This window comes from Boleophthalmus pectinirostris, unplaced genomic scaffold, assembly GCF_026225935.1.
Source record: "Boleophthalmus pectinirostris isolate CB_2022bp ecotype Guang Dong unplaced genomic scaffold, ASM2622593v1 HiC_scaffold_18, whole genome shotgun sequence".
Taxonomy (NCBI): Eukaryota; Metazoa; Chordata; class Actinopteri; order Gobiiformes; family Gobiidae; genus Boleophthalmus; species Boleophthalmus pectinirostris.
In genome coordinates this window covers 15703201-15907203 of record NW_026571133.1, presented here as the reverse complement: position 1 = coordinate 15907203, position 204003 = coordinate 15703201, and the positions used below count along the sequence as shown (strand labels likewise).

At 37.3% G+C, this 204003-nt stretch overlaps 6 protein-coding genes across 9 annotated transcripts; 2 read left to right on the top strand and 4 right to left on the bottom strand.

Annotated features, from left to right (window-relative positions):
• Positions 1–1026: 1026 nt before the first annotated feature.
• On the bottom strand, positions 1027–60257 carry gramd4a (GRAM domain containing 4a). Of its 4 annotated transcripts, none has more exons than XM_020926358.2 (19): positions 59899–60257; positions 44996–45203; positions 34784–34904; positions 15980–16100; positions 13503–13573; positions 11567–11705; positions 10261–10286; positions 10053–10144; positions 9593–9684; positions 9196–9244; positions 9034–9108; positions 8255–8298; positions 8068–8177; positions 6721–6875; positions 3637–3781; positions 2967–3060; positions 2655–2745; positions 2496–2564; positions 1027–1612 (listed from the first exon to the last, which is right to left on the bottom strand). In XM_020926358.2, exons 1-19 carry the CDS (start codon positions 59925–59927, stop codon positions 1502–1504), a joined length of 1842 nt encoding a protein of 613 aa, XP_020782017.1. In that variant the 5' UTR covers positions 59928–60257; the 3' UTR covers positions 1027–1501. The 4 variants fall into 4 exon arrangements, with proteins under 4 accessions (XP_020782017.1, XP_055009387.1, XP_055009388.1 ...); XM_055153412.1 differs by lacking the exon at positions 59899–60257 and adding an exon at positions 38576–38713 and having other exon boundaries at positions 44996–45136; XM_055153413.1 differs by lacking the exons at positions 44996–45203; positions 59899–60257 and adding exons at positions 37492–37618; positions 38576–38700.
• A 5617-nt stretch (positions 60258–65874) lies between these two features.
• celsr1a (cadherin EGF LAG seven-pass G-type receptor 1a) lies at positions 65875–174014 on the bottom strand. The gene is made up of 36 exons (XM_020926175.2): positions 170364–174014; positions 128893–129248; positions 127968–128256; positions 123296–123518; positions 119975–120090; positions 117717–117805; positions 98152–98309; positions 96383–96546; positions 95918–96043; positions 92663–92829; positions 91178–91363; positions 90592–90705; positions 90131–90305; positions 89531–89672; positions 88964–89084; positions 88597–88780; positions 87367–87468; positions 86470–86564; positions 85742–85951; positions 84814–84997; positions 84414–84557; positions 83750–83933; positions 83293–83460; positions 82840–82966; positions 82217–82417; positions 78336–78510; positions 77046–77158; positions 76595–76674; positions 76368–76494; positions 75834–75959; positions 75227–75360; positions 72216–72316; positions 71694–71834; positions 70887–71123; positions 70027–70468; positions 65875–68383 (listed from the first exon to the last, which is right to left on the bottom strand). The coding sequence occupies exons 1-36, from the start codon at positions 173869–173871 to the stop codon at positions 68356–68358; spliced, it is 9237 nt and encodes a 3078-aa protein (XP_020781834.2). The 5' UTR covers positions 173872–174014; the 3' UTR covers positions 65875–68355.
• An 810-nt stretch (positions 174015–174824) lies between these two features.
• Positions 174825–178153, bottom strand: trmu (tRNA 5-methylaminomethyl-2-thiouridylate methyltransferase). Its single transcript, XM_020926647.2, has 11 exons — positions 177953–178153; positions 177699–177864; positions 177339–177445; positions 177124–177246; positions 176868–177040; positions 176702–176755; positions 176553–176619; positions 176361–176461; positions 176121–176265; positions 175957–176039; positions 174825–175672 (listed from the first exon to the last, which is right to left on the bottom strand). Exons 1-11 carry the CDS (start codon positions 178032–178034, stop codon positions 175526–175528), a joined length of 1248 nt encoding a protein of 415 aa, XP_020782306.1. The 5' UTR covers positions 178035–178153; the 3' UTR covers positions 174825–175525.
• A 7-nt stretch (positions 178154–178160) lies between these two features.
• Positions 178161–181095, top strand: srr (serine racemase). Its single transcript, XM_020926171.2, has 7 exons — positions 178161–178281; positions 178913–179090; positions 179161–179342; positions 179678–179808; positions 179893–180041; positions 180117–180203; positions 180619–181095. The coding sequence occupies exons 2-7, from the start codon at positions 178913–178915 to the stop codon at positions 180858–180860; spliced, it is 969 nt and encodes a 322-aa protein (XP_020781830.2). The 5' UTR covers positions 178161–178281; the 3' UTR covers positions 180861–181095.
• Positions 181096–181104: 9 nt separating this feature from the next.
• tprkb (Tp53rk binding protein) lies at positions 181105–182222 on the bottom strand. Its single transcript, XM_020926707.2, has 4 exons — positions 182010–182222; positions 181662–181784; positions 181408–181584; positions 181105–181319 (listed from the first exon to the last, which is right to left on the bottom strand). The coding sequence occupies exons 1-4, from the start codon at positions 182148–182150 to the stop codon at positions 181233–181235; spliced, it is 528 nt and encodes a 175-aa protein (XP_020782366.1). The 5' UTR covers positions 182151–182222; the 3' UTR covers positions 181105–181232.
• A 208-nt stretch (positions 182223–182430) lies between these two features.
• alg10 (ALG10 alpha-1,2-mannosyltransferase) lies at positions 182431–188866 on the top strand. Its single transcript, XM_020926454.2, is given in 4 exon segments — positions 182431–182769; positions 184099–184296; positions 186525–187259; positions 187261–188866. Coding segments are annotated over 4 exon segments (1422 nt in total). The 5' UTR covers positions 182431–182604; the 3' UTR covers positions 187585–188866.
• The last annotated feature ends 15137 nt before the right edge of the window (positions 188867–204003 follow it).

The following is a 204003-nucleotide window of genomic DNA, read 5'->3' as shown; positions in this document are numbered from 1 at the left end:
CTGCTCCATTAAATCAAACAAATCTCCGCACACTGTGAGATAGAAGATTTGCAAAAAAACAAAAACAGTATCCAATGCCAGCAATCCCTTCTGATAAAGGTGCATTATGTAACTTTTCTGATGGAGGGTTTACCACCTGCTATCTACAAAGAGGATATTATTTTCCCCAGAATATTCCACAGTGTGGCATTTAACATACCTGTCCGAAGGAGACAAGCCACCAGTATAAGTCTGTTGAGAAGTGACCCCACTCACAATAAGAAAGCTGCAAGCTTTGTGTGGTATTTAAGTAACACCTGCAATTGAATGCTGTTCAACATTCTGGGAAAATCAGTAAAATTTCCATGGAGACGAGCAGGACAGACCTCCTATTAGAAAAGTTACACAGTGCAGACAAAATCTTACAAGTCTTTAGTTTGGAAAAAAACAAAAAACAAAAAAAAACTGGGCTGTATTGTTGCTACAGCAAAAGGGAAAAAATACTACAGGAAGAATCAATGTAAACTAACAAAAAGTGTTCTTAGTTAAAGACATAAAGATGTTCAAAATCCAGTCGGTGGGATGGACCAGTTAAACCCCAAAGGCACCAAAATTTACCAAATAAATATACTTCATTGGTAATCTTTGTTGTAGCTGGCAAAATTGTAAATTAAATGGATAGACAAATTACTGCCATGGCATTATCAATACATCTATCTGAAAAAAAATATTTATTTAGATTTAATTTAGAAATTGGATTATATATATTATTTGTACCTATCTTAAACCTGTGTCAGTTTGAACCCAATTTCAACTCATTTAAGTCTATGGTGGTCAACATTGTCCTTCAATCCTTAAAACAATGGTGTCTAAAAATATAATAAAGAAAGTGGTCATTGCTGGCTTTGTACTTATATCAGATGAAAACAGCTTTTGTAAACTCACATTATTTCAACAAGCCTATAATTAAAGAAGCCCTTTGGATTTTTGGACAGATACTTCTCACTATGGCAGCACATTTAAATCACACAAAGACATTGAACAATATGAAAAAAGTATTTTTTTTTTTATTATCCAGCCCTATCTCCACTTGCCTATATTATAATTATGTGTATCTTCTTTCCCCCAGGACCATAAAGTACAAAAACATAGCCACTAGACGCACACACAACACATGCAGACACAGGGACGCGGTTAGCATAGCAGCGGGCAAAGTTTTTCAGTCATTCAGAAGAGTACCAGCCTCCTCTTTAAACTTTACCCAATGATAAAACAATTTCAAAGTCCTCCACTTCGTAGTAGAGACTTGACCAGTACCGAAACCCCAATAGCTAACCAGCGTATCATTCACTGTAGCTCCTCCCACAAGTGGAAATCAGCCAATCAGAGCTGGAGGCAGACAGAAGACTGGGAGGGGCTTGTGATAGGTATCTTCCAGTGCAGTTGAACCTTTAAAAGGCGTTGGGTCTACACCACAGACCCTTTCATAGTGAATTTAGTCAGTTGCTATGACGACAGTAGCCTACAGTTCAGCGCTGGACGGTGGTTTGCTCGTCGTCATTATCTTCATGTACTGAGTGAAGATGGCCTCGAACGCCTCGTCTCGATGGATCATGGCACCAAACACCAATGGCTAAAGAAAAAAGTGAGTTATTAGCGATTCATTATACAGATTAATCTAGTATTTACTCAGGAACATCTCAAATTGTTTATAGTAGTTTATAGTATGTTTATCTTCATCTTCACCTTCAGTTTCAGGGTATTTAAATTTGGGGATTAGGGATTTGAGATGTAACATTAACCAAAATATTGTGATATTGTATCGTCAAAAATCTAACAATAATATTGTGGATCATCACAATATATCAAGTTGCTTAAAGTCATTATTTTGGCTTAGATTAAAAAAAAATATTAATAAAATAAAAACAAAGGGAACTACATGAACCATGACCTTTTGATCTGTTTCAGTGCAGAGTACATGAAGAAATAACTGTTGTTAAACACTTTTAAATCTTAATCCTTTATATTTTGACAATAATACAGTCCAAAAGGCTTGTCAAGGCATTTTGAAAGGAATAAGTAGCATATTCACAATTCGGTTAGTATCCACAAAATATTCAGTCTGTTATTCCAATCAGTTTTAATGATTTATTGGTGGTACCGTCTCCCTAATTTAAGCAACACTGTGAGAAAGAGTAAAAAACATGAAGTTAAGAGAGGCCAAATTATATGATAATAATGTGAAAGTACAGTAATTATAAATACACTGATTGCTAGTCTGCTCCTACAACAAGTTGCTTTTACACCATCCTCATTTACTTTGCTTTATGGATTCCACTTAAGAAATGTCTAAAAATCTACTTACTAATCCAAGAATAAAATTATTTGAAATTTCAAAATAAAAATATAGCCAAAGGGACCAGGGGCTATTCTGATATTCCTGCCCATGTAACCATTGTTTTACCATAATTCTGTTAATTATATCAACTTTTTGCCGTTTAATTTTGGTACAGTACCTTTTGTGTGGAGGGTGTTGCTATAGAGATGCCCATCCCACTTCCTGGCAGCACTGACAGCACTTTATACTAAAAAGAGCAATAAAAAAATAAAAATAAAAATACAGCATTTGATACTGAACTATCGTCATGGTAGAAAGTACCCGAAGAATGAATTACCTTCTGTATGTCGGTGATATCGACCAGTTTGATCACTTTGTTTTTCTTTGACGCATTTGCCCTTGAGCTGGAGCTTTCAAAGCACAGATAGCTGCGAGACACAGACAGAAAAAAATACTTCTTCAGAACAAAATGTCAAAGAGTTGATATTTAAAAGTCTTTTCACAGAGATGCAGCCCAGGATTCATATTTGTATTTTCTAAGAATTTCAGTGCTGCAGTAGACTAGTTTGTTTTGACATTTTTGAGAGGCTTTTGAAGGTGGCTTTGGAAAAAATTATAATTTTTAGGAATAAATCAGAATGTTTCTCACTTTTCCGTGACGTAGAGGACACCGTTGCGGATGTAGTCTGTGGGCATCTTCCTGTCTCTGTTTATCAAGCAGCACCTCCAGCCATTCTCACAGACTGTAGACAAGAAAGGAAGAGGAAAAACATGAAAATCAATCTATACAAACAAACAAAGTCTTTTTGTTTTTCTCTAGGATCAGCAAGCCCAAGGTAAAATAATGACTACACCAATCAGGCATAACAATAGGACTACATGTGGCCTAATTTGCAAGAAACAACTATGCACTGTTTTCAATTTTATTTAGAGCCATTATAAAGTTCAGTGTTGATTGTGCTTTTACTGTTCTACTGCTGCCTTGGCCTTTTTGTGCTTTTTGACACTGCAATTTATCCATTGTCTGACAAAAAGGCTTTCGTTTTTAATTGATCTCATTTTGCAGTTCAAAGTAATTTTTCTGTCTAGTAGACTTGGCTGCTTCACTCATGGAGGGCTCAGTGCTGTTCTCATCATCGTAGCTCCAAAAAACTAGGCTGATAAAACACAAATGTTCTATTATACTTAAAACTAATCCACTTTGTTGAAAACATAACAAGTGCTTGATGACCAGTAATTTCCTGTGTGAAATTATTGCTCAGTGGTGTGACAGTACTTCAACACTGCAGTTTCAACAGACTTGTAGTGCAGCCACTCACCTGCCAGAGGGCGCTCTGACTCCGGCAGACTAAAGACCTCATGAAAGGCTCCCTTCTTGGTGCTGTGGGACCGGCCCGTCTCCTCCTCTCTGCTCACACCACAGGGGACAGTAGCGAGGCTTCCTCTGGACGCCACCGGCTGAATCTACACGGCACACCAAAGAGGAAGAGGAAGCGCAGGGGAAAAGGTCACAAAAAGTCATGGAGAGAGAGGGGGGCAGACAGTTGGTGCATTTATGTGTTTATAAATGACATCCCTTTGCAGTGCTTTAAAATTGGCCCTGTTTTCACATCTCTGCAGCAGACTCAGGTGGCACGTGCAAAGCAGAGTGGGGCCTTCATTCACTCATCCATGAAGAATTAGTTTGTGAGAGATCAGGGTCTTTCACTGCACAAGCATAACCTCATTGTTTAGTTAGTTCAGACCACTGGCTTGACTCAATCCTTATTTATATTCCCAAGGTGCAGAGGCAACAAGTGTCACTAAAGGGGAAACCTAAATATTATGGGAAAATACTGGCCCTGCTACTTTAATGTCATGGACGAAACAGTATCTTATATTTTCAGGCATAACTCTTCCAAATTGCATGAGTACTGTGTTAGTTGTAGATGCACATTTTGCAGACATGTTTAAACAATTCATCTTTCTAAAATATACATAAATACAGGATAAAACATTTTCAACAATTTGATTTCACTGTTCATCTAAGAGTGCAAAGGGAGAAAGGGGGCACTATTATACAGTACATACTGACTGACTAGACTAAGCTTCTACTCATTGGACACGGTGCTACTTTGCAGAGCATCTATGGTAATGGATTCAAAATGTCAACTTAGTTCAGTTAAAACATACTTAACAATATAAAAATGTTTATGCATTAAAAAAGGCAATGAAGGGTGACATTTTGATCCATTGCTGGGTCAAACACTGGCAGTTCTGAGGTGAGCAGAGCACACCAGGCACAGGCAGACCCTACCTTTTCAACGCCAGAGAGCTGAGAGAGAGAGACGAGCACAAGGTCACTCTAGGTCACACAAACTCTCACACAAGCACAACACATACGCACAACATATAAACTACAGCCCCCTGACATGGGGCTCAACAGTGGCCTCCTGCTCCTGTTCTGGAAATAAATTTTTACATTCATTTTTCCCATAGACATTTAAAAAAAAATCTAGTATTGCAAGTTCAAAGACATCACAGATGTTAACCAGGTATGTGGTAACTAATACCCATAACATAGTTGTTTTACGTCCAAAAGCACATTTAAATCTTAAGTCAACCTGGAGGTTCAGAAACAGATTAAATAAAAATGACAGGTCTTGTGGTCATTAATTACCACATAGCTGATTAGCCCTGAGCTAGCTTTCAAACTTTTCATAATATTTTTTTTGGAAAGTCTATTGAAAAAATTAATGAGAAATTTACTTCTGGAACTGAGGGGTGGGTGGTCACTGTTGAGCTTCATGGCACAGAGCATTTACCCCTGAACCAACCATCTACTATGAAAAGTAACACTGTAGTGTCAGAATGCTATAATAATAAAGAAGACAAAATTGTATCATATTGTGTCGCATTGGTCCCCTTGAACCTTTCTTCCCAGAGGCACCAGTAATAGCTAAGGCCCAATATGTTTAAAAAGTTCAGTTAACTTTTGTTCAGGTAGCACATTGTAAATAACAATAAGAGTTAGTATTTGAGAGAAAAGTACTATTCAGACGATTTAAAGAATCCAAAATGTTTCAGAACATTTTTGTAGAGGTCTAAACTAAAAGATACAGTATATTTTTCTATATTTTCATCACTTTGTTATCTAAATAATTGTAGTCATATTTTATAATGATAATGATGCAATGCCAACTAATTCGATATTGTCATATTCAATTTCAATATGTTGGATAGCCCTACTGGTAGCAGCAGTGCAAGTATATAAAGCCCTTAAGCTAACCATATACAATGGTCTTAATACTGAGGCCAGTGTCAGACTTTTATTGACAGAGCCTGAGGCATTTAAAACTATTGATGTAGTTTATACTTGGACTCTCCGCAGGGGGCACAGAGGTGGGTGATAGACCCCTGGTAACATCAAGCACTGTGTGACCTACAGCACCTAACACCACGGAGGCAGACAGACTGAATAATAGTATAAAGAGGGCCTATATATGTGACAGATATAAGAATAGACACTTGTTTTTCTTGGGCATGTTGGACCTGTGTCATGTTTGTCTCATTTAATTGGATTTGGACATGCTTTTTACTTCATGGTTCAGTTTAATTTTACTGTATTTATACTTTGCTTTGTTTCTGTCTCTGCTGGTACTTTTCCCCAACTCCTACTGATTCATTTGTTGCATACGACTTCTTATGTTTATCTCACTTCATCTGTCAAATTAATGTCCTCCTAATCTAATAATTATGATTCCTCTGCTCGATGCACTAATTTGACCTCTGTGAAATGCAGTTATTGTTTCCATGACAACTCTGTAGATTGTTGAAGAAAAACATTACATCATCCCCCGGACTTTTAAGAAGAACGCACAAACCATTTTGTTTTTTAATGAGAGATATTATATTGACTCAATGACGCAATAGAACCTACAGCCAAGTCCTAATTTGTATTTGTATTAATGAATGTGCGTTAATCAAGTCATAATAAACAAGTATAACAATTAAGAAATATTTCACAATTACAATGCTCAGACAGTTTGACATACAATAACTACGTATATAAATATCCTAGCATTGTCATTAATGTAAGTAATAGTTTCTTACTGTGACATTGCATCTACCTTTTCAAACTGAGATTAGGGTGACCAGTAGTAAGAAAAAAATAAATGAAATCAAATGAACCACTTTTAGGATTTTAAACATGAGAAAATGCCATTGTTTTTTTGATAAAGCCTTATAATTAACCAACTGATAGTTTTCACATGCTTTTCATTTGACCTTTCCTATTTGATATATATATAGAGAGAATTTTGTTTCAAACTGTTAAACAGTATGGCAATGATTCTAATATGTTATCATTGTGAAAACTTTGGATAGTAGATCAGATATTATATAATAATATGTATTTTGCTTACCCGTCTGGACACAGTGGCGTTAGTCCTCTCTTTGAGTTGGGGGTCTGTGGGGAGGCTGTTCCACACAATGTAAGGTGTGTCATACTTGTCCCTCAGTTTTGGGCAGCTCTTAAACAAGAAATCTATGATGAAGAACTTAATCCCAGCGTACAGACCTGAGAAAGACACAACAGACACAATCTATATTGAATAACAGTTTTATAATGGCCTTATTATGTGTAATGCTTTGTACACTCATTTGGTAGATTGAATTCAAACACATTATGACTGGCTCAGCTCTGTCCTTCTCCACTTAATTACTTAAAAACTTAATTAAAATGTTTCACGTTGAAAGGGAATATTTTGAATAGTTGAAGGACAATGGCAGCTGGCAAATGTCCATTAACAAGATGAATTTGCATTGGTGTCTAAAATATTTGCAAGAATTGTATAATACAGGCTACAGTATATGTAGCTGTGACGTCTTATTATGTTTTGAGTTAACAGTTGAAGGGCCCCTATTTTCTGATCTATGTTATACTGTTGTGTTTTGTTTCATTCACACATTTAAAACACACAAATCCTGTATATATACGCTGAGTTCTTCTCCAAAGCTCAAAATGCTCTGTACTTTTTGTTCAGTTGAGATCAGCAATTCCAGAGCAGAAATGATCCAAACAATTCTAGTGAACGTGTATCGAGTTTAAAAAGGCATTCGAGCACTTCTTCTATTACCCCATGACATCACAAGGTGGAACAGAGCATTTTGAGCTTTGGAGATGTAGACTAATAATAAATGGTTACTCAAATGTCTGAATGAAACAAAGCAGAACTTCAGGTTTGTTTTTGAGGTGGTAACAGCATTCTAACATGACTTCAAGCACAAAAATAATGTAAAAAAGGACGTTTAAATGTTATGCGCAGGGTAATGAATAAATAAATAGTTTCAAAAGCTATGAAGTAATAGTCACAAAAGGTACACGCAAATACAATTTTGGACTAAACCCAGAACCAAACCTGGACTAGCCCAGGACTGACCCAGGACTATAACAGGACCAAACCAAGCCTACATCAGGACTAAACTGGCCTCAAAGCAGGACTTATCTGAAAGCCCCATTATTGTCTCTGTCTTGCTTTTGTGAGAACATTTCTGTGAACTGTTTACATCTTTTACTGCAAGCTTCTAAAACAACTTCAATTAGAAAACATCAAGGGCAAAGATATTATTGACAAACTTGTGTAACAAACAAGACCCAGTGAATAGAAGCAGAACAATTGAGACTCTTTGGCAGTTACATAAGTGGGGATGAAAGCTTTTATTTGTCCAATTTTCATTGAACTAAGCATTTCAGACACCTTGTCTCTTACCCATCATGAAGCCCATTAGCTTGTATGGGAAGACACAGGAGGTGATGAACGCAATCCACAAACAAATGTAAAGTTTCCTGGTGCTCTCAGGCTGAACCCACATGAACAAGCTGCAAAATAACAAATACATTAATTCTACTTCTAAATAACGATGTTTTTATTTTCACTTGAAGTTATGGTGGCTTACTTCTTTATCTTCTCCAAAACATCTGCCATCTTACCAAATAGGTTCTGCAAGGAAAACAGTTGCAGTGTCAAAATATTAAGTCATTACCCCAATGTGTTACATAACCACTATCTGTGTTCCTTACATTCTTGCCTTAAAGAGGAGGTATTTTATTAAAATTTATTAAAATGCCATATTCCCCAAAAACAACGTATTAACATGTTTCACTTTCATTTTTGACAGTCTCCCCTCCCTTTGCTCCCCACATTAGGTTACTCCCCCTTCAGAGCACTATCACAACACAATCAGCATGCATCCCACTAATGAAACTACTGCGCACTGTATAAGGCTCATCAATTTGCTGTGTACAGTTTAGAATCATGTTTTTCTGTATTTATGGAGACATGTCGCGTGGGGGCATGATGTAGGTTTGTGGGCTGAGCATTTGGACAGAATCTTACAGCTAACCATGAGGAGGGTTTGAATAGAGCCCAGGAGAGATTGATAAAATGTTCAAAGATGCATGGAGAACAACATTCAAAACCTTTTCAGGCATAAAAAAATAAGAAATGATTTGCATAATGCCCGCCCTTTAAACATATCACACATCTATTTTCATTACTCAAATACAGACACATGACTTGTACGTCAGTAACTGGCTTTTGTAGGATATATTAAATACATTAACCTTACCCACTCTAAAACATCCAGATTAAGTTTAAAATTTTAATTTCCCACTCTGCCCCATTCCATAGATTTTGGTGATAGTGTATAAATGAATACATTTATGGTTTAAGTACCTGTGCTTTTTGTGCAACATCTAATACGAGCTGAAACTTCTCTGACACTGTGAGGTCTTCCTTTGGCGGCTCCTGCTGTAATTACATTCACAGATATAAAATAAATACAATGTAAGAGGTCAGAGGTCACATGAGCAGAGGGACAAAGGGGTGTGGTCTCACCAGTGGTTCAGAGATTTCAGGCACAATGCTCCACTGGATTCTCCAGCCTCTAAAACAGGAACAAGAGGACAAAGAAACAAGATCAGCATTTTAACAGGTTACAAACAGTCAAACAACTACATTAAAGTAACACAGTGTACTATAGACAATGCATCAGCTGTTTTGTATGTTGTCCTTGTTCGTCACCCTTTTTCATAGTCATATTAGAGGAATTACAGTGTTATTTACATGTGAAAATAAATTACTGGGAGTAAATGTAAATCAGAAAAGTTAGAATAGATGTGGTAAAAACGTATTAAAATGGTAAAATACAGCTTTTGTCCAATAAATAGTACAATGTTGTTTCTTGTCATTCCTTGTCATTGCACTTGGTACATAAACACAGGAGTGGGTTTACCTGGCAATGAGGTAATTCAAAGACAAACGCAGGATGGCCAGGAAGAGGAACATGGGAATGGCCCAGCCATGCCAAGCAGCATACATGTAGATCTGCAGACAGAGATACTGTTTAAATAACATGTAATATTCAACACGTCTTTCTAATACAGTGACTATACTTCCAATAGATATAAACAGATCCAGTGGAGATGGAGAGTACTACAGGCTGCAGTAAACTCACAGCTCAATCAGCTCTGGTCTGAGCTGATGGCTTTGGCCTTTTCCATCAAAGCTCAATCAGAAGGCCAAGTGTGATTCAGAGGTGCCCGGGCAGTGTGCAGTAATGTCATTGCAGACTTTACACAGCTATTTATTACAGTTACTGTTGTTACAGGGACATAGGGCACAGAGGCTAACAGTACCACATGTCTTACACAAGTTAGTTCATACTGCATACATTTTATATGTGAAATACTCACAATAAAGGCAATTGCAGACGTGTAGACAGAGTGCCAATTGGATAAGGCTGAAAGATTCCTTAAAAAATTTGTGACGGGTCGGGCTCCTCGCTCTGGAACACAAACAAACGTAAACATGTGTAAGGGCTGAGATATGGGCCATCGTTAACCTAAAATAAATCTTTTGTACAGGACTGAATATTTCCTGAAAAAGTATTTATGCACTTACTTAGCCGCCTCATATTTTCTGTCAACCTGCAGAGGAAGAGGAAGAAAAAGTGAAGGTCAGAACAGACGTAGGGAGACATACACAATAAAACTGAGCAGTGGAGGTGTGCAACGCAGGCCTTCAATACCTCCATGACTCATACCTTTTCATAGAAAATAAAATAAACGAGAACCACATTTTAGTCCTGCTTTAGTCCTGTTCTGTTCAAGATTAGTACTGGTATAGTCCTGATATCATCTCTGAAGCAGTTTGCATCATACTCAGAGAGGAGTTAATTGGTTCATGTTTGTGGTGAATGTATGAACTGTATACCGCAAGCTGTGTGCAATTTTGTTAGAGCTTTGCAAAATGAATGAAAAATGTGTCTTTTTCTTCTTGAAATTCCCCTGCTTTTGTTTAGTCAAGCATGGGAGTTAATTTTGATCTTTTCCTTTCTTTTTACCTAGAACATGTAGAATAAAACTGATTGTGGTGTAACCTTGTATGACTCATACTGCTGGACTTGAGGAGAAAATTAGAATTAATCTTCTCATTATAATGCTATGAATGTCTGCTCTGTACATGGTGCATTGATTTGAAATATTTTTGGTCCTGAAATCTGATGCTCCTCAGATATTATGAGCATATTGAGCGTACACCTGTGGAGCTCTCTGTAGCTGTTGTAGCATCAAATCTGTTTGATCATCCACATCAATACTTGGGCATTTCATGTACTATTCAAGGCTCCAGCCACCTTTCACTGCCGCAGTTCTAAGCCAAAGTTTTGCCTTAAGCTTAGACATATTTTAGATTTAAAATTATAAAGTTATGAGCTAATACCATTTTTAGAAATTAAACAAACACAAAATTTAACAAAGATGAATCTTTACAGCACAATATCAGGATAAAACCAAGACCAACACAAACATTTAAAACTCTAAACTTTTGATACAAAGTAAAAGGCTTCATGCTCAATGCCACTTTTGATGACAAACTACTCAAATAAGATAATGTGTGGGGTTTTTTACTAGTTTTGGTATAGTTCAAGACCATCATTTTGCTCTATTTATGTGATTTTTATAGAACCAATACTTCATTAGCATTTTGTTTAAATAAGGATTAATATCTGAGTATTGACAGTTTTGAACTTTCAACAACCCTACCATATTCAGGCAAATAGGATCAAACTATATCAAAGTAACAAAGTCTAAACTAACCAGGACCATATTCTGTACATCTGTATTGCTTTAAATGTCTCTTTAAGTTTAATAACCCGTTGATCGATCGGTTGGGAGAGGCACTTCATGTTGTATTGAACCGCACCCACCTTTTAGCACTTAGCGGCTCCTCTGCCTCCACGGTGCTCTCCTCCGGCTGGAACCGGAAATCTTCGAGGTAAACCCCAAATCGCTCATACAGCCACTTCTGAAGCCGCGAGCTCCACACCTCTCGGTGCTGCTTCTCTGCTGCAAAGAGCAAACAACAGATATAACATTGGATTTAGCATGTTCAACCAGTGACGTGTCTGCAGCAATATGTATTAATAATATAATATAATAATGCCTTACACTTTACTAATACACTTTACAGGATCTCAAAGAGCAACAATGCAGTCATTATTCATTCACTCCATAATGGTGGTATTTTCTATGGTAGTCACAGCTGCCCTGGCACAGACTGACTGGTCAATCTGCGCCATTGGCCCCTCAACCCGCAGCTCTAACCACTGGGCCTCTGTCCCATATTGTAATGTCCATAGCATCTTGACAGAATATTTTTCATTTAGATTATAAAATGTTGTAATTTTTCTTTTGCCTGCTTTTGCATAGGTACATTTAATTAGAAATACCAAAATGTTAATTATTAATCTTTGTATACTGCCTAATCTCTACAACACAAGGTCGTATCCACCAGACAAACCTTTACCATTTTATCATTCTGCTATTAACTGAACTAGACACTATGTAACTGAATATTGAAAAGTAAAACCTTGAAACTTGTGCTGTATTGGGCAATCAAAGTACACTTTTTCTTTACTAGATGATACTTCTGTGTATTTTAAAAACTTCATCAAAATAAATAACATTAATTTTACTGAAAAATGTGTAAAGTAAAAATGTTTGAACACGGTATCCCTTTAAGACACACCTCCAGCATTCAAGCAGCAGCACGTCTGCCCTAGATGAGGTGGTCTACAATTGTAGCCCATTTTCTAATATTAGTCCGTGTCCTTTTCCTCTTTCTACGCGCTCGAACTTCCCTCACTAGGTCACTATAGGTCAAGAAACTACCAGAAACACCATCGTCCCAAAGTAACACGAATGGGGCAACAACAAAAAGTATATACATGTCAAAATAAGGCACTGTCAGTCACCATTTGCCCTGCTTTTGAGCATAATCACATATTAGTGTTGTATTTTGTAAGGAGGAACACTGTTAGCTGTCATGCATGGCTCCCTGTCCAAGAATAGCCCCTATTTCCGACACAATGCCTACAGATCCCAGCACCACACACTTCCTACGCGACCACCATCCTCAGCAATCACGACTTTTCCTTTTCACTCACTTATACAGGTGTTATATAACAGTAGAAAAAGTTCTTACAGAAACTCTACATAACTCATTTTAATGCTGTAATAAAGTCTATAAATTTGAAATGAGAAATTTTATATTGGAGAGATTCAGACACTATTAAAATGTATTAGCACTGCTATACCTAAACATTTTTATTAAAAACTTTTAAGGTGCATTGTGTAACCAGACAAAGCAATGACATCTCCAAAAAAGAATTTGACATACCCTCCATCAGAAAAGTTACACAACGCACCTTTAAACTGTATGTATTGTTATCTGGTAGATTTTTGTCTCAACAACTTAGTATTCAAAGTACAAGTTTTAGTATCTTCGCATCTTTGAAATATTGAATGCACAAACAAAATGTAATAATTTATCATATGTGACTGCTCAAGTTTATACAGTAAAAATTCTTAGACCCATATATTATTTTCTTATAGTAAAAATGGTTTTGCCTCAGTGCAGATTTATTGTAAAAGCAAAATAAGACTTCTATCTGCATTCAATTATAAAGCATTTTAATGGCTGCAAACCAAGAAGTAATGCCAGTGTGCTGTTAGCATGCTAGTTGTTGGAACTCAGTGAAAGTGTTTTTACGTGTTTAATCAGTAATTTTAGCATTTTTATCAAGTAACAATCAGTTATCAGTTATCCTCTGCTTCTTGTGTTATACTCTGGGCAAGTCTCACCTGTGCCATTGTTGGAGGAGTTGGAGGGGGACTGCTGTTTTCGAGGGGGCTGCGGTGGAGAGTCCTCGAGCCTAAAGGGATAAACAGATGACAAATGAATCAAGTTTCTTTATTACCAGCCCCAGAGCTTGAGTGTTCATGCTAATATGTGGAGATGAGCCACAATGTACAAACTAACAACTAGAGGGAGAATGAAAAATGCATTAGTAACTAGTGAAAGAAAGAAGAGAACACCACAGAGGCTGAAGAACAGTAGAGTTTAAGTAATACAGCTGTTATTAAGATTATCATATGCATAACTGACCCAATATGATTATCTAAAGCTCATGTTTAATTAAGTTATACATAGGCCTGTCACGGTAACACATTTTGAAGTGTGATATATTGCTAAAGTAAATATAGATGATGAACTATAATAATGCTACTAATTTAACCCAAGAACAGATTTAAACCACAAAACTATTCTAAATCTACAATATCATAAAAAAATCATGAGGCAGAATGAAACGCTTTAGTACTTAATTTGCATATATAATGAGTCATGGAAGTTAATAATTAAACCATTTTCTGATTGTACCTAAAAAAATAACCAACAATTTTCCAGCATTGCAAAGATAAAAAATACACATGAATAATATAGTCCATATAGTAATTATCGTGACAAATATATATACTTGATATACTCACAGAAAAATCTACAACATGGCAAAACCAAAGCAGAAGTGGTTTATGACCTACTAAGCGTGACTTTGGTCTGACACAAAATGACCTAAATGATGATCTGTGGTTATCTCAGTCAGCAGATATTTTAACAGCCTTATGCTACTTTCAGACTCATGTGTGAGCTGTTTCATGCACTATCAAATAACTATATTAATACTAGAAGACTAATGCTTCTGACACAGTGGCAGAACTAGCACTAATTTAGTTAAACCAGGAGTAAACTAAACCAGGGAGTCATCAGTAGTACAAAAAAAAAAAAAAAAAAATAGATTCAATTACTAGTGCATGAATGTGTCAAAACAAAAGCAGTATCATTGGAGTGGTTATTTTTTCATAAAAAATAATAAAAATCTGGAAAAACAAAAAATCTTGGTACCACAACACAGTGACCTAGTAGTTAACATGTTAAAAGGCTTTATTGCGAGAGTAGCTGCTGTCTTTGTCTCTTCTCATTATCAGAGAAAATATCAGAGCCAGATAACACCTACATACCGTACATTTACGACATAAAGCCCCTCTTAAACTGTGTACTGGTCATGCCTTGGAGCTCCTGTGGAATTTCCCATTGGCAGCTATTGAACCATCTGATCACTTAAGACCCCAGTGTGATGCCAAAGGGGTGGATTTTTCCGCATAGCAGTGACTCCTGTATCACTGAGCATTTTGGCTGACCCCAAGCTCTCCTATGCCACTCTTTCCACCTCCCTAAAGACCCCCAAACACACCTCCAATGGGAATACCCTATCACAAGCTGCTAAGGTCTATATTTGTACACGCAGTAGCCCAGGGAATAGCAAAGAGATGGACGCAAACACCATCTGATATAAACCATCAAAATCTTTGCTGAAATGATTTGCTGCAAACAGCAACAGCTGTTCTTTCCAATGGTATTACTGAGCTGTCTATTTCCATGTATCACCACTCTTTGTTTATGGGAGACTGGGACGCTCATCACAATGTATTAAAGCTGTGGCACCTGATTTTCAAAAAGAGAAAGGATGGATTTAAAGGTGCATTGTGTCACATTTCTGATAGAGGGTCTGTTAAATGTTTTATGGAGATGTTATTGCTTGGTCTGAAATGTTTCACAGTATTTTATTAAGCCTTTCAATCTTCATGAAGACCAAACCAAGTTACAGGTCAAATCTGCGGAGAGGCAACATCCTCACAGTCAAAATGCCTATTTTTGTTGGTATTTATGAGCTGAATAAATGTAAGGTAGAGCTGCTTAATGTCATACTGTGGATCATTCCAGGCAGAACAATCCATAGACTCAACTAGGTGATGGACTCGCAACCAAAATGTTACATAGTACATTTAACTAGTATCTACCTAGTTCCTGGCTCTCACACACTTTTCTGTCACATTGTTAGTATTATTTACATGTATACATTATCAGATGTGTGTGCAGCTTTAGAATGGATATTTTTCACTATATTATTATCTGCAGAGACCTCATTTAGTCACAAAGACTGCTTTTACCATATAAAGAATAAAGTCAGGTACCCCAGCAGTTAAAAAAGTGCTACCACATAAAAAATTTCTATGGCACAATGTCAAATAAAATTAGACTCTATAAAATGAATGACAGCTGCTTTATAGAGCCCAATTACAAGTGTTGGTATCAATATGGACTACATTGAACTACTATTAAAAAACATTACTGAACCCATACAGTCTAAACTTAAATTTAAAACAGCATTATTCTTGGTTTCCCCATTTCCCATTTTGCCTTGCATGACTTATTTTTGTACCTGTTTTTGAGCAGATCGTTCATCTTCTGCTCCAGATCCAGTCTCTTGGTCCGCTCCCTGTCCAGCTCCTGTCGTATAGAGTCGACATTGGTCTCTTCTCGAAGTTTCCTCAGCTCCTCCTCTGAGAAAACACACAGTAGGAAAAGAAAGTTAAAATTAGCCTGAACAATATGTGATATAGGTCAGAGCGTAAAAAGTGACTCTATTTATACCAAGACAATAGCCAAGTCTCACTTTTGTCTCACAGAGGAAATTGCAGATGAAACTTTGAACAGAAGCCAAGGAAGCGTAATAGTTCTGTTTATTTTTTCCTTTCAGGTGTTGTGTCTTCAAATATTTTGTGCAAATACAACAAGCCTTAAAGCTACTATCAGTAATTAGATTGGGCAGCCCTGGTGTATTCTCAAATAACACCACCAGATGCTATCTACGTTACTGCAGTCAGATAATGTCCCAGCTTTGGTTTGACAGAAGAAGACCAGAGAGCACAGGTGAGCCTAAACAAAGGCCAGGTGAGGGGAGGGGTGGCAGGTTTCACATCTGCTATCTACAGGTAAAAAAAATAAAAATAAATAAATAAATCTAATAAACATACAGATGGTAGCTTTAATGTCATTTAAATCTTTTATTCAAAATTCAGAAATTGCATTTTGGAGTTCTGCTCCCATTCAGAATTTTTCTACAATTATTTTCCAATAGCCTTTGTGAGACATTTCTTTGAATAGACATTGGATATTCCAAGGGAAATCTGAAATAATAAAAGGACACTTTATAGGCAAAGCAATAGCATATCCATGGAGACAAGCTGTTACTGAGTAGAGCTTTAATCAAACCAAAGTAAAAGTAGAAATTTCTGTATTATTGTATTTTAAAACATTATTGTCCAGTTCACCTTCACCTGTCCCTTGTATTTCCTTCTGTCGGGTCAGCTCATCCAACAGACCCAGCTCAGGTATCAGCGCTTTCTAAAGCTGCAACATCAGCAGCATTTCCTCTCAGTTCATTGTCCTCGCTAAAGGGACACATGAATATTTAAGCACCGGCCACAATTAAAACCCAAAGACAATCATGAAAATACCTATAAGCATTTGCACAACCCCAGACGAGAAGATGGGAGAGGTCAGAGGGGTCTGACAGATCAATTTTATCAACATAATTCAAATTCAGCTCACAAAATTAGTAAATAACAGCTCAACAAGAAGGAGAGAAGGCAACAAATAACAAACTAAAATCTTACTTTTACTCTGATGATAAATTGTGAAAAAAAGACAAATAAATAACAAGAGAGAATAACATTTTCATATAACGCGGCTGTTGTGCTGGCCCTTTTCTTGTCCTAATCTCATATCTCACTGCATCCTTTATGCAAACCCATTTGAACTAATAAAACATTCATTACTATGGCCCCCTGCGGCTAATGAATAGGCCGTCATTTCTGCAGAAATCTATCACAGCAGTGGTTCTCAAAATCTGCAAAGGTCTACTAAAATATTTAACTTGTCAGTATAATTAGAAAGAACAATTTACCGAATAAGAACTAACCTAAGTCTAACGAAAACATATAATGTTTGGAAAAGGCAGAGCCGGACTGCTCCAAAATTAGAACCAAGCAGATCTAGACTATAAAGAATATTCTGGACTTAAATCAGGCCTAAAGGTGCATTGCTTGTCTCCATGAAGACATGGAGACATTATTTTGCCTGGAATGTTTCATAGTATGGCATTAAACATAGCTATCTTGCATTTATTCAACTACAGGTGTCAATACTGTGAGCTGGCTTGCATTTCCATAGATCTGACCTCCATCTAGGCTTGGTGGCCTGTTTGTCTCTGTGAAATGTAATAAGTGTGAGTGAGTAGAGTGAAACATTTTGGGCAAAGGAATAATAGCTCCATGGAAACATGCAGTTGTCAGAATCCCCTCTAGAAAACTTTATAAAGAATAATAGTCTTAAAATCCAGGACTAGGGTTAAACTAATGTGAACTAAACCTAAAATCAATCAATTATTAATTTGAATCCAAACATCAATAGAAAGAGCCAGAGTATCATAAGTGCGTCCCATACCACAGTTTGAGAACCACTAATCCTTTTTTATGTAATTATTATCTTAAAGTGCAGTATGTTTGTACAGGTAAACAAATACCCTGATATGATCATGTGCGTATGAGTCCACTTGAGGCTAGCCAAAGGTTGCACTGGACTAAGCAGCTTAGTGAAGTCTGTGCCAGGAGGTCCTGCACCAGCTGTAAACCTATTAGACAAATGCATAACAGCACCAGGCACAAAGCATACTGGGTAAAGTCGACACAATGGCCCGCAGCAATTAAAGATTTATGCCAATAAATTATGCCAAGGCACTTTCACTTGCATCTCATGTGTGTTGGCTGATCATTTTCATGCATGCAGTCTCTGACTGAAATGTTATCTTATAGGATCTTATATTTTATTATTTTATCTTATATATCTTATAGAAATATTGTATTGCAAAAATCAAAGCTAAAAATCTGAGAAGTATTCATTTTCAAATATAGATGGAGACTGGACAATATTGTAGCCCCCTTGTGTTTTTTTTTTTGTAATTTTAGAATTATATTTGGAGTCCAGGCACACTACAGCAATATGTCTTTTTAAGTACATATCCAAATTAACTTGTAATTGAGTCTATGATTTTATTTTCTATTCTCAGCCAAAGACACATAAATCTGAGTAGACTGTCAACCACCCACTCTCAAAATGATTCATACATGAAAACTCTTTCAGCCAATTACATAAATCATCAATACATTTCAAACAAAAACAATAAAGAAAGAAAAACATGTGGACAATTTTCCACCTTAAAAAACTTGTGATTAGTTGAGTTGCGTAATACACTTATACACAGACAGAAGTTTAACATCAGCCTCTGCCACTACATTGTCAACAACAGCGCTGCCCTGGTCCGTGGCTAAAATTACTGTGATACCATCTAAGTATAGCTCATGGCTCTGGGTTACGGTAGCACCGGACTGTCCACGCCATTCGCCAAGACGAATGTTTGTCCACAACACTGTGAGACAGGATTAACCAAAGGCCAAGCCATGACATGACACCATTACAAACAACTACCAACTCTCAAACTGATTATTGGGAAAAAATCTTAAAAAGTGAAGTTTAAAAGATCAAATAGGAGTGTTCCCAGCTGCAATAACTCTCACGGGCCTACCAGAAGAGTTTTTTTTTTTTTTTTATTTCTGCACTGTCCAGTTATCAAACATTCAATATTTTCACCTTATGGCTACAAATATATTGAGCCTAGAACTGAAGGAAAACAATTCTTTTCAGAAACTTTTGGAACTGACCAATGGCAAAATGTGTAATAAAGAAATATATTTAGTCATTGCTAACAGAAATTCAACTCAATCACTTTTTAATTGGCTGTTTATTTCCAACAGTCAATTAAAAGAATCAGAGAGTAGCAAAGATACTTTCAGTCAGATCAGTTTTCATCATCAGATTCATCAGTCTTATCCTTTATAACCATACAAGAAAAAAGTACGTCACAAGGGCACAATTTTAGTAATTTATACAGCAAACCATTCCAGTTTATTAATATACAATGACACATTGTGTAACTTTACTGGTGGAGGGTCAATCACCTGCTTGTTTTTATGTATGCATCATTGCTTTGCTTGGAATGTTCCACAGTATGACATTAAACAGCTCCACCTCACATTTATTCAATTAGAGGTTCTTTTACAGCTCAAAAATACATAGAAAATCAGGCATTCTGACTGTGATCAGGGTCGCCTTTCCACAGATCTGACCTGTAACTTGGTCAGGTTTGGTCTCCATGAAGATAGACATGTTTAATACCATACTGTGAAACATTCCAAACAAAGTAATAACATCTCCATGAATTCCATTTGATGGACCCTCCACCAGAAAAGTTACACAATGCACCTTTAAATATTGCACTTACTGATGTTAAGGTTCATTTTATGACTCTTGATCTTGTCCACTGTTCCACTGTAAAGCATCTCAAAACTATCAAAGGTGAAGTCCTCCATTTTGGGCAAACCCATTCTCCGGTGAAGGCGTCCGGTGCCTGGGGTCCCACCACACGAGCGAGATGGCAGAGTGGCCGCTTTGGGCAAGTCTTCAAATACAGCCATAGTTTTCAAATGTGTTTACAAAGATACACTTAGTATAGTTTCCATGCTGTAGGAATATTCCAATGACAGAAAACACTGCTCCTCTAAGATTACTCCTTAGAGCTGTAACTGAACTTGGTCTGACTGTAAGTTAGGAGGGTGAAAATGACAGGGTACGCAGAGGTGCATAGAGGTGGGACTGGGACAGGGGCCACAGGCTTAAGAAGGCTTGGAATCTGAGGCTTGAGCACATTGGCACATACCGAAAAATACACTGGCTGGGGTGTGGACATTTCTGTTGTTTGCTCTTCTATATTATATAAGGAGCCAGTCATGATAACAAAAATGACAAAGCATATGCAAATATAAAGGAAATGAAACAAGTAATATTAAGATTGCAATGATCTGGTACTTTAGAAGACGCTTAAAGTTGTGATAGGATAGTACATAATTTCACTAAGATGCCAACATATTTCTTTTATTACCAGCTTTTGTCTAAGAATCACTATGCAGGGCTTACAATTTAGACTTTGTTAATGCTCACAATAGATATTCATAAGTTCTGTTTTTAGTCAGCTTCATTCATAAAACAAAACAAAACAAGAAGTCTAAATACAGTAAATAATACGCAAGCAAAGCTAATCACATTCCAGTTATTCAAGCCAAGTTTTAAGGGCTCAGAGGAAAAGTACTGAGTGAGTTGTTCAATCCAGGACAAAGACAATGGGACCTTTCAGAGCAGTTTGGAGAGGGTCAGAGAGAGACAGACCGGTGCAGAGGAGAGGTTCCCATTGGTCTATCATTGTTACAGCGCTGATCTGATTCTGTGACAGCGCTGTGTGTGCAGACAGCAGGAGACAGACTGATTAGGGGATCAATAGTGTTAGACAACAGATTATAAGGTTGATATTGATATATTTTATGACTTTATAGAAAGGTTCACACCTTTAAGATAAGTTGTAGCAGATGATGGACTAATCACCTTTGTAAGCATGTACAAAATAGTAATATGTTGCATTTTTATAACAGTACAGCTACTTCTTCAGCTTCATTGCTCTTCTATTTCCATTTTACCTCACCTCTGATTAAAAAGGTACATCTAATCAACTGGACACAGAGTGTACCAGCCTATATTAGTCCTAAATATCTATAAAATATATATATATTTTTCAATATCCGATACACATTAACCCCAGATATTACTGATATCACTGCTAAACTGTGATGAAACTGAAATGAGAAAAGTGTCTCACAAGCAAAAGTCAAGAGGAAATTTGAGTCTTTAAGGTAACATGGGAGCACACAGGTTAAATGGGGTCACAGCTAAATTATACTGGACTACAGATTTATATATAACGCAAAAATATCACATATATAATGGACAGCAAATTTGACCCCAAAAGTGACACAGCAAGAAGGAACTAAACCCTAGTCCCAAACTGTCCTGAGCAAGATCTTAAAACAGTGGCTTCTGACATACAAGAAAAACTTTACTTTAATCTAATGTCCTTTTCCACGCTCTTTTTAAATTCAGGCATCATCTGAGCAAAGAAATAAAACTGCCGTAACTAATCCATCCACAATTAATGTCTCCTAATCCAATGCTGTGAGATGAGGCAGGATAACATCTGCTGTTTAATCACATCACAGATATCTGCTCAATGCTCTATGCACAGACACAAACACTTTCTGCAGGACTGCATAAGAAAAGTGCTGAAGGCAGGATTTACACTGGTGAAGATATGATGCAGACATCGACATAATCTGCACAGTTTTTAGTTTCATATTTGCCTAAGCAACAGCAGTTAGCCCAAGCACCTGTACAAGAAGCCATGCAGTGTTTTCCATTATTAGAAGGGACTACATCATGGGTTGGGAACCATTTTAGTTTAATTGTCAAATCAAGCTGTCTTAACATATGGTGTGTTTTATGTATTGTCATTAACCTTTAATGCTACTGTCTGTAATTACACTGGCTGACCCACCCCTGCTGTATTCTCATACTTCACCACCAGATGCTGTCTACGTTACTGCAGTCTGATAGTGTCCCAGCTTTGGTCTGAGAGAAGAAGACCAGAGAGCACAGGGGAGCCTGAACAAAGGCGAAATGAGCCTTCACTTCTGTCATCTACTGGTGAAAAAAAATCACAAATAGTAGGTAGGTAGGTAGATAGTAGACAGACAGTTTAAGTAAAAATATGCTTACTCAAGATATTTGTAATATATTGATCCAGTAAGAACTGCCTGTACCATCATACATTCAGCCATTTCTGTAGTATACACATGCATAGTAATGCACAGTCCAGTTGCTAAAAGGTCAGGCTGGATAAACTTGAAATAATATCACCTAAAACAAAATTGACCATTGAGATCATTTGTTCTCTTTGATGCAAGAATTCCTAATCTTGAGCCATCGCAGATGCACAATCCTCAATGCAGTTAATCCTGACATTTTGCAGCTTCACCATATTTAATTCCACAACTATTGATCAAACTAGCGAGAGGCCGTGTGGGACCGTACTGTTTAAGGTCATGTAGAATGGATCAATAGTGCCCTATCTGCTGCCCTGCTTCAAACTGAGTAAAGAGGAATGACAAAAAATGCTGAGATAGCCTGCAACAAGATTACCAAACAATTTACTTTAATTTGAAATGTTTGTAATGGTTCAGCTGAATAAATGAGCCACAGTTTGTAAATGTTCAATGCAGCATGTCTTATAAACTGCAGCTCTTTGGAAGAAAATGACATCTTTCAGTTTTGTTTAAGATAATTATGGCAGTGATTCTGGTTTTCTTCAGGAGTCATTACTCACAGTGGCTGTAAACACACGCTGCATAACAATGACTCAATCTCACCCTGAGTCTGGAAATAAGACAGCGGACAGGAAATTAATTTGTCAAGAGAAATGTTGAGGATTTGGAGCCACTTTGACCACGCCACACGAAGCAGAGGATAGTGCTAATGACAGGGCTGAGAACAAAATCATGGTCATCATTTTACACTGCGCATTCTTTAAATATTTTCTCTTTGACAATATCGTACTTCACACAGGAATATTACAGTATTTTGTTGTGTATTATATGTTGAATAGTCGTTTTGAAACACCCAAGGTTCAGTGCGTACAGGTATTACAAAATCCCTTTTACACAACCTCAGTCTTACACAGAAATATTTTGGTATTTTCTCAGAACAGGTGTGAACAGAGAGGAACACCAACTGTGCTGGTGTGAAGGGATGCAGGGACACTAACAGCAGCTTGACTGAATCCAAATTTCTCCTGATTAGAGTATTTTTAATAATGCGTACTTACCAAAACAAGGTCCAAAATAGCTATGTCAGGGTGTTAATAGAGATATATTTATTTGTCGATATATCAGCCTGATATTTTGACTTTACAGCTTTATTTGAACGTTTAAGTGCAAATAGATAACTGCTGAAACCGTAACTACACTTATTTCTTATTTCTTATTTTATTTATTTGTAAAGGGACAGTACATATTAATGAACATTAAAAATGTAAATATGCAAAGATTATAGCCAACACTGCTCTCTTATGGGTTTTTGGTGAAAACAGGGCTGTGTGGTAAGTCTTTTAGTAAATTTAAATCACATAATTTGAGGGAGAAAGTCAAAATCGAACCTACATATCGGCCCAAAAATATCGGCAGAGCTTATCGGCTATGGGTTGCTCTGGAAACAATTTCTATCAGCATTAGCCATGAAAAAAACAAGAACAAAAAATATATTGGGCAATCTCTACGTGATATGGCATATTTTTTCTTTTTTTCTTTTCTAAAACAAAATAAAAAGGCTGTCAATATTGGTTTCATGAACATGGACAAGACAGACCATTAATGATTGCCTTTTAACACAAAAACTGTCAAATTTCTTCAGCTCCAAAGTCTAAACTGCTCCAAACCACATGCTTTTTACACACAATTATTGGAAATGCCTGACTCTTGTTAAAATGTTATCCACTACCTACCCCTAAAACAATGTCCAGTCAACTCTAAATCATATTTCTAACAGAACAGTTTATGACTCTCTCTAAGATACAACAGTACAATTAAACAACAATTAACTTTTAACATGCTAACTGTATCTCTACTATGTCCAATCAAAACAGTTGTGAGTTATCTGGACTTGGTTATAGAGTTTCGCTTCTCCTCCCAAGAATAACAGTAAAAGGTATCAAGGTTCACGCCACAGACTTAACCCAATGAACACCAGCACAAGATAAATACACCGGAAAGCAGGGAGGGGGACATTAAGAGAAATTGTGCAATGAGTGTGAATGCATCAAGTCAACATTGATTTCCTCCAGCCATAAACCAGACATTATAGCAGCACAAAGGGGTCATTTCAGCTCTCCTCTGCCACTCCTGGGAACAATATAATGATGTATGCCTTCGACTTTACATGTGTTACTGTAATAATCATATAACAGTGACAGAAACATTAGTCATGGTTGCAGCTCTCCAGATGAAGCCATTGATTTCTGTCAGAAGAGCCATTGTGAAAAAGACTCAAAGCTGGGTTCAGTCAAAATGAACAATACAGTGTGCTGATTTCAACTTGAGTCATTCTCTGTTGAAACTCTGTTGATGAAGTAGTGAAAGGCAAATCAATATGTAATTTAAATTCTTTGGGACAGAAATAAAGTGACTTCAGCAGTCAATTCAGTGCCATTTCTGGTTTAAATTACTTATTTGTATTCAACTAACTTCATTCGACTGTCCTGTGCATCCATTAGTCAACTAAAAGTGGGTGTGGCATTAGCGAAAGCTCTCACTGCTCAAATCTCAATGAGCTACCCATGTTTGAACACCAACAAGACTAGAAAAGGTCTACAAGTGTATTTATATGTAAAACAGCAGAATTCAGTCATTGTTCATTGACAAATGACAGCCTAACTCACTCCATAACTTCTCCTCTATGCATTTTTTTTAAACAATCCCAAAAGATAATTGCTACTAAAAACAAAGGTTAGCTAAGACACAATCAATTGATAGACTCACATCTAAATTACTACAGCCCTACAAAGTTCATCACAAGTATGATTTTCAAAAAATAAAAAATCTAAGAAAAAATATACTAGTTCATACTAAAACGAGTATAGAAACTAACTTGATACTGGAAAAAATAATCTTTCATGAATAGATTTAGAATGCTGGGCTTGATCTATATTAAAACTAGTATAAGACCACATGATGATATTTAAGATAGCAAAATTATTTAGTGTTGAAAATCACATTGTTTTCAGATGAAAGTTTTTTTTTGTTTTTTTATCAAATTAATATTGAGACTTTTTATTAATATAAAAATTGGGTTTGAAATTTTTGTGTCCTAAGTTTACAAGATGCTTTGAAATCTTAATTGAAGAGAACCTCCCTACAGACACAAAACTGCCTCGTGCTCTTCACTGGCCCGGCACAGACACACGGGTGACACCAGGTGTGCTCAGTGAGACCAAACTAAAACACAAAACTCAGAGTAGATGATTTCTGTTTGAGGTTTTGGACTGAGGCGGTGGAGCTCATCTGGACAAAGCCAGGCTGTGTATTTATGTGAAGAGCACAGAAAGAAACATCAGTGCAAATGGTGACGGTGACATTATCACCTGGAAAATGAAATAAATGTGCAGTTTTGAAGTGGAACTATGGTGAATAGTGTTTTTGTTGAAAAAGATGTTGGAAAAATACCAAAATATGAAAGCTAAACATTATTTTGATCGATAATAATATAGCACACACCAGAAACAATGATTAAAATTCTGTTCAAAACTGTCACAAAACTAAACAAAAATAATACTACAAAAAAAAAAAAAATACCCAATACTAGTAATTTAGGGACTGTGAATTTAGAAAACTCTTTCCATAGATAATATAATTCTCTGTACAAAATATTAGTTTCTGTTGAATCCATATGGTCTTATATTAGATCAGCTATAAATAAAGAACTAAAACTGTTCAGAAAACATACAGTTTTATCCTATTTATGTGATTCTATCAATACTTCAAAAGATTTTCTAGCTCAATACTGATTTTAGTATTCATTTGTAACTAGGTATCAGCAACCCTTGCACTTCCTGTGAGCTTGTACCCACAACACACAGTTTGCAATCCCCTACTCTTACTGTTACTATTACTTTATCTCTGTAGCCTTACAATGTCATGTGTGGCCTGCATTATCCACTTGATATTGCACCCTGCCTGGAGATATAGTCACAAATTAACCAGCAAAGTGCCTCTGAAATAGCACAGCATGATCACACCGCATTGTGAGAATCAGCCTGGTCCACACACACCATCTGTAAGAGGAGACCCGCGCCTCCTGTCGTCACAGAGACAATGCACTGAGCAGCATGTTTGTTTGAGCTTACCGCGTGGGACCAGCTTATTTAGAAAAGCACAGCCAAAGACGTCAAAGAAAGAAGGAGGAGGGAGATCCACCCACAGACAATTCACGGAGTGTGAAAATGACAACGGCTACATTTCTGAGGGGAAAGTACTGAGGATGTATCCTTATTATACACTTACAATAAATTACTTCCTGCGATTTCCACCACCAGGTATTATGTTCATTTTGTGGAACAAGCCACTATAATATTACTTTCAATTCAATAAAAAATTACGATTTAAATCTGATATCAGATATCGGCACTGATTCTGAAACATTTGCTGATCGGATATCAGATTCCAAATATCAGTTGTGGTTGGCCATACAAAATGATGTTTAAGACTATTTATATAGTTGGCCCAGAAAGTCTTATAATGGTTGAAATCATATTCATATTAAGCTGATTTATTTTATTTAAAGGAAATAAAGGCTGTTTTCAGCTGGAGCAGTGCATCCTTAGTTGTCATGATACTGAAAAATCTAAAGATCACAAAAACTAGAAAAAGTCAGATTCTGTCCTAATTACGTAATTTAAACAGTAGCAATCAATCAATCAATTAGTCTTTACCTGTTTAAATGAATGTCTTTAAGTAACTGTGTGAAGCTCCATGGTGACAGCGGTTGTCATATTGGGCAGTACAAACATTAAATTGAACTGAAGAGAGCATCTCCATACAGCAAATGAAAACATGTTAGAGTTTTTTTTTTTTTTTTTTTTATCCATAGTGGTCAGAATCTAAATTGTGAATCTGGAAAAACTTAGAAACAGGCTTGTGTGGTCCAGTCCAACAGCTAATTACTGTCATAATATGGAGTGTAGGTGGTACTAATGCATAAGAAGGGTGTACAGAATTTGCAAACTAACTCTGTAACAAAATTAGCCTGCAGAACTCACCCATATGGCTGTTTGGCTGCCTCCTCGCCTCTCCTAAACTTATGGTGTCCAAGTCCATTTTAAGTAACACAATTAAGATCCATATCAAGAGCCAAAGATAAGTGTAATTGACTGCTTTTACCTCATTTGGCAGTGTGTTAGAATATATTTCTCATATCCTACAAAGCCTGGAGGAACGCCAGTCATTTTGGAGTTGTTTTCCCCATGGCAACATTTATTACTTTTGATCACATCTATCACAGACAATTTGCAACCAAAATCAAAGTGCTGTATTTGCTTGACCAGGGGGGCACTAGTGTTGCTCCAAACTACTAATGATTCAGCTGCTCAAGGCAGAATATTGATTTGTTTTTTTGTTTGTTTTTGGTTTTGTTTTTTGCATGCATGCATGCATGCATCTTATATTTATTGACAACAATGGTAAATAAAAAATGTGGATGTTTGATGAGTAACAGAAGCAAAAGAGGCATTACATCTTTTGCTTAAAACTACAAAAACAAAAAAAAGGTGACGCAATGCAATTTAGGCTGACTAATATATTTCATTAACTTAATAGTTACACTGTCTTGGAAGTATATGTATAATACTACAAGGGAGAGGTGGGGACTAGCAAATTGTGACTTGGACCCGAGTCAGACTTGAGTCACTATTTTTAGGACTTGAGACTTGACTTGATAAAATGGACTAAGACTTGGGACTTGACTCAGACTTGAGCCCTGTGACTTGAGAAGACTTGAGAAGCACTTTTAAATCTGAATTCTTTCTGTTCTGACTGTAATGATTCACACTAAGATCTTGTCAAAACATTTAAAAAGGAAAAAATTTACATTTCTACAACTCTTACACACTCTACAAATAGTCATATATAAATATACTATGATTTACTTAAGTACAATTTAGTTTAAAATTAATATAAATTCCAAAAATCTAAGCTATATTTGGTATTTTGGTTTAAAAACTTAAAATGACTTCAAGTTCAAAGCAAACGACTTGGACTTGACTTGGACTTATGAGCCAGTGACTCGAGACTCGACTTGGACTTGCCTGTATTTGACTTGGGACTTGACTCGGACTTGAGATCAAAGACTTGAAACTTACATGAGACTTGCAAAACAACGATTTGGTCCCACCTCTGCTACAAGGTACTTTATTTGCCATAGAAGTTGAACTACGAAACCTATATAAACACAGAGAAGCGCATGTTTTGAGGTACTTGATAGCACCAATCCACCTTTTTCAGTTCTGATACTGATTCTGATAATACAGCTTTAAGTAATTGCCCATACCCGATGCTAACCAATACCAGATGAGACTCAAAACAGCATTAATTTTCTTGAAACAAAAATGAAATAAGAGAGAAGTGATCCAAATGTGTTATGTCTCTCAAGTCACAGAACAACCTTGTGTTGTGTTGTGTCAAACAGTATGAGATATTCTGGGTCGACTATCAGTAAACAGTCTTATTACATCCATTTACGTCCTACCGGGATAATGTGCTGACCTAAGTGCACTGGTGTAGCCTTTTCCTCACTTCTTTTAAACCACATAGGCACATGTATCAGACTGCTGCTGTGGAGCTGATGTGAGCCTCAAAATGTGACAGGTAATAACTTCATGTGATTGCACTGCTCCTAACAATGTGACAGGGGCTTAAGTCAGCGCTAAGCAGATTCAATGTGACTTTTACCACATTCACATCACGGAGCACATGGGAAGTACAGAAGACCAAAAGTCCACCCAGAAATCAACTTACGAGTATAGACCTGTCACGATAACTATATAAGTGTAATAAATGACAGATGGAATAATTATTTTGAAGGGTCAATATTTATGGCAGGTACTTTTTTTTGTACTAGTGAGGATTACATACAAATGATAAGACTCAAGCTATAGAAAGTTTAATAAATAACTCCTATTGTATTTCATTTAGTTATCAGCTTTTTCAGTGGCATAATGACGTTCACTTTTATAGTTTATCGTGAATATTTCTTCAGCTATATATCGTACGTCAACATTTGTTCGTGACACGACTACTTAACAGCTAAGAGTTACATTGCATTCCTAATCTTTTATTGCGTTATTTTAATCAAGATCTTTCCTGTATACTCACTTTGTGCATCAGCAGCATGCTATAGTACACTTTAACACGTGTATGGAAATGACTGTTTTGCAAGTCAAATGAATTATAAAATATGTACACAAGGAGTGGGAATCTTGCTAAAGCTACAAGAAATCCACCAAAAGAAAAAAGTCTACTATAAAAATTAAGCGTATGGGGAAGCATATGAAATCTTGTAACAATAGAATATCAAAACAAATCAAAACGAGCAAAACACACATACAAATATACACAATACCCTGCAGTCCATAATTTACAATTCACAACAGTCTTTTCATGTTAAGCTGTTCATAAAATTCAGCTTGCTTCCTTCCTTCCTGATGCACACTGTGACCTCTGTTTTCATATTATGCTGAGTGCTTTTGCCTATAGCACCCATACCCCTCAAGCCCGGCTTACACAACACACAAATCCATGGTTACCAAACAACTAACCCTTTGTTCTGCCAAAGGTGATTATTAAATAACTGTAGTAGAGGGGAATACAATGAATGTTCCTCTCTCTCTTGCTATAAAAAGCTGAATGAAAGTGTCCTATTGTGTACAGCGCAATATGACACAGTAGTAAAAAGACTGAAAATATAGGGGTGGGAGGCACTAACAATAAATAAAGGTCCTATATTACGCAAAATAGACTCTTGTGTGTTTTAAGCCATGTTATAATGTAAAATGTACCTCCTCAGAAACATACCTGGAGTTGTGTTTTGTTTTGTTTCATTCACACATGTTTGATTAACTTTCATTACTTGATTAACCTTTGTCTACATCTCCAAAGCTCAAAACGCTCTGTTCCACAATGTGATGTCATGAACCAGTAGTCTTGAAATTAACACCCACTTTTTACTTTTTGTTTAGTACAGAAAGGAAATTCCAGGGCTAAAATTATCCAAATGATTCTGGTGAAGGTGTATAGGAGTTTAAAAACACAGTGGAGCACTTCCTTTATTACCACAAGAAAATAACTCATCCTAAATATTTAGTGTTTGCTGCCTGGACATGTTACCCACTAGATTTCTAAAGTCCGTCCTCAACAGTTTACTTTCACCACTCACTCACATAGTTAACATGTCACTTCAATCTGGAACATTCCCAAATGCGTTGAAAACTGCGGTCATTAAGCCTCTCCTAAAGAAGAGCAGTCTTGATGCCACAGTACTGAACAATTTCAGACCCATCTCAAATCTGCCGTTTTTTGGTAAAGTCCTTGAAAAAGCTGTTTACCAACAGCTTACGAACTTTCTCCAAATGAACAACTCCTTTGATGTTTTCCAGTCAGGTTTTAGAGCCCACCACAGCACTGAGACTGCTCTTATCAAGGTGACAAATGACATCCGCCTGAACACTGATGCAGGCAAAGTCTCAGTCTTGATCCTGTTAGATCTGAGTGCTGCTTTTGACACTGTCGATCATGGGATCCTCTTACAGAGACTAGAGGACTGGGTGGGCATCTCTGGTACTGTACTAAACTGGTTCAAGTCCTATCTAGAAGACAGGAAGTATTTTGTTGAAATTGGAAACTGTGTCTCAGATGACATGGCCCTGACCTGTGGGGTGCCTCAGGGGTCAATCCTGGGCCCCCTGTTGTTCAATCTCTACATGCTGCCATTAGGCCAGTTAATAAGCAGCAATAACGTGTCGTACCACAATTATGCAGATGACACTCAGATCTACGTCTCTCTGGCAGCAGGAGACTATGGACCAGTGGAGTCACTTGGTCACTGCATCCAACAGATCAGTGTGTGGATGCAAAACAACTTTCTCCAGCTAAACTCTGACAAGACTGAAGTCATAGTGTTTGGTCCACAGAAACAAAGGGACAGTGTCAGCAGTCACCTCCAGTCTCTCGCTCTAAAACCTTCAAATCAGGCAAGAAATCTAGGGGTAATAATGGACTCAGACTTGAACTTTAACAGTCACATAAAATCAATAACATCTGCAGCCTTTTACCATCTAAAAAACATAGCAAAAATCAAAGGTTTACTGTCTAAATCAGACTTGGAGAAATTATTACATGCGTTTGTCTCCAGTAGGTTAGACTACTGTAATGGTCTGCTCACTGGTCTTCCAAACGAGCTGTGAGACAGCTGCAGAACATCCAGAACGCTGCAGCTCGGGTCCTTACTCGAACTAGGAAGTACGAGCACATAAGTCCTGTGCTCAGGTCTCTGCACTGGCTTCCTGTGCCTCAGAGAATAGACTTTAAAGCAGCTCTGCTTGTGTACAAGTCTCTCCATGGCCGAGCACCAAAGTACATCTGTGACATGTTAGTGTCATATGAACCATCTCGCACTCTGAGGACCTCAGGGACCGGCCTCCTGCTGGTGCCCAGAGTCAGGACTAAACAAGGGGAGTCAGCGTTTCAGGTTCATGCAGCTAAAACCTGGAACAGTCTTCCTGAACATGTGAGACAGGCCTCTTCTGTGACGCTGTTTAAATCCAGACTCAAAACATTTCTGTTTAACTGTGCATATAACTGAAAGGTTTTCATTCCGCACTCTTGTCTTCAATTTATGTCTCTCTTTTTAAATTTTAATCTTCATGATTATTTATGTTTTGTTTTTATTGTGATTTTAATGTATTTCTTATTCTGTAAAGCACTTTGAATTACTTTGTGTACGAATTGTGCTATACAAATAAACTTGCCTTGCCTTGCCTTGCCTTGCCTTGTGTGTTAATGAAATGTGAATGAAACAAAAACAACTCCAGGTATGTTTTTGATAAGGAAAAAACATTATAACAGATCAGAAAACAGTGTAATATGGGCCCTTTAATATCTAGATTTTTTTCCTCCAAAGACAGTGTGTTAAGCTGTGCCTGTGGTTGGTCTGCTTCTACAATATCTGTATTGGCCAGGTACAAAATACATTTTACTCAGTGAACAAAAATGAGGTACTTCCCCTTTAGATAAGAGTATTCTTATGGAGTTGTGCAGGAATCCATTGACAGAAGGTGCATACAAGCAAACTAATGTAGCACACACACAAAAAAGAAAAAGAAAAACTAGTTTAGAGAAAGGTACCAAGAATGAACAATGAACACAATCAATAAGGAGGAGAGTTCACAGAATCACACGGCAGTAAAAAAGACTGCAAATGAGAATCCTATATAAAGTATAGGGCACTGAGCTTGGCCGCTATTAGGTCCTAATGGATTGTCACGCCTCAGAGGTCTCTGAAGAACAATTACGATACAACCAGAGATGAGACCAAAGATTTAACAGGAGAAAAATTGGCAACCACAGACTTGAACATGTTACAAGAAAAAGGCTTGTTGTAAATGTGATGAACAATATAACCCAGAGGCACCACTACCCTTTTACAATTACAACACAAACACACTATAGGCAATACGGCGATACAATAAAATGTCAAGTGAACACTTTGTCTGACCGAGCATGAATGAGAGGGAAACAGTTATGCAAAACAAGTTATAATGTTTCCTTTAGGGGAGGTCTGACTTACAACTATGTTATGTTCAGTATCATGTAAGGTGGATAAAATTATGCTTTTTGTTGTTTAATCTCTCTAACGCAGGCAGGGAGAGCAGACTAGAGGATACTGGGGTTGTAATAATACTCAACTTGAACAAACAATTCTGTGTGCTGGATTTACATGTGTCCCTCCATGTGTGCTGTGTTGTCTTCATTTTTGGTCCAGAAAGGACAAAAGGTGAAAACTGCCATCCTTTGCAGATACAGGAAGCAACAGTCTGTATCCACAAGTTTCCTCCCTACCTCCAAATATGCAGGTCAAGTTAACCCATAAAGGCAGCAAACGGGATTGAGACGCCTCAGGATTAACGAGTCATCTAAGCAACGCAAATTTATTCTACAACTTGATTTAAAAATTTTAACTTTTACCTTACTTTTAACATTTCTTTCACATAAGACAAGGTAGTGATAACAGTTACCAGTAAGTAAATAGGATCAGACAATGATCTAAAAATGAACAGTGCAATGATACAGAGGAGTTCAGCACTGTGCAACGTGCAGGACAGAGTCAAGAGAAGGTAAAACCATAAACCAAGGTATATTCTGGGACTTTTAGCTCATGCATGGGCACTATAAGAGCGGACATAGCCTGAGGTATTCCCTTTCAAACACACTCTCCCTCACTCACTCAGTCTAATAGACACACAGAGCTCGCGGGGAGGGGAAACTTCACAGCCCATTACCCATCACGGGACAGGCAACGTGCTGCAGGGACAGAACAACCAGTCCCAATCACCACAGACTGGGTCAGTGGGTGGACGAGAGACTGGTGATACAGGAGGTGAACATGGGGAGCGCTGCTACTTGGCCACAAGGACAGGACAACAAAAATAAGTCTGAAAGAGTTTAAGTCAAGATGCAACTACAGGCGAACTTTAATATTTTTGACACATTTAAAATTTTTGTCGTCCATTATTAATCCAGCCTCTCAACTTTAGTCAGTTAAATATGCCTGGCTCACTTTGTTGTGGTTAAAAGTTAATTATTTATAGAATTAAAAAAGACCCAAAGCATAAAGTTAAAACTATGTGCGCACGGTTTGACATCTCTCCGCTGTGTAATGGAAATAAAAAGTGACAGCATGCGTCACTGTCTGCTGACAGCGCTTTACAGAATCTGTCTCATCAACAAAACTCCCATATTATTAACTGCATTAAAGAAATATAGACATCAGTACAGCACAATGCATCTTTAAAAAACAGGTTTACCTTTTCTCCACCTGGTTTCATTCATTGAAAGAGGTAAAATATCAAACACAATAGGCATCAATAGCTTCCATCAGTTACTTCAGAATATAGCTCCAGCTTTCTTCCTTGCTTTATCTTCCTCATCAACTAAACTCAGCCCAGAGCCAGATTTATTAAGGAGAAGTAAAAAAAAACAAAAAAACACAATAACAAAGTGAAACTAGGAAGTAGACCTATATCACAAGACCTAAAGTTTCAAGCTGACACAGACATAGCCAAAGTTCACTATCGCACAAGACACAAACTGCATTTTAAAACGTGCACAACAGCAGAAAGAAACCAGCTTATCTTACATTTTTCATTTTCATTTGAGCTGCAAGAAATATGTTCAGTGCTCATCTGCGGTGAGCCCTGAGCAGTACAAGCACAGCATGAACCACAAACAATCAAACATTTTCTAACCTGAATAAAATAAAGCTTCCCCAAAGTCTTTTTCATTTAATCAAACGGCATATGATAATCATATTTTGTGATTTGTCATGATTGGGGGACATTATAATTATCAGTGTTGAGTGTACTCACGTAGAAAATGCTTCTCCAATAAGGCAATTTCCAGGTGTCCCTTGACTTCATTGAGCCGGTCTGACTCCGCCCTCTGAAAGTCCTGGATGGTGGTGGCCATGTTGGGAGACCCCGAACCCGCCTGTAGGAAAGAAAGCAAAACAGTCAATCATGTTAATCTACGTCAATAACCCCTGCACCTGTATTATAATTAATATAATAACCAGTGAGTGACAGAAAACTTTTAGACCAAGGAGGTGATATGATTGAAGTGTGACAATCAAAATCTGGAGATCAAGTAAAAATGACATCCAGTAAAAGCCATGTGTGCTAGGTCCATTAGTAAGACAATAATATGCGTCATTGCAGTCATGACTAGTTTGAGTTCAACATATCAACATAAACAAGCAGCATTAGCAGGAGTACTCCATCACTCAAACATACTAGCACATGCACTGACTCACGCTAATGTTTCCTGAACCCGATTTAGATCCGTCCAAAGCACAGGAGGCAAGTGAGAAAGAGGAGTCTCCTGTATTTGAACTGCATAGATGAATCACTCAACTCTAGCAATAGGGCTATACCCCAGCACACTGCAGGCGCGAAAAGTGTGTGTAGCTGGACAGCGTGGATGAAAAAGAGATAAAATGTGTGAGTGAATGACAGAAAAGAAGAGGTAAAAAAGGGCTAGCGCAAGATGTAGCATTGCAGCTGATCTCTATAGCTTTAAGAGAAGCCTCCCGCCAGGCGCAAACACACTGCAGCAGCGTTCTCCCTCAGGCAGCATGGTTTTCTGACTTCAGCTCTCCGCAACACAGAAGTACAGCCAAAGCGAACGGTCTAGTGTGGATGGGAGAGAGGAGAGATAGAGAGGAGAAAACTGACAGTGACCTGAAAAATGGTGCGTTGGAAGCGAGCCAAAAAATGAAGATGACGCAGAGGAATAAAGACTTCTAAGCAGACAAATGCAGAGCGCTTTTGATGTGTGCCATTGAAATCCAGTGAGAAGAAAGAATGAATGAATGAATGAAGTGCAAAAAACACAATGGACAATGATGAGACAGACTATTAGAGTAAGTAAAGGTGTTTGTTGCATTGTGGAGTTTCAATGGTGCTTGATTAGGTTCAGTTCTTCTGCAGCTCTTTGCAAATGTCAAATGGATAATGAAAGCACACCTTCACAGCGAGGAGAACATCCTGTTTGAGAAGTAGGGCATGTCCGAGTGACGTCACAATCCACAATTACAGCCTGATTAATTACTTGGGCCACCTCATGCTCGTGTATTTGAGAGTGCCTGTTTGGAGTGATGTAACTCCAATTTTAATCAACTTCTGGAGCATAATTTTAGACTTTATGCTCCAATTAAGGGTGCAATTGTGTAAAGGGTGTAAAAGGACCCTTGTTGACTTGGTGGCCAGTGCAGTTGTTGTATAAGCAACTCATTAACATATTGGAGTTTATCCAGTATCCAGATATTATGTCATTCCAACATAAATGTGCTTGAACATGCCTGTTTTAGTTAAGGTTTAAAGGTGCACTGCACAACTTTTCTGGTGCTTGTCTCCATGGAGATGTTATTGCTTTGCTTTGAATGTTCCATGAAGTGACTTTCAACATATCCATCTAGTAGGGGCGTAACAATAACAGAAATATTGTGATATCGTATCGACAGAGTTCTCACAATAATATCGTGGACTATCACAGTATCTTGAAATACAAGTCTCTTTGCTTGAATTCATTGTTATGGTGCAGCAGTAGCTAAAAAAAAAGACAGAGGGAACTACATAGACCATGATCCTTTGCGCCATTTCAGTGCAGACTACATGAAGAAATAACAGTTCTAAGCACTTTTAAGTCTTGTCAAGGTATTTTAAGAGGAAAAAGTAGCATATTAACAGTTTTGTTAGTCTCCACAAAATATCACAATAAATATCGTATATCATGTATATCATGTATATCATGAAAATATCAAACAGAGAGATTCGGATATTGTTACATCCCTAATCGTAAGCTTCCCCTCAATATCGTGAACTTTCCCACGATATTGCAATAAATATCGTACCTTGAGACTTGGATATTGTTACCCCCCTACTAGGGGTGGGCGATATATCGATATTTTAAATATATCGAGATAGTTTTTAAACTCGATATGAATTCTGACATATCGTATATATCGATATAATGCTTATATTAAATTTAGAATTCGCCGCTTCGCTTGTTTATCTTCTCTCTCGTCGCCTCCGCGCCCCCGCCTCCCTGATTTTGTTCGCTCGTGTCTCCTTCACTCCTCACTATCGCCTTGAACGCCGAAAGTTGGTGCTAGTGAAAAGCTTCAAGCACCACGAACCTTTTCAACCATTTACAGACAAGACCATCAGCAGCACATCCTCATGTTCCACCGAGTCGCGTCCTTTAGCCAGAAAGAAGCTAAACGAGCTGAGCTGCGTGAGAAGTGCGCTGTTTATGCAAATGAGCCATGAGCTTAAGTTTTGTTTCTGTAAAACGTAAACACACGTGCGCAAAACTGCATTAAACACATTATAATGTCAAAATGGCTGATGTGGCTCTAGAGTCGTTGTGCTTTATATATTGTAAAGTTTAGTAATGTAAAGTTTATTTATGGAGAAGATTTTAATGAATAATCTGCTGCAGTGTCACTTGTACAATAGTGTTTGGAAACGTTGGGTTTGATCTGCAGTGGATTGTGGGAAACTTCAGAACTCCTTACTGCTGGAACATGGATCTATTAAAATAAGGAACATCCTGAGTTTCTTCTGCTGAAGGAGCTCATGGTTCTGGTTCTGGTCTGGATAACAGAGTTAATGCAAAGATGAACTTGTCTTGAGTTGTTTTATCTATGAATGAAAAGAAGGAAATATGTATTATTTATTTTATTTTACAGTTAAATTATTATTTATGTAATTAGGTTTTTTTTGTAATCTTAAATGTTCCTATATGAACTGCCGACCTCTTACACTTCAATAAAAAAAAAGGACCTTGTGGAATTTGGCAGATTTGTTTTTGCAGTTTTCAGTTTTAGGGGATTATTTTTTCTTGAACATATATCGAGATATATATCGTATATCGAGATATAGCAAAATATATCGAGATATATTTTTTGATCCATATCGCCCAGCCCTAACCCCTACCATCTAGTATTTATTCATTACGGGCTGTTTTTATTACAATAATACAATAATTCCTTCTGTGAATGGGGGAAATTCTCCACAGATTTGAATTGTAATATACTGCTGTAACGTGCTGGCATAGTGACATATAGTTTTGATCTATAATGTGGAATATTCTAGACAAAGCTACAACATTTCCATGAAGACATCATCAGGTGGCATTAACCACAAAAGTGCAAAAATATTACTTTATAACCCTTGTTTACAATACAAGTTTTTCTTTTTTGTACAATGCTGAGATATACTCCATTTTCAAATTGTGAATATCTTCAGAACAACATTACTGATATTCTGACACATTGCCTTGCTCTTTTTGTGTGCATGTTTACTGGCTGAGTGTTTTAGGAAGTGGAGTGCCGTAGTGCATTTCCTGTGGATTAAAACAACAACAGCCATAATTGTCTGACCTGCAGTGTGTTCCATCAGTGAGTGGGCACTAAACACTGGTAACAAAACAAAACATTGGTAGCACAGCCAGAGAAGCAGGAAGTTAGAGGGAACTCAAGACTGTTAATCTCAATTCGTATCTGGGTTGTCAAAATAAATCAATACCCTATTAAAACTATACTAATTGAAGCGAGAACAATCACGGTTGACTTTGAGGGGCATAAAATATATATTTACCAAAAACAAGGCAGTAGATCTGTGAAATATGCGTGTGTATCCATAATGCATTGTCTCCATTTAGCCGACCTTGACTTGTGCTGTAGAGTCGGCAATCTGTTCTACTTTCAGTTACTCCCCCCTCCCTGCTCCGGTTTCCTGTAAATACAGTTTAATGCAACTGTCACAATCTTTGGCACTTTCCCCCCATTGGCTCAAAGAAAACTGAAGCAAAAAATAAATCAATGAAAAACAAAAATGTGTAGCTAGTGAGTTTTAAAAAGTAATAATATAGTGGGCATGAAGTCTGCTACAACAGTTGGCAAGACTAAGCCACTGCTATAATATAACAATATAACTCAACACCTGTCCATAGGGGAGTTTTAAAAGGTTAGTGTTCAGAAAGGAATGTTAGAATTTGTAAAAAATAAAATAAATAAATAAATAAATAATAAAAAATAATAATAATTAATTTGAACACGAGTCAAGGAGGTTTTGGATGGAAATATGGCCTGTTAGTTATTGCATATTAGGAGGCAGAAAAGACATTAAATAAAAAAAGTATAGTATAGAGTATAATAGAAGAGCTAGATATGAGACATTCGATAACTACTGGTATGTTTAGTATTGCAATTTACTATATTATTGTGATATTTTATTATACTTTTTGAAACAGTAAATCCTGTAAAACAAAACAAAAAATTGTACATGCCTTCATTTACTGCTCAAACTGGGTCAACATAAAATATTAACAAAGGCAAAACCAAGACCAACCCAAGCCCAATGTAGAATTTAGGAAAATCATGAATAAAATCTCTCTTTTTTTCCATTTTCATTTCCAAAAACAGTACATTTCTGGAAAATGGAGAAGTTGTGTTGTTGCGATACATTAATTTTCTTGCGATATCGGTTATTACAGCAGCCAATATTGAGATATGGTGATATATTGTGCAGCCCTAGCACATACATTGTAGGTATTATCAATGCAATGCAAGCTTTAATTACTCTAACCGTACTGTGCACATTATACACTGCATGGTAAATGATAAATTATTTAAGGAACATGACAAAGGACAAATCCATAGAGAGAGACCTGATCTAGAGGAGGCCAGCAGGTTACAGCAATGACTGAGCACCATCTGGACCACAGCGTTCAAGGGCTCTTTAGTATGGATGATACCGACTGTGGGGTCAGAAAGTATTTCTGCTGCTCAAGGGCGCAACTCGTCCTCATTTGAACAGATGAGATGATGAGACTCAGGTTTACAGGCAGGTTATATCAGGAAATTGATGATTGCTCCACATATAAAATATGTAGTGTTGTTGTGATACTAAAATTTCAAACTTGATTTTGATGGTAAGGAATAGTCTGATTTCGATACTACAACAATAATAGAAAACATTCAACATATTTTTTAGACAATAGAATGTCATTTTCAACATTGAATCATAATACCTTCTTCTATATTACCATGTGGTCTTATATCTGTGTAATCCCTCTCTCGACCAAGTATGGTTCATAGTAGTATATGTAGTATATGATAGTATACGTGTATATATGCAGCTCAAGATCATTCTATAGCTTTTCAGGAAAGGTTCATTTCTGTCCTGTGATTGTGATATTTTAGTATCATTACCTGCTCACATAAGCATCTAGCTCTGGTACTAGTTGAAGTATTGATTAGATCTGATTTTTATTGATTAAAGAAACACTGAGAGCATTTTTACTGGGGAAAGGATCACCATTCCAGAGATAACTGACTGATAACTAGGCCAAGTAGTTTATCTCTGGTAGTTTATCAATCAGAAAGATAGTTTATGCCATATGATTGTGGAACAATAACATCCTCATGGAGACAAGTAAAACCTTCCTCCAGAAAAGTGACATATTGTAAATAGTCATAAAAGAAAATTACGAAATTGAGCCGATAAATAAGACGGCATAAAAACACTAGTATTTGACAAGAATTAGAGCATTAAACGGCTGGTCCTAAGGGACATGTCCTGTCTCCTGTGATCAGAATTTGTAAGCAACATGTGAGTGACAGCTGACCAATGTGGCTTTGTCCAGATACTAGAAAGATACTGACCCTGACATTCTAGTCTGATTTACTGTGAGTATGCAGGTCAAAAGTAAAGGGTGGGTGCACTGCATGCTGGGGATGCTTTGACATATTCTGTGTGTCAAAGTGAGCGAGGAGTGTGCATGCAGGTCTCAGCAGGGATAAGAGTATCTTGCTCTATTTTAGGGTTCAGAAAGTGACTCAGAGCCATGATGTGGGCAATGGTTTCCCAGTGGGCTGGAGAAAGTACCACTCAAACACAAACAGACCTAACCATAAACAGACTCTATATATGTCACAAAATAACAATAAAGAAGGTCTAGATAGAGAGAGAAGCTAATGATATGAGAACAAAGAAGCGACGCCTGATCAGATGGCAGCTGTTTTTTTTACACTGCTTTAATGAGCATTGCCTGGTAAGTCCAGAATGAAATCTATTTTTTATTTTATTGTTTTATACAGAGATATCAGTCTGGACCCCACACACTCTGTTGCGCCTTGAGCCAGAACCAACATGATTGTGCAATCAGATTTGTTTATTTCAATGACGTATGTGAAACGAAAAGGCTCAATGGTCAGATTAACAGATCAGTCCCCCGTGATATTTTTTCCTTTCTTTTTTCCCATACTTGTTTTATATTTTACTAATCCACCTATCAATCGCATCTATCTGAACTCGGGGAGATTTACCAATGACCAGAGTTGCACCTTGGTAAAGTACTGGAGTGTGTATTTTGGATCCTAGGCAACATTTAGAATAAGCAAACAACAAAATATGCTCTCTCCATGGGGTCCTTCTGTGTATAAAACCTGCTAATGCTAACATTTAAGAATCTTCTCTCAGATGTCAACACTCCTGCTTGGGCACTCCTAAAATGCCCACCAATGACTACATTTTACATTTAAAAGATAAATAACAAATCTAAGTTCACTTGTAGCCAGATTTTTCTCCTTTTCAACCATACAACAAATATGTTACATACAACAAATCTTATCAATACCCACTAGGCTTGGGATGACCATTGTTCACTAAAATTGTTATGGATATGAATAAGTTGCATATATAATATTTAGTACTGCACTTTGTTATAAGTGAAAACAACAATGATCTAGAAGAAAACATCACGGATAAGTAGCTTTTTTTCTCCACATTCTTGTGATACAGTGGAGATAATTTTTGTTGGCGATTATTACAATTAGAGCCCGACCGATATGGATTTTGTTGTGGCCGATATGAAACTGATATAATGGGAGTTGGAGCTGCCGATAGCCGATATAATCGCCGATATATTTAGTGATGTAAAAATTCACTGTAAATCTTGAATTGTTTAAAAAACTTAGGTTTGGCTCTAATGGATTCTAAATTGGGTTTATTTAGGCAACATTTATTGTTATTCTGACTCTTTACATCATATTTACATACAGTAGATTGGCCTAATGGCATTTTTGCATCACATTCTAGCTACTAGTGATGGGTATTCCATTTTTTTTTTTTTTGGAGAACCGTCTCTTTTGGCTCGGCTCACTAAAGCAGCTGGCTCTTTCGGCTCCCAAGCGACTCTTGATTGTTTTGTTGCAAGCAGGACTAAACCAAAACTGAACCAGGACTGAAAAAGGACTAAACCAGGACTAAAACAGATTTAAACCATGTGTAAAACAGGACTAAACCAGAACTGAACCAGGACTGAGTGTCGGGACTCGGTCTCCATCTCTCTCTCAAGCCCAAGATTAGTCCTGCTTTATTCATTTTATGCTGAACTGCAGCCAAATATGCACCTTTTTTTTAATCCTATGCACACGCATATTTCTGAAAGTTTCGTTTTCAGCCGCTGCTGCTGTCAAACTACGGGTCTACATGCGGCTTGAAGAGAAAAAGTGAGAAAAAGAGAAAACACTGCTCCCAATAAGAAGCAGGCTCCTGTTGTTCACTTCAAAGAGCCAGATCTAAGAGCCGCTTCGATCGCGACCGACCCATAACTCCTAGCTAGTAAAGAAACTACCGCTATTAGCCTTTAGCCGTAAAAACGTGCGCACCGCGGTATTAATTATATGCATAAATGTGGATCATTCACACGTCTATTCACAGCTCATTTACATATCAATGCTGGTCCAGTAACAAATACACGGCCAATACAGTCACTTTACAATAGACCAATAGAAAACAGTCTGTTTATGTGCGGGAGCTACAGCAGCTAATCGCTAACAGATAACCTAAACTAGCTTCAAAGTCGATGTATTTCCAACACTCACACAGGCTCCTCCTCACATCACAAGTCTGCACTAATAAAAGTCCTTTTAATCCAGACTCAAGCCGATTGTTCGTAAAAAGAAAATAATCTCAGTGTTGCGCACCGCTGCGGGTGTAAACAAACACACGTGAGTGAAGTGACGTGACTCTGTGGTGTGTTCAGGGACAGTACGGACACAAATTACACCGCAAATAAATACTGATGCGGAGCCACATATTAGGACATTTATCTATCTATAAATTGGATTAAATGAACATAATGTAGAGAGTCTAAGCTTTATAACGAGGTATAACATGCCCACGTGAAATATCGGCCCATATCAGCAAGCATATCGGCCGATAGCCGATATGTCTCCAGGTGCCCATAATTGCCGATAATATCGGCCAGCCGATATATCGGTCGGGCTCTAATTACAATTATATAAAATGTCTAGTACTCTTTACATCATGATAAACGATATCATTGTTTATTGTCCCATCCCTAATACCCACACAAACCAATCTGCCAATTACTCAACGTGACACTGAAATGTAGCTCTGAGCAACAATTGGCGCCAACTCATGACGCACTCAGGCTGTCCCTAATTTCAATATAATGTCATTTCAGCATGCACTAACTTGACTGGATATGGTTTGTTAGAATGAAAAGTGCATTTGTTGTTGTTGTGGGAGTATCAGTGTGTCATTACTGATGCGAGGGGTGACATCAGCAGCGTGTTTTTATTGTACCAGAAGGACTGCAGATTTGATGAGAGCATTTCTGAGACAAGGCTGCTTCGGTGTGGGAGGATGTAGGCTCAAAAAACACAGCAGAGATTATTTTCCATGGTTCATTGCTGGTTAAACTTCTAATTTCTCACTTTTCCCTTGAGATACTCCCATCTTTGGCTTCTTGTTCACCTTATCAGCTCTCCTCTTTTTCCATTTCCTTCTTATTTGTATCTATCCATTCCTGCCGTGGTGCCTGATAGCCATCGTTGTGCCTTGTACTTGCTGAAAATATTTTATCTCTTACATTCCTTGTTGCACTGACGTGAGCCGCGTGTTCCCGGTTTACTGTACAAACAACTAAGATTACATAAACAACAAAGAATCATGTGAGACTGAGGAGGCTCCCAGATGTGTACAGGGGTTGCGCTTCATCACAGGGAATGCGTCATGACTTTATTCAAGCAACCTGCTGTAAATTTGTGTTGGATTTTTAAAGGGCCCATATCACGCTGTTTTGTGATCTATGTTACAATGTTGTTTCCTCAACAAAAACATACCTGGACTTGTGTTTTGTTTCATTCAACACACAAATCCTGCATATTTAGGCTGAGTTCTTTTAACAATCTGAACACAGTCTCTTACATCTTGTGAACCTCCATACACCTTCACTAGAATCATTTGGATAATAACAGAAAAAACAGAACTCCGGGTATGTTTTTGAGGAGGTAACAATATTATGAAATGGCTTAACGTTCACAAGAGTCAATTTAGCGTATTATATGGCCTTTAAAGAACAATGCTCCTTAGCTCCAATAGCTCACATTTTTTTAAGTATCGGTATCTGCAACAATCTAAACCACATCACCAATCCGATACCACTCTATATTTGTTTGAATGAAGACCCATAGATGCAAGCTGCCACTGTTAAAGGTCTGAGACTAGTTCTGCCATCTAAATATGGACTATGAAGACTCAAAAACTCAAAGTGAAGTCTTGCTATTCAATCCAGAAATCTAGAACAACAAAATATCAGAAGAATCCTGCTAAAAACTCTTAATCTAAGCAAATAAAAGTATATTTTAGCAGAATAAAGAATGAAAACAAACTAACAAAATTAAAGTGAAAATCCTTTAGTTCAGTGTGTCTTTTATAAAGTAAGTAGTGAAATGACATGTGATGGCCTTATGATGGTTCTTATGTTGTACAATTACAATTCAAGAAGTTCCAGTTTGCCAAATTTCATGTGAAAAGAACCATCGTGAGCACCAGTTCAAAGAAGTGAGCTGAAATATAGAATGAAAAACCACCTCAGATGAATAGGCATGTGCTGCTGACCTCAACCAAAAGCTTACTACTTGAAATGCTGTACAACAAATCGCAGTCACATCTTGAGTATTTTATTTTGATTGGTTTACTCACAGGGTCTCTGAGCAGGTCCTCCGTGTCCCTGGCTTTGGGCTTCAGCTGCACGTCATCGCTACATTCGTTGTCGGAGGCGGGCGGCGAATCTCCGAGATCCGGGAAGTCCTCTCTTGTCCTGGGGCCTCGGAAGCGGATCTTGTCCAGGCGCTTTAGCATGGTCAACACCGCGCAGCCAGGCTTTACCTTAACATGGCGGACGGCAACCCTGAGGAGACAAAAGACAATGCTTAAGTTAGTATTGTGAGAAACAAACATAGATATTATGAACAGGATTTCCACTTTTTTCACTGACAAAATTTCAAAACTTTTCCATGTCATTTTTATGACCTTTATGACTTTACGGCACCCTAAATATATATATAAGAGTCATGGAAATTGAAAATGTAATTTTCTAGCCCTGAAAAGTCATGGAATTTTATTATCTCTTTCACGGCGTTCTGTTAAGTTATCATTAGGCTACTATGATTATTTCCGAATAGAAGAGAAGAGATGACAATAAATGCATTGACAGTATCTTGAATGTTAAAAATCTATCATACCATACCATAAGTAAGAGTGGAATGGGTTAAAATTTCATATTTCGCCCTAAAAGTATGTTAAATTCTAAAGTAATTTAACATACTTTTAGGGCGAAATATGAAATTTGAAATTTTAACCCATTCCACTCTTACTTATGGTATGGTATGATAGATTTTTAACATTCAAGATACTGTCAATGCATTTATTGTCATCTCTTCTCTTCTATTCGGAAATAATCATAGTAGCCTAATGATAACTTAACAGAACGCTGTGAAAGAGATAATAAAATTCCATGACTTTTCAGGGCTAGAAAATTACATTTTCAATTTCCATGACTCTTTCAGGATTTCCATGACTATTGGAACCCTATGTAAAAAAAAATAAATAAATTGAGTCTGAGCTAAAGATGCTAAATATTAGAGTTAAATATTATGTGGTGTTGCTGAACAAATTCCATCTGCATTGTAAGGTAAAGGTATACATGACGACAGGCATAATGCACTCGTCTGCAAGTGTGCTCATGACTGATGGATGAGGATGGGACAAGAATTCAAACCTGCCACACAAAACTGGACACAAGAGAAAAATTATCTCATCATATTTTCTTTCCATGTGTTCCATGTGGATTGGACAAAAAGTAGCAAGTTACACCTCCTAGAGCTGTAGTTCCAAAACACAGCCCTATAATGACAACAAAACCGGAACTGAATTAGAATGGATGTTAAATAACAAATATAACTGGATAACAAATCTTTCAAAATCTTGCCTTGTCTTGTTCTTGTTGACTGAAACTTGTGTCTACTGACAGACATTATAATGTTCGTGCTACACCTTTTGCAGTTTGTGTTCCACTGTTTAGACATGTACACGGTGATACAGCCAAATTATTGACATTCAATGACGTACCAATAAAGAGACATATGAGACAAGTGAAAATTACACAGTATATGATGATTTAGATTCAAATCATCTGAACGAAAATCTATACCAAAAACAGTCTAGATCTATTTTCTACTTCTTTTGAAACTTGTCTGCAAACTCTGCACAGCCCACATCGGTTTCTGGTCCCCCTCTGCATGTTTCCTGATGACACTTTGACATTAAAAGTTGCTAATATTTACACTACCAACCAGAGATGAATCTTGACAACTGAAATGTCAAGAAAAGAGCATAATGTAGGTGTATGACTTCAGCGAGGGCAGAGAAATGAATACAGGATGAAGCTAGAAGTACACATTTTTCATTAAGCGCTGCTGAGAATAAACAGTTAATCCATCATTGCTGTGAGTTGCTCCGTGGCAGTGGTTATGGAGGGCCTAGGGTTTTAATGGAAATATTTTGGCAGCTCTTGATATATGAAAAGACAGACAGAGAAGAAGAGTTGTTATATTGCTATCAAACACAGACTGCAGCAGGCTCCCCTTATATTCAGCAGCGCATCCTGTCACTGCAGCAAACATGAGAGATAAATAATAGGATTTTGAGACAGGATTTATAGCTACAATAAAAGTATACACCAAGAAATTCTATACAAGCTAGCCAAAGTAACCACAGACTCCTTTACCACGAGATTTTAAGAACAACTTCCCATTTTATTCTATGACCCGTGACATAATTAATATTAAAACATATTAAATTATGTTCTTGTTCAGCCCAGTCAAATAGATTTACTGTTTTGGAAAGTACCCAAATAAAAGCTATTTGTTGCTGTTACATTTTTTTTCTTTTTCAAAATTCAAAGGATATATTTAGTTTTAAATTATTAGTTACTTTTTATTTCTTATAATCCTGAAACACATAATAGAAGCTCTGTGCAATATCACTGAACTGAAAAATACAGTTATACATTTCAAGCCAAAGTCATGATTTCATATATTTCATGTTTTCACACAAGACATTCTGGCATCATGCTGGGGGGGGGGTCTACATTTATGTCTGTGGTGGAATGTTCAGAAGTTAAAATGGTGACATAATGTGCACATTAGCAAACACTACCAAAAATAGTTTACGATAGTCAGAAAACTTAAGAAAAAATACAAAACAGCACAGTATTTTCAGGAGCCTGTCATCAATATAAGCATTAATGGTCCGGTCTTCATTTTTCAACAAAAAAGGTGAGAGTAACTAACTCAAAATCTGTTGGGTAGGTAATACTACTGCTTTTGACTGTAATTTTACATGAAAGAGATTTAATCAGTACAAATCAGCTCACTTGTCCATCTAAATCAGCTCTGCAATTGTGGTAAAACAAAGAACAGATTAAAATCTAACTTCAAACAGAGTTAAGCCTTCAGCTAGTGTCACACCCTCAGGAAATGTTGTTGACATCAGCTGCAAAGTATCAATTGCGAAGACCACAACAAATGTTCTTATTTCTCCTTGTTGATCCCCGTTTCTGCTCTGTTACCTGTTACCTTCAGGTGTTGCCAAAAGGACACATTTGCCTCTGTCCAAATACATCCAATATGTCAACTTTACCATCTTCAAATCAATACATCACTTTCCTCCTCTTCCTCTTTAGCTCTGCCTTAAGCACCACTGTGAAACATGGAAATTAGGAAGGTGCAAGAGTCTGGTTTATTGACAAAGGTTTATGGAGCCAAGTACTTTATTATAATACTTGGAAAGACGCCAGGTTGAGAGAAGTGCAAAGCCTGCCTATCAGAGTAAGTTTTAGATGAAGCAAGAGACTATGATGGACACAAGATAGAAAGCAGTGCATATTACAGGTCAGAAATGAGACACTTTAAACCTCCATAAAAATTGATTTGTAGTGACTGCAACAAAATCAAGACACTACTAAATTGCCAACCAGGGAAAACACTCTGACAGTTGCACCCACTCACTTTGCAAATATTTAGTTTAGGTATTTTGTAGAATTCCCCAATGTTCTTCCAGGATTACATGTTACTCCTTGGACCAATATTTGGACTTTTTAGCATATCAGATATTGGCCTTAAATCTCCAGCACATGCCAATATTTTGTTTTGTGTGACATGCAGCCTAAAATTCCCCATAAAGCTTTATTTGAACAATTAAGTGCAAATACAAAACGGCTGAAAACACAACTCTCTTACAGGTTTGTGATGAAAAAGAGGGCTGAAGGTGAGTTTTTAGTCAATTTTAATTACATAATTTGGGGAATCTAAATTGGCTCAACTATGCATTCTAAACAATAGGTATCATCATCTGCCATGAAAAAAACAACAACAACAACAACAACATATAAAATAAATATTGATGACTCTCTACTCCTTGGTCCAGTATTTGCTACAATTCTTCATAGCACTACATGATTTGGGACATCTGGTAAGTTCGGCGTATCTAAACAGCGCATGATTTTGTTGTTTTAAGGATCAGCCGTAGTTTTATAATGTAATCTGGATTCTAGAGTGATTACTAGAACAGCATCAGTTTGAGTATTCTCGGCCAGCTGTCTTCTAAACACAATGAAAAGGTCTAAAACTAAAAGCTTGGTATTTCCTCCTGGGGACTAGTACAAAATAAAGAAAATTGTCATAATTGCAGGAGAAATAAACAGACTAGACAAAAATTATACAGATAATGTTGATAAAGAAGGGGCAATATGAATAGAGCCTAGATCATGATTTTATCACAATTCATGCAGATATGGTATGATTATACTAGTATAGGTTATTAAAAAGTAACAACTGAGACAGTGTAATTGTTCATTCATCCAGGAGTGATTCAATGCATAGGAGGTTTCATCTGGGGTCATCTGGACTTTTCTGTGATCAAGACATTTTGGCTGCCATCCAGAAGCCATTTTCAATTGATGGTGCTGGCTTGAAGCACTGGGAATTCATCCTACTCTGAGTATCTTTAAGATGTCCAGATGACCACAGATGAAACGTCTCTACGTCACTGCAACTGGTTAAATTCTCATGTCATTAAGTCTGGCCACGACGAAGGCTTATCAATAAAAACAGCGGTTTGGGAAAAGTGTCTGTGTTACACCATGGAGCTGCAAATACAGACTTACTGAATCACAGTATACATCTAAAACAGCACAGCACACAGATAAGATCAATTTTTAGTACCCACCCAGTATCACCCAGCGCTATGATGATGATGAAGTAATTTTCATATTTATTACGCCAATGACGATCCAACTATAGCCCATTTTCACATATTGTCATGTCATTGCCTCAATAACAACACAACATGTTTTGTGACAAATGTTATCACCTAACAAAGAGCCTTAGAGCAAATTGGATACGGCAACAGAGCACCACAACACACATCAATCCTGTCATGAAGAACATAAAACTGAAACTATGATATACAACGCTTCATTGAATTCAAACAATAAAAGACCAAAATGTGTTGCGGTGTGAGGAGAAAAGTCCTGCAGTGATGTTCAGATGGCAGGGGGTCAAAATGTGGCACAAACATGAAAGAATCAGGCACAGACCATCTGGCACCAACAAACACTTCAGCAGGAAAAGCCATTCCACCTTTTCCATCTCATTTCCATCTTTCCAGACAATCAAAAATTTCGTATAGAACAGCAATTTGTGTCTGTAGTTTATATTGTTAGGCAGCAAGAGTTTATCACAATTTCTTTTCTCATCTTGATCATTCTTTTGCGTGTGCGTGTGTCTTGTCAAAAACTTAAAAATACACAAAAATGGCAGTTTAACTCAGAGGATCCAATGTAAACCTCTTGAGTAAAAATACCCAAACTTAACATTGGCTGTGTTTATATGCACAACAAAACCTGATTGATATCTGATGTAACCTACTGTATACGATTATTTAAATGACATGCTAACTCATAAATTTAATGTGAGTAATATGAGAACATGATCAGAAAGAAATCAGATGTTTTTTTATTTACATGTCATTTCATAATACACTTATAACTCCCACATTTCGAGTGTGCAGTGACGATTAGACATGACTGAAAGGGTTAGGGTTTCTGATTAAAATTTGAATAATTGCAAAGCCCTAACGGTGTTGAAAAAATGTTTAAGAAATACTTCAGAAAATCTTAAAGTTTGCAAGAAATGTCTAAATACTAACCACCAGCTGAAGAACTAGGGCTAACTGCTGGTACATTAAAAATGAAACTAGATAAAAACAAAGTCAAAGTTAATGTGTAGAATTACTGTAACATGCACAATTGAAATAAAAGAAACACTTCAGTATTCAGTATACAAAACCAGGCCACAGTACGGTTAAACGCTCAAAAATAATCAATGTAGCCCCCCATCTGTTCATGTTTAGGACTGACGTAGTGGATACAAAGCCTGATTGATCAGCCGGTTTAACTTTATGGAAATTGTCTAACCTCGCAGCATTAGGATTTGTTTGCTCGACTGTAGGCGAGTACTTTTTTTATTTAACCAATCGCTGCTATTTGGTCATGACATATGCAATGCGCCAAATCCTGTAGGAAGAAGGGCAATAATGTCTTTCCCCTTGATCAAATTCTCCAAACATTCTCTTTGTTCCGGCTTTAAATCCTTGATCTCTGGAATTGTTGCCAACACAGAATGTATGGCTTTGTCTACATCCATCTCGACCGCTTTGTTTACTGTTGTGATGTACCACAAAAGGGACCCAGACAGGCACTTGAGTTTGACGTCATGGCTTCACAGCTCTTTGCTGATTGGCCGGTGCGCGGTCTACAACCTCTGGGGTTCTTGCAAACCATCTAGTATATTCAGATTCCTGACCTAGTCGCCAGAGAAATGTGGAGGCACTAGGTTGAGCCAGCCTGGCTAGTGGGTACATACTGGCCGGTCATTCTCAGTATTCTTTCTACCCAATATGTGTCTAATAAATTTTTTTGTTAAGGATGCATTGTGCAACTTTTCTGGTAGAAGGTGCGCTACTTGTCTCCATGTAGATGTTATTGCTTTGCCTAGAATGTTTTATGGCTTGATATTAAACATATCTATCTAGCATTTATTCATATGGGTGTTTCTATTGCTCAAAAATACAATAATTCCTTCTGTGTTAAAAATATAATTTATTACCACTTGGTAATAAATTGATGTGTTAACTGTCAAATTTTGGGCATTGTCACAGACACATCACTACATTTGAGTTATTTTTATTGGTTTTGAAATAGCCAGAAATAGGCTGGCTCATCTCTCTATAGCTGAAGGCTGAGTGTACATTCAGTGACTGTCAGGTTAATAAGTGCTTCCTTTTTGCTCATCAAGACCGCTGTCAAAATTAAAACTCTGCTCACGGTGAACCCACACACAGCCGGCTCTACATTACAGCGGGTGAGTCATTGGTCAGATCGGGCTCTCAAAAAAATAAATAAATACATAAAATGGACAGAGAGTAAAGAGGATGACTAAACAAACAAATGGGCATCTGATAATTGAACTCCTGACAATCAAATGTGTGGGTTTTTGTCATACCTAGAGTTTTATGTTTCATTCACACACAAACACTGCCTATGTAGGCTGAGCTCTTCTCAAACAGTTCTTCTCTCTTTGTGATGTGTTTTTTAACTCCATACACCTTCACTACAATCATTTGGTCATTTGGATAAATTCAGACCTAGAATGTTATAAGGTTATGGGTACCACTATATGTTATTACAAGCTGGAACAGCATTTTGAGCTTTAGAGATGTAGACAGACTAATAATTAAGGGTTTAAACCTTTAACACTCAATATTTTTTGGTAGACAGCTGCTTGTCTCCATGAAGATATTATAGTTTGGCCTGAAATGTTACACATTATGGCTACCTTTCATTTATTTAACAGGTAAATTTAATGCTCAAAAATACCTTGAAAAACATGCATTCTCAAGCGGACTTACCTCTCCATAGATCTGACTTGGAACCTTGCCTGATATTGTGTTCATGGAGACAGGCAAATTTAATGCCATACTGTGGAACATGCCAGCCTATCATCTCTACAGAGAAAATATGTAAATGACAAATGGAAACTAGTACTGGAACGGCACTACTGTAATGCTGCCAAAACAATACAGATTCTGGTTCAGTTCAGTAAACAGGAGGTATGTGTCTTCTAACAGTCTGTGTTTGTGGCCTGTGGTTAACCAGCTACTCAGCTCGTGCATTATTAAAAGCATGTAGTGTAACGTTGTATACAATTGAAAAACAATGCAAACAAATGATCAAACCTATTACCACAGTTTCCAAACAGTGATCTAATTATTGGGACATCAGATTCAGTCTAGTTATCTGATTGATTATCTTTGTTTACAATATTAAGCTGTTTGTTTTAGCACAAGGAAAGGAGGAAAATAAAAACAAAGCATAAATATAGTGTCAGCTGTAATATTAAGCAAGAGTATTTTTGTGCACCTTTAATATGACACAATAAAATATATTTTAAAAATATATTTGTACTGGCCATGTATTTTTTATTTTTTATTTTTTGTTTTTTATTTAACTTTTATTTAACCAGGAAAGTTCCATTGAGATTCAAGGATCTCTTTTTCAAGAGGCAAGAGGCCAAGAGGCATCAACACTGCAACCCACAGACAAAACCATTGATAAAATAAATGGATCCACTGGTCTGTGGCTATGCCTGCTTATTGGAGATTAATAATTGAGTTGTTATAATAACATTTACTGCCCCTTTTGGGCTCTACCTGTTCACATCCAGCTCAGTTATATCACAATGATGAATTGCGTCATTAAACTGAATTGTGAGAGCCTTTGTCACAAACAGTCATCTTTGCTGCCAAATGATATTTATGTAACAAAAATACCACCTCAGGTTCAAGAGTGTTTTTCTAATTTGTCCTTTTTCTATCCTTTCTTTCACTGTCTGTTTTTCAGGCTAACACTGCCATTTATTTCCTTTTCACGCATTTCATCTTGCAGTCCAGGGGCACTTTGTGCCACACCACAGCTGAAAAACAGGGACAAAAAGATGAAAAGAAAAGACAGGAGGCACGGATCAGGCAGGAGCAGAAATAGTGGGTTTTTTGAGCCCAAAGCCCAATCTCCATATGAATAATACTACGAGAAACACACAAACTGCAGCTAATGTGACGCAGTTGGCTGGTTAAATAAGTGCAAACACAAAAACGCCTCCATTGAAGCAGAGCCGGCTGTAAGTCACTGAAAAAGACCTGTAGGAGGAGAGGGGCTGGTGGTAAGCTATAACAGAGGAAAAATACCAGCTGGGTGAGATTGTTTTAAAGTTCCACTGGGTAACTTTTCTGGTGGAGGGTCTGCCACCTGGTTGTTTCCATACAAATATTTAGCTTGAGTTTTCCACAGTAAAGCATTAATCCTACCTTATCAGCTACGACATAACCAAATAGAGTTTAAAGCCAAATGCCAATTGTAGTAAAACAAGCATCTCTGTTGTCTTTTTTTTCTCTTCCAATGATTGAACAAAACTTTTTTTTTTTTTTTTACTTTTAATTTTCCCCTACCTTCAATCGCTGAAACAATATGCCCATGAAAACAAAAATATAGACAATAAATAAAGCTAAATATAGATAATAAATAAAGCTTACAGTTTCATGTGCCATAAAAATAAACCTTGACAATAATTAGCTGTAATAAAAATTACTACGACCTCAAGTGGAGGAGTTCCAGTATCTCGGGGTCATGAGTGAGGGAAAGAGAGAGTAAGAGGTGGACTGATTTGCAATGATGCAGTGGCTGTATCGGACTGTTGTGGTGAAGAAGAAGCTGAGTCAAAAGGCAAAGTTCTCGTTCCTCTCTATGTTCCCACCTTCACCTGTGCTCAGGAGCTTATGGGAATAAGAGGAGCATGGCATCTGTTCTGGTTGCCTCCTGGATGCCTCCCTGGAGAAGTGTTCTGGACACAATCCAGGAGGAGGAGGCCCCGGGGAAGACCCAGAACTGGCCTTGGGATCCCTCCATAAGAGCTGGAGGAAGTGTGTGTGGAAAAGGAAGTCTGGGAGTCCTCACTCAGACTGCTGCCTTCACGACCCAGCCCCATATAAAGTGGAAGAAAATGGATAGATGGAAAAAAAAAAATTCCATTCACATTATTGTGCACTCATTACTGTCCTGCTGTCCAGACAACACAAGCTAATCACGTTTGTTTACCCGCGAGTACATTAGCAGAGCAGATTTACAGGCCTGGACAAGCCTGCACTGTGTGGTGCATGGGAACGCTTATGTGAGGTATAATCTCCTCTAATGACCCACAGTGACTGAGGTTACCGCTGGTTACACGGTCACACTCTGTGCATTAACCAGCACAGAGCTTCACAAACATGCCCTTTGGCCCACATCTAGTTTTACATGCACTAATTCAATCACACATTTACATCAATTAGACCTAACTCTTTGTGTAACATGGCTACATTGAGTATTGATCAGCATCAGGCTACAACTGTATTTTATTACTCATGAAAGAAAATCAGAAAAATTCATATTTGCAAGTTTAAACTGAGTGAAGTTATTTTAATACATTTGATTACACGGCTGTCTTGGTGCAGTGAAAATGTGTGAATATTGCAAAAGACACCTGACTGTTGCTTTGTCTGGAATGTTCCAGTGTGGTATAAAACTTGAGAGAAGCAGCTGGTGCCATCTGAAATAGAAATTTCAAACCATACTTTGGAAAATTGTCCATGGAGATAGATAAGTTGAATGTCATAATATGGAACATTATAGCCAAATACCATCCATTTCATCCATCCAATGAAAATAAAAGCATGATTTTCTTCTATTCTTCTGTCTATTTCTTTATGTATTGGCTAAAAAGTATTATGTGACTTAAGTGAACACCAACTTTCTATATATCTCACATTGTAAACATGGCTGTGTTTTTGAAGTTTGTCTCTGTGTGTTTACATCGTAATAATGAGAGTGTTCATTCATTCATAATTTATCCACCTCTGATCTAATTTCAATGTGATGATGGCCAAGCTAACATCTGACAAGACATTTGCTAATCCTTTTCTTCATTAATACAGTTTGAGTTTATTGTTTATATTGAACAAGTTTTGAAGACATGTAGCCTCCTGCTCGAAATTCACCATGGGCTATCAAAAAGAAGATGCTAGTTCAACACATGAGATAGCCTCTTCTAGTATTACGCCCTTGTATTGTATCTCCTATCAAGTGAGCTATGAGAGCAAAGGGCGGGGACTGGCAGTGAAAGCACTTAAACAGAGTATATGAGACAACAACAAGGGACAAAAGGGCTGCTTTGGATGTAACTTCTATGACACATTAAAGACACACACTGAGTAATTTTGTGTCTCACAGCGGGTCTGATACAAGGCTCTGGGCAAGACTCAAGCTAATTATCTCAGGTTCAGGGTCGAATGATTCACAGGTATCTTACAATGTGAAATAATGAGTAACACTGCAGTTCTTTTCACTAACACAGCCCTTATCTTGTAATATTCTGAATAAAATCCTTAAAAGGTGCTAGAATGCTTCTGGTGGAGGGTCAAACACCTGCTTGTCTACAAGGGGATGATGTTGCTTTGCTTATAATGTTCCACAGTATAGCATTAAGCATGTATTTATTTTGTCTGCCTTGTGTACCTTGAAAACGATTCATTCCTACTATGAGTGTGGTTGCCTTTCCACAGATCTGACCTGTAACATGGCCTGGTGATGCCTTCTTTTTGTCTCCATGAAGACAGAGGAGTTTAATGTCATATGATAGTGTGGAACAGTCCAGGCAAAACAACATGTGTGGAGACACACATGTAAATAAGTACTACCACAGCTACTTCATGCTTACTTTAATCTTAAAGGTGCAGTGTGTCATTTTTCTGGTGGAGGGTCAGTTAAAATCTTTTCTTCATGGAGATGTTATTACTTTGTCTGGAATGTTTCAGAGTATGGCATTAAACCGTTCTATTGTCAAGTCAGTCTGTGAAGAGGCAACCGTGCTCACTAGAAAAAGTTTTTCTAAATATTTTTTAGCTATAAAACCATCTGTAATTGAATAAAAGTAAGGCAGACCTGTTTAATGTTTAACTAGAACACACCAAGCAGAGCAGTGACACATCCATAGAAACAAGCAGGTAACCAAAAACTTTTTGTTATTATGAGAAATGCCACAATATGGCATCAGATAACTCCAGTGACTTAAAACAAAAAGGTTGTAAAATGAGTGTTCTTGTCATCATGTGTTACCTTGAGAGAAGCTGCGAGGCTATTCTTGGCTTCTGCATGTTTTATAAGACAATGAGGAATGTGCCAGACAGCTGCAAGTATTACATGATTATCTCATAATAGAGAATAGACCAGAGTGTTCACTGTTATATTTTTAAACTTCTAATTTTTTTAAACAACGACCAATTAGTACAAGATCTGAATAGGCCTACAGTGTTTCATTTAAGTGGAAAGGTATTCATGTTTTTTCTATTTATTAAAATAGAGGGAAGTTATGAAAAACCTCATATCTTTACTTATATCATCAACATAAAACTACATCCAAAATGCAGGGTTAATTTAAGCTCAAAGAAGGCATGTTTTCTGTTCATCTAACAAAACAAAGGTGCTATCATAAATTTGTGTTTGTCTTATCATATAACTATTGTGCAAAACTATTGTGCAGTTTAGCCTGTGTTAACATTATGGTTGCTACGTAAAGGTTTTGGAATTACCTCTTTGTATGTCATATCTGCATCTGTGTCAAACCAGAATGTAAAATTATAAACTTTATCAGAATAAAATATTTTTTAAAAAGACATAACCAAGTTTTTGGTTAAATCTTAAATATATTTACTATGTTTTAAACTGTCAAATGTATATAGGATTCTGAAGTAAAAATGCTCTCATAACATTGCCTTATGGGAGCCCTGCCAATGATAAGAGGAAACCAGACAAAGGGCAAACTTAATTACAAAGATTAAATGTGTTATTATGTCTCTGTTTTCAATTGGAAGTTAAACTGACATATAGTTATAGCCAAATATAGCTCAGCCAATTGTACAAGCCAACACTGCATGGAGGGAAGGGCAGGGGCAAGATAAGAGCACAGGCTTCGGTCCATCTATTATTGCCACCCTCTGGGCTCAGTGTCGTTGGATGAGGAAAAATAAAAAGCAGCCCGTATTTTTCACAGCCAAAATCCTGTCTGGCCCAGGTTAGTCCATCACAAAGATCCCACAGGAAGAAAGGATAGATTAGACCTGACAGGGAATAAAGACGTAGCTAAAATGGTTCATAAAAATGTCAACATTAGCTAAGTAATTCCCCATATGAGCTCAAAACAAAACAACAACTTTTAATTAAATCATGGCAAGGTTAAATGTGAAATTTTCTAAACAAAAATGGTTAAGTTATTAGACACTTGAGTGAGCTCTGGAAGTGCATAACAGAAAATAAAGAGACACAACATCTCATAAATACTGCTAGTAGGTCTGTCTATCTGTCACTTGTTTTAGCATTTTGAAGTACTGAAATATGACAGTGAAAGCAAAATAATCCCAGATCCCACTGATGTTGAAAGCTAGGGCTGAAAACCTAGCATTTTTTAGTTATGAGAAAGACTATATATTATACATTTTAGGTTGTAGAAGTTTTTAGGCAAGATTAATAGACTGCCATGGTCACAGAATATGAGGGAGGAGGATACACGCTGTTCATGATGCATATTTTGATTGTGACTAATCTTCCAGGTCAAATGCCACAAAATGAACATAACTTTATCAAATTCTGACCATCACATTTACATCATAGGCCATCGCAAAACAAACAATGATGAATCATTTCATTTAACAAACAATGAGAAATACCCATTCATGATAGCACACCGATTCAAAGAAATTACATGTCCTATATTATGCAAAATTGAGCTTTAAGCCATGTTATAATGTTGTTACCTCCTCAAAAACAAACCAGAAGTTATGTGTTGTTTCATTCACATGTTTGAGTAACCCTTTATTATTAATCTGTTTACATCTTTGAAGTTCAAAATGCTCTGTTCCACCTTGTGATGTCATGTAGTGATAGTTTTCAAGTTAACAGCTACATTTCACCTTTAGTTCAGTAGAGTTTGGCAATTCTAGGGCTGATATCATCCAAACAATTCTACTGAAGGTGTACGGACTTTAAAAACACATTGGAGTTCTTTTTCTATCCTGTACCGCATGACATCACTGGGAAGAACTGAGTTTGAGAGAAGAACTCTGCGTAGATATGCAGGATTTGTTTGTTAAACATGTGTGAATGAAACAAAAGAAAAACTCCAGGTATGTTTTTGATGAGGAAATAACATTATAGCATAGATCAGAAAATCTCGTAACATGATGCTGCACCAGAAAATTATTTGTGAACGCTGTGAGTATGTCTCCTATAAAAAGAAAAAAAATGTAGCCTGCATAATTCAGGTCTACAATCACATGACCCAACACCACATGATCCCACTGATAACAGCCTACCATCACACTCCAGCTACTACTCCACCACTGATTATATAAGCAGTGACACAAACTCAATATTTCATCCCCAATCGTCTGTATTGACCCTCTAAAATAGGATGTACAGTGTGAGCTGTGTCTGGGGTAAATGAGGAGAGATCAATTGAGGTCAGCGCGCAACTGCCAAACATCCACAGATGAATGGAACTTTGAAACCACAACACCATAACTTAGAAACAAATCATGTGGACAGAAGTTGGACACAATGCAAATTCCTGGAGTCTTAAAGGTGCACAACAATGTAACTTTTTCTGCTGGAGGATCATGGTTTGTCCAGAAAGTTCTCCAGTATGACATTAAACGTCATAGGGACAAACAGGTGACACAACTAAGCCAAGTTAGATGACCTTGCTCACAATCAGAATGCATGTTTTCTACTGAGGAACATTCCAGGCAAAGCAATAACATCTCCATGAAGACCACAGAAATGAAGGCAAGCATTTGGTGGAACCCACACCTGAAAAATGACACAGGGCACCTTTAAAATGTAAATCACAAATGAAAAGCATCTAAAAAAAAACCAGAAGTGCTTAATTTATTCATTTTTGCTTGTTTGTTTGTTTGTTTGAAAGCGTGGTAGCTCGGTTGTTTAGAGATAAAGAAATTGGATTGCTTGCTGATTGGTGAAAACGAAACCATAACATTTTTTTTATTTTAAGTTACGGAGAGACAAAACTATTACAACGACTTAACATTAAACCTAGATTAGCTATAAATAACCTGTTAAATTAGTTAATGCTGTGATCATGGGCATACACCAAACATAGAAAGCTAATAGACTACAGTGTGCAGTTTTCGGCCATGCGTAACATTTTAACCATTTCTATATAGCCTGAAATAATATTTTAACATTTTTATGTCGATTTGGACATGACCTGAAGCCTTGCTCTAAAATGAGAAACACAGTGAGAGGTATGTAAATATAGACAAGTTCATCTTTTCTTAATCAAACTTCATAATCATGTAAAAATAACTGTCTTTCTTACCCAGCACGTAAATCGTAGCAAAGTTTCATGAACACTGAGATTCCCGTTTATCCCTGGATACACCTGCTGCTCAGGACATCCACACTGCCTCGGTCAAAGCTATGCGTCCTATCCATCCATCACCAAAAATCCGCGTTTCTTTGGTTCAAATGTTGTCCTCTGCTTTGCTTGTTGTGTGAACACGGAGGGTAAAAAAGCGCTTTGCCTCGCCCCCTCCCTTTACTGTAAACGCCTGACCTAACCAGAGTCGTTGGCCCGGAGCGCGCAGATAGCTCCTCCGTCTCCCGTGTCTGTGGTCGATTTTCGGGGAAACCAAACGGACAGAGATCGGAACAGCGCCGAGGAAATGTCGTCAGTGCTGGGATGAGCTTTCTTAAAGGGGCCGCTGCGTCCTGGTGCTGAGACAGGAGGCGTGAGGACGGTGGAGCAGAGAGAGGAGAGACGCACTATGCGCAAAGACACTGCCCGTTTATGCGTCTCCTGAGTGCCATCGTGTGGCTTCGGCAAATAGCGCAACCTAATGCAGCAGCAGGTTCAATATATTAAAAAAAAATTAAGACATGAAACAAACTGAAACTGAAACTGAATGACCACAACCACAATGAGCGTGGTTTCTAAACATTATTACATTTATTTTAAAGTTAAATTAAAGCTCTCCTATTCATGGTTTTGCCTATGCATGGCATTATAAGGACTTTTTTATTGTTAATTGCCATGGCAACAGTCCTACATTTTCTTCATTTTATAGGGCTTATGTTGTTGTCTGTGCAAATCAATTATGATCCAAGATTTTGAAGCAACTAAATAAACAACAAAAATAATAATTAACAGACAGAAATTAGAATTGATAAATTGTCTTAATCATTTAGCAGTCTGTGTCAGAATCTTGAACAGACAATTTTCCATAGCAAGATTTCTATTTCACTTTGAATGCTGCATGTCGAAGGTAAAAATCTGTTATCTAGTCTATATTTATTGTTCTCTAGGAGAACAATATAGTATAGTTTATATTATATGTGTATAGTTTATGATGTTGTTATTGAAAAAAATGAGAGCATCTTTCAATGAGGAAAGTCAATAGTCTCTATTTAACAGTTAAAATTCACCATTAAAGCCTTATTTTTTATCAGCAATTTTGTAAACAAATTCATCCTATGACCCAGCCAATGCTTCATGCACACAGTTTTACAAATGTTACATATTTCCATAAAACAGTTTTTTTGTTGTTGTTGTTTTTTTGACAGGGTTTCTGTAATTTTGACTTTATTTGGTGGGATTATAAATATAATATAAATATAATATATTTGTAAGAAACAATTTGTGAAGAAAAGTTGAAAACATTATAGAGAAAATAGAGAGTTGTGTTTTAGAGTGCTCCATACTGACACATCACACATAAGAAGATTCCAACCAAAAGTTAAACAATTTACATGTGATAAACACATTTTTCCCCAATACTTTAAACATGGTTTTAACAAAGTAAAAGTGTTCTTATATTTTTATATGTCAGATAATAATCCCTGTGTACATTAGTTTTGGGCCGGTATAACATGGTTCTATAGGTAACAATTATAGAATTCCATAGTGTCAGTATTTTCATACAGGAAGTAAAATTTTAAATCTAAAAAAACTGGCCTACTGGGAAATATTTTAAGAAGTTTAGCAGAAATCTTAAATATGAGTTACCTGTCTTAACTGTGTTTTAGTAAAATGAGTAGTGTAACGTGTCATAGGCACTTTAAGCAGCACTGACCTTTGCATGTTGTCATTCAGGAGCATCTGTTGGTCTTCTGTGAATGAGAAAAAGTGTTAGCTGTATATCCACGCTACTGAACCACAGAACTACAGGATCATCATGGGTAAACAGAGAGAGAGAGAAAGAGGGAGGGAGGGAAAGAGAGTGAAACTAGAGTCAGCTGACTTCTGGCCCGTGTAGATGAGACCACAGATTACAGGGAAGTAATCACCAGTACTTTGTTTGTAGTCAGACTATCAATGAGGAGGCATGTCCCCGAACTGCTGTGTCCCCAATGAACTCACAGGCAATCTGTCTACCAGCTACATGAGAGTTTCGCTTGAAATTTGAAAGCATATTTATTTTAATTTACAGGTAGGCTGATTTCAGAATCTAAGAGGATTGTAGTAGTAGCAATAGAAGTAGCTGTACTTTATAGTAATATAGAATGGAAACAGGCGAGTAGTCTATTGCTGGATAAGTAGGCCTAGTGGTCAATTATTGTTTCCGAAGTGTGTCAAAGTACTGCATTTCATTAGTCTTCTTGAGTTGCTCTGTCTTATGACTTAAATTAAGGTAGTCTACTGCAAACTTTACCTCTGATACATATAACTCTGGCAGTATAGTGGAATGCATGAGCCATAACAGTAACAGTAACAGTGGCAATGATATAAGTCCTTTATACAAACTCACATAGTACATAGTAGTCTATGTACCTGCGTAGCACTAACCTGTAATAATTCTCCATCGAAAAATGTAAAGTTTATCTGTTACCGTCTTTGTGGATGTTGTGTTCTTGTGAGCTCTGAATCCATATTGCTGCTTCTCGCTTGTTGATGTAGAAACTGAAGCCAGTTTTGAAGAATCATTTGTTTAGGCAAATATCTCCTACTATGAACAGCACTGAGGTTTTCCTTTGTGTCTTTGTGATATTGTACATTGTAAAAATCATGTGAAATCAATTATAAATGGAGTAAATTAAAAGTAGCCTGAATTTTGCCTAGAGCTTAATCATGCACTTGACACCTACCACTCAAGCTACCTCCCAATTAAAGTAAGAAGTTAAAGACTCTCAATGGTTTATATAAGCCCCCAAACATGTATTAAACATGAGGGATTTCCTGCAGCAGTTAATTATAAACACATAATTCAACTTCAGATCTGCCTGATGTCTGTGGAGGTTTTCCCAAATCCTCCCTGTTCGCTGCTGGTTAATATCTTAATCCCAAACCAGCATTTTCTAGTGAGTTGCACAACACTCCCATTATGCAACAGTTTCAGAGTCGGTAAGGAGAAACGAGGGTGAAAACACAATACATCTGATTTACTTAAAGTGTTTGCCAGATGTTAAAGGTGCACTGTTTAACTTTCATGATGGGGGGTCTGCCAACTGCTTATCTCCATGAAGAGCTCAAAGCTTTGAAGGCTAAGAATGTTCTACATCAGGGGTGTCAAACTCAAATTCATAGACGGCCAAAATTAAAAACTGGGACTAAGTTGTGGGTCAAACTAAATATTTATTGAAAAATGTCAACAACATCTGCATGTTTTCACCACTTTTGAGATATTTAATGTTAAACATTTTCTTAAATGTTTAATAATAGTTTTGCTCAAACATTGAATCCAGAACAGGCACAATATAAAATAATAACAACATTTTAAATAAATAATGTCTCCATAGGCTATCTGTAGCCGGTGGGCCAGCTCTAATCCAGATGTGATATGAGTTTGCAGGCCAAATATAATTATATCGTGGGACAAATTTGGCCCCCAGGCCTGAGTTTGACATGTCTGTTCTACATTAGGACATTAAACATATATATCTCAGTGGAGACAAATATATTTAGATATATAACAGCAAAGCAATGACATCTCCAGCAGGTGACAAACTTGGAAATATATATTTATTAATTTCATTAGAGATGTTCAGATGTTCAATGTCCATTTAGTACACACATGCACACACAAACACCCGCACGCACTCCCTCACGCACTCACGCACACACACACCGCATTTTATACTCTATATATATATATATATATATATATATATATATATATATATATATATATATATATATATATATATATATATATCATATATCAATACCCCCCACGTACGTATGTATGTGGACACATGGATGCACGCACCCCCCCATATACATACATTCACACATATTTCCATTTTCAGTTCAAATCCATATTTATATTACATATGTTTATATTTTATATTATATTATTAGATATAATATAATTATATTATTAACATAATATTATAGTCTTATAGTGCACTTTTAATACTTGAATACTTTAACTTAATATGGATACCAAATACTGCCTCAAAACATATAAGCCACAACAACACAAAGGCACAAAATACTGCATGTGTGGTCAGCCAGTGATGAGAACATGCACCTGTTTTTGGTTTTTGTGTTTATGCACCGTTCCATGTTCACCGATAGATGGCGATGTTACACTGTCCTTCATGAGTGACCCGTGACTTCTCCATGTCCCGGGTGCCAACTGAGGTTCTCATAAACCTGAATTATTTAGAGGACTGGCTGTGATGGGACAGATAAAGGCCACGGTTCATGCTGATTATAAGAGTGTGGCGTGTCTCCTCACATTACAAGAAAAAAAAAAAAAATCATCCTAATCTAATTATCAATATTGTGGTTGCATCTTAATCCCACCCTTTCACGAACACTGTCTTCTTATATGTAGTGGTGAGTCGGCAGTTCTAGTAGGCAAGTGACAGCATGATCAACAAGTGGTTTTAGCATGAGTAGAATTATAGTAACAGTAAACAATGCGAACCTGTTTTCTTAAATTTACACCTAATTATTTATTAAGTTCTATTTTAGATACTGATTTAGAGTAGACCTTGCTCCTTGTTCTAATATCTTAACACTTTATGCCACTTGAGCGCAGGTCTGTCTTGGGTTGCCATGACAGCTAAGCACAATCAGCTCATGTGAAATCTGACTCCTCTTTCTAACCTTTCACTGGAGCTGCTCACAATAACTCACCTGGCAACCGCTACTCTGTTTGTGTGATAATGTCTTAGGTTCCTTTGTAAATCAGCCTTATCTGCACCAAAATATGTTGAGGGTTTATTGTGGGAGTTTAATGATTCTAGAGAACATAAAAATGCTTTCACTTCATGTTAAAATGTGTGTTGGTGTGTTGGTACCTCTCCCACAAATGCTGTTGTTGTGGGATTAAGTGTGAACCTGAGCCAGGATTTGTATAAATATTGGTAGAAAGCCTAATGCATAATATATAATGATGTAATTTATATACACAATTGTTTACAGTTGTATTTGAGTGGTTTTCCTCTTCTTTTCAAGCACATTTGTTACTATAGACTATATACTTCTACCTAAATATTTTGCAAGGGTTGTACTTTGCTGGTATTATGTTGTGTTGAAGTCCACCTCTTTGAACTCTTACTATAATACAAATTCCCTCAGAAAACATGAAAGTGAGTGTGTGAAGTGCATGGACTTACTTCAGGAATGCCAGATCCAAGTACAGCTCTCAGCTCTGAGCTTTGAGCTCTGAGCAAAGGAAAAATGTAAATAATGTGAGAAACCTTTAAGACCAGAGATTCAATTGGACAATTAAACTAAATAAAAGGTTTGAGCAGAAATTGGCTGTGGATTGTTTTCTTTTTACAGTCTTGAACAACAATTGGTCAATGTACCTTAGAATATGTCAGAAAGCTGGTTCAAGTTATTATTACAGATGCACATAAGTTCAACACATAATATTTAAACAGGATATTGCACAGCTAGGCCTATTCAAAATGTTATACTAAATACAACTGACTGCAAATGTGAAGCTTACTAGTGTCAAGATGTGTTCATTTGCTTTAAACATAGATTTGTTAAGATAATAAAAAGCTACTGAAATCACTCCATTGAACAGGAGACAATTACATGTTTAGTGTAAGTTTTGTTCATTGGCAAAGGCTAATTAAACAGTGAGAGCTAACACAGCTTAATTAACATGAGCATAGCAATGAATTATAGACCCTTTCTGTCCTGCTCTCGTTTAGATGAAATGTAAATGTAGCCTGAGTTGATGCCTGTATGCAGTCTTTGTAACAATAGTTCTTAACCCTGTTATAATGTACTCATTTTGGTCTTGGCATAATCCATGTTTTGTATTCTGAATTGAGCTATGATATCAAATATTATCTGGACAAAATTGTAATGACCAAAACACAACACACAATATAGATAAAAAGTCATGTCACCTTTAATTTTACAGTCACAATCATCTTTTGTTTCCAGTGTTTTTTTTTCTTTAAAACCATAAAAAATAAATATACATTATTTTACAAAAAAAAATTCCAGTGATCAATACAAAAAAAAATATCAACAGCATTGCATTAAGCCAAAACAATGTGGTCTGGACTGGAGTATAATTGGTGATAGCTGCAAGAAGCAAATAAGAGTTTATACTGTGGAAGACTTAAGAATTCTATATTAAGTATCAAGTATCAAAGCACTTGGTAAGTAAATACAATTTCTTTACTTTGTAAATAACTTAAAGGTCCTAAGTTATGCAAAAATTTACTCACTTGCAAACGTGAATCCATGTTCTAATGTGGTTACTCCACAAAAAAACATACCTTGATCTGTATTTTGTTTCATTTACACATGTTTGAGTAATGCCTTATTATTAGTCTGTCTACATCTCCAAAGTTCAAAATGCTCTTTGTGATGTCGTGTAGCAGTAGTTTTCACCCTTTACATTTTGTTCAGAACAGACTGGCAATTCCAGGGCTGAAATCATCCAAAAGATTCTAGTGAACGTTTAAAAACACAGTTTAAAAACACAGTGGAGCACTTCCTGTATCACGACATGACATCACATGGTGGAAAAGAGTAGTTTCTGTTTAAGTGAACTCAGCCTAAATATGCAGGCTTTGTGTGTTAAATATGTGTGAATATAACAAAACACAACTCCAGGTGTGTTAGTGATGTGGAAACATAACAGAGATCAGAAAATAACGTAGCACAGGACCTTTAAGTACATTTAAAATGTACTGTCAGTACTTCAATTTGAATATTGAAATCTGGGTACTGTTTTATCACAGATTTTTGTTTCAACAGGTGGACCACATGTTGTGAAGTTTTGAGGAGGAGAAATTCTTCTAAACTATAAACAAAAACTGTCTTTGTACATTTATTTCCTGCAGTTTGCGATGGGGAGTTTAAAAACACTGGACACTGGAAAAGAAGGCTTCAGATTCATAGTGCTTAAAAACAGAGGTTGGACTCACTGTACAACAATAGTGTTCATTTGGACTGTGTGTGTTACATTCATAGACAACAACACATGTGATACTTGTGTACGTAGATAGAACATAAGGGCTCTGTCTGTGATGAAGGCACACATCTGAGAGACTGATCCAAGACTGATCCATTTCACTTTACAACAACAGAAATGTGAATGTGTGCGGGATATGTCAACACTAATGCATTTTTATCACAGGAACATAAGGAGAACAGTCATTGTATGATCTGACTAAAAGGCGGAAAAAAGGGAAATAGTTTCACATTTTATCTTGAGGTGGGAGATATAGCAAAAGGAAATTATGTCACAATTGTTGTTTTGGAGATTTGGAGAATATCCTGAATACCATCTATAATAATGTGTTTCTATAATAAAGTAAAGTTTTGAATTAAATGAAAAATTAAATAAAAAAGGGCATTAAATGAAAAATAAAATAAATAAGGGCATCGAGTAATACAAATTTTTTGTATTTTTTTTGTATTAATCTTTAGAAGGATCTTTGGATGGGCTGTAATAATATCATCTTAATATTGTCGTTAGGATAATCCCCTCCAAACAAAAAAACAAAAAAACAAACAAACTATACATATACATTTTTGTCAGTATTGCCCGCCCCTAATTATGAACCATTTTATTTTCTATCATTTAATTTAATAGTTTATTTTAAGATGTTGGATCAGAAATTCCACCGGAATATTACGTATAGCACCAAACATGGAAAATGTGAACAGTTTAATACTGTCAACTGAAATGAGGATTCAATTATTATAAAAATGTGTTTTGTGAATGTTTACAAATTGTTGGTGTCACTAAACAACAATGACTTCAAATAATAAAAATGCATTAGTGTAGCCATAGCCACTGTGTGCACTTCCAAGTCCGGTTTTGTCCTCACATTTGCTGCTTATCAAAATAAATCTTCTTCAGTTTTAACAATATCTACAAGTTAATTACACTCTACATACACTTTAGTCCACAGAAGAGCACTGTGACAAACTACTGTATCTGAAGACATGCACAGTCAAGCAGTGTCCGAGCAGTGCACATATCTTGTCTCCCAAATGCTTTTAGCGACGTTGAGCATCGTCCTTGAAATATTTTTGTACCAAACTGATTTTCTTCATGAGAAAACTGAAGTTCTTAGTGTTAGTGCCACCACAGAAGAAGAGCATCAATCAGGGCTACTTCCTGTTAGCTGTCCGTCCATTTCCTGTAGCGATTTTGGCACGTCCTCTCTTAGTGCAGTCCCGAACAGCTTTCCCTTTATATTTTTTGCTTTCTTGATTCGTGCTCATTCAAGTCAATTAATACTGCTTTCCAAAGGGGAGCGTTGGCTGGATCTTGAAGCCAGTTTCGACCCAATTCTCAGCATCTCCTCCCCTTATTTCTTTAGTCTTCTGTACTCCTCCTTCCTCTCACAACGGCAGGCTGGTTTGAGTTTTCCTATTGGTTAGATTGAAGTCTCATTACTGCCACTGTTATGGTGTTATGGGGTGATGATTGGGGTGGAGATTGGGGCGCAGGGGAGGAGGGGCAGTGCAGGTGATCAGGAAGTAGGTTGCAAGGGAGGGAAAACAAAGGGAAGACATGCACGGTCAGTACAAACATAAGGGGTTATCATGCAGTGTGGACGTAAGACATAGACAGCAGGGGACCAGTAGACAATGGCACTCTATAGACTAAATTTACCTACTGATACTTTGCAACTGATGTCAACAACATTCCCTGAGGGTGTGATGCTAACTGGAGGCACCGCTCTGTCAGAGGTGTGTTAGACTTTAATTTGAGCATTATTTCAACATAATCTGAACAGAAAGAACTGACTTAGGTGGAACTACAACAGCTGATCTGACTTGTGCTCTTAAACAAGTCCCTCTCTCACACATAAAATTACACATTCTAGCTGGCATTAGTCAACAGTTTTTCAGTTATATTTCTGATTTTAGTTAGATTTTTGTTGAAAATCAAATGCCTAAACAAGAACATGAACACTCATATTGATCATAGGCTCCTGAAAATGTGTTATTTAAAGGTGCAGTGTATAACCTTTCTAGTGGAGGGTCCATCAAATGCTTTTCTCCATAGAGATATTATTGCTTTGTCTGGAATGTTTCACAGTATGGGATTAAATCTTTCTATTTTCATCTACACCAATCCAAACCAAGTTAAAGGTCAGATCTGTGGAGAGCCAACCTCATTACAGTCAAAATACCTGTTTTTCTAGGTATTTTTGAGCTATAAAACCTAAACGTAAGATAGAGCTGTTTAATGTCATACTGTGGAACATTCCAGGCAGAGCAGTAACATCTCCATGGAGACAAGCAGGTAATGGACCCTCCACCAGAAAAATTGCATAGTGTACCTTTAAATCTATTGTCTTAATTCTTGACAGTGTTTGCTAATATGTGCATTGAGTCACCATGGTAACTGCTGAACATTTCATCACATACAGATAGGTCTACATGTAGATCACCCCCAGAGTGATATCAATGCAAAGTATCAATACCTTACCTATAAAACCGCATGAATGGTCATAAAAACAATTGGAGTAAAAATAAATAATTTAAGTAGGAGAATGCAAATTTTGGTTTGTAAATGTAGGTTTAGTTAGAGTGGATTTCAGATTTAGTCAATGTCCATTTTGTTACATTAATATATCTAAAAGTCAGATTCCTGGAGTGGTTAATCAAAATAATGGCCAAAATTACTAATATAAATTATTTATTTTACGCGTGTAGCTTTTGCTTTCTCATATTTATCTTCAAACTACAATACATTTACTATTAAAAATGTAATTCTACAACAATGTAATAACAATTCAATAACACTTCATGGGCTTCAAGCATTGATCTTCTGCTTGTGCACAATTCAAATAAATATATGATATTTTTCTAATAAAAGGAAATGTTCTCAGAAAATCCTGTGTCTGAAATGTATGAATTTTTAATTATTAAAATATTAAACTTTGTCCACTGTTCTTCTGCTGTCTGTGAAGCACACAGAGTTTCACAATTCATGCTTATTTCATTAGATGACTTTACAATCAAACCAGTGCTTGTTAAATCAAAATGTTAATCCAAACTTACTCTGAGTCTGACTCATTGCCTCCGTTGACGGTCCCAGACTTCAAGTGCATGGCCACGCCCCCGTTTGTCTCCCTGTAAATGGCTGCCGGGGTGTGTCCTACCATAATCTGTGGCCGTGGGGCGACAGGGGGTTTGATCTTTGTGCTGTTGCCGTGGTTCCCCATGCTGATACTGTTACCATGGTTCCCTGTGCCGTTGTTCCCGGTGCTGATGCTGTTGTCGTGGTTACCTGGGCGCCCTGAATCGGAGGTGATGGAGGGCGTCCTGGAGGTGGGAGTCATGATGTTGACAGATGTGGGGAGAGACGTGCTGCTGTTGTTGTTGATGGGAGGGGGGGAGGTGATGGTGGGGGAGTTATAGTCACTGAGTTTCTCCCTCAAGCGATTCTTCATGTTTTTGTCCGACAGAGGAGGAGGGTAGCTGATCTTGTTCTTTAAGATACCTGGGAGTAAAAACACAGTTAAATAGGGTTCAGGAAAAATAGTGTCAATCACTGTAGTTTATTTCACTCAAAGCCCTTTATATCAGGGAGCCAATCACCCATTCACACACACATTCACACACCAGTATACACAGACAATGGGGTGTTTTGTTTTACATTATTGTATTTATGTATTTATTTATTTTCACAACATCGCTCTCAATAATTTATTAGCAATCTAATCTACTAGTTATTGAAAAATCTGAAAATCTTTCATGCAGGAGAGAGAGAGCTAACTGGAGAAATAAAATTATAATTTGACCGTGTTTGATTGCTATTTAATAATGACATCCAGCATTCACAATGAACATTCATACTGACTCCCTTTTAAAGACCAAATATAGTATAATATAGTATAATATCCAGACTGCATGATTACCTTTCCTCTGCTCCGGCTGGTGATTGCTGTTGACAGGTGCAGAGGGGGCAGCGGGGTCTTTGACAGGAGAGGGCTGTGGTGTGTCCCTGTCTCCTGTGTGGTTCAGTTTGTTTTCTGAATGAAGCTCCACGTTCACTTTAGTCTCCACTCGTAACCTGTCCGGACCCCCGGGATCCTCGCTGTCGCTGGCCGTGGTCATCTCTGTCGGCCAATAAGGCTTCACGTGATTCGAATCAGCTGTGACAATGTCAACACAAAATTTCAATCAGTCTTTATTTATAGACCAATTTGCTACATTAACGGTGCTAAAAGTGTGTTTCCAAAAAAATTAACAGTGCAGAAACATACAAAACATTAAAAACATCAGAATTTGTTAATGTAAATGATATGGTTGATTTTCTTCATAAGCAACAGTATTTTTAACACATATTTTAATCATTACAAGTTGGTTTTATGTTGAAAAAAATCAAGAGTTAAATTCTAAATATGCGTATTGACAGCAACTCTAGCTATGTTATAATATTGTTTCCATGTTAAAAACATACATAGAGTTGCATATAAAATTCACTGGAATACTTAACTACAAACAATTTTGAACTTTGGAGATGTAAACAAGACTAATAATAAAGGATTACTCAAACATGTGTGAATGAAACAAAGCACAATTCCAGGCACGTTTTTGAGGAGATAACAAGAAGTTCAAAAAGAGGCAATTTTGGATTGTATAGGACTGTTAAATGTGCGCAGTGTAACTTTTCAGGAAAATCTTTCTTTATTATTGTAGATATAAATGCTATATTTGTGTACCTTTGGGTGTGCTGTGAATGGGCCTCTCGTTGTTCCACTTGGGTTTGATGTCGATGTCGTCGTCTTCACTGTCTGATGAATGGGACGAGGCATAGGAGGAGCTGTTCTCATCTCCGGAAAGCTCACTGTCAGAGTCTGAGTCTGAAGTGAACAACAACACTAGAGTTAGTCAGATCAGAGTAAAGTTTTAAAGAGTTATAGATGCTGGTTGAACTTGAGATCCTTTAATTTAAAATCCAGTAAGACCTGCAATAAACGTATACATACATCTGAGGTGGATTTGTTTTACTACACATTCATTCTGTTATATTTTAGGACGACATTTATTTGAGATTTGTTTAATGTATTGATACTATGCAGCTTTCCTTGTGGGGGGTAAAAAAAAAATAATGTCCCTATATAAATCACTTGTTAGAGCCCGAAAGATAATTCTAAATAAACTCCTATGTTCATGTGTCTAAAGAATAGTGTTATCATTATCAGTTTGTTACCAAATTATACGATTCAAAACAGTAAACTCACCATCTCCCTTTGTCCCATTGCGGTGGAAGAGAGGTCCGTCCAGGTCTGTGTGTCCTTTAGCTGTTCCGGATGAGACACTGGGTTTCTGACCTGCCTCCTCCCTAAATACAGACAATGAATGGGAAAACGAAATGTGAAATGTGAAAATAATCCATACAGACATAATAAATGATACAGGGTTACTGAAACTGAAAAAGGATATCAAGTCTTTCCTTATCAAAATCAAGTTTGTAATTTGAGAGCTGTGACACAAAATATCCAGAAGTGCATCTATAAGGAAAAATCTGTCACAACATGAATTTATATTTTGTAATTTAACCATACATCATCTATACTTTTAACGGGCTAGACTAAGATTGCAAAGGAAAAGGTACGTAATCGGAGACTTTTCTGTTCTGTTTTTTTTAATTGAAATTAATGGAAATATCAGATTTGCTGCCAACAGCTGCAGAGACATGAACAGGTATGGTCCTATCTATAAATCACTGAAACTATTACAGAACTTCATATCTCTGGCCTGTTTTTGCCTTTAAGTGTCTCTGTGCGTGTTGTAGGGAGGGATTTGACCCCAGAGCGTGATCAGGTTACGCACTTGACAGTTTTATGAGCAGAGGCGCACAGTCAGACCTCACCTGGGACATGTTAAATGGGCTAAAACTACAGATACACCAGTGAAAACACACCTGTGGAGTGTTTCAATAGTGTTACAGTACAAATGTGGTGGCAGAAATTCTATGTTTTTGATAATGACTAACAACTTGCTTGACTAGATGAAAACATGACATGACAACACAAAAAATACATATGGTAATACAATAAAAAAAAATTTGATAATACATATTACCGACTATAATAATAATGATGAAAACAAACCAAACATAGGGGCTGTAGCTCACAATATTTTAGTTATTTACACAACATACATACAAAAAAAAGTTAAATATTGATGAAAATGCAACATTTTTTTTTATTCTATTTCGCCATTTTTGTTTTAATAGTGTCACTGTTCTGATAAAACATCTTTTGACTTGAGTTGAGTTTTAGAGTCTGTATTGATACTTTGCAACTGATGTCATCAACATTCGCTAAGGGTGTGATGCTAACTGGAAGCTCTGCTCTGTCTGAGGCTTTGTTAGACTTTAATATGAGCTTTATTTTAATACAGCCACATCCTAGATAGAATTAGACAACTGTTTTTTTTTGGTTTTTTTTTTTTTTAGTTAGTCACACTCACCTTTTCCAAACTTTGGAAAAAAATTATTAAAATTTTGAATTTTGTATTTTTCAGATTATCTTAAGTCTTTTTTGTCTGTGTTTGCTAATGTGTGGATGTGTGCAGATTCAACCAATATAGATACATGTAGAACACCCCCAGTGTGATGTCACTGCAAAGTAATTACTTGATGCAGCCTTTAATATTACATGGTATTTAACAAGAGATATGTCTGTGTATTTATGTGGTTTGTTGCCACCCAGCTTCATGCACCGCCCAACTTAAGCTTTGTCATTCATACAGGCAATCTCTGTGCTTATACACTACACGTCATTTGGACACACCCTCTCATTCAATGTTTTTTTTTTTTACTACCTTCTACATGGTAGATAAATACAGAAGAGATCAAATATATGAAGCAAGATATATGGAATTAAGTGGTAAAAAGAAAAAAAGTTTAATAAAAGTACTAAATATTTTTAAACAAAACAAAGGGTGGCAACTATAAAATATACATAAATACAAAAATATTGTAATAGCAATAGCAGTAACAGTAATTTAGCTTTTTTTCTTTACTACATAATTCCATATATCTTACTTCATATATATTTGATGTCTTCTGAATGTTTATAAGATGTAGAAAGTTGTAAAAAAAAAACAAAAAACAAAAAAACAACTGACTGAGATTAAGAATTTCCAGCACATTTGATTAAGTAGAAAATGGCTCAGAAGTGCAAAAATTTAGTTCTTCTATGTGTTGTATATTTTCCACTGTTAGTTAATGAGTTAGTGGATGCATTGGCATACATGCAAGAAATGGCAAAAGGAGAAATTCAATTTGTCAACTGGACAAAAAGTTTATTTGGTCAAATACGTTTCACAGATTATCCAAGATGCTTCTTCAGTTCTGGTCAGATTGCTGGTGGACACTGAAGGGAGGAGCTAACTACACTGAAACTACTCTGAAACTAACACACCTTCTTGTTTACAGTTTCAGTTAGTTAGGCCGATTGAACTTGCACTGAGTTTGGAGTCATATTAGCACAATCATTCAGGGCCTAACAGGTGCTTTCACATCCAGGATATACCAACACAGATGAGAGAGGCAGCAGTGGACCTCAGTCTGCCGTACATCTCCACCTAAAAGCCTCGGGCCACTCCTTTGAGGATAGTAAGGTACAGAGCTTAGACATGTTTAGACAAAGACTTGTTTGTGAGGGGAGTTAAAGAGACTGTTTATGTTAAGATAAATGGAGGACTCAGACATCATCTGTCTCCTATTTACAACTCCAACCTCCTCAAACTTAAATAAATATATTAATTATTATATTATTAATATATTAAATAAAGAAAACAATAGGTGTAGCCAGGTTAGAGCCACAGGTGTGAAAACTCTCATTTTGGGTCTCAATGAGTGTGCTAATATGACCCCACACTCAGAGCAAGTTCAATAGGCCTAGCTAACTAACAGAAACTGTAAACAAGTAGGTGTGTGAGTTTCAGAGTGTAGTTAGCTCCTCCCTTCAGGCAGATATAAAACAGTGTCCACCAGCAATCTGACCAGAAGTGAAGAAACAAGAAACATATTCGACCAAATAAACTTTTGTCCTGTTTACAAAATGAATTTCTTCTTTTGCCATGGTTTCTACCTGGATGATTTAGGAATTGTACATACATGCAAGAAAGGTAAAATAAAATGGAAACCCTAAGCAAAGCGATGCGCATTAACATAAACAAAAACAAAACAAATAGATATTGGTAGTAGAAGCAGCCATGCGGTCAGTGTTTTGTGTGGTACCTGAGTACGTATGCCAGGTAGCTGCTGTGGCTCTTGGCTGACCTGAGCGTACTGTCCAAAGAAACTGTGGATTCACCAAAACCAGAGCGGTACAGGCCGTCCTCGTGGTATGTGTTGTTACAGTTCAGAGAGCGCTGCAAGAAATGTACAACAGTTTTATTAAAAAGGAAAGCTGGATACGCCAAGATACTTTATGAATCAATCCAAGTTATTGCAGGATTTCAGACGGCATCACAATATTGGCGGTTTTCAGATTCTACAACGTGATAAGGATGCACTGATACAATACTGGTATCGGATATCGGATATATTTTCAGATATATCTGGATATCGGCTTCCAAGAGATCAGTTCAGCAATATTGGCCCAAAATGTCTCATAATATTAAACCTGTACTTTTCCTTGGACATTTTTTACCATATGCTGTTTCTGCTTAAAGGAAATGTATTATATTTTCAGTCTCTGCTCTGGTATCAGTTAATATTGGGAGATACTGAAGCCAAAGTATTGAGCTCAGTATCGGAACAGAAAAAGCTGGATCGGTACATGCCTTGAACTTGATGAGAGAGTTTTTTTCTATACATAACATTTTATTTCCAGTTCACTCACAGTGAGCAGAGAGGCCCGGGCTGTGCTGGCCTCATCAGGGATATTCTTCTTTCCTGTGAAGACGTTCTTGAGGTTTTTCCTGATCTCAGAGTTGAAGATCACAAAGAAGAAGAAGATAAACACTCCCTGCAAAATAAGGACACAAAATACAAAATGGCAATGTAAGTCTGTAATATATAAAAAGTACATGGACCTCCAGTTGTCTTTTAGTTACTTTAGACTTAGACAGATAGCTCACACATCACAACATACTATAAAAACAAACAGCAAAAATATAAATGATAATTAAAAAATAAGAAGCAAAAATAACAAGAGACTGGTGTCAATAAGGCATCATTATATAAATGTATATGTACAAGTAAAAAATAAAATATAGAAATATAATAATACAGTTCATAATAGGTGGGTAAGATGAATTAGTGATTGACATGACATAAGGATATCTATTACATAAGGGTGAGTTGTTGTACAGTTGTATGGAGTATGGTATGAATGTAGTCCTGTATCTTCATGTCTTGTGTAGTCATGTATTACCTGCAGACAGCTGAAGCCTGCAAACAGATAGTGGAAGATCATAACATCACTGTTCACGGCCATTAAACCCAACATCCAGGTGGCGCTAATGAGCAACAGCAGGAGGAATGCAGTACGGAGCGCAGGACTAGAGAAGAAGAAATGTGCACAGTCAAGGCACAAGTAAACTTTTGTACATATTTATACATTAACCAACATTAACCAACATTGTTAAAGTGTAAACTCACATAGCTCTTGATTTCTCTGCAGCCTTTTGTCTCCGCCCACAAGACGCTTTGGCAGCCAGGATGAAGATCACAATGTTCACCTGAATCAAAGGTGAAATATTTTTTAAAGGTGTTATCCTTATTTCTCACTTTTTAACACATTCCTAGCATCCTAATTATGCACTATGCTGAGTTTTTAAGCATGATGCCTAACTTTCAGGGGCTAGGACAGAGTTTATTACAACGCCACTGCTATCAATAACTAGTTAACGCTAATGGTGCAAACTTTACTTCCTGGTTTGCAGACAATGAAACGCTGCAATTAGATGCAGAAAGGACAAATCTGTCCCATTTTGAACCTGAAAGCTGCTTTACTTTGTTGCATGAAAAAATGTTGTACAGCCCAATATTAATATGATCTAATGTTTAGGAAAGATCTATGTTCGTTTTTTTCATATATTGAGGTACTTACCAAGACCACTACAAAAATGGGCCCTGCAAAGCTCCAGATCAGAGTATCGTGAACAGAGAGCCAGCAAAAGTCTGGGTTCCCATATCCCTGTGGGTCCAGTCCAACTGCAAGACCTAAAACATATAACATACAAAAATATATTACAAAAGCAAGTTCTGTTTAGTTTCAGAATCAAAGGTAAAGTCATATGGCATTAGAACAATCTGCAACAAGCCCACACAGCACTAAGCTTTTAATTCATGGCATTAATCTTGAAGTGGATCTAAGATGCACAAATAGTAGGAGACACTTTACTGTTTAGAGATATCAAATGAATGAGCTTTTAAGTCACTGTTAGATTTTGGGAATTAAAAAGAGCTGTACACACTCTTCTCGGGCCAGCAAATTATTTATAGGAGGCAAGCGCAGACAAGCTTTCATAACTGCTTAGTTCTGAGAGAAGTGTTTTTCAGGTATTACACATAAATAAAAAAACAACAGAGATATGATATAGCCCAGAGCCTTTTTATTCATTTTGAATGTAAGGTAAAAGCTTAATCATGAGCAGTGGTGGATGAAGTACTCAATTTTGTTACTTAAGTAAAAGTACAGATACATAGGCAAAAAATGACTCAAGTAAAATTATCAAGTGAAAAATCTAAGTAAAAGTATTAAAGTACTTGCTTAAAATGTACTTTAGGAGTAAAAAGAAAATGCAACAATTAAAGCATTTTGATAAAGAATTTAGCTGATTTTAAATGGTTCAATAGCTTTCTTAATTTTTCTAGCTGTTTTGTGTATTTGGTTGGCTCAAACTTGGGATGTTAACCCCAATTAATTGCAAAAATTCAGCGTTTTCAGCAGGTCTCAAACCATAAAGAAACATACTTTTTATTTTTCAGTCCAGATCTAAAGTGTAGTGGATTAGAAAGTACAGATACAGGCTTTCAAATGTAGTGAAGTAATTGTATAAATGATCTACTGTAAAACTTACTTAAATAAAGTACAGATACCTAAAAATTGTATTCATGTATTGTACTTTTACTTTGTACTTCATTACCTTCCACCACTGATTAAGAATATTGTTCAGGCCTGTACTAACTGGAAAACAACGTGTTTCTTTTGGCAGAATATAAATGAATTTGATTAGACTGTAACTTCTAATTTGACTTTAGACTTGATTCAAATTGTTCTGTGCAGTTTTGGTCCCAGACTCGATCAACTCTATTTCCCACGAGGATCAGTGTGTTTCCATGACACTCCAGTCCCAACATGTTTGTACCTAATGACACTGATTCAAGTGTCTCTCACCGGTGATGATGGCGGGGATGCCCCAGCCGATGGCGTAGTAGAAGCGCATGTGTCCGTGGTTTATGTTTCTCATTTCGGTCAGCATACGGTAAATGTGCAGCCCCTCCACAAACATCCAGGCAAACGTGCACATGTAGAAGTAGTGCAGCAGGATGGCTATGACCGTGCACACAAACTGAAAGAGAATACAAAAACAAACAAGGGAACAATATGGGGGGAAAGGGAAGAAACGTATTAGTAAAAACATTGACAAAAAAGTCTCAATGTGACTTTTGTGTCTCCATAAATCCAGGTTATACATTTATTCTGTCACAATTAGGGATGTCATGATATAACATTTTGTATTTTGAACCTTTTTTAATTGATTATTCACAATTATTTACCCCATAGCCAGTGAAATCCATTCCATTCACTTTATCTAGTATTCTATATAACCAGCTTCATGAAATTAGACTTTTGGAATGATAAAATAATGTTAATAAACAGCCAGATAATTCACACATAACATTTCGGTTAACTTTTTCAGTATAGACTAAAGTGTAAATACTTAATTTTGCTTCTAAGATTCTCACAATTAATATTCTTTGTTACTTTTCACAATTTAGGTTTAAACTGTGTCCACAAACATTGTAGGTTCTTGCCACTACAGATGTTGTTATTGCTCTTGTGAAATTACATCTGGCTCCTTACAAGAAGAGACGAGCCTAATTCTTTTTAAAGATTACATAAATACTTAGGATGACTAGTCGGGCTATAAAAAGATAAATGAAAGTACTTCTTAGTAAACCAAGATAAGTAAAAAAATTTGAAATGGCTTTGATCGTGTATATTACTTCTGAAGAGGAAACCATTTTTCATTCACAATTTAAAATTTCATAGATATAATATATCAACTAAACTGTACTCTACTCTGTGATTTAAACAATGTAAACTCCAATATTTCTTCTCTGGTCTGTTAACTCATACATGCTTGCCACACGTAAGTTACTGTATGTCTTTAATACGGTAATAATTCAGACCTCCTCTCTCTCCTTTTCTCTCTGTTATATATAGGAATGCAGCCTGCCAGGGAATGTCCCACATGTAGAGTTATATCAGAGTTTCTGTATTCTGGTGAAGGAGTGCGTTTGGTTTGGAGATCAGAGAGGAAAACTACCTCAACAAGAATATAAATCATACAGAGAGATGCCCCCGAGGTTACGCTGTCAACATTCCTCAATACTGACATACTGCCAGAACTGTTTTAAACACTAAACCTGATTAAGCCATGTTTAAATTAGCCAGTACAAATAAAAGGAGGAGACATTTAAGACCAACTACTCAAGGTATTGATAGTAAGATTATTCTTGGCATCTTGTGAAAACTATAAAATCAAAATCACGCCATTCATGTCAAACAGGTGACATCAGGTCTAAACCAGGGCTTGATCAGATGGTATATATTATTGGCATTGGTAACAAAATACATACATTCTCAACAGTCAAAACATTGTGAGTCACTTAACTGTTTTTAAGATAACTGTATAGGCAGCACATTTTTTGGTGGAGGTTACTACTTTGCCAAGAAGGTCCCTTAGTATCGCATTAAACTTATCTATCTCTATGGAAACAAGCAGGTTGTGCCATCAGGCCAAGTTACATGTCAAATTTATGCAGAGGCGACTCCACACTTGGTAATGCATAGATAACATATGTCATAGAGTAAACGTAAAGATCGATAAATTCAGTGCCCTATTGTGGAACATTCTTAGCCTGATTCATTTCACTTCATGGAAACCGTCTGACCTCGCAGATTAGGATTCGTTCACTCGATGGAAGGTGGATACTTTTTTTACTTAACCAATCCCTGCTATTTGGTCATGACGTATGTAGTGCGCCGCTACCTGGAATATTAAGCTTTTCCTAAATCTCGTAGGAAGAAAAGCAATAACACCTTCCCCCTTGATAAAATTCTCCAAACATTCTCTTTGTTCCTTGATCCTCGATCTCAGGAATCATTGCCAACACAGAATGTATGGCTTTGTATACATCCATCTCGACCACTTTGTTTACCCACAAAAAGGGACCCAGTCATGGCTGCACAGCTCTTCGCTGATTGGCCAGTGTACACTCTACAAGTTCTTGCAAACTGTCTCGTGTATTCCGATTCCTGACCTAGTCATTGGAGAGAAATTAAATTGAGCGGAGGCACTAGGTGGCGCCAGCCTGGCTAGAACATTCTAGGCAGAACAATAACAACTCCATGGATACAAGCAGGAATAATTTTGTTTCACACCCAAGCATGTGACTAGTGCCATCTCATAAAATCTATCAATATCAATGTTATTTCTGCTTCAACAGCTTTTACAACTACTGGAACTTTGACTAAATAGTTGGCCACTTTCCCAGAACATCTGTTAGTCTATTGTAGAGCAGAGCTCAGTCAGTGCCCCATGTGCATCACTGAGGATGTGGCAATACCTTTAACAATGTGGACATCTGGTTTAGTCTGACTAGTTAACACTGGCACACTTTCAAACAAGGCTCTTTCTATAAACTAGATCTGAACCAGAACTCAACCAGGATTACCCCGAGGGAAAAAGGAGTCTAAATAAATAAATACAAAGATAAACCTTAACCACACTAATTACATAAATAAACAGATACTAGGGATGCACTGATCCAGCTTTTTCAATTCCAATATCGATTTAGATACTATGGCTTTAAATGTATGCTGATACCCAATACCAGCCAATACCAGTGCAGAGACTGAAAACATTTCTTTCTTTAAAGCAAAAATTTACATAAAGGCAGCTGTTATTTTTGTCTTAAGTAACTAAAGAACAGCTTTGTATAAATAAACGTTCAAACATTATAAAACTTTCTGGGTCAACCTTGACCAATAAATAGTCTTGTTACATCAGTTTGTATGTTCAACCAGGATATCAGCTAATGCAAAATTTGGAAGCTGATATCTCTAGTAAATACATTAATTACAAAAATAAATGCCTAACTCCAGACTTAACTGAGCCAAACTCCTAATTAGTCAATATATATCTAAAGTACAACATTGAGACAAATAATTATAACAAAAAGGGGCTACACATTGTACCTACCCCACTACTTAAAAACTAATGCATTCGCCATATTAGTGAAGCTTGATGAACCACAGACATTTGAAGGATTTAAATGAAACTAAAAGGTTGTTGTGGGAAACAGTTGCCAAAAGCCCCGAGGTCAGAGACAGGCTCCAGTCACAGCATGTTTGTACTAGGGCTCTGTGTGGGTCCTAATCACTGTCAGGAGTTTTCACCACAATTAAATCACAATATATTTCAGTATTTTGTATCATTATATAACGTTAATTAGGCTGTCAGTGGTATTCAGTGAAAATGGAGTTTAATGTAGGCTGATATAGGTTGAGCTCTTGAATTACATTTGTATCTGTCAGTTGCGTTAACATGTGTGGTAACAGACTGAATTTCTTCGTTCTTATAGGAATCTTGGCTTCTACTTGTAGCATCACACACTTCACTGATCAAAAAAAGGGCCAAATCTACTATTAACTATAATAGCAATTATATTGCAATAAAGAATAGGTAATTCAAAATACCTTTACTACAATTTCTTTCTGAATGATTATACTTGTACTGTCTGCACACCTTAGTTCCAATTTTGTGGATTACAAAGCATGGAACTTATTGATCGTTTTGTGTTTTTTTCAATGGAATAGCCCTATGTTGACAGGTTTGAAACATGTATAGTTGCTACATTGCAACATAGGGGGATACTTAAGTACAAAAACAGTCATATACACTGATGGGTACTTTAATTCTGAACTCAAATGGCCTTGCATAGACTGTACATTGTTAATACATTAGTGATGCTAGATTGTGTACTCACCGGGTTGTCAGTCTGGTTGATTCCCAATAGAAAGACAAGTTCAGAGAAGAAAAGAGCGGCCACCAAGTTCTTGTGGATGGAATGAAGGTTTGAGCGAAGACGACGGAGGATACAGAGGAGAATGAAGGTGAGGAGGAGGAGGAACAGAGACACTGCCACTGTGGAGTAAGTGACGATCTTCAGAGGCATCACATCGCCATGCTGAAGGGGAGAGGGGAAAAAAGTCTATTCAAAATGCAGTATTTAAAGTAATTCTATATTACAATGAAGGGTCACTACACTAGTATTAATGCTCAAAAAACCTTTTCCAGCAGTGGTTATAAGAGTCACAATAATTATGATATAACAATTTTCTGTTCCACTTTAGAACAATTACATCTTAACTGGCCTTAATAAAACAACAACAAAAGCTAAATTTACAATTATTTTTTCCTTTTTTCTTGTCGATGTACTTTTGAAGATGCTCTGATCTAATCATTCATCTATCAACATTTGGCATGTTGACAATGTTTTCTAACTCATTTAACATCCCCTATTACCAGTAACTTGAATTAACTTAAGATCTAATTAGTGTATTCTTAATGCTGCATATACAGTAGTAGTTACACATGGTTTAGCCTCACCTCTCTCTTGGAAATGTCCATCAACACGGCAAAGCTGGTCATGTGATTACACTGACAGCTGATGTGAGTGTTGTTTCTGTTGAGCACCTCACAGCCTTTAGACGACCAGCCACCAGTCCCTCCAATACTGCACACAAAACACATGTCAAGGTCATGCAGTGGAGGAAGAAATGCTCAGTTTTGTTATTTAAGTAAAAGTACAGATGCTGGAGCAAAAAATAAAAGTAAAAGTAACATGAAAAATCTGTTTCCATTTAAAAATGTACTGAAAGAGTAAAAAGTAAAGTAATTTGCACAGAATTTCAGATCTATCAAAGCTTCAAGTGTAGAGATTTTAATAAAGATTTGTGCTGAATTTTGTTCAACAGAAAAAAATAGAAACAACCCCTTTACTCAAGCTACTTTTAATTGTATATTTTGGTGTGCACATAATATAACGTGTGCTATACTCACGGGATAGAGTGGTCCCAGTAGACGCAGACAGGCTTGGTCCTCTCCTCAGTCTCCAGGAGGGTGTACTGGAGGGTGATGGGGGGGTCAAGGACAGAGGGGAGAGGGCCGTCCTCTGAGTGGACTCTGGCACTCACTATAGCTGTGTTTATCACCGGACGGTTCGGCAACCTGTGGACATTAAGGTATCTCAATCAGCATATATTTTTTTCTATCAGTTGGCTAGTTCTCACATATTAAGACCATTTAATCATACCATTCACATCTCTTCTGCTATCATCTATCCTTATGTTATCTTTTATACCAATGCCAATTAGATAAATGAAAACCTCATATATTAGGTTACTGCAGAAAGTTCCAAATGCAAGAAATCAGTAAAAAAAAATTTCTTGTAATATTGACAGATTATACTATGTAAATGTAAATCATATTGTATTGTGTCTCTTTCACATGTTCATACCTGAGGCTCCTCCTGTCAGGGTCGTACTGCTCCGGTAAAAGATGTCCTAGTGACTTGTAGACGATCACCACGACAACCGGTAGAGGGGCCAAGGGTTCAAGATGGCGACGTCTGCGATTCATCTCTGTGTGGTCTTCATCTTGAGGAGCATCGGTCTGAGTTGGAGGAGCTGGAGTGGGATCAACTAAGGTAAACAAAAACAAGGAAAAACATATTACCAGTGGACATCAAATGTTAGAAACAGACCAATAACAATTGAACAATTAAATAAATTGAAAAAACCAAACACATACACATAATTTATCTACTTTCAAAAGTTAATGTGTAGAGATGTATATTTTCATTTATTGGTAATGTTTTATGATGTATGTTTTAAGAAAGACTTTTTAGACTAGACAAAATAATTTGCTACAAGTTTTGTGGTGCAAAACAGTTGCCACTATCATTGAGAAGAGAATATTATTAATTCATTATTTGTATGTCTAACTACCATACACTTTTTTTTTATTACAATTTAAATCAAATTACTTTATTTTAATAGGAAAACTAAAAATATACACACTCTGGTCACATTGATGTAAGATGTATACCATAATAGATTGGATAACACACATTTAATAACATTTCTTATCATTACAATAGCCTATTATTCTTGTATTCTTACCTCTGCTGGCTTGAGTGCGCTCTTTGAACTGAGGGAAGTGCACGGAGGATCCGAGCTCTTTGGGGAAAGGCTCCTGGATTTCCGGAAAATTAGGAAATGTGGCTCTGTCCGGAACTGTGACGTCCAAGTAGTCCACGGTCAGGACTACAGGGAGGCGCAGGGACAGGAAGTGGAGAGGACACAGACAGGAAGAGGGATGTTAGTATGAAGGTCGAAACTTATGGTGTGGGACAATGAGGTAAAATAAATCTAGAGAGACCATCTGCCCATAATATTCTACTAATATTCAAGACTTCATCACAAGATGGCGGCCAGAATTGCCATGCCAACAGCATGCAGATCTCTCTAGCCTTTACTAGACCTCGTTGGTGTGCCACATAACACTATGTTTGTCACTCACTCATGTTTTCTGTGACGATGGTGAAGGGTTTGAGGTAAGTTTTGCGGACATTTTGGGCCAGTGTGTTGGCGTATTCCTCAAAGTTCCTGAGCAGATTTGCAGTGCCTCCCTCTGTCTTCTGGATCTGGTCCCAGTGCTCTTTAGTGTTGGGGTCTAAAATGGCACTGCCCGCTCGCACCAAGTTCTGCAAAAACAATCAGCAATGTTAAGTTATCGATATATATTTCATTACTGCAAATTTGTTATCCCCTAATGAAAAAAACTGCGCACTTTTCTGGTAGGGGACTGCCAGCTGCTTTCCTCCACTGTTATATTATTTATTTGACTGGAATGGAAACTACCTAAAAACTGTCTATCTAGTAATTGGTAATTTACCCAATTACAGGTGTTTTTCTTGCTCAGTGATATTGTATCTTATCAAAACAAGTATTTTTGCAGTGTCCCCTCTCCACAGATCTGACTTGTCCTAGTGGACCTGGTTGTCTCTGGAGATAGATAAGTTTAATAACAATACCGTGGAAAATTCCAGGAAAAACAAAAAAAATCAAGATTTATTTGTTTGTTTATTATATTTTAATTTTTTTTTTTTTTTTTTCCACATATATCTGTGGTACATGATACCATACTTTTCTATCCCCTTGTCATGAATCATATGTTAAGAAGGTTATAATATATTTTGGGTAGCTAATTAAGTTAGTAGTAGAGTTTGGAGTGCATTGCTTGGTTAGAGACTAGAGAGACATAATTACTGGGTTCCATCCCAGCAACAATGTGTGTTAAAAATTCAAAAAGTTAATTTTGTCTTCTTTTGTACATTAACTTCTTTGAAGAAGACATCTAAAGACATCTCCTACTGTACTGTTTAAAAACAAACAAGAAGTTAATGTGTGTTCCAGTCTGATTATAACCCTGTTGTGTTTCTTCTCACCTCATTGAAATCTTCATTCTGGGCTGCGGTGAGGTCAAACCCGCTCTGTTGGCTCTCATACATCAGCACATGGTTCAGAAGCTGAGCGGCCGTCTTCACATCGTTCCCGTAGTACTCCCGTGTGCTGTCGGTGGCGCTGTGGAGCATGCGAACTATGGTCTTGGCATGTTCGTTGTTCATCCTGGAAGTGTTGCTCCGCAGGTCCTCATTCTACAGTAACAAAAAGAGAAATTCAGTAAATGACATGTCCTTCAGTTTCTTTGGCATTTCACTACATGCAATTTCATCAATCAATCTATTTAATTAAAAACTAAATTAGGACTAACCAATGGTGTGCGAGTACCACCAGACAAAGCGCTCATGTGCCACAGTTTGAAAACCAGTTGTACAACATCAGTGAATTAGAACAAGTGAAAAAGGCGCTCCTCATTCTACAATAGTATAACTTGTAGTAGAGTTAACGAGGGGGAAAGCTGAGAAGAAGGTGGTATGTAACAGAGCACAAACTGGTCAATCCTGGGATTAGTGAGGCTTTGTGAAGTTCAAGCCTTCAGTATTACGGTCCACGCAGGTTCAAATACAATCAGTGATATGTGATACTTCTGTGGGCGATCTCACACATTATCAAGTTACACAACACTGGTGGTGATGACAGACGCACTTACAACTCAAAACAAACCCACTTAACGCAAAACAATAAAATTATACATTTGTTTTCAGAAACCTACCAGTTTCTTCAGATGGGAGAAGGTCACTGTGGTGCAATTGAACAGCTCAGGGGCCAACCAGCCTTTGTCGTCACTGCAATGACGGATGGCAGTACCTGGAAAAAATACACACATTAATTAAAATTATAATTATTTTATTATTATTATAAGTAGTAGTAGTAGTAGTAGTAGTAGTAGTAGTATTTAACAGTACATTACATTTCAGTGATCCAAATATAAAGTTCTTTGAAAAGTGTATAGAAAAATTGTGTATAAAACCATAAACAAAAGTGTAAACAATGTAATATTAGACACATTAAAGCTTTTTATATTAACAGTATTAAACAGTATAACAATATTCACTTTAAACATATTCACTAGTCACTTTGGACACTGACTTGTAGTAGGGAAGAAAGAGAACAAGAGAAAAAATTCTGTCTGGGTGGTCAACAAAAAGGTTGTCATAGCAACCAGTGTGTAACCTGGAGTCCAAAGTCCAGAGGAGGGGCTCACCGTCAAGTACAAGTGTGCCCAAAGTGTGTATGGTGCGGTGAGCAAGGGAAAAGAATAATTGGCTAGTGACAAAAGCTTTATTTAACTTCCAGATTAAATACAGAGATTCTGAACTGATAGTGCAATAGTCATATACATGCTTTTAAAGTTGTTGTGTTTGAGAAATGAGCATATCAATACCAGAATAAGAAAAATGATCTAGATAGCTTTGTCTCTTAAATTTGCACTGTTTTTTTTTTCTATTGTTTTATTTTTTTACTATTTGATGAGAGTTCATTCTTGACCCCTTTTGAACCCAAACTTGAATGGACTGTTTTTATTTTGATCTTAAAGCAGGTCACTCCTTTTGTCTAATGAACTCAGATGCTGCAGTTGTTGTCATCAGTGGTGTTAAACTGCACTCACCGATGGATCCTTTGGGACAGTTCATGGCAGCAGGACGGCCAAACTCTGTCTTTGGCCACCAGATTCCCGCATCGAACGCTTTGGGACAGCCCGCGTACACCACTAGGGAGAAAGGAACAAGTAAAGTTAATGAAAATACAGCAGACAAAGAGAGAATCTACAGAAAATGAGCTCTGGCATTTAAAGGTGCACTATGTAACGTTTTGGTTTGGCTGATCGGTAGTTAATACATATAAATTATAACACTGTGAGTAAAGTAATCATAGTATTAATTTGTCAAAGTGTGGATTATATCGTCAGCATATGTTCATTTTATTTTGAGTTTTTCCATTTGTCTTCTATGTAACAACTTAATTTTCAACTTTTTTTTACAACCCAAATTATTCATGGCTTTCTGATTTCTTTTAAAGGCAACAGATTGAGGCATTTTCACCATTCAAAAGGCATATTTTGTTTTCTTCTTTTTTTCAATCCTGTGGCAACAATCCAAAATTTTCATCATTCTGAAATCTATGCATATTGGTCTACCAAGGATAAAGTTTGACAGCAAATCCAGTTCCCATAGTTTATCACAGACTTTGGCCCATTTATACCCCATCCACGTCTGTGTCTTTCCTTTGCAGTGACGTTGTTTTTTGGTGGGGGTCTCTGTGGTTTTGTGCCTCATTCATTTGTACTGTATAGTTTGTGTGAGGGTCCCAGAGTCAGTGTGGACTTGGCCAGACTGGGATCTTCTGGTTGAATGGACCGGGACAAAGACCAGATCTAGACCCCGAGCAGCACCAGCAGATGGGGGCAACACTGTTTGTCTGTGTTTGACACTTCAGCCAGTTCTCCAGACCACACTTTGTCAACCAGAAAATATTGTACTATTGTAGACGGGTCTTCAAGCTGCCCTATACATAATGAGAAGAGCCCGTACTTGCATTCTTTCAAACATAGAGCAGCTTTTCTTAAAAACAAACTGGATTTATATGAAGATATTTCAAAACCCTTTGCAGATATTGGTCCTTTTTTACATTAGTGGGTTCTTTCCTTGTATTTTTCTTCATCTTTTGATTCTTTGTGTCATGTTTATAAGATACCATGTAGGCTGTTTCATAAGTGAGAGTGGGTGGGATACATTTAAAGATAATGTCAAATTTTGTGTGGGATATAATACTGTTTGTATGCTGTTGCAGAAATCAAGAAAGTTGCAGTTGTACAGTAGTTTCTCTCTTGAACACATACCCTCACAGCCGGTGGCGGTGACCTCGGCAAAGGGATTGTCACACTGGTTACACTGACGGCCCACCACTCCTCCTTTACAGGGGCACTGTCCCGTTTGAGGATGACAGGTGCGTGATTCTGAGCCCAAGAAGAAGCAGTCACAGGGGTAACACATGTCCTCTCCAGCGGGGCGGTAGTGATTTTCCTACAAAGACATATTATTTTACTATAAATCCTATAACCTGTAATGTTAAATGGATTTGATAATTCTTATTTTGAACACATACAAATTATATAGTAATCAATCATAATGAAACAGGGAATACAGTGAATAGATTTCAGTATGTTCAAAACAGAAAATAGTCTTGGTAGTATTAATGTTTTTTACCTTGCAGCGGCACTCTCCAGTGGTTTTGTTACAGTCTTTGAAAAATCCTTTGTTGGTGTCACAGTTACAGGGGCCACACACAGGATTCCCCCACCAGCCGTTAGCACAGGGCTTCTTGGCTCTGCAATCACACACAAAAACAAAGTGTCAATTATTAATAAAAGCGCGAAAATAAATGCTCCTGTGTGTATTTTTCCACTGATGTTTTCACCACAGTTTTAAGAAATAATGAATTTGAGGGAGATGGGATTTAGTTTAGTTCTACTTTTTTTGAACCAATCCGATAAGCAGAAAACAAACCTCCATTGAGCCGTGGAAGGGGAACTCCACATATAGCAGAGAGGTCAGGAGTCAAGGGTTTCTACTTCAAGAGTGACTTGTATGTGGAATTGTGGATTAGATAGATGAATGCTGTCTACAGCCATTGCATACATATGAGCTGAGATGAGTTTTATTGAAGCAATATCATTACATTTAGTACAAGGTGAAATCTAGCAACTTTTCAAATGAAAGCCATGTACAAATAAGTTTTGACAGTATGATATGGTTGATTAAAGTGACCCTTACACATGCTCGCAGTACTGGCCATAGTAGTTCTCTTCACATTCACAGGTGTAGCCATGGGAGGAGCTGGGCTTTCGGACACAGGTGGAGACGTGTTCGCAAGGGTTCAGTTTACAGGCATCCACACAGTCTTTACCAAAATAACCTGAAAAAAGAACAAAATTTTTATTTTATTTTATCTATTATATACTATTTTATTGTTCATCCAAATGATTGTTGCTGTTGCCTATTCCAGCAAGTGGGATGTGTGTTCCACAGTATGGCATTAAACTAGTCTGTCTTGTGTGTATTCAGTTACAGGTGTTTTTTTTTTTTTTATTGCTATGAAATACCTGCATTCGTATTGTGAAATGGTGTCACCACTCCACAAATCTGACCTATATCTTGACCTAGTGCTAGAGCCTGATTAGTTTAATGCCATACTGTAGAATATACTAGGTAAAACAGTAACATCTAAATGGAGCCAAGCAAGTGGCAAAAGTTATATATTGCAACTTTAATTGGACATATTGGACATTTGGATATACATTAGAGAGATTACATAATAGCATAAAAAGTTTGATGTTTACTTAGATAAAGTGTGTCTGTGTTAGATGTGAATACCTGGGTCACAGACACAGGAGTGGGTGGTCCAGTCGTCGTTGCATTGGCTGTTGTCGGGGCAGATGGCGGAGTCACATGGGTCGGACACGTCACAGCCTTCCTCAACCCGAACCTTCATCCCCTGACCCATGTTCACATTGGACGCACTGGATGGAGTGTCTCCCACTCGTACTCCCTATAAGTAACAGCATTTATGTGTAATTATAATAGGCAGCTTTGTGTCATTGCTTAAATAGCATATGTAACAACAGTGATTGAAATTAGTTCAATAACAAAAGGAGGATTTGCCTCTTGTGCAAGTTCTAGGTTGACAAACAGTTGTTTCTTCACTCATATCTAGCATTATCTGAAAATCTCAGGAAAATCTGACTTTGACTTTATCAGCTTGTATCAATGTGGGCAATACACAAATTTTCCAACGTCAAAAAAATCCAAGATAAGAAAATATAAAGGAGACAAACCTGTATGCAGCCCACAAATCCTCTTTGGACGCGGTATTCTTTTCCGGGTAAACCACCAACATGAAGCGTCTGCAGCTTCAGCCCTGGGAGGTCATTACCGATCACCACAGACTTCTGTAAAAATAAAACACAACTGTATCCACCTGTGCCAGCTGTTTTACTGTATGAACCCACCTGGATCCACCCCCCTGTAATGATATCATACACCATCACTTGTACAGCAATACTCTGAAGTAACTTTACGTAGGATTTATTCTATTTATATACTGAACTGTAAACATAGTCATTGGCACTTATTGTACATAATAATCGTATCTTAACAGTTTTACACTTGCACTGTGATGTTGTTTTTTTTAAGTTTTTTTTTTTTAGGGTATGTGTGATAAACATGTGTGAATGAAACTAAACACAAGTCCCGGTATGTTTGAGATGAAGAAACATTATAACATAGCAAAATAGCATAATATAAGCCCTTTAATAGTTATTCATCTGTATTTTTATTGCATATATAACACTGGAATTTCTCCATTGTAGGACTGCTAAAAGTTCTCTTATGTCATTTTAAATATTGCAGGTGTATTTCTACCTTGTACATGCCATAGTCCAGAGATCCAGAAATGGTGTATTTGATGGCGTTGGCGTCCTTCACACTGCTCAGCTCCATCTGGATGTGGTGCCATTCTCCGTCATTCACTCGGATTTGAGAAAAACTCATTGAAGCCACAAGCTGCTGTTTGTGCAGGACCTCCAGACGCACATTCTGATCAGCCATCTGTAGGTAGGTATAAATAAATCATATATATAGGATGTAGGGTGATTTTATTTATTTATTTTTTCATCTTATAGGCACCTTATTTTGACTTAAACATAAATTATCTAAATATAGTGTATGAACTATCTATTGAACAAAGATGTTGAAAGATTATAAAATTGTAAAATAAAAATATTTAAAGTTCTATATTACACAAAATTGATTCTTGTGAGCTTTAAGCCATGTTAGAATATTGTTACCTCATCAAAAACATACCTGGAGTTGTCATTTACACATATTTGAGTATTCCTGCATTATTAGTCTGTCTATAGGTCCAAAACTCTAAATACTCTTTTCCACCTTTTGATGTCATGTAGTGGTAGTTTTCAAGTTGACATCCAAATTATTTTAATAAAGGTGTACGGAGTTTAAAAACATGTGTGAATGAAACAAAACACAACTCAAGGTATCTTTTTGAGGGGGAAAAAACATTACATAGACAAAATACAAAAAACATAGATGAAAATAGTCTACTATAGGCCCTTTAAACACTACGATCAAATATATATATATATGTAACTGTGCAACACTTAATAATATTCAGCTATCACTTCATAAGGATTACAGTAAGAAATAATTTAAAAACATATATGCTGCTACTAGGATATGCAAAGAATCTATGAAACGCATTATTCATTCAAAATATAGAATAAAATAGATAAAAGACTCTGATTAAATTGCATTTATGGGTCAGTAAATCACAAAACACATTTTAAAGTTTTGTTTGCGTAACAAAGGTGCACTACGTAATTTTTTTGCAACAATAAAATCACCGGTAGTTGAATAAATGTAGGATAGTTAAAAATAGATTAAAATGCTATACTGTGGAACATTTTAGGCAAAGCAATAATAACCCCCACCATTAGAAAAGTTGCATAATGCAGCTTTAATAGGGAAGAAAGTCTATGCATTTAAATGAAACATGTCTGGGCCTTTCCTGATGTGTAATACAGCACATTTACTAAACACTACTACTACTACTACTTTGAACACTATTACTCACTGCACATTGTAGTCATGCTTTATACATACAAAAGGCATGCAATAAAAAGACACCATCATTAACATAGCTTTGTTTGAACACGTGCATGAATGAATGAGTACCACAACCATTCACTACCAATGAGTGTGGTTATTATAATATGTTATTTACAATGAGGGGCATGGGAGCATTCCTTACATGCGTGACATTGGTGGTAGCTTCTATAATGACAACTGCACACCAGATACACATCCATAAAAAAGAGAGTGAGTGTTTACCATGAGGTTGATGGTGGAGGCAGGACCAGCGTTGGCCTGGAGCAGGATCCCGGAGCTCTGTCTGGTCCGAAACATGAGGCCCACGTACCAGGGGATCGCTACAGTGATGTCTGGTTCAGTCCAGGACACAAGAGCCTGTCCGTCAAAGAACTGAGGAGACGGCATCACTGAAGAGGAAAAAAAAAAAAGAAATTGTAAATATAGTGTAAAATTTAAAGGTAGCATATAAAATAGGAGTTATGTTATACTAAATATGGTAATCAAAATCAACCAGATACATTTGTGTAGCAATAAAACCAATATGAACTTCAAATCAGTCAAAACAAAAATAAATAAGAGATCCAGTATTACTTCAGCTGTGCATTACTTGAACTGTAGGCAATCTTTTGACTTAGATTTTGCTTAGACAACTTAAAAACATTAAATTCTGTGTTGTTTGTACAGGTATAAATTTTTACCATAAAACCAAAACATGTTATGATTTCCAGTAATTTACACTGTTAACTATTCACTAAGCTCCACTGACTTATAAGGACAAAATATTAAAAACTTAGCATCCCTCTATCAGCCGGATTTAGTAAAAAATATTTGGATGACAGTCTCCAAACTAAATGTGTCAAAATCATTACACTGTGGATAGGCAATGAATCGGATAGTACCTTATACGTTCACAAAACTATAAACTTGCTGTAAATTATGCAAATACTGTGTGTAATAGTTGGACAAACAAGTCTTACACTAATCTTGCTGACGTGACACATAGCTGAAACATTTTGCCTTTAAACTCAACTGATCCCAACTTTAATCCCATTTCCTCAAACTCAAACTAGAAGTCCTGTTTTTCAACACCGCACACAAACACGCAGTTTCCTTGTAGTCCGTGTGTATGATCTACATTGTAAGACCAAGGTCCCGGGGGCATGTAATTTAGCTGAAGTGTGCAAAAATACACTGTAATTACCAGACAAAGCACATATTTGTAGAAGGGGGGGATGTTTGGGGATGAACCACTTTCTCTCTTAAGTCTGAACTGAATATACCAATAGAAAATGAAGCAATATAGAAAGATTAACTATAGCTATAACTTAACATTTTTTCCTGACATTAAACGCTAAAAAATTAAGATGCTCACTTGTGAATATGGGCTAATATATTTACCTTGTGATGTTATGAGGCGGTAGTTTTGACATCACAAGGTGGCTTGGAGTGTTTTCTGCCTAAATATGCCTAAATTTCAGCCTAAATATGCAGAATTATTGTGTTGAATGAAAAAAAACAACAACTCCAGGTATGTTCTTGATGCGGAGACAACATTATAACTTAGATCACAAAATAGAGTAATTGAGGCCCTTTAATGATGGCCGAGAGAGAGAGAGAGAGAGAGAGAGAAAGTATTCTGTTTTCTAAAATGGGGACCCGATCTGATTAACAGAATACTCCTTTCATGTCTGTCCAATCTTATAGCTATGATAAGATCTTAAATAGCAGAGAATGAAATGACTAATGAGGCCTTACACCCAACGTGTCAACAACCAGAGAGGCAGCCAAAAGCCCTCTCTTAGACCGTTTGTGATCCGAGGATGGGTTCAGACACCGGATCTGGATCCTGGCACCGTCCGGCCTACCTCACAGGCCACAGGGCATCTCCGGACATTCACACCTTCACACATTGTCTGGACTCATGCCCCAAAGCAACAAATCAAAACTCTCTTCTTACACACGAGGAACCTGAACCTGCTTTAAACCTGACTGTAAATGACACACTGTTAGCAAACATCTCATAGATTTATTAGCACCACATTGAGCGTTCAAAGTATTTCCGTACTGTACGACACTGGAGGGATGACACAATAAAAGTGGCAATAAATCACAAAAATAAAAGGCAATTAAGTATGGTTTGTATTTGAGGAGTAGTGTAATGCAAGCCATACCACGTTAATATAATAAGGATTCAATTTGGATTAAATAAAAATGAAGACCTAAACCAGGACTACACTAGGACTAAACTAAACCAGTACTAAACCAAACTACTAAGAACTAATTGGACACAAGGCACAGCTTCTCAATCCAGATGTGGGACTGACCCAAATAGATACAATAAACTTGCAAATTTTCCTTAAAGCTGCACTGTGTAACTTTTTGGAAGGAGGATCCACCAACTGCTTGTATCCACGGAGAAGTTATTGTATGCCTGATATCTCCCACAGTATTGCATTAAACTTATCTTACTTGCATTCATTTAATTACAAGGGATTTTATTGTGTTGAAAAACATGCATTCTTATGGAGAGCAGGGTCAAATATCCACAGATCTGACATGTAATGTGGCCTAGCAGCATCCGCAGCTCGACTCCATGGAGGAAGATGTTTAATGCCAGACTATAGGACATTTCAGCAATAGCATTTCCAGACGAGCAGACGATCTTCCACCAGAAACATCAGTTGGGGGATACCGACTGAAACATTTCACATCAGTTCATTGCCAAAAGAGTAAGAACAGAGTGGTTGCTACTTGCTCAAACAACTCTGGAACATATGCTTTACTGTATGTTTGCTAATCCTTTACATTGGATCTGAATGAATGGGGATTAATTGGGTCTTATTCCCTTCACTGAAAACCTGAGGCCATGTTATTGTGTGAATAGAAGATACAGAGACTTCCCATTGTGTCTGTGGATCTGAGTCAGACTGAGTCACAGTGGAATATTTGATCTACGAAACTCCATCAAGGTAAAGATGCTCACTGTACCAAGATACCTAGTACTATAGTAGTATTAGCAAAGTGAATATTCATGTGCAATTAGACATACAGGGGGTGTCCACATTTTTTTTAATCAAGGCCCATATATTGAAAGATATTTGTATCGGAGGGCTCGGGGGTCACTACAGTTGGTTATTCAGATGGGAGCATTTCACACTATATACACATACTTTTAATAAGGCTTAGCTCAATAATTTTAGGACTGTATCATTAAGTAATCTTAAGTTATTGAGGTAGGTTAGGGGTAGAATTATTTATATTTGCAGTAAAAAGTACTGCCTTTGATCATTTTTGCCAATACAGCAGGAGGTCTGAGAGCCAACAATAATTGGTCTGAGTTTGGACGCCCCTGAGCTATTTTGTAGATTGAATCAAAACATCCAGATCATCATACCTCTGGGTTAATGTAGACATATAGCAATTACAAAGCGCTCTAATTAACATTAATATATGATGTCTTTTGTTTGTTCTTTATTATTATTAATTCATCTTTACCTTGTTCACAGTTTTTTCCTCCGTAGCCAGTGGGGCATTCGCAGCTGTACGTGTCCCATTTACTGTGGCACACTCCTCCGTTCTGACACACATCGATACTGCAGAAGTTCCTCTTTGCCGGACATCCTGGAATATAATATAGCAATTAGAGTTAGAGCACTTTTACTTTATCTATTATTCCAAAAGTTTGACTTGTTTTACACTAGAAATAACATTATGGTGTAACACAAAAACAACACAGTCTATTGAGTAGAAAACCAGAACTGCACTATAAATTAGACATGGCAACAACAGATCCTTTAAAGGTGCACATTGTAACTTTTCTAGCAGAGAGTCTCCATGGAGATTGTCTTATAATAACATGAGACAAAAAGGATGCAGGCCAATGTTTTGCAATGTTTTGAAATGGTATAAAATCAAGTACTAACACCATCGCACTAGTATTCAGTATATATTGGGCCAGACCTGCAGTGGTGCCATTGTTGGCGATGTATCCGTCCATGTCGATGGGTTTACTGTCGATGGTCAGGTTCCTCATGCAGCCCACGAAGTCCCTGTTTCTCACCGGGAAGTCCTCAGGCAAGTTTGGGACTCCGCCCAGCAGCAGGGGCCCAGTAAGGTCCAGAGATCTATGGGTCACACATGGACAATTTTATACTGTATAATACTTTGTACTTAATTTGTTAATTGTGCATGCATGATGGCACTCAACAATTACAATGCAAACAACTTCCACTTATATTTTCCCCACACTTCATTATTATTACTTATTATTCTTATATTTAAAAAAAAGCTTATTCAAGGTGTAGCTAAAAATTATTACCTTCACCGTTTGATTTTAATTAAGAAAAAATTGTCTAGGTGAGAGTTTTTGTGTCACTGAGCAAAATTATACAGAAAAATCCACGATGTGTATTCTATTTGAACTCAGAAGGCCATTTAAGGTAACTCCTGGTCACATGTGAACTCTCTAAAGTCATAATGAGGCGAGTTAAGGTTAGTGTAAAGAGAAGCTTACATTCTGAGCCACTCAAAACATGAAACAACAACAAACAATGTGAACCAATGTGATGTAATAGTTAAATCTGTGAATCTGTAAGGATGTGAATGCATTTGTCATTCAACTTTGAGATTCTGGAAGGCTTCACCATGGGAATTTAATTTGCAATAAAAATATAAGCAAACTGATAAATAATAATAGAAGCAGTAAATACAATATAAAATAGACACTACCTTCTTATAAAGATGATCAAACTGAAGGGAAAGGCATAAAGGAACAACACAACAACACATCTTTTTAGCATGTGTTGTTGTGTCCAGTGTTGTACTCACTTGTATCACTGTCTTTCTATTTCTTTTTGTGTGTTGTGTGTTAAAAGTCCTTTGAGGGACAAGTACTGTGAATTAGCTAGGAGCAGTATGGTAAACACATGGAGCTGCTATGCTACGCTAGTCAATGTTTTTTGTATCCGTCCTTATTCAAATAAACCAAATGAATAAATCCCACCCACACAAACCCAGAACACAATGATTTTTTTGAGTGATGTGAAAAAGAACATGTGATTACTTGTTTTGATTACCTTGATATATGTTACATACAGTATGTTGCATATAGTTGTTATTATAAGCAGATTAAAACTAGTAGTGTTGCAGTGTCAAGGTCTGTAGTGCCTAACCACACTGTCTGCAAATATATATGTCAGTATTAATAACATTAGTGGTACAGACAGAAGATCCACCTTGAAAGCCCCCTCTGGCCTCTGTGACCTGTGGGACTAGTTCTCGGAGGAATGTAACCTTATTAACTCCCTTGTGAAGCACCGCCCGCCCCTCCTCTGCCCTCTGCTCACTAAATCTGACTGCACACGCTATCTTCTCACTACAAACTATTTATTCAGAAACAACTGTCCTTTCATCTTTGTGTATTAGTACTTCTTATAGGAATGACAATTAGATAAAGATGATATAATGACTTGATAAGGTATAACTGATTCTAATCTCAATGTAAAGACTAATTCAGGTCTAAAGACAGGTCTAAACAAACACTAGTTCACCATGTCTGAGAATTTGGCAATTATGACCACAATTATGTAATTCTTACTTGTTTGTAAATGTTTTATGTGTCAAACTAAATGTTCACTTTCTGCAAAACACAGCCAGCTGATAAATAATGTATGTGTTTTAATTTGTTATCTGCCATATTATCTATAATTTGAGCTAAAAATATTCCATACTTTTTCTGTCCAGTCTGTGTTCCCTGTGCGGCGCAGGAGTAGTTTCCGATTCGTTTCCCGAAGCGGATAGCCATGGAGATGTCACAGTCGTCAACGGCAACCACAGCCACTTTCTCTCCAGACGGACCGTGAGGGAAGCCCAGGCGCCCGATGTTTGGCTGAAACACAAAATATCAACAGGTAAGTACATTACTTGTATGAGAAGTCCAGCTTTGGTTCGGAGTGCCAAAAGAGACAGAAAATACAAAAGATGACATTAACTCTCATGCACATGTGAGACAGAAATAACAGTGACTTTTTTCTTTTCAATTATATTTTCAGGTGTATCTCAACTATGGCACAATGGAAATAAATATGGTTTTGCTTACAATAATATAGTTGATTGAGGATTTATTTGCTGGTGCCCTTGAAATTTCCTTCTGGATTAGTAAAGTCTGTATCTATATCTATTTACACCAATCAACATCTGTCTATTTTTAATTTCAAAAGCTAATTCATCACAACACAACACAACTTTCGATATATACACTATTGAATACAAATGACTGAAAGCTAAATGATTGCTTTCTGCCTTTCCCTTCAGTTTGAGCAACTTGGCACTAAAACACAACAGCCCAAATGCCTTCTTCGGTTGTGTTTCCCATTTTTCCACAAACAAAGCCGCAGGACTCGGGGCAGTAGCCAGGAGACAGGAGTCAGGCCATAGAAAGGCCCTTTGTACCCAGCTCACACCCAGACATTACAAAGTGGGCTAATTCTTCCTTCAAGGCCTGCTGCCGACAAACATGAACATGCAGATCAGCTTAAGCAACAACAAAACCGCTTTAGATTTGTGAAATGTTTGAAATGAGACCAAAGTCCAAGAATTTCTATTATAGTGTAGTAATTCTCAAACATCAAAACAAGGAATGCGTGTATATGTGTGTGTTTAATATGTGATTATTTAGTCTAAACTAGGTATAAACCAGGATTTAAGTTCAGAACCAGAACTAAATCTGGTCTAAACAGGATAAATCAATCATACCATTCACACCTGCACACACATCACATTCAATTTTGACTTGCGTATTACGTGCAAAGCTTTGGAAACCATCTCGCTTATGAAATCTTCTATAACAATAAACTTGGGTGGGATTGGACTAAACCAGGACTAACCCAGGATAGGACCAAATCAAGTCTAAACCTGATAAGTTTATAAATCTGAACCAATTTACGCCAAAACATGGAGTTACTGTAACAAGAAATATGTAATCTTTGTACAAACTAGGATTAAACTGGGACTCAATAAGGACTAAGAACAAACCAGGACTTAATGAGAGAGTAAACATTTCTAGCATGACAGAAATGATCTTTTTCCAGAACTTGGGAGGGTGCGAATAGTATAATTTTTCAAAGGGCAAAGAACAGTCTGACAGCGATAAGTGGCTCACAATGGGTCCAAATGATTATATCTCTATGTTGCAGTTCTAACAAAAGCAAATCTTGTGACTATACAAACATTTGACAAAAAATCTACAGATCCCAGATTGGATCACACTTCACATGATTACACAGGACATGGGAGGGTTGATTAAACAGTAAACTCTGCAGAAAACATAAATTACATTACACAACACAAGTGAAATGGACAATTAAATACGATTTTTTTTTTTATTTTTTTTACCAAGACGTGAACTATAGGGGATGGCAAGAAAGACAATGGTGGCATTACATACATCGATTAGAGAAACAAGATATAATAGTATATAGTATAGTAATAATAGGCAATAGCAAATAAAAGAAATGCACTACAAAAACTAACATCTTTGTTGAAATGACTTGGAATTAATTACAGTTATAATACAAGTTTTATTGATTTGAGTAAATTTCACAAGTAAAATTACCAATGGAACAAGTCTTTTTGTAGTTGAAATAGGCAAATACACTTAAGTACACTGAAGACAAGAAAAACAACCACTCTTTGCACTTAAAATAAGAAACTAAATTGTATGTTGTTTGAATAAAGAAAAAAATGCTCATTGCATTGGTAGATTTACTTTATCGTTGCACTGTGTGGAAAACATGGAGAGGGAATACTAGGTTTAAACTAGAAGGCTGGACTGAACAGAAATTAGCTCCAAAACAGGAAATACATAAGGGAAATGGCTATATATATAGTTTTGATCAAAAGGGCACATTTTCCAGCCTGCATAGGTACTACCACTGACCTTCTATTAGTGGTGCATGGTCCTTTAAACCTGACCTTTTTCCAACTTCCAACTTTAAAAAAAATAAAATCAGTTGTTGTGTTGAATTACATTTCACATTCTATTGTACAGTTCTGCAGTCAAATTAAAATACAATTAAAACTAAATTAAACCAAAAACAAGTCCACCTTTCTAAGCAGAAAAAAAAAGTACATACAGTGTATATGTTTATATTCTGAGTATTTGGTTTATCAATTGCACTGATACTTGTACTGTTGTTTAATGCTCTTTTGTTGTTACTTGTGACAATGACAATAAATCCTTAAATCTTGCTTGCTATCTCAACGTAGAAAGGCATTGACCTACAGTTCTACCTGATCTTGTGTGTCCTTTGTTGGCCTGACATTAGGAATTTTGCCTGGAAGAAATAAAACGTCTGACTTTCCTATTGCCTCTAGGGGTCCTTCAATCAAACAAACTATAGATATGTAGCTGGTTAATATAAAAGAACAGGATTGTGTTACCGTAAGAAACGTATAAGGTGAACATTTTGAAACTGAGTCCTACATTGTCAAAAAAATTTATCTCATATGTCACTGTCATGGTTAGCAAACAGTTATTTATCTTTTATCAAAGAGTTTCAAAACTAAACATTATATATTTTAAAATTGGTTCTCAAAATGTCACCTAGTAGTTGAACCCCATGAGCAGAGCCATTACACCTAATAAACGAATATTGCTATTTTACTATCAAACTGTGTAACTTTAATTCTAAATTTACGATAAATTGCTCTTATTCTTGTCTGTTTTTTTCTCTCTCTCTGTGACCTATATTCAAAACTTTATTTTGCCTCTAACCAATTATCAGAATTTAATAGTTACACATGTAGCAATCCCAAACCAGGAAACCCCACCCATGTCAGTACCACCCTGCATCACTGTCCTAATCTCCCATAATCCCCCTCTCACAGTCACCACGGTAACGGTAGGCAGTGCACACTTCACCCAAATCCTGCCGGGAAAACGAAAGAACCGGACAAGTCAGAAGTTCATTGCCAAACCTGGGAAAACAGTTGTGATTTATGACAAGCAAAATACTAGAATGACATTATCTGAAGAGGGTAATATATTGCAATATAACTTTTGTTTCAGAAGAAAAGAATGCTTCTCGGCGGTAATACGTGGGTTTTAGAGAGATGAAATGAAATGTCGGGACTGCTGGCTTAGCATTGAATGTATTTAAAATAGTCAAAAGTCCTCAAAATGGTGCCTGTTAGCAAGAAGCTGAAACCAATGAGAAGTATTTTTGACATCAAACTTGTCAGTAGTCGCAGTTGCTGTAGTTGTAGCAGAAGCAGAAAACCGTTGTAATAAAAGAAGTAGCAGCAGTAGTTGAAGGTGCGTTATATTCCAATCACAACGGTACTAGTAGTCGGAACAGAAATATGGCATTACCCAGGTATACATTCTCATACATACACAGTTTAAGTTATGTAACCTTATGTATTGAAATAATGCACGTCACGGTATCTTAGATGGGGAAGTCTAGAGTGGCAGAGGTCCCCAAAGTAAACAAACGCAGTGTTCAAAGGCAAAGAATGGACAGAAGCCGAAGGAAAAGGAAACTCCAGAGGAAAGCACCACATGCACACAGCTGTGCTTAGTCCTTGCAGATACACCAGTACAAATTATAACGGGGGTTATTATTAGATTATATGATACACGACCAAAACAACTTGTGCAAATTCCTCCTGAATGAGATTATGAGGCAAAATAGAACCACTGTGCAAGTAACAAAATATTTAAAAAGTAGAAGAAACGTACAAAATGAATACTCAGAATTCAAACTTCAAAAGTCTCTGTTGTGTTGTGTTGCAAAATTGTTTGTTTCCAATAAATAATTCAAGTCAGCTATAGATGCATAGGCCTAAATTGGAAATGTATCCGTTATGATTTCTTATTTATCTAAGAAGGAAACAGTTTCATTTTTAGGTCTTTGCCTCAGAGGATCCTAATTTACATGTTTTTAGTGGAAATCTAAGCACCAAGAAGAAACACAGAAATATAAAGAAGATGCAAACTCCACACAAAAATGCCCCATCTGGTCCAGGAATTGAACTTGGGACCTTCTTGCTGTGAGGTTGATGTGGTAACCAATAAGAGAAATTATAATTGCAATTTAGCACACATTTAATAAAGGTCCCATATTATGCAAAATTTAAGCCATGTTGGGATGTTGTTACCTAGTCAAAAACATACCATGGAGTTGTGTTTTGTTTCATTCACACATGTTTGAGAAATCCTTTATTATTACTTTTTTTTTTTTTTTTTTTTTTTTATCTCCAAAGCTCTAAATGCTCTGTTTCACCTTGTCATATCCTGAAGCAGCAGTTTTCAAGGTAACAGCTACCCTTTACATTTACTTCAGTAGATATTGGCAATTCCAGGGCTGAAAGGATCCAAATGATTCTCGTGGAGGTGTATAGAGTTTAAAAACACAGTGGAGCACTTCCTGTATTACCGCATGACATCACAAGGTGGAACAGAGAAGAACTCAGCCAATGCAGGATTTGTGTGTTAAACATGTGTGAATGAAAAAACAAACAAACAAACAAACACAAAACAAAACTCCAGATACGTTTTAGATCACAAAATATTCTAATGCCTGGAGATTCTGAATCAGTCAACAGTGAGATTTGAGACTGACAGACCCACAGTCAAGACATAATGCAGCACTTGCTCCCGCTTAGTCTTGCAGCTGTTCCGGGCTAAATATTGACTAGCGTGGTCGCACATTCACGTTCAGAGAGGATCAGCCCTAACCCCATGTATTCAGAGCATGTGAGGGGTAATAAATTTGGGATAAGGGAGATTTAACCAACTGCAAAAGGACTTAGGGATGTACAGTAATGGAAATACACCAAACACTCAATAGTGCGCTTTTACAAATGTTCATCTCCTATTACATGTATGTGTTATGTACATGTCATGTATCTGTATTCATGTCAACATTTACAACCATGACCTTAGTTCAGGCTTCATATATAATCACTAACCTATTAGTAGAAGTGGCCTGGTTATTAGTGGCCCACCCAACTGAGTTTCACAAATAGAAAAGATAACATAGCTGGAGAATAGCTTGGTGACCTTACACATGTGTTCTTGTTTGTAATTCAGTACTATAAGACATTGAATCATCATTTCCTGTACATAATTGCTAATATACTCTGCAACAATGCAATGTCAAACCCTTACTATTAGATTACTGAGGTTAAAAGATATAATTTTCCTTGTAGCAGAGTAAAAGCAAGTTCAAACAAACAGTATATTCTGAACCTTTTTAAAGAACTGCAAACCTGAAAGTATGGACTTGTGGTTTGTTGTAGTAGCACACCATTGTTCATCTAATTGGCTGCTATGCTGTACTGGCTAAAACTCTGCAGGGGTCAATTCATAGGACTCCCATGATAACAGATTTTGAAGTGATATTAACGATAAACAATAATAGTGAAAATGATTTATGCCACTGACACAATAACCCAAGAGCAGATTTATACCTCAAAAATGATTCTAAATCTACAAAATTTACCTGGAAAAACAATAAATAAATAAATACAATGAAACACTTAGTTTTCATTATGCATCATAGAAGTTATTAATTCAGCCTTTTTCTGGTTCAAATTTCATCACATGATCAAACTTCAGAAAAAGTATACATGATAAATACTGATCCTAAGAAACATTGTTCTAGCATTCATATATTGTAAGTCAACAATTACCGTGGCAAGCCAACCGTTTCAGATTAATATTACAGAGTGAACTGTACTAGAGCTGTATTATATGTCTGGTTATAGATTTGTGAGAGCTAAAACAAGGCTTAAGAGTAGATATTTGAAGTTTGTATAGATGATGTAGTACAGTTTGACGTCAAGGTCAAAACTACAAAAGATCCTACCAATACCTGTTAATTCTTTGTGAATAAAAATGTGATTTTTTTATGCTGTTCAGTGATCAAAATAGCTCAGGATCAAACATGTAAAAGTTTATATTACTGGCCAGAGCTCTACAGTATCTTTTACTAGAGCAGAGTTTGTCATAGTAAAGTGTCCAATGCACTCATGCATAAGTAAGCCAACAGTCTGACTCCCCTTTGTCTAAAGTTGCAGCCTTTTTGTGACCTCTGTTTTAAAGTGCACTTGGCCTTCATTCTGCGGGGCCCCCTGAGAGAGTCCTGTTCAAACCTGGGCCCCGCTCAGACCCGCCGGACAATCCCCGTCGCTAAGGTCTTGTCTCTAAGGTGGTGTCTCTGGGGACGATAGGCTTGCTGTGGCTGCCATGGAAATGCATTTGATCCACACAAAAACACAGAACACTAAAAAATATAGAGGGCAGGAGATGCAAGGGCAAGGACACAGCTGTATTCAAGACTGCAACGGCTTCTAGAGATACTGGAACATAACGTAAAATCAACTAAACCAAGTGATACTATGCAGTGACATCATGTTGCAAATGGAAATTAACTGTAGCTAAATCTGTAAATCTGGTGTAAAGTATCTCTTCTTTTATGAGATGAATGTCTTTGCACATGGTCCATGTTAGAATAAACCAATAAACTAAACTAATATTTAAAAGTTACCAGCTCAGTCTAAAACTGTGTTCAGATTGGGGCATCAAAAAAACGCCCTGGACCCCTCTAGTTGGACGCCTTTGCATTTGAGTTTAGACGCCCCCAACGTGCGTCTTGGATGACGTAGACAAACGGAAGAGAAATACTTGACACAAATCCAGGGCATCCATTGCCCTGGAAACAAGTGCCATTTTCCCGGTGTCTTCCCAGAACGATGGCAGACCAGGCTGAGAGAGTTTAGTGTATTTATTACATAAACCCATCAGCGGAGGTGATCGGCTCAGCAGCTGCAGTGTGTATATATATCTATACTCCACTAATGACACACTAATGACACTGTTCCAGTCCTGGTTTAGACCTGGCTAAGTCCTGGTTTAGTCCTGGTTTAGTTCTGGTTTAGTCCTGGTTTAGTCCTGGTCCAGTCCTGGTTATGTCCTGGTTTAGACCTGGTTCAGTCCTGGTTCAGTCCTGTTTTAGTCCTGGTTTATATCTGGTCCAGTCCTGGTTTAGTCCTGGTTCCGTCCTGTTTTAGTCCTGGTTCAGTCCTGGTTCAGTCCTGTTCCAGTCCTGGTGGTTGTGGTTTTTGAGACTCTCGGGTCTTTCTCTTTCTTCTCCTTTTACTGGGTAATAATGTCAACATCCAACACCAGATTTGCACCATGCGTCCACATAGACTTTACGCGCAAACTGAACACTTTGACGCTCCGGTCTGAACGCAGCACAAGAGAACTTCAGACAGAGCAGTGCCTACAATTAGCATCACACCCTCAGGTAATGTTGATGACATCAGCTGCAAAGTATCAATCGACATTCTAACATGACAACTCCCTGAAGTCGTTTACCTTTTTAAATGGTTGTGGCTAATTTGTAATTTTTCAAATAATCTGTAATTTTTCAAATAGATATATGATTCTTCTGCCTCAACAAGGCTAAAGTTGAATGCCATTTTTAACCTAACTTGACCAGCTGTTAAAAATAGTTTTTTTCTTTCTAAATAACAGAGTTTACATTTTACTACACTGATTTTGCTTAAATTCATAGTATAAGAAACCTTCTGTTAAGTGCTATTAACAGAAACAGGTGCTTTCTGTGTAATACACCTATCTACATTTCCAAAGACAAGATTTTAATTTATTATTTTAAAAGTTGTTTTTTTTCCAGCCTCAGATGAGTTTCAACTTTTCTCTTCTTGCATGTAACCAGGCTGACTCACACCTGTCCTACCTCCATGCTGCTTGTCAAAACCAACATAGCCATCACACAATTACCCCTGCAGCTGGAATGAAAGCCTTGCTCTGGAGATTGCATTACACGCACCAACACAAGTCAAAAGCTTAGTCAAAATCTGTCAAAAAGAGCAGCTAATGACCGCCAAGAATGTGTGAGTTTGAATGAGTCAGGAAAACAGCAGTGATTTTGTGGAGAATGGGGGGATGTGGGCGATATGGGCGATATGGGCAAGAGACAGGAAGTGACCAGAGGACCTGCAGACGGTCGAACTGTTCGTTTTCATAATAAAGGAAATGGGGCACACGGCATGCTTTTATTGTGGAGGAAATGCCATTATGTCTCAGACGTGTGGTTGGTCAAAAACTACTTTCTATTCATATTTTACAACTGTGGTATTAGCAGTGGCACAAATTAAGCCAAAATATCCAAATGAGCCTGTTTGTCTTTCACTTAAACACATTTAATTTGTTTTTAATTTGAACAGAAAATGTCTCTTGTCTTATGAAGTTAGAAGCCATTAAATCAAATATGTATTCTTCCTTGAGTTTCAGAAGATCTTAAAACACTTTTACCTGTGTGTGCATTGTGTCAACATGGGAACTTCTGGACATTCTGCCAATAGAGATACATGTAAAATACCCCCAGCGTAATGCCACTGCAAAGTATCAATAAACAACTAAATAAAAAGCTCCAGGTTAATCATTGACAATTGGATCCTAATTCAATTAAAATTCTTTAAATTGTACAGCTCTAATACTTTGTTACAGAGGTTGGACCAAGTCTTAAGTAAGTCTCAAGTCTTTGAGATCAAGTCCGAGTCAAGTCCCAAATCAAATACAGGCAAGTAAGTCCAAGTCATCTGTTTTGAGCTTCAAGTCATTTCAAATCTTTAAACCAAAGTACCAAATATAGCTTTGATTTTTGCAATTTATATGATTTTTTAAAAGTAAATTGTACTTAAAAATCATAGTACATTTATATATGAGTATTTATAGTAAGAGCTGTAGAATAAGTAAATTTTACTTTTTAAATGTCTAGACAAGATCTTAGTGTGAATCATTACAGTCAGAATAGCAAATCTTCTTAAGTCACAGGCCTTAAGTCCGAGTCAAGTCCCAAGTCACTGACCTTCATGTCCAAGTTGAGTCCCAAGCCTTAGTCCATTTTATCAAGTCAGACCTTAAGTCCTAAAAATAGTGACTCAAGTCTGACTTGAGTCCAAGTCACAGATTGCAAGTCTCCACCTCTAGTATGTTATATACAATTGTAACTGTAAAATATATATAACATTTTCATGAACAACATTGAATAGAAACACCTAAATCTAAATCTCCATATCTTGGGACAAAGAATGCATAAAGATGACTTTTTTGACTGGTCATGTGGAGGCTCAGTGTCCTCTCCCCGCTGGCAGCAGCAGTCACATTCACGTCCACATGACCTAACCTACCCCACAGCCTGGAAACCCTAAACGTGTGAATTACTCAAACATGGATCGACAAAATGCCCCCAGCTCTAAACTCAAAGTCAGGTTCAATGATATTCCTTACTACTGTCCAATATCGCCTCCCAGCACTCACCGAGGAGATGGACAGCACCTTTTGTGATACTGTGTCTTATAAGGAACAAATGGCAAAAGTCTGAGGTAAGAGTAACCAAATCTTACTTGAAGGAGCTTGAGAAAATTCCTATTCAAAGTCTATGCATCTATCTGCCTATCTGGCCTTACATCAGAGGGACATGACCTTTACACCAATGGATCAAATGCTGTTAATGTAAAGAATAATGAACTTTGACCTTTCTGTAATTTTTCACCATCGCTTTGTGTTGTAAGGACATCAGATCACCTTAAAAGGTAAATTCCTTCTTTGATGGAGATGTTCCCGACGAACACAGCATTACATAGTGAACTTTTGCTTTTTCACAACTAACTTATAAGGGCAAAGCACCAGTTTCATTTGTTCCCGTTCTGGTCTTGGCAATTGCCATAATATTCTGATTATGCTACTTCACAATTGAACTTGTCACATTGCGATTCTTTTTGTTATCTCTATTGATTTACACAGAGCAGTAAAGCCATTACAGTGATAACTACAGTAGAGCAATATAGCAGGTTTTCACAGGGATGACAGGAGAGATAAGAAAAGTAAACAGGAAAACAGATAAGACACTTTATATGGCCACACTTCTTTCATCTTACTATGAGATGAAGTTATTGTTTGGGTCATGCTTGGTTAGCTGTGTAAAATCTCTTCCTGTTGGTGGCTCATACACACTGTATGCGTGTAGCCTGAGTATAATAAAATACAAGTGTTGTAGATGCAGTGGTAGAACATAAAGTAAAAGCTGAAAAGTACTATATTTCAGGAAAAATTTAAGGTATCTGTACTTTACTTAAGTACATTTTACAGTGGATACCTTTTGCTTTTACTTCACCACATTTGAAGGGAGGTGTATGTACTTTCTGCAGGTACTTTAATACTTTTATTTGGATTTTTTCTTTTTTTTTTTTTTTGCTCAGGTACCTGTGTTTTTACTTAAGTAGCAAAAATGACTACTTCTTCCACCACTGTGTAGATGCAGTGATAGTACGAGCTGCAGGAGGTGGACCGTGATGACAGATTTATCAGATACTGCTCCAGTTCCCAACAATATAAACTTCAACATACCCTCCTTCACTACAGATGCATTAGTCATGTGGGCCCAGGTGGCATTTTTCAAATTAACATCCAGTGACACACAACTGTTGTAACTCGAGGCATAAGATCTGATTGTAGATTGTGTTGTTGATCATTCAAAGCAAAATTATTATTTGTTTGACTCATTCATGGTAAAAAGTATAAGTTATTCCATGTATAATCTACCAAAAGTACATTTCAGCTTCACATTTTATTTTAATATTTTAGTTAAAGATGCACTATGTGACTTTTTGTAGAGATATTAGTGCTTTCTCTGGGCAACTGATATTTTTTGACATTTATTCAGTAACACAAACTTTTATTGCTACAAACGTCTCCACAGATCTGACCATTAACTTGGCCTGGTGGTGTTAGATAAGCCTGGATAAGTGTAATGTCCTATTGTGGAACTTGCATCTCCAAAATAACATCTCCACAGACACAAGTTGGCAGACTCTCCACCAGAAAAGTGTTGTAGAGCACCTTCAGTTAAAGGAGTAAATTGTTCATTCACATTTCAGTGCATGTTTATATCAGGTGCTGCTGTGGATCCACCCATCATGTGTGACTATGAGCTCAATTTACTGTCACTAATCTTTGTATTGAGATTATTAAAAGCAATTAAAGGCTTACAAACCAAAACTGAGCTTAAACTGAACTAAATTACTGTCAATAGAAGACAACGGAGGAGATACATCCACATTATTTAGACTCATCGTGGGTGACTTCTGCCTGATCCTTGCAGACATGGTGAGTCTAAAGAGAGGCGTTGCCAATAAAAACAAGGATTATCTGATAAAGGCTTCGTGTCTGAGGGCTGTTCAAGCGCCGATGTTCAAACATGTTTATTTCACGTTTACACTTAAATAGTCGAGCAGAGGTGCTTACTAAGAAATAAGTGGTTCGATTTTTAATTGTGAAGATACATTAAACCTGTTCTATTAGTTTGGAAAGTTAACGGTTGACTAGAGACTTTGAGTATATGTCTTATTAAAGGCCTGCTCCAAGTGGAAGATCTTTTCTTTGTGACTGTGACTCAAACTATGCCAAATATGCTTTTTAACCAAACAATTAATTGTGATACACTTATAAACTTGTACGTACTTTTTCGAAACGCAAAATTAATCAACCATTAACCAAAGCAATACTATTTTTTGCATTGTTTATGGTTTGAGTGAAGTGTTTGAAGTGTAATAAAAAAATAAAATCAAAATAAAACAGTCCAGATATTCCATGTTATAAAAACACACATATTAATACAGTGAATGAAAAAGTGTTAAATTCTCAACCATAATTAATCAAGTAACCAATAATTTGTTATGATAAATCAAAAATCTCCACCAACATTTCAGAAGAGGGAAAGGAAAAATATAGGTCTACACACTAATGCAAACTGCACAGACCACTAAGTCCAGATCAAGACCCAGCAGACCCTACTAGTTCCTCGTACAGCCCCTGGTTCATCCATGTTACCTCTGTGTGAGAGAGGTAAGCATGCGGAGTTAGTCCTATAGAAAAACACTACACCAGAAACAGGAGAAACACCACGGGACTAAAAGCTAACGGTTACCTCCTTCAGATAGAGCTCCAGCCAGGCCGTATAGAAAGGGAGGCGCACTGCCCCACTGGAGTCCACCAGACTCCCCCCGTCCTGGGACAGACACCGAGGGAGAGAGGGTTAGACCAGGCCCACAGCCAACAACAGTGCATATTACTACAACTACATTAGCAGACTCTACTTAGGAAGATTTATTTGGCTGTAGATAAATCTATGACTTCTACTATTACCACAGTGGAAAAGTTGGTAGGAGCATGCAGGGCAAACAATAAATGGAAAAGATGAAATTTAGAAAGGGCCATTCTTGCTGGAGTGAGTTAAGCTGATGCTGTGAAATGGCTTCTAAATGACGTGGGTCGCAAATATAATGTATAAATTCTCTACAAGTTATACAAACATGTATAACTTGTATAACAACATGTATAACAACAACATTTGCATTCCCACCATGAATAACTGAGTTTGACTTTTTTTATTGATACAACAACTATAAAACCCTTTGAATTATTGCATTAGCTGTGTATAAAATGTGCTAAAAAAACATTGCCTTACCTATAATGCTGAAAATAATAAAACGTATTCAACTACATATTGTTTATTATACAAAACATGTGTGACAATGAATAGGAAATGTACAGCGCACTGCCCAGATAGAATAAATTAAAAAGGAAATACCATGCTCTTCCTCTTTCTTATGCCTGTCAGATTTCAACAAAAGTCTCATAAAACTACAACTATGGGTCACTGATTTACTGCTCTGTAAATCACTTTGAATTACTTTGTGTACGAATTGTGCTATACAAATAAATCTGCCTTGCCTTGTCTGAGTAAAAAGAGTTACCGGTAACTAACTTAACAAATACATTCAGGTTTCTATGTCTATGCATGCTCCCAACAAAAGAACAGATGCTAACATATAATGCACTTCCTTGCATTTAACAGCATGTTTTGGTGAGAGGATAACCTAAAGTGGTAGAGGTTTCTGGCTATCAGCTTTAGGGCTAACAAAAACACAGACAGTTCCTCTTGCCTCACGCCCTGTACGGGAATGCACAGAAGAGTGGCACCTCACTTCCAAAATACCAATTAACCTCTCAGACAGCAAAAGCAAGCGATCAGACACAGGACTTTGTGGGATGGGTACCTATTGTAACATAAGACGGCATCAATTTGTGCAGCTATCCTCACTAAAATGCACCTGCCAGTCATTCAGTCTATTAAAGTCAACATACAAGATTGTTATCATCTGACAATTTGTGTTATTTTTAGAGCTTTTAACTAAATCAAGCTATAAAATGTCACTGGAGAAGAGACAGTGAGGGAGTAGACAAGAACACAAAACATTACTTGATACTTAATATTATAACTGGAACAGATCAACTCTTTGAAGAAGACAAGTTAAGTGCATAAACAATACCAGCTGTTAAAAGTGAGTGTCATGCCTCCTCTTGTGCTAATCCAGATACTCAGGTTACATAAATAAAAAGTGATTGGCATTGGTTACGAAATAGTTTTGACGATATTAATAACACTTAATAATGTGGTTCACTGTTTACTGGTAAATAAGATAAAAGGAAAAGATTACATAGGCATAGACAATGACATTTGAGCCCTTGTTTACAGTAAAAACAAATATAACATGCAAAATTGTTTATACTTTCTCATAATTTATTCAATATTTTTATGGAGACAGATATATATCTGCAAAAAAAAAAAAAAAGTGGTTAATTTTAAAATGCACAAACTTTCCTGGTGGAGGGTCTCACAATTCTTTCAGACCAGGTCAGTGAGCATTTAGGTGACTCCGCACACAGGAAGAAAACATGTTTTTAGCAATAACACATACCAGCCAAAAGTTTGGACACACCCTATGTTTTTTATTGTTTACTGCTTTCTACATTTAATACCCATACATCAAATATATGAAGTAAGATATATGGAATTATGTAGCAAAGAAAACAGAAGTTAAGTAACTCTACTAAATATATGTTTAATATTTTATAACTGAATCCTCAAATTAGCCACCTTTTGCTTTGTTGAAAAAATATTTAGTAAATATTTTTGTCTAAACTTTTGACCCGTGCTGTTTAAACATACATGACCAGTCAAAACTCTCATTCACTGTTTTGTCTGTTTTTGTTTCTTTTTTTTTCTTACTGCTTTCTACAGTTTATATACACACAGAAGGCATCAAATATATGAAGCAAAATATATAGAATTGTTTAGTAAAGTTTAATAACTTTGCTAAATATTCATCGGCAAAGCAAAGAGTGGCCAATTTGAGGGTTTGGTAATAAAATATATTTTTAAAATGTAGAGTTATTTAACCCTTTTTTCATAATTCCATTTTCATAATTCCATATATCTTACTTCAGATATTTGATGTCTTCTGTATGTATATAAAATGCAGAGAGTAGTAAACATATAGAAAAAAACAATGAATAAGAGGGTGTGTCCAAACTTTTGACTGGTAGTGTACAATTATATGATGTCATGCTGCGTCACTCAGTTCCCATTGCATTATCAAAACGTCAACTTTGTATTTTATGTATTCAGTGAAGTAGTGAATGCAGTGGCTAAAGTGTGCAGTGATGTATTGCTAAGTGAGTGGTATTAGTGTTGAGGTCAAGTTAAAGTGAAATCCAAAAATACATGTGTCTAGGATTGAAACTCACTTTGAGCTGAGCCGTGAAGTCATTTACACATCGGTCTGAGACTCAAGAGTGTAGTAAACAAAACAGAGCAATGGATACTAATGCTAGAGAGATGCCCTGGTGATAAGAAGCAGCTAAACATGCCATGGTAATCTGTCTACATGTCCAGAAAATACAGTGCCTTATGTGAACACCGTACAGAGTGGCATTATGGGGATTTGAGTTTGGAAGTGTAGCGTGATATGGACTATGGGAAACGCTTACGCATCAGCTTAAGTACAGAACATTTTTTCATTTATGGGTGGATTTAGAATGCACTAAAGCACTAAACCTACGCTATGCTATCACAATAAAGATTTCAGGTTTAAGGAGAAAATAAAATTCCCTATCATGCAGTATGTTCTGTTACACTGGAGTAACCTCACTACTTATCTAACATCACTATGCCAAGTTACGGGACAGATTTTACAAGAAGTAAGCGCACTCACAGTAGAAATGCATGTTTCTCAAGATATTTTCACATCTATTTTTGACATATTTCAAGCTATATTAACACATGTATGAAATAAATACTAGTTAGATAGATCTTTAATGTCACACCATCCATGTATAGCAATCACATCTGCATTGTGATAAGCAGGTGGTGAATGCTCCATCAGAAAAGCTACGCGCCTTTAATCATAATAACAAATCCTCCCTTATGTCAGACAAAACCACACCATTTCCTCCAACACATGTGCATTTCCTACGGTGCGCCACATCTACTTCCTGTTTACTCTATATCCTGAGATGGACTGGGCCTTGAGTTGTCCTGATGTGGAATCCCAAAAATGTGTTTGCACTGCTCATTTTCATTGTCACTTCCAAAAGACAAGGGTCCCATAGGCATCCAAGCCCAAAACCACCCCCTGTTGATACCCCAAGCTTTCAAACTGCCCCAGATCAGTGCAAAAGCATCAGGTTCGTAAGCTGTTGTCATGCCAGCTCTCTCGTCACCTTTGACCTTTGTTTTTCAGACTGGAGGCTCCCCGCTTGGAAAGAATAGAACAGCTTTGAAAAGAGGCAGTCTTATGCTCCAGCACGCCCTCAACCGCCTCATCATTTGACCTAATAAATCACTTTGTGTGTAGAGGGTGTGCCATGACAACAAGTAAACTCTGGTTCAGTGTAAGTGTAGAGACAATCCTGTTTTTGTCAAATACTAAAATTTATTGTCTTTCCAAAACAGGAGATTAAAAGAGAAGATTAAAATATTAGACATACTAAAATAATAATACTTGCGTGATGTAAGTTAAAGGTTGGCATGTTAATTTGATGACACACAGTTGTACAAAACCCACAAAAGGTTTAATTAAAGACTACTACACCAAGCAACAATTTTAATATTTGATAAGTCTGGATATCCCCGATCGATTTAAAGGTGCGCTGTGTCACTTTTCTGGAGAGGGTTTGCCTCCATGGAAATATTCATGCTTTGGTTAAAATTTTCCACAGTATTTTATAGTATTAAACAAATTTGTCTTGAATTTATTAAACTAAAGATTTTTATGGCTTAAACATATCCTTAAAAAAACAAAACATTAACTCTTATTCTGAGTGGGGCTGCTTATCCACAAATTTAACCTGAAATTCATCTTGCAAGTCTCCATAGAGATTCATAAGTTTATGGCCATACTGTGGAACATTTTAGGCAAATTTCCATGGAGACAAGCAGGTGACAGACCCTCCATCAGATAAATTACAGAGTGCAATGAAAACAGTTGAAGCTAAACTTGTTTTGGAATTTATAGTGCTGACTGACATATTTGTAGTAAAATGTGTAATTTATTCCAAGCAGTTTCTGATAATGTTGAGAATGAAATTGTAAACTACCAGTATATCATGCATCTATGTATCTTTTTAGCTGAAATATGACTCTACATTACATCACAGTTTAAGTATGTGTCTTCAGTGACTCTTTTTGACAAAGACGAATGCTGCCTCTTTCAAACACAGCCAATCCTTCTGAAACTCCATTCAAATGTCAATATTTCCACACCATGAGAGCACATCACTGTTATATCCAGATAATTTTACCCCTGCAGCGCTTCATATAGAATTAAGTTACATTTAGTCATCACTACTTCTGATCAGTCAGCATAGAAACTCACTTTGTGCCACTGCTAGACAGGCAGGTCCTCGGGGTAATTTAAAGGTATATGCAAGCCAGACTGACATGATGAAGAATTATTAGGGGAAAAAAATCTTTAGACGGTAATAAAAGAAAGTTATGGGTATATTTGTGTAATTGTAGGACAAAAACTGAAACTATAAAGCTGCACTTTTCTAGTGAGGGTCTGACACCTGCTTGTTTGCTTTATTGCTTTGCCTCGAATGTTACACAGAAAGTCATCAAACTTGTCTACCTTGCATGAAAAACATTCAGTCGACTTTCTAAAGATTCAACCTGTAACTTGGCTGGTCTCTGTGGTAATGCCAAGCTTAATATATGTGTAGTAATATCTGGGAAGGCTTTTGTTATATTTCAGCCATGAATGTAGACTAGTGACGTCCGTCAAAAGCCAGAATTAGGAATTTCCAATATTCAATTGTTACTTAAGTCTTGTCAAGCTGATTAACGAGCTTTTTCCTACATGCGTCTGCTTGTCCTAAAAGAATAAAACAGATAGGATAAAACTGAGGGGAAAAAATGATGCCGTCATGCAGAAATTAATCTTATTTTCCCAGTGGCTGCACATCAAAAAATCTTTATGAACCAAGCTGAGCAAACATTACAAAGTATGTATTTTATAACAATAGACTACCTGCAGGTCTTACCTCCTTCAACAAAGCCTTACAAGGTTTAAATTATTATGTCGCTCATTGTGATCCAGTTTGAAGTTCATGTTGTAAAGATGGGGGACAGGACCTAAACAATGGCATCCCTGGAGCTAACCTGCTAAGAGAGCTTTAGCGTCTATGATTCATCACGGCTGTCAGAGCAAGCATGTACGTAAGTTTTCTGCTCAATAGCACAAGCAGCAGATGAACAAGCTGTGAAACGTGAGAGGAGACGCTTTGTGAGGGGCTGCTCCTGTTAACAAGGCAAAAACACAACAGCCAGGTGTCTGAAATCTGATGCTACATGTCTTAGGTCAGAGCAGAGATGCTGAGGTGTTCGGTCCTGGGTAAAGGGAGGGGTGACGTGCAAAAGCTCAAGTCAAAATCATATTACTGAGAGCTAGTATTTATTTATTTTTATTGTATTTAAATTATTGGTTCATATTTATTAGTATGATGATGATGATGATGATGATGATGATGATGATGATTGATTATTATTATTATTATTATTATTATTATTATTACAATGATGATTATTATAATTTTCATATTCTTATTTGTATGTACATTTTTTGTAAACAAATCTGTGTACATATATTTTGTGACGTATATGATAAAAGCACAGAATAAATAGCTAATTAAAAAAAACTGTCAGAAGTCAATAATAGTTTTCAAAAGTTCATTGGAAAGTGCAAGTTCACATTATAAAATGGCCGTTAAGTTGCACAACAAAAGGATTACAGAAACTGAATCAATCAGGTTCTTCGGAGAGCTGCTACTTGTTTTTCAAAATAAATAAATAAAATAAAATAAAACTGAGGACGCATTCAAATTTGCAGACAAATCAGAGGCAATGTGGAACAAAACTTGGACACAACATGAAACTAGACCTGGAAAAAACCTGGATTACTAGAAAAACAGAACTAGACCAAATCTACATCATTACTAAACAGGGCTTAAACCAGGATCAAACTAGTACAATAGTGCACGCTAAGAGAGTTAAGCATTTCCATAAATCTGACAAAATAGATATATTTTGTCAGATTTATGGATAGAAATATTTATATAAAAATATGTTGGTTTTAAAAATGATTTACTGTAATAGCAGGTTACACTTTTCACCCTTACCAACCTGCCCCACTGGTAAAAGTATAGGCTTATTCATTGTAGTAAGCAAGGAGAAAACACAACACATTTGGGATCATGACCTATAATAATACCTCTCCACTAAAGAGTATCTAATCATACTTCCTGTACAACTTAAAAACAGATAACTATTACATAATAGTATTAAAACATCTATTAGTTTCGAGTCTGTCTCAATGTTAGAGGACCCTTGTCTGCAAGAGGTTTACAGCAAAATAACACCACAAATAGACGAGCTTCGCCATGAGCCTCTCAAATATAAAATTACAACTAAAGTGGATATTTGAGCTGGCTTGAGAAATAACCGGTGCCTCTTCACTGAGATTACATCCAGACGACATGCAAGAGAAACACCGTGGGAACGTCGTGATAAATCGAAATTTTACCAGAAAGTGTTACGCAAGCAGTGGATCACAAGTGCCAGTGTTTTGATACCAACCATTCCTTTTTCTAGACAATAAAATGCTTTAGCTAAGTAAACAGCGTGGGTGGGTGAATGACCTTTTGAACTGAACCCACAAAACAACGCAACTAAAATTTATAGGCAAGCTTTTGTAAGTAGCACCAGAGACTAATAAATGAAAAGGTAGATAAAGACAGTATAAAGCAATATTTAAGAACTAAATTGTATTACCAGATACAGATCTTTTGTTTGAACCTTACCTTGTTGTAGTAATGAAGTTGTACCGAATGCCACTGTCCGTCACTAACTCCTCCAGGAATGTATGGGGCCACTGTGGTTTTAGTTTCACCTGGAATTAAACAAAACACAAATATTATATAAAAGTTGTAAGAAATGGAAAATATACTGGGGGCAGTGGCAATGAGTATACAAAGATATGAAAATGGTACACAGACAAACTCTATGGCTCTACAAGGGCAATTATTTGGACACAATATCTCACATATATCACATACAATATCACAATATATTATAATAATAAAGAGCAAAAATATAAATGGCAATAATAAATTCTAAATAAGTAGAAACATAGCAAGAGACTGGTGTCAAATAAGGCATAATTATATAAATCTATATGTAGTAAAAAAGTTTAAAATGTTTCAAATGCGCATGAAAACTGGCCATCTAAACTGCATTTTCTGCAAGTATTTTGAGACAGTATTGTAAGATCTATGCCTCACTGTCCATTATTGCAGCAAGTTGCAAGTTTGTCACATCTTGCAAGAATCCAACTAACTTCTTAATGCTGGCAAGTCAACAAGAGATAGACACAGCATTTGGCTTTGCTTTGTAACAACAAACCCAAGAAGTACTACATATGGTAAGGCACGGTTATATAGGCTCTAATGTGGTTTAAATGTAAAGTGGAAAGAATATTACCAGATTACCATTCTATTAAACTTGAAATAAATAGCTAATCTTACATGTTTGGAAAGCTTGTAACCAAACTTCCCCTTAACAGCTGCCTCATAAATCACCTGTGCATGTTAGTCCTCCCTGACTGTAGCACAATGGCTTCAGATTGACTTGGGCTTTAGTGTATTTGTTAAAGGCAGAGGCAGCAAGAATCCACTGGTTTCTCATCAGTCTGAATGTTGAGCTGCACTCACAAGACAAGTGTGTTTCTTTGTCCGAAGGCCAAAAGAGCCCAGGCTGTTTTATTGTGAAAATGCCACAGTGACATATGTGGAAACTATTGAACCTTATAATTCGCAGCTTTATAACAAGAGGTGTGCAGATCAGGCCGAGGGTGTTTTCAAGGTTTGAGTATTACCAGTGACTTAAAGGTGCTCTATGCAACTTTTCTGGTTGAGGTTTCACCAGCTGCTTGTCTCCATGGAGATGTTATTGCAAACTAATAACAAGACCATTAAGCTCTCCTAAGTAGCATTTACTTTATTACAATGCTTTTATTGTTTGAACATACCTTGAAAAACAAAAGCATTCACTACAAAGAGCGAAGTAACCTCTCCACAGAGCTGACCTGTAACTTTGCCTGGTTGCGTCACCTGCTTGTCTTCATGGGCAAAGAAACCCTAACCCTAACCCTCCCAAGCAATTTACATAATGAACCTTTAACAGAAAAAATAATTATGTAAAAAAGAAAATGAATATTTGGTCATTATTCATAAAGTAAATGAATACATCTTTAATCGTTTATTAAATGCAGTAGTGATTATTTGATGATTCATACATTCAATATTCTGATCTGAGCTAGACTTCAAGGACTAGAACTTGGCCGAGATCCCAAAAGAGGATCCTCCCTGCAGCTCGGCATCATGGGAAACTCTTTGAAAAACAGCAACAATTCAGCAGTTACTACAGTTACAAAGGGTGTATTTGTTTACACAGAAAAATGCTACTGTGAACAGCAAGAAGTACTGTGATATATGTGTCTATACTTTACTATAATGTCATGTAATTGTTACAGGTAAAGTATGTTCCATGGTAAGATGTTGTTATTAAGTCTAGATTTTTTTTCAAATTTAGTTTCAAATTAGTTTCAAACAAGTTCCCCAAAAATGATTTTAGACCTCACAATGATCCAAATCTGAATATAGAATTATTTATTTCAGGGATGAGAGCATCAAGAGGCTGCGTAATCTTTGAACTTTTGAACCCAGACCATCATGCTGGTAAGTGACCTAAAGATAAAGTCATTGTTAAGTTTTTGTAAAAGCTACAAAAGTGTGGCTAAATACTATTTCTGTTTTTATATTCAAATAAAGTCACATGTTTACTGCATTTTGTCTTATCCTGCTAACAGCCAAAAAAACATGCCCTGCCTTTTTGGTAGAAATCACAAATCACGCAGGTAATGGGTGCACTTAGCACATGCATTATCTGAACACATGTTATCTAACCTTGAGATGTGTGAGTTATTTACATTATACTTACAGTTAAAGTCATTCCTACTTGCCCCACACAAATATTACATCAGATAATTTGAAGTCCTAACCTCCAGAGAAGGTGAGCTGGATCTGCTCGTCAATGATCTCCAAGGCGATGAAGTCGTGTTTCTCATTGAAGCGGCCGTTGTAAAGCAACAAAGCGTTCCTCTCTCTAGTGGCAAACCTGAGAGAAATACACAAACATTTGAGCAGGATTAACAATGTAAAAATGTATATAGGTTTGTTCGTCACATTGACTTTCAATGCTTAAAACAACGCTTCTCAGTAAAATATGAAGATAAGATTTAAGATAATATTTGTTGTAATTACACATGCACAAGTACAGTGCAACAAAATACAGTTTAGCATCTATCTACAAGCATCTCAGTACAATGAAGTGAGCGTATATTACAATATTTACCGGGTATCATGTTTTGATGCTACTTCTACTGCTATATATATACAAAATAATTATAATTCATGGCCTATACTGCACACAGCTATTAGTTGAATTTATGTTTTCAAATTTTCCAGAAGGGTTTGTACATGAAAGTACTTTTTATCTTTGCTTTGTCGTATTTCTTCTGTTTAATAATGTCAGGGGTGTCTTTTCTAGTAACCCTGGCCTTTAGTAGCACACATCCAAGGAAGTTGAAAGCCTGACAAAGGGCCTCCCTGAGAATTTTACTTTGACAACTAAAATGATTTCACAAGCCCTTGTGAGAAAATTACACAACTTTTTTTGTTATAGTTCAGTCCAACCCAAACAAAAGCAGCACTACTGCGTGAAGACCTTAAAGATAACCTCAGCACAAGCGTCTGGCTGCGTTACAAACATTCCCACAGTGACAACAGACAGGATGTGAAAACTCCTGCATTCAAGACACAACATAGAAGTGATGGAGGTACTGACTTGAACAAAAGCCTTACTTTCATATACTTTAGTGTTTTAAGTTTGCATACCTACAGTACATCTGTGTTTTGATGAGGTAGTGGAGGGCAGAGGAGTCACAGAGCAGATGACGGTAAAACTAGGAAATCAGGAAACCAGGATGGACTACGATAAGGGGAACTCATCAAAGCTTTTCCTGTTTTTACTGCATTACAAACCCCACCGCTGAGCTACTGCTATACGCATATCAAATACCTTTATCTCACCTATTAAGAGTGAGTAGTGCATAATATTTACCACTGGATAAACTCCTTGAACTTGACCTGTGGCAGAGTATGTGTGTGAGAGAACGAGAGGAGAGATTGGTGAGGTGAACAGTAACTAACTGAGTTTCAGACATTTGTAGAATAATTAATGAACTCTTTCAAAATATTTTGTAGTTTTGAATAGTTAATTGGTAATCTATTGTTATATTTTCATTCCTTGAAACCATAAAAGAGCTGTCCTGTTTGGCTTAGACTTAGACCTTATTGATCTACAAGGGAAATTATTTAGAAATATAGTTACAGTTTTGAGGTTGCATATTTATACTAACTTGATTCAGAAACTATGTTATGACCGGAAAAACAGACATTAACAACTGATAGATATAGTATATAGTCAGGCCAGTTGACAGAAATTTGGGGGCCCAGGGCATGAAGGCTCTAGTATGGTGCATCAACCAGTTTCTCTTTGTGGAAACCGTCTGATCTCACAGCACCAGGATTCGTTCGCTCGATAGCAGGCAGGTACTTTTTTCATTTAACCAATCACTGCTATTTTGGTTTGGTATATTAAGCTTTTCCCAAATCCCATAGGAAGAATGGCAATAACGTCTTTCCCCTTGACAAAATTCACCAAACATTCTCTTTGTTCCGGTTTTAAATCCTCGATCTTGGGAATCGTTGCCAACACAGAATGTATGGCTTCGTCTACATCCATCTGGACCGCTTTGTTTACTGTTGTGCTCTACCACAAAATGGGACCCAGACAGGCGCTTGAGTTTGACGTCATGGCTTCACAGCTCTTTGCTGATTGGCCAGTGCGCGATCTACAAATTCCGGGGTTCTTGCAAACTGTCTAGTGTATTTTGATTCCTGGTCTAATCGCTGGAGCGAAATTAAATTGAGTGGAGGCACTAGGTTGCGCCAGCCTCACCCTCTAATATTAATTAATAGGCAGAGGTTCTAATTTTGAAACGCTGAGGCCTGGAACAACAGACCCCTCTGTTCCCCTCTGTCGACTCCCCTGTATATAGTAGCTTATTAATGAACAATAATGAAGCAGACATAACAATAGTAGCAGCTGTTGACTACATGCTATATGAAGCAGCATTAGTACAGTATTTTTTGTTCATGTACCTTAATACTTCTATATTTATTTTCTGGAATAGAGTTACTTCAACTTTAAACATATCTAACAGTATCAAATTTATTTAGGTATAACTTATTTAGGTATAGCTACTCCTTCCTCTGTATCATAATGCTTAATAATAGGTGCATGACAGTTTATTGTGAACAGGAGCAGCTCAAACAGACAATAGACACTGTTTTCAGGTCTGGACACGCCTCAGTGACACAGTTTAAACTAAAGTACATTTGTTTGTGTGGATCTAAATTGCAGTTTACAACTTCTGATACTTGAGTAGAAGTGCTGAGAGGAAATGAGATGAGTTTAAAACATGTTGGAAATAAATAAACTGTGCAAACATTAAACTAGAATCAACCATTAATCAGAATTCCTCATACGCATCGCATTCCCCATAAAAGTTAATGGTTCATGATGTTGTCTGTGAACTTGACAAAATATAAATTATTAATGCCACAATTTTCATAGAAGAGGCAATGCTGGATGGTTAGAAATATAGAACAGGTACAAAAAAAGTTTACAAGCACTGAACTGAGATCCTGCACTATTCTGTGTTCCAAATAATCTTCGCATTTTTTTATAGGACATAGTTTAGTTTCTACCTATAACTGACATAAATTGTCAGGTGCCCATCAATAAGTAGGTCCACACCCACACACACACATATGTATTACCAACCTCCCATAACTCAACATACCCAAGCCGGTCTCAATAATTACTATATCAACTTATGGTTCAGTACATGTCCGATGGAACAATAATTTTTGGGAGTCAATATTTACTGTGTGTAGTGGGTACTTTTTCTTTGTACTAGTGGGAAACGTTTGTTATTTTTCTGTACTATGTTGAAATTTGAGCTGTAGAAGATTACATTGTGAACTTCTATGACTCATTATGAACACAAACTAACTAATGAAGTGTTGCATTCTATTATTTATTTATTGCAGCTCATAACAATATTTAACAACATTGTATGCTTAGAATATTTGAGAGCTAATTCTGCTTTATGGTTGGGTTTCAATATTATCATTTATCGTCATTTATCGTAAAAATGTGTCAGTTTTCAAAAAATCCGGGGTTATGTACTCACATGAATGAAATGGTGAAGTGGAATCTTTGCCTGAGCCCTCTGAAGGTGACAAAGGACTGTCCGGGGAAGCTTCTCGTGGTCATTTCGCAGTACGGCGTTTCGTACTCTCCGTGCGGACAACTGCAGCTGAAGCCTCCATTCGTTTTGTTCACACACTTTCCTCCATTTTTACACACTCCAGGTACACAGTGGTCTGAGGAGGCGTCCAGCTCACAGTGATCACCTGCAGAGGAAAATACACGGGGTTATGCAGAGTCAATATTGTTTGAAATGTAATGCTGTTTTACTTGTGTTTATTTAAAGGTGCATTGAGTAATTTTTCTGGTGGAGGGTCCATCACCTGCTTGTTGTCTCCATGGAAATATTATTGCTTTGTTTGGAATGTTCCACACTACAGACTAAACCTACCCATCATGAGGAAGACAAGCAGGTAACAGTACTACACTACTTTTTGAGCAATAGAAACACCCATATGAATTAATGCTAGATGACCATGTTGAATACTGGCTCGAGCGTCCCCCTGGAATGAAAGTCCCAGCTAGAGCGTCCCATTCTCTCAGCAGTAACATCCCCCTTCTCCCTCCAGGTGCCCCCTTCTCTTGGGCGACACATGGGTAACTGCTGTGCACAGGAGAGGGGATACGTTATCGCTGGCCTTTAGCATGTGATGTATTGAGTTAGAAAATCAGCATTCTATATCTAATATATAATAAAATATATAATAATAATATATAATATATATAATAAAATTAAATGTGAAGGTAGCCAGACCAAATGTCAGACCTTGTTTATGTCATTTTACCAATCTTCACAAAGTGGCACACATTTTTTCAGTATGTAATATCAATATAATCCTCATTTGCTCGTAGACGTTTACTATGAAATCGTATTTTAAATATTTTCTTCTTGTTCCCCATGTCCTATAGCTTCTGTAACTGTTGATTATTTCCTTACCTGTTTGCCATGAACATAATTTGTAAGCAGCGCAACACAAGAAACTTAAAAAGCTACAGAATTTGTTCAGAATTATTCAGAATCACTTTTAGATAGGTCTTAGCTATGTCTTTCATTGAAATATGTAAAATAAAATCCTGAAAAAGTTGTGGCACATTTATTGAGAACACAATAGTTTCTCAGGAAGTGTGCCTCACTGGTGGACTATTTCACAGGAGTAATTTCACACACTGTATTTACTATTTGTGTCTGTTTGAGGCTAGATAATTTTTGCATGTTTTGTTGGTATGAGTGAACAAATGTGTTGAGATATATTGTTACTTGTGTGTGAAATTATTACAGTATCATGATTTATTTATTTATTTTTATGTATATAGATTAACTAGCTTTTATAAAGGGTATAATTCAGGGGGACTTTACAGCTTGGGGACCTTCCAGCCGGGGGACTTTCCAGCTGATTCCTAGTATGTCACATCATGGAACATTCCAGGCAAAGCAATAACATTTCCATGGAGAGGTAGCGTAGGTAGAGGAGCCTCCACCAGAAATTTGCACAGTGCACCTTTAAGTTTCCTAAAATAAATAATTTATATATTAATTAAAAGTACCATGAAGCGAATGTGCTATCACCTATTTGATTTGGATTTGAAAATGCTATGATTTTGGCATATGCAACAGCTGAAAAGGCTTGCATTTGCATCTTTTGAGAAATAATATGAGCATAAATAGACAACTAAATTAATCTAAAAATAAATTGGGAGTATTTTATTTCATATGTGCTTCAGTTTCGGTTGGAATCAAAACTCACAGGATTAATCACATTAAGACGCCTCTTTCAAAAACTAAATCTACCACTTCATTCATTTTTCATTTTTGAAAGCTACAGCATTAATCTAATCACCCCAGATGATCTTTGGGATCTCAGATATGTTGTCTTAACCGCTGTCATTGACAAATTGCTTCTAATAATCCTCATATTTGATTTTGTCTGTCATGCATGCCGTTTCTTTAACACACTTTGAATCATCTGCCTGGTATTCACTTGCTTTAATAAGAAATATGTGATTTCCAGTCATGCGCAGTAATCCCCATATTAACGTTTGACCTGGTCGAAGGCTTACAACCACTTAAAGCACAACTGTTTAAGAAGAGCCCACTTTAATCTCAAGAAACACAGTTCTGTTTATAGACTTCAATGGGATGCTCCAAACCAAGAGTCCATTTAGCCTTTTATGGAGAAAACAACGAAAAGATCAGAAGAGGAGGGTTAAGATACAAGCTTTTAAAATATATGAAGAGAGTATACACTTAGATATGTGACTTGTGTGAGCATAAATCTCTAAGAAGCTAGATTTATGTTAAAAGCTCCAAAACATTAATTACAACCAGAAAATATTTGGAAAAAATCATATTCCTTTTTGGTCCCTTTAAAAATTTATTGATTGTTGGTTGCTGACAGCAATCTAATAATTCCCTGGATTAGCAATCCAACAGAAGGTACCACAAAGATATTCCTAAAATACATACTGCTGAGGTAGGTGTGGTATATAAGTAGGAAAATCATGTGCCAGTCCCAAGATTAAGTAAATAAAGGCATGTGAAGCAAAAAGAGAGGATTAAGTTGTTTGATAATGTCATATAAAGAATACCCCATTTACAAAAAGAGCTTGGAAATTTGAACAATAAGAAATTTATTTGACTTGTTGAAGTTTAAAAAACTAAAATGAAACATAATTCTAATGTTTTGCATTTACGAATTTCCAGAATATATCTTGCATTATTCTTCACTCACTCATCATCTTACCCAACATGAATATTCGTCTCCAATTTCACATATTTCTTTCTTCCATTTATTATATTTGCTCCAGACAGTGACATGTACCCCAACTCTGTACTCTACGCTGGAACCAGCTAATAGTCCTTCTCTCTACAGTGTAATCCTTGTTTTTTTTGGTGAGGAATTAGCCATATCTATTTCCCCCTATAATGTCGGTAACCTTAGCTTCCCACTTGTCAACAGCCACATAATGGTTCCTGATGGGGCCTGACTATCTGAGCTTGAACTTTGACCTTCAAAGGAGAGGCAGGTATAAGGAAATATGGCGTTGGGGCAGAAAAAGTGGGTTGTTGAGTGAAAGGGCAGGGCTAATCGGGTAATTACATCAGATACACAGAGGAAGAGGAGGAGATGAAGGCTGTCAGGGGCAGGTAATGGGGCAGGAGACAGGAGAGGGGACAGTGGGTATAAAATATCAAGTGAATAGAACAGGGGAAGTATTCCATCTCCATAATATGGAATATTTGTGAAATATTTTGTGTGGGAATTATGAAAAAATGTTGAAAGGAGGTGAATATATAGCAAAAATTGTGGGTCCACTTTCAATTGTTATTTTATGCTGCGTTCATACTTGTCCTGGTTTGGTTTGCTGATGCTATTACAAGTAAAAGTCCTATATTAGGCAGAATAAACTCTTAATAGCCATGTTATAATGTTGTCATCAAAAACATACCTGATGTTGTGCTTCATTTCATTCATATATGCTTGAGTAATCCTTTATTATTTTTCTGTCTACATCTCCAAATGCTTAAATTGAGCTGTTCCGCCTTGTGATGGCTTAAAGTGGTAGTTTTCAAGTTAACATCTACCTTTTACCTTTAGTTCAGTACAGACTGGCAAATCCAGAATCAAAATCATCCAAATGATTCTTGTGGAGGTGTATGGAGTTTAAAAACAAACTAGAGCAATTCCTGCATTACTATGTGACATCACAAGGTGCAACAGAGTGTTTTCAGTTTTAGAAAAGAACAGAATTATATACCATAAATATTCTAAAAAAAATTCTAACTTCTGAATGGTGAAACCTAAGCAAAATGATGCCCATAAAAAAAGAACCACAAAGCCATTAATACTTTTCTTTCCATTACAGTGACCTACCTAGGAATAAAATGCATTTATAAAACATTGCATAATGTCTTTTTAGAGGTATACAGTGTGTACGTGCATCAGCATGTTTGCACTCAGGTGTTTTTGAGGCAGGTTTCATGTCAGTGAGGCAGATGGCTGGTCTTGCTGAACCAGTCACGTCAGACCATAAATTTTCTGTCTCTCTATAGGTGTTCTACCTACAAATGCCTGTCTGCACTGGGGTTGAACTTTCATGGCTGTTATGTGCTGCTCATTCACAGTCCAAACACAAGTTAAGATTAAAGGTGCTCTACATAACCTTTCCTGGTAAAGGGTCCACCACCTGCTGGTTTCCATGGAGATGTCATTGCTTTGTATGGAATGCTCCACAACATGGCATTAACTTATTACTTTCCATGTAGATAAGAAGGTGATACTATGAGACAGAGTTACATGTCAGAGATATGTGGGTAACTGGATAAATGCAAAACAGAAAAGCTTGTGAACCATTCCAGGCAAAGCATACACGTACGTCTCCAGTGGGCCCACCAATAGAAAAGTGACACAAAGCACCTTTAAATTATATTTTGGATTTTGAGTCTTGTACATTGAATAACTTCTGACTAATCTGCAATTTTCAAATGATTAAAAACATATTTTAACATATTTTAAAAGTACATGGCACCTTCAACAGGAAAATACCATGTCCCTGAAACCTATGAAGGGTACTGATGCAGTCTCTTATTTTTGTGTATAAGCAGAGCATCAGAACACAACCATCCCTTCACTATGACCCACCCCTCTGGCACTCACCGGTGAAGTCGTCCTGGCACTCACAACTGTAGCCCCCCTCTCTGCTGCGACACCGGCCATTGTTCTTACAGGGTCCAGAGAAGCACAGGTCGATCTCAGTCTCACAGTACTCCCCAGTGAAGCCCACGGGACAGCGGCAGCGCAGCCCATTTATTGGGTGGATGGGTCTGAAGAGGACGGTGTCAGAGGAGATGAACGGAGGAGAGCTGTCGAACTTCAGCACAGACACACACTTCATGTAGTTCTCACAGGGCTCACGCAGGCAGATGTTGTCATCAAATGGCAACACCTGGAATGAGAAAATATATTCATCGTCCAGTTTGATTGTTTGTTTGACACTAATACTTTAAAAACTTTATTGATCCACAAGGGAAATTATTTGGATAATATAATATAATATAATAATATCATATAATTCATATCATATCATATCATAACAAAGCAAAAACAAACAATAACAAAAAGCAAAAATCATACTGAATACATACTGAATTTGACATTGTTGTGTTGGTCTTATTTTGTTCACTGTTTTTATTGTTTTACTGACTGGTGAGGCAAAAGTCACAAATATTTGCCACATAATTGTTTTTTTATATCAACAATGGAAGCAGTCTTCATCACTGGTTGAAAAGATAGTCTTGGTCTTTCACTGCTCTGTTCGTATCATACCACTCTTGTGTAATAAATAACTATTTTGCCTCATAAACTGTAATACAAAAAAGTTTTTAAATTACTGTGAATTGGGATCCAAATTAGTATGTGCCAAGATAACAGATGCCAGTAGCTTAGAGAAATAACAGCAATTTCTTCAGAGGAAAGACACCGGGGGTGTACTGACAGAGGGTGGTTGGATGATTGTGTAAATGTATTTTTATGTTCTTTTGACGTTTGACATTATGTTACATGTGCTTATGTGTTTTGTTACCTCCTGTGAGGATATGAGCCGGAGCAGGGTCCTGTTGAGGTAGATCTGTTCCTGTAGCTCCTCTGAGGGGAAGAAGGCACCCCTGCCCGTCCCACTGTGAGGCTGACGGGCCGAGAAGGTCACGTTGAGGATGGATCCCTGGACATCTGTGTCATTCTGGATGTTAAAGACAAAGACTGCCTCTCGCTTGGTGGACAGGACCGCAGCCACGCCTTCCACAAAGAGCCCGAGCAGAGGGGAGAGGAAGCGCTCCTGAGACATGTTCTCCAGACGCACCGTGATGCTGTTGGTCAACATGTCGTCTGTGATGATGGTCACACGCAGAGTGCACTGGGCTACCACTGAATGAAGACCGTCTGCGAGAAAGAAAGAAAGAAAGAAAGAAAGAGAAAGTCGAGATGTTAGTGACTTTTATGTTTACTGAGATCAATATTAGCATTTGAAGCACTTAATGTACATAATATACTGTATAGCAATAGTTCAAATTATGGTACTTCTACTGTTTGTGGTATTCAGGTAAAACAAAGACTAATAAATAACAGAATATATTATTTTTTTAAATGAGAGACAATTCACATCATTCTTGGTCTAAGTTACTGTTGCCGTTTGTTAAACCTTTTTTTTTTATTTATTTGGATTTATTCTTGCTCTGACAAAGTGCTGCTTGAAGGATATTGACTTCAAGAGAGCACAGTGGACTTGAATCCTATTACACTTTTAACAGCATGTCAGCATGAACAGAAACTGAAAGATGGGACAGCCACTCCCATTTCCAAGACAATAATGGCAAATCTTCAAATGAATGTTTAGTATATTACATACAAGTAGTTATTATGTTACCAAGCAATCCACCCAACTATTCAGTCCAATCACGTGAAGCTGTTAGGTAAGAAATAACAACAATGAAGTTAACCTAAATTTATAATAGGAGCACTTACAAATAGGAAATGTTGGACCTCAATGCAAAGAATAGCTACAAATACAAAGGTACAATGTTTGTTCCAGTGTATAACATGACACATAAGGTCAACAAATGCATCAATCACCACTTAAGAACAGAGAGGCTTTATCATGTAATCTACAGAAGATGATCAGGTGACCCAAGACAACGCAGTTCACTCAGAGTTGAGGTCAAGAGTTGAAGTGTTGACAACATCTACTGTACACCACTGTAGTGTCAGAGCTAATACTTGTACTACAAAACTCTTTTATCTTTATGTTAAACAGCGTTCACGTTTCTCCCACTCTGTTCCTCTCCACTATCGTCTTACAATGCAGGCATCACAGATGTGGTGGCCATATTGTCTTCACTTCCTGCTCCTCCTTCATCACTATCACCTTATCAAAGGGGTCATACAGCTTTTACTGGGTCAAGCTCAAGTAGCTTTAGGAAACATTGAAGGCTGGATGTCTTGTAACTTTAAAGTGCACTGTCACTTTTTGGGGGAGACCTGCTTGTCTTTATGAAGATATAATTGTTTTGGCTGTGATTTTCCACAATGAAAAAAATTACCTTTTCTTCCCTGCATTTATGCCTTGGTAATTCTATTGCTCAAAATATATTGAAAAACATAAATTTTCACTTATTTATTTAATGTACTGGTTAGGGCATACAAAAAAAAAAAGGTTCAGGTTTGGTCATGATATACAGTAATATAAGCACAGGATAATAAAGACTGTCATGTACTTCAAACATCACACATAATATATTCAAATGTGCAATTGCCAGTATATATATCGGTATAGAGTTTTATGGTCCTACTTTATCACCTTACCACCATCAAGTGTCTATCACTTCACTTCAAAACACATTCCTCCCTCTGCACCATTTTAACTTGATCCTGTCTCCCATAGTGACTGCTCCATCTCTCTTTACAGCAGTTAAACATCTCAACTGTTTTACTGGGGAACACTTTTGCCGCTAGATTGAATTAAGTCGGGGCAGAGTTGGTTTGATTCTTGCCCAGTACGGGGGTAATTGGATCAGGGTTGAATTTCTGCCCCAAGGGAGGGCTGGGCTAATACTGTTGGGGTTGTAGTAGAGGCATGTACTATATGTAGTGAAGTCTATGGGAAATCTGCACTGTGATATACACTGTAGAACCAATTATTACAGTTATCATCAGTGTGTTTGTTTACTACTTTTTATTATATTATCATAACTACTACTACAGTGGCTAAAGTATCTATCACTGCTACCACCTTCACCAGGTTTAAAAACATACAGGGAGTATCTTAGTTTTACTGGTCTTGTTTTGCAAAAGTAAAAATAGAGGTAAATGTAACTGTAACTGAAATGAAAACATTTCAGCATGCTAGTAGTTTTTAGCAAGGCTGGCGCCAACTAGTGCCTCCACTCAATTTAATTTCTCTCGAGCAACTAGGTCAGGAATCAGAATAAATAGATTAGATGGTTCAGCCAATCAGTGAAGAGCCATACATTCTGTGCTGGCAATTCCTGAGATCGAGGATTTGAAGCTGGAACATTTGAATATGTAAATGAAAGGCTGAACTTATTTTTCAAACTGACTTCTGACTAAACTGTCTGTACATCACGTTGGAGATGGTTCATGTTTTCAGAGATCATATGTGTGCAGGTTTAGCGCAGCTCTTTATTTCACAGTCATTTCACTCACTTTATTTATGTTGGTAACTTTATTTATTTTGGCTACTGTTGTGATGAAAAGACTGAAAAATGTTTGTCTTTTGGATACATGTGCACTCAACTTTATGTTGCAGTAACCAGGATACTGTGTTTACATGCACCATGACGAAACCGGGATACTCAAAAAACCTGATCATACCCGGGACACTGATGTGCATTTAAGTGCATTCAGTGAGTGGTACAATGATCTCCAAGGAGGTGCCAGAGCTGAAACGTGGGGCCTGAGGCCGCAACTCCAGTGATTGCACTTTCAGACGCAGCCTTGTTTCCTTACGCACGCTACGCGCAGCAACCTACACTCAGTTTGTAGCAGCAACTGGTTAAATTTAAAAAAGTACCCGCCAACCATCGAGCGAACGAATCCTAATGCTGCGGGGTCAGATGGTGCTGTAGCGGACACTTGTACATAGAGATTTCCTGGCTTTGTCTGGAATGTTCCACAGTGCAGCATTAAATATAGCATTAAACCTGGCATTTAGTTTTTGGATGTCACAAAAATATCTTGAAAACATGCAGTCTTAATGTGAGCAGGGTTGCCTCTGCCCAGGCCTGAGTTGTAACTTTGCCTGGTCTCCATTCAGAAAGATTATTCAAATGCCATACTGTGGAACCTTCTAGGAAAGTCTTAACTTCTCCATGGAGATGGAAACATTATACAGAGCATCTTTACAACCCTCGTAGTATATAGATTCCAATTTGTAGTGAATGAATGGACTGGGTTTTATAGTGCGGTGAGTTACAGCTATCGACAGGTGGTGAGGCCAGATGAGTGTGGGGGTAATATGGTTGAACTGGGGCAGGAGGAGTCCGGTTGCACAGGACGGTCCCATACAGAGGACAGAGACAGGGGTGCATGTGAAGATTTAGGGGTGAAGGAGTCAAGTTGAGGGGTGGGCACAGGTGTGGGACCCCAAACTCCCATGGGGTAGACAGGGGGACGGTCAATCACAGGCAGGGTGTGGACAGGACACATAACCAAACCCGACCACGGCAAAGTGCTAATCGGACAGAGGTCAACTTCAACAGCACCGAAGAGTGACAGGGACAAGAGTAAAGAGAGGGCATGCACTCTGAGGATCTCGACGCAAGTAAACAACTGAAACATTGTAAATATACACTAGTATTTGCTGACCTATAGTTATCAGTATAGCAATACTGCTTCTATATATTAGCTGTGCAATTTTTCAGACCGGAGAGCTCTATAGCAACAAAAGGTTTCAAAAAAGTAGGAATCTGGACTTGGCAAAATCACTTCAGCTATACTATACAATACAAATGGTATAGCCTTTGGAAACATGTGGTTGTTAAGGGTTTATAAAGTTTAGAAGTGTTTCAATAAATCAATCAATTTTTATCAGAGCCCTTTACAACACTCAATGTGCTTCAAGGTGCTTTTCAATATAGAAACATGTAAAATATTAAAAACAACTGTAATATAAAAACAAATCATGCATTACTGAGTGTTAAAAGCCAGTCTGAATAGAGAGTTTGGAGTTTTGAGATATAAAGTCTGTAATGGTGCTCATGCACGTCTGGGGTCAGTGTATCTAGAGTCTGGGGCCAGAGACATATTGAACCCAATTTCATTTATTCAATAAAATTGCCTGCTTTTCCCCAGAGAAAAACAAATTTAATGCAGTACTGAGGGGCATTATAGACAAAGGACTACTCTAACATCTCCATGAAGACAAAGAAGTGGTGAACCCTCTACCAGAAAAGTTACATTGAGCACTTTTAAACATAAGTGGAGTTTCAGGCTTTTGTGCAGACGCTCAGACAAGTATAAGCAAAGCACTTTTACTCCACGTCTGTCACACTGGCATCAAAGGATCAAGATCTCGACAACATCTGTTAACACTGGTCTTAAGACAGCAGCCTCCCACTACTACACTTTTGTACAGACAGTATTCTCAAACAGGGATAGACTAAGGGCCAAAACATCCAGGAGCTCAGAGAGGATCCCTCAGACCCCCCTGATCCAAAGTGATGGAGCGTGACAGGGAAGATCACAGGAGCAGACAGAAGTGAAGGATTTATGAGACAGAGAAGCCAATTCAAACTGCACTGCCCCATGTGAGCTGTGTGCAGGGGCCAGAGAGGAGTTTGGTGTCATCTGACAAGTCAAAAAACTCATGGGTTTTAGTTTCCTCATAGGCAACATATTGAGGTCTTTTCACCACTGACACAACGTAATGTTTTGTAATAAACTGTGAACTGGTATGGCAACAGTCCTAATTTCTCATCATCCTCGTTCATTCAAACCCATGGATGGTGAGGCAAGTACTTTGAAAACGTTATTTATTTTTTTCATACTGGAAAAATGTATCAAGTTTAAGCAGGACCTTAAGGCAACAAAAATTTGACAGTAGAAGATAAAAAAAAACACTCACAAGGTAAATGTTCATTGGATGTTTGACAGTAAAACTTTTAGATAATTAATTGTCAATAAAAAGGTAATATAGCAACAAAAGTTTTGTTTTTATTTCAGACCAAATACCATATGCATCCACTAGATATTTTACATACACAGCTCAGTAGTTTAAGTTAAGTTAACTCTAAGCAAACTTAAGCTTCAGTAGTGTTTTACAATACACAATTTATGTTCAGGACCACCCTATATGCCCCTCTGTTGTCTCTCAGTAAAGCATTCGATCATTTACTCTATATATAGGCCTACAGCTGCTGGTCACACACAGACAAGGATGAGCAGGGGAAAGGGTGCGGTCAGCCGAAATGGAAAAACTATGGTAAGCCACTTTCTCTGGACTGTCCAAAACAACCAAACGATAAAAACAAATTACACCTTTAGTGTAATAGTCATTATTGTGCATGATATAGCTGAACATAAGGCAGTGAGATAAATCAAATTTTAATTCAGTCAATTCAAACATCAATGGGAATTTAAAAATAGGGACAAAATGTGGTGATTATTCCTTTTGTATTTAGTTTTAAAAAGCCATATTTTAGAGATCAGTATGGCTTGGATTTAACAGGAATCAATCATCAATCATCATGTGTGTTCAGATTACACACAGAAATGTTCACTCAGTATTAACACATACGTAATAAAAATTATCACTTTATATTTACAACCCCAGTACTACCCAAAAGTCACAAATCTCCAAAAAAAAATTCAGATCACACACAAATGGCAACCACATTTTTTACATAGGAGCAGCTCTGGGGGCTATTTGGGTGATAAAAGTTGTTAATGAGCTGAAAATGACTTGTTTATGTTTGTCAGTGGGGCAGATGACCACACACACACACACACAAATTAGTTAGTTGTGACGTGGTAACACAAGTTTAAGCAGCTCAAATGCCCGCGGACAACTGCTGATTTGAGTGACAGCTAACAACAGTTAGATGAATTCAAGCTGACATAAAGCCCAAGCAGTTCACAAGCTAAAAACGATGGTGAGGTAGAATATCCAGAGACATGAAATTAATGACACTGTGTTGTTGTTGATAGCAGTCAGGCTAACAGCTTGTTCTATCTGCAGTGCTGACTCTTCTCAGTTCACATGAGCTGTGCATGAAGACTGTCACTGTGAGGAAACTCGAGCTCTGATGGGCTATCTTACATTGAAAGGTGCAATGTGTAACTTTTCTGGTGGAGGGTCTGTCAAATCCTTTTCTCCATAAAGATGTTGTTGCATTGTCTGGAATGTTTCACAGTATGGCATTAAACCTTTCTATCTTGAGAAAAGACTTAGGCTATGTTTATATGATGACAGTCTGAACAGAAGATGCAAAAGTGGTGTTGCGTCTTCACTTTTTATTCGGCGTTTAGACAAGAGTTTTTGGGAAGAAATCCACATGCTTACGGTGACGCAATTGGGTATACATGCCAGGCAGCTAGGTGATGACGCTGGTATGTGACATAAACACGTACGCAACGTGAGCAGATCTGAACAGTTTTGCATCTTGGGTAGTGTAGACGGAAACGCTACGGCAGAGCGTATTAAACTTTTCCACTCTGGAGGGTGGTTTCAGATTTTTGCGTTTTTAAGCCCCCAAAAACGCCTTCACCATCTAAACAAAAGACACTTCTGATAAAATATTTTGTCATTTTTACCTGCAAGCGTTCTTGTGTAAACAGAGAAGAATGCCTGTTTTTCTAGTTTTTTTTTTTTTTTTTTTTGAGCTATAAAACCACCTGTAATTGAATAAATATAAGGTAGAGCTGTTTAATGTCATACTGCAGTCAGTTCATTCCAACCAGAGCAATGACTTATCCATAGAAAAAAGCAGGTGACGACCCCCCAAAAGTTACCCCCCAGACTGCCATTATTTAGATTATCCAAAAAAAAAACAGCTAAAAAAACACATTCTATCTTTTTTATTTGTTCTAACATAGGGATTTCCGGCATTCATTTTACTGTTTATATTTCATTTGGTTACAATTTACATTCAAAACAGAATTGTACTTTTTAAACATAGCAGGAAACACTAATTATAATACAATATAATACAATTGTGCAGCCCTATTTTTTAGCTGATTAAAAATGTCAACAGAATACCTGACTCTCTAAAACTTGCCCAGCTAAACCTTTCAACCTGCGTTTTTTACAATGTTTTGAATACACATCAGACTTCCATTGTGGTGGTGGGTCCATGGCGTGAAAGCGTTAACTTGTTTATTCAGTCAGTGAGAGGGGCGTTAGCAAAACAACTGAAAACGAACACATTTGCAGTTTTTGGCAAGTTTCATTGGGGTAACAGGACCACCACTGAGCAAAACCTTTTACTACATTAGATTCACTACTGTTTTTTAAGAACAAGAATTATTATTATTATCACATAAGTTACCCATTTACTTGTATAACAGAGCTTACTATTAAACTATCTTGCATTGCATCAAAGTGGTAAAAGGGATAGAGTTAAGAAAAACAGTAGGCAGCCAATAGAAATGAATCAAAGTTGTTCTGCCCATACTGTACATTTTGTAATTGCACAAAGTACTTTTATTTACCTTATTTGGATGTATACCCTTATCTTTATTTTATCATTTTATTCTATCATAGTTTAGATTATTATGTTGCATCTCACTACTGAAGTGAATTTTGTTCACTGACCATGGCAATAAAACTTAAAGTCACTGCAATCATAAACAGGTCTTATCCTAGTACATTGATAACATATATTATAATCCCATGCCAGCTGGACAAGTCAATAAAGTAGTTTTAAAATAAGAAATTAAGAAAAATAACACTCCCTTCCCTAATTAGCATTTAGACACGGGCGAAGCTGTTAACTGTTACAACCTCAGGGAGAGCCTCAATTCAGAAGCAGGAAGTTCACTGCAGTAAAGTTTTCTCAGTTAAACTTTTACAACACCACAGCTAATGAAATCTAGTCAGGTGCAGCTACTTGCAACGCTCTCCTTCTGGCTCTCCTTCTCTACCTCTTTCTCGCTCTCTCTCTCCCCCTCTCCTCTATGGGTGTGTTTTATGTCATTGAATAAGCCCTGCCTTTACCCCCTCTGTCTCTGCTTTCATTTCAACATTCAAAAACCACAAAGACTGTAACTGGAGTGGCTGTCGGCCAATCAACGATAAGCACTTAAATATCTGCCCAATAAGAAACAGCAAACAAACTTGTGTGTCTTGGGTTTAAGTATCACAAAAAAGAGAAAAGAAAAAATCAAAATCTGGACTGAACGAGGACTATATCAGGGTAAATCAACAGAGCATGTTTATGTCAAAACCAAGCAAAGAGTACACAGTACATGTTTTTAATCTTGTGTTATTTTTATATGATTAATGATGTTTGGATTGTTTTCATTTTGTTTTGAAGAAAGTATTATCCAACTAAGTTTCTGTTGATCTCAGTCCAATAAACTGTCAGGCCCATCTATCTATGTGTTTCTGATGTTTTTTCACTGATTCAGATCATATATCAGGAGCCTGCAGTCGTCTGGAGACACATCCTGCACTGAACTCTGGGAAATGACAGGTGTGACCCGGCACTGGTGAAGACAAACGCACCGTCAGAGCAGTGTCAGGGCAGGTAGGAGACATTAACATGAGGAGTTGGGTTAAATCCAATCCACTCCAATCGTCTTTATTTCTATAGAGCAAACAAATGCTGTTTCCAAAGTGCTGCACATAAAAAAAATTAAAATCTACAATTTAATGCAATAAAAACAGAATAAAACAACAGAAAGCAAATAACCAATGGATGGACTCCTCACTTGAATTGTTTTGATTTCTCACTGGAGTTTGTATTTTGTCCTTATGGAGTGGAATTCTGTTCAAGCCACCAATATGTTCAGTATATATATAATATATTGATCCATAAAATAAACTATGAATATTGACAGACTGATAAACAATAATACTCAAGATCCTTCATGGTGCTAATGTTTTAACTCTATAGCAAAAAAAAAATCCCATTTTTCTCCTACAAAATGTATACCCATAAATAATTAGCTGCAATAAATAAATGTTCCAAAACACAATGTATTTTGTGTAAAACCATGTTATAATAGTTAATCAATATAATAATCTTTTGACCCAAGACAAAAAATATAGTTAATTCTGTCATGTTATTGAACTAAGACCACAGTCTCTTCTTTGTTTCATATTTGTAGAGTTCATTTGCAAAAAAAACAAGTGCCATTTGAAAAAGTCATTAGATGCTTGTAGTTTTACTCTTAGTACAGTAATATTTTCAAAACAGCCAAATATATTTCACTACTATCAAAATATTGTTTATCCCTTCTTGATAAAAATCTACTATACATTATTTTTATTGATAATATCTGTAGAAAATTGAGATGTTTTTGCTATTAAACTCTTTACATAGAGAGAAAAGGAAAAAAAACTATCACTTTTGTTTAACATGAACAGAAATCTAAATAGCACAGATGACTCAAAGTAAAAAAGTGCATCCCAGTTTGCAGTTGGTTCAACTTGAAGGAATGCTGTACTTCACACTGCCACATTGTCATGTGTCATCATTTAAATCTGTTCAAACAAATTACAAATCCAAAGCCAAGACTGTGGACCTCATAAAAGAGTTCATCTGTGTGTGTACGTCACCCTCATACACCCCCAGCTGTTGTTGTCCAATCTCCCCCGACACCTGTGGCTCTCCATGGGGCCGGCAGCAGCCCCTATCCCCCCTCCACGCTCCACTGTCCAGTGCTGACCACACTATTAGGATTATACCTCCCTCTTGTTCTCTCTTATTGGGGAAAGAGCACCAACACAATAGCCCCCTTTCACCCGTGCAGAGGGGGGCGGGGCTGGGGCTGGGAGTGCCATGATAACATCCTGCCCACAGCTCAGGAACAGGTGGGATTACAGTCACAGACACATCGAGTGGAGCAGGATCAAGGAGCGGACACCAACAGCCAACAGGTGCAAGACACGCTCTGATATGGGCTGGAGACAGGGCTCTGCTACAAACCCGCTTCATACAATAGTTACATTATAATAAAGCACAACATGTTTAACAAATTGTGTCTCAGAGTCCGGTAAGTCAAACATTGCAAAGTTGGAATGTAAATAATGTCTAAAACGATGAACTGCATTTGACTTCAGGAAGATATTTACAGCCAAGAAAACACAAACTGCCCCAATCATCTTATTGACATATGAAGTTTATTTTTGTATTTTGTGAAAACCTTGAACAATCACTGAGGGAATTATGCTACAAGGTTAACGATAAAATTATTGGGATTTGTGAAAGAAAACCTTAAAGGTGCACTATGTGATTTTTCTGGTGGAGGGTAACCCAAATGCTTTGTTTCACAGTATGGTATTAAACCTTTCTATCTTCATGGAGACCAAACCAGACCAAGTTACAGGTCAGATCTGTGGAGAGGCAAACCTGCTCATAGTCAGAATGCCTGTTTTTCTAGGTATTTTTGAGCTATAAAACCACCTGTAATTTCATAAATGTAAAGGACGGAGCTGTTTAATGTCATATTGTGGAACATTCCATGCAGAGCAATGACATATCCACAGAAGAAAAGTTACAAATGCACTTTTAAGGGAAAGATTTGTAGTTTGTGTCTTCCAAAAAGTGTTACAACGTCTGTCTGCAAAACAAATACATACATATTTTACTACTTCTGATTTTACCTTGCACAAAAACTAAGAATTGATGTGTGATATTTGTGAGTTTACAAAAATATATGAACCCCTACAGCTCCAGATTGATAATGTGCAGAACTAGACTCAAGAATGCACTTTTGTCTTCTGTCACTTTAAACCTGATGGACGTTTTTAATCCTGATAAACCTCTTGATTCATTTGGACATAACACTGGCACAGTTTGAGTTTTGGCTTTACGTTGAGATATCAAAAATCTGGCACCACACCAAGCACTCGTGGCTCAGAGTCACTCAAAACACTGGTAAATCCTTCTTGGCAACAGTTAGCAACGCCACATATAACTGCCTAACAGCTGGCATCATCGGAGCTTATAGCCTCCAACATACATGATCCGCATCAAACAATAACTGCAACATCTGTCCTGGTAACACATTTTGAGCACAGCAAGAGATGCATAATTACAGAGAAATACTGTGATAAACGATAATACTGAAACAACTTTATGCCACCGACACAAAGCATGACAATCCCAGTAAACACATTTCTGAATATACTGTATCATTAAAAGGCATTAGGCAACAAATAAGTAGCAGAATGAACCTATAATTAGCCATAGAATTTGTGTATTCTACCCTCTCCAGCTCAAATCTTATACTAGCAGTACTTCATAAAAATGGCAAAAATCTCCCCACTTTTGCAAAGACGTTGTATACACAATAAAAACTGAGACCTAAAATATATTGTTCTAGCTGTCATATATTGAATGATAAGTCCATATAGTAATTATTGTCTTTTTATTGTCTTCTTAATGTCTAATTATTATCTTCCACTCCTCAAACTGCGCTGACACATTTCTGCTAACTGTATCTGTACAGTAGCCAGGCTGGCGCCACCTAGTGCCTTCACTAAATTTCATTTCTCTCCAGCGACTAGGTCAGGAAACGGAATACACTAGAAGATTTGCAAAAACCAGGGAAGTTTGAGTCCGGGCACCAGCTAATCAGGAAAGAGCCATACATTCTGTGTTGGCAACGATTCTCTAGACTGAGGATTTAAATACAGAATAAAGAGAATGTTTGATGAATTTTATTAAGGGGAAAGACGTTATTGCTCTTCTTCCTACGGGATTTTGGAAAAGCTTAATATACCTGTTAGTCCCGTTAGCGGCGCATTACATACATCACGACCAAATAGCAGCAATTGGTTACATTTAAAAACAGTACCCGCCTAACAAATTTTAACACTGCGAGGTCAAACGTTTTCCACAAAGTGAAACCAGCTGATGAATCAGGCTAGTGTATTCTACCCTCTACAGCTCAAATCTTATACTAGTAGTGCATAAAAATGGCAGAAATCTCTCCACCTTCGTAAAGAAGCTGTACACACGATAAAAACTGAGCCCTAAATATTGTTCCAGCTTTCATATACTATAAAGTTAAGTGTGTTGATACACATCTGCTGACTGTACCTCACTAGTCCTCCTGTTAAACTTTCCAATTGTAACAATGTTATTCCAGCTCATGCATGTGTCGTTATAGATTCTTTTGAACTAAAACAATACAGTCGCATTCTCTTTGGAGCCAGCTCTCTGCTCTGGCCTGTGCCCTCCACCACCAAACATCCCACCACAAGTACCCTTAGAGCCACACTTAAGCTGGGCACTCAGGGGCTTCCAGTGCCAGTCCAACCACTCACTCGGCTTGGATATCCTCGCCCCATTTAGGATCCCTGGGAGAGACACAGGCGCAGAATGGGCCCTCTGTTCTTGGGATAGACAATACTGACGCAGCCCGGATGAAGCGGACAGACAATGCAAATCGAGCCTAAATGACTGACCAAGTTGTCCCAGAGCCAAGAGGAGACTGTGACCACCGCACTTGATAGCTCATCATCTCCTAAGTATCTCCAAAGGGTCATTAATGATAGCGGAGTATCTCTTACAAGCTTGTCTCTTCAGATAATCTTTGACATTTCTAATTACACCGCTGCTGAAAGCTGTGAATTAAGTGGTTTCAGGCAGAAAGGAGGCTTTAGCATCTGTGTACTCAAAGTATTGCAAGGTGGTGTGCTGCTAACTGTACTGATCTGTCCGATTGCCACTAAACACACACTTTCATTCAACACATAATCTTGCATCTCCGGTTATGTTTTTGATTATAAACTAAAACTTTTAAATTAACAAAACAAGCAAAATGTCTCCCCTCCTCTTTATGCAGTTCACAAAATCCAGGTGTTTGGATTTGTTTCCGCCCAACCAAGTGATGCGTTAAACACTAAGTCCTCAAGCAAATACCCTGTACAGACAGAGGCAAGTTATAATGATCTATGAGACATTTCCTCGTCCATTGAAGACATTACAGCAAAATGTAATCCATCCATCATACTTAATTACACTAGTTTCACTACAGTTTGGTCTGTACAAGCTGCTACAACTCACATCCGCTTCTCTGGAGGCAATTTTGTGTAAAATCTTGAAGGCATGTCATCGTATTGTCTAAGATAATAATAGGGCACTACAATAAACTACACATTTTCTATATGCTAAATGTGATCACTGTTTCAAGCACAGTCAGCCATTATTTTACACAACCCTTTATTATCAATCTGTCTACATCTCCAAAGCTCAAAATGCTCTATTCCACCTTGTGATGTCATGAAGTGGTAGTTTTGAAGTTAACAGCTACCTTTTACCTTTAGAGATTGGTAATTCCAGAGCTGAAATCATACAAATGATTCTAGTGAAGATGTATGGAGTTTACAAACAGTGGAGCACTTTCTGGCATGGCAACACAAATCCAGGTATGTTTGTGATGAGAAAACATTATAACGCAATATGGGCCTTTTAAGCAAATGTATGGACAATGCTTCAGACATAGCTTGTGTCTTTAGTCCTGTCACTATGGAGCGTGGGGGCCCTCATGTTTGTGTGTGGTCGGCAGATTAGTATGGGCACAATTAGATCCCGGGCAAATCCCTATTCATGAGATCACAAAAAGGTGAAGAGTCAAACAGGCTTTTTCTGATGCAGAGTCACTGGAGGAGAACCAAGAACCGAGTGTATGTTCACACAACACACTGGTCTGTCACACACACACACACACACATATTGAAGTGACAAATGCTAAACATGATCTGAAGTCACTGTTTAATCTATTACTCATCATCTGTGACTCACTGATAACTTAATAACAACATTTATCAAAGACTGGATAAGAAGTCTAATTCTAATACAAATAAGGCTTACATAAATATACAAAAGCAATAACTAGGGCTGGGCAAAAGGGCAAAAAGTCAATCAGAATTCATTTCTTATGCTGACTGATCACAGTATACCTTTTTTCCTTAGACAACATGTATTGTATTTAGACTTAGACAACATGTATTGATTGATTTGGACAGAGTAGCTCATACCTCACAATATAATATAATATAATAAATATGATAAATATAATATAATATCATGTCATATAACATAATATCATATCATATTAATAAAGTGCAGCAATATAAATGGTAATAATACATTTAACAGAAGTAGTAAAAATAGCAAGAGCCTGGTGTCAAATAAGGACTACATTTTCTAAAGAAATATGACTTTGTAAAAATAAGCTTCATGAATACAGACAAGGTAGTCTTGTTAAAGTGGCACTTGGAGAGTTCACCATCTGCTTGTCTCCATGGAGATTGCTTTGTCTGAAATGTTGCAGTGTGTGGCATTAAACTATCCCTTGGAGACAAGCAGGTGATAGTACAGGTCAAGTTACAGGTCAAATCTGGCAACCCTTACAGTTAGAATGCATGATTTTCAAGGTATTTTTGAGCAATAAAAACCTGTGATCTAATAAATGCAAAACAGATAAGTTTAGTGCAATACAGTGGAACATTGCAAACCATCTAGGCCAACAAATAGGTAAGGCAACATCCAATTACCATCTTTTCACTCACATTTATGATTTGTAGATAATCATTTTAAATCAGGATCTCTTTAATAAATGAGATAAACAAAAGGAGACACTGCAGCATCTCATTGCGTTAATAGTGGACAAACTGCTGGTGTGGGGGGTGAGAACTGCTCAAAGGCCTCTTTACAGGTCGACCCATGGTGCTCTGTTTAGCCACCCAACCCAGCCATAAACCAGAGTATCCATTACCCACATACCAGATAGTCTTACTCTGTTTGTGACGCTACACCTAAACCATTCACTCAATCACATTCAAGTAGCATTATCCAGGATTGCTTAAATAGCCCAGTCTGTGGTTGACCTGACAAAAAATGTCACCATTGCTATAGTGATTAACAATAAACAAAATAGTATACATTTTGACTGGTGAATAGTACTCAAAATTGTGCTTATACACGGGAAGCAGAAATCAATAAAACAATGAATGGATGATGAAATAAAATTGATCATCCAGTAAGCACTAACCAAGTAAACAGTATGGCAACAAATAATTATTCAGATTTTGGCATTTATTTTTTGCAATTTCCAGTGTAATGATTATAATTTAACATTTGTGCAGTGATACACATGTGCCCTACACAAACAACTTTCACATTCTGGCATTTTGTGAAATACAATATTGTACAATAGAAGTAGATGACCCCCTCCTTGGAACTTTCTCCTGTGTTTTTTCTTCTTTTCTACTTTCCAGACTCTACTTTGGTCTTTTCACTCACGGTGTCAGGTTACAGTTATTGTTGCTGCTGGTTACTGATAAATAGGTTGCCCAGTTACTGTTCTGGCGAGTGATTGGCTCTTTTGAACAAAAAACACACACACGATTGGTTCTTTTCAACAAAACCCCCCAAGGATGGGGCAAGTTTAAAAGGGGGTCGCCGGGGAAACGGTGAGACTTGTGTCAATTTAAATAAAGTTGGGACAAATCCCCTTCTGCTGGGGCATTTGTGTGAGTGGACTCAGTGATGGGACAGAAGAAGGGGGGGTGGATGGAGGGGTACTAACCCATCCCAAAAGCCTAAATACCCCACTGACACCTGCTGAATGCCTGCTTAGCAAACCCGCCACACCCGAATACTGGCATTATGTCATCAAATTACCTTGCAGACAACACCTACTTTAATAAACCCAAGATTACAAACTGCTCAAGATACTTTCTATATTTCAGTGTTTTCTATATCATTTTCACAGCAGTGCATGCACTGTGTTTAAAAAAAAATATTGTCTTCTCCAGTCTCAAGTAAAATATAAATTCAATTTCGACAACCATGAATTTTTTTTTTTCAAAATGCCTGTGTAAATCTTGTTTGGTAAAACTGGATTAATAACCAAAATAATTGCATGCAATAAAATCAACTGAGCAATAAATAGATAAGATAAAAATACATAAATGTATTTGAGTTAATGTAAGTTTGCATAGCATTGGTTTGTTAAGGTAAAATTGTGAAGTTGCTTAAAACATAAGGCCCATTGTTGCCAAACCATGGTCAGTTAGTGGTTTCAGATTTCCGAGTGTAGTAGTGTCTTACTGCCAGGAAATTGTCTATAGATTGCATTGTACTTGGAAATAAAATATCTAATATCTAATAGATACCTTCACAAATTTTGTCGTGACAACTTCTATTAGTGACTTGATCCTAGAACTCATTGTATTACAACAAAATTTTGTTGTTGTGATGTTATGTTAATGTGTACAATAGGCCTGTCATGATAAATGTGATATTAACTTATCGGGGATCTCTTTCTTTGCATTGCTGAGAAGTGTTTGGTTATTTTTTGGCATTTGAATATGTTTTAAACAGAAAAAGGTTGAATTAATAACTTCTATGACAGATGCAAACTGAGAACTAAAATGTTTCAATCTGCTGTTTAGTTTTTATGTTTTAAATCTGCTCTTGTATTATTGTGTCAATGGCATAACCTAGTTTCAGTATCATCTTTTATCATCTATATTTACTTCACAATACAATATATCTCACATAAAAAAAAATTTATTGTGACAGGTCTAGTGTACAATGGAAACACTAATTAACAGCACAGAGCGCTCCAAAATATAATTTCTAACACCTTCATGGAAACACAGCTCCTGTTACTGGTCACATTGCTAACATAGCCCTGTACAAGTGTGACTGTAACATATATTTGACCTTGCCTGTTAAACTGCCCCTAAGCAAGACACATACCAGCCATTCCTGTCTTTAAGAGCACCATCAGCCCACCGTGAGATGGTACCAGCATCAAACACGACGTATGTTTCACAAAAGTACATAATTGTGGCTCTCGTCTAAATTAGCCACAGTAAAGCCTCTCTCTGTTTGAGCTGGTCTTTGTTTGACTGTGGAGTTTTCAAGGCCTGGAGGGCACAGCTTTCAGACCTGCTGTCAACTCCAGGAAGTCTATGAAACACTACGAAATAAATACATTAGTCATATTGCTGCGTGAAAGTGAAAGCTAACAATTATCACGAGACAACTTTATTGCATTTGTCAGGCATAATGCAGTTTTTGAAAGGGTCCATAGGCTATTTTCTCAACTATGTTCTGGTGTTCTAATTTCTTGTTCCCACTAAAATGTTTACTTGCACAAAAAACAAACAAACAAAAAAACTGGCATTGTGTTCTGTTTAATAGATAACTAACATATGCTGCATTTTTAGGCTGTTTACAATGAACACTCTGAACAGAATCCTACTTTTCATACATAAATTGCTAATCTAACAGGAAAGCAACAATCCTTATTTGTCATCATTCTGGACGCATGGATTTCTGGTGCTCGACTAATCCTTAAGTTTACATGTTGTCAAAGGGGCCAAAGACGATACCAAACACTGCATCTACTGTACATAATAGACATGTAAATCCCTCCCTCTGTCTGCTTGTCCAGGGCCAGTTGGTCATCTCCCTGAGCCTTTGTTAAATTAATGGGTCATACATAAGTCCATTCAAACATGTAATTAATCGCTGTGTCCGGTCACTGCTCCGCTCAAGCGTTTACTTCCACAGGAGCACCAGCCAATCAGTGGGCACTGCCGAACAATGTCCCTGTTTGCAGACACAGATGTCTGGGTAGAGTCCAGCACCGGACCCCTGCCCACCTGGAGCTGCTGTCTGCCAGATGACCTCTTGATGTTTCAATCCTTCCTTTGGCTCAATGCCGGTAACACAGCCACTGTAATTGTGTTTTTGCTAAAGAGGATTTAAAAAGTAGGCTAAAAAGTAGGCTTAAGGTATAAGTAACTACTCTACTGAAAGTGTTAATGAATGTGGCAAAACTCACCTCTAAAACACCGGGCTATCTTAAACTATTTTATTTTAAGATGCTAAGATATATTAAAGGTGCACTGTGTAAGTTTTCTGGTGGAGAGTCAGTTCATGAAAATGTTTTTGCTTTGTCTAGTCGAGTGTTTCACAGTATATAATTTCATAATTTAATTCAATTTTCTCTATGAAGAGTACCAAATTTCATGCCTTTTTGTTAAACATTCCAAGCAAAAAACAAAAAAAAACAAAAAAACTCTCCATGGAAACAAGACGGTTCCAGACCCTCCTTCTAAAACTGATGTATCTGACTTAAACATTATTCATTTACATTATTTATCTTGATTTAGTCCCAATTTTGATGTGCTGAATGTAGTGTGAACTTAATCACATTATCTATCCTTGAGTGGTTCTTAGATTGTGCTGAAGGTACCGTTATAATATTTTAAAACGGTTTTTATTTATTCAGTGCTCCTTTTATGGGCCAATAGACATTTTTATTCCGGGTATTATCTTGGCTTTGTTGTGGCTTAGTCCTGGTTTAGACTTGGGGTAGCCTTCTCGCAATTTAAGCCTTTTTAAAAGCCAAAAGTTTTCTGGGGTTCAACTTGGTGCATGCGAATATTTTTGCCAATGACTCTCTCACCAGTTCGTCCTCCCTCCCATTGCGGTCCGAGGGTCAGATTGGTGTCAGTGCTTTGTGTTTGGTGACAGGATGGTAAGAATGGTGTGTGATAATGAGTCAGCTCTAAGACACAACAGAGGGAGGGCAGTGGAAGGATCAGTTACTGTCAGCGGGACGGGGAATCTCCCTACACCCCTGCTGCTGCTCTGTGTCCCACATAGGTACAATAAAGGCAGATTACAGGGTGGTTAAACAGAAGGTATGCCACTGTTTACCAGAGAGGAAAGCGGTTACGTCAGAGGAGACTTCTATGAATTAAAATGATCTTATAGCAAACAATGGCATGGTTTTAAAGGTGAGACAAAACAGGCTTGTATTGAGGAGATATGAATATATGTATTCTACTGAATGCACGCTCACCTCTCCACAAATCGGACCTGTAAATTGGTTTGTTGCTTCATGGAAATAGAGATGTTTAATATCAAAGTGAAAAATTCCACACAAAGCAACAACATCTCCATGATGGTGGACCCTCCATCCGAAAAGTGACACAGTGCACCTTTAACTATTAAACTAACCAATCAATGGATTTCTGATAAAGGTCTAAATTGTTAACATCATTCTTTTTCATTGCAATGTGCAGAAATATGTTTACTGAAACACCAAGAAATACTAGTATGTACTGCTACTACATACCTCTGTCGTACTAAATCAGGCCTCCCCCTTTGTCCTGCTGTGCACTTTCTTTTCCAAAGCCGTTATTACAGAGTGAATTGTAACTGTCTAAACTTGCAGAGACATGACCCAGACTTCACACAGGGATCACAGTGGACCCCTGGAGTTACACTGAGTTACAGTCTGAAGTGCACCTCCATCAATCTCATGTACAGTAGGAAGCACGCTCTGTGGGGGATTCAGCTGACAGGGCCAAATGAAGATGGATGAGAGGTGTTATAAGACAAATACTGCAAAAAATACAGAATTTGAATATTAACAATCATATTAAAAATCAGTACTAAAATACTGTAAAATTTGTCAAATCATCAGCACCCTAATATAGTAGTGAGAACTATGCATTGCACTATGCACTATGTACTGGGAAAAACTACAGCAAACAAATGAGAGTGTGGGAGTATGAGCCCATTTACAATTTTATGCATAGACTTTTTTTATGCTAAATGGTCATATTTTTATATACAGCATTTCCACCTTCAAGGCACCTAAAGCACTTTATATCAAGGAACCACTCACCCATTCACACACACTCATTCATCTGTGGGAGCTGGAATCACACTGCCAACCTGTGGGTGAGCAGCTGCTCTCCCAATGATGTTTATGTTGAGAGCAGAATTTTTGCCAACCAACCTTCTTTACTTTTTCACCTTCAGTTTTATCTACAAAATGTCCTTAAAAATGTCAGAAACACAGGACAATATTTTCTCTTTCCACAGCTTTGCACATAAGAGCATAACCCACAATCAAAATGCTTTAATTTATAGAACATACGAAGCCTTTAAGACTGACATAACCGACTAATGCATCAACACCAGTATGAGGCACCCGAGCAATTTCATCAGCTCAATTAACACATTTTAAAGCAGTCCTCTGACAGAGTTTTCTCATAAACCCTCTGTACATTGATATGGAGACAGATTCTTGTTGTTTTTTCTGCAGGTGAAGGCGTTCCTGTGGCTGGGGCAGGAATGTGGAGTAATAAGGGTGACAAGTTTGTGGACTCTTTCCAAATCTGTGGACTGAATTTGCTGCAATAGCTGCTTTATCATCACTCAAGGATCCAGATGTCTGTGCTATATGTAAAAAATGTTTTGGTTTTCAGTTGCTATACAAACAAAATGATAAACTTCTGAATTTTCAGGCCAAATCTCCACACACAGCCACATACTCAAAACTGGTACTACATGGGACTAAACCTGGAACTAAACTAGATCTTGAACAAGTTTCACCCAAATCTACATTAGGACTTAACTGGTTTAAATCCAGGACAAATCCAGGACAAATGTGACTCAGCTGTCAACCTATACGACACAATGATCCAATGTTGTTATGAAATTTTATTTTCCGGTTAAAATATCTTCCCCTCTCCCTCTTGAACTTTTGGTGCAGTGGTCCGTGTGATGTGGAAGCAGAGTCAAGTACAGTGGTTGAAATATTTGCCACAGTTTGAGCCCTGCCGCTGTTTCTGTCATCGCGTCCCTAATAACAGACCACTTCTGCTGGAGGAGCCTCGAGCCAGTCAACCCAAGTGGGAGTACAAAGGAATTAGATAGGCTTATGAGGGTAATTGTTCGTCTATGCAGTTTCAGTGTGTATGTGTGTGTGTGTGAGAGAGGGTGAGCTCTAAACCCAGGTCCCCCAAAGCTAAACCACAGCTAACCGCAGTATCTATCTGCCTAATTTTACTGAAACTGTCAAAAAAGACTGGCACTTAGACCAGTGTTCTCAAATACAACTGCCAGAAATAAAAAAGCATCAAAATGGTCCATGGAGCTTAATTTCAAACTATGCAAAAAATCAGGAAACTGTAAAGAAGTGGACTAAGGGAGTGCGATGTCATCCATAGGATTCAGCTCCAGTCAAATGAAGGTCACGAGGCCAGCAGTTATAGGAGCCGAGTTCCTTAGAATAAACAAAAACACCAGGGTCATGTAGCGGAGGTTAATACAAACATGTTAAGATCCAAATGTTGAGGGTCACAGCAGCAGTTACTGACAGAAGGGTGGCAATGTTTCAATGTAAAGTCAACGGGAACCAGTGCTTCCGGCTCCGCTAGCTCCCTATTTGGAACGCCGCAGCTAGTGGGTTAGCTATGTCCATTTATATATACAGTCTATTGTACAACCCTAATGTGGGTGTTTATGATAACAGAAATTATTCAAGTGGAGAAAATCAAGTAACTAAGTACCACCAAAGGAAATATGTGGCTTCCTGAGTACCACCAGATATTTAATGGTACTAGGTCTAAATGAGGTCTAAATTTGGACTACACCATTGCTCCACTAGTTGTCAGAGACAGAAGAGAGAGCCAAAAGAAAAGGACAACTCAAAATTAAACAAATATAAGAACTTTAAAAGACCATGTGTATCTCTAGGGGGGGCTCCTGAACCACCAGTGTAACACGCACCACTGTTTAATAAACACTGATCTAATACTTTGTCAGTTCACTCATTCTCATATTAAACTTGCATGTAGTAGTATGTAGAATCACTCATTTCAAGATTCATGGTAGAACCCCAGAGACAACCAACTGCAACACAGGGAGGACATACCTTGATCTTATTCCCTCTGCCCATACTGCCCATACTACTCATCACTGCTTACATGTATCACTGTTTCTTTACCCGTGATGGATGTTGTTGGGGCAACCAGCTGTCGACTAAGGAATCTACAGAAAACTGAACCCACCCATTCCTCACATTTCTACGTGGTCCAACTTCAGTTCGGTCCAAGTATCACAGTCCCCCCAGACCTAGCTCAGATGCATGACACAGAAGTTACGAAAACAACACGCGTGACATACCTGAGCCACTGCACTGAGAGGGCACTGTGTACTGGGAAATATAAGGCAACACAAACTACAACCATAGGTGCACTATGTAACTTTTTGGGTGGGGCTGGAATATTCTAGCTTGATTCATCAGCTGGTTTCACTTTGTGGAAACGATCTGACTTCGCAGCATTAGGATTCGTTCCCTTGATGGTAGGCAGGTACTTTTTTAACCAACTGCTGCTATTTGGTTGTGATGTACGCAATGCACCGCTAATGGGGCTAATTGGTATTTTAAGCTATTTCCAAATCCCGTAGGAAGAAGGGCAATAATGTCTTTCCCCTTGATAAAATTCACCAAACATTCTCCTTTGTTCTGGCTTTAAATCTCAGGTATCGTTGCCAACACAGAATGTATGACCGGACTCGCACTTCTGGGGTTCTTGCAAACTGTCTAGTGTATTCCGATTCCTGACCTAGTCACTGGAGATAAATGAAATTGAGTGGAGGTACTAGGCTAGGTATGTTCCACAGTGTGACATTAAACAGCTCTACCTTGCAATGAATAAATTACTGGTGGTTTTATAGCTCAATAATACCTAAAAAAAAAAAAAAAAACAGGTGCTTGGACTGTGAGGGGGTTGCCTCTCCACAGATCTGACCTGTAACTGTGTCTGGTTTGGTCTCTATGAAGATAGAGAGGTTTAGTGCCATACTAAGACACATTCCAGACAAAGCAATAATGTCTCCATGGAGAAAAGCAATTGATGATGGAAAGTTACACAAGGCACCTTAAACGAAATAAAAAAAAAATTATAAGACAATTCCAGAAGAAGTTGTACATTATTTCAATATGGTGGATAGTTATTTAAGCCATAGAAATGCTGTAAGTTCTTTTCATAAATTATTGTAAACTAGTATCTATAATATCTATAATCTAGAATGCAACCCATATTCTAAGATTTAACACGTCCCATTGACAGCTTGTGTGAATATTGGCACCTTCAAACAATCACTTCAAAATTACACTTCACAACAAGAGCAAGGTAATGTAATAAAAATATTTCAACTTGTTAATATGCAAATCTTCCAACTCTATTGATATCTCTACTTGTGAAAAAACAGTTGTGGTTAACTTTGGCTTTGGTTTTGGTCACATAAAATAACCAAATTTGCTCGTATGTGCCCCTGCTGTAAAGTGCAAGCCGCTATCAAACTTCATTGTGAAACATATCAATGTTCCACAACATTAATGCACTATAAATCCTAATCTATTATTTATATTTGCTAATGCACCAAAGATATTCTGCTATGCTCAAACAAATCGGAAACAAAACAAACAGCTAATGGAAGATAACAATGCTTTGGTCAATCAATAACTTCTGTACCAGAACAAATATTAGCCCTGATTGGAAAATAGCATTAACTCCTATTCTCAAACAGTGCAATAAGCGAGAGACCACTTTTAACGCCCTGTATTATGTAAAATTGACTCTTGTGAGCTTTAAGCCATGTTGTGTTTTGTTTCATTCACACATGTTTGAAGAACTCTTTATTATTAGTCTGTCATCTCCAAAGCTCAAAATGCTCTGTCCCACCTTGTGATGTCATGTAGTGGTAGTTTTCAGGTTAACAACTACCCTTTACTTTTTTTCAGTAGAGACTGGCAAATCTAGGTTGAAATTACCTAAATGATTCTAGTGAAGGTGTATGGAGTTTAAAAATACAGTGGAGCACTTCCCATATTACCACATGATATCACAAGGTGGAACAGAGTTTTCAGTTTGAGAGAAGAACTGTGTGTTAAACATGTGTGAATGAAACAACACACCTCTGGGTATGGGTAACATTTTCAATCAGAAAATCAGAAAATAGCCTAATCAAACAGATAATAAAAACACTATCTTTCAACCACAGATGCTAACAATGTCAATGACCCCGCAGTGTTGCTATTGCTTTTGTCAGAGGTGAAAGGTCAGATGGCCATAACCTTGGGTCAAAAGCACTTCTGTTCTGTCTCAAAGTCTAATTTTCACTTAAGGAGTTGACATGCGTTGGCGTGTTCAAAACACATGTTGCTAAAGCTGGGAGTACTGATAATGATAAAGGTATGTTTTGTTAAATAGAGGGTACAATGACATTATTCAGAACCACAGTCACCGCACTGACCAAGTAACCAAACTGCTGAATACATAGTGGCTCTGATCATTCTTTAATTTTCAACAAAGAGAAATATACTGTTGACTTTGTCTTGCTCTTTATGGCTACTTCAAATGATATGCTCCGAGCTATTAGTTTAAACTGTGCAAAATGCATGATAAAGCAATTACCATCATCTCTCTGAACAAAGAAAGGCATTTCACATAGAGAGAAAGAGCAAAATGGGACTTTTTGTTTGTCAAGACATCAGGTCATAAAATAGCAAACAAAATGTGTATTTGTCAAGCAATACACTTACAGATACATTACCGCAGTGGTGGAAGAAGTGCTCAATTTTGTTACTTAAGTAAAAGCATAGATACTGGAGCAAACAAATACTTAAGAAAAAGTAAAAGTATCCAACGAAAGAACACATTTAAGTATTAAAGTACCTATCCGTTTAAAAATGTACATATAGAGTAAAAAGTCAAAGTATTTTGCAAACATTTTGAGGTTTAATAATGCAGTGATTTTACAGATTTGTGCTGAATTTTGTTCAACAAAATCAACTGAAATTATGTTTTGTTTCTAGCTGGTTTTATTTGTGTATTTTTGTTAGCTCAAACAGATGTGTTAAAAATAAAACTTTTCACCAGGTCTCAAACTGTAATAAAAAATATTTAGAAATACTAAAATTGCCAAGGATAATTGATGACAAATATTTGTTTTTTTGTGATCCTCACCATTAAGTATGAATGAAGATGAGTAATCAAAATAGAAATTATAACTTGCCAAGCTGACAGTACTCTCTTAGTGAATTATACAGTAATGAGAATCACCACATTCCAGTACAGTGAGGGATTATAACAACCTGATCCAAATGTGTACTTAAAATTCAGAACTATGACTATGAGTTTCAGCATTATGGCACTATGGATTTAAGTATCTTTTTGACAGCTCACTTTGCTGCAATTCACAACAATCTCTTCAACCAGAACAGACAGAGGACAAAGGGTCAAGTGGAGGTCACTGGGGTTAAAGTTCAAGTCTCTATATCTAGTTACAAGCTAATCCTTCCACTCAAAACTAACCCTCATGATTCAACAGACAAACAGAGAAACACGCTTAAGTTCCCACAGATTTTGATTACGTAGTTTATTTTTCACACTCTGGACCTCACAGCTCACCTCTGTATCCGATAATTCAATACGTCCAGACCAGCAGCGTGCATGTAATTTCCAAGCATCACATGGGAAAGGACAGAGAGGGGCATTGTGGGTAAAGCAGAATCATCGCCACCTCCTTAGTGCATTTTTAGAACACTAGTGCCCTGGAAAAAGTAGCTATTGACTTTGATAGACATGTAAGCTATTTAGAAGGGTTAGTGTTGTGTTAAGTTTTATATAAGGGGATTTGATTGACGTTTGACTTGCAGTTGAAGAAAATAGTTTATCTGAAAACACATACAGTCTTGATCAAAGTTAGTGGTGGGTGAAGTGTCTGGCCAAAGACACAGTGGCAGAGTCTAGTGATAAACTCCCAATGAGTGCCCAATACAATACATTTTCACAGTTTTACAATGGCAGTTAAACTCTCAACATATTGTGGAGGCAAATGTGTTAATTTTTTATGACCGGACACGTGTGGGTGTTGTTTGGTGCTAGTAGAAGTTAGGTTTAAGCTATGGGTCACTTCAGGTACAACAAAATCTGTCTCTAAAAGACTGTATATTTTGTGCAGTGGGACTATTCGGGGTGTAGTGGGGATACGCCATTGACCCACTTCTCCCGACGTAAGATATAAAAAATAACAAATGTCAAACTGAAGCTATTGGCAATAATGAAAACAACCTGCATAGGCTCATGAGATCTGCAGTACTGTCCTATAGTAACCTGAGACATGAGGGACCAGGACTAAACCAGGACTAAACCAGGATTAAAACAGGTCTAAACTAAGTCTAAACCAGAACTAAACCAGACCTAAACCAGGATTGACTGTCGGGACAGGCTCTGAGGTGCGCCCACGTAGACTGTCGGGTGACCACAGGTGAAAGGACCGGCACAGAGCTCCGCGCCTCATGGAGCTAAGCACAGCCATCATCTGATCGCACTTTGCAGACACTCTGTTCTGCGGGTTCAGGGTTCTCTCTCTCTTTCAAGTCCAAGATTAGTCCTGGTTTAGTCCTGATTTATACCTGGTTTAGGCCTGGTTTAGACCTGGTGTAGTCCTGGTTTAGTCCTCCTGATTCAGTCACGAATCGCTTACCCCCACTTAAAAAATTCATACTACACCACTGGACATATTACTGTCTAATCACAGCCTTTGCCATTTGCTAAGTGTGCTACCTCAAATCTCACTTCAATTCAATACCGACATATCGTGCAGCCCTGTTTATCAACTTTGCTATCATCTACTGAGAAACTGGAAATATTATAACAGCTTCCGATTTCAAATCACAGTACATCACAGGACACCATCCAGCAAAAGTAAAGTTTATCCTCCTCTTGCCCTGCACATCTCTGTATCTGTGTACATGTTAACAGACTAGGCCGCGAGCGATGCAAAAAATACACTTCAATCCTCACGTCTTACTCAGAGTCTTTGAAATGTTACCATGGCCTAAGCTTTGCCCCGAGCTGCCAATGGTGTACCGCAAACTGCAAAAAAGCCTGTGTGTGGTAAGAGGAAGTATCAGGATGCAAAATCTATATATAAGTAATTTAACATGTTGTGAGGATTTGTAAACAGAGACATGGGACGGTTGCTAAGGCTAAAAGTGATTGACACAAAGGAATAAAGGTATAATCTAAATAACTGCCCGTTAGCTATGCATTTTAACCTCTCATGACAGTAAAGATCCAGGTCATAAACACTGCCTAAAGCTTGATCGGGGTTTAGCTTAGAAACTGAGAATTGTTACTGACTTCACACGCTCTTTGACAGGGGAAAAACATGCATGATGCTATTATTGACTGATACATATTTTTGAAGGCAAGAAATTCCAGTAAAAAGCACTAGGGATGGGACAAGATCTCACAACCACATGACTGATTGAAGAAAGTTATCTTGTGACATTTTTTTTTGTGTGCATGTTTTTATGTTTAGATTGAATTAAAAAAAAAATGTTGTTAAGTAAAGGAAAGTAAAAATTTTTTGAGAAGCTCTAGTCCTGAAAAACAGTGCTACAATGAGAGCAGAAATATGAAATAACATAAATCAAAATGGTGAGGCTAAAACTGTGAACTAGCAATTTACTATAAATAATGTCAAAATCTCATCTTGTTCTCTCTCGTGGATACAATCTTGTGTCTTGTCTCATCTTGTGGAGATTGTATGTCTAAAAAGCACAAATGTTTATTCAGTGCATTCCTTGTGAAAAAGTTAAAACAGGTTTGATTGCATCTTAATGAATTTTACTCCCACTTTTAGGTCTTGTCTGACACAGACATCACGAAACTAACATAAAGCAGACAACAAGGCAATAAAGACACAACTTGAACAAGCATGTAATTAAAAGTTGAAACGGTAACCATGTGATTCACAAAAGAAAAGTCAAGTGCTTTTTGACAGACACTGAGAACCCAAACGGACATCAAACCAAGGCCAAACGTGCATCGACAGGTTCATTCACAGAGGATTAACTGTCAGACGACACCTGTCACTGTTCATGCCCGGCATCTGAGCAACACCTGACACTTCTGAGAAACAATTGTATTTACATAACCAACTTAAAAGTATCTGCAATTTTAAATGGAGCAGTTCATTGGTAACCTTCACTTAATACTACCACAAAATTTCATGTACAAACAATCTTATGCTTATTAAACTAATCTTATTATTACTCAGGAGGGAGTTACTTCTACGATTTTTACTACTACTTACTACCTCTTTGCTATTTGCTATTGCCAGTGCTTCTGCTGCTACTGCTACAATTGCTAGTACTATTATGGCTACTACTGCTGGACTTTTATTATCATGATAGATCACAAAAGCTTACAAAACACTGCAAAACAATTTACAGATGGCTGCAGATAAAAGTAGAGATTGAATGAGATGTTTATCTTGACACGCCTATGGTCGATAAGGTCTGCTGTCTTTTTTGGGTCGATGTGCATGGGCAATTTTGATTACCGCTATTTTCCCCAAATTATATGATTTATATTTATCACCCAAAGCCTTTTTTTTACGATAAACCCATAAAAGAGATGTGGAGTGAGTTTTGTGCAGTTATATTTTTACACTGAACTGTTCTAATTAGGTTTTATGCATTTTCTTTAGACTGCAGGTCGGCCAAAACAAAGCATCGGCCTGTGCTGTGGATTTAAGACTGATAACTGATACGCTGAAAAGTGCAAATATCGGCCAACCAATGTTTCAACAAACAAAAGCTTAGAAGTTTGTTGTTCTCTGTTACAGGCTTTGATAATGTGATAAAGTGAACTCCTAATTTTATAACCAGGCAACTAAAATTACAACAGCTTAAATTAAACAAGTCCACGACCACACACACTTCACACAATATGCAATTACTACCACAATCACACTACTACTGCACTACAAAAGTATGTCATCATAATCAACCCGATCTACTACCAAGGTCAAAATGTACTGTGAGACTAAGACTATGAAATATAAATTTAAATTTATGAAAATGGAAAATAGAAAAAAAAAAACTTCTGTTGTTACAATCATAAAAATTTCCTGTAAACTAAATCCATTTAAGCAGTTTGTTATTTCATCCTAATTCTTGTATTGTTAGTACAGTTGCCAGGTCTTGATAGCTGGAGGATTGCTGCTCAGTACATTACATACTGGCCTGTGACACAAAGGAACAAGGCTCTGGTCCTAATAATGGCGGGGATACGGTTACATACTCAAATTAATAGAGCTGAAGTTCAGGTTTTCAGGCTTCCTCGGCAATTACAATGTCCTGGATAAGGTTACTATTGAAGAGGGAAATCTGGCGAGTTTTGGAGCCAAATATTCTATGCGTATATTTTTAAAACAAACAAAAAACATTAAAGTTGTGTTTTGTAGATTCACTTTTTGCATAACATAACACACCATAAAAAAGCAGTTCAGTGTGCATATATTGCTCTGTTATAAATAGATAGATAACATTGCTGAATTGCAATGTGTTTTTGTTGGTTAACTTTGAAGGAATTGCCATGACGATAACATGATGCATCTTGTCATTCACACAAGACAAAACAGTAGCCGCTGCTAGCATGAGTAAGCTAAAGAAGAGTGGGATTTGTGACTTCATGATTGCGCATTGGCATCTGGCAGGTCTGCACAGGTTTGCCTATTAGATCCCACACAATCAGATAGGAGACGTAATTAGTAAGTATACAGCCCTGCGGTATGAACAGGGCCCAAGCCACGCCATGCTTCCTCTTTACACTATCATTTTAAATGTCTTTCAGTTACATGCAGGGTGGAAAGTAACTACCTAATTAGAAATGCTCATGTTACTGTAATTGAGTTTTTTGGTTGTCTCTGTAATCTCTCACTCGTCCAGGTAGGACCCACAGCAAAAGAAAATTTTATTCTGTCAACTGGAGAAACATTTGTAGAAAGGTTTTCACTCAAAAAAAAACTTTAGTCCAGTTGACAGAATTTAATTGTCTTTTGGTATAGTTTTCTTTTAGAGTAATTGTAATTTTTGAGGAGATGTTTAAACCTGCATTTATAATTGTAAATGAGTAAAGTTTTAACCATGTAATTATTATAATTTAGCTACACTTTAAATCGCTGGCGTTACTGAGTAAAGCCAAAAGTCCCAATCATCAGAAAGTATCTCACTTAAGTACAATTTTGACCTCAGTACTTAAGTAACTGAGTACATTTTAGACATGTAAATTGTACTTTGATTTTAATAAATTTTCAGAACTCTTTCCACCACTGGTTATGTGTGTCTCTCACCCAAATCAACAAGAGCCTTAGCCAAGCCTCAAACACTTAACATTTAGCAGCTGGTCAGCCTCTGCAGTGTAATATTAACCACAGGAGCCATAAGGCCACAGCACTGAAGCAAACAAAGACAAGTATTGTGTTATCTGAAGGAGAATAAAAAGTGAGGGAGCAGGAGAGGTGTGTAGGGTTACAACCAGGACCCCTCCCCCAAAAGCGTAGTGAGAGTGCTGAAATCACTGTCCTGTAGTTTGCTGACAACAGATAATGCTGATATGAGTGAGGGGGTAATGGAGCGAGGAGGGTCACAGAAGAGGATGGGAACTAACCTATAAAACCACGATCAGGTTTATGATGGCAAATTTGATCATAATAAGAATTACTTATGCATACTATATATATATATATATATATATATATATATATATATATATATATATATAGTATATATTACAATAAGTATAATTACAAAGTTACATTTTAAAGGTAAATTATCTATTGTGAGTATTACCAATGCCACTGACAAAATTTGGGTATAAAAAAGGGCGTTTTTAGCTCAGGTGCACCCAAATATTTGCCAAATCAAAGTTACTTTAATGTCACAAAGGGAAATTTGTGTAGGGCAATATCCTGACACTGCAAACACAAGTGTGAATAGCCAACTGTCCCCATCATATACATACAGTAGAGACAGCTTCAACTGGAAAATGCCGACACCTTTCACAGAATTCGGCATGTTTGCCTTTTTTATCAGCTGTTGCTTACAAGTAAACAAGACAACTCTCCAGTCACATCCTGCTGCTGTTTCTACAATAACAGCCTTCACAATAGGGCTGCACTCAAAATACTGATACAGCAATATATTGTGACAGACTTCTTAACAAGATGCATATTGATACAGTGACACTTTATCACGATACTTCACAAAATTAACTGGTGAGTGTGTACATATAAAAATCCCAATTTTGTTATTTTGCACATTAAAAACAGTTTAGTGGAACTGACTTTTTAAGGGTATTAGTTGGATATGTACTGTATTGTGAGATTCTTGGCAATACACACAGAATTGAGAATGACTAATAAAGAGGAACAAGTAAAAAAAAATAGAGAGGTAAACAACTCTGACAATTCTTTATATTTAAGCCATGGATAGCTTCTTATAGTTCAAAAGTAGTCAAATGTGCACAACAACACCCGTCTCATACTTGCCAGACACACAGCCTCAGGTCGTGTGGTTAGTGGCCTATAATTTGGAGACTTGAATGGACTCGAACCATTGACCAACGCTGATCCCAGATACTTATACTTCAAACTGCTGTCTACAGCCCCAAGGTGCATGGACCACGACATTAAAGCTATCGAAGAACAAGTCAAGCCTCAATGCAGATCCTCCTCCCTATACAAATACAGACTGTTGTTACACCTGCTCAGACTCTCTCTTCCGCAGCAGAATTGAGAGGGGTAATACAATAGAATAATAATAATAATATTGAACTACTATCCTCTAAATGCAGAAAGTATTGCTTTGACATTACAATTAAAAATGAAGTTGCATCTTACAGACTTAACTGACCCTAGGAAAGAAGAAATCAATGAGCAATAACAAGGAGAAAACAGATGAACCAGGCCATAAAGTAAAACAAAGGTCTTTCTGAATCTAGTCAATGCAATGAAAACATATACTCAGGCCTATAGTGTTTTTGTCTCTTTTTTAAGTTTATACAGGTAAATAACATTATTACATCATTGTGCAAGGAAGTAAAATGATTACACATTAATTCAAGAAAATAACATCACATTCTTGTATGGCCATGTACCCCATTTGAACTATGACTCATTGGTTCAGTTTGAATTATTAAGAACATTTCGGTATAAAGACTTTGAAGAGGTTATCTAATGCATTTCCTTGACCGCTATGGACAGATTTAGATCTACAAACATGCTGCAAAATGGAAACACTTTCCAGGCACATGGTCCAGCGGTGAGGCATTATTGTAGCAAATACCAGTGCAGATAAAGAAGTGGAGCCAGAAGAAAGACGCAATGAGACAAAGTATGTGTGTGTGCATGTGTGAAAGAGAGAGAGAGAGAAAGAGAGACAGAGAGGGGCAGAGAGAGAGAGAGAGAGAGAGACAGAGAGCTAAAGAAAGAGAGGCAGAGACAGAGAGCAGGGGAGAGAGACAAGGAGAGGGAGAGACAGAAAAAGGGGGGAGAGAGAGAGAAAGATAGGAAGAGAGACGAGGAGAGATAGTGTGAGAGAGAGAGAGGGAGATAGACAAAGAGAGAGAGACAGAGAGAGAGACCTAAAGAGGGGAGTGGGCAGGAGGGGTGTGGGGTTAAAACTACTGTGTGGGATATCTAAGGAATGAATGGGATCTATGAATATCAGTTACTCAAGGAGCCAAACCCAGCTATGGCAACATGTGTGAGGGGCAGCAGGAAAGACATGGGCAGAGCTAGATATGGATTGGCACCAGGATTTTTAAAGAGTGGGGGGAGAAACAGGATAAAATAGTCACCTAAGCAAGTCTGAAACAAAAAAACAACAAAAAGTTACAAATTACGGGAAGTAAGTTGGTTAGTTGGTAAGTAAATTATGCCTTTCTTGCCTTTCTTAAAGCTAGTAATGGTTTTGTGAAGCCAGGGTGACTCTCCCGAGCATGTGAAGTAGAAAAGATTATGACAGAGAAGGCATCCAGCAAAGTAAAACTAATTATAATACTACCTCTATGCTGAAACAAGTCAAGCAAGGTTTCTGTCTGCAGATTGTATAGTTGAAAATGTTACATGAAACATCAAAGACACAAGTGCAAATAAGCCTGTCACAACAATTACTAAATGGACTTATTGTTCAATAGATGATAGCAGGACCAGGCGTTTTTCAGGATCAGTATTTATCAAAGGTACTTTTGCACTTCTTCACACTTTGCACAAGTCTTTGGTTATTTTTCTGCAATATAATAAGATCTGATCCAAACTTCTATGACTCATTACAGGTGCGAACTATGTCCTAAAGGGTTTTATTCTTCTTTTTATTTATTGCAGCTCGTGTTTTTTTTTTTTTTTTTTTTTTCTTCTTTTAAACAATGTTATATCAGAAACGTTTAAAAAGAGTTTGAGGAAATGTTTGATAATCTTTCAATTGTGGGATGTTTCATTGTATTTTAATCCATGTTTGAATGTATTAATCTAAGGTGTGTAAATGTATTTTTTTTAGTAATGCACAACAATAATGTTCAATTTTAATGTATTCACAAGGTGGAGGCTTTAATATAAGCCCATTTTGGTCTTTTACCTCTTCCTTTTTTTTTTTTTTTTTTTTTATGTTATATATGTGCAAAATAAATAAATAAAAACAATAATGTAGATTTAGAGCAAGTCTGCTCTTGGGTATTGTTTGTTTCAATGTTATTGTTTATATTTATTTCAGTGTTTTTTCACATTTCAGAATTTGTTATCATGTTAGACTTTAGTGCAAAGCATGAAATAACCCATATAAGCATGCAATAGCTACCGGGTGGTCCTACTTGTAAAGCTCTAACTTTCTCGTAACTCTGTATGATTCACTGCGTACTGTTCATTAGCAAATGTTCAAAGAAACAACAACCGTCTTTTGGGGCTAAATGTGTCACCCACAATTACAACTACTACATGACTGCGGATCACTAGAAAGAGAACTGACTGACTCTGATACAATAATTTTGATTCAGTCATTGGCTTTAAATAGTGTGAGTACAAAAGATGAAAGAGAACAATTAGACAAAGCTCAAACAGTAGAAATAACTGCACATTTCCTTTTCAGTACAGAGCTATCGTTTGTAAAACTCAAAGCCAGTATCTGATCTGCTGTCAGTTCAATTTTAATTTGATTCAGTGCACATCCCTATTAATACTTTGCTGCTACTGTCATTTCCTGGGGGTGTGATGCTAACTGTAGGCACTGCTCTGTCTGAGGCTTCATTAGACATTAGTTGGTGCTTTATTTTAATGCCATCTGACCATAAAGAACTGACTTAGCTGGAACTACAACAAGTGAGATGATTTGTGCTCTTAAACAAGTCTCTCACAAGTACTCACAATTTTTTTTCAAACCAAACACCTAAACAGATGCATGGATGCTTGTATTGATCACAGACTCCTTAAAATATATTTTCATACAGTTTGAAAATGTTCTTGAATTTTCTTTTTTGACTGTGTTTACTAATGTCTACATTATGTCACCATGGGGACTCCTAAACATTCCACCATGAGAAACACATGTAGAAAACCCCCAGCATGTCACTGCTAAGTATCAATATTATAACAGCAATACATGGATGCCACACACCAGGTTACCAAAGTACACCCAAATAAGCATTGTACACCAACACAAAACAGCAGAGAGGATCATTTGTCCCAGTTCGTCCATTGTTGTAAGTGTCTGCCCTGTCTTTGATCTGGGAGTTAAGATGACGTCACCCCTGTGTCTCTCTGTGTCTAGTGGTGTACCTGCTTCACACCTGCGCTGCACTCACACTCGGGGTCGTGTTACTCGCGTGTTCAGCAGACTTCACAGAAAACTCCAGCACAAAGATGTCTGTCCCCTGACTCATCCGGGACCTCCTGTTTGTCACTGGGTCATTTGTTTTCCTCAACATGTTTTTGTGTACGGCCAGGACATGTCTGGGGAAGATATAATAGGTCCTAAACATACCAAAGAGATAGAGGGTACACAGCAAATAACAGGGTAATTTATGTTTCAAAACAATAGAGGATAGCATTATAGCCTCTCAAATAAGTGTAATAAGAAAACGCACAAGTGGATTCAAGAAGGAACTTCTAAATCAAGCCAAATTTGGAGACAAGCAGTTTGCAAAAAAAAAGTTACATAGCACCATTTTAAAGCAGGCCTATTCTGCAAAATCGACTTTTGAGAGCTCGTAACCATGTTATAGTTGTTTCCCTCATCATTTCCTCTTCGAAAAATTGTATTTGGAGTGATTTGTGTATGTGTGCGCAAGTTTTAATCGCTTATTTTCAAGATGCCATTTTGCTAATCAACTCCTGTTTTCACTGCCACTGTTACACCCTTCATCTCTGTACTTTCATTATTCTCCAATTATTATTTTTTTAACTTGTGATACATTTTGGTAAAAATTAAGACGAAAAAAAAAAAAAAAAGTATCTATTGCTACTTCCAACTATCCACTGGATGTGCCGACAACTTCATGGCTTCACTGTGATGATGTTGACTGCAACGTCAGAACCCATTAGAGACTGCAGTTTTCTAAAGCAGAAGTCAGTGGATTTTTAAGTCCCTTTAGATGAATGTGATTTAAAATATCCAAATTATAAAATAATGATCGAAGGGAGCAATTGTAACGATATAGCAAACAAGCACCTCTTCATTATGCAGTGTGCTGTTTTAATGAATATAAATTAGTTTTGATTTTAGCTTAAGCCACCAACCAAAAGCATGATAGTTGTGTAAAAGCCCTGTGGGGGTAAAGACAGAGGAGGGGGTGTGGGCCACTGCATGTAACAGCATGCTACTCTCTCTCAGTCTGTGTTCAAGAGATCACAGCTGAGTGGGAAAAAGATGACAAGGCATCAATCATTTTAATAATTTAAGCAACAACCAGCCTCTCTGCATTATTTTATGATATACTCCATCGACTCGATCCAGTTTGTGCTTGTCTTCATAAGCAGCTGGAAACACATCCTCATGCCAAATGCATTCTGGAAACTACCTACAGACGATTTAATGGAAGCTTTAATGTTTTTAAAAAGGAGACACATTGACCTGATACTACTATCCCATCTGAGAAACTTTCTGAAGTCAGAGATTGAAAAAGAAAAGTAAATTTGACCTTAACAACGTCAAGGTCTTTCTAAAATAAATTTTACACTGGACAATAAGCGTCATATAGAAACCTATGTGAAAACTGAAGCTCACATGTATTTTAGCAACAAGAATGTCAAAATAATCCCTCAAATATAAGCTGTATAAGGACAGTAATGAACATTTAATCAGTCGACCAAAAGGGGGTATGGAATTAGCAAAAGTTCTGACCAAAGATACCCTGACAAGAAAAGTACTTGTATATTATGCATTTGTATGAATTTACTATTCATTCCCAAATCTCCAGCCAACTGACTCCATGCCTTCTCCTTTCTGCTTTGGTTGAAAATTATTAGTTGACTACTGCAAACTTTGGTAAAATACACAACTGACAAAATACCTAAAGGTTCACAGTGCTAATGCTGAATACTAGTGCATTTTACGACCCTTTTTTGCTATTACATGTTACAAGGTGCATTGTGTAACGTTCCTAGTGAAGGTTTGGTCATATGCTGTCTCCATGGAAATGTTATAGCTTTATCTAGAATGTTCCACAGTGTAGATCTATCACAAGGAAGACAAGCAGCTACATTACAGTTTAGACCTGTGGAGAGTCACCAATATTCACAGAAGGAATTAGTGAATTTTTGATCAATAGAAAGGCCTGTAATGAATAAATGCTAAATGGATATGTTGGAACATCCCAAAGAAAACAATAGCATCTCCATGGAAACAAGTCAGTAGCCAGCCCTCCAACAGAAAAGTTTTACTTGTTACTAAGCAAGTTGGGATAGCAACAGTATATCCTCTACTGTTGCTGTATTGTAGGATACACCTGTTGAGCCGATAAGAATGAAGAGAACGTGGTCTATATTACACCTCAAATACCTCTGTCCCGTGAAGCAGTCGGCAAAAACTGTTAGATACTCATCTTTGAGAGAGCAAAGGTAGAACCCCGAAGGTTTTTAGTGAAATCGGACGAGTTCAGATAAGACGCCGGTACAATGGGAACACACAGGCCCCGACCATGGGACCGTCCTGTACACAGACACACGGAGAGGGGTGTTGTGGCTACTGCAGCGTGTAGGGCAGAGCATCTTGAGAGACTTATCAGACTTAGCTAGTGTTACAGACCCATAGAGAGAAAGAGAGAGGCATTCCCCAGTCTGCACTGTCCCAAATGAGCACCTGGACATGGAAACAGGCCAGAAGAAACAACACATGTCTTCATTTATAACATTTAGATTATTTACCTGTCCGGCCAGAACCACATGCTTTGACATAATTATACAAAAGGTCTGGGGCCACATCCTGTCTCCCTGATTTCAGAGGGCGCAACTGATAGACTGATTAACCAATTGAAAAAATGCAATGTTCGCATCATAGAAAAAAAACAAAAACAAAACATTGCTACTTACACATAAAAAATGAGAAAATCTAGGACTGAGAAACAGACTGGATTTTTACAGAATCAACAATCAAAGCACCAAACTATTACTTATTTCAGGTAAAAGCTATATATATTTGTTCTATTTACTTAGGAGATATTTTCACACTCTGTCCAGTTCCAGTCCCTTCTAGATTCAAACAGAATGTAGAAGTGACTGGTTGGTCAGGCAACTTGAACTATGATCCATATGCTATAATGTAATTAGATTTTCCAGGCAGGATAAGTAACAACAATGAAATGCACTGCCTGTTTCCAACATTACTCAAAAGGTCAAAAGGTTATGAGGAGAGGGAAAGGTTCAATCTGTACACAGCTTTGAAAACCCAGCTTCTTCTAAAATTGTCTAGTCACAATTTGCATGAAGAAATCAATACTTCCGTTTTTTGGGGTATTGATCCTTCGTGGAGTCAGGAAAGTGCTAATGCATTCTAATCAGTGTAAAGAGGTAGAGACCATTAAAGTTTATGGAGGGACACAGCAGGCCCAGTCTTAAGGGCATCTAAGGGCAGGGAGGTAAACCTGTTATAGAGCACACTGTAAATAGGAATATGGTCAGTATTTAAATGATAATCTGTAATTGCTCAAAAATTATATATTAACAGTCAGTCATATTAATACCACATATTTTCTTTATATTTGAAGCATATATCAATAAACATCAGAAATGCCAAAAAGGCTACACATCAACCAGTGTATTTTGAAAGGGAGATTTTTTTTGTGGGACAGGCTTACAATCACAGGCTTGTCCTTTACTGCCTGTTATTGTGCTCTGAGCCTACAATCCCCTCAGGTCTTCCCCTCCCAAAAAGCTGGGGTCAAGGGTCAAGACATCAGCAGTAATGGCTACCTAACACTTGACATCAGGGTGAAGCAATGAAAACAGAGGATTGCTATGTTTCTGAAGAGCGAGTTTGCACCCGATTATGCATGTATTTGTCTGTCAAATTATTGCACTCCCATTGGGATGGTGATCCGGTCAGTGGGACATCAGCTGTTAAATAATATAAATACTCAACAGTGATAAAGTATTTGCTGAAAGTATAACGGGCCTGTCATGATACCTACTTATCGTGCAATGTATGAAAGCTGCAAAATTATTCTTTTTTGGTCAATATTTATTGTGAGGACATTTTTTTTTTTTGGCACTGCAGCAGCTCCAGAGTCCCACAATGCAAGTACGCAGGGGAGAGAGTTTGGATGGGCCGCGACAGAACTGGCCGAACACTCACCCTCTAAATCTGTTTCACTATTATCAACTATATTTTCTTCAACAATTCATCGCACTTTGAAATTTGTTATCATGATAGGACTAAAGTAAAGGCTCAGAAACACAAATGCATATATGTAAAAACTCTATCCACAGGTTAATAAAGCAGTTAAAACTGTACACAAGATAATAAGTATCATGCAAGTATAACCACTACCTGCCAAGCACAATAAGGGAGTATGGTGTAATTAAGGATAGCAGGACAGGCAGTAATTCTAACAAACTACTATCTAACTACTATTGTGTGAAAATATAAGCACAAGTTCAACAATAAAACTGCAAGAGGAGTGCCTTGTAAGAACACATATTTAAAAGAATTATTTGTAAGTGTACATGTAGGTGGTACACTGTATTCACTTACATTTATCCATTATGAAATATGCGATTGGTACAAGAATCAAATCCAATTCAGATTTTTACCCTAATGCTATATTTGTCTCAAACACTATTATGACTTATTGTTCAATACATGATAGATACAATACTTCTTGGGGGTAAATATTTATCATGGGTGCTTTTTCTTTGTACTAATGGAGGGACTTTTCTTATTTGTCTGAACTATGGTACGATTTGAGCTGTACAGGGTTGAATTATGAACTTCTATGACTTTATATTACAGTTTACATTAGTTAGTTACAACTAACAACAAGCGTTGCATTTTCTTATTTATTTATTACAGCTCAAGCTTTTTTAACAATACAGTATTGTACATTTAGAATATGTCTGGATCATTCTGCTTTATGGTTTGGTTTCCACATTACTGTTTATTGTCTATATTCAACAGTATCTCGTACTTTTAAAAAAAAACACTTCTTTTTTTTTCGTAAAAGGCCTTATTGCAGCCATAGCTCTTTCAATATAGTTTATTCAGCTTTGGATATGAGTGTGATAATCTTGAAAGGGAATGGAGCAATTGCTGGATTTCAGATGGCATCACAGCATTCTATAGGACAATATTATTTTGTGTGTATGTGTATTCAATTTTAATACTTTTGCCCCCCATCTGGGAGTATGACATCATCACACTCACACTGAAAAACACCAATGGTCTGTCAATATGCAACTTTCTGGTTATTCTGTGAGCGATTGAGCGTTCCTGTTTCACTGCTGATTAATATCCCACACTCTCTCTCTACTAAAAGAATGTGCCTTTGTGGAAGTCCGTTTAGGTGTGAATTTGTAAGTGTTTGCATACAGTCTAATCTTTAACTTTTAAGAACAAAGTCTGCTTCTGTGGTAACTAAGGAAAGCCAGAAGAATTCCTCATCCATGACCTTCAGGTTGAACTATGCAAAAACGACTACGTGAAATGTAGACTTCACTTTACTGTTTATGTAGTTTACAGCTAGCAACACACGCTGAAGAAGAAGAAAGGGTTTCTAAATTTTCCAAGTTTCATTCCTGGCCATTTTAATTTCTCTGCTATTACTGTATTACAACTACTAGCATGTCACTGAACTGAACAAAACAAGACTTTAAAGAGTTAAAAAACATACCCCAAAACATTAAATTTGCAATGTATTTCTGATTACTTCTTACTAATATTAAATTAAAATAAGCAGAACATGTTAACTTGAAATTCATTACTCATTTGCCTTGCACAATGCGCAGTTGCTGGCAGTGCAGGTATGTGGTGGTTTATGGCAGAACCCACAAATCCTGAACAACAAAGAAGCCTATAGTTATACGGGTGCCCTCCTGATGGCACTTCTTTATTACCTCAACCAACCACCTCCAAACAATTCATTTATTAGCACAAAAGCAGCTCAACCGGATCGGATGAGAGCCTCAAGCAAACAGAGCAGAGTCAACACCAGCTGAAACCAGCCTCATGTCCACATGCACCAAAGTGTTACAGTAAATGATGTAAAATACCGACTTATAAATGCATACCCTGCATGCCCTGACTTCTGACTAAGATGTCACTCAGGGACTCAAGACTAACATGTAGATTTTGTTAGTATTCGTTTTTTTCATACGATTTCGCATTTCACTTCAAACCCTAAAAGCACATAGGCCTAAAAAGTTACAATATTTAAATTCACTGATTTTTTTTTTCTCACTGTAACATTGTTTAATAATAAATAATACAAAAATGTGTCTTAGAAATTACTGGATCGTGAATAGCAATATTCCAAATGACATATTCTGAAGTTAAAGTCAGATTAACACATGTGATAACCACACTAATTTTCAACAACTTTCTTACTTTCAAACTCAAAATATGCTGTGTTTAAAGTTTAAATTAATTCAAATTTTAGTATTTTTTTTTTTTAAGTATAATGAACTTAAAGGGCCAGTATTACACCATTTTCTGATCTTTGCTATAATGTTGTTTCCTCATCACAAACATACCTAGAGTTTAGTGTTAGTGCTTTGTGTTTCATTCACACATTATTATTAACACATGTCCCACATATTTAGGCTTCTTCTCTCAAACAGAAAACACTTAAACTCCATACACCTTCACTAGAATTATTTGGAGCATTTAAGCCCTGGAATTGCCAAACTTTGCTCAACAAAACGTAACCTGAAAACTACTGCTTCATGACATAACGTGGAACAAAACATTTTGGACTTTGGAGATGTAGACAGACTAAAAGGGTTACTCAAAACATGTGTGAATGAAACATAACACAACTCCAGGTACTGATGAGGTAACAACATCATAACATGGCTAACAAGGGTCAGTTTTGCGTAATATAGGACCTTTAATTGCTTTGGTTTATATTTCTATACTTAAACATATTCATTGGGATATTTTTCAACTAATGCAAATTTTACAAAACAAAATAGCCCTTACCTGTTACCGAGATGGTCATAGGGGCCTCCAGCGCTCTGTCATTGTCCAGGTCTCGACTCAGCCTCAAATCCCCAGTGTGTTCATTTAATATAAGTAAATTCAACTCATTTCCAGACACAAACTTGTACTTCAGTTTATCCGCCACGTCCGGGTCATGAGCAGGCACCTTCCCAATAATCCCAGTTGGAAAGCTGTTGGATTTGTTTGTGACATAGTTGTTGAAAATAATTTCAAAATTTTGCAGTTGTGGTCTGTTGTCATTTAAGTCTACCAAGCATATATGGACAGTGGCACGGCTAACTAAGGGGGCAGAAGTGGCTTGTACTACAATGACATACTCCTTTTTCTTCTCATAATCCAGCTCAGTGAGTGAAGTAAGATCTCCATTGAATAAGTCCAATTGGAAAACTTCTGGGAAATTTCCTTCGACAATTTGGTACATGATTTGGGCGTTTGTTCCTTCATCTGGATCGGTAGCAGTGATTCTAGCCACCACTGACCCTACAGGGCTATTTTCCTCAACTTTAATAAACAGCTCATCCTTTTCAAAAACTGGTGCATTGTCATTGATGTCTTGGACTACAATGTGGATGTTTACACCTGTTTTAAGTGGAGGTATGCCTTTATCCACTGCAAATGCTCTGAGATTATAGGTATGGACATTTTCACGGTCAAGTTTCCTCAATGTTCTAATAATTCCAGTGGATCCCTCAATATAAAAATCCCCATCTCCATCATCTCCACCAGCAAAAGTATAGGTCACTCGCCCATTTAATCCTGAATCACGATCCGAAGCTGATATTTGAAGTACACTGGTGTAGACTGGTGCATCCTCAAATACACTACCTTGGTACATATCGCGGATAAATTGTGGTTCATTATCATTGGCATCCTGGATCATAATATCTACATGTGTCGTACCAGTCTTCTGAGGAATGCCATTATCTTTAGCGATTATGGCCAAGGTATAGGATGCTTGGTCTTCATAGTCTATTTCCATTTGAGTTGTGATAACCCCTGTATCTGGATCTATCTTAAACTGGGGAACATTGTCCTCCATCATATAAGTTACACGTGCATTTTCACCTGTATCCTCATCTGTGGCAGTTATGTTCATTACTGTGGTCCCTATAGGTTTGTCCTCACTTAGCATCACCTGATAGTTAGTGTTTGGGAAGATGGGTGCATTTGTGTTAGCATCTGTAACATTGATATACACTTGTGTGGTATCATATCTTGTACCATCACTAGCTGTAACTGTTAGTACATATTGCCGCTCTTGTTTGTAGTCTAGTGGCAAAGCTAGCGTTATGAGACCACCTCCACTTTGGCTTGTGATCGCAAACCTATTTCTTGTGTTCCCACTGGAGATCTGATAGGTCACTACACTGTTGACATCTCGGTCTATAGCCGTCACAGTCAGAACACTTGTCCCCATCACTGCATCTTCATTGATTTTTTGCGAATAAACTTCTTCAGTAAATGTTGGTACATTATCGTTAACATCTAGCACTGTTATGGAAATACTGGCTGATGAGGACATGGATGGCACGCCATGGTCTCTAGCCTCAACTCCAAATGTATAAAACTCAGTAGCCTCTCTGTCCAATTCCAAACTGACTGTAATCCAACCTGTGCTGTTATTGATTGTAAAGGGAAATCCTGGAGTTGTGCCAGTTAACCTATATTCCAAACGTGAATTTTCTCCTGAATCGGCATCATTGGCTTGGATGTGTATGACCGAGTGACCTATTGCAACATTCTCCAGAACACTAGCTTGGAAAGGAGTGCTAACAAACATTGGTGGATTGTCATTAACATCCACAACTTGGATTACTACCATCCCTGTTACATTTATAAGAGGAGGCCTACCACCATCTTGAGCTTTGATTCCCAAATTGTATTCCCTGTTGGTCTCATAGTCCAAACGGTTAATTACATCTATGACACCAGTTGGAGAGTGGATGTAAAATTGTCCCCTTACATTGCCTCTAATGATGCTATAATGAACTTTGGCATTATTCCCTTCATCTTTATCTGTAGCTTCAACTTGGATAATTTTGGTGTTAACTCCAATATTTTCAGGGACTTGGACAACATATTTCTTTTCGCTAAACTGTGGGTAGTTGTCATTCTCGTCTTCAATATTAATATGCACAACGGCAGTAGCTGTTAGGGGCTTTGGGTCTTTGCCTTGGTCATTGGCTTCAACAATAAGTGTGTACTGGGCTCTGGTCTCTCTGTCTGGTTTTTCTCTTATCCTAACCAAGCCATTTCGGGGGTCAATTTCAAAAACAGAGCCAACTTCTTCTTCATTCACTATTCTGTAGATCATGTTGGCATTTGATGGAGCATCCCCATCTGTGGCCCGGACGGTCATGACTTCAAACCCGACTTCCATGTTCTCCCTTATGTTAACGCGATATTGGGTTTGTTCAAAAACTGGGCTGTGGTCATTGGTATCGCTGACAGTAATAGTGAGGACAGAGATAACTGATCTTTTAGGAGTGCCATTGTCATTGACTGTAACTTTGAAAACATGCGTGTCTTTGAACTCCCTGTCCAGAGCCTGAAGCGTGGAAATGCTGCCAGTTTGGGAGTCTATGGTGAAATAGTCGTTGGACCTGCTGTCTAACAAGGCTTCCATGGAGTACACCAGCCTGCCCGCCTCTCCATCATCTGGGTCAGTGGCTTTGAGTGTGATCACCCGGGTCCCAGCGGGCTCGTTCTCGGGCACAGACACCTGATAGCTGGGCAGCTGGAACTGGGGAGACGTGTTTACCTGCCGCTTGTATCGGTGAAACGACTTAACAGACTTTTCCTGGACGGTTTCTGGCAAATATCCATCAGACACAAGCGTCAGACTGAGCAGCACAGAGAGCCTACCTCCTGGGCGGCTGTGGAGAGCGCAGTGCACATTAACTTCTCCGCGTTCAAGACAAAACTCACTGGCCAAGACTAAACTCCCGTGTATAAACACTGAAGCCAGTTCTTTGTCAGCACAGAAGGGGTCAGAGTAGTCGATACTGTGCGTAAAAGTGGGCAGCAGTTCTGTTACATTCAGTAGCACTTTACCTGCGTGTAAGCAGGAAGTTGGCTCCAGTCTGGAGTTATGTTTAATGCTAACATCGTGCTTACCTGAGGCACTCTTTCTCTTGTATTTAATATAACAGTCCTGTCCGTGGACAAACACGTTAAAACGTGTCACAACAGTGTCTTCAGATGACAAGGAACCTGTCGTAAAGTACACAGGCGCAGGGTTTCTCAGCGTGGACGCACACTGAACGCTGCGAGACAGGCGGACAACCCCATCGTGTTTCCCAATTTGAATTAAGTTTTGAAGAAACATGGGAGTTAAAGTCCTGTCCAGTTTGTACATCCATCCCGGACCAAGTGACAAGTTTGCCAAAATCGTCCCGGGCTGTAAAGTGTCCAAAAGGTGTATTTCCAAAGCAAGCGGCGCACTGAACAAGGCACACAACCATATCCAATACAGTAAACGTTCCATGCTTGTTACCCAACAAAATCTCACAAAACTTGAAGAAAGTCATCCAGAAGAGCGTTAACTCTCCCTCTCCCAACAACGCGCGTTACTTTTGTTCCTCATTGTAAAGTTTCAAAGTGGAAAAAGTCGCCCGCGTATCCATAGTGCCAGAGGATCCACAGTGCGCAGCGGCGGCGTTCACTAAGTTTAAAATGAGTACAAAATGGCTCCGCGGCTCTCCTCCTCCTCCTGCTCTCCTCCTCAGAGGCTGATTACCATAAACCTGCTGCGTCCCCCTCTGGGACGCTTTCGCAGGGGGGCAGTTTTTTTTTTTCTCATGGAGATTTAGGAAGTGGTGCTGACCGGGTGACCAATGCGCGCAGATCTATTGTCATTGTAATAGAGTGAGAGTGAGTAAGATTCCTAATGCACGTTTGATACACGCTCTCTTTCAGCTTTTGTGTGCTAATGTTAAGTGTCAAAGTAGAGTGTCAACACTGACAACAACCACAGGGACCACTGTCATTTTACAAATAACATTTTCACTTCAGAATGAGATCCTACATGAAACAACCTGACTAGTAATTTGTCTACCCATGAATCAACATTGCCATCCCAGATTCATATTAGTGCATTTAAAGCTAAACTCAACTGCAAGTCCTAATACGCATCTTTTTAGATTCCATACTTGCCTTATTACGCATGATCTACTTATTTACATTGCCACTTAAAATATGAGAAGGCAATAACCTATAGGTTGCATTGATTGCTATTTTAATTTGATCGATCAATAATTTCAATTGCAAGGTGAGCATTAGATATTTTCAGTCAAAATGTTGGCGTCTCATATGCGCTACTAAACTGAGACATCTTACCATAAGTCCTATAGCACCTCTTGGTGGATATGGAATGTACAACAGCAATTTCAATCCCATTTATCATCACGCATTAGATAAAATGAATAATGTTAAAAAGCATTTAAAAAAGGCACAACAAGTATGTTTATTTAGGTCTTAATTGTAATACGACGTACATTTAGACAAACTTTAGCAATCCTAGGGAAATTATTTTGATGACCCAAGGCACAGGCATTATATCCTTAAATTATAAATATTTGTTATAAAACATTTAAAAGTACTATTTTCTATTTACAGTAAATTTAGCTGGATTTACGTGTCATTCTTAAGAGAACAACTATTTAGGGGCCAACATCTTTAAGGTAGTACAAGACAAAGGCAAGATTGGAACAGTCTAAATTAAATTACGTTGTCCAGTTTGAAAACAGATTTTAGCATCTGATAAAATACTTCTGTGTAATGAAGTCAGTGGTTTCTGTTTTTGAAAAATAGCAAAACAGTTAAGTTCAGCAACTCCAGTGGTTTTTTATATGAAGTGAAAACGATTGTCCAAGCTCAGGTAGAAGCCCTTTGTAGCTAATGTAGGTCCATCAGATGTTGTTTATAATAACAGCAGACTTCTATTTTTAAAAAAAGTTATGGCTCTATAAAAAGGATGCACCAGTCATTGTTTCGGATGTTTTGCAGAAATGCATTAGATGGAAACAGTCCTGGAGCCAGTGCCCGTTTTAGATACTGAAGCACTTAAACTGGCTCCACTGGCCTCAGGCTGGACAACCAACGAACACAATGCACCTCAGTGGTTCCTGGGGCTCTTCTCCTCAGCTGACCGGCTCTGGACTGGGCTCTTTAAGTCGTGTGGCCGCTAACAGCCGCTCCCGACCACGCTGCAGAGTGAACTGACTTGGACCAAGCTGGAGGATCTTTCCACTGCCCAGACATTCATCACCTTTGTACAGCACTGCAAACTATAAAATGAAAACAACATCTCAATGAAGTGAATAAAAACAAATAGGCAAGATTTCAAGCCACGATTTTTTGCCAAGAGATATATATATATTTTTTTTTTTACATTTAGACAAGGAACAGTTAAGTGCAGGTGAATCACATATTTTGTGGCATTGTAATTCACAATCAGTAAAATTAATCAAAATAATGCAAACCCAGAACTGAAATTAATTGCACAATCAATTAAAACATTATGTCAGAATATTGAAATATTGTTTTGTCCCACCACCAATTTATGGATTACCTGTCCCGGTGTAAGAGCTCTGACAGGTTCAGGCAGTGAGATCCAAACAGTACCATCCATATTCAGAGTCACAGTGCACCGGACTGTGGAACACAGGATATGTGTTTATTATACATCATATATAATATTGGTGCTGAATTGTCCTTAGTGAAATGAAAACATACTGAGTGGCATTTGATGAATGAATCGGAAATGACACTCCATCATCTTGGTCTGGGCCAATTCACGAGGTGGCTCCATCGTGATCCAGTGAAAACGATCTGTCTTTAATGTGTCCCGAAAAAGAGCAGGGTGATTGGTGGTTGGAGCCTTGAGAGAAATAAAAAGTTATCTGAGACTTGCACATACAAATGTTGCTGAAAAAAAATATATATATATTTGTGGAGTGGAGTTAAATTTCTCACCACCATCACATCTCCTGTAGTTATGTCTTTGTCCACAACAAACCAGGGGTCCCTCTGGCCTCCTATTCTTGCTCTCTGTCCCAGTGTAAAAGTAAACCAGCCTGAGAGAAAAAAAAAAGAGTGGAAACAAACACAAATGCAAGTTACAAGTGGCATTATGGGTAGATAATAAAAATACACGTTGAAACAAACCTTTATGTTTTCCTTTTACTGAACTATCTTCAATAGATACAAAGTTTCCTGGTTTAGGCTCAAGATACTGCAATAATAATAGTATTCTTTAAATTCATTGATTTGTTCACTAAAGTCAGTGTAGGGCACACAGTGATTTTCTTACTCACCTCTAAAATAAAAGTTTCAAAATCCCTTTCTCCAATAAAGCAGATGCCCATACTCTGCAAGAAAATTACCATAAGTTTGGTGCTGTCTCATATACACAGACTTATTCAGGGATGTACAGACACAGCCTTAGATACACAACCATGTAATGACATAAGATTACCCCACCTCTTTCTTTTTTAGCACATGGTGGAGACCTGCCTCAGCAGCAATTTTTCTGACAAAGTCTTTGGTGAGTCCAGCCAGTGGGAACATGGTGTGTCTGAGTGCGTCCTGTGGGATTTGACTTAGGAAGAAGGTTTGATCTTTGAAGAGGTCTGCTCCTTGGTGCAACCTAACAGCTGGACACAATAACAATAATCCCATAATCTGCAAGTCTTTAAATTAATATAGTGACCGAGTAGAGTCACAGAGGCATCCTTACGATTTCTGATCTCAAATCTGTCCCTGAACAGTTTGGTAGGAGGAGAGGAGAACATCTGTTGAAATACTTCTTCATCTTCTTGGGAGGTCCTAGCATAATGTCCGGTTGCCATTGCATCAGCACCTTCCATGGCAGAAAACAAATTATAAACTTGTGTCCAGTAGTAATATTTTCTTTTTAAGTATGAATGGTTTACAAAAGAAGATAAAACTAACCTAAAGTGTCTATAGCATATTTGTAGAAATGGTTGAACTTAATATGTTTATTGCACATAATGTCTGGATTTGGAGTTCTTCCTTTTTGGTATTCCTTCAACAAATTACTGAAAGAAAAATGAAAGTCAATATAAAGGTCAAATTAAGGTCAACCTCTGCACAAGACAAAAGGAAAAACAGTACATCACAAACAGGTTTTGAGAAAGGCAAAGTACGTATTTTTTAATCCTGTGTTTTGGAAACCAACTCAGTAATGCATGCAAAAAGTTGTTGATATCCACGTTTTTTGAATCCTCATCATATTATATTGTAACATAGAACACACGACAAAGTGAAGAAGCATTTATTCTTGATACTCACGTAAACACCTCATGCCAGTACTCTTTGACGTAGGACACTTGGTGAAAGGGGATGTCTAGTGTTTGACACACTCTGTAGGCATCTTCACAGTCCTTATCTGACGTACACACTCCAGACTCGTCCAAAGAGTCCCAATTCTTCATAAACACTCCTGTCACACTATAACCTTAAAGGCAATAATTGTATAAGATATTATTTGCTTGAACATTGCTCATGAAAATTCAATGAATGCGTGAGTTTTGGTGTCGCCTCACCTCGTCTCTTCAATAACAGCGCGGCCACGGAGCTGTCAACGCCTCCTGACATGGCACACACGACGTGCCTTAAGAGTCCCATGTTTTTTGAAGCTGTGAGATTTGTCTATCAAATCATTTTGGCAGCTGCTTCGATTAACGTTTTGGTTTCAGCTTTGACAACTTTATCTAAGGCGCCATGTTTGCGATCCGTCTGTAAAAAGTGTCCGTGCGGAAACAGTTCTTTAACCTGAGCCACACAACGCACCACAAGCATCGATGACCACAACCAACGTGGACGAGCTCCCATCTCCGTTTTCTAGTGATTGGGAAAAACGAATAATTTCCTGGTAAGTTGGAGAATCACCGGTTATACTTCCTGCAATATAAGATAAGACAAGCCTTAAACCTAAGTCTACTTTGAAAATTAAATTACCTTCAGTCACATGCGCTGGACATGAGCAGATCAAGGGTCACCTAGAATCTTTTCTATTTGGATTTTATGTTTGAGCTTGATGTGTTGGATCCAGCAATAAAGACAAAATAACTAATTAAAGATGTACCACTGTGTATTTTTTTCTGGTGGAGGGTCTGCCACCTGGTTGTCTCCTAGAAGGTGTTCTTGCTTTGCCTGGTGTGTACCACAATATGGCAATAAACATATCTGACTGTACTAGGCCTAGTTACAGGTCATATCTGTGGAGAGGCCAGCCTGCTCACCCTGAATGTTTTTGATTATATTTCCTTTTTTTTTTTTTTTTTTTTTTTCAGTAAAACATATAAATGAATAAATGCAGAATAGCCTGAAAAACTTTATTGTCATACTACGGACTGTCCAAGGCAAAGCAGTAACATGTAAATGGAGACGAGCCTGTGGCAGACCGTCCACCAGAAAAATTTTATAGTGCACCTTTACAATACAAACATAAACCAAAGCCATCCAAAGTACTTGCAAACTACCTTTAATTCTTTATTATCCAGATGGCCCAAGTTTCTGCACATAAAGTGACTCTGGAGCTGCTCAGAGAGGCCTGGGAGGTGGTGAAAAGCAGTCCACTCGGGGTCATCCAAACTCCCATGATTCCCTGGGCCCAGACCACCCTCCCACCAACTATCAACTGTGACATCCACATCAAACTGGAAAACATGCAGAGAACCGGTCAGTATCAACATTTATTCCCGTTTGCATCATGTTTTATAAGCGCTGTGTATGTGAATGTGTTTGACAGGCTCCTTTAAGATTCGAGGCGTTGCGCACCAGTTTGCTCAAAGACAAAAAGGTGGCCATTTTGTCACTATGTCTGCTGGGAACTATGGAAAGTCTTTTGCATATGCTACAAAGCACTACGGGACAAAGGGGAAAGTGGTGATGCCAGAGACTGCCCCAGTGTCCAGGTCTATTTTAATACAGGTAAGAATTCATATGACTTTTTTTGTGTTTTAAAATTTAAAATGAAAAGTTCACATACCAGACTTCTGTTTTTCCTTATTCAGCCAATCACATGTGTCAGAGTGCAAATGCAGGACATTCATAACACAGACACAAGAGCAAGGCCAGAGTCTTGCCCATGGATATAACAGCAGTCTACATTTGTGGCAGAGGGAATCAAACTACCATCTTGCAAACAATATACCTACTGAGTCTCTGCTCCCATTTTATTTAGAATATCATACATTTGTATGTCACTAACTAATTAATTGATGGAAATTATGTTTTCTTTATTTATTTTTACTCTGTGTCTTCAGAGTTTTGGAGTTGAAGTTGAGCGAGTTCCTACCTCGTGTCTGATGAATGTGGTGAACCGCTGTGTTCAAGAGGAAAACATGACATTTCTACACTCATACGATGATCTGGATCTCATAGCCGGACACGCAAGGTACTGTGTTTAAAATGTATTTATGTCAATATGTCAGTATGCAGTTTTACTTATATTATCTTGTTTTGTTGTTTTTGTGCTCAGTCTTGGCCTGGAGTTACTGGATGTGTTGCCGGACCCTGATGTTGTGGTGGTCTGCTGTGGTGGAGGGGGGCTACTGGCTGGTGTAGCTGCTGCCATTAAACTGTCAGGATGTGAAAAGACCAGGATATATGGTGTGGAGCCACAGGGAGGTCAGGGATGGACCAAAAGAGTTTTTCATTCATTCTTTCTAAGATGACTGGAGTCATGCTTACCTCTCATTTCAGCCTGTACCATGTTCCAAAGTTTCATTGAGAAGAAGCCGGTGGGCATGGATGCAAAGAGTGTAGCAGGACTCGCACCACCTTTTGCAGGTATAAGGGTTGGTCAATATCATTCTGTACAAAGCCTCTGAATGAAATTGCTGAAGTGTAATGAAAGATGCACTATGCAACTTTTCTGGCGGCAATGGGTGTTAGTGCTATAAAGACAAGCAGGTAACACTACCAAGCAAAGTTACAGGTCACATCTGTGGAAAGGTGGGCCCGCTCACAGCAACAGTGCTTTTTTCTATGTATTTGTGACCAATTATAATTTTGTGCCATATTGTGGAGCATTCCAGGCAAAGCCATAATATCTCCCTGGAGACAAACAGATGGCGAACCCTCCACCAGAAGAGTTACAAAGTGTGTCTTTAAGGCCTTGTTTAACCCTTCATATTAGTGGATTTCAAATTAAACATGCCTTTAAATGAATTAATAACAAAAATAATACTTTTAAATGTTGTAGGTAAATTGCCTTTTGATTTGTGCCAGCGTTTTGTGGAGGGGATTGTCCTTGTGAGCGATGAGGAAATCAAATCAGCCGTGTCCACTCTCTACAAAGCAGGGCTGGTGGTGGAGCCCTCGGGATCAGCTGCCTTTGCTGCTGTTGTTAATAATAAAATCCCTGATCTGGAGGGAAAAAGAGTGGTCTGCATCCTCAGTGGAGGCAACATTGGAAAAGATGAATTTATGAACTTCCCAGATTAAGAACAGAAATTATGTTGGATTGAGATTGAAAAAATATCTGTAATTATGCATATACTGTAGTGTCAACATCTTTTGTTTACTGGAATGTAAACATAATGTAATAAATACATTTAATATGTCAAATATTTTTTATACTTTTTAATACACTAATATTCATGCAATGTAAAATGTGGATGTGTCAGGCATTCTTAATTTTAACTTTTGTGCAATTTCTCAATAAAGTGAATTTTAAAATGAATAAGTCTTTAAAGTTAAAAACAGATCTTTTTTATTTATTTTTTTACATACATGTACAAAATCAAACCAGACAGAAAAGTTATATTTAACCATACTCAGAACCATTTTACACTATGTATAAAACTCTTTTAAAAGTTACAGTACATCTTTAATGGCCATTCTGCACACAACTGCATCCAACAGTGTCCCAATCTTCTCCTCCTGTGGAGTGATTTTAAAGAACTGCAGCACAAAACACCAAGTTAGTAACAATCAAGATGAATTATGGGGAAAAGCAACGTAACATGTTAGAGTAAATAAAGAAGTAAACCTTTTTTATTTTGGCTGTGTCTGACAGGGATGATAGGTCATCGACTAAGACCTGCTGTCCATTCACTCGACTCACGATGTCTGACAAAGGCGGGGTTTCATCTTTGTTATGAACTAAAACCACCAAAATTGAGCTATCTCCATCCGAAATACCAAACCTTTTAAAGGCTTCTGAGATCTGCAACAGAAAATACATTAGATCTGAAAACAATAATGGAAACAATTATTTAAAATTGATCTATCTTAACTACTTACATTATTAGTGGGTGAAAAGTTGAAAATGATCTCTGAAAACAGACTTCTTGTTTTCATTTTACCAATCTTCTGTAAATGTACTGCTTTATTTGCTGCTACGAGCACCTGGAAAGGGCTCACCACCTGTAAAGCACAGAAAACATATTATATATTTTTTTTTTACCCACATTTAGAAGTGCTGTAGTATCATATCATGGGATTCCATAAATACTATAATAACAGTTTATATTAGAGTTATTATATGTTTTTATTAAGCCAGATCGCAGATGTAGTTGTGTTTGTTTTTAATTCCATAAACATACATGCATATTCTTGTAAACATCAAAGTTTTCCTTTCCAGTGACTTACCAAAGTAGGACTGATCAAGGCGCCATTGAATTTACCCTCAACGGCGCTTTGCCTTAGTTCGGCGGCATTTTTAACATTCTTGAACAATAGTTGGGTGACTTTATAATCCGGGTATAATTCTAAATCTTGTGTTAGATGCATAGTTGGAAATTTAACTGAGTAAACAACACGTTTTTACTACCGCGCTTCTTCACGTGAATGCATGCGCAGGGGGAACCATAACACAGTGACACCATTCAAAATAAAATATAACACAAATAATGAATAGCTGCGCCAAAAAAAGTATAATTTATCAGTGGTTGCATTGCTTGGTAATATTACGATTTTCTACGTTTAAAAGGAGCGTACTTAAACCTTTATTTTAGTACAGGAACCTTTATAATCTCATGGCGTTCAACATCGAGCGATTAAGCAAAGCGCACCGCCAGCTGTCAAATATCAAACTCTTCCGCTCAATACCTTCTCTCCACTCCAAATATAACAACAAATCGGCGCAGGATTGCCTTTTAAATCGTGCCGTGATGCGTTTCAAGCCTGTTCAAAGCTAATCTTTTTTGAACTGAGTTTTAAATCGAGCCTCGTTATAGGATAAATCATGGAGAAATTTGAAGGCTACATCTTCACAGCACTTTGCAGCACCAACTTTTTCATCTCCTGCCTTGTCTTCTCCAGAGTGACCCGAGAGCAGAGAGAGCCCTATATGGACGAGATTTTTCACGTCCCACAGGCTCAGAAATACTGCCAAGGGAAATTCAATGAGGTAAAATGTCGCGGATTTTTCTAAACACGAGTGTACAAATTAATGCATTGTTGGTGGAGGGATTAGGAAACAGCAGTTCACTTAATGATGGCACAAAGCCCCTTTTAAGCCCATAGTCTCACATAACAGCGATGCTAGCTAGGATTCAGCAGATTTGTCTTGCAGAAAACATTTTGCAGTGTCTTATCGATGAACTGTCTATGGTAAAGTTTAAAGTGTATGTGTTTGTTTTAAGTATGAGTTGCAGCAATAGTAGGGTGACCAGATGTCCCTTTTTACCCGGGACAGTCCCAGTTTTGTGCCCTCTGTCCCTGCAGATTTGTCCAAAACCACTGATTTGTCCCAGTTTTATACAACAGATGTCCCAGGTGTCCCTATTTTGACCACTTTGATACCCACCAACAGTAAAGAGGGGGATATATTATCATTTGTTTAGCTAAAATGCAGAACATTTAGTTTGAAAATGACCATAAGAAATAAAAAATGCACCATCAGAAGTCCCTCAGATTATGACTGACCCACAAAGTAAGTTGTGAATGGACAGTTAGTTACAGTTAGGCTCTCTTTTCACAATTTTGTTCATACCAACCTGGATGTGTCCCAGTTTTGAATTTTGAAAATCTGGTCAACTTAAGCAATAGTAGTTGTAGTGTTCTTAAATTATTAGAATTAGGGTTTTCATTCGTAGATGCAGATGACAGCATTTTGATCATAAAACATAAATAAATAAGCCTAAGATATATCTGTTTAATGCAGTACTGTGAAGCTTTCCAGGCACATCAAGTACATCTCCATGAAGACAAACGGGTAGCGGACCCTCCATCAAAATATTTGCATAGCACATTTTATTGATAATATCTCAACATTGCTCTACTGATTAGTTGCCACTTGTAGAGCTCAAAACTGAAGAACCAGTAACAATCTTTTATTTAATCTGGCCACCCGATCTTCCACATATAAAACTTAAAGGTTCACTATGTAACTTTTTGATTGGAGGTCTGTCACCTGCTTGTTTCTATTGATGTGCCATTGCACTGCCTGGACTGTTCCACAGTATGACATTGACAGCTCAAAAAATGTCTAGATAAATAGCCATTTTGACTGTGAGCAGGGTCGCCTCTCGACAGATCTGACCTGTAATTTGGTCTGGTTTGGTCTCCATGAAGATAGAAAAGTTTAATAATATACTGCAAAACAAACAGACAAACCAATAGCATGTCCATGGAGAAAAGCATTTGACGGGCCCTCCACTAGAAAAGTTACACAGTTCTCTTTTAAACCACATGAATAATACCTGAGTAACATTAGCATTATCTGTCATTCCTACAGTGGGACCCTATGATCACCACCCTCCCCGGCCTGTACCTCGCCTCTGTGGGGGTCATTAAGCCGATCGTGTGGCTGGCCGACCTGAGCGGTGATGTGGTCTGTTCCACTGCCATGCTGCGATTCATCAACTTGCTCTTCAACTGTGGCAACCTCTATCTCCTCTACCTGCTCATCTGCAAACTACACCAACGGGAGAAGGTAGAATAGTGTTAATGGGCATTTTAGCATACCACAAATTACCTGTTGCATCCTAATAGACTATTATCACGCTGATACGTAGTACTTCCGCATTCAGTGACCTTTGTGCACGCCTACTTCCGGTGAATTGTCACTCTGGTGATTGAACTCATGATGTACGAAGTTGTTTACATAGACTACATCCCTTATAAATTTACTGAAAATATCCTTTTCCTACGTACATCGTCTCATTGATCAACATTGAATCACAGCCCGCTCCAAAGTGGACAACGGACACAGTTTATTTTTTGAAAATTTTACCTACGACTATGAAGGTGAGTGGCTACTAGCTAACATAACTTTACAGTTGCCGATCCGACATACCATCACTCCGATATTGACGTGTTATTGTCAGAGTAGCGGCATTTCCATTTATTATCAAACGTCCCTGCACTCCGACGTTTCTTTATCTTTTGGTCGGAGTGGCAGAATCCTATTGTTGAAGGCGCACCACTGTGCGTAAAGGTCCTGGTGCTGTGAGTGCAGCCGAGCAGCGCAGCTACAAGGGACAGATGCGTAAGAATTTGGAACTTTATGAATGAAGAGGTTATGGGGTGTTACCTGACACTGCAGGTGGAAGCGCGCGGTGACGCGCATTTGGCTCAAGGCGCAATGATACGGCCAAGTAGAGAAACTGCGAAAACTGAATTGTGTGACAGTTTGAACATTTTTGTAAATGGACAGGAGCAGGAGACATTCATTACCTATTGGCAAAGACTAGGGTGCACGAGAATGGGCTGTAAAGCTCAGTGTGTTGCAACAGTGAACCGGTGCCGGGCTTGCAGTCAGATAGACACTAAAAAGATCAATGATTTAGGAATCTGGATATTTTCATGAATAAGGGCTAAAATATTAGAATTATACCTGGTCATAGAGGACAGAGCAGCTTACACAGGGACCCAGAAATGCGTCGGTCCCTTATAAACTCATAAAAGTTTATAAAGAGGCGGCTGCAGCTCGCATTCTCCTCGTGCGCGCACTTAAAGTTGTGGACTTTTACGCACTCGTTAACCTGGCACCTCCATGCGCTCTCACCTGCAGGAGGTCAGGCATATGTGGCCCCCTCTCGTGACAGAGCAGCGTGCGTAAAGCTCTGCGTGCTCTAATGGCACAGAGCTTTACGCCAAATACCCTCCAATACGGGATGGCGGTTCTGTCTCTTTTTCTCTCTTTCATTCAAGATTAGTCCTGGTTTAGTCCTGGTTCATTGGTGTCGGAATGGGGGCATGTCGGGGTGGTCTGCTTTAACCAGGCTTTCTCGGTGCTTTGTTTTCTCAAAGCACCGTGAGGTTTCAATGGACTTTACGATGCTATGAGAAAATAAAAAAGACAGAGCGAGAACATCTGTTTGAAGCAGACTTTTTTCCTCCTTTTGTGTCTGATACATTTGTCCTGCTCCCGCTGTGGAGCTTTAACTGGTCCCAGTAACTTCTTTTGCCAATTATAAAGCTATTACAAAGTATTTACAAAAAATATGCATTGATCCTACTGATTATTTCATAATTTAAAAAGAGCAGTGACTTCTAGACATCGTTTGAGCCATTGTTGTTGTTGCGCCGGAAGTGGAAGTGCACAAAGTAGATAAACCCCACCCACAAAACCCGGAAGCGTGATAATAGTCTATAGCTAAAGCAAACCAAATGTTTATGTCACATTAATTCTGAGTCCATTTGTCAATTAATGAAAGATGTAGCACACCAGCACATATTTTTAGGATATAAATTGCAAAGCATTAAATGATAAACATTATGCTTTACGTGCCAGTTTACAATTTCCATTAGTGACAGTGACTAATTTAGGTCTAACATATTCACTCAGGCATTTTCATTACTGAAAATTTAATTTACAAAACGGACATCTCCATTTTGAAAAGTTTATTATTATTATTATTATTATTATTATTATTATTATTAAAACCGATATAGTTGAGTGGATTTTCTCAAGGAGAGATTTTAATTGCAAATTGGTTTTGCTGTTTGAAAATACTGCTATAAAAACAGTAAATAATCTGCATTTGCACGTTGATTTTGTAGTATGAAAACTTGCTTTAATTGTATTTAGAAAAGTTTTAGGTCAAAGGTTGAAATGCCTCCTCTATTAAAAAATAAACAAAATGAACCACTGAATAGCAACTGAAAAGCTATTAGCATTTAATAGCTCACTCTCTCACTCCGCTCTGTGTTTTTCAGAGTCGCACAGCCTCACGTCGCATCCTCTCCGCTCTTTCTCTCTCCACATTCCCAGTGCTGTACTTCTTCAATTTCTTATACTACACAGACGCCGGATCTACTTTCTTCATCCTCTTCACATACCTTATGACACTGTATGGTTGTCACAAGGCCTCGGCACTCCTGGGCATTTGTGCCATACTCTTCCGCCAAACCAACATCATCTGGGTGGCTTTTTGTGCTGGATCTTTAGTTGCTGCCAAAATGGATGAAACCTGGAGGGTGGAGCACACCAAGAAGAAAGATGAGCTGAAATCACAAGTTCCTCTGAATTTTAGCGGAGTGAAAAAAGTACTGACTTTCACATTGGAGTTTGTGACTAACCCTGCGCATATCAAGTCTGTATTACTCTTAGTGTGGCCTTATGTTCTTGTAGCTATTGGATTCCTCCTTTTCATATTCCTAAATGATGGCATAGTAGTTGGTGATAGAACAAGTCATGAAGCTTGCCTTAACTTCCCACAATTATTCTATTTTTTCTCTTTTACTCTGTTCTTTGCCCTACCCCTCACAGTTTGCTACTATCGTGTTGTGCGATTTCTTCAAGGGTTGAAAAGGCAGCCATTTTTCTTTCTGGTTGTGACAGCTCTCATATTGCTTCTTGTTTGGAAGTTCACTTTTATCCACAAGTACCTTTTGGCAGACAATCGACATTACCCTTTCTATGTTTGGAAGAAAGTTTTCCAGAGGCATGAATGAATTGGTCCGATATCTCCTGGTTCCAGCTTATGTTTTTGCTGGTTGGAGTTTTTTGGACTCAGTTAAGTATAGGTCACTGTTTTGGATCTTAGCGTTACTGGTATGTATTATGGCTGCTACCATTCCCCAAAAACTGCTTGAATTCAGGTACTTTATCATTCCATATTTGATGTACCGCTTGCATATGCCACTCCCATCTCTCCCTAGACTAATCATAGAGTTTCTTCTGTACACTGTGGTGAATGTGGCAACCATTTATATTTTTATTAGTAAGACGTTTCAATGGCCAGACAGTAATGTCAAACAGAGGTTTATGTGGTGAATGCAGTGTGATGAAGATCTCTGCTAAGATTTAACAAATTTTCAGTTTTCTGCAAAAAGAGGTAAAATTGGGCAAAGCAGCTGTTTTTTTTTTCTTTACATCACAAATAGGCCAGAATTTGTGCATGTTTCATTACATGCATCAATCAGGTATAATTACCATGGGAACATGAATTACACACACATTATTTTTCACTTTCTACCATAGACTGTATAAAGAAAAAATATATACAGTCTATGCCTTATACTAGTGGGTTTACAGACTTGTTAAAGGTGCACTATGTAACTTTTCCAGTTGGGGTTTCGCTACCATTTGTATTTTTGTTACTTACTCATCTTACTCAACTAAAAACATGTTTTTAAGTAAGCGGCATCAACTCATCATAAAGATGACTCCTAACTTGGTGTGGTGGTGGCATCTTCTGCTTGTCTCTATGGAGATGGATAAATTTAATTCTGTACTGTGGAACATTCCTGGCACAATAATACAATTCATATGGAAACATAAGATGGCATGCTCTCTACCAAAAGCATTGGTGCATCTTTAAGACATGATGGAGAAAGAAAAAACATCAAATTTGAAAGCACACATTTTACTTATTACCCCTGAATGGCCGTTGTGTTTATGGACAGAACTGTAAATATCTAATGTAACAACAACATTTAAAACAATGCAAGGGTCTGTTTACAACATTGTTCAACACTTTAAATCCTAAATCCACAGAATGTTCATAAAGAATATTGTTGCTTTGTAAAATATGGCTGTACCACAAATGTATAAAGCCAAACGACCAAATGAGAAGACATAGCCATATTGTCTATTTTGTATTATGCTTTTTTTGTAATTATGATTATAAAATGTGATGATCATTGAGCATCATATGTGAAATGGTTACCAAGGGCAACGCTTTTTTCATGTTATTTGATGTATTTTTTTGCTTTGTGCACTGTGATCCATACGTGATGTGAACATATGTTATCTGTCTTGTCCACTGGGTTTTTATATTTGTGAGTGGCCGCATTTCATTTTCTTTGGAACATTGATCAATCATTTTAAATGCATAATTCTTAAAGTTATATCGCTTGTGTTTACTACAAACTGGGAGTGGGATGGCAATGCACTTACTGTACTTTCTTTCCTGTAGATTCTGTAGATTTTTGGTTATGTCTGATGAGTGCCCATTGAGTATTTCCTAAATATGTTCCACTTTTCATTGGACCCACTGTAAATCTGTCTTGTTTTGTTTCCCTGCAATAATAAATTGAATAGATTTTGTACAAAGTGCCTTTTTATCTGATTTTTTTGTTTTGTTTTGTTTTGTGGGTATCTCTAGTCAGCCACTAGGAGGAGCTCTTTATCTTAATTTGTATCAATTCAACTGTCAATCAACAAAACAAAACTGAGCTTTTTGGCACTGAATAAAAGAATGTGGAAATTTCATCTTTCATTCCCGAAAGTCTAAAGTGGGTTTAGAGAGAGGATTTTTCTTTCTCAATTTTTTGCTTTTAGGTTTGAGAGGAGTATTTGAGGAGCTTATGAAATCAAAGTTGTGATTACTCAATATGCTGTGAGTTTTTAACATCTAAAAAACTCCTACTTTGTATTCAGATGATATCTTCTGCAGATGATTCATGACAAGACTAAACGGTACTAAGAGGCTATGCTTTAATAATGTTGGCCTTTGCTGACCTTTTATGGCAGGGTTTTAATATGTCCATAACTGTGATTAACATTAGGCAAAGTAACTTTATTTGTACATTAAGTAATTTGATGTGTTTCACAGAACAAAAAGTCTGTGCAAAATACATGATTTACAGTTTAAAACTGAATAAAACAAACAGTATTATAAAAGAAATAGTGCTAATGAAATTCTTTCTGGTCACTGTGTAGTTTTCATGTATACATCAGGGACAACCAAAGACAATTCTAAAGCAAATCATATCTCAGGTATTTTTCTTATTAGCAATAATAGTTTAAGAGCGAACTGGTGTTTAATAAAAAGCAACTGAAAAATAAACCAGTGCAGAGATAACAATATTATACAATTCAGAAGTCTAAAGTCTAAAGCAAATGTGAACTTTATTTCTTCCTTGGGGTGAAAAAGGTTTATTTAGAGTTTAATTTATTCAAGATTTGCAAGTGCTTGGCAGAGTCTTACAAAGTTGGTCTTATAAAGTTAAACAATTGCTCCAGCAAACCAAACGCCTACAGCCCCAGTCCTACTGTATGCATTTCCATCCACACAAGCCAAACACAATGTCATCTTAAACAACAGTATAGATATATCTTTGCTTTGTAAACAAGCCTAATCTGACTTAGTAGTTGGATGGGAGACCACTGAGGGGCGCCAGTGCCAAAAACAGTTGTTGTGTCCTTAGGCAAGACACTCTAGCAACATTTCCATGCATTAATATGATGTGTGTCAGTGTCGGTGGTGATCAAAGGGGCTGATGGCCACAATAGTAGTTCATGAAATTGTAAAGCAATTTTGTGAGTCTGAAGAAGTGCTTTTTTAAGACTAATGCATTATTATTTTATATGGCTAGGCCTCCTTTTAACTACACCTCAATACATTTCTTCTGATTCACAAACACAAAATATATCATATTTATTTAGATTGTTTCCAAAAAATTAGCACAATATTCATCTAGTTTCAGTGTGACAAAAGCCAGTTGACATCCACCCCATTTCTTTTCTCTCCAAACATTTCTTACATTTGCTCATTTTAATTAAGTATTTGCCTGGATCGCAGAACAGGCTTAAGTTTAAACCAGTATCCCCAGGCCTCAGTGTGTCTGACTGCTTCTCTAATTACTGCATGTTTTTCTCATTGCTTCCTGCTGTGATGACATGACTTCCACAAAAACAAAGCCTTCCTGTGTGCCTTTCTGTTTGTGCATCTTAGGATGCTTCGAGCAATTAATTTGAAAGCAGCATTTGTTTTTCTAAGCCATTGATGGCATCACAGAGACAGGAGGAAGAGACAGGTTTAAGAACGCAATCAGTGCTTATCGTCTAATTATTTCACAGTTATCTAAGTTTAAGGAGGGAAAATAATTAGCCCGGAAAAAGAAGATAGAAGACAATGTGTGCTGGCAAAAACAACACAAAGACATCATAAAGGTGTGGGTTATATTCTGTTATTGCTATTTATACATTTATACAAGGAAAGATATGTGATACTGACGCATACCTGCAAATATTATGACATGATGTAGGTTCATAATATCTTAAGTTTTCCCATTAAAAACAAACCTATGTGCACTCTATTAATTTACACTGAAAACAATGTGAAGTCTATTCTCATTGCTTAATTTCTATGGAAACAGTTCGAAGCCCATAACTGCCAACAGTATTTCAACAAAGGTCTCCAAGGATAATCACAACCATTGTCATTTTAACCTGGAGTCAAAGAAGCAAATAATTACACTGGGATACTTAATTGAATTTCTGTGCTTGGGAGGAGATTCATAATTTATTAGATGTAGAAAGAAAATAATATAGTATGTGTATTTTTGCAAGTTCCATGGGAGTGGTGGTGGCATGGACATGAGCTGTTGTTGCTTGAGGATATATTTAATTACTGAGATGCTGATTTGCTGAGAGACAGAAATGTCTCTAGGATTTATTAAAGACAAAAGAATAATAATTTAAAAAAAAAATTACACTTTTTAAATATTAAAAAGATGTCTCTGCACATTACAAAGCATGGTGGTTTTATACAAGGGGTCAAATATGTGCCTTCTTGTTCAGAGGTGAGAAAGCTAACCACTCTGCTACTTTTCTGCAAGTAAAGAGGACCATTTGGGTGTAACACAAAACTGTGAGCCCTGGATACAAAACATCTTGCTTCACCATCTCTACATTTTCTCTGTCTGATTTTTTATGCATTGATATTTGCCAAATACATCTCAGCACTGAACCTGCAAATCTATTTCATGTTTTAGCATCAGCCACAATCCCAAGACCCAAGATACAGAGAAAAACAAAACAAACTGCTAACTTTATTCTGTACAAAAGTTGCCAAATATTGAAAAGATCTGAGCTTCACAATTAATGAAAGAAATCAAACTCTCCAAAATAGTGCAAGTGCCAGCAACTGAGCCAGAACAAATGAGCAGACTGGTATTCTGGTGTGGCCCGTGTCTCTGTGCAGATGGTCCACATGAGCTCAGAGACGTCTCCATCCAAAACTCACTAACTCACATTAAACTCACATTAAACCTCACCAATGGAAGTAACTCAATATAGTGATGGTAAGTAAATGAATTCTGATTTCGGGTAACTGAAGTCCGTTACAGGTACTTTCTGATTTGGTGGCATTCAGAATACTACATTTTTGAAAATCAAAATAATACATGGTGGTACTTGATCACTCAGTTTAGACTTCAAACTGCACTTAATTAATATGAAAAATATAAAACACTCCTCTTGTGGTGCATGCAAGTCAGATTTTTTTTTCTATATATATTTTTTGCATAACATAAATACCTAACAAACAGTGAAAACAAATATTGAGCTAATCCTATGTTGTGCATTTAAATTATAATTTAAATGCAACTCTAGTATTTAAAGTATTCTGAATATAGTACTCTGATTGGACAAAGTGATAAAATACATATACATAATTTGGGTATTTAGTATTTTGTGACTAAATGCATTTTCAAAGTATTCTTCCCATCGCTGCTAAATATGCATACTATTTATATTTATAGTATATTTTCAGAATACTTTTGAGTGCCTGTTTACACCAGAACGCTTTATTGGAAGTGCCTTTTGTTTAGACCAGGGGTGTTAAACTCATTTTAGTCCGGGGGCCGTATCCAACCTACTTATGATCCCAAAGTGGCCAGATCAGAAAACTCATGGCATACTGTATATACCCCAAAAATAGCAATAAGTTCAAATATTTGTGCAGAGAAATGCAAATATATTACAGAAATCTTTTTTAATTGATGAACTCTTTCTTTTACAAAATATTATAATATTATGAACAACCTGAAACTTTAAGAAAAATACAATTTGAACACAATGTTTGAACATGAACTTGTATGCAAATAGGAATAAGTCAATTTTTCTTGGAAAATCCTGCACTTGGCGTCCACTTATCTCATTTTTGACATTTTGCTGATAAGGGTGTCACAGTCAACAGTCAAAACGATCATCCTTTAAGAGCGTTTGGAAAGAGGCAAGTCTTCATTTGTGCTGCTCTGGTGGGAGGGTAGCTGCTATGCTAAGCGGTGCAGAAAATTGCCAATATTAGAAAATATAATTAAAATATTTTAGTAGAAAATCAGTCAAGGGCCACATTAAGGTCTTGGAGGACCGGATCCGGCCCCCGGGCCGTATGTTTGACACCCCTGGTTTAGATGGTGATGGCGTTTCTGAGGCTTGAAACATAAAAATCTGAAACCACCCTTCAGATTGGAAAAGTTGAATACGCTGTGCCGTAGTGTTTTCGTCTACACTGCCCAAGACGCAAAACTCTGGTCAGATCTGCTCACGTCGCATACGTGTTTAGGTCACATATATCACCACCTGGCATCACCACCTAGCCATCTAGCATGCATACCCAATCGAATTCCACACACTTTTGCATCACCGTATGCACAATTTCCTCCTGAAAAGTTTCACCTAAACTCGTAATAAAAAGTAAAGACGCGACGCCACTTTTGCGTCTTGTGTTCAGACTGTCATCATATAAACGTAGCCTGAGTGGCTGAAGTCTGTTGCAGTTACTCTTTTATTTGGTGGAATTCAGAATACAGTTACTCCCCTAAAATCAAAGAAATGCATGGCAGTATTTGATAAGGGCTTCAAAGGCTTCAAACTGCTCAAATGGAAAACATCACTCTTTGGTGAGTGCATGTACCATTTTTCCTACTCAAATCAGTGGCAAAAATACATAACAGAAGGTACCACAAATACAAAGCTGCTGAAAGTAAACTAAGTGTCTAAATAGGCCTATTCAGAATGCAGTAATCTGATTGGGCCATAATGTAACAGAATCACAGAGGTGTTCAGTACATCTTCTCAACTTTGCACCTCACGATTTTTGTCTTTCTGTGTGTATCCAAAATAATGAGCAGTGTTTTAGTGAGATTTTTAAAGGGGTTATATTTAAAGGTGCACTATGTAACTTTGTTTGTATCTATGGATATGTATGTGGATAGTCTGTATGTATGGATTGCTCTGCCTGTAATGTTCCACAGTTAAACATTAAAGAGCTCTACCTTACATTCATTCAATTATAGGTGGTTTTATAGCTCAAAAATCTCAACCTCTCCACAGATCTGACCTGTAACTTTGTCTGGTTTGGTCTCATTGAAAATAGAAAGGTTTAATACATACTGTGAAACATTCCTGACAAAGCAAAAACATCTCCTGGAAGAAAAGTAATTGATGGACTCTTCACCAGAAAAATTACACAAAGTGCCTTTAAGATCAGGTATCAGCTGAATTTTGTAAGCTACACTTTAGCAGGCAACATGAGAAACTAAAACTGTGGTCCTCAAACAATAGCAACACACAGTATTGTAAGTCACGCACATTCCAATAACAATAGTTCTGAAGAAATCATGTTTTGAGACACAACATTTTGATTTATTGATTTGTTTTGAGCAAGTTTTATTTCTGCTCAAGAAAATACACACATTCTTGTTTTATTCTCCACCTGAGTTTGTCCTGGTCTTGTTTTTGTTTTGTTGTTCTTGTTTTTTTTTTGTTTTTTATTTCCAGCAAATTCCACCACATAAAAGATTAATTTTTCAAATATCACCAGGTTCACACAAAAGTGTGCATTCATACTTAAGATTAAACTGGGACCAAATCTGGAACTAAACCTGAACTAAACTATACAGGACCAAACCAAGTCTACATCACGACTAAACTGTGCTAAAACCAGGACCAAACACAAGATGATCACACCCTAAAACTGGACTAAATTGGGGTAAAATGTGGTTGAAGTGGGCCTAAACCCAGAATACAAGAATGTAAACCACCTAAAACAAGAAAATATTTTCAATATTTCCAAAATAATTGAAATGGTGCTATATATGATTTTTTCTTAAAAAAATGTGAAAACTCAAATCTAATTCATTTTCACAACTCTCTCTTTTACAACTGATACTTGGATACAATGATACGATGCATATATTAGCAAACACTGCCAAATATGTTTTAAGATTTGGAAGGATGAATTTAAACAACACATTTTCATGAGCATTTATGGTCATGTTTTTTCTAACAAACCAGTGTTTTCAGATAGCTTCATACCCCCCGGGAATGGTGATGACATTAGCTGCATCAATATATCTGTAGCCTAATGGAGACAAATTTTGCTCAAATACAGGGGGTACAAGGCCTTTAAGAACATACCAGAAAATTAGCTTGTACAAAGTCACGCTCACTAATGGCTAATAACTTACTAGAATCGTTTATTCCTCATCTGCGTTGATGTTGCAATTTTTAGCAATTACTCTCTGATGGGGTATGCATTTAACTGGCACACACGCTCCCGATTAATGTTAAAAGCTTTCCTCCTTCATCCTAATGATCTATGTGAAAGAGCATATGCTAAAATATTATAATGCAAACATAATAATGTTGAGATGAGATGCACACATGTGTTTATAATAGTTTATTACAGCTGCTGTTTGCTCGGAGTAAAAAAAAAACTGTCTATGATTTCACATAGAGCACTCTTCTTATAATTATGTTCAGCGTACAGTGAGAGGTTACAACAGGTTTCTATCAGCGCCTCATTGGCCCCTGCTCTGACGCTGTGGGGGGTCCTGGGTTCAAATGTATGTCATATATAATGATCATACAGGCTTTACACTTTATTTCTTATCACTGTAAAATATGTTTAATAAATACAAGTTTTAAGGACGCATCTACAGCCATGAGAGTCAACATATCTCACAGTTTTGAATAAGGGTTGGATGGAGCCTAATAGACCAGTTAGTATGTTATAAGAAGGTCCAGAGTGAGCCTTAAAGGGACAATTCAGAATTTTTGACATAGGTCCTCATTTTCTAGTTAGCCAAAGTGCTGGAGACGTGTGGAGACACTTTTTAAATATTCCATCCAGTCTTGCTAGGCTAGTGCATGTCAATGGCCATAGTTAGCCTGCCACTAAAAACAGTCTTACCCACTCCACAAAACACCTGAAGCAAATCTATTATTATGCCAGACTATCGATGTAAATGTCTGTGTTAACAGAATAATGTTTGAAATAAAACTAACCTTGCATTGCATGAATTGTTGCATATTGAGGGACTATTTTCTCATACATCAGTCCGAGGAGGCCAAGCTTTTTAATAGGAAGTACAACTCGCTGCTGCTGCTCAGACATAAATCCATCAAATGCAAGGTTCTTTTACTTCTAAAATTATTCTATAGACACAGATATTCACATAGACAATATGGTGTTATAACTGTTTTGCTTCAGGTGCTGTGTGGAGTGGGTAAGATTGTTTTTAGTGGCAGGCTAACTATGTCCATTGACATGCACTAGCCTAGCACCAGCGACCTCTGCAAATACAAGGACTGGATGGAATATTTAAATGTGTCTCCAGACGCCTCCAACACTCTGGCTAACTAGAAATGAGGTCCTATGTGCAAAATTCCAAACTGTCCCTTTAAAGTTGCAATGTAATGTTTTTGGTGGAGGGTCTGCCACTTGCTTGTCTCCATGAAATCCTAAAATGTTCCACAGTATAGCTTTAAACTTTACTCATATTGACTCTGTGAGTTTATGTTATAATGTTATAATGTTGTTACCTCTTCAAAAATATGCCTGTAGTTGAGTTTTATTTACACATGTTTGCGTAACCATTTATTATTATTAGTCTGTCTACTTCTCTAAAGCTCAAAATGCTCTGTTCTACCTTGTGATGTCATGAGGTGGTCGTTTTCAAGTTAACAGCTACATTTTGACCTTTTGTTCAGTAGAGATTAGCAATTCCAGGGCTCAAATCACCCAAATGAATCTATCATTGGTGTACAGAGTCTAAACAACATTGGAGCACTTCCTGTATTACCACATGACAACACAAGGTGGAGTGTTTTCTGAAGAGCTCAGCCTATACAGGGTTTGTGTGTTAAACGTGTGAATGACAAAAACAAAAACATGACTCAAGGCATGTTTTTGATGAGGAAACGTTATAACATAAATCATATGGGCACTTTAACTTGATCTCCAAGGAAAAAAGAGGGTGATGCCACCAAGCCAAGTCACAAATCAAATCTGTAGAGAGGCGACCCCACTCACTGAAAAGAATGAAATAAATCACAAAATAAATAGACACGTTTAGGGGGAGCAAGAACTTCACCATAGAAACATGTAGATGATGAATCCTGCACCAAAGTTACATCATGTTTTAATTTTAAGATTTGGAATCATACCACATATATGACAATAAAAACGAAACAGAACTTCATTTCTAAAACATTACAAACATCACATGTGAATAAATGGAAAAATAAATCTCTTTAAATTGCCAAAAAAATCTGCCAGTATTTGTTCAAACGGAGAGCTGCTGATGGTACAAAGCTGTTGCTATAACAATTTGTTCTGTAGCACTTGGAACCTTGAATAAAGGATCAGAGCTCACAATGTTGGAGACTACACAATACATTAGCTGTACTAGTCTGAAGATGGGACACGATCTTACTTACAAATAAACAAAATAAGTTTCCTACATAGTCTGGGTGGAACTTTTCCTATTCTGCTTCCAATTTGAGGACTTTTTCTCCATTGAAAAGATATAATGTTTGGTTTTAAATGGTTAATCTCAATTGGTGATCATGAAATCCCTGAATAGGCACACTTGGAAATGGGTTTACTTTACTTATGATATATTTATTACTTATTTTATTATATTACAGGATATAGAAATTGCATTGAGCTTGCATCATGCTTTAGTAATAGTCATGCACTTCTGTGTGACTTCCCCCGTAGTGGTGTACTGTACTGTTTGTGGAGTGAATGAATGTGAATGAGGCTCCTGTAGCAGCTCTGTCTGTCACTGCTACTCAGTCACTGTCAAAACCCATCATCTCCCTATGTAGCACACAGGAGGAGAGAGAGAGGGAGGGAGGGAGAGAGTGAAAGAAAGAGAGACTGAGGGAAACAGAGAGAGGGGGTAGAGAGCGATAGAGGGAGATGAAGGGAGAGAGACAAAGAAAGAAACAGAGAAAGACAGAGGGCAAAAGACAGACAGACAGAGGCGGGGGTAGAGAGAGAGAGAGGTAGAGGGGGGGACAGGTAGAGAGATAGAGAAAGAGAGAGAGAAGAGGAAGAGGGGCAAAGGAGAAAGAGAAAGGAGAAAGGGGGCAAGAGGCAGGTAAAGAGAGAGAGTAGAGTAGAGTGTAAGAGACAGAGAAAGTTGCTTAAAAAGACAGGGAGAGAAAGAAAATTGGAGAAGTAAACTGAAGGCTATAACAGTCAGAAAGTAGATATTGTTTTTTGCCAAACGTGGTTGGAGTATTCATTTATGTCTCCATATTATTATAGTCAACCCAAATATATGAGTCATTACAATTTCTTCAGAAAAAAATTTAACCGTAAATGTAAAATGTAACTGAGTGAGTATAATTTTTGACCACCCAACTCTGGTATAGTGTTGTGTGAATATATTTACAGCGATGCTTCGAAATAGCAAATGACATTTGAATTGAGGAGAACAGAACTGCGGAGCCTGGTGCGTACATGTTTATAGTGATGGTATTTGTAAATGTCAGATCAGAACGGGGCCAAAACAATGTAAGTGCTTTTGAAATTTAATAACCCAGGAGGAGGAGGTTATTGTTTACGATGAAACACCTAAAATACTACATGCCATACTCTCAGTAGGGGGGCAACAGACAGATTTTCCTATGATAACATTGTATTTTGCTATGAATTATCTAAAAGGTAAACTCACAAATGTTGAAACTGATCATTTCTTTTAGTGATTAGGCCCAAGAACTCACTGTATTGCAACACAAATCTATTTAATATTCATTTTATCTGCCCCCATCTGTATTAAATAATATTCCCCTATAGAATGTTGTGTGTAACTTTTCTGATAGAGAGTCTATCACCTGCTTGTCTCCACATTATTTCTTTGCCATGAATGTTCCTCATTATGGCATAGGGAAAGTTCCAAAGTGTGGTTTTAACTCTCTGTCTCCATGGAAACAAGATACTGGTCCCATAATGTCAAGATTTTTAAGGTATTTTGAGCAACAAATGCATAACTGAAAAGATAAAACATTAAAAGTTATACCAGACAAAAGCAATAACATCATATATAACTCTGTCACAACATGTACTTTCTGTCTAGGAACGCTGTATTTGTTTGAGTTGAATTCACATGTACATTTAATCAAACTTCTTCTAATTAATATAAAGGCATACAGATCTGTCATTGCTAACACAAAGCCTCCTCTCCACTAGGCTTCTATTTATACATGCTGTAAGTGGGAGAGCTGGGCGGGTGCAGTGCCCTAAACATGTGTTTGGTTTTATTAGTAGCACACAGTAATTATAAAATCAGCCCACGTCCTTCTCGGCGAGGCAGTCCGTAAAAGTCTGGAGAGGATCATTGAGAGTGAAGGAATCTAATCCGGGCGTGGGCATGTCTGCTCCGAGACCCTCTTTTTGGCTGTGCTGGAGTCTGATTATCCCACAAACTGGCATGATGGGCACAGTTGATAGACCCCTTAAAATGACATGGAATGAATGGGATGAAATCCATTATATTACAGTTAGCCTTAAATAACCATAATAAGTGATAATTTATGAGTAGCCTATGTCATTTATGGGTAAATAAATGTAGTATATAATAGTATTTGTATTTATATAGAATGTCTTTTTACATAAACAAATAAAATAACATTGTAAAAGAGTATTTTTGTTTGCCAAAATCCGCACAGATTTTTCATCTTTGGGGATATTTTGTAGTGACATTGCTCCACTTCACCTTTGCATAAAGTTGCCTCCTTTTTGAAATGTGTAATGATTTTTTTTTTTTTTTTTTTTAACACACTTTTAAATGGCCTGTTGTTCTATGTCCCACAGCTGGTGAAGTGCAGTTGCTTGAATAAAATAAAGTAAAATAAAATAACATAAAAAGTGCATAAAAGAACCTCAGAGTACTTAGTAGGATTATTTGTTGGGTCCACAACCTTGCACAGACTTTTTGGCCCTGATATGACATTACATGAACACAACCATCATGAAGTTATAAGTTATATCATTTCTTAGTATTTTTGATGGAATTTCTGTCACCGTGGCAGGTTGCTAAGCTACAGCCGTGTCAGAAGCGACAGAGAAAGATAATTAGGGTTGAAGCTGACAGACACCAGCACAGTGTTCATTAGACCTACTCAGGCATTAAGACATCAAGCCTTCACCAAAGCCACTCTCCAGCCTTTGTGTGCTCTAATTAGCACATTACCATTCACTGAATAACTATTTAAACAATTAATGGATACAGGGTTAAAGAAAGATCGCTGTATGGATGCAGGGGACCTATTATGGAATAGCTTAATTAATATTTCACAATTTCTCTTCTTTGGTCCAAATACAAAAAGTAATAACTAAACTCAGCAAACTTGAAGCTTGCTTTGTTGATATTATAATACTGAAACATTGCACTAAGATGGCCTGGGATCCAGAATACACACTTCATCAATACTTTATGAGGATGTAAGTCTGGTCATTGTTGAATCTGCCTGAGTTCAGATGGGTGTGATTGACAGGTGGACTGGGGACCAGACTGACATCGCTCTGTTTAAAGAATAGACATAATTCTGGACTTGCCAGACAATTACAAATGTGCTATATATTTTTCAAGCTTTTTGAAATAACAGTAAGTTTCTTCAGTTGTATTTTATTTCATATCTTTATTATTATTATTATTATTATTATTATTATTATTATTATTATTATTATTATTATTATTATTATTATATTTATTATTTTAATGGGTTGCTGGGGCTGTAAATTAATTGAGCACTGTTGGTCATTGGTGATTTTAGTGAATTTGTATGAAGAAAACCAACAACAACAACAAAAAACACCACTTCAATCTAGATTAAAAAAATGCATTGTAATGTGCATTACTAACTTTTGTACTGAGTAAAATATTTAAAAAAAATTCTGTAATGCCTTACATTACTGCGTTACAGTAAAAAGCAATGCATTATAGTAATTTGCTACTTTTGTACTTTTGTTACTCCCAACACTGTAATTGAGTATGGTTGTAATTGGTGTTTGTCGCCCTCTACTGAGATCAGAGGTGAGTGAAACAGGTTTAAGTGGCTAAAGAGAAGCATGGCTGTTGAAACTTTGCAGTGACATCGCGCTGGGGATGTTCTACATGTATATCTAATGGTGCAATGTTGTGGTGTATGATTTTCAACAAAAATGGAGAGAGTGCATAACTGAAAAACTGTTGCAAATGCTACCTTGCTGTGACTCTGATTTTATATGTGAGAGACTTATTTAACAGCACAAGTCACATCACCTGTTGCAGTTCCAGCTAAGTCAGTTCTTGATGGTCAGACTGGTGAATAAAGCACAGATTAAGTAACGTCTCAGACAGAGCAGAGCCTACAGTTAGCATCACACCCTCAGGGAATGTTGATGACATCAGTTGCAAAGTATCAGTAAGCACATGATGACAGATACATGCTTAATTTATGTTTTTAATCAGGCCTAACTGATGCATGGGGAACTAACATGATATGGTGGCATGTTTTTGACACTCCTGGACACAGCCTTGATTACTTAAAGATCTCATATTATGCTAAAGTGACTCTTGTGAGCTTATAGCCATGTTAGAATGTTATCTCATCAAAAATAAAAAAATAAAAAAATAAAATAAAATACCTGGAATTGTGTTTTGAATCATTCACACATTTGAGCTATCCTTTATTATTACTATACCCTTTGGCGCTTTAAGGGCTGAACGTTTCCAAGTGAAGGTGAAGGTGAAGGTGTATGGACTTTAAAAACACAATGAAGCACTTAATGTATTACTACATGACATCACAAGGTGGAATTTGTGTGAATGAAACAAAACACAACTCCAAGTATGTTTGTGATGAAGAAACGACGTCATGGATCCGAAAATAGCATAATATGGGCCCTTTAAGCAACCCTCACCTCTGCACATATAAACGAGATCCAGGTGAAGATGAGGTTTGACCTGTAGCCAGGACAGGACTGTAATGTGGTCTGTACTGCTGTTATAGGTGTTTGTATGCTCCATAGGTCCGCACACATTACATGAGAGTTGATTGACAGTGATATTTGCACCTGCCTTCACCCCATTCAGTCCATCCATCTCCTCTGTGCGGCCTCATGGGACACAGGGAGCCACAAAGATATTTATAGAAACCTCAGGTGTGAAATGGCCCCAACTCAGAGAAAACACGAAAAATTAAGGCTGATGTTGGAGATACATGGGGTGGATTTGCACTACTGACTAATAACTACATCGTGATGGAAGTTGTATGTTATGAGTTATGAGTTTTAAAGAAGAAATCTAAAGAAAAACTGAGGGCGTTTCAAAACAATACTGGCTTATTACTGGGTAAGTCCTTAGTGCAGAAGAAGAAAGTATAAAGTATAAAGTAGTAAATATATATTGCTAGTGTTTTATCATGTAATGTTTTCATATCAAAATAAAGTATGTGTCCATATATTCCACAAGTTACATCCATCTATCCATTTTCTTTTGCTTATCTGGACAGTGTGTTGGGGACAGCAGTCTAAGCAGGGACTCCCAGACTTCCCTCTCCCCAGACACTTTCTCTAGCTCCTCTGACTGGGATGTGTAAATTTCACATGGTATCACTATTCAAATTAGTAATATGGATTAAACTAAGCCTATATATGTACTATTTTTTGTATTAATACAACAACAACAAATTGGGGATTTACATATCAATAACTCCTGTAAAAAGAATCAAGTACATAAACATTTGTCAGTACAAAAAAAGTACAAAAGTGGAAATCCTGATGTCAGCAGGTGCTATAACTCTAAGTGAGAATAAAATCAATGCAGTAAAACAGCTTTTGAAGTTTCCCACATGAATCTCTAGCTTAACATTGATTTAGTGAAATAATAAACCATCTTTGTCTAGACTGGACTCTTTCTTTGTTATGTTATACTGTATACAGCAAAAAGATTGGAAATAAAATATGACTTATTATTGTCCAAGTTAAAGGTCCAATATTGCACAAAATGTTTTCTCTGACTTTTAAGACATGTTCAAATGTTGATACCTTTGCAAAAACTAGGAGTTGTGTTTTGTTTCATTCCCCCATGCATTAGTAATCTTGGTTTAATAATCTGTTTATATCTCCAAAGCTCAAAATGCTGTGCTCCACCTTGTGATGTCATTAGTGTTAGCATTAGTGCTGGTGCCCTTGCTGGACCTGGTATAAACAGGCCGCCTATCAGTGGTGCGCTCTCCTTTGCTCCTGCGCTCTCGCTGTGCACCTCCTCGCCCTCCACACACCTGAGCGCACACTCGTCTCCGTCTGCAGTTAGCCTTTTGTGTTTGACCCTGGCTGGCCTGTTTTCGCCTTTTGGTTTGGTAAAGTTAATTTGGGGACGTTTGTTTCTTCAGTTAGTGATGTTGGTACTGACTTCTATGGCCCTAATTTACTTTAAAAATGCTTAAACTCCTCTCTTGGGGCACAGGAGGAGTTTTAGCATTTTTAAGTAAATTCAAATTAACTTAAAATTAAAAACAAGTTTTACTTTTGTAACCCTTTCGCCTCCTGTGTCCTATATGTTTGATCTACCTGGGTTGTAACAATTAGTTTTAAAGTTAGCAACTACTTTTACCTTTACTTCAGGGTCCGGTCAAGCGGTAACAGAGGGAAACAGGGGCAGATTATTACATTACATTACATTCAAATAGCTCTTATTCAGAAACTAGAGGGACTATTGAAATAAGTAAGATATTAGAATGTAGGAAAAGAGTTAACACTTCAACAGGGTAAAGTTAACCCTGTGATATTCTTTCAAGTTGTTCACAAAAAATTTAAAAACTCATGTCGGTAACGGAGGGAATGAAATATGCAGCACTTTTTGGACAATAAATACAAACAGCGATATGTTCTCACTTACATATCCTTAACAAACTGGTTTGAATATTTGCTTCATATAGTTTTCTACCATATGGTACAAGATTAGGTTGAAAAACCTCTTACTTTTTGAGTAATGAGATTTTTTATTAAGAAAGGTCATGGTAACGGAGGGAAAAGTAACGGAGGGAAAATTGTGCAGCAAGTAGAAGGTGAATGATTTTGGATAATTTGTCAGCTTTTTTCTTCCGAATACTTTAATATTACTTCAAAATGAAAGGTAACTATTTCTATAAAATATGTCAGTCCTTCCAAGCAAATTTGTA

Coding starts and splice junctions, on each gene's coding strand:
- celsr1a (XM_020926175.2), bottom strand. CDS start 173,871: ATGGAACGTTTACTGTATTGGATATGGTTGTGTGCCTTGTTCAGTGCG. Junction 120,091..123,295: donor CACTTCACCATTTCATTCAT/GTGAGTACATAA, acceptor TATTTCTCTCAG/GTTTGCCACTAGAGAGAGGA. Junction 91,364..92,662: donor CCTCCACCATCAACCTCATG/GTAAACACTCAC, acceptor ACCTACCTACAG/ATGGCTGATCAGAATGTGCG.
- tprkb (XM_020926707.2), bottom strand. CDS start 182,150: ATGCATCTAACACAAGATTTAGAATTATACCCGGATTATAAAGTCACC. Junction 181,785..182,009: donor CCTTGATCAGTCCTACTTTG/GTAAGTCACTGG, acceptor TGTGCTTTACAG/GTGGTGAGCCCTTTCCAGGT. Junction 181,320..181,407: donor ACACAGCCAAAATAAAAAAG/GTTTACTTCTTT, acceptor TTTGTGCTGCAG/TTCTTTAAAATCACTCCACA.
- srr (XM_020926171.2), top strand. CDS start 178,913: ATGGCCCAAGTTTCTGCACATAAAGTGACTCTGGAGCTGCTCAGAGAG. Junction 179,091..179,160: donor GGAAAACATGCAGAGAACCG/GTCAGTATCAAC, acceptor TGTGTTTGACAG/GCTCCTTTAAGATTCGAGGC. Junction 179,343..179,677: donor CCAGGTCTATTTTAATACAG/GTAAGAATTCAT, acceptor CTGTGTCTTCAG/AGTTTTGGAGTTGAAGTTGA.
- trmu (XM_020926647.2), bottom strand. CDS start 178,034: ATGGGACTCTTAAGGCACGTCGTGTGTGCCATGTCAGGAGGCGTTGAC. Junction 176,620..176,701: donor TTGAAACTTTTATTTTAGAG/GTGAGTAAGAAA, acceptor TTATTATTGCAG/TATCTTGAGCCTAAACCAGG. Junction 176,462..176,552: donor AGTAAAAGGAAAACATAAAG/GTTTGTTTCAAC, acceptor TTTTTCTCTCAG/GCTGGTTTACTTTTACACTG.
- gramd4a (XM_020926358.2), bottom strand. CDS start 59,927: ATGAAACTTTGCTACGATTTACGTGCTGG. Junction 9,109..9,195: donor CTGAAATCTCTGAACCACTG/GTGAGACCACAC, acceptor ATGTAATTACAG/CAGGAGCCGCCAAAGGAAGA. Junction 2,746..2,966: donor GTCCTCTACGTCACGGAAAA/GTGAGAAACATT, acceptor TGTGTCTCGCAG/CTATCTGTGCTTTGAAAGCT.